Below are 250,632 nucleotides of genomic sequence, written 5' to 3' on the forward strand. Positions count from 1 at the left end.
AAAGCTTTACTAATGCAACTGGAAAGCAGCTAAAACTGCCTACTTTAGAAGGTCTAATAAAATCCTGCAATTCAGGCCAGTTGCACTGCTGCTGTCAAGCTGGGGTGCAGTTCAGCGCGAACACAGGAAATTTACTTTAACAGGTGGAAACCAGGCAGTGCTTGGTAATGCCATATCATGCTGCTGCTGGAGTCAGCGCAACTCAGTAATTTGACATTGGAGATTTTAGATGGACGTAAATTGCAGAATTGAATGTAGTTTTAAGGGAGCTGAATACATCAGTATCAAAACCAGGACAGGTTACTAATCCATAGAAACAAATATTACCCATTTCCGTACTGATCTTGTTGAAACCAAGTGTTACAACATTGTTTCCAAGCCTCAAGGCCGAGATTTTTTTTTTCTCTTGCTCATAGCAGTCTGTAGTTTATATCACCATCTCTTGTGGACCCCCTTATTTTATAAGGTCCTAGGGAAATTCCAAAGAGCTAAAAGTGAACAAATGTTTCATTATTTTAGAAGGATGAAGGAGGTGACCACCTTCTCCCAGCATCCCCAAGTAAATACAGGCCAGTTAACCTGATGTCAGTTCTGAGACAACTGCAAGAAAATCAGATGTGCAAAATAGTCAACATGTAGTTAAAGAGATGGTGACGTAAATTACACCAGTCAGTATAGTTTTGATAATAAAAATGACAGTACAAAATAGTTTTAAAACATCACTACCCAAAATGTAGCACATATTAAATGAGTAAACAGATATAACAGAAGGGTATCAGGAGGGTATTTTTATCAAGGTTCTGCAATGATTTGTTCTTGCCCCCAGGTTATTCATTATTGTTATGAAGGATTTGAAAGAAAAAATAAATAAATTAGCTGCTGGAAAAGTTGTAGATACACCATAGTGGTAAATAAACAAGATGGGTCAAGTCTGTGAGGCAAATTGCAACACTTGGTAAACTAGACTCCTCTGAACATGTGTTTTAAAACAGCAAAATGCAAGGTCATACATTTGAGAACAAAGACTACAGATGACAGTTTACATCCTGGAAGCAGTGACTGTGAAAGCCTTGGCCCAGATACAGGCTGTGGGCTTTGTCAATACATACATGCAGACAGATTAAACCCAATCCCAGCCATTCTAAAATCCGTTTGTGTTAAATCTATATAATTGGTCATTATTGTTAGCCAGACCATGCAGTTCTCAGCCACTGTGCAGACTTCAGTGAAAGTTTGCTCACTTGGGACAATTTTTCCCCATTTTCCCACTGGTTGGAAAAAGGCAGAAAGTACCTGATTTTGAACTTGAAACTTAGTTGGTTCTTCTCCCTCTGAAATGCCTTATCACCTGCAGTGAATATCCTGCATTTGTGAACATTGCCGGTTATCACACTGATTACCTGATGATGGCTTTAGTTTTAGGGCAGCTTTGCCAATTGTAAGTGAAGAAACGAGGCCCTGTGGAAATCAGAGAGGTCAGAACATCGCTAAACATCTGTTGGATAAATGGTGATCTTGGATTGGAAAGATCACTCTTGCATTCTTGAAGCTCATAAACCCTTCAAAACTGAGCAGTTCAGATATCGTTCTTACTTTTACGTAAGAAAGAATTTGTCAGGTATTCAAATAGTAAGAAATGCCAGGATTAAAGTTATCTGTGCAAACTAAAGTAATTTTCCTTGTGAGTGGGGATTGAGGTAGCTTCTCATTGCATGACTGCTATTGATTTTTCCACAGGTCCCATACTTTATTTTGCCATTTGCATTATTTTTAATACAGACTCCTAAGTTCAACGTGACTTCTGCAAATGCAAGGTGAACTGTAAATCACTGGGGTCTTCTTGGAAAACACCATCCAGTTGAGTCATCACCAAACAGGTAAGCTGCCCAAAAATGAGCATCGGCCAGCCCCACAGGTGGGGATATACCACAGGTAGGGAGCCAGAAGGGATTTCTTTACCCTCTTGGACTTCCCACCCTCCTCCATATAACACCAGGGAGGTATTTCTAAGCCTGAGTAGGATGGAGTGGGGAGAGAGAGGACTAGCAGTGATGGAGCTTCTTAGCTGTGCCGCAGGGTGGGAATAGGCCATGCTACGATGATGGGTGGTGGGAGTTTTGGTCTTCAGTCCATAAGCAGAGGGCTCAGCAGAAGCAGCCTCGCTGTTACAGCGCACTTTGCTGACAGTTCCCGTTAACCACGGGAGAAGCTGCAACACTCTGCACTGGTAACAATCAGGCCATTTCTATGGAGGTGCTTACCTGTGGGCACAAACTTTGGTACAGATATTAGAAAAATGTATTGTTAAGCTCTGGAAAGAGGTAGCACACACATACACACTTGCCCATGTCCATCTGACTAAGAACACTCCAAGATCATGTAATCTGGACATTCGTCTGGTTGATGGTAAAGTGGTCACTCACCTCCTCAGCCAGGGCAGGGCTGCAGTCTTTGCATTATTCACTGGAAGTAGCATATTTTCCTCTCTGGAAAAGGCTTGTGGCTGGTGATTTACACCCTTTGCCAGACCACCCTCGTTAAAGATTCATGCCTTTCCAACACTGGTGAATAGCATCCCTTCTCTGTGCTTTTTGGTGACGCTGGGTTCTCTCTGAAACCCTAATGCTCCACATTCCTGCTGTACCCTTACTTGCTTTCCATGAGCTACAGCCTGTCCTTCCTGCTGGCCTGATAAGCACCAGTTAGCTCAAACCCAAACAACAGCACAGTGTTTTTACTGACAGGACCTCAAAAATCAATCAAACCTCTCACAGCTCCTATGTATGGCAATAAAGTAAAAACTGAGGTACATGCTGGCAGAGCAGTATTAGTTAAAAAGCTCAGCAACAGAGCACAGTGCTTATATTTTGTGATGGTGAGACGCATTCTTTTTTTTTTTTTTCTTTTTTGTTGTTTTGGATTTTTGGGGTGAACTGTAACTTTAGGTGTTCTCTCAGAAGGTGGCATGCCACAGAGCCTAACTGCTCTTGCCTTTTCCTTGTTCTTCAAATTGCAACTTTCTAGAAGATCTGAGCTATCCTCTTCTAAGCGGTGTGCTAGCATAAGAAGTGATTGGGGTTTTTTTAATCAAAATGCCTCAAGGTGCTCGTTTTCTTAAGCAAGTGGATTTGGCTTTCTAACGAAGTATGGCTGTGAGAGCCCTCCCTGTACAGACTTTTTTTCTTTTACTGTCTGCCAGGCTGCTTTGCCCTGCTACAACTCTTGTGTTGCAAAGGCAGGAAGGCTCCTGGATTTCCTGTCTTTACCCAATGAACATCACTTAGCATCCAGCCAGAAGACTTGGTCAGGATGAAAACAATATTGAATTTTGCAGGTCTCATTTATTTAAGAGAGTAAAATGTCTTTCTTTCCAAAGCGATTCTCTTTAGCTTTCATTTCCTGTGCACAGAGTAGCTTTGTCTTGAGTACAATAATTAAGTTGTTGACCTTCCTTAGAGGTCAAACATAGCTTCCCTTTAGAGAAAGATAAAAACAAGCAATAATAGATACTTTGACTGGTCTAAGATACTTGGTCTGCATATGTGTGATGTTGCTGTAATTTTTGCTGGATACTTTTCCCAAGACAATTCAAGATGACATGCTGTTGATCCATTTATTTTGGTAGGTACATAGTATGTACTGAAGTTGTCTTTTCCCCATTCTTTATAAGAAAAAAAAAATATTCCATTGTAACTACATCAAAGAGTGTGAGGTAGGATGCGTACACTCTAATGAGAATGTTTCATGTGATTTTAACATGGCATTTTACTCTTTTTAATGATTTTTTTCTCTAATCTTCTGAGAATTTTTTTTTCAAGATCAAAGATAATAACGGAGAAGCCCAGACGTCCTCATGCATTATACAAGCCAGCTTGCAATTCTTTTTATATTGCTCTTCTTTTTGTGTATAAACATTTAAATTCTTCTCCTTTTAAAATGAACTGTTTCTAACTTTTATGTTTATTTAATTCTTGTTTACTTGTTTTTAAATAAGACGACTGCTAATTGATATTAGTGTTCCTTAATAGTTCAATGTTACGTTCCACACAGTATATGAGATGATGTCAGTGATTCAATTCCCAGTAGCTGTGCCTGTGTAAGCAAAGCATATGGATCATCTGATTAGTCTCAATAAGTATTAGCAGTGAGTTTGACTTCTTTCATATAGAAATTTGAGATCTTGTCCATGGCATGGAAATTGGGGGTGCACATTATGCTTTACAAACTAGGCAGGAAATAGAAATCCCCCCAGGTGGAAGAAATCCATTAATTCCAGTGATTTGGGGCTTTATTGCTGATTTGTGCAAATGGCAATAGATGCTGGGATTGTACAGCATGCGGGAGGAAGGAAAAGCAAATATAGGCACTCCATCCCCCATACTGGAATAGGCTGGGCCACCCTTAATACGTCTGAATTATTAAACCTTCTGTTCTAAACCCTCATATTCCCTATACCCTTCTTATTTCTTCCAGAAACTTTCTTCGGGCCTTTAGAGTTCCTTTTTCTGGTGCAGACAGTAAAATTAAGTCTGAAAGTGCAAGTATGTATATAGCCATAAAAAAGCCCAAATGTACACGTACTCTTGGAAGCAAGAAACTAATTCACTTCACAGCCGAGACTGTGTTCACTCCATCTCTTGCTGTTGTGGCACTTCATAGCTATTAATACGTGAGCAATGCCCTCCTCATTCACCAAAACCCTTAAACTCATCCTACTGTCCCATCATGGTGAATTGAAGTTAAATATGCCTTAATGAAAGGGGGGCTAAGTGGAAAAAGTCAGGCCTAAGCAAAGCATCTTTTTTGTTTCAGAAGCAAAAGAGCAATGCTGGTATCTAATTTTGGACCCCTGGGAAATGCCTTGATACTGAAGTGGTCAGCACCATGCAAAAACTTAGCGAAAGACTGGTATTCTCCACTGCCAGCAGTCATTCAGACTTGTGTGGGCACCCCTCAAAACCCCTAAGTAGAAGCTATGGTTGCAGTTCTTTCAGCCATTTTAGGACTTTGTAGGTAAATGTGGTCCAGCGGCAGCAAAAGGCAGTTCTGTTTTTAATAAAGATTAAAAAATATTTTTGAATGACCCTCCTTGTTCCTTACTATTATACGGTATTAAAATATAAGAGCGCAGCCAAGGAGAATAGAAAACAAAGAGAAAAGCCTTTAAAAAAATTCCACAATTTTATATCCTTTCCCTACTAACCCACCACAGAATTCAAGGGTGGGGGATTTGAGGGCTGAAAGAATCTTCATCTGGTGCCAAAAATTCCCCACAGATCTCTCTGGTCCCTCCGCGTTTGGCTATTTAAAGCAAACACATTGTGTTTTAGATGCTAGTTTAGATCCATTTTCCATATGAGGAGGTGGGATGTAATTAATTAGCTGTTCTTTTGATTTCTAAGTATCACATGTACATTTCACAAGGGCATGTACTTTTGACAGAGGCTAGAAAAAGGAAATAAAATACAAGCTGCGCCGCCTAAGTCTTCTGGGTACAAATGATGGATCAGCAGGGGATTATCGTGTATTTTATTGCTACCAATGCTGATTGAGTCACATGAGTGTTAACACAAACCTAGAAAAAAAAATCTGGATGAAATCACAGTAACAGAGTTTAAAGTGTTTATTTTAGTCATAATTGCACTGTTTTTACATAATGTCTTTGATCTATATGTTGAAAAGAGGCAAAGCCAGCAGTCCACAGTAGAAATAACCAAAGACAAACTTCTCTGTAGAGTTTAAGAAAATCAAGTCTGTAGTCAGAGATACACACATGGACATATACAGCGGGGAGGTGAAACCCAGACTCCCACATGCCAAAAAATACAATTCATTGCCATTTCAGCTAATGAAGTCCCTTTTCTGGATTTCATAGTGACTACATTTATTTTAACCTTTATGTGGATCATCTATTAGAGGAAATCCAATGTAACAAAGTAGTCATGTAAAATGAGACAAAAACCTTTACACCTCCCATCCAGCATGACAAAAATAAATAATAACACTCCCAAATTGGAAGGGCCAGCTAAGTCCTCCAGGCCCTTCATCAGCATGGAGGTCCAGCTGCCCTCGCTCCATGGCCCTGTTGGCCACAGATGGTCCTGGAGACCCCTCAGAGGGTCCTCTCCAGACTGGGAGCCAAATTCACCATCACAACAGCGATTTGGTGCCTATGTTGACTTAACAGAATGACTAAAATGCCTCTATCTTGCAGAAGCAGCAAAGTGCTGTGTGTCTACTCTCCTACCAGGACTGAATTTGCTCATCAACCTGCAGACCGAGGGAGCTGCAGCACCCAAGTGACAGGCCTGTGACCTCTTGGGTCAGGGAATAAACCACAATAAATAAGCCCCATTTATCTCTCTCTCCACCCCACCCTTTTTTTTCCTTTTTTTTTTTTTCTGTTTTTTTTTTTCTCCTAAAGCTCAGGAGTGTCTCCTAACTGAAATGTTTGCAGACTGAGGACATAATGATATTGTTTAATTGCTCAAGCCCTTTGTCATCTTTTTCTCTACCCAGAGGAGCCAATTTGTAGAGGAAGTACTGCCTTTTTGTAAGATCTGCTAATGTAGCTGGGAAAACAGACTAGATTTCTGTCACACAAGTCCTTTTTCATGTCCCTCTTCCACTGGAAGGCCAAACACATTTGGTGAAAATGTATGAGCATTATTGCATGACTCTTCTTTTCTTTACTTTTTTCCGTGTGCAAGTCTTCCAAAATGATTCCTGGAGGCTTTCGCGCAAGCTGACTCTCCCAAAGCCGTATCTGAATAAGCAAAGGAAAAGGCAGGTTCCTTTATGGAGCATTTCAGAGCCAGAGCCTACCACAGCTGCACCAAAATGCTTTTGTGAATAATTCCCCTCTCACAAAGCTCCAAGGGGGGACCCAGGAATGCTGTAGGCTAATAGGAGCCCATGTGAATCCTCCCATCAGTCTACTGTCCCATGCACTGTTCGTATATGCATGGTTGTTATTGCAAGTGTCAATCACACTTTAATGACAAATGTTTAAAAAACAAAGCTATAAAATTCTTAACTCAGTTATTAACTTTAAATGAATTGTTTAGGTTGTTTCCTTCCACACACCCCACCCATGTTAACTTATTCTTGAGGGGAATGTATTTATGGAGCCATGTGCTTCTCACATGGTTGAGGCTAAAAATAACTTTAGAAAATCATTCCAGCTAAAACTTAATTTAAAATCCAGTTTGCCAGCCTAACACATACTGTAACTGGTCTCTTAGCCTGGTTTCTTTATTTGTAACGATAGCCTCGACCACTCTTTTGAGTGCTGATTATTTCTGGATTTCCTATACTCTATTTCTATTTAATAATATACATACATTATACAACATATATACACACATTCCTGAGCCTCAGGAAACCCCCAAATTACACACAAAATTTATTTTCTCTGTATGGCCTGGACTTCCACTTGGGCAACAGGCAAACTTACTTTCTCTCATAAATGCACATGTACACTGTGGAGACAGGCAGAATCAGCCCAGGTTTCTTGTTAGGTTTAGTGTTTTGTTTTGTGGGGTTTTTTGAGAGAGGCTTATCAGACATTGCAAGTATGTTGTCTAAGTACTGAACTATTTTTCCCAGGTTCTTTTTGTCAGTGATCGGCAAATCAGATGCTTCAAAATGTCTGAACCCTTATGGGTCAAATCCTTCTTCCGTTTAATTCAGTATGAGTTTTGTCACTCATTTTAAAGCCAAGACTGTAGCCCATAATAGACAATTACGCAATGCCTGGATGAAAGGGATGTTTTCTCCTTGCCCTAGATAATTAAGTCCAATGGAGAATCTTTCCATTCCCATCACCAGTTGTTTTTTTTTAATTGGTCTTGAGATGACTGTGTCCTGAGCTCCACGGGTTGAAATCCTTCAGAAAGGAGATTTTCAGCCTGTAACTTATGAATCTGTGGGGCAGCAACAGGCAGCTAAGAAAAGCAAATATATTGTCAGTAGGCTCAAGAACTGCACAGGGATCCATAGGTCTACTGAAAAAATGCAGCAATCCACATTAAAAACTAGACGGAAGACCACTGATTTTGCTAATGTTATGCTATCTGTGGAAGAGATTTTGGTCTCATAAAAATGCTTAGATTTGTGGAGAAATCCTTTGTTCTTCGGGTTTCAACACTTTTCTGTCTGAATCCCACTACTCATTTCTACAGTGCTAGGCATTATTTATTAAAAAGCATACTTCTTTTTGTTTTCAGAAGTCATGTTATTTAATGATGCTGCATTCTCTCTGTCTAATAGTACAGAAGAGGTCGTTTCCCTTTGTGTAAACCAGTTGCTATTTTAACTAGATGTTATTCTGTCCACTTTGTATGTCTGCTCCCTTCCTTCCTTTTGGTCCTTCTAGGTCCCTTCTCACTTGGGAAAGTTCCCTTGACCCTGGTTGTCATGCGGAATTTTTCATCTATTGCTTTCTAATTTTGATATTGAGTTATCAGTTAAAACACTAACTGAAATGACAGCAAGAACGTATTTTCGGCATTATTTTCTTGCCATCCTCCACAGCTTTTTCTTCTGAGTGCTTCTCCCCAAGCAACTGTTGATCGTGCACACTGGCACACGGTTATTATGGTTCCCTTAGTATCAAGCAATGCATGGGAGTATTTTCGCAATATCATTTAGGCTACATTTGTCTGCTCTGACTTTCTTTTTTGTTGCATTGTCTATTTGGAATGGAGTTTGTTCCTATTTTCCTTCAGCTTTGTTTAGCTTTATCAGTTTTGTGTTGTCTGCCAAATTTAGCACATCACTTCTCAGTTTATATATATATATATATATATGCACGCGCACATCTATATGTGTGTATTATTCTACGTTTTTTAAATTTTTACTGTTTAAATTATTTTCAGTCAGTGGTAGAATTTTGCCCTTTCAACCATGATTGTTCATTTCATAATCTCTAGTAAAAGTCTTTCTGCAAGGGCAAGTAAGCTTTGTATGTTATTTTGCTGAAACAGTCAAAGAATGCTAGTGGACTGGAGAGGTATCATATCTCTTTTCATGTTATGCTTGAAAGTCCTCTATTTCTTTAACAATCATATCAACTATTTTACTTGGTAGTGATGTCTACAATGAGTAGATGCCATTATAGATATAACCACTGCACTACCTGAACCAGAACTGTTTGTAGTCTAACTGCTTCCAAGAGGGTTGCCATGTGTTTTCTAGAGGCAGAATTAAAGCTGCTATACTTAACTCATTTGAAAAGATATTGCAGCCTTGATGATCACAAGAAGGAGACAAAACAGAGCAATTGAAACATTTACACATTCATTTTCCCCCAAGATGCTAAATGGGGTCCGTTTTAAATTAGTTTATCCGGCAATCATTTAAGTTTGTTGGGGGGGGGAACTCAGCACCCTTAACTATTGCTAACATTTTTGTCATCTAATGCACCAACAATCAGCAGCTTTTAGTTCCACACACATTCCATTGATCTATTTAAGATCTAATACCTCAGATTGTATTATTAGTCAGGAATGATCATGCCTTCCAGCCCTTTTATATCCCATACCCATTTTACACATAGATTTTTCTATCTATTTTAGTTAGGGGCTATGATTTTTTTTAATTGAAAGTGTTAAATTAGTGAAAGCCCTAATGAAGGTAAGGTTAACAGAAAAAGGTTCTTTATACTGCTATAGCTTATTCCTGCAGACTAGTACACTCTTTATGTTTGCATCGTCTCTACCTGCAGAGAGGGGGCAGTTGCACCACAGTATTTAAGTGTCCCAGTTTGAAATTAGAAGAATTAAACTGATGCAAAAACCCTGTGTCCTTTAGCCTCAAGGAACCATCGGGAGTTAAAAGGGCAGAAATCCAAATTAAAGCATTTCAGTAAATGCATGCTAAAAACTAGCATTTAAGACAAAATTATTTGTTAATGGAATTTTAACATTGTTGGAGGGGGCGCGGTACTCGTTACAAAAGGCAGGAAATTCAGAGTTAGCACTCCCCTGTGCACCATCACCTTCTTTGCATGTGTGCATTGGAACTGGTGCTCCATTACACATAATATATTGTGGGTTTGGCTGCTCATAGGTTGTCTACACAGTCTGGTTTCTGCAGCCTCATCTGATGGTAGTGGCCTCCAGACTATGGGTACTCTGCAGCGGCAAATGCCACCGTGGGCAAGACTCCCAAATTCAGGTTTTAGGCATCTTTGAGGCGGGCTTGCCAGCACTGCTGGCTGCTACTGCTCGGAGCTAAAGAGCTGGGAGTTAAAATCTGCAGCTACTGGGGTTTGTCGTCTGCTTTGGAGCTTCTTTGGCATCATTTCATTATTTCCTCCATATATGTCAGCGTTAGAAATGCAAGTTTTAAAAATATCCCACTAATTTAATATACTCACATAGCTTGAAGTTTGAAGGCTTTAAGAAAAAAAAAAAGTGATTGTGAGGTTAATCATAAGAGCAGAACAACAGATAACGGTCCAGGCTCTAACTACCACAACCCCCCTCAGTGATTAAATAGACAGGCAAAAGCTTATGTGTGGACCAAAATCAGTGCAATTCCAGGGGATTAGAGGCAGGTATCTGAGGACAAAATCTGGCTTGCTGTTTGGCAGGGACAGGGATTTGGAAACCCCATCCACTACCGCATCCATGAAAAAAATCAAAGGACAGCAAGCAGTAGACAAAGTTCTGTTCTCTTTGAAACAAAGAGCTGCCAAAATGTTCATGTCAGGCTTTTTTTCTTTTCCTTTGGCCAGGCAGAGTTGGGTTGCAGCTGAGCTGCTCACGGCCTCACCCGCACCCAGGAACCATGACTGCTGGGCCCAAAACAGAAAGTGCAAAGATTTTATTAGGCATGCACGTGTTTAGGGGAGCCCTGCAACAGTTTGTGTGCAGGGCTTTTGTTTAAGCATATTGACGATTTGGGGTTTTTGCTTCAGCATCTCATTATGTCCTTTAATGAAACTACTGGCAATGAAGTAGCAATTTTTCTTTCTTTTGGTTTAAATTTCTGAAAAGCATAATTTCAGCAATTTTTCTCTGTTCTTACACACACACAGAGAAATTGCTTTAGACAGGAAGAATTCTCTAAATTGAGTTAGACTTGAATCAAACAAATGAAAACCTATTTTTAAAAAGCACTGTGGTACTTTGCATTCTTAAAAAAAATTCTTGTATTCCCAATTGTTTTCCAGTAAACTTTCATCGGTCTGTTTAAAGTTCTGCAAGTGTGAATATTCATATTTCAAACATCTGGCTTGCAAATCGAGCATTTCAGAAGTACTATATCCTCGCTTACTACAGAATTGTCAGTAAAACTTCAGCAACAACCAAGTTGTTTCCTCGCCAAGGGCCAGTTCTGCATTATTCACACAAATAGGCTTTTTTATCATTGACTGGAATGGGAGCAGAATTCATCCTGAAATAGCGGCCCCTGGTTTAATCCATGACAAGAGACAAACAAATACACCCTTTGAAATGAGTTTCATCTTTTGTGTCCCATTTGTTGTCTGAAGCAGGTGTCAGTTGGATCTTTTCCTGTCTGTCTGTGGTTGAAAAGCAACATGTTGTAGTTAAACCCACTTGTTAATTGTAGTATTTTACAGACTAACTCCCCCAGGGATCTACTGAAAAGCTACTTGAGGTTAAGTACCAGAAGTCAAAAAAGGGTTAATTTGCCTTCTCCCCCCCTCCATTTCTCATTCTGTTTCAAGTTGTTTCTTGTTTAAAAAAGATCTCTCTACTGTCTCCATATACAGTAAAAAGACTCTTCATACACAGAGGGCTGATCCTGCCTGCACTTAAGTTCATTTATTTGTAAATCATTGAAAAGAATTTCCTTTTATAGTGGGCCCAGCCACAAATTTCCTATTTTCTCGAGCCAATAATCTTATCAACCACCTGCTTTGTGGATCTAGTGCTAGAAACAGCCTCAGAGTTTTTAACCTTGTGAAGAGGCGACTCTGGTACTAAAACTGCAAGACGCTGGCCCGAATGCCCTGCCATTTGATCAGACTGGTGGACTATCCAGAAAAAAAACACCATCAGCAGCTTCAGTAGCAGCAATAAGCCCACACATCCCACCACGTTTTAAGAGAATGACATTAAGTCTAAGAAATATACAAACTGTTACCTGATATAACTGCATAAAATGAACAATGTTTATAGCCAGTGCAATGGAAGGATAAAGTCTGAGCTTTATCAGGCAGGGCTGTGTTGTTATTCAGTGGTGCTTGCCCCTTTTTTGTACCAGTCTTTCTGAAGCCTCCCATAAGGATTTGTGTAGGGCTGCACCACCTCCTGAAGCCAATTCTCACCGCAGGAGGATGTTATTGATAAATAGAGAAGAAAAATCTTAGTTGTTGGTTAGCAGCAAATAACTGTCTCGGGCAGCAAGGTGGAGCTCCAGGTATTGCTTTTTCCATACCATTTTGTTTCCACACTTGCTGTTGTCTTCAGGGTACTAGAGGAGTGAAAATCTTCTACAGACAGGTCAGCTGCTTTGAATAAACACGTACTTTGATCTTAAGTGATTTCCTCAGTTGTGTGTACCAAAGTGTTGCACGTTCAAACTGTTCTCCCGGCCTCGCTCTCTCACAAGTGCTGAGCACTGCTGTAAATCCACCATAGGCACATAAAGAGGAGCCTCCAGCCAGCCCAGCCCTGTGTCTCTGGCCGACCACAGCACTTTCTCCAAAACTTCTGCCTCTGGCAGGACCAGGAAAGATGTTCCTGTGATTTCCGCAGGCACTGGTGGGTGGCTGCACTCTCTCCCTGCTCTTCACTGGCACGCACCAGGCATCAGGTCTGCTGCAAAGGCCGCCTGGGCACCTTTCTGCAGCTTACCTCTGTGTTCTGACCACCTTGTCCAGATCCATTGAGACTTTTACCATCCCACCACCAACAGTAGGTGAAGCTGTTGCTATCCAAACTGCGCTTTGAGAGCAACAGCGATGTGCACATTTGTTTGCCAGACAGTACGCTTGAAGTTGGGTAGCAGAGACCGTTTTTCTTAGAATTAAATACTTTAGATGAGAGGCCCCAGATTCTCTGTTTTCTTTCTCCATTGCTTTATTTGACATAATATCATCATCCTTTAAAGGCACATTTCAAATTATTCCTGTCCTCTACTAGCAGGGACATTGCCTAGGGAATCTATCACTATTTGGTATTATAATTATCATTGCAGGTGCTAGGGTATCACAAACATGGGCACCACTATGTTAAAAGCTCCACTAAGGGAGGAGACAAAAAACAGCCTGCACTTCAACGCTGGTGGAAGGAGTGTCTAATCCAACTGCCCATCCTTAGTCCAGCAGAAATTAATTTGAGACCTCAGCAACTTAATAAAAAACATTAAGAGAAGGGACACGTGCTAGTTTAAATGATTTCTTCACCTGCAGCAATCACTATGAGCCTATTCCTGCTGTTTCCTTACAGCATACCAAATGGCTGTGTAACAGAGATGCCTTCACTGAGCATGTTGTCACAATCCCTACCGAAGAGAGATTTACTTCCCATAAGAGCTTCTCTCCTGCACCTCAGCAAACATAGATGTTTTAAAAGACTGTTGCAGATCATTCAGGCATCTCTGCAGGCAATACAGCATTTGTCATCAGGCTTAGATTTGGGATACCAGTGGGCTTCAGAGAAAGAGGTGAATGGCGGAGAAAAAACCTGCCCTCATTCTCCATGTTTCTGCCACCTTCATTGAAAAAAGTCTCTCTGTAGTGACAGGACTGTGGCATTTTTCCACTTGCTTCAGTACACGGTGTGTGTGGAGTATTTATCTGGAAACATTTGCTGGAGATTTCGTTATGGAAAAGAAGAGGATATTTATCACTAATACTATTTAGCTCCTAAAGCACTGGCTCCAAACTGAGCTGAGAAACCCCAGTGTAAAGTCAACACTAGTATTACAGGCATTAGAACGTGCGGGTTTTAAAACCAAGTGTTTCATTGATGTGGCATAATTTTGACTCGACAAAGCACTGCACAAAGATATTAGGAGACCCAGAGCATCGGCTATGAAGTAGAGGAACTGATTTAGCAAGAACAATAAAATAAACCCCCTGACACCCCTATCCCAGAGGCACAACCAGGCTAGGGAGATCCTTACCTGTGCCAGCGCAGCAAAGCACTAGCAGGAGTCTGAGTTGCCTTGCACAAGCCGTGCTCCAGCTGTGCTAAATCACCTAAGTGAAGCCAGGTGACACTTATCACCTGAAGCCATCAAGAAATGAGCTATATTTTCTTTACCTTCTCTGTGGGAACGAAAGTCTCCCTGCAATGGAGACAGCTGAAGTCTTTTTTTTAGGAGGCAGTCAGCCCTTCATCTCACCTACCATCACAGCATTTGCTGTGAGATCCTCCTTTCCCTTCCCCGCTGCAGAGCTGTCCTTCAGCCACTTGGCTGGCTTTCTGAATCTTTTTTCTTTTTTTTAATTCCAGAGTCACAAAAGTAGTCTTGAAAAAAAGCCAGTTGCAAGCCAGTAATGTGATATTTTCCTTGGGGAAGTGAAGGGTTGAAAACCATAGGTGTGGAAGGTGTGAATTGCTCTGTTTATTTTTTTAACGATCAGAAAGGCTGCTCATCCGCTATGCTGCTGAACATAGGACAAGACTCGTCAGAAGTGATCAGCCAACTCAAGCCTCAGTCACGCAACCCCTCACAGTGATTTACAACTTTTTCACCCATCAGCTGGGCCAGGGCCACCTCCTTACTCTGCTCTTAGCTCCCACCAGCCGTGTTGTATAAAGCTCTTTCTCTGCAGTACCCACTGCCATGCATCCACAGATGGCCTGCGTAGGTACGCACAGGGTGAGCTGCCATCTTATTCATTATTATATGTAATAATTTAATGGTAAATTTGGCTGAGCTGCTTTAATGGATGAGCCAATTTAATGGCTCACTGCTGCCAAAACGCGGGGCTGCCTCCCTGCTCCAGGCCAGGGGGGGCCAGCTCTGCCACATGGCTGGCACGGCAGCCAGAAAAACCAGCAGGAAGGCGCTCGCCTCAGCTGACGTGCTGTGACTCACTGAACCAAGGTAACTCAATCAGGTGTCTGAGTCTTTACTCCGTTTGTAGCACTCGTCTCAGCTAAACCAACCCCGGCGCTTCTGCAGCGGTAAAACTGTGTTCAGAGGAAAGGGGTTTGCTGGTTTCGCTGTATTTCTCTAAAGAGGCAAAAATTGCCTTGTGGCAAGCTCTTATGAAAGTCAGCAGAATTTAGGCTCTTTGGGCACTTTTGAAAAATGTTGCCCGGCGTGCTGGTTCCCACAGTCCCGTACTGCCGCATCTTGGCAAATGCTACAGTGCAGTTGCATATCATCAGTACAAAAATGTGCAGCATATTGAAAAGTGAAAATGTGGCGGAGTGTAAAATAAACAGAATTCAGTATTAAAAAAAAATAAATAACAGGCGGGAAACTGGGCTGGACTGTTTCCTCTATTTCCATATTCCATAATTTAGACTATTCATTATACATTTCTGCTTTTGCTTCAAGTTTTAATAAAGTGGCTGCTGAATTTCCAGTCTGTCACACAAGGCGCTGCAGAATTCAGAAATCTTGACCTAGCCGTTAGGCCCAGCTGGTGGCAAAATATGTAGACGGGAAGGAAAGCACTGTTCTAGGAGAAGCAGGAAAATGGAGAACTCTAAGCTAATCAGCTCTTTTAAAAAGAGGGTGGTTACTATTCAAGTTGTAATTTATTGAGATAAAGGAACCATGCATCACAGAAAGACTGAGGTTGCCTGCAGGGGAAGGTTATTCTTTTTTTCTTTTTTTTTTTTTTTTTTTAAGAGAAGACCCTTGTGTGTGCATTTGCAGCTTATAGCTAAGAGGTTGGAGCTAGAAGTTAATCAGCCATTCTGTCTCCTATCTGCTGATCTTGGGGGAAGGGGAATGTGGGCAAACAGGCATTAAATTCCACTGGCAGGCGACGGGAAGGTATTCCTTGATAAGCAGCATCCAAGATGATGAGCCGTAAAGCAAAGCCCCTGTGAGGAAGCAGGGGAAGAGGCAGGGAAAGCTTTAGCCATCTGTCTCAACCCAGAGTTGCTCAATGCTCACCAGAGCAGAGGTCACCACCAAGAATAATAACCCTCGAGAAGCCAGACGTATGCTTTCCATTCACCAATAATCTACAAAGCTTCTTAGGGTGAAATCCTGGCTCCTCTGAAGTCAATGGGAGCTTTGCCAACAACTTCAGTGGAGCCAGGTTTTCATCCCAGATAATTTTAAAGCAACCCTCAGGCTTAAAGATAAAACAACGGCATCCTGGGAGTGGGTGCAGGCAGGAGGGAACTGAGGAGGGCAGATGGGGCTCTACCAGCTATGCTCCTCTGAAAAGCTATCAATCTTACAGACAGGATGCCTCCACAGTCCTGGAGCAATACCAGGACTGACAATAAAGGGGTAAGCAGACAAGCAGGTAACCACTGGGAAAACTGGGGTGCAGGACCCAAGTGAGCCATGATGCTCAGATGTAAAACCCAGTGGCGTTCCCACCTCTACGTCCTCCTCACTTCTGAGATAAAGCATAAAGTGACTTATGTTGTGTTATATTATATCATATTGTATTTTTTTCTCCCCACTCCTTTTCCAGCAATTCTCATGCTGGCCTTCAAGGATGTCACCTAGTGGCACTCATCCAAAAATGAAGATTTTTCACACTTGACCAGGTACAATTGATGTACTATTCATTTCAGTCACTAGGACCACCCAGACTCTGTAAAGTGCTGTGTCTCAGGCAATATTTTGTTTTTCAGGACTCATAACGCCAAGGGTCGGTGCCTGCACAGCGACGTAGTGGGGTTGGCCCTAAGCAGTGCGGTGGACAGCACGTGGGGTGGTCAGCCGCGATGGCCATGGCAGGAGACAGGAACACCACCAGCAGGACATGCCAGTGAGGACATCGCAAATTCAGCCGCTGGGCACAGTTTCTTGGCCTCGAGCACTGAGGGCAGCGCGGTGGCTGTGGACAGCTGTCGTGCATTTTTGTTGACAGGCTGGTGTAAGGGAGACCGTGGGGCTGCCATGACTGGAGCCAACAGACCCCTGAAACACCTCCCCCGGGGAGACTCCTCACCACGCAGTGGAGACTGCAACATGGACAGCCACAAACACCTTTTGAAGCTGTGCAATGAGGACCACAGGATCTGTGGGGCTCAAGAGGGGCAGGACATCAGATGATGAGTTGCCATGGCTTACTGACTCCTCACACATCAGCTGAGCTACGCTACCTGACCATGTAGTGCACTTGTATCATAAATGCTGCATAAAATGTGTGAATTTAACCCTGTTTTGAAGAGCTTAGGCTCAGTGCGTTTCCCCTGGCACTGGTGAGGTGCTGTGAGTGCACAGGAGCTGAGTCTGCCTTTATTGTCGGAGGGAAGAGAAATGGAAGGTAAAAGCTGGGGGTGGAGGGGTGAGGTGTGAGCTGTGAACCTTCACAGGGAAGGAGCTATCAAAGGAACACACCCCCCTTACCCCAGCACCACCATCAGTCCCACTTGCTGCTTTACCTCCCTGCTGGGTGCCCAATAACCACATCCCAGGAGCAGCATCCCCCTCAGGCTACTGAAGGATCTCCTCCCCCGGGCGAACCCTGGCTTCATTTTCCAAGGACTAGATGGTAGCTTCTGGAGCAAGCGTTCAGCCTACCGGGAAAAGAGAGCTTTTCCCTTTGCTTTTAAGTCCATCTCCCCTACAGTTTGCAATTCAGCTGTCTGGATTCATCGATGAAGTCATCTGCTGATTTAACAGTGTTTGTGAATTTAAATTGGCATCTACGGCGCACATGTGCGCACACGCTCCTCTTCGGTCACCCCCAGCACAGCCACGCAGGCAGTATCACTGCACCCAAGTGCCGCTTTTACGCCGACTTTTTCAAGCGGGAAGAGGCTTCGGTTTCTTGCTGCCATCCGCTTGCTGCTAACAGTAGCTTTGCTCTGTCCCTCACCGTCTTTGCACAATACCTTAATGCGTAAAACTTAAATGTCCCACGAGGAAACGTGCACCAGTATGGGCCCATCTCATCTGGATTAAAGATGTCTTTTGGTTCAGTCTATTTCATAAGGCGAGGGAGAACTTACATTACCCAGAGCTCGGCAGCAGATCCATGTGTGTGTTTTTCACCAGGCTGTCACTTGGACTGTTTCGCATTACGAGCCTTCAGTCTCACTCTGGCTGTCGATTTGTACTATTAAGCTCTGAAATACAGAACTCACGTGCCAAGTTTCCACTTTTCTTCAACAGCCGGGATCAACTGACAGCCACTAGATAGGGTCAGACTTTGGCAAACCTGGAGGGCAGTTCTCCTGCCTCTTCAATGCCCATCTCCCCAAGCCTGCCTCCTTAACCACCCTGTTTTGTGCTCACTGCTGCTGGCGTGCCTGCCTGGGGGCACAGCCGCTGGCCGCCAGGATCACAGCAATGGCAGCAGGAGGAGAGCCCAGGCGGAGCGCTGACAGCTGAAGTACATCAATGTTTTCATCTTCTCAATATTTTGATTAGCCCAAGGAATGTTTGAGTTAAAAAAAAAAAACAACACATTTTTTAAAAACCACGTGATGGTCCCACAGGCTGTTATGGCTTTACGTAATAACGAATAGCTCTGTATGATTTGCCGCGTAACCGAGAGCACTGGTGTGGTATCGGGTCTTTATCAACGAGTGGTTTCACGAGACGGAGGGATTGTACCTCACTGTAACACACTCAGGGCAGCCCCGTGGAAGTCCCTACCCTGCACGATCGTCCGTGCTGATTGTTCCTACTGCAGTGCTAACACAGAATGTGTTTGCGGATTAAAAATCCTTAAATCTGAAGGTTTTGGTTTTGTGGCTTTTGCTCACATCTTTAACGATACTCCAGTGCAATTATTTTAACCATATTCCTGCCCTATGGTTAATCATTTACAGTGGTTATCACTGGAAGGGATACCTATCTGACTGGAAGGGTACGAGACATCGTTCCAACTCATTCGTGACCATAGCCTTCAGACGCACCAAGACCCACAAGAAACCTCCCACGAGCTCTGACCCTCCTCGCACCCCAAACCTGCCAGCTTCCCAGCTCGGGCACACCACGGGCAGAGGCTCCCACGATGCGCCTCGGCCCCTGCTGGCACCGCACGCTGGAAGCACCCCTCACCTTTACGTCACAGGAACCCTGCCGAGGACAGTGGTCTCAGACCGAAGACATTTCAGATGGGGAACACTTTTTCCCCAATTTGCCCATTTAGACATTTTGATACCAATTCAGCCTCCCAGCTGTCACACACTCGCACAGGCCCCGATCGCTCGTATCCCCATTTTTGCACATAACATTCCCAGTTGTGGAAGAACAACAACAAAGATTCCAAAAGTCCTGTTTTTTGTTAGGTGACTTTATTTACATTTTAAGCTTATTTGAGCTGTGTTTGTTCTTGTTACACTCAGAGCTGCATCTTCAGCACTCAGAAAGAGGTTTGGCTCCATCAGACCGGATGCAAAGATACTGATTTACAGCAAGTGATAATCCAACCTTCATTTTCACATATTTTCAAATTCACGTTAATTTTAAATTTGGGGGGGCCTCCCATCCGAGAGAGAAAGTTTTTTCCACCGTACTTACGCGGTCAGCAACCAAGAGGAAGGGAAACATGGGCAAGGAGTGTAAAATCCCAGTGGCCCGAGTCCTCCCGTGCCTTGTCCCCTGCCGGGGATGCACAGACCAGCTGAAGGAGACGTGACACTTCAGTACAGCTCCGTCCCTGCCCAGCAGCGGTGGAAGTCATTGCACAAGGTACAGCCGTGAGCGGGACAGGGTGCGGGTGCCGCGGCAGGGTGCCCTGGCAAACCAGGGCTTGTAGAGGGGCAGGTCAGCACAAGGAGAGGAGGGGAGCAGGGCGGGAGGGGGGGGATGCTAGGCTGCAGCAGGAGCTGCAGAAAGGGAGAAGGGAAGGGGGGGGGGGGACACGAGAGGTGGGGGGAGGACAGCAGGGGAGGGAGGCAGGGCAGTATAAAAGCATCCGACACGCACCTCTCCCGACACAGAGCGAGGGGGCGAGAAAGTTGCTTGGAAGCAGCAGCAGGAGCCAGGAGGAGAGCCAGCCGCTTGCAAACACGCACGCACGGTGGCAGGAGAGAGTGCGGAGCTGCCCCTGCCAGCCCTAGGGCCACTGGAGGAAAGAGAGAGGAGAGATGGAGCCAGGTATCCAGCTCCGAGGGAGGGCAGGCAGCTGAAGCTTTTTGCAGCCCCTCGCCCTCCGCCACCCCCCCCATTCCCCACCGCCGAGCCGGGGGGGGGGGGGCAGAAAGAAGGAGGAGGAAGGGGGGGTCGGGTAAGAAGCAGCGATCTGCCCCTCTCTTCCCCCACGGGGAGCTCGCAGCCGCCCCGTCGAGGGCTGGGAGCCGGCGGGGGTCGCCGTGCGGCCCCGCTCCCTCACACAGCCGCCGCGAGGGGACGGGACGGGACGCGGCGGGGCGGTCAGGCCAGGGCGACGCCTCGACGGGCGTCGTGAGGGGAGGGGGGAGCCGCGGGGCGGGCGAGGACACGGCGGAGGGGGGAAGCTGGTCCAGGGGCCACCCCCATCCCCTCGCGAGGAGGGAGGCGATAGCCCCAAGTTCTCTCCTCCCCTCGGAGCGTCCCGGCTTCCCCGCCATGTGAGAGTCGTCCCCGGCCCCCCCCCCCGCCTCTCCCTCCCTCCCTCCCTCCTCCCTCTCACTCGCACACACGCTGCCGGCTCCCCCCCATCCCCGCAGCGTCTCCCCGCCGGCAGCCGAGCCGCGCTGCTCTCCGCCGGCCCGCGGCTTCCCGAGGCGGAGGCGGGGGCTCGGCCCGCTCGCTCCCTCGCTCCCTCCTTCCCTTCGACGGCCCACGGTGACTCTGGATTGCAGGGCTGCCCGCGGAGACGCCGCCGGCCCGCGGCCCCGTCGCGGCTACCTGCCGCCCCCCGCCGCAGCCGGGCAGCGCCGGGATTTTCGCCGCCGCCGCGGCGTCCCGCCCCGACGTGGCTCCGCCGTGGTGTGGCGGCCCTCGCTGCTGCTGCTGCTGCTGCTGCTGCCGCCGCTGCCCCGCGCCCGCCGCCCGCCCCGCCGACGCCGAGTGCGGCGCGGTCCCCGCCGCCCGTCCTGCGGCTGCCGCGGCCGGCCCTGGGGCCGGGGCCGCCCCGGCGGCGGCGGCGGCTGCCCCGGCGGCGGCGGCCGCCGCGGCTCCGGCTCCTCCTCCTCCTCCTCCTCCTCCGCCTCCTCCACGGCCGCCGCCGCGGGGCCCTAAAGCCGCCCGGCTCAAGAGGATGGTGCGGCTGGCGGCCGAGCTGCTGCTGCTGCTGGGGCTCCTCCTGCTCACCTTGCACATCACCGTGCTGCGCGGCGGCGGCGAGCCCCACGCCCCCACGGGCGCCGGCAACCACAGCCAGCGGCAGGTGAGTGCCGCCCCACGCCCGCGCCCCGCCAGCGGCCGCTGCCTCACGCGCGGCCAACGGTCTCCACCTGCCTCCCCCCGAGGGCCATCGGGGGCGGCTCGGCCCCGGGCCGGGGAGGCCGGGAGCCGGCGCCGTGCACCTGCCTCGGCCGCCGCCTCCCTCCGCCGGCCCGAGGCACCGGCAGGCGCTCACCTGCCCGAGGGCTTTCCTTGTGTGGCGCCTGGGGGTGTCTTCTCCCCCCCCCCCCCCCCCCCGCCTTGATTTTACGCTCTTTCGGGAGGCAGGGGCGGGAAGAGGCAGAGTTGCTGCCCCGGCCGCGTTTTGACAGCGTCCGCCTTGGAGGCGTCGGGGCAGCTGCCGTGCGCGTTGCTGATGCACCGCGGGCAGGTCGCAGCGGACGACGGCCATCTCGCCTGGGGCGTATGGGCCCAGGCGAGGGGCGGAGGCGGGCCGGGCCCTGTCAGACACGGCGCGTCCCACCCAGGGCCTCCCTTGTGAGGACGCGGCGTTCCCCAGGGCGAGGGGGGACCTAACAGGTGTACGGTGTTGGGAAGCGATGGGAACAAAATGCACGGCTTTTCTGAGAAAGCGTCAAGAGACAGGTAGATATTCAGTCCTGAAATAGCCAAGAAACTTAGGGTGCTAGGTGCTTGTGACCATGAAGGGGCGACAGGGCTTGTGACCCAGCCGGTCTCTTCCAGTCTTCTGATCCCGTGAAGCCAACGGTGAATTATGTCCGGCAGAGGTAAAGGACTTTTTTGTTCTGTTTCCTTGGTTTTGCAGGTGGTTATTTTTTATTCAGCATCACATGTTGCCATTCGCTTAAAATGGTTGGAGACAGTGATAAAAGCAACAGAATCGTCAAAATCCCCAGGCGAAGCTTGTACGTCTGTAAATCCCTGACCAACTTTTTTCCCCCTGTATCCAAGCGTTAAAGAAAAGTCAACTGCCAAATTATGCAAAGAACTGACAGAAAACGTGTAATTACTATCACCATAAACTTACGTAAACCCCTTTATCATCTTGGAAAGAATTATAGTACCAGCAGAGCACATTTCTGTGAAGCACGAGGAAAAATAAGGAGAGTGCAGGCATTAACGATCACTCTGTTTGCATGGGATCCCCAGCTGGTGGTCCACAAAGTGAAACCACTAGCTGCAGGAGGGAACCCCGACCTGCAGGCTCAACATCCCAGTCAGCAACTGGAATCGGGTCCACTTAACTCAGAAAACCTCTTGTTGAACTTGGTGGGAGTCCTGCTTGGGAGTGCTCAGCCGTGTGCTTTGGGTAAGGCCCCACAATGCTGTGTCTCTTTGAGCTGCAGTTTTATCACCGGCTTGACATTCCAGGATGTTTTTTTTAATATCTTCAAGATTTCTGGTAATAATGTTTTATAAATGATGCTTTCTTTCCTCATGGGCACTTGAAATGCCTTTTAAAATGATGTTGCTTGGAAAAGTAAATTTGGAGAGGTTTTTTATGAGGTGTTTGCTATCATTAGAATAACCCTGAATTTGCCTTTTCTTGACAGGCTTGTAACATAATGAGGGAAACATCTGGGCAAGTGGGAACTCTGGGTGATGCCGTTTCCCCGAGGAGCTCTTTTTAGAGCACTATTGTAAGGTTAGGGTGAAACAAGAGGAAAATCATCTTAAGATAATTATCCTAGAGTATTATCACTGTAGTTGGCTGTCTCGTGAAAATCTGTTGATTGTTGACTTTAAGAATTTTTTCTGTCTGATGATTATTTTACAGATAACTTAATAAAACTCTGTGTCTTTGAGCATCATGATAGCTTTAGCAGCTCATACTTTCATCATGTTTTGCCATTTGTAGAATTGAAATTTTTATATACTTCCCAACTGAATTGATTCTGCAGTTATGTATTTGAGAGAGAGTGTGTCTGTACAAGACCTTATGGGAGGAAAGTATATTGATTAGAGCAATCAGTTAAACAGATGGAAGCCTATAAATTTTTTTGTTTTATAGCTTTCATGGATTCTATTGCTCGTTGGAAAATACTGTAACCTGCTTTCGAAAATTGTACTCTGACAGGCAGATGCTTCCATTCAGAGCATCACAGTACAGATCTCTATGGCAAGTTTGCACTGGGATCTTCGGATTTGGGGGCTTTTGGGGCCGTTATCGTGGCGCATACTGAAGTGAAATGCAAAATCCTAGTGCACTCCATTCCCAGGTAAAGAATCAATGTGGAAAGCAAAACTGCACAAACCCAAATTTGTTGGTATAAGCAAATAGAAATATCTCACGTTGCTATTGCTTATACTGAAAAAAACCCTATTGTTTTTTCTGTCTTGGTAGGTCTATGGAGAGAAAAGATTGTGAGAAGTGATTAGGTCAGTGTTTCATTTGATGAAATTTCATTTGACGAAGTCTGTTGCGCACATTGTGGCAAATCCAGGAAAAAAGTAATCTTTGCAGCAACTGTTTATAGATGTATTTTGACAAGGCAAATTTGTATGAAAACAAACTGGCTATTATCAAATGCAGGGTATGGTATTTTAGGACTTAGGCGGTCTGTTTGTACAAATAAAGTGGTCAGAATTTGGTCCTATGTGTCTGAAAAAAAATCTGAAGTATTAGTCTTAGCTCCAAAAAAAAAAAAAACCAAACAAACCCCCAAAACTTAGCACATCCTCGATCCTTCTTACATAAAACGGATTCAGGAGGAATCCTTAGTAATCTTAAAATATTGTTGGAGATTTAAAAAGTCTAAAATAGAGACTTGTATGTGTTTGAAGTCTGATTCATTAAGGGAGGAAGAGCTTCTCTTTCTCCCATCCCTTAGTCCTTCAAATGAAGGAGGGTTTTTGGAGGATAGGTTTTGATTTCTTTTGGTCTTTCAATTGTGTTAACCCCAATTAGACTGATTGATAGATGAAAGAAATCCAGAAAAAACTTCAGTCAAAAAATTAAACAAGTTATTTCTTCCTCCCTCTTATTTCTACTTTTGGTGCCCTTCCCTGTACTGTTTGTGTCTCTAGAGTTCCCAGATGTCTGGGTTTGTGCCATGCCGCTGTGACTGGCTGTAATAGAGCAGCGGTGAGGAGAAAATCCTGACATACTCTGCTGGTCCTCCTTGGGATGCGTGAGATACAGGCATGGGCTTCCTCGGTTCACTGCTGCAGAAATAGGCACTGGACCTCTGCATTGCTGAAGTTTCATGCTGCCATTAGAATTGGTTTGTGGTAGTGTAAACTAACACAAAATGGGAAATCCAGATTGGAATTGTAAAATATCTTGCAGTTTTGAGCTATAAGAGCGAATCGGCCTTTTGTTTCTCAATCAGATTTTATTCCCTCCTTTGATCTCTACCAAAGAAAAAAAGGAGAATTGGGGAGGGGGGAGTTTTGTTTTTTCTGGTAAGAACTCTATTAGGTATAATTTAATTAGCATCCAGAAACTATTGTGGAGTATATTTATGAAATAAATAAGTACAAACTTTTGCTTCAGAATAAGAGCAAATGAAGCTATCTTAAGGGATAGAAAAATGCTGCTTGGGTATGTTTTTATCTTTTTACATAGTTCTAAAATGAAGGGAAGGCTTGAACATAAATTTTGAAAGATGTTTGTAATACTTTATGATGCTCTAGAATCTGTGCTTTCATTCTGGGAGAAAATATTTCATCGAGAAGTTTATTCCCATCACTTCTAATTTTTCCATAGCAGGCCTTGCACACCAAGAAAAACAGTGTTCCCACACCAAGAAAAATGACCTTGTAGAATGTAGTAACAGAGCCACCAACAATATATGCCATAGCACATGAAGTCAGATTCTCCACTGCGGTACTTGCAGCAGTATTACATTAGCATGAAACTCAGTAGTTGTGCGTAAAGCTGGAGCCATATAAGAGAACGTAATTTGAAAAGAAGCACAATGCTGTAAACAGCTTTTTACTTTTAATCTCCTTGCTCCTGTCCTTGCCCCCCTCCTCAATAAGCATGCAAGCAATTACAGCATGTCAGAAATGTTCTCTGAGCTCTACCAGAAGAAACACATTCAGTTGCCTATAAATGGTTGCACAAGAGTCACTCTCCAAGCTGTGTGAGGAGTCCTTTACAGGGCTGAGCTCTTAATTTTCTCCTAAGGTCCACAGCTCAACACGATGAGAAGTTCAGAAATGGTGTGCTGTCTGGTACCTTTTCTGGGGTGCATTTCAGTCTTTTTAAGGTTTGTGTGTTCCTGCTGCCCCTTGTACTGGATTCAGGCAAATTGCAAAATGATCTCCAGTCAGATAATGGCGGGGGTATTTCAGCTTTCTGGCTTTCTCAGTTTAAGTAGGAATCAAGCTGTTTACTTTGAGAGAGTTTTAGACTGAGTTTTTTAAAGCTTATTTGAGCTCTGGAGCTCTACATTTGGTTAGTTCTAAGAGGATCTGATCATCCAAACCATCTTTGGAAAACTGTCGATTCAACATTTTGCATTCACGTTTTCCAGACTGTCCTTAGCCTATGTAAGATGCCAATAAGTGGATGTACATCATATATTCAATATGAGCACTTAATCCTTCTCTGCCTTAAGAGCAGTTTATACATTACACAAATAACTTTCAGAGCAGGTGGGTTGTGAATGAAGCAGGCTGATTCTCTGAAAACCAAAATCTCTTTTGGTGAGGTTGTTGCTCATCACGGGGAATGCTGTTTCGTGCTTTTTGACAATGATAGTAAAACCTGCCTGTTCTCAGCAGGCTTTGCTGTGTAGGTTCTTAGCTAAAGCTCACCCTTACCATTAGCATATGTTCTTCCAGTTATGCACTAAGCTTTACGAATGACTTAGACCATGTGCAGTTCATTCTCTCGTCTCCCAAGGGAGAGAATTACGTGTGCTCTTTAGTGGTTTTGCTAGTGGGCTGTGGCTTGTTCCAGGATCTAGGGGGAAGGAAGGGCGATTAGCTTTACATGTGCTGCTGCTGCATGCATGGAAGCAAAGGATAAAACGGGAAACAACGGTGAAGGATTGAGACTGCTGCTCTGAGCAGAAGACCATTTGCTGTTGTCTGTTGCTCCCAGGAGAGATTATTCCACCTTCCAAACCTGGATCCAGGAAAAGTCCAGAAAGTATTAATCAAGCTTGTCTTCCTACTTGTCACTTCAATTCATTTCCTAGCAAACTAATGCATCCCTGGTGGAAAAGAGCTACCACACTTTCAGGGTAGAATGTGGCAAGTTTTTTAGTATCTGAGACTACTGCAATAATTTAGAACAGGGATCCAGGAATATTGTATTTGGTTATGGCTGCAAGGAGCTATGTTAGGCAGGTACAGATGTAATTTCCTGCATTAGATTTGACCAAAATGTTTGGATGAGGCATAATTTGCTGGACTTGTCTTCAGCTGAACAGCTAACAATTACTGTACTGCTCAACTTGGATCATCACTGATAAATACCTGGCATTAAATCACAGGGTGCCTCTCAATTTTGTCGCTGTAACTATAGCTCAGAGCAGTTTTTTTCCCAGTGCTTTATACAGAAGAGTCCATTGGAGTTCTTTGTTTCTGTTTTGAGCAAGATTTAGGATCGTTTTCCAGCTCTTTAGAGTATTTGGGTAATTGTATGAAGAAAGCAGAGTGTATGTAGTTCTAAATTCATTCTGGGCCATCATGGTGTCGTCATGTCCATTTCCATGGGCCTGGAGCCAGACACAAACCACAGTGACTACTACAGGGCAGGGGTCCCAGAGACATTCCTGCTTTTGCCTTTCTCTTCTCTCAGTCCATCCTTACCTGTGCTCTGGGGCTGTGTGTGGGGCAGAGCAGTCAAAGGGAAGCCTGCTAGCGTGGGGTTCTGCACCCTACGGTGGTTGGACGGCTGACTCATGGTAGTGAAAGGAGTGGTAGGTTTAAGTCTGATTCCTGAGAAAGTCTAGAGCTGTAATGATCACCTTTGGTGACATTGAGAGTAGAGAGACAAGGCATGGGTACATAGAGATCCTGGAAGGAGCTGGGTTGGTACTTTTCCTGTTGGTTCACCTAACTTGGACAATCAGCAGTAGTTCTGGAGTAGCTTTTATTTTGTAGTCTTCGTTGATCCTGTAGAGAAGTTTGTTCTACGCAGGAAGAACACAGCTGGTCCATCGCAGCTATAACAGCAGTATAACAGCGGTACAACCACACTGCTACTGGCCCCTCGCTGTTATCTGATCGGCACAAAAATCTCTCCTCCGCTCCTCTGGCTTCGGTTGTCGTCCCTTAGGTTCCGTCACATTTCCCTGCTCTGTCCTTTCGTAATGCCAGCTGTCCACAAAAACAGGAGGCCTAGAGTTGAAGCTCTGCTGTTGGTCTTTATGACCCCAACAATTTCATCATCACTTTACTGTCTGGAGCTGGTCACTGTGTATTCCCTCGTGATTTTTAACATACATGTTATGACCTGCTAATAGGTAACCGAGCCCTAGTACTTAAAGCTTCAGCATACTAAGCTTTTTGACACCTTGCTCTGCTGTGGAATTCTTTTGCTGGAGAGACATCTGTTTAACCAATCCAGGTTACATTAAATGTAAATTGGGAACCATGTTTTGAATTCAACAGTTATTCTTTTGTCTCTACTCATATCTACTGCATCTGTATATTAATAATCAATGCGTTATTGTTCCAAAATGGAAATGGTGGAAAACGTCTTCAAAGAAAACAAGGAACAATGAAAGCATTATTGATTACGTGACAACTCTGGCTGTGTTGTGTTGCAGCATCTGAAAACTTTACAGAAAGTGAAGTGCAGAAGACAGTAGTATTTATAAAGGTGCAGACTATGCTATCTTTGCCTGCCAACCTAATACATACATATACTAGTCATGTTTGAAAAGCTTTCTGAAATAATACATGACAGAGAGAGACATGACTTCTGAAAAGCCAGTCATCAGTATGTATTCCAGTGGGGAGGAAAGATTAGTTTGAAAGTTGCTTCGTTTTTTAAGATGCACAGATTTGTAGATATTCATGCTTAAGAATTTCCCTTTTTTTTTTTTTCCTTCACTGTGTAAAAGTGCACAGAATGCAAGTAATGGTAGGAAGTTATTTTGCGGTACTTTCTTATGCTTACATTCTTCTGAGTCATCATTTTAAAATCTTGAAATGCACTCACACTTCAAATATATGCGGACAATTTAGGTGTTTCCTTACACAAACATAAACTAAAAAATTGAAGCAATGTAGTTTTTCTTTGTGCTTATGTCCTGAAAGTATAGCGATAGACAAGATTTAGCAGCTTTGGGAGGTTTAACTGTCGGCATTGGCTGCTTTATGCTCTTCTGTGTGTTTTGCCTGTCTTCCTTGCAAAGAAATGTGGTAGTACCCAGTTGCGCCTCATTTATTCTGTTCACAGTGTTGTTTAGTGTTTGCTTGGCCTTTTTGCCATGATTGTTATCTTGCTGTCTACTTTAAGACTACGCTACTTAAAAGCTCTTTGAATTGCCTGAATAATGTTCTCCATAAAAGATTACTTTTTTTAAAGCATTATTTTTCAATGGTAGCAGAGCTAGGTCACTGATGCATTTTATTTTTTATTTTATTTTTTAAATCTCAACCCAAGCTCTTTGAGGTTGAATTTCCATTGTTGTGGTGTTGCTTGTGTACAATATGTAGCCTAATAGGTCTCCAGGCTTGAATGGAGTCTGTAATCACTGTCAGGAATGAATAAAGTGATAACTTAGAGCAGAAAAATACTAAGTGCTTTAGTAAGTTGCAAAAGGAAGCATTAAATGATGCAGTGGTTACTGTTGCACTTTAATACATTGTGCCTGCAGGATACCAATTTTACACGTTTTGAAGACAGAAAATGACAGGCTAAATTCATAGTCCAAAGCATAGTGAGCTCACTGATACATCGGTAAGAGCAGAATGTTTCCAGTGCCGCTATGTCCATGTACTTTTGATTTGAAATACCAGAAAAAGAAAGAAAACAAAGTAAAATGTAACTTATTATTGTAATAAGTGATGGCTTGCCACAGTGGTCAGTTGTGTGGCAGTATAATACTTAGTCAGAGGAGCTGGTGTGGGCGGTACTGGTAAGCAGTTCCTTTATCCTTTTGCCCTTGTTTTTCAGTGCTTGGAGAACTCGTAGCAGTGGGTCATATTTTTTTATTCCTCCCTTTTAGCAGTCAGCAGGATGAAAGGAGGCCTGGAGTTGTTCACCTCTAAGCCCTTGTAGCATAATGGCTATTTGAGTGCTTTTAATGTTACGGAGGTGCTCGTAAAGATGAGAGAGGAAAATCAGAGATGAAATCTTTATCTCACCACTCTTGGTGGAGTCAGTCCATGTTGAAAAGCAGAAGTTCAAACATACCTTGGCTTTTACGCTTCCATGCTAGACCTACATTCTCAGTGTGTTTAAATTGACCTTCCTCCACTGACTCTCACAAAGCAAGATGAGTCAATGACTTCTGTCGGCTGCAGACCCAGCTGAAGTTCCTCTTGGGTTTGAATCTTTCATAGCTCAGTCTATGGAACTGATATGCACATAACACACATAATCTGCACCTCCATCCATGGAGACAAGCTGGGCTTTGGCGTGTGGCTTTCTTCAGATTGCATGATTTCATTTCCACCCATTATGTTTCACTGTTAGTTTCATATGTGCTGCTGAAAAATCCTGGACTGTTTTGTTCCACAGTAGCTCTTTTTCCTCGGGAAGGTTAAAATTTCCTCTTTGTCTGCATGGCTGTTGAGATCAGTACCTGTGACGATACCATTAGGAGTACAGCGAAGTATCTATAAAAACCACCCAAATAACGTGCCCCATCTTTTTCTGCCACTGTTTACAGGACTGCTCAAAAAAAAGTGGATTCCTCCCTTTCTAAGGAACAGTTACCGAGTCAATGTTGTCCATGGGCCAGGTTTAACTTCCAGAAAGCTTCCTTCGGGCGTCTTGCCTTTGCATTCCCATTGAGTTGGGCATTCAGGTATTGAACAATTGAACACTGTCATTGAAATGCTTTTTCTTGTACATGCCCAGGAAGGCTGAGTAAGAGGTGAGGTCCTTGCACCAGAACTGTGCTGTAGGCTGCGATGGAAAGAGGAGGTGACTGACAATAAAGCATAATGTGACAAAGAGCAATGAACAGGACCTACCGATAAGGTGGCTATTTTTTGAAGCTAGTGCCTCAAAAATTAGTCACATAGCTTTGGTATCTTTCTCACCTTAGAAGTAACCCAGCAGCAGCAGATTTTGCCTGAGGAAACCATAATCACTCCACTGGAACCAGCTGCCAAAGATTACTATAGGTGTAACAAAACATAAATTTGCTTGGTTTTATCTGCCACATACATCGGTGCAGAATTTTAAAATCAATATGGTCTTGATCTAGATATAACTTTAGTAATCAGATATTTACTAATATCTGTGTGTACAAGTTAGTTACCCAAAGAAATAAAAAGGATTAATAGTTTAAATAGTTTAAAACAAAAACTTCTCACGATATTGACATAATTTATTAAAAAATAAAAACCATAGCTAACTAGCATGAATTCTGTAAGACCCCAATATACTCACCTCCTACATTGTATGAGTTGCTTATACACTGTTTAATTTCATAGCAAGAAATCATTTAGCATATCTTTAGCAACACAACAGCAATAAAACTGTCCCTGTCTTTAATGTCTACAGATACAACTCTCATCTGAAAGTGTCTCTTGAAATTACCTCAGTAATCAGACTGGAGTTGTTTAAGATGCAGTGAATATATTGGCATTTTGTGCTGCTGATTTTAAGATTCTCTGGGCTGAAGAAGTCTGTAAAGGTTCACTGCACAGAGCAGACTATAACAAAGCAGTTAATGATTCTTGTGACATGAATGCTGCCATTTCAGTTTATTTGAATGACACTGGCATTCTGTCTTAAATATATCACTTTTTATTAGTTGGGGTTTTTTTGAAACCAACTAGATATTAGGCATGGGTATGCATCTTAGCTAAACTATAACCTAGCCAGCCCATGCCTTTTGCCCTGCAGAGTGCCCGGAGTTTTTCAAAACACGTAACCACAGTGATATTTTTATAAAGGAATGTTCACCTCATGGGATTTTTTTAAGGTGTTCTATTTTTTTTTTTCCAAGTTACAGCTTCACTTTATTGTACATGATGTCCAATAAAAAAGATATATGTCTGTGACTGGACTTTGAAAAAGGGCCATGGTGCCTATTCCATTTAAAGGGAATGAAGTCAAGCAGTAAATTTGCTGGTCGCCCTTTTCATATTGACTGTATCTCAGCCAGCAGTTGGTCTTTGATGTTGTAACAATAGAGTAAAGGCAGAGGAGGAGGAGGATTAGGACCTCCATAATATAAAAACAAGTCTGCATTCATCATGATTTTTATAGAGCACAATCCCTGTCTATTGGAGATTTGCAGTATAGACTCAATGGTCTGCAGAAGAGTGCAGCAATCTTAACATTTGCAGGTGGTTTACAACTCATCCATCATTACTACTACCATCTCTTCTTAATTCAGAGTTTGTTTAGGCATTCAGCATTTAGCTTTTTCTATCTTCTTATTCCTTCCTACAATAGGAAAACAGATGTATGTCAGGATAGAGCTTCTGGAGTATCATTTTCCTTTACAGGGGTTGATTGTTGCGTTATTTATGAAAGGCTTGCTGCAGCTGGCCCATAGAGTATCTATTCCTCATCTTGTGCTTTAGAGTCCAAGCTTTTATTAGGGAAGAATAGAGGGGTTGATATGTATATGTCTAACATTTGTGAAAATATATATAAAAAGGGAACCTAGAGCAGCCACACTATGCCTGTGTCTTCAGGCATACTGGAACAATAGCACCAAAGGCTTCAAATGAACTATTTAGTCTGATAGAGCCCTGGAGCTTTTGATATGCATTTAAATGGTAGCAGCGCTAGCTCTTGATCAAAACATGCAGAAGGAAAAGGGTCGTCCATTTGATGAGAATGCATAAGGTACCAAGTTGCACTAAGTGCTGGTGGGAGTAGATAGAATTGTGAGCAGAGCTTGGAAAGAGCTGAATAATCTGTACTGTTGTAGCCATGTGTGTAACATAGCAGATGTGGAAGGCAGGATGAATGGAGCGTTCCCAGGGACGTGACGATGGCAGCAGCAGTGAGCCCAGTGCAAGTGGATCTGTATCAGAAGCCCAAAGGCGGCTCTTAGGAAACCATCTGGGGATGCACCAGGTGAAATTGCTTTACTGCACCCAATTCCAGTGGCTCTTGCTTAAGGCATGATCCTGAAGTGTCCTGACAAGGCAGAACACCTGGAAGCTTCTCTACCAGACTCCAAAGACACCTGACCCAAGGAAGGGAAGGGGTGGGGGGAAAGATGCCAATCTGTATAGTGCATTTGACAGTTCAGGACTTGATTTAGGGTTGGATCCTGTGCCTTCTAGGTGTTCAGATTAGACCTGTGAGTCCAAACTCATGAACAAGTCACCACTTGCCAGCTGAGCAGCGGTAGCTCCTCAGATGTCTTATCCCACCTTCATCCCACAACAAAATATGAGGTGATTTTATATTTATCAGTAAGTCAGTGCTGAGCAAACAAACCCTGCCCAGGGCTTTCACCAGGGTGACTGCATTCTGTCCTGGGACAAAGCACTCCATGGTATTGGTGGTCACCAAACACACAGCTCTTCAGTGAGGAATCTGTTCTTTTATTTAACGTCTACCATGATGGCCATTAAAAAGGCAACATCTGGTGCAGAAAATGCACACATGCTATTTCTGTGCTCTGCTGTATGTCTCCTTCATCAGGCCCAGATACAGCAGTGTCTTAGCTGTCTCTGCTTTCCCTAGTATGCCAGCTGATGAAAGCAAACTACGTGAGGCTTAGCTAGTATAAGGTGGGAGTTCTGGCTAGTTAGAGGCATCACCTAGTGTTTAAAAGAGTTTGCCCTTGAGGGATCAACAGCTCTGAAAAAGCTGCTGAAATCCTTCAGTGGCAGTGAATTTGATTCTTGCTCTTTGATCTAGCGTTCATGGCTTTTTGAATAATGTACATCAGACCTGCCTTTCTCACCTACCCGTCCCTCTTTCTTCTTCTCCTGTCTCCTAAGAGGATCATTTTTTCGTGTTCTTAGGAACATAGCTATGGCAGTCTTAACATGAAAATAAAATGAACTAATTATTTGCGTAACACCAGAGTAAGGGCCAGATTAATACCACCTCTCTGATTTTTTTTTCTTTATCCTATTTAAGTCTTCCCACAATAAAATACAAGAGGAGTTTGCAGCTGAAATTGTGTGTTTGCACACATATGGTCTAAGTGGGGGAAAAGAGCTGTATATTCCAATTCCCCAATACACACTGCTGCCATTGATAAAAGGAGCCACAATTGCATTGGAATCAGGTTAGAAACCCCATAATTTCCCCATGACAATTATTGCAGTTTACTTGTAAGAACCAGATGAGGAGAAAAGATGTATATTTAGCTCTTAGCACAGTTAAGTAGCTGGAAGTGAGTTCTGTGCCACAGCCTACCAGGAAATGCTCTTCCAACCTGCTCTGCAGTGCGTCTGCTGTATATGCTTTGGAATCTCTCTTTGTACAGAAACAACTCTCCCTCCCTGGGATCTGGCATATCAGCTAGGGTCCCATTTCTGTTCCTCTAACAGAGGAGGTTAGAATACCTAAAACCCGAACTGCTTATCTTTCCTCTTCTACCTTGTTGCTGCGTCTGGCTGCTGGGACTAATCTAAAGATGCATTTGGCCCGCTCCATACAGTTTATTGTCAGTGGCGTCTGGGTGGCTTCAGGCACATGCTAAGATTATAACAAGTTTGAAAAATAAAACCATTTATCCTAAAAATAGCTCAGAACTAACTAGTGATCATGGGGCGGAGGGGAGACAAAAATGAAGATATTTTCTTTTCACGTAAGTGTCAGATTCAAAAGCATCTGCCTTGTTCAGTGCATGTATGGTATTCATTTCCTGTCTGCAGTCGATTGGAATGCCCCCCGAGTCGTTTGAAATTGAAAATCGAGTCATGCTTCTTTAATCAGCTCTAGGAAATAGCCCCCCTCCCTTACTGTTCTAAGAAAATTTATATATACATGCATAGAATTCATAATACAAAAAGCCCATGCTTCTCTCCAGGGCAAATCCTTGCCCTCTCCCCTCTTAAACAGAGAAGGGTCTTCATGTTGTCTTGTCAGAGTGTACTGCAAGTATCTACTTGCTTGCTCTTCTTCCCCGTAATGTCACTGGAGGGAGGCCTTTCTCTTGTGTATCTGCTTCCTCTTGTTTCTTTCCCTTGTTCTGTCATTAGGGCAGTTCACAGAGATGTAGAGAGAGGGCATAATGTCCACTGCTGATGTCTTGATACAAAAATAAGACAGTTACTGCACTGCATGTACAGATGCCATTTATACTAATGACTTCCAGTTACTCGTGTGTCAGTCCCCAAAGTTTTCTAAATGGAGAGGGTAAAACTGTACACTCGGGCTTGAAAGAATACTTCGCTGCAGGAGCAGAGGTGCGTGGTCCTGAGGCAGCCGCTCAGATTTCTGCTGCTGTTTTGCTGTAAACTCCCAGGTGTAGTAAGAACCCCTTCCAGAGAGTGTTGTGAGGCATATAGTTGGTGCTTAGATATTGAATGTAAACGAACACTGCCTTTCCTCTGCCTTCACCCTCTAACTTCCATCCAAAGAAAAACGAGTATTGGTGGGGAAAGCAGCTAAGGGAGGGTGAAGTAAATTATCTCGCAGTGATTCGATGGTGTGCGTGTTTTGAGCATCAAGACTCAAGTGATTTGCCTTTTTTCAGGCACAGAAGTAGTATTGCCAGAAGCACAGGAAACATCATGTTTTTGGAATATAACACTTGTCTGCTTTCTTGCTTTCCCGTTATTAGCTTTTGCTTATGTGATGAAGTCATCATGTAACTTTTAGTCCACAGGGACTAAACACTTTCTAGTCTCTAAAAACATCTGCCAGCTAACACAGCCAGAGTCATAGACACTTTTGAAAGCATAGGGTGGATATTCAGTGGCATATGAGAGGGAGACACAGAGGCTGGGAATAGCTGTTTCTTGGAAACTAACAGCTGAAGGCAACTTTGGAAATTTAAAAGGTTTCAAGTAAGGTTACTCTTTTGGCTAGGGAGAGATGAAAACTTCATCTATTAAAGCTAGTTCACCTAGTGAAATCCTAGCCATAGTGATTTAGTGGAATAAACTTGCAAAAGGACCTAGTTTAGAACCCATGAAAATAATTTCAGATGTATGTTTGTTCTCTTTCATTTACACTGACTTTGTGTGTGCTAGCCTGCAAAGCCTGACCAAACAGTTGTGTACAAAAAGTATTAATATTCTGGATTTCCTTTGCTTTTGTGGGTTTGATTGCAGCTTAAGGCAGATTTTCCCATTCGGTTGGAACCTGATGTGTAAATTATGATGCAGATTTCAAATGATGGGTGAGATTAGACTTTTTCAATTAAATTTAGCCATGGTATAAATGGATTCTATTTAAAGCTTTATTATACTAGTGACTTTATGCAAGTATTTAATAAAGCCTAAAAATAATTGGAACTTTCAAAGAGTTTGCATTTTGGCACCACAGGTTATCGGAGTGAAATAGTTGGGCTACTCTTCAGTTGTACATTTGCCTGTTGAACCACTAAATCAATGTGTCCTGTATGGAGAGCTCTAGCCAGGCAGTGATTACAGGGAAGATCTTCAGAGTTGTGAAGAACAACTAAATGTTTACCACCAGCTTAGGCAACTGAAAATATCTGTTAACTACAAGCAAAACTTGGCACTGAACATCTGTCAAAGCCCTACACAATTTTAATTCTGTGCGCTCGGCCATCCCATGGATGGCTGAGTATCTGCTGAAGAACAAAGCACCAGTGCGTGCTACATCAGAAAATTTACTAAAGGGCCTCTGTTTTTTCCAGCAGACATTGAGCTGTAATCACCACCAAATCCTTTTTATTATCAAAGTGTTTATACAAACTGGCAGTTCTTCACCTCGAAGCTGAACCATACTGTTTGTGTTTTCCAGATGAAGGAAAACATGAAATACAAGCAAACAACAGAGCATAAAAAATAGCTGTGCTGTGAAATGTGTGTCCACAACATGTAGCAAAAGGTTGCCAGATCTGTGTATAATATGCTTGGTTTTCTCCTTAAGCTCTGAGGAAAAAATATTGTCTGCCAGAGCAGTTCAGATGCAGACCCACTGTTTACTAATGGTGTGGAAGAGACAGGGAGCTTGGTGAGAGAAATTCCCAACCAGAGACTGAACAAAAAATGGACCAAAGCTTGATGACTGCAAGTGAATAAACAGGCTCTGTAGGGGAGGAATGACAGTAGGGCTGCTCTGGCACTCACGATCTATCAGTTCAGATGGTTCAACAAGGCAACAGCCTTTTCCTCCACTGCAGAGGGTCCTGTCGTAGTGTTGGCCATGTGTCTCGACAGAGTGGTCTGGGACTTACTAGACCTTAGCTGTGAAGGGGGCCTCAACACTGCCGCCCTAGGATCCCTGCAGTCGTAACATAAGTCCCGGCTACGTGTTCAGTTCTCAAGGTTTTCTGTGTAGCTGTGAGGGCTAGAAGTTTTTAGTGTAAAATACCTAAAATTCAAAAGCTGTAATTCTGAGATGAGTGTGCCCAGATGCTTTCAGATTCTGCTTCTGCTGTACACAGCTCCGGAGACCTATTTCAGCATATGGCAGAAAATCAGCTGTGGTGGGCTGGGTATATATATACTTGGGCATCCCAAGCACCTCACTGCCTAACTGCGCTGCCACTGGCACCCAACATTTAAGCTGTCTACAGAAGACCTCTGCTCCAACAGTGACTGCAGATCGACACGTCTACTGTAATTTCTGCTGTCCTAATTGCAATAGTACTTGCGACTCCAGCCTATTCTCCGCAAAACCAAAGCCGCTGCAAGAGCCATAGAGCCCCTGAAACTAACGTGTCCCATAGCAGTACCCTGTGGGATGACTGGCTTTGGTCTTTGCATAGCCACTCACACATGCAGATGTACTGCAAGTTAGAAAGAACTGGATACAATGTCATTTTACTAATTTTGCTGGACTAAATAGAGAATTATTAAAAAATAGACCCTGATAAACAGAACTCTTTTGGGGGGGTTGTTGGGTTTCTTTTTTTTAATTACCAACTGTAATCAGTGATTCACCTTCTATTTACACAATGTTTGAAGCAGATGCTATATTTTGGAGCCCCTTAGTGAAAGCTTTTGTGTACATGCAAGCCAATATAGTCCATTTTAAATGATTTATGAACAGTGATTATCTAGAATGTGCTATTAATTACTGCAACAGTTAATTTGTGCAGCTTTCTAAAGATAAGTAAGGCCTTTTACTTCATTGATATATGCAAATGTGAGGGACAAGCACATTTTAACAAAAAATGAGAGTGTCTCAGTAGCTGAGTGCTTGATGTGACACCCCTCTGGTCTGACTTCTTCCGGAGATACAAACCATCAGTGAACTCCTTGGAGTGAACCGGAGCTGTGAGGCTCAGTACCACTGCATGCTTTCAGGTAGTCACACAGAAATTAAATATGAACCCAAGTGATTTGCCTCTTAAATGAGAAAGAGCTAAGAACAGAACAGAAGTCTTCTGACTGCCTGGACTGTATGTGGCATTAAGCATAAAAGAAATTTTTTTCTGTGTGTCTCTGATAATGCTTTTCAGCTGTTAACTTCACTGTCTGCTTATCTAACACTGTCCTCATACCTCTTCCTGCTAGGTCCTGTGCTGCTTATACTCATGATAGACAAAAAAAATAAATAAAACCCAGGAATTGGATCACCCAAGTTCATTACAGATCTTGGATCTGCAGAGGTGAAAGTCTCATGTAGTATCCCAGTGTGTTACTCAGCCTCCCCAGGCCGGTTAATTTTAAAGTGATCATTTAGCACTAACCTGGAAACACACGACAGCCTTCAAAATCAAAACAATCTGTTTAGGCAGGTGGGAAATGAAACCAGTCCTAATGGCTATAATGGTTTTCTGTGAAGGCCCCAGGCCTCATTTTGTCTCTGATAGCAATATAATCTTTTATAGCGTCTGTGAAGTTTCCTAATAAATAAACGTTCCTTGTTCCTGGTGGTTGAAGATGCTGTACAGGTGCATCATGAAAGTGCATTGACAGACTGTCAGTTTTCAATTCAAGACCTCTTGTCAAGATCATTTTGCAAGATATTTCAAAGGGGTATGCAAGAAATAAAAAAGCAATGTAGCTGCAGCAGGGATTTAGTAATAGATTCCCTTGCTGTCTCGGAGCTGTTAGGGATACAAGTTGCATCAGTTTTCCCAGATTCTTTCAACTCCTTAATTAGCAGTGCTTGCAAATGTGCCCTTAGTTTGGCAAGTGGGGAGGGAATGAAGGTAGGTAAGAAATATGAAGGACAGAGAAGGAGCAGCTGCTCCAGAATATTTTCTGTAGCTCCAGAATATTTTCTGTAGCTCCAGTCATTCCTCAATTACTCTCTGTCTTGGTTGTTTTTCCAGAACTGGAAATGGCATTAAAATAAGGAAGAGAGGAGGGAGGTGGATCCCTTACTTGCTAAAAATGCAGAGAAATTCCCTTTTCCCCTAGTTTGATATTTTTATAAGTTCCCATTTCTGTTTAACTTCTCTGTGGGGAAGAGAAACAGTACACTTCCCTGCAGCTAATGTCCAACATGACAGAGGGAGAAACGAAATAGGAAGGCAATGGAGGGAGTTAAAATACCCATTTGATTATTGAAATGTTAAACTGCAGTATCAGGTAGGAAATCTTTCCTGCATGCAGGGTTGTTTCTTGGTGCCTTAAACCCTGCAATGGTGCAAGTCCTGCCTGTATCACCAACATTGAAAGTTACCCTCACAAAATCCCTCTGAATTGCTCTTCTTCCCTGGTTTATAGATGGACACAAAGACATTGATATATACTGAACTATTGCCCTCCCTTTTTCAGTGATGGGTGTGGCAAGGTGTGTTATTCTGTAATACAAACGATATGTCAGATTCTTTCTAGAGTTAATTCATTGCCTTCTCATGCAGCTATGCATAATGTGTTCCTGCCCTTATATACTGTCCATGCGTAGAACACTCAGAAACCCTAAGTTGGTTTTGTATTAGGAACTATAAATATCTGATCCCATGGGGCAGCAGAACTGTAGCTGACAGCAAGCATGAGTAACCTCTTAAAATCATCTTAATGGAAAGTTTAAAAGTTGTGAATAATCCCATTAAATGAAGGAAAAAAAGTGATTTATCTTAAAATATTTAGAGCAGATGCATCATTTGAGTAAGAAACCAATGTACCTGAATTAGAAATGTAACTTCAAAGAAACTGAGTCAGTAGTTCAGAGTGAAGTGACCTAGCTTTTAAAGGAAGGCAAGCAACACTACTTTCCCAAAAGCAATCAGGAATACAAATCATGTACACCTAAAAATAAATAGTGTGAAGTATAAACATGTGAAATAACATAGAAATAAGAAGAGAAGGATTAAATTTCATCTATTAGCTTTGGAACACAAACTCTGTTTTCTTCAGAAAGGATGCTGGCATTGCAGTAAGGACATACTTCTTCCTGCTAGATTGGCCTTGGAAGATCCTTTGCCTGAGTTAATGCAGCAGAACAGAGTGAGCCCATATTCTTTTCTTCACATGCAGCTCAAGCTCACTTTTTATTGATGGCAGCCTCTTTTCTCTTTTTACCAGAAATATAAATGTCTAATAATACTGCGAATCAGCTTAGACACTACACCAAGAATTATCTACCTAAAAAATAGGTATTCTATTCATTCTAGTAACTGGAAACAAATGGTCTTTTGCTCATGGTACTATGAGCAGATAACTGAAATGATCATGCATGTTGAGCATTTCTGTTTGCTTATGTTGCAGTATGACACAGAAGCCCCAAGGAGGCATAGCATGGGCTTGTCCTAGCGTGAAAGCGACTGCAAGAGATAACACTGCTTTTAGGCAGAGGACACACTATTTAACCTGTGTCATTCCTGCCAGGCATTAGTCAACCTTGCTCTTAAAGACAAACTCCACATTTCCCCCCCGCAAAGTCTGCTCCTAAGCTTGGCTGTCACTGCTATTAGAAATGTGTACCTAACGTTGAACCAGGGTCTTCTGACCGTGTCCACCCTAAGCAAGCAGAGTGGTCCACCCCCCTCCTCGCTGCAGCAGCCTTTGGTAGAGGGCGGTTATCATGTCCCCTCTCTGTTTTTCTTTTTAACGTTAAACCACCCCAACTCATTCAGTCTGTAATTAATGACAGTCCCTGCCCCAAGCAGCTTGGTAGTGGGCCCGATCAGCCTGATGTCATTACTTCACCATGACAATTTTCTAACTAACTCCATGTGATATTCCATCTGTCTGACACTATTAAAAACTTTTTATATAGCCCTTATTATTGTAGTTGCTGAGCTCCCTGCAAACATCACAGGGATGAAGGGAAGTGCTGTTATCCCCACCAAGACACAGACAGACCGAGACCTGCCAAGAGCACACAGTGAGTCTTATTAGAGAATTAAATGTAGGTGTCTAAAGTCCTTGGCCAGCTCTAGCTGTATGGAATGTTAATGTGAAGAATCAGGATGCTCCTGAAGTGGCAAGCAGATGAGGAAAGCATGAAATTGTATATGAAAATTCTATTATTTTTAATAAAATCTCACTTTATTTTTAATAAAGGTAAGATTATGGGCATGATATCCCACAAAAAAGTAGTTAAGTACTACATTTTTTTTGGTTCCTGTCTGAAGTAATTTAATAACAGCACAGTTACACCTTGTTGTTAGTCAGACATAACTGAGAAGCCATTTAATCCTCATGCATCAAGAAGTCTGCAGTTAAATTCTGTTTGATAGGTGTTAAATTAAAGCACTAGCATATGGGTAAGGAACATAAAGTTAGCTAAGTGGCCCTCAATTTTGTTTTCCGGAGCTTGCTGCTGTGTGATTTGCTTTCTACTTTATATTGAATAAGGGGTGTGTCAATGGGTGGCCCACCAAAGGTATCTGAAAGTCCTACCTGGTCTTCAACAAAAAGAGAAGCATTCTTGTTTTGGCCTTCAAGTAATATGACTGTCAGGAGCACATACATTTTTAGCACTGCACACGTACACTTAAGTCAGAATGAACTTTTTGCATCTGTGCTATAGATAGATGTATAAAAGTACCCTTTGGGCACTTTCAAAGTGTAACCATGCTGATCATGAAAATACCAAGACAACATTAATTCTGCTAAATCTGATTTTGCTCTTTACAAATGCAGTGCAGCAAGAAGGGGAGAAGAGGACCACCTCAGTTTTTGCTTGAGAAGATTTCACTTAGTCCCAGATTAACTCTTAAATCTTGGTTTATTTAACTCACTGAATATTTTCCTGTAATGTGCACAGATTATATTGTAAAATCTCTTCAGAGGTCAATTTAGAACCTTCTAAGCAAATAAACATGAAATAAAAGAAAAGGCATTGGAACTGTTATCTATCTGAGAGCTTAACAAAAGGTATGCTAGCTTAATTTGAGCCAGGGGAGCTGGATGGAGATTGCGTTTAACCAGAAATGCTGGCAAAAATATGCTTCAGTAGAGCCAGAACCACATGTGGCCATTCCTCTTTAATTGTGCTTGTTTTAAAGGATAGGTCTTTAACATTTACCCTCTCCATGCTTGCTGTCTCTTTATGAACTGAAAATAAAAGCTCCCCAGGCAGTCATACTAAGACCTCAAGCCTAAATTTTTCAGCTGAGTCAAAAGCAAAACCTGTGCTGAATCTGCCCCACACATTTTTTTTTTTGTAGCCATAAGAAGATTTGACTTCTCTGCTGTTTTTTTCCCCCAAGTCCCCAGGCCAGTCCTAACCCAGGAAGGGAGTGTTTTGATACTAAATGTATCTCCTGGGTGAGGTCAAAGGCAGTGGCAGCAGTGCTACTGGTTCGAAGGCAGCCTGCTGTAAGATACTACAAAACCCAAAAGTACGCTCAACAATAACAAAAGCATTAACCGCTGACCCACAACTTGGTGAAATTCAATCCCACCATTAGGCAAACATGAAAATGAGATCCCAGAGGAAGGAAGGTTCAGATGTTCAAGACCAGAGAAATTGGGTGAGGAACACAGACAATGAGATGGAAGTTGTTGCAGACTGAGGAGAGAGAGGGGGAGGTTGCCAGTTCAGCAGTAGGATCTTTTAATATTGTAAATTTCAACATGCACTTAGCAGTCAGTGGTTTTGCTCCGGTTGGGAACAAAGCAAACTGAAACAATTTATAATAAAGATACCTTTCACCATTTTCGGGACACATTTAATGTGATATAACTTGATTTCCCAGGGGTGCTTCAGAGCTTCATGTTTCCAGATTTGCTTTTACGTTTGATGCTTGTGTCGATGTGTAGGTGCCCACCTCAAGGCTGGAATGTTACAGGAAACTGAAAGAGCTAAGCACCCAAGTCTGACTCAGTTTTAGCTTGTGTCAGATGGTTACAGATGTGCACCACTGGAACCAAGTATATTTCAGTGAGAGTCAGACGCCAAACTCATGAGCACCCTAGAAAATACCAGTCATAAATCCCGTGCATTTCAGTAATGAGCCATGGGTCTGTGTGCTGTAAGGCTTTCTCTGCGCACTCTGCAGCCATCATTGGCAGGAAGCTGGAGTCAGGGGCACTAGCAGGACTGCACGCTCTCTCAGTTGTTGTTATAGTGCGTTGCTTTTTTCCCCAGAACACACTCACTGCAGATGACCGTTCTCCTGAAGACAGCTTCACCCTGAACCCTGAGGACAGAAGAGAATACCCTGATCTCCAGGCTGCCCACCGGCCATTCCCTAAGCAGCGATTCAGGCAGGAAAATGGGCATACGTCCTTGCAAAGAGATGGACCCAGATCTTTCCTCCTGGATCTCCCAAACTTCCCTGACCTGTCAAAAGCAGATATCAATGGGCAGAATCCCAATATTCAGGTACAAATTTATGTTAACGTGTGATTTTTTTTATGAGCTGCAAAAAATTATTTAGCTGAACCAAGACAACTTTCAGCCTGGCTTCCATGACATGCAGTCAGAACACCCTGTCTCTATCAATAGCACCAAGAAAGAATGAATATACTATACTAGACTGTACGGTACTGTACTGTAATGTAATATATATATAAATATATATAATATACTTTTTGTCTTAAGTGAATGCACAGTTTTCAATTTTTTTCTGAATTTCTCTTTGGATAGTATTGATTGCATAAGTGTGGTATCAATATAGACCTGTTTATGATACTAAAGCCATCTTTGTTATTGCCATTTTGGAAGATATTCTCTTCATTGATATTAAATGGGTATTTAAAATTCTGTTTTCAATTCTCTGTTGCAAAATTTGTTTGTGAACAGATTCTCTTTTGGTATGCTATTATAAAATGCAACCATCCTCAAAGGTTATAAGAGAACAAGTCTTTAACTTTCAGCCCAAAATGTGGTCCTCTGTATGGAACCGAGACTTAAAGCTAATTGCTGCAGCAGCTGCCTGGAGTAAAAAAAAATTGTTTGCAAGAAACTTTGTTATATGTTATTCCTTAAACTGTTCTTGGATTTGGAATGGCCTCTTATAAGCCACTTGCATCTTGAAACTTCAAGGATTAGAAAGAGGAAGAAATGAGTGATTTGTTTTTAATTCAGAGCCTTAAAGCAAAATTGGCATTAATAAGCAGCCTTTTTTAACCAAAACAATAAATTGAAATGTTGTTCTGCCTAAGATGTGCTTATAAAAACAATACACCAATAGAACTGGTTTTCTGGTTAAATTAATTCCTGGCTTCTTATTCCCCCAACCCACAAAATTAGCATCCTTTTGATATGTCTAAGAATTATGTACGTAAAGGTATAATAGATCTGTTGGTGAGAGACCAACATGATCAGGTGAGAACAAGCTGTCTCGAAGTTGACACGCCATTATGTCAGAGATGGCTCGCAATGTTAAGAAGCCTAATAGATTTGGATCAAGTGCAGGTCCAATACTTGATGGGTCAAGGTAGAAAACACGTTCAACAGGTGGTGACTGTACACATCCCTCATGCTAAGAGAAGCCTTCCAGAAAGCCTTAGGAAGGGAAGTTATAGGGGCCCCAGACTGTGGCATGAGGTGAATAGTGTAACATCATTGTTTGAACAGTGTGTAAATGGAGGACAGGAGGAAACAAAACCCTTCTCTGATTGGTAACAGCATTTTGGTAACATGCTTAGACCCAGGGAACAGATAAATGAGATGGAAACATTTCCCTGGCTTGTCTTTATAGTAACTGCTTCTGCTATGACCTCTTTTTCCACCACCTGATCTTGGAAACGTGTCAGCCAACTATGTCAGCAGTTTTGCTGGACTCCGGGAACTGGGAAGCCTAGTCCTGTAAACTGGAAAACATTAGGCAACATTAATCCCAGAGCTCTTGTGCACAAGGATGAGCTCTTTCAGAAACAGGCTCGCTACGTTCTGCATTATATTTACTCTGCTTACTGAGGTGCATAAATAGGGATATACAAAGCTTCTTTAAGTTCCTGGTTGACAGTCCTGCAGCAGGTCAGGCCTCATGGAGATAAAACTCCCAATAATTCACTACAGAGTCAATGAAAGCTTATTTCTTTGCCTAAAGGTTGTAAAAGGTGGCCTACTCTTTCGGGAGAAACAGGATTATAGTGAATTCTTGCTCATTAAACAGTACCGTACTGGCCTGAATGGAAATAATGACACTTGTTGACTTGCAAATTTCTCATCAGCTGTTTGGCAGGTGACAGCAGAATCGATGCTCATTTTGCTTTTTGCACAATGGCTTCAGGCTCCATGAGTTACAGTCCTGGGGGTGTTAATTTAAATGTCCTCCTAGGACAGTGAGGTTGGAAAGGAGAAAAAAGCCTGTGTGTGTTAATCTAGCACAATGGCCACATTTACCTGTCAAAGACCCACAACTTCTTTTCCCTTTTACTAGTACAAACCTGCATAGACCAAAAATAACATTTTTAAGGGCAATTATACCTTGAAATTTAAAACCCCTAATAAACAGACATAAAACAGCCTGAAAAAGCAAGTTGAAAAGATACTCCAGTGAGTTCTCTTTACGGCTATCCCTTCTCTGGTTTCCTGTGAGACGGCAATTGCTGTATCATGCCCTGGTTGTGTGCTCTTTCAGGGAGGAAGTGGTGGATATCAGAACACCATCACAGGAATTCAGAAAATTAACATGTCCCCAGGTACTACTGTATTTATCAGGTGATAATCAAATATAAGTATAGTGGACTGCCTTCTAGGAAAACCTCAGAAACAGCAGTCGGAGCTGCAGTAAGCAAGCCAAAAGCAATTTGACTCTTTGCATGAAGAGCAGGACGACACTTACTGGTCTTTCTGTGGCGTTTTAGCCTTGTAAAATCTCCCATCATTTCAAGTGGCATTTTATGCTTTAGCATTGCTTCCATGCTGGTTGTTTGAGAGTAACTGCAGTAGCTGCTGTTGAGCAAAGGCTGGCTGTTTGGTTTGGGGTATTTTGTTTTCTTCTTTTTTGTCATTTTAACAATTCTGTCAATGCCTGGAAGACTTCTGGATGAGAAGGTGATTACAAAAACTGATGACACATTTTCTTTGGATTTCCTTTCACAAGTGGAAAATCCCTTTTGTGTAGGTTTGCACTCGTTTTACGAACTAGCCAAGGGATGCCTATGCAGACCTTGTAATTGGGCAGGGTTATTATTCAGAGTAAGACAGAATTGTTCTCACCCCTGAGAAAGAGAATGAAGTCACATGGGAGGTGTATAGGAACCCACTTATTTGCCATTTCTGATGGCTTTTTCTCGTCTGTTCCAACCAGCCGTCTACAACCTCTCAGCTCTTCTGTGCAGCCGATCCTCTGTTGGGAGCCAGATGCTTCAACTTGCAATTGAACTCTTGCTCTTGTCCCTCCCCTTTTCTTTTTACTCCTGGTTTCCCAGGCTTGTGTACAGGTAGTGCGCTGCCCTCTGTTGTCCCACTGCTTTGCTGCTTTCCTAGCAGGGCTCAGCATCATGACAAATGAGCAGAAAAGGGAAAACTCCTTACTGTTTGTCGGGCAAGGGCTTTTTGTTGATATTAATGCTCTTCAGAGAACTTGAATCTTCATCAAGCTTCACAACCAGTATACCAGAGACACAGCTGGGTGAGTTCCAGTTGCGATGGATGTGTTAAACATTTTGGATGAGGTAACAGGTTCCAAGTAGAAACTGTGCAGAGTTAGGTGGGATTCCTGTCCTAAAAACATGTTGATGTGCCCTGGAAAACTGAAGTAAATCAGTGTGTGATTAAATCTGTTGTGATTATTATCCTCGCTTTGAGTCGTGGGATTGGTAATAATTGATGGGAGTGATTTTAAGCCAGAAGTTAATGCTGTCTGCTTGGTGATGTGTTGTCTTTATCATGCCACTCCAGTGCTGCTGTGTTAGCTTTATTTATTCTCTGTGATATCTATTCAGTTTCTACCTTCTCTTAAAAAAAAATCTACATAGAACCACCCAATCTAGAAACATACACAACTACAGAGGAACAAGGCTGTATGATCTGCTTTTAAAAAAGAACTGCAGACTTCAAGCCAACTCTTCTCTGGGTTCCTCCATGGCCATTTCCCTCACCTCCATCTATATCACATCTCACTTTTAACACATTTTATTAGATGTGGCTTTTAGGTAGCATTTATATTTGTCGTTTGAAGCTGCTCGTTTCACTGCATTGGAAAGCAACACCACCTCGGTATCATCACAAAAGACTCAGCAGTACCTGTAAGACCGAGCTCTGACCAGTATGTCTCATCTCTGACCTAGAACAGTAAGAACTGGAGGGCTCCAGTAGTGCTTATTTCTTGTAATGCCTGTAAGGCTTAATAGTTTAAGGTAGTAGCAAAGCAGTTTTCCCTAGCTGCAGCACTGGAAGCAGAGTGTAGCCTTGCCAGGAGCTAGCTAGTCCTCTTAGCAAGCCGGAGAGGCTGGTCTAGGCAGAGCAGGGTGCCAGAGGGCCATGGTTAAACCACTTCCAATACCAGAGCTGTTACTACCTCTGTGTAGATTTCTTAATGTCATGGCATAACAAGAGCTCGCTGCAGAGTGCAAAATTCAGAGCTGGGTTTCTGACCAGGTTTTTAATTCTGGGGTTCAGTTGGGCAGTGAGTGCAAATAGGATTGACAACGTTAAATACAAATTTCAGGTTTTGAGTCACATCATTGTCGTCTTTGCTCCCAGCAAATTTTGAGGGTCCTTCACTTTTCATCAAGTTCAGAAAACTGTTCTAAAAGTGAGCTGTCATGACATAACTGGAAGTAAATTGGTGTCACTACTGATATAATTTTAACTGAAGTTGTTATGTGGTGTAAACCTAAATTTACCATTTCAATATCTTCTAATGAACTCATTTCTGTTCTGCTACTATAGTTACCTCATTGCTGACTTGCACATATCTGCCTTTATGGAATGGCAAGCTCTGCATTGAAAATTTGCATCAGTTGCATGAAGGAAACAGAGGATAGAAATGTCATAGAATCCACTGCTTGCACAAAATTGCAAATGTAGGTCTTTCTGAACCATAATCTTCCAGTTGCTTAGGGCAATGTTTACACCACTGAAGTGAATTCAGAAACATTGTCTCAGTAAACAGGAGGAAGTACACAGAACTTTTTGTGCACTCCAACAGGCGGGGATAATATTTATCTTCTGTATATTTTTGGCCAGGAGAAAATTGGATTTCGCTGTCTCAAGACATCTGTGCTTGATACATTTGTTTCATTAGAAATTGACTGCAAATCTGTTGTTTTAACATACCTATGCCAATTGTTTTTAGAGGAACATCCTTATTTATAGCTCATACAACCATAAACGAAGTGGCTTCATTTTAGGTTTGAATACTTCTGGAGATTATTGTGGATTTATACAAGAACCATGTTACCACAGACATTTTGGGAAGCTTGAGAAAAAAATAAATAATCTTTACAGTTTTGATAATCACTGGAAGAAGAAATCAGAGAAAATGAAGTCTTTAAAACAGTCTCCAAGATAGAAATACTAAACTAGGTCTATTTTTTAATTTTTGAGAGAACATGTTTTTGTTGGAGTAGTTATATAGCATGAAAGCTTTTCCAGGGCTGCTTTAAATGCCTGTTTTTAATGACTCTAGTTCTAGATCTGATTTCTTTTTTCCTTTTTATAAACAACCCCCAGTAGAGAAACTGATCAAACAAGATACATGTTTGTGTATGACGTATATGTCTCATGTATATGCATATGTATTTGTATAGTCGTGGGCTAATGTTGTTAAGTCTGTCTGTCAGTACTGGGAAGAATTCAGTGAATGCTGATTTTTCAAAATTTTAGACTGGGATAGGGGATCAATTGCTTGCCTGAAGCGACAGCCTCTTCTCACACCTCTGCCCTAACTTTTGGGTCATACCATGGGAGGATTACTAGGATTACTCACTGATTTCCTCGCTGCCCCTGGAAGGTCCATTAGAGTTAAAAGGCGCTGGGCAGAGCATAGATGAGTCCCCGAAAACAAACAGAACTAGAGTCAAATGAAGCTTTCTTTTTTTTTAATTTCCAAGAGTGGCAGTTCAGACAATCCCAGAATTCTTTATAGAATTTCTTTCACTCTATGGTTTTAATGCCACATGTTAAACAAGCAACTTGGTAATCAAAGCTTAAAACAACAGAGAGAGAAATATAGGTGTGTGTCAGACTGCCACATTGGATTTTGCTTTTGTTATGTTCGGTTTTTAAATAGGCTGTGCGTTGGGAAACTCATTTTAAAGGCCTTTGTAATAAGCCTCCTTGGTAGCAAAAACTGACTGAAGAAGAGTATCTGATTGCGCAGACATGTCTTGAAACTAAGTTAGTGGCAGTGCTGCTGGAGGTCTGATGAGGTCTTATGACCCTGGAAGTTTGTGCGTTACACCTGCCTTTTTCTTCCCCAGGGTAGCACATAGCTCAACAGAGTTCCTCTGTCCCTACAAACCCTCTTTTGCTTAAACTGACTTGGCATTCTGAATAAGTTTTTTAAATCGAATCCCTATGGTTGTTCAAACTGTACCTGGCAGAAATAATGCGAGTTCATGCAGATTCACTATCATATAACTACAGATTACCAAAGCATATGGAATGATTATCAAGTGCCCTTTTTTTATGAGAGGGTTTGGTTTGGTTTTTTGTTTTGTTGTTGGGGGGGGGGGATTCACTTTGCTGCGTCATTGCTTACAGAATTAACGTGGTCTTAAAAATACTTGCTACTAAAGTACTAGAATCATACTGATTTTCATGTGGCCAGTACTAAAGCCCTGCGACTGGCCAGCAGTGCATAGTGTTAGCCGCTCAGTAACACTATTTCCTTTCACTTATTGTGAAAACTCTGTTTTGCTTGGATAGATGCAACAATTTTGAATCCCTGAACTAACCCTGATGTTTTCAGACTTATGAAATCCATATTAATTCTTGGTCTGTAGAAACTGGGGTTTAATGAAGTAATCATTCCAGTTCCATATTTAGTCTGGGAGTAAAACATCTCTTGTGTAAAGATGCTATTAGGCTGACAACTGCACTTTCCCTCTCTCTTTCTCCCAGTGGAGCTTCTTAGTAGCCTCAAAGTTGTTTCATTTCAATGGCTTGGTCTATGGTCAAATGCAAAGCACGAAATAGATGCAAAATCTCCTTTCTCCAAAAAAGGATGCATGGGCATTGTCTTGTCTGTGCAGCTGTGTCTGCAGCTATGAAGCTACGGCAGCAGTTCTGTTTTGCTTCCTGTGTCACACTCCTCTGTGGGTCACAGGTAGCTGAAGAAACACAGACACTCTTTTCTTTCTTTTTCTTGTGTGTGTCTTGGGATTTTACAAATAACAATTGTATAAAACTCAACCTTTTGTCCAAAATAATGCAAATCCATAGAGCCATGTAAATGACTTTTAGCATAATAGTACATTATTCTGGTTTTCCTGGTTTTACACAACCCAATTTTCATGGAGTCCTGTCTTGAAAGACTGCTTTGTAAATCTATAAAACATGAAGAATACCTCCATACCTATTAAACATTATAGGTATATCTGATAGTCACTTCTGTATCATGGTTGTTTAGCCAGTCCAGCATAATCACAGAACCACATTAGCATGAAGCATCAGAGCATTTTATGACTTATCTGTGACCACGCTAAGCTTGCGTGACTCATAGAGCCCAGGTTTCTGATTGCTAGTACCTAGTTCTACCTAAATAGCCACCTATATGTGCACACAGTATTTATCCCAGAGTCTCATAATTACATATTGTTCAGCACAGAAAAGGAGTAATCGAGGGTTGTTCCTATGCAGAATTATATTTACATTCATGATGTCTGTGAGGGAATTGGGCAGCAAACTTTGAACCTTGGCTCTGGGCTTCTGTAGAGACCGTAAACGGGTTATATATCATTACACTCTCCAGCACAGAAAGAGGACCTACTTCAGAGGGCTTAGGAGCAAATGACTTACTCGGCGGTGGTTGAAAGAGCTGCTGGCTCTCATCACTGCCGAGTGTGGTTTCACACAGCGGTGACAGCCCACGCCGTTGTGTGATGGCAACGCTGGTGCTGCGGGGAGGCCATGGGAGGGGACGGGCTGAGGTGCCGCTAGAGGGCAAGGCAGATGCAAGGCCGGCAGAGACCCCGGGCTCTGCATCTTCCAGACTTCAGTCTGGACTTCCTCAGCCCTGTCTTGGGTCAGCCCAAGTCCTTGGAATGGGGTCTGCGCACTAGTGTGCTTCATGCTTGCCTCAAGTTCAGCCTCAGCGTAATTAGAGTAACAGATTTGGTTTTCTTTTTCCTGGTCATATATGTTTGGGTTTAAATATCTTTTCCCCATAAGGCAGAAGATTCTGCTGCAAAGGTTTTAGGCACAGCATGGGTTATTGTTTTGTGCGGGATTTTTCCTAGCTTTTGTTCCAAGGTCTGATTCAGCAGAGGTAGCAGAAGGAATCACTCAGCTGCTGCATATCTCGGCTCGGTAATCCGCATATGGTTTACAACACGCAAACCCTACAGTATTACACAGCCCCTTTGCAAGGCAACACCAGCCATTTGTCTTCGCTGTATAGAAAGTTTCCCACTGACTAGGGGGAGATACTGACAGACAGGCTGGTCTATTTTGAATCCCATAGGTTACCATTGAAGTGGTGGATGGCCCCAACACCGAGACAGACAAGGATCTGCAGAAAGAGAGCAGCAAGCCTAGCTGGCCAGTCCCATCACCTGACTGGAGAAACTGGTGGCAGAGGTCCTCCACCTTGACTCGCATGAGCAGCGGTGACCAGGACTACAAGTATGACAGCACTACTGAGGACAGCAACTTCCTAAACCCTCTTGGTGGGTGGGATAGTCATGCACCCAGTCACCGGACATTTGAGTCCAAGGAGCAGCCAGAGTATGGTAAGTTTGCATTCCAGGCCTCTTATGGGCATCTTGGGATTGTAAAAACGAGTTTGGGGGAAATGAGAATGGTGAAGCATCGCTGAAAGTAGGCCAACCAAAACAGAATTTTTTCAACATGTGGCTTTTGTTCATCAGCTTTTAAATACAAATCTGTGCAGATGCACAAGCTGTACTGTGGTAGTTGCATTCCACTAGGAAGTCTATAATCTTGAAAATCATACCAGTTATCCCATAAGAGGACCTTTTTTTAGTCCTAAGTGTACTTTTTTTAAAAGCAAAGGAAATAAGGTTTCATATTTATTTTTAGAGTAAGGATAAATACAAATTTAGAATCGTGCAGTCGTTTGGGAACCAAAATATAATTATTGGATAAATAAGCAAGATCTAAAACGTGGTAGTATTTGGTGGATACACAAATGAGATGAATTATGTTGGTGCATGTGTGGGGAGTGGCATATGGAGCAGGAACATTGTGTATTTGCGTGTGTAATTCTCTTCCAGATGTGTCATGGTGAAAACAATTGTTTTCAGCTTGTTGTATGAAACAGTTGCAGAAACTAGAAACAGAGAGGAGCTACAGTTATCCACTGCCCCAACGGGCTGTGACTATCTGCACGGGAATGACTCAAGGGAGGTGAACTAATAGGTGCTCACAGGTAGCTCAGAGCCTCTTGGATTTAAGTTGTATGTAAATACAGAAGATTTTTAGTTAGACCAGGGTTTCAAAGCCACGGTACTCTTACCCTGGCACTTCTGTTGCGCTCCCTAGGTCCTGCAGAGTGGCTGTCATGCACTGATTCAGTCTTAATTTTTCCCCTGTTTTGGTTAACTTTAAGTTCTAGAGCCTAAACAATTGAGAGAGCCTTCTTGTGGAATGGTGTATTTAAACACATATATATGTACTAAATTTTGTGGCCGGAAGATTAAAGTCTATCCCTTCTTTTTGCACCTGCATTTATTTGTGGGCATACTTTATTGCCAAGAATTCATATATTAGGTAGTTATTCATTTAGGTAAAATAATTGTGGTAGAAAAAAAAAGAATTACAAATATAAAAATGGGAAGAACAGGTTGAGCTGCAGCTGAAAATCTAATGTGGTATGTTTAATAGTAGATACTGTATGTTTCATAGTGCAGTATAAACACTAGGTAGGTAGGCCTAAAAATTATCCTAGAGCTCTCTGCCGTACACCAGAGCACCCTACTAATCGGAAAAGACTCCTGGCCTTCTGACTAACCTAAAATGTCATGTGCCATTGGCCTTGGCCAGGACGATGTAGCAGCAGATCCTGCCCATATGGGGCTTTCATGCTTCCCATGAAGTTCCACCCATTGACCTGTTCACACATTTCATAGCTCTATCATCTCCCTCGTCCTGCCCCTGCCAAAAGGCACCGCACGGCTCTGCCTGCCCTTCCTGGGCCTCCCAGGCTGGGCTGTTTGACAAGCATTGCACATGCTCACCCTCCCTCTTCCTCGCCAGCCACGTGGAGAAAAAAAATCAGAGTTGGAAAAGAGCTGGGAAGGAGAGCAGGGCCAGGGAGAGAGGGCAGATCACATTTTCCTAAGACGTTTTGTGCCTCTTCAGACTGCTGTAGTGCCCACCTGTTGGCAAATTCCAGAATCGCAGGTCTTTGCACGCAGAGGGTAGCCATGTTCCCACCCACATCACACCATGGACACCTGATTCAAGTGCGGTGGCTTCCCGATCAGCAGCAGTGTAAGAAAAGGAGGAAAAGCACATAAGGTCCCTGCCACGAGGAACTCGCATCTAGGCAGCTTGCTACAAGTGAGATATATAACCTTCCCATACTCCTGGCAATAAATGTTTAATAGCACCCCACAGAGTTGTCGTCAGTCGTTACATATGGTACAAATCAAGTTACATGTTCTACTAACCAGCTCAGGAAGCCCACAGACAGCATGGCAGTGGGGGGGGAGCAGGAATCGCGTGTAGCACAGAGGCCAGTGCAGACAGGGATCTGTCCGCATGTCTCAGTTGTACATACACGTTCAGCCTATAGCTGTAGAGCAGGGCTGGCTCAGAGTCTCTAAACCCGATTTAGCTTTGCTACCAGTGCTGGTTTAACCCAAATGAGCAAAGGCTGCAAGTTATGATCACAGGGTCAGTTAAATCTCTCCTGTAGGTTGCAGAGAAATCCATTAAGCCAGACACTCCCTAGCAAGAGACAACACTCAGCTGGGGAGGCCAGTGGGAAGGCCGGGAAACTGGGATTGGTTCATGGGCTCCATTTGGTGGCCTTCACAAGGTGGGACGTGCAACAGCAAACAAAGGAGACTGGCTCTAAGGGATTTAGATATTTACAGCGGCACCGAGCCACAGTGGTGCAGACTCGGTATCGTTTGCCCTTGGCTGTCTACCAGAAGAGAATAAAGTCGTGTTTTGTTTTCAGAAGGTTCCTGCTAGTAAACAGTCAGATTTGACGTTATTTAATAATTCACGTGAAACACTACAAATTGCATGTTGTTCTGGGTGCAAGATGCATATGCTGTTCCCTATATTCATGGCAGTATTCCTGTAATATCCGTTTCCTGTTCAAGGACTGAAAAACAAGATTGCAATTTTCACGCATGACCCTCAGCCTCCCATAGTCCAACACTCGCTGTGTCCTAAAAATTAATTGAGTATTGTTGGGCTATTGCTGTGTGTTTCGAAAAGAAGGAAAAGAAAACTTAATTTATCCTGTGCCTGATTAGTCTGTGGTCAGAAAACATATTCCTATATACAGGGAAATTATGTGAATAGATGTGTACTGTTAGTTCATGACCCAGCTTTGCAGCTGAGGATTCTCAGCTGCCAAAAGGTCAAAAGAGAAAGGAAATATTTTTTCAAATAATGTTGCCTGCATTTCCCTGAGGAGCATCAAGTGTGAAAACCATTTAAGCAGCAGGCTTATGCCTGGCATTTAGCCCGAGTTTCAGGTAGAGACATCTGGATTCCATTCTTGTTTTGCCTTCTTAATAAAAAACACTACACAGTAGTTTTGGGTGGTAGGAGTTTTGTTTCTTCATTTCCTTCCTCATCTTTGTTCTTACACAGATTACATTGATGGTGAGGGAGACTGGAGCCCGTGGTCCCTTTGTAGCGTCACCTGCGGGAGTGGCAATCAGAAGCGGACGAGGTCCTGCGGGTACGCCTGCACTGCCACCGAGTCACGGACCTGCGACAGGCCCAACTGCCCAGGTGTGATCATGTTCACAGGAACTGCTGTCCAAGAGGAGTGGGGAGAGGTGGTCGAGGGTGGGGAGGAGAGCCCTCCTGGACGCAAAGCCCAGAGCCCTTTTGTTTCCTGGCTAGGTAGGAGTTTCGGTGGGAAGAGACATGCTGGCTTTCAAGGCCATTTATGAAATGGCAGGCTCTTTGCAAGTAATAATATGCTGCTAGATGCAGCCTACTATCCCCTGGGACTTAAAAGACAAATACAGGCTTTTTTTAGGTTACGGCAGTCATTTTTGTGCACGGTACGTTTTGTATTCCAAAGGGTGTAATCTACTCTCTTGAAACAAATTTGTATTAATTTTAGAATTTCAAAACATCTGAGCTGACTTCTACCTCAGCGAGCTCATGTTTTGCTGTGCAGTGAATGGGCATGCCTGGGTTGTGAACAAACAGCTCCCTCCCCAGTTATATGGCTTTTAAGTTTTGTGCCTAATGTATACAGAGTTGCTTTAAGACTCCATGTGTATTAATATGAAAAAATTACTTTAAATACCTGCTTTGCATTTCACTCCAGAGATTTTGGGTTCATTGGGCATTAAGCTACAAAATTTCCTGTCCTAGAAAGTCAATGTTAAGGTGGAAATGTCATCTCTGTTTCATTACATGTTGTTTGATGACTGGAGAATTATAAAACAGCAAGTTTGGTCCTGCAACAGCTGTGCACAATGGGATGAAGGAATGTAGAGTTTTGGCTTGAATGTGTTCAGAGAACATGGCTAAGGAGCCTTACCTGAGCTCCTACCCATCTACAGGCATTGACATTTAAATGCCAGTAACAGAGGTGTCCTTAGCATTACGCAGTTTTCGCTTTGGTGAAAGCAGGGCTGAGCACTCAAATCTACATCATTAAAATTTAAAGCTGCTATGGAAAACTTTCCCATGATGTTCTTTAAATGCTGTTGTGTGTTTGGATTTAGTCTAGTTTGTAATGCAGTGATGCAGTAGTTGCGACAATGCATGGGATATGTGCAATTTCATTACTTCCCAAGATTGGAGAGAAGTAAAAACGCGTGCCGTGGCAGTACGCATTTCACTGAGTTTACTTAATGACTCAGAAAGGCAGAAATTCTTAAATTGGAGGTCAGGGTTTTTTGATGGGAAGTGAAATGTCAGTAGTGCTGGAGAGAAGACTTAGGGAGCCTCAGTGAGAGAGTTGGAGAGAAGTTTCTCACTCGCAGATAGATGTGTGCATCCATTGCAAGGTAATGGCTGCTAGGCAGTTCAGGAGAAAAAATGTTTCTGGATGCTCTCACACATCCTAAAACCTCAATAATAAGGGGTTAATTCCAAAAGAAAGCATGTAGCCCCCAGTTATATTCTCCAGTATTTATTACCAGCTAGCATCAAACAGTGGCAAACCTGAAATACATTATGTCATATAACAGACCCCCAACGATCAGCAAGCAAAATATATTCACTCTTTGAGGCTGTGCTGACATTTTTAAAATTACAAGGGCAAAGCTCAGCTTCCGCTGTTTATAATTCCAGCAGTGAATTACTGCCTTGTAACGGGTTCTTGGGTATCTATTATTCTGCATCTACTGCTGGAATTAAGGCAAAACCCCATGATAATTTTATTGAAAAGCGGCCTGAGGCTGTTTTGAAGCTTTGCAAGCCACTATTATGCCCCAGTTCAGGAGATCAGGAGAGAGTTCATTGGCAAGATAGATGGTGAACAGACTTCATTATTAACCATATAGTTATCACATATTAAAGAGCTTTCTGCTCCCTTTGGAGGTCTTTCAGTGGAGAGGAAAAAAACCCAAACCTGTTCAAATGCAGGGAAGAGACATTTGTTTTAAGGCTACATGGCACAGAAACATTAGGGAAACAGTAGGCTGGTAGGTAGGCCAAACTAAAGCAGCGATGAAAGGATGTTTACTTTGAGATCAATTAACACATTGAGATCAAAAGATCAATTAACACATTTTCTGGCAATACGAGTTTTTCTCTACTGATAGCAGACACTTAACTGGAGGTTGTTGGAAGATCCCGATATTTGAAGATCCTGACATTTTATTTGATTGCTGGGGGCGGAGGGGGCAGGGATTGATTGGAGAGGTTATTTATCTCTCACCTACTCACACCTTTCAATTCCCTAGCACTGAGAGAGACCAACAAGCATCTCTCACCTACTCACACCTTTCAATTCCCTAGCACTGAGAGAGACCAACAAGCGCCATTTGTCTTGTAATGGCATCATTCTTCCTCGTACTTCCTGAAAAATGGTTGCCCACAGACGGATATGAACTTACCTGTCTTCGGGCATGTCGCTCTGTTTAGAAAGTGGCACAAAGGCTGTCTCCTTCAGATGTCACATTTTACCCAGGGCTGTTGAGCTTCCATTAGGACACTTGTTTTTACCTTGTTGGTCACTGGTGATACATGCTCTGGAGAAGACGCTGGTCACATAAAGCTGACCATGTGGCTCTTGAGGAAGTGTGTGCAAAGCTCATACCTGGATTACAGGGAGATGCTGGCAAGCTTTGCATCGGGAAGAGGAAGAACAAAATTGGTTCCCTCACTGCTGTCCCTGCACTGCGTTCATAACTGACCAGTTTGTTGCTTAAATATAATTTAAGCTCTAAAACTTGAAAACTTTTGACCTTTGGGCTAAGCTAATGTTTTATCTTCCTATCTACCATGGATTCCTTGGTCATTATACTTTTAAATGAACACTCCCTCCCGCAGCAACTTCAGATTACTTCCCTGCCAAACAAAAGCACCTTGCAGAACTGGGGAAGGAGGGCATTGCATTGTGTTTCAATAGGAAAACGCCACCAGCACTAACACGTGTTTGTCTTTCTTAGGGATCGAAGATACCTTCCGGACAGCTGCCACAGAAGTGAGCTTACTTGCAGGAAGTGAAGACTTTAATGCTACCAAACTGTTTGAAGTTGGTAAGCAGCCTAGTCAATCTTTCAGTAATAGATAAGAGACTTCCTTAGATTTTCCTGTTTTGACTCTCACTGCGGGACCAAGATTTTGAGTTTCCCATTAAAAATGTCAATAATAATGGCCATTTCTTGTCTCGTTTAAGTTTACAATCTGAACCTTAGCTTACTTCTGTCATAGAATCTTTCTCCTCTGAAGTCTTGGCAAATTTCTGTGCTTCTTTCATTATAAAATAGTGATTCTCTGTCCTAGTTCAGAAAAGAACTGTAAGGCTCCACACTAATGCAGAGGAAAAAAATCAAACACTGTTTAGGACTTTTTGCTGAAATAATAGCCTCGAATGGACGATACTATAAAAGCATTTTAGGTACAGCTCTCACATTAAAAAAAAAAATGACAATGACTTTTGTGAGCATGCATAGCTTTTATAACTGTGTGTGCTGCAGTGGGACTAGCCAAAGCAATTTTATAGGGCATGACTTGATACTGATCTATCTAAAACTCAGCCCAACCTCTGTAATGTTCTAATTTCATCCCTCCAGTGAAACCATAGGGTGGCCACTCTTAGACACTGGATGCTGGACTAACTGGATAAATAATGTAATCCAGCACCTCCCTCCTATGGTAGTAGAGCACAATAGTTAATGGCAGCTGGGACAGGACTCTTTAAGGAGATAGAAAAACAGGACACAGATCACTAAGTAAATATTTTGCAAGAATGTTTGCTGTAAGCGTTTTAGGTCCCAGTCTTTGCCTTACTCGAGAGTCCTGTCCACTAAGTGTGGAGCAAGATGTGCAGGGTTTTTTTGAAAGCCTGTAGCATGATACAGACACATTAAATTATGTTTTAGGTAGGAGATGTTTAACTGGATTCTCCCAAGACTCTTGCAAAATAATAAAGTGCCAGTATTAAATATGCTACTAGTCTATAAATCTCTTTAATCCCAGCTATAAGTCATGGCTCTGGTGCCATTAAATCCTCCTAGTGTACAGACGCTCTGATATTATGTCACATATGCCCTTTAAGAATCTGAATCACTTTTGGCTGCATTTGCCAGCTAAGATGTCGGTCTCCATGTTTGAACTACAGCTGCTTGAAATACCCCTTTGGGAAGACGGAGATCAAATAGAAAAAAATATTTGTTAGTTAAAAGAAAGGCTGAATTAGGGCTTAATAATGAACTTCAGAAAAAGTAATGCAGGCCTTGCTTGCCATCTTGGTATTTCTAGCGTCATGAGAAACTTAATCCTTCAACATCTGAATCTGCTCTACTTACAAGGTGAGTGTGTGGAATAGGGGTTGAAACTGGAGACTGGCATCAAATCACCGTGATTTCCCTATTTCAGTTCTGTCACTTGTGCACCAATGACAGCGTCTCTTGTGCTGCATGGTGATAACGGCAGCTTAATTAGAATTTGCCAGGTAGAAGAAATGTCAAAGATTCTTGCTGGCATGGTGCTGCACTGTAATTCAGACAAGCACTGCCTGAGGTCCTAGAGCCAGTCACATGTGTGATTTCTTTATCTGACAAGACAGCACATCAAGACATTGTGGGCAGGGAGGAAAGCTTTGACTGCCCTTTCTTTCTTAAGCAAAGCACTGGTGCTGAACAGTTATGCTTTACTCATTTGTTATCACTGATCGTATGAACTGGCATGCTTCATAATGTATCTTAAGTTTCCATTTCCTGCCCTCAAACAGATACTGATAGCTGTGAAAGATGGATGACCTGCAAAAGTGAGTTCTTGAAGAAATATATGCACAAAGTGGTCAATGATCTTCCCAGCTGCCCATGCTCCTACCCCAGAGAAGTTGCATACAGCACTGCTGAAATCTATGATCGAATTAAGAGGAAGAACTTTCGCTGGAAAGATGCAAGTGGTCCAAAGGAAAAACTGGAGATCTATAAGCCCACTGCACGATACTGCATCCGCTCCATGCTCTCTTTGGAAAGCACAACGCTTGCAGCACAGCACTGCTGCTATAATGATAATATGCAGCTGATTACCAGAGGGAAAGGAGCAGGTACGCCAAACCTGATCAGCATCGAATTCTCAGCAGAACTCCATTACAAAGTGGACATTCTGCCTTGGATTATATGCAAAGGCGACTGGAGCCGATACAATGAAGCACGGCCTCCAAACAATGGGCAGAAGTGTACAGAAAACCCTTCAGACGAAGACTACTACAAGCAATTTCAAGAAGCAAGGGAATACTGAGAAGATTTTCCTCCTCTTCAGACACAAAATAGCATTCGTTTCCTGGATGCCAAAGAACTGATAAAGGCGGCTGCATTGTCTCCTTCACAGGGGTTGATCAGTTTCTTTCTAATGAATGTATATAGTTGTAATATAATACTTAAGTATTTTTCATAGTGTGTGTAATTTATAAACACATACCTCTCTATCTCACACACACATATTTTTACATACAGACATACATAAAACGTGTCCTGGTAGGATTTTATACTGCAATAATGTTCATTTAATAATGTGCATTTCATTTTATTCCCCAACTGTAACATAAGTGTGAGATGGGGGGGAGGGGAGGGGCAGCTGCCATCACCTTCAGGCCCCAAGGCCCCAGCTGAGGAGGGCGCGTATTTAAAAGTTGTTATAAACAGTAGGATTGAAGAATGTACTCTTCCATATGGGAATGGTCTGCAACATTAACGCACCTACAGCATCAGTTTTCTCTATAATTGATTTCATGACTAGTCATATCTAAGAAAGGAAGGGTTTTTGTTTGGTTTGTTGTTTTTTTTTTTTTTGGAAGGGTAATACTCATAAGTGAATATAGGCAGTTACTAGCAATTTTTTTTCTTGGAATTCCTCCTGTTACCTTCTAGTTCAGGTCTTTGCAGTCCACTTGGGGTAGGCTTGCAGGGAGATGTAGCTGTGGTTTTCCTGTAGAGCAGAAAAAGTCCCAATGCAGTGGTTCTGCAAGAGTTACAAACAGCCCACTCCAGAGACATCTCAGATAGGGAGCTACAGCTGTCAGCGCTTACCCCTTATACCAGGGAGCAGATCTTCAGGGCAGCTACCTGTAAACTTAGCATGCCATAAGTCTTTGGAGGACTGAGGCCAGAGAAGGAGGCCATGTCAAAGGAGGAAAAAAAAAAAAAAAATCACAGTTACTTCCCTATTTTTAATATGGAGAGTGTTTAGATCTGCTTGTTTCTTTCTTTAAGAAAAAAAAGTAGTTTATTTTTTTGAAGAACAGGAAAAGTGGAATACGCATTTCTAAGTTCCCTGAGATAAAGCACACAACCAGCCCTTTCCCCCCATTTATCATATGCTGAGTGCACAGTGTCCTGCAGAAGAAGCTATTCTTTAAGGAAGCTGTCTGGGAGGAACTATCGGTGACTTAAAATATCTTAATTTTTTAAAAAGCTAGCATTATTTTTGTAAAGTATTTATTGAATTGTAACAATAACTCACATGGGGAGTATGTCTCTAACACGAAAGGCTTCCGTAGATGGAACTTGATTGCCAACAATAAGACTGTTGTTAGGCAAAGGTTTTACTTCCAAATTTTTATAAATTGCAAGTTTACATACATAATCCTGTAATTAAGCAGCTGATAGCTGCATTCTTCTGAAAGATAAAAATTACGCTGTGGGTAAATAAATACTTAAAGTTCCATCCTGTAAAAGGCTGTCTTGCTGCAAGTCAATGTCTTCATTTGGAAAACCAAGGCTAAATGTTACTAGAGAAATGCCTATTTTCGGGTTATGTGGTCTGATACACATATGTGCGCTGCATGTGGAACCTCACACAGCAGTAAAGCCGATCATGTACTGCAGTCGGTCTTAGCTGAAAGATTCAAGACACCCATGAAAGACAATTCCTTCTGCTATATGCATACACACATACATACTGTAAATATTTTCTCTAGCTGTGTTGGCCTTTCAGGTGCTGCTTGATTGCGACTTCCCAGACAGACCTGTGCACTGTCCCCCCAGCATTAACATATGCATAGTGAGTCTGGTAAGAGTCAGGCTTGTGTTGGTCTGCCCAGGTGGTTCAAATCAGGGGATTAAAAAGCAGCCTGGGCCTTGGACACCCACTCTGACCAAACATGTGGTGCGTACACTGCGAAGGCTCTGCCCGGATCTGCCGGAGCTAGTCTGACAGGCTGCAGAGCCTCAGCCCTGTACTTATGCTCCAGGTTTCCAGACACACAGTGGTCCAGGCAAAGCTACTGCATATATGCAACAGCGACTGATCTGCTGAGGTAACTTCAGCAGCTGGAAATCTTGGCTAAGTCATCGGATCTTCCCAGATGCAGGCTTGAGTCAGAGATGGGGGGAGACGTGGATATATTCTAGCACTAGCTGGTAGTAACAAAACATGGTTAGTTGAGCAAGAGGGTAAACATGGGGATCGCCCCTTAATTTTTATAGAAACCAGGTTTTGTAAATTCTTGCAAGGTCATAAGAAGGAGCCACTAGCTAGCGGAGCCAGTTAAATTGACAGCAGATGGATGAAAGGCATAAGCAGCTCCAGCATCAGTCACTTCATAGGGAAGACAGGTATTTTCTGCAACATGGGGGGGAAAGCGCTGCTTTTTACTTCACTTAGCACTGTGGGGGGAACAATGGTCTCAGGTTTCTCTGGGAGGGCAATGAGAGGGTGGTCACAATTCTTGAAATAACATCCCTGCAGTTTACGGATTAGTAAATTATGGTGCTATTGAGAAATGCTACTTCACCATTAATACTGAACATAACAAATGAAGTGTCAGGAAGAGGAAAAATTACTCTAATAAATGAAATTATGCACAAAGTTTCAAGTGTTACCACTCATAATTTGCCAAGGTTAGAAACTCTGAGGGAGCCTAATAACCACTGATAAGGACCTACCAGGTTTTTTGTAGGCTGAATCCTGGAGCACAGTTCAAGAGAGTATAGACACTTCTGCAGTCTTAAGCAATGGTCTTTATTGAAAACAAAAAGTCAGTCCTATTTTATAATTATGATCCATCCATTCAGGGCTGGGCTGCTTTTTTGCTTTTCTGTTTTCTTTATCTCCTTTCTGACGACTAAAATTGTACCTGGAATGGCTTCGTGTAGTAGTCCTTAGCAAGGTGCTGGAGTTTACCATGGCCAAATTTGGCTCAGTCTCTTAAATACAGAGCCCTTCATATTAGAGTAAGACCTGAGGAAGTGTTTGTGGTCTTACATTCCTAGGCACAGGTCGGTACTTAGAAGAAGCTGTTACGTTTCTAAGTTACCGCAGAATAGGCATACTGGAAGACCCAACCAAAGATATGAGGGGGATTGGAACAAGCAGAACTAAAAACAGGCTCATGGTCTCAACACCAAGAAATCCTCAGAGAGTCCCCCACCGGTAGCCATCCTGCTTCCCAAAAGAAAACTTAAAACACAGACTTTACAGCAACCTCTCTGTACCTGAGCAGTTCCGTTTACCTATTTCTAATCTGCAAAGCCAGAGGAGGGTGTTTTCACCTCCTAGACTCACATTCCTCTGCACTAGCTTTCTCTTGGGCAAGCATAGCTGTTTGTGCAGCAAAAGGAACCAGTCAAGTCATCCAAGTTATTTTTAACCCCGATCAATCAACAGATACAGATTACCGCATGGCTTTAGAGTGGAGTTGGCAGGAATGCCTTAAGCTGGCACTGCTGCTGTGAAGGATGTGTGGAGCAGTGCCCTGAGGCAGCCATAAAGGGATTGAATGCGTACCTTTGATGGTTAAAAGGATGAGTGGGCCTGGCTTCACATATTGCCCGGACAGCTGCTGTGCAGCAAAATTCCACTAACGTAACCCGCAGTGATGCATATGGGTTATAGGACAATATAGTGAAAAACAAACACATACACACATTCACGAATCCCCACAGTCCTGCATTAGTTACCAGCTGCATTTTTTCCCCCCGCTGTGCAAAACGGTTAGCACTGTCAACACAACGCATCGTTTCAAAAAATGCTAGTGAGTTCATAGGACCGCCTTTTCATATATAGCATTTTCATTGAGATTGTAGGGTTGTTTGCAATGAATAACCGATGCACCTGACGCCTTCAGCTGAGTGGGGTCAGGCGAGTCGATGGTGGGCGGGGGGGGGAAGTAACCTTTCCCAGTTGAAGAATCTGCTGCTTCATGGCAGGGGATTGCGGTACACGCATGAGCCATTTAGCAAGGGGATGCCCCTGCCGAGCAGCAAAGACCCCTAACGCTGCAGTCTCTTACCTGTGGTGGTCTCCCTGGTTGGCAGCGAGGGAGTGCCTGCGCCTCGTGGTGACAGCCCAAGGAGCTGCCTGAGCCTGAGGAACGGCCGGTGCTCCCCCAGGCCTCCCCTTGCACCCCTTCCTGCTTTCTCTATCAAGGCACCCTTGGAGCCACCCAGCAGCCAGCGTGGCTCGCAGCAGCGGGTGCCTGCTGGGCGGCACTGCCCTGGCGTATGCTCAGCAGTACAGAATCATGTAGTCATCCATCCTTGGAGAACATTACTCACGTTCAGGCTGGACAGACTGCACAGAAACCTGGCGAGCGCCATCCCTGGCAGGGTCAAGAAGCTGGCAGGGCAGGGACCCTGTTTATAACCCACCCAGACAAAGTTACTCTGCAGGCTCCACACAGTCACCTGCACGATCGTCTGACACTGCGCGAGGGGCAATGGCATGGCAAGGCTATCGCTTTTTAATCCAGAAGAGGAAGCCGGCAAAACCGATCTGGACAAGCTCGGATCTCTTTATGCTCACTGCATGCACCTGCACAGGCACAAGCACGGCCATGTCCCTCCCCTCCACACACGCGGAGCCCAGAGCGCTTAGGAGGGAGGGCACGAGCAGGAAGACGACCAGCAGTAAGCAGCAGAATAAAGATGACAATTCTTCCAGCAGAATGGTGTGAGTGAGTGTATGTTGCTGCCTGGCTGCACGGTATGTATGTGACAGCTGAGCGAGCATGTGTTTTTCTATCACCAGTTCCCCCCTCCCTTCCCTTTGTAACTTTTAATGGAAAAATGTGTGGGCAGTTTCCATTATGCCTGCACTGTTTCAGACAAATTAAGGGGTTGGCTAAGAAATCACTGGTTTCATATTTCATACAAAATACACACACATGCATATATTTATATAGCTATGTAAATTAATTTAGGATATCCTCTAGTCATGCACTTTATAGCAGTACTTTTCCGAGTGTAGTGTCTTCAGGAATGGCCCAACAGAAGAGCACTTCCTTTTGGCCTGCACAGGGGGATGAGCCTATTTCTACACTTACATGGCAGGGAGAAGGGCTGGGAAGCTGAAATAGCAGCAGTCATTCTTCTGCTCTGCCTTTTACTGAGTGGCAGGTTTATTCATTTTTCCTTTTCAGCTGCATTGCTAAAGCCACATATGCCTTTTATGACTGTACTAATTTTCTATCAGTTTAGGGAGTTATAAATTTTTTCCTTATTTGTTCTCTATCACAAGAAGGATCTCAGGGGGATTTTTAAACACACAGAGAAGCTTTTCATACAGTAAAATGCACAAGTTATGAGGGATTCAGAATGTTATATTCTGGAAACGATAGCAATATTACGCAGGTCAAACTGGCCAAACCTAACAAAACTAAAAGTGTGGGTGGCTCTAGTTTTCAGAGGAATGTTTAGATAGTATTTCCTTTAGTATTTCCTTTTTAAAACCAGGCAGGCAACATTACATGTGTTAAATGTCAGAGCTTGCTGTTTATTACAGGCCTGACCAATGCTTCACTTAGAATGGAACAGTGCTTCACTCTATGGATTTCAGGAGGGGTCTGGTATGACTGCAAAACACGCCTAAAGCAAGGGATACCATCTGCACACCATGGTGGTAGATGCAGGATGTGAGTCAGAAAGTTTGGGGAGCAGAGATGGCTTGGGAACCAGCTCCCACTCCAAGCACCATCTTCTGGGCTGGCTCCTGCCTCTGCACAGCTGTGCTTAACCCATTTGTTTGTCCCCAAAGCCAAGCTGCAGCCACCCCCTTCCCCACTTCCCAGGGACAGCTCTTGAGGGGATGTTGCTCAGCTGCAAAAACCAGAGCCAGGGCACAGCCGGCCTTGGGAAAAGCCCTATCATCTGGCTGAGTAGGGCTCTCAGAGTCAGGTAAGAAGATGGGAAAAGTGCAAATCTACTTGACCATGCAGACACAGGGATTCCTGTGTTCCACTGTCCGTGGCAGCGTTTACCATCAAGCAGTCAATGGGGAACACCATCAAACCACAGCACAGCCTGGCTTCATATACCTCCTGCCTGCCAAAGAAGCAGGATGGCAAATCATCTCAAGCAGCTTACCAGCACTGCTGCGGTCCCTGTCAACCCTCAAATGGATAGGGGATCCAGCCTGGCGTGACAGCTCCATCCAAAGCCAGCCTGCGCCAGGAGGCAAAAGCACAGCTCCACTTAACCTGCAAATGTCCTGGCTATTCCAGCGCATCCAGGCATGCCAGGGGTTGATGGCTTGGAGACACAGGAAGGTCCACTACTGCCTCTGCAGCAGTAATCACGTCTGAAAGCAATGGTGGTCTGACTTCAATGCACCAGTTCTCTTTCTTACACAACCCTCATCTCACAACCTGCCCAGGAAATGCACAGAAAGAGTGTAGAAACAGGAGGACTCTCTTCAGGTTGAGAAAGAGCATGCAGTAACAAGAATGGAAGTGACTCCTGGCCATTGTGGAGAGTTACAGCACATTGAGTTACAAAGTGGCCTTATTAAGGATCGCCAAAATTTAAATCAGCATGTGGGTAATGATAGCATGAAGGAGGATAGCCTCAGAGAGGGGAAAGTCAGAAGGCACAAAGCAAGTCTTGAAAAGAAGCCTAGCAAAGGAACTGCTGAAGCAGTGCCTATGCCCCCAGCAGGCTGAGGGCTTCCCTTGCCTGGCAATACACTCACAGACCCATTCCCCAGCTATTTCACCACATGTTTAATCACCACTAGGTACACAATACCAGAAAAGCCAAATTAAAAGGTACAGTCAGTAGGTGTAATGGGAGGAAAAGTTACTGAGCCTTTTTTCCTGAATAACAGCCCACATGGCCTCATGCTCACAGAGGCCGCAGCACAGTGGTAGCCGCACCACAGCTTTTAGCTGTCCACGAGAGGTCGATGGTGGTGGTTAACCTTGACAAATAACTATGTTTTGCCCTTGCCCATAGTGGCACAGCTGTCAGTATTCCTGTAATTTAATGCGGCTTTTGCTCAAAAGGTCAACCCCCTTTCTCTCACACCCATATCAACCACTCAGAAGAGTGGGTTTTCCACCCAGCACCACCAGCTGCACAACAGAGCAGGGGCATTGGCTTGGGTCACTTTGCAACTAGCCTCTTTCCCTACAAGGAAAGGGAGACCCAGACTCATCTTCCCAGCATGCAGACGGGAGGCACAAAGCCACCAGAGATGCACAGGCTGGAGGTGGGAGAGGAAGCTGACCCAACCTCAACCTCAAACACAACCGTATCTGTCGTTGCTAGGGTGGGTGGCCTGGTCAGAAATACAGCATTGTTTTTGCAGCCAGCGGGACTGCCCCGCAGATTCAGTCTGAGAGCCAAAAGGAAAGCAGCAGCATGCTCCATGTCTGACCGTCACCAGCACTGATGGGGAGCAGGAAGGTAGGAAGCCCCGAGAGCTACGTACTTCAAGATCCAGCTATGTACAAGATCCAACACTGCCAAGCTGAACTTCAGACCTGGGATGGAAACAGCACCCAGGCAGCCACACAGGGAGCTGGGCCTCACCCACACCAAAGGGACATGTGGAAGGAGAGCTGAGCTTTGACGTCTAAGTCACTGTCAGTGGGTATTTGGCCTGCGTTAGAAAGGAGATGAGACCAGATAACTCCAGCTGTAGAAGAAGAGATCTGCAAGGCCAGAGAGTCCCACAGGACTCGCTGGTCCATCTGACATCTCCAGGCTGGCAATTAGTGTAAGCTGCAAAAGATTCTAACCAGAGCTTGAATAGGGAACAGCAAATTTGATATAGAAACTGCAAGATTTTTCCTCCCAAGAATATCCAGCTGTTTCCCTCACGGATTGCCTTTTGCAAAATTTCCCACCACTTTCAGCAGGCATATAGCTGCTCGCCAACCTCTTCAAAGCCAGAGCCCTCCAGAGAGGTTCATTGTCTGGCAGCAAAACAAAGAAGGGGAACAGCAGCACTATCACCCCACACACAGCTAAATGACATCCACCACATCATTGCATCCCCAAAAATGCCAAGAAAGAGCTGCCTGGCCCTTCTTTGTACCAGCACTCCCAGCTTTTCCACTCTCTGGCTGAGTTTTTCAGGTAAAGCCAGGTGTGGACTTCAGTGAATGCTATTGCAGCCAGCGAGGACCATTTGAAAGCCTCCTCTGAAAGACACCATGCCAACACCTGCTCACCCTGGGGTGCAGGGGACAAGTGACAGCACCCCTCCTACTGCTAACTTGCCCTGTGTCAGCTTTACACAAATGCAGTTGCACATGGCACAGGCATCACTGCATCTCTGAGCTCTTGGGTCTGACAGCGCAGCTCAGCACCACTCGCAGTGGCCACTGCATTGCCCTGACTTATTCCAAGACACTTCTCATGCCAGATCTTTCTTCTTTTTTTAATGGGAAGAGGCAAAACCAGACCTCCTGCATGAAGGCAATTTGTCTCTTCTGGATGAGTTCCAGCACGAGGAGGGTACTTTATACATATGGGCTCTCTTTCATGTTTGATTGCTGGACTAAGATCACATTGTTGTCCAGCCCAAGGGGGGGGGGGGGGGGGGGGAGCAAAAACCACACAAATCAGGAAAGCATTAGGTAAACTTAGCTAAGAATACATCTTCTGACCAAATGGAGAGGGATGCTCTTTCATATAATTAGACCGTCTGCAGGAAGTCAGAAAGAACAAACTGCGATGCTTTCAGTGCTGTGGGAGATGTGCAGTCCCTGGGAGATGATCACGTCTCTTCCCCAAAGCAATGGGTCGGCATCCCTGGCCAGGTTGCGAAGGGAGAGTGTGGTTTAAAACACCCTCAGAAACTCTGTCATTGCGTTGCAGCTCCAAATGCCATTCCTCATTCAATGAAGAGACATGCATACATGAAGATAATGAATGAAAACAAACCCTGACTGATCAAAAAGTGTTTGAATATTGTCTTCAGATTTGCACAAAGTGATCAAAATGCTGGGTTTGGCAGTAAAGGGCCAGTGGCACAGCCAGCACAAGAGCTGGTGGCATGAATGGGACTGTATTGCAGACTGGAGGGAAAGACACTCTGTACCAACACATAGTATCAAACAGTAAATGATCCTGTCCTTCATATAATGACTCATTCCATAACAATCTTCTCCTTAATGGGAATGGCACAAATGGACATTGAAACATGCAGGCACAGCAATGGGCATATGGGCCTGACACCCACATTTCTGCTCAGTGCCACCTATGGTGAGCGGTGGGGATACAAAGGGCCAGATCCTTCACCCTCCAAAGTCAATGGCAAGGCTCAAATCATCTTTAGCCCAGTCTGCTGTTTTGGGAATGAACTCTTTACCAAAAAGAAAAAAGTAAACATTTTCCATTCTCTTCTCTTCCTAGACATTGAGCAAGAGTAACTTGTAAATTACTTCCAGCGACTTCAAGACAACAAGGGAACAAACAACTATCAACAAGCATTACACTCATTGCTTCACACGAAAACAGTTATGAGACTGAAGGGATCCTGACAGGCAATTGGAAAGCATTCCTTTTTATGCTAAATTTATTGTATTTTAGACCAATTTTCCATGATTTAAAATGTGCGATGTAATAAAGAGCTGGAATGCCTTCTTTTGTCATAATATTTCACACCCAAGGCCTCAGAGCACTTTTGTGAATCAAACTCTGCAATAGTTTTGCAAAGCAAATGGTTTAGGAACCAAAGAACTGGAAATAGAGGGCAGTTTTCAAGAGCTGTTGGTGATCACAGAGGAGCCTATAACAAAACCGTAGCAAAGTCCCAAATTCTGGCCTCCCCAGTCCCATACTGGGACAATGGGCTCTTTCCCTCCTTGAGCAGATGTCTGCTGACAACCCACCGGTTCCCTTCATCTGGGGCTGGAGCTCCTCGCCTGCACACCCACGCTGCACTGCGCCCCGGCAATGGAAGAAATTTGGAAGGAAAGGTGAGATGGTTTCATCAAGGGAGGAAAAAGTAGGAAATGGCCAAAGAAACATTGCACATTTTGCACTATTTCAGATTCTCCCCTGGAAGGAAACAGCATCAGCTATCTTGGCACCATTGCTAACCAGACCATAGCTAACTGGGACCATTTGACCATCCCAGTTCAATTCTCATGGACAAGCAGCCCCACTGCAAAAGCCAGTTGTGACTGGCGCTGTTAGACAAAGAGCTCAAAGTCTGAGCAAACATAAAGGCTGTGCTGCTTCTTGGTGATCCCACACAAACACATATGGGTGAGGCTTTTTAGTACTTCCATGCAAAGGAACTTGCCTATAACCATAGGCAATGGTAATGCAAACTTCATTAGATTATTGGCACATAACTAAAGGGCTTCAGGGGACTATGAGCTGTTAGCTTAACTATACCCATATAGCAAAGCTCATATAACCCCTTCCTGAGAGCATTCCTCCACCACAGGCAGAATTTCCAGACAAAAAGAGGATGGAGCTGGGGCCTTTCCACTAATACAGCCTTTCTCACATGAGCATTATGTTAAAAACAAAATTGATTATCTGCCAATGCTTCTTATGAGCACTAGTCAGCCCCTACATACCTTCAGCTGGGACAGGCAGGCTTAAGTAGCAAGACCACAACCATACCCGGTATGGTTTGCAATGCTCTCCATACTCAGTATGTTTCTATGCCACAACGCAAAACATCTCTAAGTCCGTCCCAGGAGTCTCAGCTACTACAAATATTCATGAGCTAATTTTCCCAACAGCTTTAAAGCATGCAAATTAATATTATCCTCATGACTTTTAGGGAAACTCATGGTGTTAAGAGAATTAACCTGGCCAAAGTCAGAGAGGAAGGGCTGTGGCAAAACTGGGACCTGACTGTAAATCACTTTTCCCATAGATCTCCAACTTACTTCTTAAGGCATAAGCACTACTAGAGAAGATCAATGGAACATAAGTGGGTTTAATGCTGATGTTTCCTAAGATTTCAGTGACTATGTCTCATATTCACCATTAGTTTAGACAGAAACTGAGCAGCCATCAGGTTGTGTGAGGCAGAAGCCTGTGCCGATATTAAACACTCTCCACACCTCAAAGCAGCCCAGGTACAAATTCTCCACACCTCGAAGTGTACAAAACAGGGTGCACGCAGCTGGTGCAGACAGTGCAGACATTTGCTCTCAGCAGCTCCCAGGAATGCGCCGCTCGTGGGGCGGCTCGATAATATGTCGTCCTACATCCAGGAGGACTTTGTTCTCTGTGGGGTGAAACCTCAGCCTTCAGTTTATTAAATACATTTGCAGAAGCCAAAAGGATGAGTCACAAAGCCAGTTGTGTAAGCATGCATATGATGAAAGCACAGAGGACATGCATTTTTCTTCACGGAGGATTGCTTGGGTCTGGCAAAGCCCTTCTGATGGGCACAGGCAGGCGGTTGGGGCATAGCCCCCATCCATCACCTCCCACCTGATGCCAGCGAGAGCTCAGGCAGATGGCCTGTACAGGTATTGACCCCAAACTAGCCACAGAGCAACAAAGCAAACAGCAGGTACGGACGCAGTGGTGAGGACATACTGGCACACAACCTCTCGCACAACACCAGCGATAAAGCTCTCTCTGCATTGCTAGTCAGGATTTGGCCAAAAAAGGGGGAGCTGTGAGTCCCACCTACCTTCCTCAGATGCGGTGCTGTCTCTCCACGCCTCGCTGGCCACATCAGCTCCCAGCCTGCTTTCTCACTGCCCCTGTCCCTCAGCCCCTTTTAAAAGATTAGGAGAAGGGGAATGGAGGGTAAGAGGGATGAGCACCCCTAAAGCTCCACCAACAAAAGCTGCCAGCACAGGACACCTTCGCCAGCGAGCAGATTGCAAATGGCACCGACAGCAAGATGTAAAACATACAGAAGTAAGGGCTGCAGCATGTCCTGGCTGAAGCTGGGCAGCATTTTTCTGATTTCCCCCCCCAGCTCAGCAGATTGCAAAGCCTTCGCCAGGACCAAACACCTGCCCGACCACAGGAGCCACAGCAGGGCAGATGGCCTGTCACCAGGATTGGATCCTGCCTCTCTTCTGCATTGGGCCTGATCAACAGGCTTTTGCTTGGGAAAAACAAGGCTGCCTGTGGAGAAGCACTGGGGGCGAGGAAAGGGAGAACAAACACCTGCGGGTGCTGCTGCTGCTGTGGTAGAGATGTCTCGACCTCAGAGAGGGACCTGCTCGTATCCCCACAGCGTCTGGAAGGAAAACAAAAGCTATGGCTTAAAATCAGCTCCAGGGACAGCTGTGCCTTCACCTTGCCATCGCTCACTAGTTTCCACCCCACAGTTGTGAGCTCCTTTGGTGGTGTAGGTAGACCCTTGGAAAAGCAACCAGGGGTTGGATCCGCTTTGTTCTCCTCACCCAGACTGTCTCTTTTCCTTACCCCCTGCCTCCAGCCAGATGTGCTCACTGCCTCTCTCCTGCCAGCCCTTGTGTTCACCCTGGTGTTAATTCAGCAATTCAATTCAGGAAGCTGATCCAGCTGAAATATTCAGCAAGGAAAAAAAGAAGTTTCCAACCAGACTATAAGCACTACCTTTGAACACAAAAAAAACCTTCTTAATTTGTTTAAAAAAAACATAGAAGAAAGAAAGAAAGAAAGAGAGTGAAGTGTCTTCATAAAAATCTTCTTTTAAGTTGAAGAAAAGTGCCATGAAAATACCAACCTTCTAACACCATAAATTGAGTTGAAGAGGAGATGGTGCCTTTACTGAAAGAGTCATCAGACTGTATGGAATTCATCACTGGTTTACTCTTTTACAATAAATCAACTGGCAAAGTTATGACGTGACCTACTTAATTTGTTGTCTTGAAACTTGACAAGCATTTAAGATTCGTTCCCAAAGCCTGGAAAAGGAGAGGGGGAGAAAAATGCAGGCACCATATCCAAATCCCTGCATTGAGACATCATCCTCTTTCAGACACTACAAAAAGGCACCATGACAGCAGTCAGTGGCTGCAGCAGTACCACTAATGAGAGGAAAATTGGGCTCCAGCGGCCCTCACACGGAAGACCAGTCCATTGCCCTGCCTTAAAGCAGGTCAAACACAGTGTTTCTAGCAGATATTTGTTCCAGATGTTTTGAGAAGTTTCCACTGATGAAGGTTTTGCTCCGCACCTGAGCAAGCTATCTTCCTCACCAGCAAGTTTTTGCATGAGCCTCCTTCCTTTCCGCTTCAAAGGCCATGCAACCTTTTCTATGGCTAACAGATACGGAGACCAACGCCTTCCCTTTCCCCTTGTATCCATCCTCTGCACAGCCGGAGGCTGTTACTGCACCAAGCCCTTACTCTCTTCTCTCCTAGGCTTGCACTTTCTCTCTTGCTCTCTTCTCACTTCCTCATTTCTTCTCATTTTCCATGAAATGTGGTGTCCAAACCCATGTGGCTTGTCTGCAAGGGTACATTTTTGTGTACACATTTTTGTCCCCAGCTCCAACAAACTCCTGCACTTGTTTCAGTTTCAATGTATACTACAAAGTACACCTCCCTACTGCCAACCCACCGTTTTGAAAACTTTCCATAAGTCATCCAGAATCCACTTTTTCCTTTGTTATTTTTTATTGTTTTCATAACCTAAGATTATATAGGCTGCCATATCCAAAATGAAAAATAAGATGATAAAACTATACAGCTCCATCATACAGCTCCACCAAAAATCCAAAATCTCCTTGTTCTTTCCCAGGTGAGACACCGAAAAAACTCCACCAACGCCACCAGATGCACAGCACTGCACAAAAAATGTAGCCCAAGGGCTCCAGAAACCCAAAGGTTTGGCAAGTATACCTTGGTGCTTTAATTAAAAGTCCTTGATAGGTTTAAAAGTGTTTAGGTGTTTTGAGTTTTTTTGTAGGGGAGAGAAATTGATTATATCTACCTGGGTGTATTTATAGCAGCTTAATCTTCTTTGAGATTTCATATTTTCTCTGATTTGATAAGATTATGGCCCTTTAATAAGTTGAAGTATTCTGATACTTATGACACTCTGGCACTCGGTTTGTTTGCTTTAGCATTGGAGATTGCACAAGAGACATGAAAGGTCTCAGCGTAGCAGGAAAGTCACTTTTGATGAAATCACACACCGCTCCAGGGGCTGCATTCTTTACAATTTGTGCATACTGATGATATGTGTCTTCAGATGCATTTTGGCAACCCTGTGCCATTTTCAGAAATCCATCTGGGACTCAGGAACAAAGCAAATGCACACGAACATGAGGAAGACAGAGCTGGCACAGCTACCGGATGGAATTTCTTTAAGGAAGCTAAATCACTTGTTCATTTTGTTGGCAGAAAAAGATAGGAAAATGAGTGTTCCTGTTCTTGATGAACTTTGTGATATTGTTAAATCCTTCAGACAACATATAATTCATGGCAAAGCTGTGGCAGAATTCCTTCGCACTTATCCACAGTGTGGCTCTCCCCCAAAACACAGATCTCTGCCTTCATTTCATACACAAAAAGTTGCCCAGACGAACAATAGCTCTAACTTTAGAGAAAAATCAGAACACTTCCCTCTATTTTTTTGCTTCATCCCTGCCAAAATTTATTATGACTCCATCAGCTGCATAGTTTTCTTGCACTAAAAGAAAAAAATACAAAAGAAAACTCCATTCTGCGATACGGATTGGCAGGTGACTTCCAAAGAGAGTTTGCCAGGTAATGCCTTGAGCTTTGCCATGCAAACACCAAAGGGAATGGCACAAACGATGCTCCATACCTGGCAATGCCCCTCAGCGCCGGCAGCACCAAGCAGTGCTCCCAAGGCTGCATGATGGCATATCCCTGAGCCCAGAGCAGAATGAGGAGGTGGCACATATTTGAACTCTGACCACTAAGCCTAAATCTCCTTCATAGGTGCCGGCGAACATTTGAGTTACACCAGCCGAGGATTTCGCCTGGGACTGCAAATTGTAATTAATACCCATCCCAGCTTTGCATTTCTTTTGGAAAAGAGCAGTGAATCACTGAAGTGGAGACTTGCAGAGGAAATCCTCAGCCACAACAAAAAGATTTCATGCTTTATCTCCCCCTCTCAAGTATTTTAGCAGACAGACAGAGGATTTTCCTCCCAGTGACAACAATAAATACGCTCATTGAAGAAAAATATGTGGAACAGGAAGACCTGCATTCCTTGTGTGAAAAATAAGAGTGGTCTATGCCAACTGCATTTTTCAGGAACAACTCATCCACATGAAGAAATGGCTGCTGCAATAGTGTCAGGACCAGTGAGGCCTACAGTAATGTGCTGTATAACTGACAGATGGGAAAAGTAGAGAGAGAAATGTGGCTTGGTCTTTGTTTCTTCCGAAGTTTCCATTATTAATATGCCTCTTTGACTCACATTTGAATGACTCATGTCTTCCCTGCTCCTTGCTCCTGCTGCTTTGTGTAGTAATTGTACCTTATTCCTAATTGTACTATTCCCAAAAGTTTAGTTATTTTGTGTTTAAGAGACCCCTTGCAATACATCCTGACATCTTGGGTTCTTCAGGGCAAGGATTTGGAAAGCTTGTCCTGCAGTCATTTAGGCATGTACTTAACTTCATACGTAGGTCCCTAAATTAATTAAGCTTACCAAAGTGATAAGGCTTAAATACAGTCTCGTAGTACAGACAACAATACATCTATTGGATATTATTACTATTACTACTACTACTACTACTACTACTATTATTATTATTATTATTATTATTATTATTATTTTAAAAAGAGAACTCAAAGAGGGAAAAAAAGAGCTGGGAATATTTGCTAACCTCTTCTAGAGGGGAAAAGAGTGGCAAAGACACCAGCCTCACATATGAGGTAAGGAAGTGCCCACATTTCACCACATCAGGTAGTTAAAAAGCAAGGACAACACACTTCCCACTCCCTTCCTGACCACTGTCGTCTTCAGAGCAGGAGCCCATGGACACTGCCCAGTTGCAAACTTTCCAAACTTCCTGAAGTCTTCCCCTCCCTGGTAGCACTGGTGCAAGTGGTTCTCCCATATCCAGTGGTTTTGCTCAAGTCACCCATGGCCATGACAGCAAAGAGCACTGCCTCCTTTAAACAAGGGTGCCATGACTCTTGTGCCAGATCCGCAAGACACATAGGGCAAAATCAAAGGCAGAATAAGAGACATCAGTGCGCAAAATTTTGGGACGTGATTGAGGAGCGGCAGAACAGTCAGGTATTTGTGCATGGGGGCTGCACACGTGAGCCCACTGTCAGCATGCTGTGGGGCTCACTGGACCATGCTTACCTGGGCAAGCGGAGGGCATTCGGTGCCAGCCGAAAAAGCAGAAACTGAGCTGTGCCAGTCTCACAGTGTAAAAACACTCAGCTCCCTTTCAGCCATTAAAATGAATGAAGAGCAAGACTGTTTGGATAAACATCAGCCAAAAGAAACCTTGGAGGCAGTTAGAAGGCTACTGCTTCATACAATATAGACCATGTTTCCAAATACAAATATTACACTTGGCAAAGACGCTCCTTTGCTTCACGAGTTATGTTGCATTTTTTGTTATGTTTAAGTTTGTGCAAGAGGTATAAATAGCTGGACTGGTATTAAATGAGCTTTTCATTTTTTTTTTGCAAAATATCAAAATGGTCCCAGCTTTTCATGGAACAAACACACACTATATTCTTGTGCCTGAATTTTCATTGCTAATTACAGAAAGTAGCATGTAACTGAAAAACAATGTTCAAGAGCCAGACGTGAAAAATACAACTTTCCTATATGAAGTAATTTTTCAGAAAGCTGTCTGGAGAAGGGCATCTGGTTCACCATATAACTTACATGTGTGCATACATGCTTATTTGCCTCACAGAATAGTAATTAGCTTCTGCTTGCACTATGCTAGGACATGAAAAGCCCCGTGTCCAAGCTGAGGAAGAGTGAGACAGAGGTACCTAGTTTTGGTCTTTAGTCACAACTGCTTTGGCTGATCCTGTATTCCCCAAAAGCAGCATTAATAGGCAGTCCTGCTTATGGACCTATAGAAACAAGACTACAGTTTCTACTGGATACAGCCAGCTCCCATCATAGCAAACCTCAGCGACCATCCATGCCTCTCCATCTCATCATGAATAGATACTACAACCTGGAGGCCCACAAAGCCACTGTAAGCCTATTTCAGGTTAACTCTGGCAGAAGTGTACCTGGGGTTGGAGAGGAAATTCTTCAGCGAGAAGGAGCAAGTTACTCTAGGTGGTTATTAATCCCAAATTCAAACACAACCACATATTAATCACCATAATACGCTGGAGGCCAAATGGCACTTTTATTTGTTCTTCGATAAATCTGAGCGTGCAAAAACACGAGAGCACAGCAGGGCCCTCACTAGCTGAATCCCCAGCTAGAGAGGTACCAGCCATGGCCAGGACCTGACACTGCTTCTTTATCAGCACAGCAGCAATGTCTACTTGGTTTAACCAATTCATACCTGAATGGATAAGCAAGTTACTTTTAAAGATGGATATGAATCGAACTACCCAACAGTGATGCAACGCTAAATGACTGTCTTAGATAAACCACAGAGAGGAGTTCAAATACACTGTTAGTTTAGCATTGCAAAGGACTTTCAACTTCAGACAACACAAAGGGCTGTCTATTCCCACTGAAAGTCAATATTTACTTCCATTAAAAAAACCTCACCAAATATTCCCGAGTATTTTAGGAGTGTTACAAGACCACCATACCAATAGAGCAGACATCAACTGAAAATATGAGAGTATGATTCATCCTTCTGCAGCCTGCAGATCCACAACAAATGCATACTGCATACTATTTACTTACGGGGGGTTAAAGGGAGTGGCACACAAAATCCTCTGTTAAACGAAAGAGCTTTTTTTTTGCTTGTGAGTGGAAGTGGCAAATGCCCACCACAAACAGCTATTATTTAATGTGGGGCACAGGCCCTCTCCATCCATTCATCTGACTTCAGCAGTTAGGTGAGAGCAACCAAGGAAAGTCTCTCCCGCACAAATGCCTCTGAGGCTCAGACGCTGGAACAGCATTATGTCAAATGCTGTAGATTAGCAGTCAAAGTACAAAATTAAACACAAAGCCATTTTCTCCCCTAATCCCTCACGGTTTTGCTGATGGCCCAAACCTCTCATCAGAAGCAGATGAGTGTGCATTGCAGTACGTCCTTACAAGTAGCTCGTTTACAATTCTGGTTATTTCCCCTTGTACCAATGTAGGGAAAAATATTGACCACCACTGATACAGTGGCTGATGGAACAGAGTAAGAATTACTTAAAAAAACCCACAGAAATGTTGCTAATTTTAGCTCCTGACAACACTCTATGAGAGTTCTTGAGCATTGCAGGAAGTGTCTGACCAGTAATAAACATCCTATGGCAGTGTGGCCAATCTTTACTGAAAGGCCTCTGTTCATCTTGTAATCAATGGTTCTTGACCTCATTTTCAGTTCATATGTTTAGCTGTGAGAAGTAGCTTGTTTTTCAGCCAACTTGATAATCCCCAGAAAACATACTTAGAAAGAGCTGAACTAGATTTACCCAGCTTTGTACTCATTCTCTATGAAAACAGCAACTCCCAAAACAAAGGTGTGGGACAAAGCAAACATGCTGTGAATTAGAGAAGAGCCATTCCCTGCATTTGTTTACTGCCACTCCTCATTTGGAAAAACTTGTATTTTTAACACCACAGAATTAGTACAGGGTGGTGAGCCTTAAGCTGTCATTAGAGGCTGCCAAATGAGCCAATGTCCCTTGTGTCAGTAAGTAAATAGGGGTGTACGAGTGTTGAACAAACAAACAAACAGAGCAGGCAGGGGTGTCTTTTGGACTCCACAGTTGTCAGTGGAGTAGGAGTCAAAAGAAACCCTGTGCTATTTTCTCTCTGCTTTCGCACCAGGCACTGGTACGGGTGCCTTGCATCCCTATCTGGACTGGTGAGATCGGTTCAGTTACTTGTTTGATTGCGGTTAAAGCCATCGAAAGATCATCCCACTCTTAGACAAGCCCCTTGCAGTTGTATCAAAGAAGCAGAACGTGAAAGAAATTCAGCCTCTGGATGAATTACTCTGGTCAGTGAGATTCCTCTACAATCCAGGCAGATGCTGCCCCCTCCAGAGATGTAAAATGTATAAGCAGAGTTGCATACTTTTTAACAGGTTTCACTCGCACAGAGCCACATCGCAATAGGAGCTGGACCTGGGAGCCCTTCTGTCCGACCATGGGTGAGGGAAGAGACCTGGGGCTGCAAAGCCACTTTCTGGAGGTACCAGAGTGACAGGCATGCAAGCAGGTCCAGCGTGATGTGGAGGAGGAGGCATGGTTGGACAAAACTGGGTGAATTGTACCAGTGTACAATTCATGTACAGACAAATCTGTATGAGTGGTATGAAGTCTGTGCCTGCCCATGCATGGTGACTTTGAATATTCTCTTCTCAATAAAGTGCTGGGAAGTTAAATGCAAACCAGGCTTGTGACACCTGTCTGATGGTGGCCTTGCTGGCCAAGCTCAGACAAACCTCCCTGCGTTTGTATGCAGAAACAAAAATACCACCCCTCATCTCCCCTCCTCCAAACTGCCCACAAAAGCCTACCAGAATTTCTTCTAAAATTAAAATCTTACTCATGCATAAAGGAGAGAAAAAAAAGAGAGACAGGAAAGTACACAACGATGTACGCAGACTTGGCAAACACCAGTCTTGGTTTCTGTGTGGGGAATAGGACAGCCCAGCCAGGGTAAGCCCCTCGCTGGTCTCTGGGCCCCCTTACAGCTATATTTATGGTAGCTGTGATTCTGCTGAAGATTTTGCTTCCCCATTCACACAATCTTCCCCACGTCCTTACTCCACCCCAAATCCAAAATTGTCCATTTACTTTGAAGCCAGATCACAAGCCCTATTTCTTCTCCTTAGCTAAGATAGTTCTAAGAAACAGTAAAACCTTAAATATGCTTTGACTTTGTTTTTTATGCTTAATATAGACTGAAGAGATAATATTAAAGCTTGCTCTTCTAATTTTTTTAAAGTGTAAAAGCATTATTGCATTAAACATATCCATCAAAAGAAATACTGCTTTCACTTGCATATTGTTGCCATAAAATCTCTCGAAACGACCTACAGAACCGCTGACTGTGATTCTCACACAGGCAGCAAGGACAAAGAATATACGATGCACAGGGGTTAAAGTCATGATCTAAAGGTAGAAAAAAAGTAACGAGCTACCAATTCTCTGTTGACATCCCCACTGCCGTACACTTCTCTAAGGAGATACTGCCTCTGCAGACAGACTGCCCTGAGGCTCTTCTCCTCATCTTCTTTGTGTGATATAAACAGGTGGAAGCAGCCCACAGCCTCCTTCCAGCACAAAGTGGATCCTCAGTCAAGAAATGGATGTGGGGCTTGCGTTCCCTCATGTTTGCAGTGGCTGTTGCCTTTCAGAGGTGAGATGTTTGTTTTCCAAGGGGAGGGAGTTTCCCCTCCATACACAGACATCCCTTTGGCCATGCAGCCATGCACCTGTGGGCTGCCATCACTCCTGCACCTCTAACTGTTGCAGACTGTCCATAACCCGAGGAGTATTTGGAGGTTTTGCCCAGGGTGGCTCTGGAGCAGTTTATTGCGAAGCTCTGCTGACCATTCCATGTGGACATGAGGTCTATTAGGCAGTTTGGAAGAAGTTTCTCTGCATAACTCAAAGGCATCATTCAACCAAAGCTAAACACTCACCGCCTTTATCCTCCTGAAAACTGGTCTTGCTTCTGTACCACGGACATGTTTTCACTTAGGTTACTCAAGTTTAGCATCTTGTCAAAAAGCTCCCAAAGGTCTTGGAGTTTGCAGAGGTGGACGGTGCTACGAAAACACAGGACCTGCGCAGCCAAGCTGGGGACGTGGGCATCACCCCACCGGGACGCCCGATGGCCCCTCATATTTCCTGCGCTTCCCTCCATCCCACAGGGGCACATGGCTGCAAACTCCAACGTGTTCACAAGTTAGCGACATTTCTACGGGAGAGCATACAGAGTATTAGGCAGCTGTGATTTAGCTGGTGAGGAAGTAATGATTTATAATAACATTTGAAGCAGGGCATTAAATATGACCCCCTCATTGCAAACCCCATGCTGAGCAAGATATTTTCTTGTAAATGATTTACCAGCAAGCTTTTCATACTTCTGCCTAGTAGCTTTTCCATAACCAAAGTCAGACTCTCTCACATTTCCCAAGTCCTGGTAGCAGTTTTTCTTCAAACTGTGAAGATACCTCAAGGCTGCTGCAAATTGGTTAGGGTAGCTCAGCAAAGAGGCAGAATTTGGGGCTGTTTAGAAGACATAGCTGCTTTCTCTGATATGAACTTCACTTTGTTAGAAATACAACCCCAAAGCTTCCGAAGTGAAAGCAACCCAGTTTTAGTTTTCCTCTTTCTTCCTCATCTACAAGGTGCTACTCCAGCTCCACTCCTTGTTCTTCTCAAGCTCCCAACACAACATCATCCAAGCACCTTCCAGAAACACCCACAGCTATGCCTGGCATTTGTTTCTTTACAACCCAGCTTTTCAGGAAGAATTACTCCTGAACCCTGTGGCCACAGCCATCTCAGGCTGCAGAAGTGCAGAGCATCCTGCAGGAGGCTGGAAATTACACAGCAACATCAGGCTGCCGTGGAAGCACCCAGCAAACCTACCGCAGTCAAAACCCGGCAGAACAGCCTGCCTCCCAACACGAAGCAGCTTTCTTATTCCCCTCTTTTCCTTTAATTTCCAGAAGGAAAGTCTGCTTTCATAGCAGAGAGACCAAACTGCTGTACTGCTGCCTTAGTGTTGACAAGCTGCTGGTTTGTAGTGCCAGACTCGAGACTGTCTCAGTGCTGCAACAAGCGATATAAAAAAAAAGAAGGTTGCTCTTGGGGGCACCCAGCTCACTTCTGTTTAATTTTCTCTGTCTGCCATTGCTAAGCAACCTGAATGTCTACCTCCCATCTGCCAAGGAGGTGACACTGCTCTTCTCCAAACTCTCAACTAAACAGCCAATGTGTTGCTGAGGCCGCAGGGTGGGTCCCTGCCTGGGCGTGAGCATCCAATGCCCACAGCAGCCCTGTGTCTGCTAAACGCCGATGCCTTGACTAGTGCAGGGAAGATTTCTGCTGAGGGCTGCCGCTCCTCCTGGGATGGCCATAGCTGCGCCCGAGCCAAGGCAACTCTAACCGTGCCAGAGGGCACTAACAGAGCACCTGGAGGTGTTCTCCTTTGTGGGAAAACCTCAAATTCTGCTTGCCCATCCTCCTCCAGGAGCGGCCATCTTCAACATGAATCTGCAGATAACCTTTTCAAGGCAGAGAAATCTGGGAATCTGAAGCCATCACTGCAGTGTTCATATCCCACGTTTTCCATCATGAATAAGTTATACTCATGTCCTTCTGAGAGGCATTTATAGTTCTGCAACATCGCATAGCCCAATCCCAGCTCCCGCTGAAGTCTGTGGAAGCAATCCATCTTGCCTTTTGTCAGCTCTGGGCCAGGCTTCGGTCTCCAAAGGACAATCACAACTGAAGATAAACAAACAAGCTACACAGTTTTGTTTGGTTTTGCCTTTTAAGTATAATTTTTCATCTCTGTAACTATAACTGTTCCTTCACAAATGAGGATGGATCATATTGCATGCTGCACTTGATAGCATGAGAAACAAAATGTTTGCATTTATTTAGCTAGCAGATTTCATTTGCCTTTTATGGAGGCAAAAAAAAAATCCTCCACCAAAAAATCAGAATATTTACTCTCATCATAAAGAACACTGCTTTCTGATATTCTGAACATCTGATGTCCCTTAAAGAAGATACTTAAAAACCAAATAATATGCATGTACAATGAATAAAGCCTCATTCTTGCTTTAGGACCAGGCCACATATAAAAGGTATCAATACTGAAAACATCCAATATTTGATGTCAAGGACTGGATGCTCTGTAAGCCTGTTCATACCTACACCACAAGCAGCTGGAAGAAGATGACAATCTCAAGAAGGCAGGTGGAAGAAGACACCACCTTCAAGAAGGCAGATAATACTTTCTTTGAAGCAGAAACTCATATAAACCATAAAAGGGAAAACTATTTGCTTGTGAACATGTTTGTAACCTTAATTTTTTAAATGGCTCCGGCTTTGGACAATTACAGGCAACTGAAGGTGCCCTCGTTGATGCCAGCCTTATTCATGCCAAGTGCAAGCTATGCAGCTGCTCAAACACAGCCACGGAGTTGAGCCCAGCATGTATGGAGCCACCAGGGAGATGACTGAATTTACTGGCGCTCAGCATTGGGCTCTAGGTCCTTAAAACCAGAAAGAAGTATGTGTCGAATTTCAACCTCCCCGAGCAACACAGTTTTTGCAAAGACCATCTTTATGAAGCCAGGCTGGGAAGCAGCCTCACTCTCCACAGTTGGTATGCCAGGCAATCACACAGCAGCCACAGCTTTTTGCAAACACCTCAAGAACAACGTGAAGGCTTAATTCTGAAGCTGCATTCCCAGCAGTCCAGGGGAGAAAACACGGCAGAGGATTTATATCAGAAGGCACGACAGGCTGATGCCCTGCCCCACTCGGGCACAAGCCGTGCTCACACCTTGGCTCTCAGGCACACTTGTAGCGGAGGGGCAAGAGGGGATATGTAGGAGCAAGATGCGGTATTACCACACGTGTGTGTTAGCTCCAATACTGAAACCGTGTCCCTGTCTGTAGTACCCCCCTGTGGCCAGGTCTGACATAGCAATCTCCCTGCCACCTGCGACGCTTCTCCCACAGCAATCTCCGTGCACTTCTCCATCCACACCGACCGCCGTGCCATCCGCAATGCTTCTTCACCCCTAGTGATCTCCATGGCACGTGTTCATCCATAGCGATCTCTGTGCCTCCTGCAACACTTCGTCATCCCTCACCACCTCCCTGCCACGCGTTCATCTGCAGCAACCTTCAAGCCACCCACAGCCCTTCTTCATCCCTGGCGATCCCTGCGCCTCCCGGGACCCTTGGCCCCTGGTTTCTGAGCAGAGCTCTCGGTGAGCACAGGGCTGGACCTGCGCCGGCACAGGGCACAGCAGCCCCTGGCTCTGCTGCTCACTGGAGACTGCCCAGAGGAATGGAGCTGCCCTTTCCGCAGCTCCCAGCTGGGCAGCTTTGTAGGGGTGGCTCCTGCCTCTGTCCACATCTTATCATCCAGCTGCTCCTGCAGCTGCCTTCCAGCTGTCTGTGTGCAGTGGGCAGGGCCCGCGAGACCCCACGGCCACTCCGCATCACCGGCCACCTCCACCTCCTCTGTTTCCAGCAAGCAGAGCCCCCGTCAGCCCTTGGCAGGCTGCGCCTGGAGCAGCAAGTCTGAGCTGGGAAACGAAAGGAAATGGTGTGAGGACACAAGGTGCAGAGGGTTTCCCTCCTCGTGTCTGCCCAGATATGCAGCGTGCTCAGCAGACACGTGGCACTCCTGATTTCGGAGGATGCTGAAGACGCAGGGGAGCCCAGGGATGCAGGAGTTTTACCCAGCAGGTTTCGGAGGCAGGTAGCTAGTGCACCAGGCCTCACACCCATCATTTCTCTTCACTGTCAAAGTGGAAAGGCTATTCTTGCTGCTGGGTTTTGGGGGGATTTTTTTTTTTTTAGCCTTTTTTCGATATGGCAATGCGATGCCAACAGATGGAGCTGTTCAGAGCAGAGACCGCTCACTTTGGCAGAGCACGGAGGAAGCATTGGATGAGCATGGAATTCTAATTATTAAGCATAATGAGAGATGAATCATCTCCAAGCAGAAGACAAACTCTATTTACTATGCTGAAGTGAAAAATAAGTCTGTCAACAAAGCTATAGCCCAGAATGGGGGAATCCCAGGATTTCTCCGTCTCTGCACGTGAGGATGTTCTGTCCCAAGAGAGAGGAAGGGCTCATCACACCTCTTCAGCAGAGCGTTGGAGCCTCACAGTCCTGTGCTGGACTCACATCATCACTCACCAGAGCTTCAAATCAAAAGGATACATCATGCAGGACTTTTTTCCTTCCCCCCAGCCTAATCCCAGACTTCAAAGCCAGGACACATCGGCATGTCACAGAGCTATTACCCTTCATCTCCTTGGAGTTGGATCAAAGTCCTCAACCCTCTTCCCTAAACTAAGGCCACAAGCGCAGCATGAAGCCTCCACAGCTCACCAGCAACCAGGGATGTGTTACAGGCTATCAGGAGGACAGGAAAGAGGAAAGAGTAAACAACAGGTGACCCTTCTTGGATTTGTGCATGTGTGTGTATGGACAGTGAATTTGAGAGCTGCGTTGTTTCACCAGGGAGCAAACTGGGAGGAAAAATCGACTGTCAAGTGTTACTGCATTTTTTTTCCTGGCAAGATGGAGTGAAACAAAATGTATTTGGTATCCTTACTGGCACATGACTAACAAAGAACAAGGTCTTGCAGCCTATCTGCCAGTGAAATATAAATAATTAGAAAATTTAAGGTGAGGGGGAGATGTCAGCTCTATTTGAAAGATACTTGCCTTTTTGTTATTTTCAGGTAAGGAGAACTAATTAGTTACCAAGCAGGGGAAAAGGGCTTGTGTCTTCTTTCCAGACACATGAGAGGTTTCAGAAAAGAAGAAAAAAAAGATTAGGTGGTCTTTCCATTATAAGCCCTGTTCCAAAAAGCCACTGTATCTGCTTTTATATAATGGATACAGGATTTCTCATGGCAAAATTACCTGAACATTGCATTGTTCTTAGCAAAAGGACTGCATATGCACTAATGGAGGGACATCTGTGATGAAGAATTTGCAGGGCAGAAAAAATACACTGCATCAGTACAGAAAGCAGATATGGGTCCTTCGTGACCTTCACCAGTAGCACTGTTGTCAGCAGGAATGCACTGGCTTCTTCAGGTGATATTCACTGTAAGCCTGGCACTACATTATTGTGCAGGTGATTTTTACCAGTTGTGAAAAAATCTGAGAAATAAAAAAGGCAAATAAATTGGTGAAAATGAAAAAAAAAAACCAAACCACCAAACAAAGCCAAAACTTTTGCACCAACCTAAAAGGTTCCTAATTGTGAATCAAGCTGTTCTGTAATCACTGGAACAAACAATGCCTGGTTTCTTCCAGATTTGTGCCAACTGGAGCTCACAGCAACCTACACTTTAGCCCTAACTGGGAAAAAAATCCTGTATAAAGACTTTCTCCTGCATGGATCCTCAAGGGACTCATCAGTCTCCTTTCAATTCAGGACATTACTGTAGTTCTTTATTCTTTCTAGCCACATATATTAATTTAACTGGGGAAACTTAATTGTTTACCCTCTGTTAATAGTATTGAACTGAGACAAGTGATGCCGTTGGGGGAAGAGAGAAGAAAGAGGAACAGAGAAGAGTGGCGAGAACAGGACATAAAGATGGACATACATAAAGACAGCACATGCATATATAAACCTTATTCACAAGAGCACACTAGCCTGAAGAAACCCACACCTAAGATTTCCATATGAATAGGTAATCACACTTACTAGCCAGCCTGGCCACCATTATTACTAAAAAAATGTTAAAATGTAGTTTATGGAGAATACTCTTTGACTTATTTAAAATGGAGGCTTCAAGTGTTTTCTCAGGCACCAAATTATTCTGCTGACCCTGGACAGGGTCACTGCTAGACAGGAGAATTCACTGCTAGAAGGAGAAACAGCATTAGAGTGGTGGAAACAGGCTTTAGTACTCCTTGTACTGTGACTGCAAATCATCATGCTGTAGCATTCAGAAAGCATCCTAAAGAAACTGTGACATATCCTCAGGGCAGGGCTTAGGCAAGGTGAGTAGTACAGATTGGTTCTGGGAAAAAAAAATTCAGCAGGTCTTGTTTTCTTCATTACCTTTCCAGGAGGAGTAAAAGGAAGCCTTTTATCTCTTTGTGTGTGTTATTTATGAGACCATCTAACATGTCTGTGGCTCATTCTATTGCAGTTAAATAGATGAAGGACTAGAATTTGAACTAGGTTGAAGAAAAAGAACAGGGGATTGTTGAAAGCCTACCTCATTTCCTCAGACACCTGAACACTTTCAGGTGCTGCTTCCCTGCAGGGTTAGTCCCTACCAACTACCTTATCTGGGCTTGTCATCCCCACAGAAGTAAAAGCATCTTTATTTTAAAAGAGTTTACGTGACTTTAGGGATACCTAAAATGAAAATACTTTTACTAGTGAGGCAAAAGAAAAGGCATCTTAGTTTCAAAATTGAAAACAAATAAAATAGAGAAGTATTGAAAGAAGAAAACAGCATTAGCTCATACCTGAACTTAAAACTCTCACATTTTGGACAACAGGATAATTCAGTTGCCTTCTGCCCCTTGTATGTTAATGGTGAATTTTTTCCTGGGTCTCTGTTCATCATTTATAGTTGGGAGTTACCTTATTTTTGAGTTCTATTCCAATTTAGGTACCTCCCTTATGTTGGTCAAGATTTTTGAAACTTACCTGGGAATAACTATTTTTTTGATGTGCAAAGAAGACACTCAAAATTATGCTTTTTCTATCCATTCATCCTTTTCCCTGAGGAATGAAATGGATTGCAGTTCTCAAATTGTAACATTTTGCAAATCATGTATCATAATGCATTTTCTGCTGTGCTGTGGCATTGTATGTCTTTTGGTTTGCTAATTTTCTTTCATGGACATTACACGACACATTAATACAATAAACATGGGGTTCGAAACAATCTCCCTTCCATCCTCACACACACACAGTATTAGTTTCAAAGGCCATCATGTCACAACATTGACTTTTAATTACCTCAAGACTTGGCATGCTCTTATCTCCCCAGAGGAGTTCAATGCCTTTCAAAAGGACTAGCCTCCAAACTTTAGAAACTGTTTCTTCATCGGATTGAGAATTGCACTTAACTAGAGTTGATTCCTGTAAAATTAGACACAAATACGATTTTATAAACATGGCAAATTTTTCCCAACAACATCCATAGTGCATTATAGCAGTTACTTCCAGAGATGGACTGGAAGTGGTAAGAGCAACATCCAGCAAGATGAAAAATCAGAGTGAGCGCAGTGAAGGGGCAGTTTCATTTTATACCTGATCTGATTTAACAACAGTCCAAAGCAGATTATCCCATCCTCCCCATCCCTCTTCCAGCTGTACGCTCCTCTGTTTCCTTTATGTTAGCTCTAACAATCATGCAGCTGCAGGGCACAAAAAATCAATTCACTAGCCCAAGAGAAAACTAACCTACCAGAAGAAAATATCTCCTGCAAAGTTTTACTTTTAGTCCTGAGGGGAATTCTGGGTACAATTGTAATTGACACCTGCGGTGCATTGGTCTTGGCCAGCTGCCGGTGCCCACCCAGCTGCTCTCTCCCTCTCCCTCCTCAAAAGCACAGCGGGGGGGGGGGGGGGGGGGGGGAGAAATTAAGATGAAAAAGTTAATGGGTTGAGCTTATAACAGGGAGATCACTTGCCAAGTACCATCATGGGCAAAACAGACGCAACTTGGGGAAAAGTAATTTAATTTACTGCCAACTAAAATAGGTTTAGGATAGTGAGAGACAAAGGCAAATTAAAACACACCTTCCCCTCGCCCCCAAATCCTCCACCCTCTCCTGCAAGAGGGGCTCGCAGGGCTGTTTCTCACCTTTTTTTTCCTCACCCCTCGCTGCCGGGTGCTCTTTTCCCTTCTCTTGAAGCTGCTTCCCCTGAGGTGCAGGGCTGTGACCTGCACTGCCCCTGCTGGAACCGGCCGGAACCGGCCGGAACCTGCGGCAGCTGGGGCAGGGCAGGCACGCCTCTCCTCACAGCCCCCCGCCAGCCCCTCCACACAAGACAGCACCACAGACAAAAGAGCTTGCTTTTAGCCACAAAAAGTGAAGCAGCAACATTTTCAAATACGGACAATTTGATCTCGATTTTAAATTGAATCTCCTCTGGCCCACGGGCAGTGGGGCCAGGAGACTTCCAGCACAGCATCACACTGCCCAGCCGTATCAGTCAGATACAACTCACATTTTAAGAAAACAATTCAAAAAATATGTTTAATAGGATTTCTATCGCAGGTACGGTACGTACCAAAGATGTTACAATCCAGGCTGGTATCGCGGTTTATTGGCACTTAACCTTGAACACGGTGGTTTTGCCACAGGCGAGTTGTATCGCAGCAAACCGAAATCCTCGCTCATGCTTGTGTTGCGATGGTATGTAGTCTGTACCATTCAAACACGTACACCCGAAGTGAAACCAGGGCTGCAGAAATGATTACCTTTAGGAAAACTGTTGAAATTATAAAAATATGCTGAGAGCCCTTGGCTAGTGAAGAGCTCCTTTTGGAGCAGTCATCGCCTGGCTGCATCAGATTATTTGCCCAGAGGAGTCTGCGGTTTGGTTCTTCCACTTGGCTTTTCAAGCCTTGCACATCCACCAGATATTCCCAGATAATCCAAAAAATAAGTATGAGTCATCAAAACATTTTGCACCACCTCGTTTCCGAAGTCTCCAGTGTTGACATTAAAGGACTTGCAGCGTTTGAGTCCTCTAAGAGAAATACCTCCAAGGGTGATGTCCCGGCTCCACTGAAGCTGACGGCTGAGCTCCAAGTGATCTCACAGAGGACAGGACCTCACCTCAAACACTGGCCTTCATGTGGTGCTTTCTGAAAACTGCATTTTAACAACTTTGAAAGGCTTTTTGTTTTAGAAAAATGAGTTTAGTTGGTCTCTTTCTGTAGGTCTATGTGGATATTTACAGCAATATAACTGAGTATAATAAATTGGGCAAACTGCGCCCTAAATATCTATCACTATATTGTAGCTGATAGGCTCCAAGAAGGATGATAAGCTATGGGGGCTCCTCCTCTGTAAGTCCACCTGGATGTCTGACCGACATACACCTGCACACTGTGCATAGGAACAGCCATGCGTGCCTGAAGGTGCAGAGCCTCGGGGGGTTAACCATGCGAGGACATGACACCCATGGTCCTTAGGAGGCTTGTACAAACTCCAGGATGAGCGCTGACACTGTAACTTCACAGCGCTCTTCTCTCTGGGATGATTACACTGTGAGGAGGTTGGAGCCTGCCAGCTTTGCCACATTTACACCCCACACTCACCCTCAAGGGACTGGTGAACATAGCTCTCCGTGTCTCTCATGCTGTTTAAGAAACAAGGAAAAGCAGCTGCTTCGAACTCTTGTAGCCTGGACCCTAAGGAAACCATGCCTACACATTCATGCTGTCCATCTGTACAGTTTCAGCAATTCTTGCGTTCGTTAGCAAATTCCTACAAAGCTGAAGAGGACTACAGATCTGACAGATGCTCATTGCCTATGGGAGGCTCGCACAAAGTACGGCCTGGGGCTTACAGGCAACTCTTGAGACCAGCAGCCAAGAGGTAGGAGCTACATACACAGTCACCACTCACGTACACTGTCTCTTGTGTAACAGATATATGTGGACATGAGGGTTGGCTAAAAGTCTTGGAGGCAGAGAAGCTGGGGTAGCTGACACTTCTGTACTAGGATAGGGAACTCGGGAAGAAGAGCAGGATAGTACCTTGCAAGGAACTGTGAACTCAAAAGTTGGTAAAGGAGCATAGGACATAAAATAAGTGCATTGCATTGCTGTCACAGAGGAGACTTCTAAGGTAAGTGAGGTTAAGGCACAAAACCATAGGAAAGCAGGTCTCGCTGTAGCTGTTGCTCATGTGTTCGTTAATGTATTTTATTTGGTTCATTAGGCAGACAGGAGTGGGCAACAAGACAGACATTTATTGCATTCAAATCACCATTAAGTGATGCTAATGGTCTTTATGGGGATTTATTACCCAGGTTATGTGGAAGATAAATGCTGTGTCACTAGAGGACCTAAACCAAGAAAAGTCAGTGTACAAGTCCTCCTTATTTCTGTATTATCTCGTAATGGAATGAATAATCAAGTACAGGGCGATTGGAGCCAAACAACCTCCCTCAAGCTTTCCTGTAAAAAATGAGCAAAAAGAAAAGAGGTAAGTTTTATTAATGAGTACTGCTATCTTTAGACCCACTACAGGAGTCCTTTACCACAAGCTATCAGTGATGTCAGCTTCCATATAAAATCTCAATACAATTTCCTGCAAGTTGTAGGCTCTCAGCATTTTTTGGCAGATCTGGACTCTGATACGAGGCAGTGGCACTTTCTCAACTCACCTGCAAGGCATCTACAAAAACCTCTGCTGACGCTCCATGCTAAAAGCCACAGAAATTGTGTGTTTGTCCTCACTTTGCCATAAACCAAAATTGAGTCTTTCACATGAAAAACCTGGCCAGGTATAAGGTTACAGTTTATATTCCTTCACCTCTTCAAACCTCCCTTGGAAGATGAGCCTTATTAGCACTGTGAAGTATATATCAATTCTTACCCAGGTTTCTTGGAAGTTCTCACAACTATTTCCTCTTATTCTTTCTCTTCTTTCCTTAAAAATAATTTTGTTTTCCCTCTACCCACTTTACACCAATTCCTGTTCTCTGCTGTTAAAGAAGTCTCTTTGTATACTCTCCTTTCTAACAAGAGCCTTTATTTCCTTACCTAGCCACATCATAAACTTTCCCTTCAACTCTCCAGTTCTCTGCTAAGCCTTCTCCTACCAATCAAGCTGACCTGAAAATCAGATTCTTTCCTAAGTCATATTTTAACCTGAAAGGTGCCTCTCTGCTGAATTACAGGATGGGATTGCAGTCACTTGGGATTGCAGTCACTTAGAATTGCATAGGTCCAAATACAGTTAAGAGTGGCAAACCTTTTGAGATTCAGGAGATGCTTTTGAAATAGGGCTGCATATAGACTGCAGATAGTGTTATTTGCAAACATAACACTATAAAAGCTTTCTGTGCCATTCAATGTTTTTGAATAAATGAATCCTGCTACCACTGAATCACTAGAACTCCTAGTATATCTTGTTGACTCAAAGTAAATGACTCTCATAACAACCAGAAGAAACAGAAATTATGGTGGAATTCCAAGTTTTCATTTTTAAAATGTGTAGATATATACTCTAGAACTTCCTGTGTAATTCTGCATCATTCTGCTCAAAACTGAGCAGACTGTCCAGTTGCAGCATTACCACATGCCACTGTGAAACGTTGCACCTGTTTCACCTGTAATACCATAATAACCAATAGTTGTGGCTTCTTTTTCTAGACTCTGCTATTAACTTACATTTTAAGTAACAATAACAGTTACCACAGCCTTACTAGCTTTGCTTCCTCTTAGGCTTCTTTCTCCTTTCACAGCATCTTCCGTATTGTCCTTTACGGGTGAACAGCTGCAGTTTCCCTAAATCAGGCCACTTCCTCCTCCTCAGTCAAATCTTGTATTTCACAGTGTTTCCAGAGGTTGATTCACAAGCAGAGATGCATACTCTTCATACCTACAGAATACACAAAATGGAATTCAAATCACCTCTAAACATTTTTTTAGTGTAACAGTGTATTGGCTTTGTGTGGCAAGGTTTTGGTAGCAGGGGGGGTTACAGGGGTGGCTTCCGTAAGAAGCTGCTGGAAGCTTCCCCTGTGTCCAACAGAGACAATACCAGCCGGCTCTAAGATGGACCCGCCGCCAGCCAAGGCCGAGCCAAGCAGCGATAGTGGTAACACCTCTATGATAACATTTTAAGAAGGAAAAAAAAAGTTGGGACAGAGAAAAACGGCAGCTGGAGAGAGGAGTGAGAACATGTAAAAGAAACAACCCTGCAAACACCAAGGTCAGTGAAGAAGGAGGGGGAGGAGATGCTCCAGGCGCCGGAGCAGAGATTCCCCTGCAGCCCGTGGGGAAGACCATGGTGAGGCAGGCTGTCCCCCTGCAGTCCATGGAGGTCCACGGTGGAGCAGATATCCACCTGCAGCCTGCGGAGAACCCCATGCCGGAGCAGGTGGGTTCCCGAAGGGGGCTGTGACCCCGTGGGAACACTGCGCTGGAGCAGGCTCCTGGCAGGACCTGTGGATCTGTGGAGAGAGGAGCCCACGGAGCAGGTTTTCTGGCAGGACTTGTGACCCTGTGGGGGACCCACACTGGAGCAGTGTGCTCCTGAAGGAGTGCACACCATGGAAAGGACCCATGCTGGAGCAGTTTGTGAAGAACTGCAGCCCGTGGGAAGGACCCCTGTTGGAGAAGTTCGTGGAGGACTGTCTCCCATGGGAGGGACCCCACGCTGGAGCAGGGGAAGAGTGTGATGAGTCCTGCCCCTGAGGAGGATGAAGCGGCAGAAAATAACATGTGATGAACCAACCGTAAACCCCATTCCCCGTCCCCCTGCGCCGCTGGGGGGGGTTGGTAGAGAATCCGGGAGTGAAGTTGTGCCCAGGAAGAAGGGAGGGGTGGAGGGAAGGTGTTCTGAGATTTGGTTTTATTTCTCATTACCCTACTCTGGTTGATTTGTAATAAATTGAGTTAATTTTCCCCAAGTTGAGTCTGTTTTGCCCGTGACGGTAATTGGTGAGTGATCCCTCCTGTCCTTATCTTGACCCATGAGCCCTTTGTTGTATTTTCTCTCCCCTGTCCAGCTGAGGAGGGGGGAGTGATAGAACAGCTTTGGTGGGCACCTGGTGTCCAGCCAGGGTCAACCTGCCACAAACAGGCCTCTCCTCTGTGACTTGCTCAACAGCAGCCCTCTGAAGTCACTCATTGCAGGGCCACACTGTTAAGGTCCAGAAGCAAAGATAAAGGTAAAGGAGCAAAGGAAGACAAAAGAATGGGCTATATGTTAGGTTTGGTTTAGGCTATTACAAGCTTTTAGCAGTGAAATTTATTATGGCAGAAGACTGTACTCTGGCACCAACCTGTCTGCTACAAAACACTCTAGGACACGTAACTGTGTGTTTGAGTATAAAAATCAACAGTATTCAAATTGTTTGTATTTATATGCGTTGCATCTGGTTGCCCTTCCTTTACAATTTTAGCCAACTATTGCTGTCAGCTGTGTAATTTCCTCCTGGACTGTATCTCTATGCCAGTGGCAATGGTTACTCATCGTGTACAAGAGTTTAGAGACCATGTCATTGCAAAGTGTGTCCTCACCATTTATTTTTTCATAAGCCCCTTTTAAGTCCAAAATAGAACTGGTAGCAGACTTAGACCCACAACTAAGTTAGTGTAAGATCTTTCATTAGCTTAAGTGCTCCTGCCAGTCTTCATGATTACTGATACAGAAATACATAAGTGCTAATACAGTTTTCTTCTCACAAGTACCTTAGGTAGGTGGTCAGCTCTGTACCTGGTTTGTGCTCTGCATCTTGCTTGTGATTCTCAAGACAAGAGAATCCTTTTTTTCCTTTTTACTCTACCCAGACAGAAGGAAGAAACATTAGACAATGAAAAGGGACACTGCTCAAGTTGAAACAATGATTCCTAAGTAGCTTCCTGAAGCCTAGCTTTTTTGGCAAAAAAAAATTTGGAGTATTATATGGACACGAAAGCAAAGTAAAAGCAAAATATGTTATTTGCTGTTCAAGTTATGATTTTATATATATATATATATATGTATACATACAAATACAGTTTTGAGATAATTTTTTCCCATGCACTATATGCTGGAATCCAAATCTCCATGGAGAGATAGTAAGCAAGTAAGGGGAAGAAACAATTTATCAATTTACACATTTTACAAGCCATTCTGCCATGCTTATTCCATGAAAGAGTGAATTTATGCCAAAGTTTCTATGAAGTCGACACTGAAAAGCACTTTTAGAATGAAAGTAGGCTAACAGTTACTTAACTTTTCCAAAACCAATGCCATTTTCAAATGTGGGTACTTACAAACCCATATACACGATCTTCAATTTTTTCACTCGCTATATAGCGAAGCTCCCACACAATTATTTAATGCTGCATGTTAGAATAATTTAATGGCTCTGACAACACAGCTTCTTTGCTGGAACATTTCTGAAGCATTGTAGTCTGCACTGCAAGGCCTCAGCTAGTGTAAAACTGTATAGGTATTCATTTCATCAGACCATGAGTGTATCAGCTGAGGATCCAATCTGATAGCACAAACTATTTCAGAGATGCAGTCCACTTTGTGTTTCTGCAACCTGGATAGCCTCTGTTTCTCATTATTCAGAGGGCTGTATAGAATTACCTTCAACTATAGGACTACACTGATGTCACAATTAAAAAACCACACAAAGATGACAGTATCTCAATGTATGCTGTAACATAACAGTGAAAATGAACTCAGGCTATTAAAAAAATTTATTAAGATTTTTATCCATGAAAGATTGGTACTACAATCAATGTAACCATTTAATCAGTCAAGTATGTCTGTTATAGGCAGGCACAACATTACAAAACAGGCAAGTACAATGCCTGATTAAGCGAATACAGTCTGAATATCTATTTATCCACTATTTCTGAAAACAGAATTATCAAATATCCACCAGGGAAAAAGATGAACTATTTTAGTTTCTCTTTGGCATACTTATCAGAACAATGAATTAATTACAAAAGTCTTCTATTGCTGCCAGTGCTATGAAGAAAAAAGTACTGAATGGAAGATTAGATGTCAGAACTCACTTTTAGGTCTCAGGCAACCTGGCTAACATTATCAGAACTGGTGACAAAAGACAGTTCAGCTGCCAATGCTTCACAAGGCAGACAAGGATTACATTGTTTTATAATGCAGTTTTGTTGAAGGTATAAAAAGAATTACAGTAAATTTATGCACAGTACATACATATTACACACAGTTATATAAATACCCATGCTGTGGCTGGACTTTAGGAAGTTGCTTTATCAATAAGAAAGCTAGTATCAGACCTCCCAACATCCATTTAATACACATTGCACTTCGCATCCAGTAATATGTTCAATTTCTGTACCTCTCAAAAATAGATTTAAAACAGAAGCGAAGAATAATAGCGAATCTTTCCATAAACTTTGTTTTCTTATTTACATTGTAATATTCCATTATACATAAAGACTGCGTTACGATACATCATCTTCATATAGCTTTTTGTAATACATACAGCTTGAAGCTATTAACATCTTGGTTTGGGAACAGAGATATGACCTATAAGACTATTTAAAAACAATTCTAGCCTTAATTTTGCTCTAGTTTGTTTCACTGAAACCATTCTTTGACAAAAAAAATTCCTCCTTATTGGGGAGGAAAAAAACAACCCATGTTTAAACCACCACTGGATTTCTTTAAACCACTGAGAAACTTAGAAACCATAATCATTTTTTGCATAATTATATAGCCACTTCAGAGGCCTGTTACTTTTAAATTTCGACCATGAATGACAATTGTGACCATATCTTTAAATTAAAAAATTTTTTTTGAACTTCCTATTATTTTTCAAATATAAAACAATGAAAACGCAATCATTAATCATACATAATCTTTGCACAACTGGGAAGAGTTCCTATTTTATCAGGGGAAAAATGAACATGCACATACCCCCATTCACAGGGTAAGAACATAAACTACAGCAGCACTTGTCTCAAGTTATGGTGCACATGGTTGCAATACGGGGTATGAAACAAGAGTAGAATTTCCAACATCTGTTAAAACACAAAAAACTTATTGTACAAAAAGTCATTCACATTCTTTGCAATGAAGTGAGGAATCAGCTGTTCAGCTTTCTGGACTCTCCAGCCTGCAAACTCCTCCTTCTATTGCCACAGACTGTCCTGCCACGGCTCCAGGAGGAAGTCTTGAAATGTGAGTCTGTGGAAAGTCAAGACAGTATTATCCAGAGAGAAGAGAGGCAAAATTATGCAGGACACAAAGCAAGCTTGTAAGTATTGAACAATTAAGCTGTTCCATCACTGAAGTCTGAGGGCAAACTACAAAGCAACTTGAAAAGTTGCGAACAACTAGGATTGTTTGTTTTTTTTTAATTTTGTTTGCATTAATGTTTAACACATGAAGAGGAGGACCATGACAGATGGGTAGAAAAGGTAAAGCAGATGACCCAGCACACTGAAAGTAGAAGAAAGGAATATCCAGCATGAAGACAAAAGAAAAATAACTGTGGCATTCCATGGTTTAATAAGTCTATTTCTTAGGGAGATTCAAAAAAAGTTTAGTACTGCATACAGAAATACACCTTACAGAAATCTTAGACACAATAAAGTATTCGACAGAGAGAAACTAACACTTCAGAGCATAAGGCAACTGCGATGATCAGGATGCAAAGAAGAAATTTCTCTGCATAAAATAACCTACTTGTCCACCTAAAAAAACCCCCATAGACTTCCTCTAAAATATTTGTTGCCAACTGTCAAATAAATGGACCCAAAGAGCAATTGTGTTTCTGTCAACAGGCATCTTTTCCATGGAGAAGTTTTAAAAGCAGGCCTTTGAGATGGCTCTGTAATATTTCAGCCAGAGAGCAAAAGCCAGAGAGGGGGCACATGTGTTTGTGTACACAAAACTTCAGCTTATAACTCTATCATAACTCAGTGACACTGAAAATCTCTTAGAGATCCTTTATATTGAGGCGCATTTTATCACTGATGCGCATTTGCTTGCAAAAAGATACTTTGACTTATCATTAGAAGTAATGACTTCCTCCTCTGCCCCTTGCACATGTTTTTATACTGTGAAAACTGCTTGTGTTTTCATTCACACTGTCAATTTTGAGCTACAGCAAGAGCCACTTATAGATATATCAACTGCTTTCATACAGGGCCAAGTGGCTAAAGCAGTGTTTAAACAGAACAACAAAAAGGAGTCAGAGGCATCTTTCTACAAACTTTACTGTTTCCTACTTTCAGAGCTGCTGAGTGGGCTCTGGTAAAACACAAAAAAGAGCCTCAGTGAAACTCCAAAATGCAATAAGGCTGATAACAGCATTTACACAGGCTTGAGGCAGAAAGTAGCAATCACAGGGACTCACCAGCTCAAGCTACACTCCAGCCATCCCTCCCACGGAAGCGAGTGCTGGCCTTCATTCCCCTCATGAGTTACAAGTTTCACCAAGTGATTCATTAATGCTCAGACAATATAATGGTTAAACAATTATTAAATTAGGAACTAGAAATTATTCCTACTATGATATAAAGCTCACAACATAGAAGTTGCTGGCATTTAGAAATTACAGCTTCCTCTAAGTGCACCCAACTACATATTTAAGTTTTAGTATGTACATTATCCCATTTAAACGATTCAACTACTGCAAAAATGTGTAACTTGCAATGAGGGCAACAGACAACAAAAAGTATAGATGTAAAAGTTCAGTAAGAATAACCTGCATCAATCGAGCAGCAAGTGATTTGAGACTGTAACCACAATTCATTGCATCAGAGACATTCTGTATCTCAGAGGCAGCTTCTTGTAATTGCTTTCTTGATAAGGGTATCCTGGTGTCTGCTCTTAGGTGGTCTTGTTTCCAGTTAAATTACAGTATGAGATTTAATTAAAAACATTTAAAGGTTTTCATTTTACTGTTAAAACTTTGATCTCCGGCCTTCCTGCTTGATATATGAACATCTTCCTACTTTCAGAACAATTTTGGTTAGAACTGTACTTTACCACTTCAAGAAGAAAAGATTCTTTTCAAATCTGTTAGTTTCCCCCAAAACGTAACTGACAATTTTTGGAGATATTATTTCATAAGTTTAAATAAAATACAAAAAAGAAAAAGGAAGAAAAACAAGCGGAAGGTTATTTTTCATTTTATGACCGAGAGACCCAAGTCATTTTTCCAGGTCTGTGAAAATTTCTAAATGAAAAGTGGGATAGGATGACAGTGTAAAAGCAACATTGTATGATGGGCACAGTAGCAAATTTCCTCAGTGGAAGAATCCACTGACTGTTTAGTGAGATACTGCAATCAAAGCAAGCCAGTGGTCCACTCTAAGGCAGGCATCATTTATGAGTGAGATGGCTTATACAGTGATCAGTCTGAATTATCAGCACATCATTGTAACAATACAATAAAAAGCACAGAGGCCAAGGATGCTGCCAAGAGGCATAAGAGAGGAAGCTTGTTACTGAAACAGAAGAAATATTAGCACCATCATGATTATCATGAATCTTATAATCAATTTTTTTCATTATAACTACAACAGACCTGATTTGTGTAAATTAGTTTTCTGACCCAAGTTATGAATTAACCTTTTGCATAGGCTTGACTTATCCCACAAATCAAAGTTAAATGCCTAATAAACCCTTATGCAATTGCAGGTGCAAAATGTGAGGCTTCATTGCATCCACATGAAATTTATAGATCCTGTTATTTTAAAAAGTTAGTTAAGCATAATATCCCAATAAGTTTTTCAGCACGGAAAGGAAAATATACAAGAGGGGATAAGCAGATAGTCAATATCTATCGATACATTATCAAGTAGCTATGCTTAAATAGCTGTCCAAAACACATTTCCTGTACAAAACCTCGTTTCCTATAAAAGGAAAAACACGTTTCCCACACAAAAGACCCCAAACCACTATACACTAGCATCTGTACATTTCCACTTACAGAAACACCCAAACCACATATAACAAAACCCTTCTTAAAGCCTTTACTTGCATCCTGTTTATTTGCATACTTTATATGATGGAGCAAATACAGATGCTGTTTTACACTGACTACTTCTTATTACTTACACCAATGGCTGCCTTATGTAGAAGAAAAACAAGACAGATCTATGATGATAGTGTTTAAAATATGCTACCTAATAAGTAACATGAAAGGATAACATTGCCATGTCAAGACAACTTCAGATAAACTTCCAAGTGAATTCTTATAATTGTATCTCCCTTGTTCTTAGCCATAGAACAAACGCTAGTAAATAAAAAGATCAAAGAATATTTAATATTTTCAAATGCAACCACAGAACTTATTTGTACAGTTTGTTACATTTTTATATCCCGACATCATATTTTACATTAAGTCCAGATTGTACAGTGGATTAGGTTTAGATTTTTGAAACATAAAAATAAAAAGCAAACAAAAAAGAACAACACTGGAAAGCTTTTAATTGAATTCGATTAGTCTGTCAGCTTTACAAGCTGAATGAACCCACATCTGGGGGAAATTGTGCCTGGGAGCACAAAAACAGGAAAAGAAAAAGTTTTCCTGAATTAATCCTCCATTCAGCTTCGTGGAAGCCTCTCTTTGAGGAAACCATATGCCAAGGAAAGGTAGATTAAGAATGTCAGGGCTACCCGTATCTTCAGCTCTACAAATAGAAATTTTACTGTCCCTGAGAATATTCTGATTTGATTTGCTTTCCTAGAGAAAAGTGGAGTTGGTGAGGGCCTAGTAGGAGCAGAGGTCCTGACAGCTAGGAAACCAGTTAGTCACCACAGAACTTTGCAGCTTCTAGGAGGAACCTCTTGCCCACATTTCAAAAGGAAAAAAGATAAATGCTAGATGAAAGACTTGATTTTGCTTCCCACCCCTCCATAAAGCACAAACAAGCTAACCAACCTTCCAACACTGATTCTTGCTCCATGTACTTGCCATCCAAACACATGATGTTTCCCCCTTTCCCTCCTAACCAAACCAAAACCATGGAGCAGCCAGCTCCCCCAACCCCAAAGCTGCAGACACTGTCTGTGCAATGTTACTATCTCTCAGTCCCTTTTGATGCACACTGGAAAGTTTCCCACTATCCTTCGAGTCCAAAACTAATAGGTCTTTCTGCCGTGGAATAAGTGTTAACTGCTACAGGGTCAATATATCGTTTCATCTTTTTGTCACGAACATTGCACCTATTTTTTGAGTTATGTATTTTTAGTATACCTTTTTTAAAAGAGTAAAATAAAAATACTGAAAGTTGTGCCAAGGCTTACTTTACTTCATGTCTCGTAGGTAAAGATTCTGAAACAACCTTGAGACCAACTAACATCAAAAATATGTTTTTTAGTCTTTAAAGAGCTACTCTACTCCTTTTATTCACACAAAAGTACTAGTTTGTCACAACAGCTTTTTTTTTTTCATTAAAAGCATAAATACAATGTAAAATTAATATAAAGTTTAAGCCAAAAGACAAATAGTGCTGCATGAGAAAACTGAAGTCAATCCAACACTGCCAACAGGACAGAGCACAACTACCAGATGGCAGCACCTTCAGTTCTTAAGCAAATCTAGGGAGTACTGCATGTGTTTAGCTTTCCTATTACATGGTCAGGATGTGCTTTGGACAGAATAATTTATAAAACAATCTTTTTCCATTCATCACCCTACTGAGATGAAATATAATGAAAGACCAAGGAGATAACATACTTAATGAAATTGCTTTCTACCACCTTACTCCTTAAAGAAAAGTACCACCAAACCCATATATTCTTTAGAAATTCAGAATCACTCAGAGGTCTATGAACTTTCTAGCTGGGTACACACTTCCATCATAAGAACCATCTGGCCACCTATTCTGAATTTATTTTCTAGGCAGTAATAGCCCATTTGGACACCAATAGCCATCCTCTGCTGCTCTGTCTACCGGGAAGCTCCCCTCTAACATGGTTTGAATGTACACCTGCCATATGACAGGAGAAGGTGCCCTGCAAAACACTGGTAAGTGCTGCTATCAGAATATCCCATGTGCAACTCATTTGGTAAAAATCTTAAAAAAGGAAAAAAAAAGGGGGGAGAAAAAAAAAAAAAAAAAAAAGAGGGGCTCCAGAATTATTACCCTTGTGGGCAAAAGACAGAAAGACAGACATACTGATGGTGTGCTTCTGGCTCTCAGGCACTGAAAATACTGATTCTACATACAGGTTTGTTTAGGAAGCTAACGGTTTTCCAAGCACAAGTTCATTCTGTGGGTTAAGTATATTACTATATGCTATTTACCTATCTAAACCCATTAATATAATGCATTAGAAAAAAAAAAATCAAATTTTAAGGAAGTTGAAAACTAAAGCATTTTCATCTCTCTAAATCATTCATACACGTATTTAGACAGTCTAAAGCCATGTACCAACCAATCATCTATTCAGCTCAGTGTCCCAGGCTTTTGTAGTGGTATTCTAAAATACTGCCATATATCTTAAAATGTGATTTTTACCATTCTGAATTGCAGGTGCTAAGTCAGGTTATTGCATTTATATTTGCATACCTGGATGCACAATCCCATTTTCTCTGCTACATTCTAAAATGTCGGCCAAATATGTGGAGAGTTCCAGAACTACTGGCTTTATGCAAGAACTCAACCCAGAAAGCTGAACTTATCTTCCCATCTCAGAGCCCATAATTTCCACAAAGGTCTACAAGCCAAATATTTTAACTTGTAACTTAGCAGTGAAGGTTATTTCCAACAAATATAAATATCTCATTTTTATGAGAGAACTGGATGCTCTACTGTATGCACAGAGTTCTTTTCAAGTGAAAATTTCTGACTGATTCCCCGGTCTCCAGACAAGAGTACAGATTAAAGAAGAAAAAAAAAAAAAAAAAAAAAGTACAACAGTGACATATACTTTTCCTGTCTCATGAAGTTAAAAGACTGTCTCTGTAGTCTGAAATGAATGACTGAATTATTTGACTTAATATTTCTGTTAACTAAACAGGCTCAGTAAATTTTTCCAGTAATTTTCAAATTGGAATTAGGATTCTTCCAAGATGTATTTCTTCACCCAGTAAGCACTGGATAACTGCCCTTCTCCTGACAAAGGGCTTTCACAGACTGTCGTGGCGAATAAATCTGATTATGACACCTAACATCTCAACACAAAAAGCACACTGGAAATGGTCTCCCTGTCCACTATTTGATCATAGAAAATGAAATTAACTGTCAAAGATTAAGTTTCTGTTTGCATATTGCAACCACCACAGCAGTTGTTGTTGATGGATGTTTTCAAACACAGCAATATGCAACACTCTCCACCACTGTTATCCCACATCTTGCACAGCAACTTGAATTTGGTTCATTAGAAAATGGAAAGAATGGCATACGTAGCTTTGCAATATTAAAATCTGCCATAACATAAAGCTTAGCAATTCATGTTGTAAGAACTGAATATTTGCCAAAGAGAGATTTAAACTGGCAACTGAATTGGATTACGTTCAATACTACAACTAAATTTTTAGAAATTTGTTGTCTAGGTCATCTAGCTGTTACAAAAACTAAAACCTACGAAACTGAACTACAAGGATATCTCAAGAGTATTGCAACATTTACAATAATTGCATAAGTTACCAAAACTTATACACAGATCATATAGTAAATTTATACATGCTAAGAACCATAGTGAGTTGACAAATTATTTCAAATACCTACGCATAACACAAGACCAAAACTGCACATTATTGGTATTGAGATTGGATCTTTCACTGTGAAGAAAGCACTCTAACTTCAAACACTACTGAAAACACTGTGAAGAAGTAACTATTTTCAAGCAAAAACATTATCCATCCACCACCTACTACTCTCAATCACTAAGATAATATAAGAAACTTTGGAGATCCAGGAATAAAAGAAGTTCTGTGGCACATCCTGCTCACAGAATACTGTGGGCCTCGAGTGAACAAATACTCTGCAGAACCTGTCTGAGATAAAAGGGCTCCTGCTTGATTATGCACAGATACACAACATTAAATCAAAGAAAGGCTGCCTACCCATAACCAGAACCTTCAAGAGATGCAGTTGGTACGTGAATTCACATTGCAGGCATACGCTGCACCATCATTTGAGATTGAAGAAATTCTTTTCCTTTGCAGCATCCTCCTTTGGGCAAGCAGACAAGGAACAAGAAAATATGAAGACTATGTAACTAAGAGTAGTCAATTAACTTGTAACCTACCCACTAGCCTCTTTTCCTTCTCGTTCTCCACATACATCTAAAAATCGCATTATGGGTGAATTCAAGGAGTTATTTCTCCCCCTCCCAAATTACAAGGCAGAAGGTCTCACAGCCCTTCAGGCAAACTGACACTTAAACTGCTCTACCAAATGCTACACCAACCATTAAGACCTCAAATATTGCACACTGCCTATGACAGTATGGACAGAGCTCCAAGAAGCAACACTGCAGCCATCAGAATAGAGCTATTTTCCCAATGGCGACAACACAATTGCTTAAGCTCTCAGAATGCAACTTAACCAGTTCAGGAAAATTGGAACAGATTAATTGAAAGCTGCCAGAGTATGTTTAAAGAGGTCACAGCTCCGGTAACAGGATGACCTCTTAGCTGATGCTATGATCAGCTGTTGGATCTATTTTGGATCCATGAAAAAAAAACATCTGGAAGGTTATTCTGAAGACTAGTGTCTCAGAGAAGAAAGTTTGGGCAGGAAACCTAAAAAAACTAACTGTTTATCAAAGATCTTGAATTCATGTCAACTAATTTATGAGACAACATCAGAATAACAAAAAAGAAAAAACATACCTCCTCGGTTCATAAAGACATTTAATTTCCCCGTCCTTCAATCTAGAAGTCTTAACCTTTGCTGATGCAGCAGTTGCTGCTACAGAAGGAGCTGGGTAAGTGCAAAGGAAGTCCACAGACTAGTATTTTCTATCTACTCTCATGGCTGTGGCCAGAAACTTCCACAGCAGCCTAGAATATTCTAACAGCCTCACTAATGGCTAGAAATAGTTGAGTGCCAGCTTACGAGACAATTCTACCATCATATAGATGGCAATGCAGGAACTTGCTTCAGGAGATCCCGGGAAGTCCATTCATCTTCCCAAAGAACAGGCCTAATGCTGGAACAATCTGTCATGGTATTGCTTCAGGAAGGAGGTCTGGGACTGGCAACTTCTAAAGCAATATATCTGTCCCTTAAGCTTATCATAGCTGAGGCTCCCTGGCACCAGCCTGGATAAGTTGTAGCAATAGGTGGTGTAGGTTAGTTCCAAGAAGTACGTCAAAGAGTCAAAGCTGTTCAGACAAGGAGTTTGTTTCCTTCCACATCCAATACATGACAAACACTGGCACCGAGTGATTATGAAACTGCTCATGTCAAGAGGGATGACAAGAAACAAAGAAGAGTACAGTTGAACCAGCAAGTATATGATTTGATCAGCTGTTTGTGGCAGTGATGTAGGGGTTCAAGGGCATAAGACTCAAGAGGGAAGTCAATGAGATATCCACTATGCAGGTTGTGAAGATAACATTGTCAGTGTTATCGGTGGTGGAGGAGCTGAAATACTTTCAGCCTTGAGAGAGCGCTAAAGGCAAGTAATAGGACATGCAACCAGAGATAACTGTGTCAGCAATAAGGTGTGAACTTAGTTCATCTGGCAAGCCTCCACAGTATTTTTAAAGTAACGTTCAACTGAACATTTTAAACCAATGTTCAACAGGAAACAGTGACTTTTCCAGGCAACTGGTTTTCCAAAATAAGACTGGACACCTCTACAGAAAGTATGCTTTAAATCAAACAATTATTAGTCACAGTGCAAAACTGTTCCAACAGCTCTTGCAGGCTCAGCCATTTTATACATTTAGGCTAGCAAGTCAGCATTCAGGCAGCCTAGTTGGGAGGTGAGTGGCCAGCCGCAGAGCCCAGTCTTTGCTAAATTGGGAGGAAATAAGCCCCGGGTGCAAGGCTACATCTGAATCAGTACTTGGAGAGCTCACAGTGCTAACAGCCAGAAGCACCGGCAGGTTAAGACACACAAACCACTTCAAGTCTCCGATCCCACTTTCCTGTGCCACTGTTCTTTTAAGGAGTTGCTAATAGTTAATTGGCTGAGTATGTTTCCACTTCTTGAGTATACCAGTGTCTGCAGGTGAGCTGGTATCTAGCTTGTAAGTGTCCAAGTGCCTTGTAAGAAAAAAAGCCTCCTGTATGTCCACAGTCTTTGTGTAGGGTTCAGGCCCACCATTTGCTAGGTCCTATTATGAAATGCATTAACCTCCAATGCACAAAGAATCACACTGAGATTATAAAGCAGGATCCATTTTTTCTTTAGTATGTACCCCTTTATATAATTACAATACTAATATTAGTCTAATTCATAACAGTATACACTCAAAACCCTTCTCACTTTCTAAAAGTCTTGCTATAAAAATATGTTTTCATGTTCATTAAATTGAACCAGCCCAAAATCAGCCACTGTGACAACCCCTGGGTTTAAGAATAAAACTTGAGTCCTAGACTGATGAAAGAAATAAAAACTGAAGCTCTTTACCACCCTAGAAAAACAGGAAAGCAAGATGTTTCCCTACAAGCCGCTGCCTGATCATTTTCCTATGGTAGTCATAAACAAGTGATATTTTATACTTTTATGAATTCTTATACCATTATTCTTTCATGGCAAGCACTCAAAATTAATTGTACCAAACCAGTTACTCTGTTAAAGAAAAGGAATTTTTTTTTTCCCACTAGCAATACATTGTGTTCTATTTCAAGCCCAGTTTTCCATCTATAACTTAGCCCTAGTTGCAGCAGAATAAAATTCCAGCTTTTATGACAGAAGACTTTTTTTGATCAATAGAAGTCAGGAGCAAAAGCATTTGTGGTTTTTCTCTGGAAAGCATTTGTGGCCACAGACTCAAAGGAAGAAGAAAGGGAGGGGGATTAACTCTTCAATGAAGGTCAAAAACATAATTTAAAAGTGAACCAAGAAGAGCAGCTGTGTCTGTCAGCGCAATCAAGATTACCAGCTGGAGAATTTACCAGCAGTATGAAAACAATGCACACCAGATGTCAAATGTTGCAACTGTGAGTAGGAAAACATCTCTGGGCATGGCACTGTCATGCTAGTACTCACTACCAGACAGATTCATATTTAGCATTTATTTATTGATTAGACAGACACTACCAGAAGAAACAATAATATTTCCTTAGAAACAGCTTTTGAGCTTGCAGTGTAAGCCAGACACAGGAGTGCACACTGTAATAATTTTAACATTGGGCATTCTAATAATTCTCCTTATTTCACTGTGAACACAATACAATGACTTTTAAACTAACTAGAGAATACTAGAACATCTGCAGCTGAGCTTGCTTTAGCTTCACTCAGTTCAGTCTGAGCTTTTAGCTTGAGTTTGGATTCTTTTCTAACAAATCTAAAATAAATACTAAGAAAACAAAGTAAAAACACACCCTATTCCATGGATAATCAAGTGGAAAAGACTCTACATAAGCCATGAAAGTGAGTACTTCAATACCATCTCTGCCAGCACTTCCCTCACCAGCTGCTTTTTATCTTCCTCCTCCTTCTGGGGCATTCTTGTCTTTTTTTTCTATACATTTTACTCCTTGAGGATGAACTCATTCATTCCCAATGCTTCAACCACCATTCTTGCTGTTTAAAATATCTGATGTCAATTTACTTCTTTTGTATGTTCTTTTATTATCTCACTCACGTCCTCCTTTGTATTTATCTCTCAAGTGAAATACAGTGAGAAATAAAGAAAAAAAAGAAGAAAGAGAGAAAGATTTTGGGTTTGTACTCCTCTCCCCCTCCATTGTTGATGACTAAAGTTTCTTCCTCAGCAGATCCACAAGCAGCCATTTCTGCAGTGAGCCAACAAATCCAGGCCCTCAAATTCTTTCTTTTTCCAGGCTTTAAAATTTATCCTTTAAATTCTACCATCAAAATGCTGGATGTCTTTCTTGCTATTATCTGCTGGTATAAACTTCCTAGGTGTCATCTCCTCCTCTAATACATGCAAATATCCAGTAAACACTCTGCCTCCCCCATTAGTTTAACCGTATCAGGGAGCCGCCTTCTGATTCTAGCTCTTCCCCCACTTTTGTCACTTCCTTTAACCAGTTCTGATTGTACATTCTTACCCTTGAATACTGAAGGCTGTACATTTATAAAAATCTACATAAATTATGATTTTGTCTCTGCTTGAAGCTTCTCCCATGTTCATTTCGTTGTCCAAACACCTCTCCCAAATGCTCTAGTTGCTACTTTGCAAAACCTGCCTTTTTCTCCTTTCAATGCTATATTCCTAAGAGTAGGTGGCTCTTGGTTAACCCCTACTGTTTGATGTTAAGGATTTTTCCAGTTTCCACTGCTAAATTCAGTTTTAACATATTATTTCTCGCACTCCAGAAAAAAAAAAATTAGACCCCAAGAAACAAAAAGAACCACGGATGTTAATATCCAAATTGTTTACCACAGAGGCTATTCTAGAAACTACTTTAAAGTTTGATTTATACCCTCTCCCTTCTTCCTTGGTGCAAATGCTTTATCTGAAGGAAGACATGCCCATAGAAAAACACCATACCATCCTAAATAGCTAGTATAACTGAATCAAGACAAAGTTATTCAAATACAATTACTGTCAGCAGAGGAAATGGAAATGTGTTTGTGGCACCCTTTCCTGACCCAATACATATGGTAGTGTAGGTTTGTCAACTGCTGCACATAGGTTTGTTAACTGCTGCAATTAAAAAAAAAAAAAAAAAAAAAAAAAAAGGAATTCAAAATGCCCAATCAATAGGTACATTTAACTGCTTATGCACCCATTACTTTTTTTCCATTCTCTTAAAGACAGACATTTCTTACATATTTCATTATCATAATTTCATATTCGCCTTAGCTTCTGCACTCATTCTACTGTATTACAACCTATTGTCCATGGCTTACCTTAGCTTTGCCATCCTGTGCAGACATATATCCTACACACATGCTCTCTGTTGTATGGCTCCACAGAAATTCCACTATAAAGGAAAATGCAAGAAGTCACAAAAAATGCTTTGGTTTAAAATATAAGATGTAATTTAACAAGACTGGAATCCTGAGAAACAAATACAGCTTAAAATATAGTTAGGGAAAAGACAAAAAACAAAGGACAAAAACTACTTAACAGGTTAATTCAATCTCAAAAGAAACAGCTATCAAACAAACAAGATTTTCCTGCACTATTTGCAGTCACACGCTGCAGAACTAATACCCAGAATGAGAATGTTACTTCAATGATATGGAGCATCCAAGATGAGAAATACCTCAACTGCAACTACAGCTAAAAGATAGGACCAACTTCTAAAGCAGAAGCCTGTTCCACCCATAAAGTAGAAGCAGATATAATTTGCATTTGCTTGCCTTGAACCCAAACATAAGCACACTACAATAGCATAAACCCAGATGGTGTACAAGGATTCTGTAGAATTGTAACGCTATCAGCCGAATAACCAGTAACAAGCATTTTTTCACAGAACTGAGCATAAATACATACATAATACGTAATTACCAATGGGCAAATGGAGATTTGTGCTTTAGCTCCACAAGTAGGATACAGGAAAACATGCAGAAGTAGTAAAGTCTGCAAGATGAGAACTGAAGATACAGAGCAGGCAGGAAAGACATCTGGTGAAAGCAAAATAATCCTGCAGAAGAAGGAGATGTCTGCTGATGGAAGCAGAGTACCACTGCATAAAAAGCAAGAAAGATGCCTGGCAAAATTAAAGCAAGACCTGGTCCCAGAAGTAAGCTGAATTACATCAAAAGCATATGCAATCACCCCCTTTCTTAGGGGAGAGGGTAAGGAGCACCAAAGGTAAGAGAGAAAAGAAAGATGGAGACGAAATGAGCCCATTTTGATTTTGGCTTCCCCACCAAAGCACTCTCAGGTCTGATCACCTTGACTTCTAGCACTTGCTATATAGCATCAACTCTCTGGTACTGTATACGCACAGCTAATTTAGGATATAAATGTTAAAGACGAACAGTTTTGTGTTTGTAGTGGTTATGATTAAGAAAACTAACCACTGGTAATGTGTATGGTTAATGCATGTTAATTCAGTAAGGTGTTGTTTTAAAGTTTGAAAGTGCCCTGATTTATCAGCCATTTAAACAGCCCATTACAGTGATCTTTAATTCCCCAATACATACATAGGTATCTTTATATCTTTACACACACACACCTCTACTCAGTTGCAACACAAAATTCAAAGATCATATTATTCCTACGTTTAGCTCCCATCTAGTGGAGATTTATAAACTGCCACACTGTATTCTTCCTGCTCTATGTCACAGTAATTTTTCTTCCGGTTCATTAAGTACACAATTTGGAAGGGGGGAAAAGAATGAGTTGCTGATCAGAAGTCAGGGTATTTCATAGAATACTGTAAAGGGCTTAAGAAATTGCACTGAAGTGTAAATTTTTCTTTTGGATTACAGGAGTCACCTTACATGAATTACACAAGATGCCATGAAAAGCTATTTCCAGGTATTTCTTTGGAGAGAGACTTTAACATACTGCAAAAAGCATCTTTAGATGGTTTTAAAACTCTTATTCATTCCTATTCCTCATGTTCCTTTAATATGACTGAAGAAGGTCACAGCATGCTGAGTATGCTTATCCTTTGAACCATTTATCCTTGCATAGCAATTAACCCTGAGTAGAAGATCAAAGTTTAGACAATCCCGGCAAGACTTGAAGATTCTGACAGATATGTAGATATCATCATAAAAGAAAAATGAACTTCATTTAGGTATGTGATTTGCTCCCCCCTGTAACAGATTCATGACTGATATCGCCAAAGGTTAGTCAAAAGCTTTCAGAGACTGAAACTTATTCAGTGCAATGTAACTGCATTCGATGAGGCCGACCCCTCCCTAATACCTTAAAGGTTCAACTGTCAGTGAAAGCATTTATTTTTTGGAGACAAATTTAATCTTATCTTTCAATTTTGAGAAGTTGGGCAACAGTTCCTGCCAAATACACTCAAAATATTATTTCTTTGCCTTTGATAACTCTAGGCATAGTCTTTTAAGTTTATAATAATTTTTTCCTTCTACATTGTCCAAAGGTAGCATGTACTAGCTTGAGACATGGTTATTGCTAGCTATTACAAGTAGTGGAATTACAACGAAAATCCTAAATTACATAACTATCTGAAGACTTTTCACATATTTTCAACCATTTAATAAATCCCTGTCTTGCCATTTGTTTCAATAGTTTAAAAAAATAATAAAAAAAAGATCATCCCTACAACAAAGACATGAGATTTCATTATTCTACACACAGACTTCTTCAGTATTACACAACTTATTTTCAGTCCAAACACCACAAATACTACATATGTTTAATTATACATTAACTCAGCATACACTATAAGGCAGGAAATTTCTGTGGTACAGAAAAAAATCTTTAGAATAAGCTGTGCTACATTAATCTTATTTCAGTGGAAAGAAAACCAAAAATCAATGGACAAATAGTCTTATGATGTAAGATATATTGGAATTTTATTAATTTTTGAGGAAAAAATCCCGATCTTCCTTAATAGGTACATGTTTTCTTACATGAGTGACAAACATTAAATGAATAGAAATATTTCTCTCACTCCCAAACGTAAGAAATTGAAGGTTAAGTTGATCTTGTTCGTTATTATTTAGTCAAACTTATATTTTCATTTTCTTAACTCTTTTTTAGGGATAGAATTTATGTTGTAGGATGCTTTTCCACTAGATCAATAATGTCATAATTATTCCAATCTGAAAACTGTAAATCAAACTTGCAACATTCTCTGTATGTTTAGCAACCCATGCCCTGATTCTGGAGTCAGGATTAGACAGTCTTGGCTTTCAAATAGTTGAAAGACAAGAGTAAGATGATTGTTAAAGTCTATATGACAGCCTGCTTCTTCAAAAAGACAAGCTATTCAAGTAATAACTCCAAAAAAATATAACATACAAAAGCTATTTCTAAGACCTTTTCCCACCCAAGCCTTACAAAATTCCTTTGTTGTCCATCAGGATAATCCCAGAACCATCATCAGAATTGTGAGGATTCATGTCCCAAATCTCTGGTTCTTTGTAATAGCAAAATAAACATACGTGAAACTCTTATGGATAAGATGAGATGTTGACTAAAAGCATAAAAGACAAAAACTGCAACTGTTGGGTAGAGAAACATGAATGTTATTAACTGTATTGAGCAAAATTACTTATTAGAGTGAATGACTGGAAGGGTGTACGATCAGACTCAAATTGACCAACACAGAAAAAGTAGTATATGATATTTAAAGATTCTTGTAATACAAACTAGCAAGGTGTAATATGACAACAAAACTGAAAGATAACATACACCTCATCCTGTGCAACTGTAATAACTTGACCCTAACATCCTGGAAGTCATTGAACAGACAGCAATAAACACTGGATTTTGTGTGAGTTAACCCATTGTTAAGAACATATCTGCCAGCCCACCTTTAGCACACTCTGCCTGCTACTCCAGGCTGGCTGTAAGCAGGCAAAATCTGGTGACACGATGTTAGGATTTAGTGGGACAAAAGTAGTAATGAATTAAAACAAAGGTGAGGTGTCTTTCTAAACAATAGCCTATAGATTAAAAAGAAATTATGCAATTCAAGAATTACCGGGTGAGATGCTATGACCTGCCTTAATAACCAAAGTTAAGTTAGGTGATCAAATTTGTCACGTCAGATCTTAAAAGCTATGAAATCTACTTTAAATCTGTAATGCTACTGGCAGCGATTCATTAAACACTTGGGGAAACAACAATAAAGCAGAGGATTATACAACTTTCATTGTGGTAGCATAACATAAATATACATTAGACAGGTCCATGTGACCCAATACATAAGCACATAGCATGACCAGACACATATGCCCACATCTGAGGAGCACCACAGGAAAGGAGATGGTACAAGTGTCATGCTGAAGTAATTCATATGTCCCCAGTCCCAAATCCCTGCCTTCAAAGAGAACATGGGCTTTACTGTCTCTGGGTTGTATTTACACCCACCCCTGCCAGGAGTCTACAGCCTTCAGTTTCCTACCTGTTTCTCTAGGGCAAACCACACGACAGTTTACTATAATACACTTGTTCCACTGTAAAAAGCGAGACAGATGAGGATCTTGTTTCTAGGACATAAACAGGGCGGAAGGGCTGTAAAGCTCATTGCCTTTTTAACCAGTCAGCTACTGATGGAGGCGAGGTACAGTTTTCTGCTGATCTCAATATAAACAGCAAGTACTCCTGTTGCCTGCACATGCAAATAGTAACTGCGACTTATCTGAACAGATTTTCCTGGGCATAACAAAAAAATTCTAGCCATAAACCAACTTCCCTTCCAAATTTTAAGTGTATCTTCCAAATTGTCACATTTTGTCCTGCAAAAAGGAGGAACGAAGAACTTTTTAGATAGCAATTTTAGCATATAAACCACTGAGAAGCAGTAAACAGTCATACGCATTACTCCTAGCTAAAAATGTGACTTTTTTTCTATGAGGAACATACCCTGCCTTGCCACAAGCAACCGTTATTTCTGTGCCGTGGTTTTAGAAGGTTCCCACATAACCCTCTGAATCACAATTCTGCTTAGAAATGAGTCAGAAAGAATGCTCTTCTCCAGTTTTAGAGCACAAACACAGATAATACTACTATTTCACTTTCTAGAATTTTATCATCTCAAACAATTTCAATTCCTTTTTGTTTTCCCTGTGGATTTTGAACAACGGTAAACATGCACAGACAGTTTTTACTTCATCTTTCACTTTAAGTTAGCAACTAGCTCAAGTAAAAATGAGTAAGAATTCCTTACCTAGTAAAGTTGGCTTTTCCTGCGATGATTCAGGATCTGCTGAACACCTGCAAGACCGAAGAACTATCACACCTCCGAGTACACCATCTTCATTGGCTAGAAAAGGTGAACCTGGGTAAAACCATTGGGGAGAATTATTTGTAATAGGCATAGTTTCTTGGGTATTTTTTTATTTTACTTTCCTGCCTTCCCCCTTTAATCTTGTCACTAAGGGTTGAAAAGACTGTCAGGTCAACCAGTACTTTTACAAAAGCATCAGTTTTATTTTTTCTAGTGTTTCTAATGAGTAACTTTCTAAGTAGTAATCTACTAATCTACCAGTAATCAAAAAATGAAAAAGAGCTACATGGAATAAAAAAACATATTGGAAATTACATTTTTGAGTTCAAAAACATTTGTTTCTGGATCAAAGAAGACATAATGAAAAGTGGAGCATCGAGTTGAAAAAAAATCATGTCTCAATATTTATATTAATTATAGTACAGAAAGAACCAAAGATGGCCATATATGAAAAAAAATCAAGCAAATTTTGGTCACTTTTACTGTTTATTAATTTTTCCCAATTTAAAGCACTTTGTACAGAGACATCATCAAACTGCTGTACGCTGCCTTCCTTGCTGTTTTATGAATATGAACAGAAATGCCAAAACACATCCTACTTTATACAGTGGCTTTTCTGCTGTTAATTTAAGATGTATGATATAAAACATCTTCTATCAGAAGCTGGAAAAGTTTTAAAGTTAGCTGAATCAAGTCTAAGTATTCTTTTTCTGGTTTGTAGTTTGAAATGAGATTCCTATAGTTTTAAATGTGGAAACAATGGTATGATTTACATATGATCTAAAATGTCTTGAGCCACAAAATTAACCAAGTTCTTGCACTTAAGCCCAAAGAGACCTTAGTCACACATTCACAATATACTGTGATTTAAAGCTGAATATACAATTGCAACAGGCATTTCATATATTTCTTTTCAATGATTTTCTTTTAAATAAATTAGTATACTATGTCTAGTGTACAGACACTGTAAAAGGATTTGCTGGCCCCAAGAACTTTAGAGCAGATCTACCCATCAGCCTCCTTCAACTTGCCCACAGCTATTCATACGATTAAAATTACTCCTTTAATGCAAATAACAGGCAAAAAAACACCAGTAAGAACCAACTCCAAGCTTTACTGTAAGGAAAACTAAAAGCTTTACCATGTTTTCTCTCAACATAAGAGCAGCCATGTTCAAAAGTGATTCAAGGTGGTCATTACAATAGAAGCCCATATTGCAGGAAAATAATAAAAGTGGTATGCTTAATAAACAGTAATATCTTATTTGATGTAATACAAACAGATACTATCTTTAAAGCGACACTTGCTTTGTACAAGAATTACTACTAGGTACCAGTTACACCTACTGTATTACTCATTGACTGTGACCAAATCCCTGTGAACCAAGAATCCAGCCAGTCGTAACATAATAGGTAACAAAACAGGAAAATATGTTTGGTTAAAACAGAAATGAAAGGCTTGGGAAGTTATAAAGAGTTTTACCACTCAAATCAAAGTTTTTTACTCCATTCTTTCTAAGATGCTAAGTATATCTCTTACACTTTCACTGCATCAACCAAGTGCTGGCTAAGTATGTGGTATGACTTCTGCAAGCAAATGAACAAAAACCCAAGTGGTTTTCTTCATAGGGGACATGCACCCTTTAATCTTTACTTCAGAAACTCAGGTACTTCAAAGACAATGTCTTAACCTGAACTTGGTATGCAGACCTAATCTTATACTGAATTACATAAATTATTCAGGCTATAAGGCATGCTGTGGTGAAAAGTCATTGCAAAAAGACAGAAAAGTTTTGCTTTGTTTTTTAATAAGCAGTTTCTCCTCTTTCAAGGCGCATGAAAGGTTCTTTCAAGGTTCTAGTGAAAAATACTAATAATCTCTTTAATTAGAATGGTTAAAAATGTTCTACTTAAGCAGAACACAACCAGCAAATAGTATTTAAAGCAGATAGCATATTTAAGGCCATACTAAAACACTAAGACCGTATGAATGCACAAAAAACCAGACAGCAACTACTGATTATAGACTTGATGCCACTTAAGTCTTGTTCTAGAAATGCTTACATTGGATTAATCACTTTTTTTTTAAAGTGTTTTTCTTTCTCCCACTCTCAGGAAAGTAGATGAAAGAAAAGTCTGTAAATAAACCAATCACATATTTCTTCATTTTCCCAGTATTTTTGTCAACTATGTGCCATCATCACTGATCAAATTTTCAATCATCCGAATAACTTGCACATGCTAGGCTCTCTCTTTTTAAACTTTAAGAGAGGACTTGGCAGTATATTTCTTTCCATGTAAAAAGTCTGCAGCAAAACATGTAACACTACATTTTCATCAGAATTCTTTCATTTTTACAGTGATTTCTTCGCAAGAACAAAACATTCATCATCTTCAGTGGAGTACAGAATGAGAAAAGTAATTGCTCAAAGAATGTCTTTTGTGAGACTTTTTTTAAAAAGGGGTTTAAAAAAATAGTTTTAAATCCACAAAATTTAAAGGCTTTTAAGTCCATGATAAACATTCAAAAGCTACAAAACTGACTGTATTAACTCAGTCTTTGCTGAAATACATTGCCACTCTGTTATTTCAACTAGAAAACTCAAGAGGATTAATTTAATAGCACTGCGCATGATAAAAGCATGATAAAAACATGATAAAGTACCATTTTAACTTCAGCACTCATAAAACACACCAGATAAGCAAGAAGCTGACTTCTTTAAGAATAACAGAAGTTGGGCCCTTGGAGTAAGGACAAATGTTCATTATGCCAAACGAGACCATGTCTTACTGCACTGACTTTGTAAGAATTGACCATGACAGTAGTACTGGGGTGATACAGAGATGAATAAAATGGCTTAGAGTGACTTGTAGTGCGTAATTTGAATGGAGTATTAAACCAGGAAACGTCTTAAAAGTTTGTGTTATGCAAACAAAGCAAAGAAGGCAGGATGCATTATATCTCTCCTACAGATGGAGGAAACACAGTGTTACTTGCCCAGAGGTGCACAACATCAAAACCTAGAACCTACAGGCTATCCTCATTTGTAGCACCTTGACTGATATACTACAACACAGCAGTGAAAACGATGGGATCATGTTGGCTTTCTTGTTGCAGCCAGCCATGGTTTGGAGCCATAGCAATAGAGATTGAGCCAAAATACAGTTGCAACTCAAGAAATTACTGAGATTTAGTATTGTCAGCTGAGCTACTGAAGATTTTTATTTTTTTTTTTTTTTTTTTAAAGAACAGTGCAGAGCCAACTTTTAATCTTCTGCACCATTTTATCATCAGCTGCACAATCAACATTATTCTGGAAAGGAGAAAAAGTCTGAAACAAGAACATATCCCTTCTTCTCACCTCCAAACACAAGCAGCAAATGAAGACACAAACACACAGTCACTTGCAAAACTCCTGCAATGGTTCACAATCGTCTTACTCACGCCACTTCCATGGGCCAACTGTTTCCCCACTGCTGCTGAAGGCTGCCATCCAGAGTCGTCAGAAACAAATTGTGTGACTACACCCTCATCCATTCTGATTGCTTTCACCAGCAATTTCAGCCAAACCATCTCAGTACAAAATCAGCAACAATATAGTATGTGCCTCCAATTCACTGCACTGGCTAAGTCGTGGGGAATCAACCTCTAAATAGTGGCAGTAAAAACCAGTTGCCTACAGTAATAATATTACAGTATTCTACATTACAGTAAACTCAGACAGACTGTTTCTCCTCTCTTAAAAATCAGACTCTAAGCCAAATTAAACACACACTGAACAGCACAGTCTTTAACACAGAGAATGTATTTTATTTTCCAATTAAAGCAATTTTTAAAAAAGTTAAAAGAGGGATTCAAATACATTAATTTTTTTTAAACAAAGGTATTTCTGGATATGCAGACTTATTACTGATTATTACAATTATGCTAAAGAGTGTATTTTAACACAGCAATACAGTGCAAATTAGTAGGTCTATGTTAAGCAAGATTCTAGACAGCTGAATGCTGTGCATCCATCATTAAATCTGTAAAAATAATGGCAGCACAGAAGTAGTACTATACTTTATTTCTAAACGGAATCAATGCACTGTACACAGGAATTAATTTGAGTGTTCTCAAAACACTCAATTCAAAGGCTAGGAACATATTTCATTTATTTAGTTCTAAAAATCATTTTATTACAGCCAAGCCATTGAGAAAAAGAAATAATACTGCACACTTCTGTAAAAAATAACAATCTAGGTAATGGCATTTTTTCATATACATTATATTTAATTAATATTTAAACAGGAAGAGAAAAGGTGCAGCTGAAATACTGCCACATATATTGAAGTCATAATGGTTTCTCATTAGAAGGAAAAAGTAATCTGGATCCCACACTCCTACACCATTTTTGCTCTCTCCGTACTCTTAAGAATGGTAGATCTTGCTGTACAATTAAAAATTTATTAAAATAAAACAAAATATGCCTAGTAGCCAAATATATCTTTTTCTACTGCAATAAAATAGAATTGCTAGACAAATCTTTGATCTAATAGCTTGCTAATGACAAAACTACAAAAACCTGGGGCTTTTAATACCATTTTAAGTCTCATGAAACTCATTGTTCCTTCCCAGTCACACTGGCATACCAGTGAAGAATTTGGCATGAAAAATCCTAAGCAAAACTTCAACTACAGCATTTACTAATAATGTTAGCACTGACTGGCCACACCAGAGAGAAGGGGTAGGAAAAAACAAACAAAAAACATCTTTCAATAGTTTTGGTTTAATCCTCACCTCCCCCAGTCACAAAATTATATTTTAGGAAACACATTTCCCTCCTTCAAAGCTCAACTATTCTGTTATTGCTATCTGACATACAGAAAGCATTATCAAGTTTTTATTTATATATATTGTATGTTATCAATCTGCAGTAACAGTCTCTTAAAAATAAGCAAACAGGTCTTTGTAGCAACTCCACATTCACTGATCCTATCAAGTTCTGCAAGAGCAACCATAACTGAACACCAAGACCCAGGTTCAGCCTCAGACTGGGGACAGAGCATATGGATTTCACAAGTGTTAAGGCAAATAATGGCCTCAACTTTCAGTCTTGCTCTGAAGGAACTACAGCTACAAGTGAAGAACGTTTTTTCTTCTCTGTCTCTTGTAAATTGAACTGCTCCCATGATGAAGATTGTTTCCACTAGAGCATGCGATCGATATGAGTTGTTCACTTCTGATCCTGTGCTTTTTTTCCCATTTGTAGCTACTGGACAGATCCATTCTAGCACATATTCAATACTAAACTGTAAAAGAAATGTTTTATTTACACTTACCCAGCTGAAGGACTAACCAGCTGTTCATCAGATGTTTTATATTCATACTCTTCCATAGTAGAGAAACCATCACCAGCTTCATTGTTTACATTAGCTTTCAAAGTCTTCAGAACTTTGTTCTAAACACTGACTGTGGCGTGGTGTAACCAATTAAGTGCTTTAGCATCCCCCAGTTTTAACAGAATGCAGCTAAACAGTTCTAAACCTTCTTGTGCTGCAATATGAGTGAAATTCAGACTTGTTCAGGTCAATAATCTATATATCACCTACGCCACTGGACTCTGTCAGCTTGTGTACACAACGTGTTTAAAGTGAAGCTGTTTGTCACTCTGCTTCTGCTATGTACCCCACAACTTCAAGCTAACAATTTAAATAAACATTAGAGGAATATATAAGCACTAAATGAAGCCTGCTTTTAATTTCATGGACCATTATTTCTTAAATGTTTAAACACAAGTTGTCTGAAAGCAGAGATCTTTATATTTCACGATAAGTAAATAAGTTAAAACATCTGTTTAGAATTTTTAAAGAAGCTGCAAGGAAAAGCACCTGTACTTCCAAACTTTACAGGTCAGATTTTAAGAAATTAAATAACTGAGGATACTGCAGTCAAATAAAATCCCAATGCTTTTGACAAGGAGAAGCACAGGCACAACCTAGGAAAACCGTCGTGTAACATCACCACACTGTGTTAGTTTTTCAGCTGATTTTATTGTACAGATAACAAAGAGGCCTATTCAATTCTGTCTAGCACCAAATACAAAAACTTGTGAAATCATCAACTTGCAGTGGATAAAATAGGTTATATGAAACTTCAGGATCACTTCGTTCTCTTCTCAAATCTTTTCCTCTGTGTCATGGAGAAAACATAACAATGCTTCTATAGCGTGATTCCTCTGTTACAAACCCACAAAGGATACCACAAAGTGTAGAGTGATGCAGCACCAAAATACAAAGTAACAGTAACACTGTGCAATGACAGTCACTGGCAGTCTTGTAACTGTTGAACTATGAAGCTTTTCTCCCCCAAAAAGCATAACTCAAACAGGAAAGTCACGTTCTATGATTCCTAACTGTCCCAACTCCTGCTCCCAAGAGAGGTATTTGACACAAAATTTCTAAAAGAGAAAGCGTCAACATTATCCTTCTGCTATTACATTTCTGCAGACATTGCTCATTTGTGGACTGAAGCACAACTTAAAAATACAAGAATAGACAAACATATTTCCGCTAAAGAAAGAGTATCAGATTCCAACTATGTCTTTCAGCTCATTGTTTTCTAATACTTTATACGAAGCTTTAAAGTACAATTCTAACATTGCCATTGTTAAAAGCCCAGATTTCCCGCCAGTGAGATGACAGAAACATTTACTCTAAGTCTACATTCCACAAACTTGGCCACATTTGAAAGGCATGATGAGTAACAAAATCCTCTGTTATTCTGTTTGGAAGGTATTTGTGTTTACAGAACACCATTCTTCGACTGCATACCAAGCCTTTAGTGCTCTTCAACTAAAGATATCAAGCCCATTCAATTTACAAAAAATCTAAATTTCATTTCTCTCACCTCCAATTCAACCATCAATTGTGCATTATCCATAATAAGTTGGCTCTGAGAAGGGATGAGAGAAGCACATCTGCCGTTTGTTTGCTCATCACCTGCTGTTTAAACAGCACTCACTGTTTAAGCCAGGCACTCCCTAGTTGGAAGGATTCCCAGGGCTCTGTGGAAACTGTGAGAGTTCTGTAAACAGGAAGCACCAATCTGATGGCAACTGCCAAAATCAGCTGTTCACCCCTCCAATACAAGTAGCACACATTTTGACTTCTGACAAAACATTCTAGCTCTGCTTTGTTAAAGCTTTTATTTTTGTTTGGGTTTTGGGGGGTTTTTTTGCCTTGGTCCATTATAATTCTGGCGAAAGTTTGACAAGACCACAAAATAGGGCTTTAAGAAAGGCTAGCAAGATGAGAATCCATGCCATCAGCAAGTAGGCTATTAGCCCTTTTTATCCTATTGTTTCAGAACGGTAAGAAATCCTACATCATACCACACATCCTGAGATACAAACTAGCACATCATCTGTGAAAATTCACAGGAAAAAAAACCTATTTAGTATAAGCCTATTATTTTAAGTGTAGTGCATGTTTTCAACTGTTGCAGTATATTAGCAAGACATAACTTTGCATTCCATCTCCAGAATTGCCAAGATCCCCCAAAACTACACTACTGGCTACAGACTTAGTACTATGTCACATGTAAACAGCAAGATGTATCTCGATTTTGAGGTTTTTCCTCAGTCTTCATTCATAGGACAGCTAAAGGCAAACTAGATTTTATGCTTTCTAAACAAAACACAGGATTCAGGCACTTCACCTACACACACACAAAAAAAGGTGGCTGTATTTTTTTTTTTCCCCCACATCAGAACTGCCCCAAAGTACAACTGAGAAGATAATACACATACCTGCTGTCAGGCAACAAAAACTTGCAGTGATAATTTCTGAAAATACAAGACAGACCTATCCCTAATTAAAACACAAAACCTTAAAAAGGAATTATAAAACACTTTTTTTCACATTTTCCTATCATGAAAAGCATTAATTTGATACTGTCTCTCATTCTTTTCACTTTCCCTTGTTTTGTTGGTTTTAGTCTGTTTTCCCAAGGCAATATGACATCACACTGTTAGCCTGTTATCTTTGACTGTGCAGCAGCTCCTCTTTCTCTGCAATTGATAGTTTCAGGTGTAAAAAAAAATTTAGCAACATTCAATATGTTCTTAAGTCAAATACAAACATTTTCACATTTTCACTAAAGAATACAATGTATATATCACATACTAGCCAGTTAACATTTAAAATAAAAACATCTGCTATGCAAAGCAGTGGCAAAATACATTTCAACTAAACAGCAAGAGAAGAATTGCATTTTCGCTAACAGTTACCGAAAAGAAAAAAGAAACCCCAGAAAATTCAAAGCAACTTAAAGGAGGTACCTCAACTAAAAAGTTCCTGATTTTTTGGTCTTTTATCAGCCAGTTTCTATGAATTACTTTGGCAGTAGCTTCCTCTTGTGTGTGTGTGCATGCACTAACATGAAATTGCATAAGGATATGTACAGTTTGTGCTTGCTTTTACTACTCCTACCACAAACAGCACAATAAATTTTGAGAGCATGGACTGAAGATCTCACTTTCCTGAAGTTAGGCCACTTCCATACAAAACCTTCAGAGTAGTGTTACAAATTAGTGAAGCTATCACAAGCATCCTTCCTAAAGGTTTCTCTTCAGTAAACAGATCCCTAATTTTGTGCCACTATGAACTGGAATAAGTGATTAAATACAAAAAGTTACATTTGTGCTGCTTGGATTGTAATCTCTTCGGGGAATATACGAGGATTACTTCGTTCTGCATTCTTACAGCACCTAGAAATGACTGCAATACAGTTGTAGATTATCAAGTGCAGCCTTCCAGTGTGAAGGTGACTTCCCCTCAAACAGTCAAATGTAACGTTGTCAGAAGCAAAGTTTAATATGGATTCAACACTATAAATAGAAATAAAGAAATTGCAACGCATTGCTTGCCAAGACCAAGGGCAACACTGCCTAGGTCCCAAAAAGGTATGCCTATGTCCCTCTTTCAGTTCTAATTAAAATACCATAATTTTAAAGGCTATAAAGACAGTGCAAGTCAACATATATGCCAGAAGCTTCATTGGAATCTATGCTATCTTCCAAAGTTCAAGCTTATATAGACATTTTAAAATTCCACATTCATATTTTGGTTATGACTTGAAGAAGGAAAACAAGATCTATATTCACAAGAAATTAAACATCTATAAATAGTCATGTATAATCCTCTGAAATCAAGGAAAAAAATTGTTTTTACCTTACGATAGTCTTGAATGAAGTATACTTCACTTTTCAAGAAATTAATTTCATCATGTAAATAGCAAACCAGAATCTGTCTGTCCAAAGCATTTAATTAGAACATGCAGTGGTTTTGAGATCTATTATGTTTAAAAGGGTTAACACGATGAATAATTTTTATTAATGCTCCTAAACCACTAATTCTAAAATATGCAACTGTACACCACAGCCAGTGATTCAGGCAGGAAATTCTTTCTTCAAACCTCTCTGGGTATTCTATGACTCACATAACAATTGAGGTATTTCCAAGGGTTTTCCTTTAGATTTCCTAAAAGACTCTTCTGTAGTTTGAACATTTTTTAGATGTAACACAACACTATATTTGAAGCCAACTGCAACATAAGGCTTCAACAGAAATCACAAAAATAAGTATCTTAATTTTATTTAATAGAGTTAACTGCATTTTAAACAATGTTATGCAACGTTTAGGCAATTAGCACCGTATACTTACCAATAAACTTGTTTTGCATAGTCTCTAGGAGAGCTTGGTGGGCATCTTCCGTTTGCAAAGCACATGAACATTCTCTGGCCAGTATGGTTCGGACAAGGTGCTCTCCACAACCTAAAGAAATATTAAAATTGGAAATAGTCAAAATATAGATATCACTATGAAGAAATTCCTGTCATTATTTTACATCATCACAGCCAAAAAAAAAAAAAAAAGATGCATATGACAGGTTTCTGCCATATTTTTTAGAGTGACACTGAGTCACACGAAAATTCAACAATGTCAGCAGTTTTCCTCACAACTTTCCTGAAATTTCTACTGCGAGAAGTCATAAACTAAAAAAGGTTAAGTACAGAAAGAAGAAACAGCGAGACTGGCTCTAACTTGTCATCTTTATCCAGATCCTGCAATTCTCCCTCAAAGAATCCACTTACTAATCATTCTCACAGGAATGATCCTTGGATGCAACTCTCTTCAAACCAAGAATATCTTTAGTGAATGCCACAGTAACTCCTTTGCATGATGTAATCTTATATTTAGGCCAGCTAATTTAGCTTTTTGTCAACAAAGGAATACGTGAATTTACCTATGCTTTTTTGACAGGGTGGCTGCTCATTGGACTCCTAATAAAAATGCCTGTAATGTTTAAGGGTTTGTCCTTAAGAAACTAAAAAGCTCCAGCAAACAACCACTTACTGCCTCAGTGCTTTCTGTAACTATCCCCTGAAACCTGTTGATAACAAACAGGTCATTAGTGCTACTCTTACTCTGTAGGAATGCTTTCACACCTGCTGTTTTTCTCCCACGCTCTTTTCCATTCCTGTACTGTGCTTTGGGACATACAGCTGTGGCCAAATAGTACAGTGCATGTTTATTGGATCAACATTGTCTTGGACAGGGAAACACACTTGGTGATACCTTCGGCATACATACAAAAGTCATTATACTACTACGCTTCCCATTTGTTGACATTTTTCCTCAATGGCTAGGAAGCAGATGAAGCAGCTAGAAGAGGTCTAACCAAGCACCAGTTAAGCTGAAATGTGTTATCCAGTTAGGAAAAAAGGAAAAACACAACTAATTTACAGCTGTAATATGACAATGATTTCAAATTATCTAAATTTAGGTGATTACGGTTTGATTAGACTTGTAACGTCAGAGTATATCAGGGCCTAAAACCGCATTAGACACCATAATATATAGAGAGAAGTCAAATATAGTAAATTCCCAATTATCTATATATATTTCTAGCAAATTTCTCATTAACCATGACAAGATGCAAGCACTGTGCTGGCTTCATAAAAAAAACCTGCTATACTCCAGTTGGACTTACTAGCTCAGGTGCAGAACTACATAAATACACTTATGCGGCTTCCAGAGACAATTTATGGCTGGAAACAATCTAGCTGCTTTCAGATGGCAGAGTGCCGGAGCTGGTAAGACATCAGACCTAAGCTGGCTTCAGACAAAGGCAGCTCAGTCTCCACGGATAACACTCTCTTTACTGGAAGCACTAACAAGCCCAGAACAGAGAAAACTGAGTGACTCTGGCTGAAGCCAGCCTAGATCTGGCACAAGGGAAGAACTAATAAACTCAACCCAAACTGACTCTAGTGCAGCCTGCTGAGTGTCTCATCGCTGTGCTTCCCAATATGCTGAGTTTGGAGCACTGACTGGTTTGGGCACAACATTGCATGAACACACATGAGCAGGTCTAGCGCTGTGTCTTAGAGCTACTCACAGACTGGCTTCTTGTTCTTGCCATCACTTTTAAGCCCTAATTAACGTGGCAACCTACTCCCAAGAATCTCTCCTTCTAGTTACTTGTCACACAATTACATCCTTCCCATTAAAGGCAAACTGAGTTTACAAACACTGTTCTTCAAAGACTGCTAACAAAAAAAAAAAAAAAAAAAAAGAAAAAAGACCCCTCACCTCTCATTTCCAAGATTAAAAAACCACCCCTATGGAGCATTATATATGCACTAGATGCCAGAGAATAAGCCCAGGGACCAGACTGCAGAAAAACTGAGTACACGTCCTAAAATCTTGGTATCTTCAATTATCAAAATTACACCTTAGTCCTCAGTTCTGTACTCCTCCTAATGGGCAGTGTCTCCTGATTAATACAATTCAGTTTAACTGAATTGTTTGAAGTGGGGTACTTTGGCATTGAATCTACATGTAATTGGCACAACAGAAAGACAAATTCTTTTTATAGCAAACAGATTGAGTAAAAACCAGCTATAAATTCAGAGGAAAATGAAAGAGCTGAAATACTACGGCAATTACAGAGCAAATGGAGGCAGTTCTTGAGAGCACAAGAAAAAAGTGTTTTCATTGAGACTGTCAAGCTCTCGAGTTACTGAGAAAAGTGTCCCAGTTAGGATATTATCTTCAAGACGCCCACATAATAGTGTCCTCAACAGCTGCTTACAGGAGGATCTATCCGTTCATTGCCTCACTACTTCCATGCTCAAAAGCTTTTGTCCACAATAGAATTGAGAGTTATCTAATATTTGTTCAAGATGAAGTAATGTATAAAGAATATGGAAAAACTGCAGGATGCATTTTACCCATAGATCACAACATGGCTATCACTTTTGGTAAACTAAGAAAACGCAATCATTATGAAGTTTTGCTGTAAAGAATAAAACTAAATAAGCATATGCTCCAGCAAAAATTTAGCAAGGTGATTTTTCCTTCAAAAGAAACTGTTAACACCTTTAAATATAACATTTATACCCTGTGTGAGGTAAGAAGCATGGGATTTAGCATGTGAATCAAGCAAATGAGACACAACACTCGGACTGAGCTTATGCATCTCCTATGGATCTAGTAATAAAACCAAATGTTACTACTTCACAATTTTTAAGGAATTCCTAAATTGGCATCAAAAAGACAATAACCATTTTTTAGCATGATGTATAATGTTATTTTCCCATAAGAGAATGATTTTATTGAAGAGTTCCCATTACACCAAGTCTGCTACAAAAAAAAAAAAAAAATTAAGAGAGAGAAAACTTAATATGGGTTAAGAACAGCTGCAGCCCACTGATGTGATCCAGGATCAACCACAAGGAAAGCAGCCTTGCAATTCTACTAACACATCACACATCTCTACATCCCCACAGACAAAGTCATTTCTTTTTGTCGTATTTATGTCAACCTATAAGGCAAACTTACAGACTGCTGCTGGCAGTATATGTAAAAATCTTTCAACACATCACATGCCAGCAATCTGCAGGGACAGATAACTAAGGAAAATAAGTCCCCCATTTTGAAAAGAAAAATTTGTTACTGAGGTTTTTGATGTAGGAACATATACTTTTGAACAAGAAAAATAACTAAGCAGTGTTTCACATACTTTGACCAGATAAAGGCTGAGAAAAAGAATTGCCCTAATTATTCCAATAGAATTGCCCTTCCTATTATCTGAAGTTGGAACCAAATACTAGACTGTGAACTGTCTTGCAGGTTTAGCAGACCTATATGTCTCGATAATCTCCAACTGGGAAAACACTGTAGATAATACTAGGGCTAGACACAAAATAAATGTATACAGAATTACAGTAATCAAAACCTAATTTATAACTTACAATATAAAGTTGTGGGTTCAAATTTACAGTTCCATTCACTTGTAATCTCACCACCAGCATTAGCCAACTTCCGAATAAGTTTTATTAACATGACTCAAGACAGCAACTACAGCCAAAACTACTTTAACGCATTTCCAAATCATGCACATAAGCTGATGAAAATGTAAATCTGGTTAATTTGCTTAACTATCTCACATTATACTACGTTTAACTGTATGCATTGTTATACTTTGTGGTTTGTCACTGAATAATACTGAAACCAAACCAACAGGGACTCCTAATAAGAATTTTTCAATTCTACATTAAAGTCTTAAATGAACTTGTTTTAGTAACTTTCATGTAAACAGAGTTTAAATCATTTTATTATCATTTCCCAGTTAAGATGATGACTTTTTGGTAACCTGAAGCTCATTATATCTCGGAGACAAACACTTTGCAATGACAGGCCAAAGCTTCCATAAGCCTTCACACAACAGTGACCCAAATGGAGATGACTATCTGGAAAAATTTACTGGGTTACATTAGTGCTTCTAACTAAAATAACTGTGTCATATAGTAAACAAATTATTTTCCTAACACAGTAATATTGTGCAAACACCATGTTGCCTACTCATAACCTCTCCACTGACAAAAATACTACTGTTGGAACTACTGTTGTCCATGTTTGCAGAGGTAAGTACAATTAGTTGCCCTCCTCTAGGATTACTACGGGCAAAGTGAGCAACGTTTCTAGAGGAAATGTATAGTCTATTTTGATAAAAAAATACATACATATGTACATGCAAAGACAGATACTTTGATGCCATTTCCAGCCTCCCAGGTTAAGGGGAAAGAAGTTTAAAAAAATAGATTCCTAAAGTTTTACGAGCGTATGAACCACTAGCCATTATGCTGTAAAGCCAAGCCCAGTCTTTGCATTTCAAGTACTGTTCAGCTGTATGCATATAACGGTTTTTAAGCTCTAAGTATTTTTGAACATTTTGTTCTATTTACTTGTCAGTAAATGAAACCAATGTAATTCAATAGCATACCATCAGATAGGTACACACTGCAGCACAGTAGCTACAGAGACAATCCAGCTGCTGTTTGTGAAAGCGTCAGTTGCTGAACTGAGAAAACAGACAAGCCAGTGACATTTAAGCTAGAGCTTAAAATTTTGTATTTTATCTTCCTAAGTGATCTTTAATAGTTAATAGCTCTATTCTGTAGTAATTTGCTAGTTAGCCTATGCACAACTTTCACAACCACCAAGTTACTAGGGGTTTTCTGTGGGTTTGGTTTTTATTTTCTTTTAACATTGTTAACGTCTTTAATTTTCAGCTATTATATTGGATACTATTTTACACTGCGTACTATTTTGAAGAAAAGGTAAGAAATCTGAGCTATAATATTTCAATTTTACTCTAACCTTCTGTACCAAACAGTAACTAATACTCTACTTAATTCATAGGTTATACAAACCTTAACTTGCAATAGACTTTGGTCCTTAATTTGAGCTTCATGCAAGAAACTAAGGATTAAATTATTGTTTTTTCCTCAGCATAGTGACTTCTCAAGTAGATTTCTAATGCTTGAAATAACCACAACAAGAGAGGAAAGAACCCAGCACAATATAAGCTGAATATCCCATACAATGCATGCTCTGCATCTTATAACGTTCTACCAATGGAACCAAGATGGCAAACGAAAGGAAGGCCTTCTGCAAAGCAAGGGCCTCCAAGCAGCGTGTCAGAAAGAAATTGTTTTTCTGCTTCTTTTGATGGGAGATGCTTTCAAGTCAGGAAATTAGAAACAGGTGTGCCAGAGGGCACACACACATCCATGCACCACACTGAAAAACACACGTTTTCAATTTTCAGACATGAAAGAGGCTCCTGTTGAATGGAAGGAGAAATGAAAATCTAGCTTTCTTTCTGCAAGCCATAAGCAGGGAGCTTATGGAGCTTTGACAAGCTGCCGGAGCCTGTCTAGCTATTGAAACATACAGTACCTCAACACAAAGTGTTGGAACTTGTTTTAAAGGAGTACAAAATGGAAACTTGCATTACTCACATTCATTTGAGAATGGAAAAGTTAATCTAGTTTACTCCACTGCCAAAGTATGACTCTTCTCTTTTCAGAAGCTAAAGACAGCAGTTACAGGTTATCTGTATTTTATTATCTATTCCACACAGCAGAGTCTGAACCTGGTGCTGTTGTTTCAACTTTGATGTTGTTTTTTCAGTTAAATAGTAGTGACTAGAAGTGTCAGTTAACAAGTTAAACTACTATTTCTGCTTTATTTCCTGAATAACTTCTAGTTATGTCCAATGGAAACACAGTGAAACCTGTATTTTAGTAAGCTCTGGTTGTCATTACCAGCATCTCTAGAAAGAGCTGACTAAAAACTTGCAAGCCTATGATTTTAAAAAACAAAATACAGTACAATAAAAATATTTGGCTGGTAAGATACTGATACAGTTAGTTACATATTAAAAATATAAAGTCTAATTCTGAAAAGACAAAATGCTACAGTCTAGCATAATGCACTACAGTACTAAATTAAAGTTGCATAACTTTTAGCTTTTTGTACTGCTATCAGCTGCTGGATCGTGCCTTCATACTAGCAGGGGAAATTTTTAGCTTACTGACCTGCTGCCAGGAAGAACACCTGCAAACAAAGTCCTGTCCAATTCCTAAAGCATTGATCCTAGAGGGATCAATGGAGCATATTCTTGTTGCAGACAGAAAATTCTTAGATGATTTAACTTCCAAACTAACGAACACCTATTAAGAATATGCAAATGGAAGTTTTCCAAAAGGTTGTAACTTCAGTAAATTTGGGTAGGATTCAAAGATAACAAAAGACAAAATCAACATCCAGACAAACTGTATCTAAAGTACATTCTCTAAGGAAAAGTGGGAAAACACTTTCTATTATCTTTAGGTTTTTAAGATGGGCAAAATAAACTAAAATCACTCCGAAGAACAACTCATCCAGCTTTTCTACAATTTTACAGATAAGGAAAAAAAAAAAAAGGCTAAAGAATTAAAATATGCCAAATGTATGAATCCTTCACTTCTAAATAGTGGGAAATGCCAGATAACTTTAACTATTAAAAAAAGCTATTTGTTTCAATTATCATGAACAGGAAGAATTTCAGATATACCTCCAAGAGAGGTTAGAATGAAGAAAAAATGTAGTTCCATTAAAGAGTATGTGCGTTTTACATTCTTCTTTACATTTAATATATTTTGAAAGATTAATTTCAGTTAAACTGAAAAGCAAAAAGCAAACTCTTTTTTGCCTAGGCCTTCATCAGAAGCTTTGTTGCTATTGATATCTTTGTAAAAATACTACACCTTTCCAAACCACATCACTTTTGTCATATAAAACTTACAGGAAAGGAAATAAGATAGTAGCTTATGTGTTAGCTAACTAGATGTATACAACCATTTTCTCCCAATCACAGAAAAACGTTTAAGACATGAAAAGAGAGTTCAGTTTGCTGCCGTCCCCATCTCACTTTATATCCTTGCACCTATTTCAAGCCATTTGGGCAAGACATGGCAATCGGGAACAGGACTGACAGTGTTCAGAGAAGGAGACGGTGCTCAACACACTGCTCTCCTTCTGCAGGAGACTACCACTTCTAAAAAGCCCGTGCAACTTCATGCTTACAATATATTATTACACTAAGTCCAATTAAAATTTCAAGAGGCAATAAGAACTCTTTGATTGTTGTATCCATCCAGTTCTGCTTCAAAACAACCCTTCCGAAGGCAATTCAAACAACCGTTCTGATTATATTGTGGACAAAACCCTCAGCTTTGAACACTGCGGTACTGCGTTTAATTGACTGCTTCTTAATGCTACCATTCCCACAAATCATCTCTTCCTGTTGCTTCCTCTCTCTTCACACAGCCTTGTAGTGGTAGTGAGTTAATTCAGACACCACATGCTACAGCACTGAAGCCTCCAAACGGCATCTGGACACAAAGGCTGAACTCTTGACAGAAGCATTCACTTCAGAGGTAAATACTGATCTGTCTGGAGATAGACCTCTTCCTCTACCCTCTGGTTCACTGTAACAATGACATAACTCTTCTCCATATGCAGCTGCTTCATCTGTGATGCATTAGATTACCTATTATTCCCCAAATCTTACAGGACCAGACTGATTTTGAGAGATAATACATATTTCTAACAAAGAGATTAACTGTATCATAATATCAATCTCACATAATGTAGCTCAAACAACCTATACAGGATACAAGATTGAATGTGAAATTCCTCTGTATGTTTGCAGCATGGACTCAGAAGGACGCAGGCCAGACAAACAGCACCTGCCCAGGTATCGGCAATCACTGGATCCCAGCGCAGCCACTACTACCCTCAACGCATAGGGATCACAAAGCCAAAAAGTCCTATATCACAAGTCAATTTATTGGCATTAAAGCATCCTTGAAAAAATATTTACTCCACAGATTTGCACATCGCTGTGGTCCTGTCGAAAATGAGTTTTCAAGTAAGAATCTATGGTTCAGTGGCTTCAATAAGGAGAGAGGAAAATGCTGGCTGAGGGCATAGCTCTACAACCAATTTAACAAGCAAAGCCATTTCTCTGTAGGTGTCATTTCCTATTCCACATTACCTGTTCTATTTTGCCAGCAAAAGCATGCATGAGGCACACAATGGACTGGAAAGGAGAACAGATGTGAACAAAAAGTAGAAGTTTGAGCAGGAAAAGGCATGGGGAGGAAGAGTGAATACACTTATTTCCTTATTGATAAGGATTTTGAAAACAGGAGAACCCTCCTTGAGCAGGGGAGCTGGACTAGATGATCTCCAGAGGCTCTGTCCTGGTTTTGGCTGGGATAGAGTTAATTTTCTTCATAGTAGCTAGTATGGGGCCGTGTTTTGGATTTGTGCTGGAAACAGTGTTGATAATGCTGAGATGTTTTCATCATTGCTGAGCAGTGCTTACACAGAGTCAAGGCCTTTTCTGCTTCTCACCCCACCCCACCAGTGAGGAGGCTGGGGGGGGGCCACAAGAAGTTGGGAGGGGACACAGCCGGGACAGCTGACCCCAGCTGACCAAAGGGATGTTCCAGACCATATGATGTCATGCTCAGCAATATGAACCTGGGGGAAGGAGAAGGAAGCGGGGGACATTTGGAGTTACAGCATTTGTCTTCCCAAGTAACAGTTCACATGATGGAGCCCTGTTTTTCTGGCTGAACACCTGCATGCCGATAGGAAGTGGTGAAAGAATTCCTTGTTTTGCTTTGCTTGTGTGTGTGGCTTTTGCTTTACCTATTGAACTGTCTTTATCTCAACCCATGAGTTTTCTCACTTTTCTGATTCTCTCCCCCATCCCACCAGGGTCGGGAGTGAGTGAGTGGCTGCATGGTCCTTAGTTGCCGGCTGGGGTTAAACCACAACAGGTTCCTTCAAAGCTAAACAATTCTGTGATTCTTCACAATACAAAATGTGCTGGTTTTCACTTCGTGGAATAATGCATCATATATATCATAGAATCGTTCAGGTTGGAAAAGACTTCTAAGATCATCAAGTCTAACCGTTAATCTAACACTGCCAAGTCCACCACTAAACCACATCCCTAAGCACCACATCTACGTGTCTTTTAAATACCACCAGGGATGGTCACGCAACCACTTCCCTGGGCAGCCTGTTCCAGTGCTTTGACAACCCTTTCGGGGAAGAAATCTTTCCTCATATCCAATCTAAACCTCCCCTGGCACAACTTGAGGCCATTTCCTCTTGTCCTATCGCTTGTTACCTGGGAAAAGAGACAGACACCCACCTCGCTACAACCTCCCTTCAGGTAGTTGTAGAGAGCAATAAGGTCTCCCCTCAGCCTCCTTTTCTCCAGGCTAAACAACCCCAGTTCCCTCAGCCATGCCTCATAAGACTTGTGCTCTAGACCCTTCACCAGCTTCGTTGCCCTTCTCTGGACACGCTCCAGCACCTCAATGTCTTTCCTGTAGTGAGGGGCCCAAAGCTGAACACGGTATTCGAGGTGCGGCCTCACCAGTGCCGAGTACAGGGGGGACAATCACCTCCCTGCTCCTGCTGGCCACACTATTTCTGACGCAGGCCAGGATGCTGTTGGCCGCCTTCGCCACCTGGGCACACTGCTGGCTCATATTCAGCCGGCTGTCAACCAGCACCCCCAGGTCCTCTTCCACCAGGCAGCTTTCCAGCTACTCTTCCCCAAGCCTGTAGCGTTGCATGGGGTTGTTGTGACCCAAGTGCAGGAGCCGGCACTTAGCCCTGATGAATCTCATACAATACATACATATGTATGTACACCCAACACAGCTTTTAAAATATTTTTATGTAATCCCTAAAATGCCTTTATGAGAACAGAGGCCACTGCTTTTGACCAGAGAGCTTAACAGTCAGTCCTTTAGGATCTTTCTGAATTCATGAGAAATTGGTAAGAGAGTCAGGCACATTCTGCTTATTTACACAGAATACATACAGCCTCTGTATGCATTCCTAAAACATTGCTGTTATCCGTATCTGATTTTCATTCAGTGAGGAAAAGACTCTGGATAGGGGAGAAGAGCAAGACATCATTGAAACACTTCTCCCAGACTGAATCCTCACATACACCTCAGTTTGGGTCCAGAAAACTGACATCCCTGCTACTTTCTCAACAAAACACAACTTTGGGCTCAGTCCTGAAGTCCAATTATATTTGTTAATATGCTTAATTTTTTGAAAGAATTCAAAATATTTAAAGATTCTACTCCTCTTTCTTCAGGATTATAAACCATAATTAGGTACCATTTAAATTTTCCCTAGGGCATCACATCAATGTACTTCTCTTGTATCAAATATTCTCCTGAAATGGATTCTAGTAAGAGCTGGAGACTTTGCAGCTTTGTGTTACGGAATTTCTACATTTTGTAAATAATGCAAGACTTTCTGTCCATCTTCAGAAATGCAATATTAAAAGGTTTGCTGGCTTCAATGGCTGATACACATACACAAAGCATACCACCCATGTATGAAGAATGGGTGAGTACGCTTTCTACTACCTACTGTTGTAAAGATGTAAAAAGGAATGCAACACATTATTCTCAGTCTCTACATTACCATTCAAAAATTCCACTTATAGTTGCATTTTCAAAGCCTCCTGCATTAGCTGTTACTATAAATTTTATATTTATCTTTATATTTTATATTTAAGGTTCTGTATATCCAAAGAGAATTATTACTTTTCAACTTATCTCCCAGGAAAAACACAGCCTCCCTTTTACCCCAGTAGTATTACTTTTGGCACAGTTAGTAGATGAACACTCACAATCAACATGGATATTCCAACTGGGGAAGAGATTCAGTGTCAACACTTGATATTATTTTGAATGAGAAGAATATGCACAAAGTCTTTGATTCCTATTATGTTCAGGAAAAAATAGGAAATGTTTTCTTAAAGTACAGCCAAAAAATGGACTATTGTTTCTCCTGCGGTCAGGTTTTGTTCACAAATGTTTTCCCTCCAAATAATACCCATCTTCCTGTGTTTACATTCATATACCAACGAAAAACATTCACCAAAGAGTTCCAAGTGGCCTTACGAGTGTGATTGTGGCCTCTTTTTTTCTGGGAGGTGGTGGGGGTGTTTAAAGGGGAGGCTGTTTTGTTTCTGTCTGCGTGCATGTGCAAATGCGTGCACACGTGCATGCACGAGCTTTTAAAGACCAAAGATTTGGCTTCTACTATGTTGATCCAAAAACCAGTTTAGTTGTTACTTACATTTACACTAAATAAAGGCCACTGGTAATGCTTATCTCATTTAACAAGCTTTCATTCAGTCTCTACCATCAGTCTTGCATGGTATGGCACTTGCATTATGTTGTTAGATGTCACAGTTAAGGTTGCACAGTATCTTAGCTATGGCTGCAACTGCAACGTTCTGTGAATTTCTTGAATTTTAATACTGGTTTTGAGATACTTACAGAATTCCTGTAGTGTTTATCCTTCAGTTGCCAATAAAGTCCCACAACTGTATTTTTTGTAAAAAAATAAATATTAATTTTCATGTAATTCAGAGGTCATGTTGAAATGTCTCCAGAAATTTATACCAAAAAAAATCAGAAAGATTTTACTTGTTTACACAGAGAATGAATTTTAGACTGAGAGTTACAGAATAAACCTTGAATTTAAGGCCCTTTATATTCACAGTCGTTCCTAAGTTCTACCATCTCCCCCATTCTGTCTTTAGAAAGTCTTCATCTTCTGATTTCAGTTGTCCCACCCCCTCTTAAACTACAGCCATAAAATATGAGTTTTACAATATCCTGTATTTTATAAACAAAGTAACTTTTGAACAGCCAAAAAAAATAAAACCAAAGACAGTGTGGCTAAACAACAAGGCCAAGAGACTGTTAGAGGTAAGAAAATACTGTTCAAAAAGTTGAAGTCATGCCCAAACAAGTTCAGAACCACCACCTTTGGCACATTCAATATAAAATCATGATAAAAATGGCCAAAAATATTTGAGAAACAACTTGCTAAAGGCATAAGAACTAATACCAAATCCTCCCTGAACAGCCAAAAGCAGGAAGCCTGCCAGCATCCGCAGGGCCAACAGAAGATCAAGATGTAAAAGCCTGTCTTCAAATAATACATGACCACTGAAAGAAAGCTACATGAATTTGGAAGTACTTTTAATGAAGTACTTCTATGGTGACGTGCACCCCCCCCCCCTTTTTTTAATGAGGAGGGTATTGAATGATGTGTCTCAAATTGAAGCTTCAGTAGAAGGATTTTAGAACAAAATTAATAAAAATTCAAGAATAAAACCTACTGTGTTACTAACTGTGGCATTTAAACTAACACTTTCCTTTTTCCAAGAAAGCTTCTAAAAGGTAAAGCATCATAGAATAAGAAAAACATTCCCAGAAAAATTTAAATAACTGGTCTTCTAAGTACAAAAAGAAATGAGAAATCTTGAGAAAGTCATCCTGACCTATTAAAAACAAAAGATATCTCCAGCTTACAAAGTCCCAATATCACAAATTGCTAGAAGCTTGGATAACACAGTGGAGGTGCTTTTCCCAGTCCCGTACTTTTCCTTGAAGACCTGCAAACACCGTCTATCTGAAACAGGACACCAAACTATCTGGAGCTCTGATTCAACCCAGTGTGTCCATTCTTGCGTTCCTGCCAATTCCACATGGATTTCCATATGCAAGAGTCTGTATTCTGTATACTTTGAATTACTGTTCCAAACTCTCCTTTCCCCACACCAGAGGTTTTCCCCAACCCATTCAATCTCTTGCTGATCAAAGCCTCCAAAACCCAAAGACATGAGTAATTTCCTAAGGATGGAATCAAAATAGTTTATAAAACTTGGCCCTTAAAAATTGCTTGTAGGAAACTAATGCCAAAGAACATCCTATTTCAAGGCTGAATATAGAGCCTGATATAACAAACTCTCAAGGCTTGAATTTCTATGCCCAGCTATCACTAAAAAAGTTAAAAAGTCTAAACCAGCACAAAGGTGAAACCTTTCATTTCCCAAAGAATCCTTCAGTTAAAATTATTTGGTTTAGTATACATTAATAATTTTGAGCATACTTTCAATAAAGCCTTAAGGGAATCATAGTTAAACTTTTCAATTTTTTTTTTAAATTCTAAATATGATTTGATGAATCAGCTATTCTGTGAAGTCATTTAACAATAAATATTAAGTCAACACATACAGTACTCAATATACAACAGCAACCAAAGCCTAATCTTCCTCCTTTTTTTTTTCTGCCCCCATACAACAGAAAATAAATTCCCTGTAAAAAAATGTTAGGATAGATTTGTGCCAAATTTACCTCTTAAAGACAAATTAAAATGAAGAGACAAGTGAAATTAAAATAATAAAATGTTATATTGTGAAAACCACAGAAATCTAAACTGATTGTAAATTTCAGTTATTTTACGTACATATTTTAAATGTTTTTACATACAAGTGTGTCTGTATGTAAAATGAAACATGAAATGAATGTGCATGCACCCACAGTTTTTATTTATACATAACATGCAAGTTTCAGATGTTGCTGTTTTTTTTAAATATATGTCCACACAAAACCAATTTAGAAACCTACAAGAGGGGGGTATAATCACTATTACAAATACAGTCTAGTCTGATTTTAGGTACACCAAGTGACCACACATACCTTCTCTTAGGAAGCACTGTCAATCTTAGAGCTTTCCAAATCAAGGCATCTTCTAGAATTTAGGTAGTACCTTTTTTTTCTAAACATTTTATCCAACAATGATGTATGTTAACATACTATTTTCTTGCTTAGCCTTGGCAATTTCACCTTTTAAATATTTGCAGATGTTTATGCCCCCATTCCCATCTCCTGTTGTGATCCAGCCAAGTTGTAAGTTTCATTCTTTCAACCTTTTCTATAATTTAGTTTTTCCATCCCTCTACCCCTTAATTAACTTCATGGATCACATTGTTGGATGCTTATATTTTAAAAAAAGAGTCAGGCATCAATACATTTTAAAACTGCACTAAACATAAATTACATTATAAAATATTATGAGCTTCTGAAAATGGAAAAAAGAATGGTATTGATTACTGAAGAGTTCTCACTTCCTGTAAACTTTTCTATCCCCCCCCCCCGCATATATTATCCCCCCCCCCCCCGCATATATATACACACACACTTTAAAGGAAAACCAGAAACAAGAGTTTAATTAAACACCGCTAGTCTGAATTTCAAATCACTGAATAAACAGATGGCCATGCTTCATAGACTGCCCACAGTCTACTTCAATTAACTGGGATTGGTATTAATGTAATGTCATGGAAACTAGAAGATTTGAACCAAAGAAACACACACACATATATATATATATATGTGCGATAGTTATAAATAGTATAACACTGAAGTATTTACCATTATATAAAATTGGTACCAGCAAAAAGAAATGAGGCTTCTATTTAAGGCCATCATTAAACCCAGACATCTCCTTTAAGTGTATCAGGATGCTTGCCGGTACTTGCATAGACTTCAAATTCAGCTGACTTTGTAAAGAACAGTTTTAAAAAGTTAAATAAAGGTGCCCTTCTCAGCTTTTCTGTAAACGTTCTCTAATATTGGACTTATTCTTGCTAATTATTACGGTTCCCAATACTGCATTATTTAAATAGATTTGCTTACGTAGGTAAGCATTTATTAAAGGAAAATCAGTATGGTGTTCCTTGAGTAGAAAGATCTTCCAACACTTCTGCATTCAGTAGAACTTACCTTTGCATAAGTACTAAAAAGGACAATTGCTACTACTAACATTGAACTTAAGGGTGAACATCTACACAAATTTTCAACAGTGCGAGACAGACTTAAATACAGGGGAAATTACAAAGATATATGACTTCAAAAGCAACACAGGATATTTCTGATGCTCTTCAGTCTCTGTCAAATTTTAGTTCTACACCCTGTTACTTTGCTCCCCCCACTCTTTCTGCAACAGGATTCTAACTCTGCAGTACTCTTGGGATATAGTTTACCTAAATGTGAACTCTGCAGATTTTTTTCATCTCTCCCTATACTGAACTCTAATAACTCTGACCATTAAGCAGTAGTCCAAATCATAAATTTTGCATCCTGACATAAGCATTTACGAAAAAGTGTTACAAGTAGTTTTTTCCATTTGAGACTGGAGTCTCAAATGTCCCGGAGTTCATACAACCGGGGCGGGGGGGGCGGCGGTGAAGAGACTAAATGCAGTCCTTTCAACTGCTTTTACGTGGGAGTTGCAAAGTAAAAGTAATTCCTGCATAACTTCACCTTAAAGCTTTTGTGTTCTAGAATATTCATCTGGTATTGTATAATAATACAATTATCTTTTCACTGTCTGTTCCTGACAAGTTAAAAACATCCTGTCTTACATTCTCAAATCTTACATTGCAGTATGAGCTATTTTCCTAGTCATCTTTTGGTTGTTTGGCGTTGGTTTGGGTTTTTTCTTTATTCTACTTTTTACTACTTCTTCAGTCCTGTTACATTTAGTAGATCCATTGACAAACTTGGTTTTACAATTGATATCTCTGGTGCTCAGCACACTAACTGAATGAACAGCTCCGTGTGCAGCTGGCTGATAGGCATCGCATGAACAAAATACATTTGTGTGTCCAGGATCCTGAGACTTCCAAATAGAAGACAAGCTACCCTAATTCTTATGTTACTTTCACAATTTCTAAATAAATGTTTTGGAAGACACTTACTCTAGTCATTTGGTTCTGCCTTTTCCCCTTCCTTTGGAGAAGAAAAGAGAGATGAAGAACAAATTCACTTAAATTTCCACTTAAAATAGTACTTAAAATATTTTTGGAGGGAAAAATGCAATTTTATAGCATTTTTGTATCAAAGGGACACTCTTATGTTAAAGAGCCCTCTAGTTATCTTAGTCCCTTACAGAAGGCTTCCAGTCACAAGCATTCTGTGTTTAACACAATATTAGGCTTATAGCAGCACTTCTTTACAGGAGGACAAGTCACTTAATACCTAACAAATAGAGTACATCCTTTCAGTGCAATACAAAATCTTTTGAACAGAATAAAAGTTCACATGGTTGTTAATTTGGTTTTTTTAAGTAAAATGACCCATGTAAGCAACAGATGGAGACTAATTCATAGATTTCAAGACAATACTGACATATATATAATATATATGTATTTATATGTAAATAAATTATACACATGTAGAATGTAGTCTGAAATAATGTTAATATTTTAATTCCCCACTCCTAGAAATACTTTATTTGGAATTTGTAAACTAATTACAGAGAAAGATAGCAACTTTTGGAAAGATTTATAAAAAGTAGCAAATACCTGAAGTACTCACAGCAGTGGAGTAAGGGGTATGAGCTCCTGTATTTTCAGCCCAGCAGCCACAACCATAAAGAGCTGCCTAAGGAAAAAGTGCATCTTTCATAAATTTAAGTATATAAGGGTTTGGGTTTGTTTCCTTCCCTAAAAAAAAAACAAACAAAAAAAAAAAAAAACCAAAACCCAAACAAAAAAAAACCAACCCAAAAACCACAACATGAAAAAAACCCAAATCAACAAAAAAAAAAGAAACCCAAGAAAAATACAAAAGATAAATAAGAAAATCGTAACAGTCAAAATTGCAATTCTAAACCATTTTGCTACATCTTCTTTTACTGTTCTTCAGAACTGAGATGTATGATATTCTAACCTAACTTTACAGAAAATGAGGGTACAGATATCAAAACACAAAATAATGCCTGCTGTTCCCTATTTATATAAAGTTCCTTTCACTCTGCTATTCCAAAGGAAAATCTTAAATAGATTTCAAAAGAGAACTGCTTTTAGGACAGTGGCAAAAGTCAACCAAAAATACAGCTGTACAGCAATGGAGTATGACATTTCCAATGCACCTCAAAATTCCCCCACCTAATAACAGTAAGGAATGCCTATATCTGATGTGTTGTTTTAATACCTTTGTCACTTCTACCAATTCACAAGATGATTTAAAAATTAATTAGGACAGCTTCCCTAAATATTGATGAAAATCTTATTTAAAAACACTCTTAAGCATTTAAGAGACTATTTGTGGCATTAAAGAGTACTTAAGCTCAAGAAATTAACTTATTAATAGTTCTGGCAAAAGGTAACTAACTACAGAATAACTTTTTACCTATCAATGTTTTATAACACTGATGGAGGACACTAAAAAGAAAACTTGCATTCCAATGAAGTGATAATGCCTTCAGAGTTTAACGGGAAGGAAGGGAGAACATCAGTTTGCTATCACAGCTCTTGCTTAGTGTCACAATTGCTGAACAATCATTCCCAACTAAAAAGGCATAATCACCTGACCAACTCTTCCAGGATGCTTTAGTGCTAAACCCCCACTGGAGACAGCAGCAGCAACATTTCCTTCTTGGTCAACAACCACTGCACCAACTGTATCCAATGTTCCTGAGTCATTCTCCTGCAGGACACACAAACAGAAACAACTACTAAAAATAGTGTATTAAAGTCAGGTTATACTTCTCAGCAGTGTGCAAACTAACATGCACAAAACCAAGTGGCAGGCCGATCAACAAAATGGATTTGCTATTCATGCATATTGTACCAATTGTGCTGCCATAAATCCTCCCAAAATGCTTTCTTGCCTCAGACAGGACCTGAAGAAAACTTCTCTGGAAACAAGAAGGTAACAGACACCTCAGACCTCACCCAATGCTTAGATTACCTGCCTTTACTCACAAAAGTGCCAAAAAATGCCGTTTTATTAGTGGTGGGCACTTGTCCACTAAGAAATGATTCAGCAATTCATTCCAGAGAGGCCATATCAAAAGGCCTTTCCCAAAAGCTTTGAGATGGCATTTTCAGAGATTCTGATCTTTAAAGCTATGTATGATTAAAAAAAAAAAAAAATAAATCCACAAGAAGCAGCTTACCATGTAAAGAGAAAATTCTGATATTCTGAGACACAATAAATAGAAGCCTTGAGAAGGAATCTCCCCAGGACAGATTCTTTCTCCCAGACTCCTTCTCCCTCTGGGTCACTAGAAAAGCATCCTTACTTCCGTTGCTTCTGAGGCAGATTTGCTCCCCTAAGAGCAGGGGTCTTTCAGCATTCATTCCTAATGCAAGGAATGCATCCTCTGCCTACTGTCTCACAAACACTTCAGCTATCTAACCCTGAATCTTTCTGTTCTTCCCCCCTTACTTAATACACCACATTCAGTCACTCTAAGAGAAAGAGCAGTTCTCTCCTCTCTGCCTAGGCTTGCCATAGATTCCCGTCTCTGCAAAACCCAGGCCAAGGCACTCTGACTTCATGCCCAATCACACACTTTTGATGGGACACAGCATGCAGCGTACATAAAATAAAATGAATAAACACAACTGATACATCATCCATCACATACTCCACAGATGAATGCTGCTGTTGCACAAGCCCTCAAGCCTTTAAGCTGATCAGTCTTTCCTACATAAAAACTTACCAGCATTAAAAAAATCCTACATAAACTTACCCAAGCAAATAAACCCAAAGGATGTTAAGCTATTCATATAAATGCATATTTTTTGGACTAGGATCCAGAGGGAGGAAGAAAAAAAAAAAATCTACACCCAACTATTCAACTTCAAATTATCAAGTTCCCATCACCTATTAAAATTTCTTTGGGCATATGACATCACTTGTCAAGCAGAACTCTTAGGTGACTCATGCTGATGATACTCTGGCCACACTTGATTTAAAAGATAACACCTGAGTTAATACTGCACCAGTCTTAGAAGGAAAAATATGCAATGCAGCACTACAGTGCTCAACAGTATTTTTCAAGCAACTGGAACTCCTAAGCAATATTGTCATCCTTGGCTTTTACCCAGAGTAATGGCAAGTTTCTTCTCTTCACCTACACCTAGATCTTCCTGAACGAGTTCTACACTCAGAAGCTGGCACTAACCATATTCAATATTAAAACAGAAGGATGGCCTAACAGTAAAGCAGAATAGCTGATTAGAAAAAGAGAGGTGAAAAATTATAGAACTAGAGTCTCAACAAGCATTGGGAAGAAGAGTTAGTTGAAAAGCAGAGGAAGGTAAAAACCAGGATCAGGGAATGTAGGAGAAGGAGATGCAAAAGGAATTTTGAGGACAGGAGCAAAGAGGATAAGAAAATAGCAAGTTCCCTTCCAAGCTGCAAAGATAAAAGAAAATTAAGGAACCCTTCCTTAACATTTCATGGGCAAATGTATTTCACATCTCCCAGGACTGCCAGCCACAATGTAATTCAGGTGGTGTTAACCCAGTTAGAACAATACTATTCAGTGGATTGAAAAGATCTCAAGCAGCAGAGCAGGCTGCTCACTGCAGGTGCAGACTCCCATCCTTGGTGGTTTTCAAGATCTTAAAGCTCTTCCCAACATCAATTTTCCTATGATCCTATGATTTCTATATAGAGAACAACTACTAATATGATGCAGAATTTGTTGTCCATCCCCTGCCCCCTTTTATCAAAGGAAATTATACCCACAACAAACAACTTGATTAATAGACAACTACAGATATGAAAATCAAGCCTGTCAAAGTTAGGAAATGCCAGATTTAAGGCCACCTGTGTAATCTTAATTCATATTAAGTCAAACACTTGGGGTTCCCATAATGAACAGAAATACATTTTAGAAGCATGAGGCTTAGTGTGGATCAGTATGTTTTCCATATCATGTGACAGCAAAGAAAAAAATGCTTGCAGCCTTCTTTGCAGCATCTGTAAAACTATTTGTTCAATCTGCCATCCATCTTCTGCTTTAGCTCTCACATGCATAAAATATTTGCCTTCAGTAGCTATATTACTAATTTCTTTTTTTAAAAGGTATTTTATTCAAAAAACCACAAGCATTTACAAGTATATGTTGCATGGAAAATTTCTTCACCATTATTTCCTTTAAAAGATCTATTTCAAATAAGTATTCGCTGTCAATTCAGTATAGTTTGCTTGCTTTGGCTTGTTTTATTTTTAGATGGGGCAACTTAGGAGGCTGGAAACCTTTTCTAAGGGAAGCATTTTTTTTAACCTGGCCCACATAACCTTCTGAAGGAAATCTGTATCACTGAAGCAAAGGAATTCCATATATTCCTTCTCAGTAATATAAGTTTGGGGTTTTTTTGTGATCAGAAAAAGAATCACTGCTGATGCTATATTCATACTTACTCAACAAACTGAAAATCAGTGAGGATCAGTTCTATTCCATATCCAATGGGAAAAATATGTTGTCGGATCTATTCTAGACCTATTTTTATGTTTGCTCCCATTTCAACATTAGTGACTTCATATACTTAGAAGTGACACCATGAATCAATTCTGTAGTTCAGTACTAAAATTTTTCTACATATGTAAACTGTATTGACAACCCTATGATTTCTGAACCAGTAAATGAAGAGCTCGTCACAATTTAACAAAGGAACTTTCTTTACTTCTCCATACAAAAAGGCATTATGTGCCTGAGGAGTTCCAGGAAGAATGCACCTGATGAGACGACTTTCATTGTCACACATTTCATCTCTTCAAACCATATAAATGTTGAAAAATACAGGATCCCATCAAGCTAGTATCAAGACAATCAAAAGAAATATGTTAAACACTACAATTCATGAACTCTAAAGTAAGTCCAAATTCTATATGGGTCTAACAGGGACTAAACAAGATCCACCTTCCTTGCCCTTGTCTTTTTACATATCTTAGATTTAAAAATTTTGCAAGTTCCAAAGGAAATTTGATTATTACTTGGTGATATCCATTAAGAAATTCGATACCTGACTTTAGCTAATAACTTAAACTAACACATCCATTGCAAAAGCAGTTTGGGGGTTTTAACAATGTAGTATTGCAACCTAAATACAATCTATTATGTAGTTAATATTTTACATGGAAACAACTTAAAGTCAATGTGAAAAGTAAGACCTCACATGACTGACTTAATTTGCACCTTGCAACAGGAAAGGAAGTTAATTTAATGAAATCATGGACCAAAAATTCAAACTTAGCTAAGAACATGCACACAAAGCTGGAAGATGCTCATCTGCACAAATGCAGACTTCTATCAAGTATTTTAGAAATCTCATCCTTACCACCTTCTGCATGTAAAAAAACCCCCATAAATAGTCATCATTCTACAAGCTCCTAAGGAAGGAATTAACAGTTTAGGAGAGCTCTACCCAGTGCCCGCTGAAAGATATCTACACACAGGGCCTTTTCCCTCTCAGCTTGAGATAGTTTTGAAATTCTGTAAAAAGTAATTACCATTAAATCTCACCTCCAAGTATCATAACTGACAAATGCAAAATGAATCAGATTGAAGCAATTAATATCTATACGCTATTACCCAACTATCCACACAAATAAATAGGATTTTATATTTGATGATAATTAGATCAAGTAGGTTCCTCTAAAAATATGGGTTTTTACAGTATCCTCCCACTCAAATCAGAACAGGGCAACACATAAATCTTCTAGTATATCCCACGTTGGCCCTTTACAGATCAAGTGGGAACAGAGAGGAGCACGACAGTAGATAGCGTTATCTAGAAAATAACATCCCAACAATTAATATATTTTGGTCTTTTAAAATCTCAGATTTAAGGTGTTCTTGATGCAGCACTTCTGCTGATTACAGCAGTATTTAACAAGGTGAGAGGCAATCTTATAAGCAACATTTTATTAAAGTATTGTAAAGAAATACTTATAAATTCATCTAAGTCAAGGGAAAATGTCACTATTCTGTGAGCACTGAGACCAATTCATACATACCAATTTCTAGAAACATTATCCTCTAGGGCAACTGAGAGCATAGCATCATGTACTCTCACAGCAATCTAATCTTGACAAAAGTATGCATGATTGGTACAACATTCATGTGTTTGAAAAGGGGCAGTTACAGTCTAATCATACAAAGATCGACAAACAACCCTAGCCTTTCCAGTTTAATAGTTGTTTGGTATGTAAACATTTTGTCTGACCTCCATGTTCAAGATGAGGGAATTATTTCATACTGTATTCCACAGGGAAGTGTTGCTGGTTTGTTTTTATTTTAACTGGAATGGATGAAAAATATTTAGGTTTCTTTTCCCACATTAAATGGATTTTGAAGTATACTTTGGAAGTCTACAAAGTATTATTATCATCAAAGACCATTTCAGTGTGGATGCGTGACAGAAAATTTATTTCTTTTTTAAGGAAAAGGAAATGCATAAAATTCAAATTCCTTTTCAAACTGCAAGAATAAATAAGACAGACACTACGATTGCCATATTCAACTGCTACACCTACAATTACCTTCACACAGCCATAAAAAATTTGATTTGAGGAAAAAGCTAAGTGATTAAAATTCACCACATATAATGGGAATGATGCATATTGCTATGCATTGACTGTTGCTCACCCAAAGAGTTCAAGCTGGAACTGGCTAAAAGTTCACGTGGTACATTCAAGATGATCAAGGACAAAAATTATAATGCACAAAATACTTCAAAGAATTTTTTTCTGTTGAACAAGGACAGATGTATTTTTCTTTTCTAAGTATGTTCAGCATTATTGCCTCAATACAGTAGCTGAAGAATATGAAACTGCTGATTCCATACATATAATTCAAATTGTTGTACGCATACTTGAGTACATATGTTAAACTACATAAAAACCAAATCAGTTTTAAAACTCAAACTAAATAATGTTATTTATGGAGTTATATAACTAGCCTATAAAAAACTAACTTATAAACACTAACCTATAAAAAAATTCATGTGCACTGGAAATTCTTAGTGCCACTTATTCAAACCAAGGAGAGGACAGCTCCTCTCACAAGTAACTTCAGCACAGCTTTAAAAAAAGTTTGTAGTAGCAGAAGACAAATTAAAAAATAGAGCTTTTAGCCAAACTCTACTAAGCTACTTTCAATGACCATTTCCTCTAGTAGAAGACAGGTTAACAGTAACATGACAAACATTTACTTCTGATGTTTACTGGTGCTTGAGGTGAGAACTTCAGAATGGCATCTGGCTGAATTAACACATCAGACCCCCTATGAATTAACACATAGGCCCCCTATGAATATGTTTAGTTAATTCACACACAAACAAAAATGATTTCTTAACTATGTAAATCAATATATAAGTCACTACAAATTAAAAAAAGTCCCAATTTTCACACCTTCAAAATTTGGTGAAGTTATTAAAGGATCTTCCTGTGTGCAATTGCATAACCCTCTACAAATCCTACACTAAACAATGAAAAACACAGCAAAAAGAAAATTCCATTTACTCAGGATATTAAGTCCTTCAGTAAGTTACACTGCCTAGTTTTTCCATACACTCTTTATTAAACAGCCTCATTCTTTTTAAGCTTGCTATAATTTAACTTTTATTGAAAAGTAATTTTTAAAACTGTATGTTTATTTTTAGCTGCTGAAATCAGCAGCTAAAACTTCCAAGTAATTTCAGCTACTATCTCTTCACATAGGCCTTTTAGTTATGATTTCCATTCAACTTCAACTTCATTAACATCCTTTCTACCTTTCTCTTTTCTGAAACTTCATAGACAAACAAATGACCAGAACTTACAACTGTGCAGTACTGGCAACAGAGGCACATAAGCTAAGCTGCAGCATAGGGTTGGAAAAGGCGAGTCAAACTAGACAACAGAACAGCTACAAAGTCCTGCTGAAAGGGACAGGTCTGCTCCATCATCAGCTCCAGAGAAGCACAGCAAATAAAATTAAATGAGTATTTATAGATTAAAGCTTAACTTTGTCCAGAAGATTAACTTTTAATTATTCAAGTATTTAAATGTTTTTTAAACAATTATTTGTAAACCTGTTATGAAAGCTCAGCTTTGACAGTACGAGTTTTGGGATGACGGATCACGTGCCTTATCCTTGCAAAATGACCCTTTTCTAATAGCTTAGAGAGAATTATTCTACTTTTTTTCATTTCGAAAACCTAAACTTCCTGTAAGGCTGCAATTATCTTACACTCTGTGGATAACACAAGCAGTCCACATCAAGAGCATGGTTTGGTTTTCATCCCCCCTCCATGGACAGGATGTGCCCAGAAAGTTGACAAAACTGGTGTGTTATGTTACTGGACTACTTACCGGTGAGTAGAGTTCTATTTGATCACCTCCTTTACCTACCATCATTGGCCTTTGGGGGTCTCCCACAAACGCTGCACATGACTCTGGAGCCCTTGAAATTTCAAATTGCAGGTCGGTAAGCTCATGCATTGGCATATGTTTCAAGCATTGACTTGCCCCTTATTACATGAACAGCAATACTGTACAGAGACCCCTCCTCCCTCAGTTACATTTTAACACTGTTAGTTTCACAAGGGGGGTACCTGAAGTCCTGTAAACAGGAAAAGTTCCAAAACGAATAACTAACTTTTTTCCCCCCTCTACCCTTACTTTATTTACAGGTTTTATACCTCCTTGAAAATAGAAAAATTAGCACCCTGCTAGGGAAAACTTCTTATCTAAGAACACAGATGAAAAATGCCTAATTTATCACTGGTTTGCATTTGCACAGACTACAGAGAACAAACTTTTTTGCCAATTCTCTGGGATTTATACGTTATTCATATCAACATATGCAACTACATAAGACAGTGGTCAGTCAGCTTACCAAAGCAGAGAGAAATGGCCAATCTGAAAGCCCACAGGCCCCAAATAAAGCATAAGCATTTAAATTAATGAGCTATACTTTGATATTCAACAGTAAACACAAATACTGTGGCTGACATTCTCAAATGGTAACAAAGGCTCTAAATTCAAACTAAAAGTGAGGAGAACAGCGGGAATCCTACTAGTTTTGTAGTAAAAGTAATATGGGCCAGGTCAATGCTAGATGCATGCACAGATGCACATGTTTACCTACCTGATATTTCAAATTTCACCAATTCCAGCTCCATAATGCAGTGCACTCAGGAAACATTAAAAAGTGGGAAACAGTGACAGAGATCCCAAGCTAAAGAAAATGTTTCAGTAAATATCTGTTTGTGTTTACATTTGTCATATTTCCAGTACAAAATGAGCAAAATATTTTTCATAGCACAAATAAGATACAAAGTGACAGGCTGGTTTTCAAATAGCAAGGCAGAAAGTTTTAATTGCACTAAGTTATGATTGTATCATCTAAACATTAGGATGGTCAAGGAGAAGTGGCTTCTCATGCTACATTAGTCTCATCATATATGACATGAAATTTATTAGAAATCAGCTGTAAGTTTAGGATGACACAACAAAATTTTAACCAAGAACTAACCTTTTCATTTGATTGTCGTCTTTTCTTTAGTTGAATGAGATCTGTTTCCACCTTTTCGGCCAACTCCAGCTTCCTCTTGTTCCTCTTAAAAGCTGCTAAGCTGAACCCTACAAAAATAGTTCAAAAGCATTTAACTAAGTAAAATTTACTTAATTTAAACAAACATTGATAAGTTGATGTTTTGGAAGTCTCATCCCCCACATTTTTACTGATGCAAAAAGCATCAATAAAAAAGTCAACAATTAAGTATTTAAGTTTCAGTACAAGATGTTTACGTCTTCTCCTAAGTGAAAAAGTTCTACTACTGTTCAGCAACAGTGATGGGTAAAATATCTAGTAGAAACAAGTCACTGAACACATATGGAAGCTGTGTTGGTCTAAATATCTCTCTGTTTGGCAAAGCAACAGCACTGCACAGAAGAGAACGGAATAAGTGGCTTGTGTTAAAATTATTGGTTTTGACTGCTGACAGATAAATAGATACCATGTGAGCTCATTCTGATATCCATAAAATTAGGCTACTATTTTATTACCTTAATTGCATATCTGTATGTTTACCCATATATTTAAAGCCACACAATAGTCTAGCAATACTTTTATGTTCTATAATCCAACACAGTCTAAAGACCACCTAGGTCTTGAAGAGATAAACATGTATTTTCCACATTTAAGTCCCACATTCAGAAAGGAATTGTTCTCTAAAGCGGGTTAAAAAAAAAAAAAAAAGTTATGCTTAAGAGACCAAAATGACATGTTCCCATTTTAGAAGTTTCAGTTCATGAAAAAATTGCAGATATTGACATAGTTAGTTTAAATTAGTTTTGACTTAATATTACCCACAGATTGTTTTAACATCCTCTTCAAAATGTAGAGAAAAGAGGAGGGGGTAAAATGTCTTTTGTCACTTGTTTAGTCATGCAAAATCAAGCTATTAGGAGGGCAGAATTATACACAGGTAAGTCAAATTCAACATAAGTTAAAAAGCACAGGTTTCCCATTTAATCTTAGAACTTAAAAAACCTTAAAAAATGTAGTTTTAAATTAAATTCTCAATACAGCTATATCACCATTATTCAGATGGCTGAAACAGCTGCAAGTACAGTCTATGAATAAAATCAATATTGCAGAGCCAACAGAACACAAAGCTTTCATTTACAATTCTCAAAGTACACAGACGGTCAGCATTTTACTTCTTTGAAACCTTCCCCATGCAGGTGCCAAAATCACCTAGTGAACTCTCCTTTAAACCTGTTTTCAAGTACATAAAACTGCACCTTAAACTACCACAGTTATTCAAGTATATAACCTAAAAGTAACAAGAAAGCTGTCATTTCTCTCCAAAAACCTAATGAATACAAGTGTCTTAAAACTGTAAACACATATTAATCTGCCATCGCCACAAAAAGAAATCTTTCTACCACACAGAGCTGATTAATGCAGCTACTTTGGACAACACATTTCTATGTTTGAAATGAGGTGCAAGAGGTAAAAAAAAAAAAAAAACACACTTGATAAGGGGGAACAGGCAAAGAATCATTGAAGTCTAGTACTAATTGGGGGTGGGGAGGAACAAACAAAAAAAAACCTCACACAGATGAAAAATTTGTTAACCAGAAGTGCCCCAAAATAAACCAAGCCAGCACATTGTTTTTAACAGAATTTTTAAACAGGAGAACTTTTAAGTTGACATGACTTCAATAAATATAGCTAATACCTATGGGCAGAGCCACAATATGGATGAGTAGGAATGGTGCCTGGCCTTAGTACTCATCAAAAGTAAGTATTACACAAAGTATTACACAGGGATAAATATGCCTAAGCCTCTTATCTACTGCTGCCATTGTCTCCCGCCAATTCAGAAAAAAGGTGTACCTAGAGAAGCAAGACAAGTACGAGGGTGCAGGAGCCCATATGTGAAAACCTGAACATGAGAAGTTCTCCTTGTACTCCAGAATCTAATGCTAGTGGTGTCCTGAAACTTTCTGCAGTATTTGCATGTTCACCAGTTCAAATATGTGCACAAAGATCACATCAAAACTAGAGAACACATGGGCTAGTTCCAAGCTGCCCTGCCAGCTACACAGAGTGCTGCTATACGGCCTCTCAGCATCATCACTCCAACTATACCTTGGTTGCTACTTATCCTGCCATTTTTTCCACAATGTATGAAATTCTCCAAGCTTGAGAGAGGTTTCATTTACTGAAATCCTTAGTCTCTAGCTAAGCAATTAAACAATTTTCAGATTTTACCTTGTGCTTTAAGATACTATTTGTCTTTTCAAAACAAGTAAAAACCCAAAGATTTGCTTTGAAGGATCTAACTGTTCACAGTAACTTCTGATCTGCATTGTTAATTCAAAGCGGTATCAGCATGCTAAGAAATATAGGGTGCCAAACAGGTCATTATTAACAGAAGCATACATTTTACTAGGCAATAAGAAACACCAAGTATGAAATTAAGCTAGCAATGTACCACCTTGTCCATGTTTATGGAATGGATGACCACCCTACAAAGCAATGACTTTGGTTAACAAAAAACTGTACTTAGTCCTCAGGTGTCAGAAGTATTTTCAATCCCTGGGTACCCCAACTGCCTTTCAACTGTATGCTGGGGTAAAGACTTCTCATGCATTTTCTCTCTATTGCTTTTCTTACTTTGCTAGTCTCATATGTGGGAGAAGAGGTGCAGTGCATGAAGGACTCTTTCACTGGATGATCAGATATCCAGAGCCCCAGGAGATACTGCGGCATGCATTTTTTGCCTATCTTAGACCATGTCAAACGGACAGATGAAGAAAGTTTTCTAGTAACATAGAATGATGTAGGTTGGAAGGGATCTTGGGAGGTCATGTACTCCAACCTCCTAGGAAAAGGAAGTCCAATTCAAAAGGGCTGCATAGGAACTTTTCAAGTTTTGAATACCTTCAAGGATTGAGATTTCACAACTCCTCTGGGCCCCTGTTCCAGTATTTGATCAACCTCATGTTAAAAAAAAAAATTTTTTTTTTTTTTAAGTTAATCAAAATCTCACATATTCTAATTTATGTTAGTCCTCTCTCATCCTATCCCTGTGCATCAGATACCACCATACATAAGTAATATAACACTAAAATGCACAAACACAGAACAGTCTAGGTCAAGGAAGCTACCATGTTTCCCTAGTAAAATACACAAACTTTCCCAGCTTCCTTCATCACAATATCTACAAAACTTAATCATCAGCTCCTATTGTGACAGATAGGGTAATACTTTTCACATCGAAAATTTCATACCATTACACTAGAGAGAGATATTAGAGAGGTGCCAGTCATGCTTCCATACTTCCAGATGACATGAATTTTTACCAGGAACAGCTGAAGGTCTTTTGTGAGGGGTGGGGAGGGGATTGTTTTGGGGAAGTCCTTTTTCAGAGGTGGAGGAGGGTAGGTTTTTTAATATCATACGTCCCTTCCCAGAGTTATTTATATGAATTAATATATTAACTCAATCACTCTCAAGTTTTATTCAGTTTAGCATGAAATGTCATACCTTTCCATACTGTGAGGGAAAGAAAGTCTATTCAGATGTCCCCTAGAGTGGAAATTCTTGCACTCAGGCTACATTCAACTTCAGAATAGTTATTAGGATTAACTTTTGTCTGAAAGTGGAAGATTTTGTTTTAGCAAGGACTGATGAATAATTGCCTTTCATTATTTAGGGAAAATAATTATTATCAGTGATTATCAATTCCTCTTAGCAGGATAAAATAGCTAATACCTCCAAAGTGACCAAAGAATTGTGAAACAAAGGACCAGTTTGTAAAACAAAACGTAGCAATTTCTCTTTTTTCCTCTGACATAGATTTATGCCCAACTTCAGATGATCAGTTAAAAATAGTGTCTTGAATCTCAGATTTTTTTCCCCAGAATAAGGGAATAAAGACTAATAGCGAGTGAAAGGCTGCCTGCCCTCCGTTTATTCCTGCCTTTGCAATGTTCTATCTATGTAAAACCACTATAAATGTCATTAAACTGGCTAGTACTCTAGTTGCTTTGTCTTGCTCTACTAGTGACAAAAGAAACAAGAAAACACAAGTGAGCTTCACACTAAACAAATGAAAGATGAAATTAAAAATTTTCTGAAAACATCCTGTAAGTTTGATCCTTGACAAAGAATGTATTATAGGGTTTCAAGTTCAATGAAACGTTTTATGAACTAAAAAAAAAAATCCAGGATTCAAGTGTGCTTGGTTAATGATGCATACACAACATGGAAAAATAACCCACTGAAAAATTATTTTGAAAATAAGCACTATACACAGAAGGAAAATGCCTACACACAGTTTAAGTTCATAATTCACATTCAATCTAAAACAAAACCTCAACTTCGTGGTGCAAGGATGCTGAGAAATTTCATTTGTCCTAAATGACAGTACAAAAACCACTCTCACCTTCTTCAACAAGACAGCATATTCCAAGCTTGAGAAGAGGAAAAGGACACAACAGTGTTGAAGACAGGCATGTTTTCCTAAAACAAATGCAATATAGCTACATCAGCCTGATGTTGCCTGGGCCAAGAAGAAAGGGAGGCAAGAGAGGTAGAGTTTAGTGGCTGGGGAGGAAGATAGAAAGGGAGGTGAGGGAGTAGATGGAATTTGAAAAATTCTTGGACCACAGCCCAGAGGTATTGTTGCCAGAATCTATGGAAAGGTATTTAGTACAACATCCTTCAATTTTGCTCAAGAATTTAAAAGTTCAGATGAAAATCAAATATGTGCTTTCAGATAAAAGTCCCTGCCAATTACTACCCTACACAGCAATAACATGTATGCCCAAACTCATTCTTAAAAGAATTGTGTCTCGGAAGCCACAGAGTACAACCAGCCGTTCTGTTTTGCTTTCTCATTTATGTATATACTGTAATAAATAAAGTTACTTCAGAGCTGCTGGGAGAGGAAGAAAAAAAAAAGAACAAAAAACCCCACAGCTTTACAAAGTGATTGTCTGTTAGTGTTTAAACGCCATGCTCAGGTCTCATCCAGATTAAAGACATGTAACAACTGACAACAGAAGCATGTCAGAACTACAATATTATTAAAAGCTCAGGACTTCAGTTTCACACTTACAGTATTTATCACATGTCCCTGCAATGCAGCACTGGGTGTCTCTTTAAGAACGAATAATCTTCAAGGACCTGAAAACATCTTCTCAGTCCTCCACATTCTCCCTTCAACCCCGCAAGGTACCAACAGGAGCTACTCACATGTACTCTGTACTTAAATGCACTGCATTTTGGGTCTACCTGTGCTAGACAGTGGAAGCACTGGGTAGAATACTTGGTCACAGCAGAGTTGTAGAAGTTGAGACAAGTGTAGGGGTTTGCTGTGGAGAAGGCTCAGTGGCTAAGCACAGAACAGGTGGCAGTAGCTCCTGCTCAACACCACTCGCCTGCATGAGAGGTTCGTATTAGTGGATGTGGTGTCAGAAAGTGTGCTTGATAATATGATGTATTATCTATAAATGCAGAAGAAAAATCTCACAGGCACATCTTGCTCAAAGGTAAGACTGTTATAGGTTTTCCCATTTTCAAAAGGTTCCAGTGTTACTGGGTACCCTGATGAGAAAGGACCACAAGACCTTCATTACATAATTCATTAGCACAAGATCTATCTCTTACATTATCATGGCTAGACAATAAATACAGCTTTTATACAGGCTTTTTACATTGTTACCACCACTTAACAGAAAGAGATGAGAAAGTAATTTTCAGCAAGCAGGTCAGTGGAAGAAAGAGAACATTGGTCTCTGAGTCAGTTCAGAAATGCCATCTGTGCGCCACTTGTTTGCCATAAAACTTTCACATCGTTTACTCGTTTCTTGTACTAATCCTGTTGGCACTCTGGCAGTCTGATCATTCCCATAACTCCTTTTACCGTTATACTATGTGCAAGTAAAAATTTAACCAAAAATCTTGAAAGTTCTATTACATAAGGATGCAGTCGCTAAGTAAATGAAAGACAACTGTATTCCCCATTCTACACAGCTCTTCAGAACTTTTTGTAGTCTCCTTTCACAGCCCATTAGAAATGATCCAGACAACAGACGTAAAAGAAAAATTATTAGAAAGTTGTAATTGTCCTATTCATGGAGTCCTTGAAACTACTGAATTATACATACAGAACAGAATGCAAGACTAAGGCACTTTTTTTTTTTTTAATAGTAGTAAAATTGATACATATCTACTTGTTAGTTCTAGCTCTGTGTACTTTAAATAGGCCTGTAGCTGACAGGCTGTTAATTATAATACACTAACATTTCTTGCCCAAAGTTAATGCAAAATGTTTTAGTAAAAAGTCCATGTTTCCTTAAAATTCCCATGCTTTTACAAGCCACATCTATTCCCTTACATATTTTCAGGCTAGGTTGAAAATTCAGAAAATATTTAAGTGAACAATTAAGTTTTCAAACAGAGGTAACAAATACAAACTCCTAGCACCACTAAATCACAAATCAAGTTCATGGTAATACTCAAACCTTCTTATTTACAGTGGTGGAACAGCAAGCTGGGAACACCAACACAAACTCCAATGTTTCTATTACAGGCATAACAAATTATTATGCAACAAAACATTATGCAACCTATGAGTGTTCAGCAATCCTTGTTTAAAAGCAAACTGTAAACTGAAGATACTAAGAAAAGTCTAAGAATATTTTTAAAACTTTGAAGTACAGATTGAGCTCTGACCAATCATATAGCACCCCCTGGCAGACATTTTTTATAGTCAACTGAAAGAACCAGAAAGAACTTTCTGCATTTTATCTTTCTATTCCATATTAAAAGAGAACACAACTATTGGAGAGAAGCAAATTAAAAAGGAATATACTAGAAAATTAGTTAACCCACAGGAATTAAAATGATCCAGTGAATAATTCTGTTGAGCAGTTGCTAAAATAAATGGCACAAATGAAAACAGACAGATGAAAATAAATTTCATTCTAACAAAGCTATTTTAAATGACAAATTAACACCACTTATGCTTGTGTTGGGACCAAAGACTACTAGTGCTACTTGCGACATTGCCATACTTTGACAGAGACAGCAACACGAATGGGAAAAAACCCCACGAACTTAGCATCAAAAGCATGTAAAAAAAACCCCCTATCTTTCTCAGAGCACTACTATATAGATCTGTTCTTCATAACAAGAACTCAGGGTAAACTCTTGCTAGACATACCATTTCGTACTACTTCCTGGAAGAAATCTTTTTTCCATCAAGCAGCTTTTCCTGCTCCCTGGAAGATTTTCATTCAAAGCATCCTCTGGGTACTTCAGCCCAACTTTTTTCCTGGCTAACTTCTAGCCATTCTATTGGCTGCACTTAGCTGTTCAGATTTCAGAACTGCAAGCGAACCTACAATATTACGTTCAATTCCAGGGAGGATTTATGTCATGTCTAGCCTTCCCCCCACCAGCACGTTTTTGTTTGGTTGGTTGGTTTTTTATTTTTTTTTTTATTGCCAATGAAACACATGCACTTATCAGAGCTCATTTACTTTGAATATTATGGAACAGAGGTAGCAATTTTTGCTGTTAAAAGACAAGCATCTCCTGAGAGATATCCCTCAGTCTCCTAAAATCAGATATGTATTCAGATTAACCAAGCTTCCTAATCAAATCTCCAAAACCTTTGAGTATCTCTTCAGATCTCTTTCATTCTCACCCTAAAAACAAAGCAACAAAACATGGTCTAAGCCACTGTCCTGAGCCACTGACCGAACCTCATAGCGCAGTTCCGGCAATACGGCCAATGTTTTTCTTAATGCAGTAACAGTGGAGGACAGAGCTGGGGGTGAGGTGAGGTTTGGGGGTTTGGAGGAGAGAGGCAGGCTAGGTAGGCAACACTGGTGGGACAGGGAGACATATAGTGTCACTAGAAAGAAGACAATCTGCATGACACTTGCCTAGAAAGGGCTCTCCCTCATTAAAGCAGCCAAGTAGCCATAAGATAAAAGGAAATATCCTTGCATTCACAAAATTGGTTAAAAAATAGAAAACAAAGGAGGAGTAAATAAACATCTTGCTACAAGTGGAATGCCAAATCAACCTACAGTAGCACCTACTCTGTTCAACAACATGATGTGATTTTACTGATGACACTAAGTTATTCAAGGTAATGAGAGAACTTGAGTGAATAAGGATTCTGAGTACTGACCTGACAATAAACCAGCAGATTTTATTCAGCAAGTTTCATAATAATGAAGAAGGGGTAGTTCTTCACACAACCCATAGTTACGTGGTGAAGCTAGAAATTAATATGGGCTCAAGAGGAAACAGCAATTTCATGGCAGAAAATGCCACTGATTACCTCCATGTATGCAGGAACCAGTCATGACTCAGGAATGTAGAGTATGGGATAGCAAATGGGGTAGGGAAAGGGAAGTATGTATTTGCTCTGTTCTTATATTCTTCCTTAAGCATCATTTGTGGCTACTCTTGGATTCCAGTTATCAAGCTATGAGAATCCACTGCAGCTGCTTTTGTTCTTACATAATATAACTTACTGAAGTACTTATGGTCACTTCCACATTGCTAGAGTTAGAGGTACAAGCTTGCTGCATTAGTAGTTACCTTCCTTCTCTTCCCCTTTGAAGACTTAACATTGTAAGCAATTGTAAGATGCTGTCTTATACCATGTTATCTTTGTCAAATCAACTACTTTGCATCTACTATAGGCTGAACTGAAAAAAATTCAGATAAAAGTGGTTCAGTTACTAGTGCAGGCACAGATACTCACAGTTGAAGCTGTACCTCAAATTTACGTTGCCTATTTAGAGTAAAGTATACTTTTAACATTTATATAAGAGGTTGCATGATACAGTAAATTAGCATTTCTGAACTGTAATCACACTCTTAATACTCTGATCACACTTTCAAAGCAGTCTCTCTAGCACAGGATAACAAAGCTGTAGCATAAGCTAGCATTCACTCTTGTATTGGCAGGAATTAAGCTCTAGTATAGGCAGGAATTAATAAATTCAGCTTTCTTGCAGACTGTAGGCAGTACAGGCAGATCACATTTCACTTTTTTTTAAAAAAAAAAAAAAAAAAACAAAAACACCCACTCACTACACTGGAAAGCCACCAGATTTCTACAAATGGTAGAAATCCCATTTCCTCCCACACTTGGCAAACCGAAGACAACAAAGCAGGTGAGCCTTGACATAACCTTGATGTAGTTCAACAAGTAACATGGTTTAAAACATCATTTCAGTTTGGTGCTCAAATACTCTGATAGTTCTGAGAGAATTATGGAGTGTGACCACAAAGCTGATCGTGCAACTTTCTTTGTAACTGATCAGACGGAGAGCTCCATCCATGCAAAACCAACCACACAATCCCACAGCCTTACAGCATGTATAACATTACTCTTGCCATCTCAGGTCTGGGAAAAATGAGACAGAATAATGTGACTTCAAGAATATGTTCCATGTGCAGCACAGAGAAGCCAAAACATATGCACCTAGTTCTCCCTGCTAATACTTATTGCAAGTACATGTCTAAGGTTTGGGTTAGGCAGTTGGGGGGGGGGGTGTTGTTTTTTATAATTAAGTTACTAAACGTATTTTCCTGATGTTTGGCAATTACTTCGTTCTTCATTTTACAAAGCTATTCAACAGTCACGTAATTTCAAGTTAATTTACCCCCAATTCTCCATGCAAGCTCTACCATAGAAATTGTAGCAAGCATAATGAAAAACTCTTCCATTTTTTGAAGTTTGTTACATTATTTTGTGCAATAGCTCGCTTCAAATGAGATCCTTTGTGGTTGCTTGGAAAAAACATCGTCTTTAATTGTAATTTCTGAAGCACCTCTAACTTTCTCTCCCCTAGTAACACTGGAAAAAACAACTTCGGCTTTCTTACATGTTACCTGTGAGACACCTTCCAGTTTCTTTTCAGCTATAACAATCCCATGTTGTCACACATGGTGTTAATGGTTACCTTCCAGCCTCACTGACCAGAAATCTATGCATTAAAAGGCTAGCTTTGCTATGGACTGGTATGGAAATCAAGATAATATCATTTTCTAAAACTGAGTTTTCAGGGTTTTGTTTGCTCTTTATTGCTGTTGTGGTTTTGTTTTGTTTTAAAGAAAAAAATCAGATATACTACCATTAATAATTATTCTGCAAAATTAAGTTTACTAAAATGTTAGGAAAAATGACAACCTTTAAGTTACTCAGGTAAACCAAACTAGCAGTGGTCATCCTTATTTTTAAGCCATAACGTGTAGATTTGCTCTGACCAGGGTACACTTTTGCTAATAAGATATCATCTGGCAATTAATGTTACAATCTAATCATCTCTGTCACAACAAAAACACACTGGTACTAGAAACAACAGAAACTTTTGTGCATGCTAACAGAATTAGTCAAGAAACCTTCCTTCTGGAGTATATCCCACACATAAGTAGCAACCACTTTCTAAAAAAAACACCCCCCCCGCCCAAAACAAAAACCAAAACCAACAAAACAAAACACCCACAAAACAAAAACCACCACAAAAAACCCCAAACCTTTATGTGTTTTTTTCTAGAGTCACAGAAACAAAGGTGCTATGCTTAACTAAGCCCAAAAGTTGTTCTGGAATGCTGTTTTGGACAGCAGATGGATAGGGCAAAAGTTTCAGTCATGTGGAACTAGAAATCAAAACTTTCTGTTCAAAATGAAACTTATCATGAGTATGTATGAAAATTGGCATGATCAAGAAAATGCTGCCACTGTTTCAGAGGTTACATTTAAGCACTGAGTATTAGCAACTTTGAACTGCAATTTCTGGATGTTTATCTACATTTAGATCTAGACCCAATAAAAGCCTTAATGGGAGCCCTGGGTTTCTAGCTCTGGTTTAGGGACTACTCATATATTTTATGCAGTAATATCGTTTACTGTAAAACAAAGAAACGTTCTGTACCTTCTGTGTTCTCCTCCTTCTTTGGGTAATGACCTCTGATTTCTTTCCCGCACAACTCAACAGGAAGTGTAGGGCATGCTCTCACCAATAGCAAACTACAGACTAGTAATAACAGCACTTTCCAGAAGGGAGGGGGACTGGAGAAGGAAGGGGAACCACATCCTCCTTTCCATGGGTGAGTGCACTAATTTTTAGCCTAGTTTATAGATGGTGTATCAATACAACATAATAACCTCTTTTATTTCAAGAAAAAAAGGTTTTGTAAGAGACCCAACTACTGCTAGTATACAGTATAATCCAAGTCCGTTTCTGGGTCAGGTTATTCCACTATATCAGATGAAGCAAAGCCTACCTAGGTAAAAAAAAAAAAAAAAAAAAAAAAAAAAAAAAAAGGCAAATGAATTTGACAGCCTGTTTAAACCAGAGCAGTTCTGGACAAAGACTCAGAGATGGGTGTAACTGCAGAATATGAGAGTCAAACTGGCACCTGCTGCATTTAGATACATGGCTAGTTGGTGATTTTGGGATTCAAGATGGACCACAACTAGAGACTTGCAGGACTGAGCTGTTAAAAAGCCTACATTTTGGTAAAGAAGTCCTTCACTGGATTTAATCCTAGAATAAGAAATTCACTTGAATTAGATGTTTCTAAAATGCAGCTGAAGTAATAGTTTATAATTTTTTCTATTCAGATACTTAATAGAAAATTAGTATACTTAAACCATCCTTATATACCATAATACCATAAGCTAGTTGAATGTTAAGAACAGTGAAGTGATGTATACCTCAAAGTATGAGGCACCGTTTAAAATTACTCTGTCCTGTTCTTCCTACTGACACCACCAGTTTACTCACTTGTAGCCATGATACCTGGAGGACATGCTGGTATCCCGTGATCAACTGCCCATCTGTAAGCTCCTTCACCAACTAAAAAGCTAGGAGACACAGAAGAGGGAGTTTAAACAAAACCATATAACAAATCCCCCTTTTCTTGCAATTATTTTTTCTATTTGGTTTGGTCATTTTAAAATTGTAAGCTGTCTACACTTCACAGAAATGTCAGCTACAATTACATTTGGCAACCTTATGTAGTTTCATTAAAAGACTACGCAGCTCTGACATTAAGTTCAGTATTGGATAAAAACAAGTGCTATTATATTTGAAATTAATTATCCAATAGCACCAGCTTTTAGTTGCAGCTAAAACAGGAGAAAGCCATCTAGAGTCTTGCTCTCTGTAACAACTTAGTAAGATCCTGAAGACCAACATGGGATGGATGAGGTGAGAATGGTAAGCTATTTCCAGTAAAGTCAGCCGATGCCACAGGAATATCAAGAAGTATTTCAAGAAGTATAACACAAGCTAAAAATAAGCCTTACTTAGAAGGATGATGATCTATCTCATGGAGTTTCATTAAGCATTTACAAATGAGACTAGTTTACTGAATTTTTAATATACTTGTAAAAAAACCCCCAACAATCTGAGAAGTTGTTTTCTAGTCGGTACTGAACACTTTACAGTAGTGAAACAGTACGCACTGCTATGACAATGAATGACAGCAAAAATTATACATGGACATGTGACTTTTAGGGAGACAAAAAAAAAAAAAACAAGCCACAATTATCTATAGTGTTTCCCCTTAAAGAAATTAATATGATTCCCTGAAAAGGGGAATGTAGTAGTTGGAAATCATATATTTCAGAAAGCTGCTGCGCAACAGTACCGACAACAGCAGCACAATAAAGGGCAACTATTTCCAATCTTAACTTCATATCCCACTTTTGAAATAAGAATGACACAACTGCCTAATGGACACAAGAAGTAAAGACTGAGCATTTACAGCAATTTCAAAAAGTGTTACAGTAATACCAAATTTATGAATATAAGGCTAAAAAAGTTATTTCTTTTACTTCTTCTACTACAAAGTAGTCCCTGGGGCCACCTAGTACTATAATTTCTGAGAACGTTACTGATATAGCAAATTTGTTGTCATTAATGCTGTTGGAAGTTTTGACAGTGCTGTATCTGACACCTGCAATTTTCAGTATGTATTTTGAGGTGGTTTTGTATTTTGAGATGGTACTTTCTATTTTCTCTATGACTTAACTAATACAAGAGGTGTGTCTATTCTTTCTTTAGAAAAGTCTCAAAAAAAAAGTTTATCTAGATGAGAATTTGAATTGTTAAATACATATCTCTTACCATCATTAGTGCAGCTCCAGATAAATATTGTTCATGTTGCAAGATACTGTAGAATAAGTTACTGGGTACTTTGGGAAAACTCAAGCGTCTCCTATTAGGTAAGCTAGTGCTCAAGAAACAACCTGTCACTTTTATTAACGTAAGAGAGAAATGCAAACTGTAGCCAAACCTAATTAAGTAGTATTCTCCATTGACTAAAAGAAGGTTTTGGTCTTTAAAAGAAAACTTTTCTATCAACAATACATTCTCAGGAAGTGAATAAGCACTTCCTGTTCAACAAAACAATTTACACAGAGAGGAAGAGTAGGTGGAGAAAGTCTCAAGCTCGAATATTATGAGTTTTACATATGGTAACTTGAACAGTACAGATCAGTCAGAAACACTGCACTTACAAGCAATCTCACAATTGCCTTTTTAATACTTAAAAACACAGAAACAGTCACTAGGGTTTATGAAGGCTGCAAAAAAAAGCACCCAAGAACGTCTCTAAACTTAAGTGATGTGACTTTTACTTTGCTCACACTTGCATCCCTAATTCCCAGATTCCTCTCCCTCCTACAAAATGAGCACAGACAAAGTATTTTGCAGTTCTGGTCCCAAAGAATAGTTAGATTAGTTGAAGCAGACATTTAATTGAGGCCCCATAAAACCAGAGAGATCATCCACCTTTTTTGAACTTTTCAGTTCGGATTTCTTGAAAGGACAGTGTAATCATAGAAAAGTTAAAATAAACACTATAAAAAAAAAAGACAGTGTAATCATAGAAAAGTTAAAATAAACACTATAAAAAAAAATAATCAGGATCTCAGTGCTTTGCTGTCTGTGCTACATATACTGTATCTCCTATAAATTGATATAGAATTAGTTGGTAAGAGACTCCTACAGGACATACAGCATGAACTCAGTCCTGCAGGTAGCCAAATACATAGAATCTAAACAAGAATAAACAGTCTTTACGCCATCCCCAAAAGCAAGTTCTGTGATCCTGTTGAGCACACAGCCACATACAATTGTACCAGCCACAGATGATAGGGTGGCAAGAGGGTGGGAACCAGCAGTCTGGCACTAGGGAACTGCTTTAGTTGCCATGAGAATCATCCATGTAGAAAAGCTGCAGCAGGCAAGAATGAAGAGGGCAATACTTAAAGCTGACATAAAAACAAAACTACCTCTAAACAGCTACCACTGAGCTTGATTTGTCGGGGGAAAGGGAAAATAGGGAATAAAGCCAGTGGGCTATAGAAAGCAGCCAAAACCCCACCAAGTTTCAAAAGCTTTAGGCTAATTCAAAATACAATTTTCCAAAGGGGGAAAAAAACTTCAAAAACAAAGGATGAATGAGTTTGTGCTCTGCTACTCTGAAAGTTGGTTCTGCACTAACAAGATAAAAAGATCTTTCTTGCACATACATCAAATGAAGAGTACTCTGTAGTTGTTACAGGCTCAGAACACGCAGAAGATGAAAACATCCTCCCAGCAAGGAGACGATGCTTGGACGTGCTTTCCAGTTCCAGGCAAACTAGACCGTATTAATGGAAAGTGCCAGTAAAGGTCTCTAAAAATGGTCTTTTTTAAGCAATTTTCTCAGGAACATGGTTATCCTGGTGCTATTTGCTCCAAACAGGACATTTAATATGGGCTGTAGGGAGACAGGCCACACCAAGCTAAGCAGAAGTGGCAGAAGAAGATTAGGTTCATTAAAGATGGTCAAGGCATCCTGAATGTAATAAACTTACTCTGTAACATTTATTATAAAATGCAGCAATCACTCTGAAATCACTGTTACAAAGCATAAATTGTTCTGAGGAAATATAGAACAGAGATAAAAGGTGGTGCAAGTCTTCACTCTAGGCACTTTCTTGACTACACACTGCCCTACAAGTTATACAATGTACATATCCTGCATACAGTACTGTAAAACTGTGAAGCAATTATAAATCGCTGTATACCCAAAGAGGGTGGGGGATGGGGGGGAACCCTAAGAAGTTTTAAGAAGTAACCCATTTTTCCCGTATGGGTTACTATTAATACTGGAAAAGGGATACAGACATGAACTCAGGTATCAGTAGTACTAATGAGTTCTAAGAAAAGAGACATTTAGGTGTATTTGTACCATCCTGCAATTCTTACATATCTATACTTAATAGTTAACAGATGTAAATAAGCCTTTTCCCTTAGGAAGGTCAAGGTTTCAGCATAAATAGAAAATCTTCAAACTTAATACTACAAAACATCTAATCCATTATTCTGTGACCAAAGACCACTTCCAAAGATCCATCCAATACGTAATTGTGCAATTATAATAGTGCTTTCTTTTGTAAAATTATACAATGAACAGGAATATCCTATATGATAATATGTAACATTTACAAGTTCAGTATTTTCTGTTCCTCCATACATAGGCAGAGAAAATCCTGACAACATCGAGCTGAATAAAACATGACAGTAAAATGTAAGGATCTTAGAAGTTTCAACAAATACACTTATGCATTCAGGGATTCTTTACTTTAAACTTTTTAAATTTTAATTTGGATAGTGGGATTCTGTGTTTTAAACAAGACAGCAAGACATTGATCCAGAACAACACAGTCTACAGAGCAATTTACAGCAAATTGGATACATCAGTTAGGACACTTGATCACTCCTTCCCAATAAGCTTATAATCTCAGAAAAAAATTAATTCACATTCATTAGAATTTTTTCTACTGAAAATCAGAAATGTACTGCTTTGAATTGGTTATGAACTGTCACTATAAAAATGGGTGCTGAACAGGGGTAAACAGGCCAAACTAACTGCCTCCATGTGTTCTTTCATAAACAAGAATCTCCATAATGCCACTTTTACTAATCTCACAGTTCCTGAATTTTTCTTGTGTGGTCACGTGCCAAGCATTCTGGCCAGAAAACATTAAGCTATCTTACATCATGCTATAGAAACAGTCTCTACCACTAGGTTCTTTAACAAGACAGGTTCTTAGGCTAAGCAGTATCTAGAAGATTCCCCAATACACTACTTGCCCATGAGACACAAGATGAACCTTGCATATCTTCACAAATAAAAATCAGTTACTAAAATCCTGACACTTGGTAGGAATGCCAAAATACAGCTGCTCTCTTGTCATGACTATATATATTCCCAGCTTGTGCACAAATATATTTCAGTCCCAAAACAACAACATGTCATGCCAAACCCTGCCAGAATGGCAGGGCATGAAATTGTCAAGAGTCATCACCTACAATGAACATAAGCTCTATCATTCTGAACTTGGGATACCCTGTATGTACAGGACTATCTACCAAAGCAAGTCTGAAGCACAACCCATCATAGCCCACTAGTATAGATTGTTCCCAGGGTAACTAATTTGCTCTAATAAAATATACATTCAAAATTCAGAATGGGAAAAAGGAAATGAAAATACATATTAGGTAACTCGGGTCCACAATATTTGCACAATAAACTCTATGTGTTGGCTCCAAAAACAGTTCACCTCACACCTCACGAGTTTGAGCTCCCTTGTCTTTAAAAGCATCTGTTTGCCAAGACCTTGCAGAGGGTTTGAAAGATTTAGTCTTGTCCTTCGAGGGCAAGAGGATATAGTTTCTTTTCCATTCAGTCATTTTTAAAATAGCAGCATAAACTGGATCATGATGTTACAGCAAACATGCTAAAATGCCCAAGTGCTCTTCCTTACAACAATTTGAGATAACATACAACAATTTGAGAAAACACTGAGATGATACAGACAAAACTAAATCACAAGTGCTTGCTCCTGTAGCTGACTTCAGCACTAGTTCTAGAACACCAGAAAACCCCACCTCATTTGACACTCTCTTTAATGTAACTCAGCTAAGCCCCACTTTCTCCTGACATCTGAAGAAATGAGCTACTAAAAGCAACTGAAATTCAAGTTCTTATTCCTTACTAAACGTCTCCTCTAAAAAAAAAAAAAAAAAAAAGAAGTTACCTAACTACAGTTACTCTTTTCTTTCTTCATTAAAGAGTTTTAAATGCAAAATCTGCTTGTTGATGGCTTGGTTTCAGGGTAGCTTTTTTTGATCTATGAACTTCTTTTGCAGCATGACTGAAATAGTGCTTTTCCTCACTGTTTAAATTGGAATACTATACCATCCAGCTACAGACTATTTAGCTAATTCTACAGAATAAGAATAACATGCTAAGGAAAGTAAAATTTGTGAATCTAAATATACATATTTTAAACTACATAAATTCTGGTTTAATACATCTTCAAATACTGTAGTCCATTAGTTAGCAAACTTCTGCAACAGGTATGGTAACTGAGGATAGCATTCAATTAATACGAATGAATCATTCAAGTTCTCTACTTGTCAATTTAAGCTGCTAATGAAAATTAGACAGTTTTAAGAGCAATCAATTCTGACACATTTCTTGGATTCTTTCCAAAATGATGCAATAATATTTAAAGTTGTTATGCATTTAAGAGTCACCTCTTCCATCTAAGTATTATACCCATCTCAATAAAGGAGTACATGTTTTCATTGTTGTTTTAAATACTATTAAATCTATCTTTAAAATAACTTCCCATTTTGGCTAAGATAAGAGGAAGTTACTAAACACTGCACATTTCCACACTATACCTGCAAAATAAAGTCATGAAGACAGGCAGTAAAGTAGGATTCTTTTATATACTTGTTAAAAACTATGTTGCTTTTTTTAAAGGTAGACAGAGGCAAAGGCAGTAGAATTTAATGTTAATCTTGATGTATTTAGGCATTTTTCAAAATGCTACAGTAACCAATGTAAGAACTCAGTATGATGTAAGAATTCAGTATGACATATGAAATAGTCACACAGACAGAAATTATCACAAAATGATGTTGCCATCTATTCACAATACTTCATTCTACCCACAGCTTCATCAAGTGCACAAGATGTTTGAAGGTCAGAGAACAAAGCTTATCTTCTTTTTAAAGGCACACTATCACTGGTATGTAAAACAGCACCAGCCTTCTTGGGATAAGATATAACCTTCAAATATTGCATGCAGAAGAGACGAAAGACCAAAGTAAAGTCAAGCAGAACAAAGCAATTACCAAGGTGGAATTCTGCCAGCAGAGAGTTTTCCCTTCTGCCCTTCACACAACAATCTATTTGCAACTGAAACTGGATTCTTGATTCCTGAAAAGAAAAATTATCAAAAATGGGAATAAAACATTAAAATATTTTTCCACATAGCATTGTGGTGTTCATTTTGGCAGTGGAAGTCAGCTTCCTTTAATTTCCAAGGCTTTGCCAAGTCACTGAGAGACACCTTATGTTATGTTTCAATTTACTAACAACTTTACCAGTTTTTCCTTCACATGTCCTATCAGTAGTGACAAAGCCGCCTAATCAACACCCCTCCCACCTTTCTAGTTTTTTTAAAAAAAAAAGAAAAATATTGAAATATTAGGAGTGACCTCCTACTGCACAAATCTCAAATTAAATCTATGGTATTCTACAGGCCAAAGATGTTTTATGAGCATTAATTTTTCAAGATGGAAAGAGCTTTCATTTGGATCTATCTGCCCAGAACAGGGATTATAGGATTCAGGCTTAGCTTTTTCTCATTCCCTCATTTCCTCCTTCCCCATGGTTGGAAGGACACATTTTGTAACAAACATGCCTTGAAACACTTAATTCGACTATTTATTTTAGATTTACATCTACATGAGGAAGTTATTACCACGGTTTAGAACTATTCTAGGATAAAGAACAAAGGTTGAAATGTTGTCATAAAAGCTATTCTATAGTAACAGTTAAGGCTGTTCAATGAATTTATGACAAAACCTCAACAATCCCTATTTGGGACTGTATACCTGTACTTGTTTTGTACTGAAACTAGACAAAAAAATAGAAGCATATTAGTTCTCAGATTAAGTAAGTCCCATATGCAAATGTATCTAACCTTATAACAGTAACACACAAAATAAATCCAAATGTAACTGATCATGTGAGAGAAATTATAATGAAAAATCTACAGTATACAGAAATTTTATGTCCCAAGCAAACAGCTTGACAGATGAGCAGCTGCACCCATTCTCAAGAACACATGAGGGGCTTTAGTTTGGAGGCTAGCACCCTGCATAGCCTTCTGATACTATAAAAGAAACTTTGGTCCCCTAGGATCCTAATTTGACCAACTTAACTAAGAGACCAAAATATCATTTGTCCTTATGATTGAATTATGTACCAGTAAGTTCTTCGAGGAGACCCAGAACAAAAACAAATATAAAGCTTAATTTAAATGCTTGTAATCTTTTTTTTTAATAATTGTAGAAAGATAACTTTATAATAAAATGCTAATTCATCTGGGCAAACTCACTCCCATTGTGAATACTGTATAGTTTCATACAATTGTTCTGCATCAAAAGATTATCAATGAACTACTAAGACAATATGTTACACAAAGCAAATTAACACAAAACAGTATTTCAGGGAGCAGCAATGCCTCCCCCTTTTTTAAAAGGGGGCAGAATTCATTTAAACGGGGCAGTATTTACAATGTTTCCCCCCCTCAAAAAAAATTAATAAAAAGGAACAAAATTGATCTTTGCACTTAAACCAGTAGTTAGCTTTATAATACGTAGTTAACATACCACTCAGTGCTCCAACTGCTCCAAAATTTAATGACTTTCCATCCATTATACTGGCATCACATTCTATCTCACCCAAAAGGTTTAGGTTAGATCCCAGTCCTGCATTTGTAAAAGGAGAATCCTAAAAATAAGAACAAAACACTATAAGGCCACATCCGTAACAGACTAAATCAAAACCTCTGTATAACTGATCTCACGACACTGATCTTGGTGCAGAGCACTTTGTTATTCTAGTAGTTCAATCTTCCACAACAAAAACAACAACAATTTGAACAGGGCATCTCAAATTACTATAATGGATACCTTACACCCTCTATAGGGTGTGATCTATCTCAGTGTAATGATATGCCAATATAAAAAACAATCACCCAACAATTTAACATTATCATTTATATGCAAGCAAAAGCCTTACAACACAAGTGAAAATCTCTCCCTCCCTCCCCCAAAATACACACCTCATTTGGTCCCTGACCCGTCAAGTAACATTTAAGTAACATCTAATAATCACTGCACAGACCACAGTCTACCTTTGAAATTCTTTAAGTATGACACAGCAGCAAAACTGAACTGTACCTTTCCTTAACATTCTAAGCCTATGAGTGCAGCTTTGCATGCAGAAATAAAGAATCGGCATCAGTAACAATTCACTTCATAAAATTTCTATTTGATCATTAGCATAAGGACAGTCATTACTGCAGGCTGGAAGTTCCTTGAATAAAAAACAAGATGTATTTCATAGAAAGTATGGAACAACGTTTAATAAACTAACTAAAAACCTAACTCCTCTTTTATTAGCACCTTCTGTAGCTTTTTGCAAACTCAAGGTTCTCAAACAAGTTTTGCACGCTAGAATTAAAAACACCCATTTTTGCCCCCCCATTTTATCAGAACATCCCCATGACTTTAAAAACACAAAATGTCAAAGTAGCACAGTTCAGGAGTCTCACTGCCAGCTCAGTATAATCCCCTCTTTCTAGATGCAAGCACAAAATGAGTACAGGACAAAGAAAGATTAACAGCCCAGAACAGCCAAACAGTAAAATTTCAGAGATGCTGTATGCTTTCAGACTTTCATATCTGTTTTTATTAGAACAGCATAACAACCTGATGCGACAAAGAAAAATGGTTGTCTAGACCACAGATGAACACGTCAATGAATTAGGTAGTCGTACTTTTACAGTACATGTACTAAAAGCTGAATCAGGAAACAGATCTACTGGAAACAGCCCAAAGTTCTGTCTTAAATGTTAAGTGAACTGGGGTTTTTTTTGTACTTGCTAATTAGTAGTGAATACAAGGAAACAAAAGAGAGAGCACAAACAAATGAAAAAGAAATTTGCTGTCAGTTAGCTTTTGTTAACTCTCAAATGAGCAAGTAGTGAGTAAATTCAAAACCTGTTGTGCAAGATGTTATTCTAATTTACAGAGGTATCTAAAGTGTTCTTAGTGTTTGAGTCACCAAAATGCCATCTTCCTACCAAGAACCATGAATACATAATATGATTAATACACAATCATGAAACAGACTGTAATGTCTCAGTGTCCATTTTATACTACTCATCTTTATTTTCTGCTTTTTCCTTCTGCATCCAACAAGCAGCACAAGATTTTATCCCATTTTATCCCTTCCTATTTTATCACACACCACAAAAAATCTTCAAATTCACTGTGATATTCATTGTGTTGTTCATTTTGGCAGCTATGCCTCAGCAAATAAGTAACTTTGAAAAGATTTTAGAATAATGAAACATCTGCAGTTTAGTTCACAGGGAATAACTTCCTGGGGCTGGGGAGAGGCAGTGGAATATGATTAAAAAAAGGCTACCAAGATAATGGCCTTGAAAAGGTGGAAGACTGCAATGAAGCCGCTGGCTTAATCGACTTCATTGCTCCCCAGGCTCTACAAGTATGACGAAAATTAAGTCAGTGAAGTTTAGAACAAAAGGAGCAGAGAAGTGATGGAAGGAATCTGAACCAGAATGGTGAAAGGTATTTGGAGGACAAAGTGAAAAAAGGAATGCGTTAGGATGAAAAATGCTTACTCCTAGTGCTGTCCAAGTTCCTTGCCCATGGGTAATCAGAGTGCATAGACCTGGAGACAAATTTCTTATGTTCTGCTCCAAAAACATTTGCTCAGTGCGTTATAATCAAAAGCATTAGCAAAGAGGAAGAACTTCATGCTCTACAGATTTGTCACTGCCACAAAGCAAAGACAGCTGTTATCTTAAGAGCAGATGTCATGGCCAAATAAAGGGAGTAAGAAGGACCTATCAGAACACAAGTCCTAGTAACACTGTCCAGAACCCTTCTGCAGTCAAGACACAAAGCACTCTACCATCTGATAAACATAATAATCAAAAGAGGGTAGGGAAAAAATACAAGATACAGGGTGGCACTAGTTCACTGTATTTCTAAAAATCTAGATGTGCTTGATGCTTTGGCATAGCACCTTCACTGGCACAACATCAAGGATGCACCAAGAGACAATTTATTCAGAGGATCTCAAGACAAAGGGAATGCCCCTGTTTCTCCCTACAGAATATTTATCAGAATACTGCAAAATATTGGATAAATAAGAACTCTACACCAACAAAATGTAGATGCCTCTTCGGTGGCATAACTCTCTCATTTTAGGACTCAGAAGGGATCTTACCAATACAATCAGTCACAACATGAGTAACCTCTCCAGTAAAAAGAAATAAAGACCAAATTCCAAGCACCTGTTCAAAATTTCTCTAGAGTTTTAGCTTTACAATCAGACTGCATTCAATTAAGAAGATGGCCTCAAAATTGCCAAGAAGAAGATGGTCTACTCTAACTTCGCAGATATGAAAGGTGATCTGATAACAGCTTTAGACAGTGCAGGAACTGGGTGTGAACGCATGGATTTTTGATACCTACCTGAGTGTCTCAGAGGAGATATAAAGCCTTTGAAACAAGGCAGGGAAAAGCCTTTATAAAAAATGGAAACACCTACTTCTATGAATAGGCATGGACATGAAATACCCCACAAAAATACATCTATTTTTGAAAACAAGAATCTCTGCAAAGTCTGACCAAAAGATTTCAAGACTCTGATACACAAATGGAGGAATACAACTTATGAAAATTAAGGTGTGTTTTGAAATGAAAATACATAACCTTCAAGGAATGCAGAAACATTATTAAAACAGAAGCATGCATGCTTTCAAAGGGGGAAGAAAATAAACTGAGCTAACTGAAGCATTTCTCTTCATACCCTCAGACAGAAAAATGCAGTACTGCAAGAACTATATGACTAACATAGGATGGGGAAGAACCCAATCAAAGCATGTATCCAGGAAGAGGGAGGAAAGCAAAGGAAGAAAATTTTTATAATACAGAAGGTATCTTCAGGAATATACTTTTATTTAAAAACACAAGCAGAGATCAGCCTTTATATTTCTAAGGAAACTGAAAACAAAAGACAAGAAAGCAAAACAAGCATGAGCTTTGCATGTTAACAGCAAGCCCTACTTACCATAGAAAAGTAAAAGAGAAGAGGGAAAAGACAAATGGCTATTCAAAGCATTTTAACAAAACATAAGCTTTCAGTTATGTGAAAAATACTAGACTACCTGGCCATTACCCCACCACTGAAGAATCTCTAACTTACAACATAAACCTGTAGCAAAGGAGATAATACAAAGCTTTAAGACATGAAACAAGAGCTTCATTTTCCCAAGTTACCCATCTTGTAAAAACTCTCAAGCTACCGAGGGTATCATTTTTATTTTTAGAATCCTTTTTACTTCAAGATGTATTTATAAATGTTCTGGCAGCAAACACAGGCATGCTGAAGTTTCTAGCTGCGGTCAAAGTTGGAATGCTTGAAGAAGTTACTCAACACTATAACACTAATAGTCCTGCATTACATCTAGGCAAATAGTTAAAATGCTCTATTTTCAACATGCATTAAAGAACGTTCCATCCATCTTCGATATAGTTTTGGCCATGGTTTATTTGCAACTTTTAAAACAGATTCAAAGTCTACAGGCATTTCTTTTTACACACTGTAATTTTAAAATTTATTTTTCTGGGGGAATTTAGTGACAAGAATTAATAGTCTACAAGGGTGAGTCACGTCCCTTTCAATTACACCAGCTAAAATGTTTTCAAAGAACACTTTTGTCACAGATTACTGTTAGCCACTCTGCTGCAGAACATCGTAGTATTGCTTTTAACTAGAATTAACAACTTCCAGTTCATTACCCATTAAAAGTTCATCTATGGTGACTGCCTTAATACAAGAAGGCTGCTAGCACTGTGCTTTCATCTTTTAAGAGAAGTCCTTGGGACTAAGATTGTATAGTAAAAAATCTTAATTACTATAAAATTAATAAATAAAAACAAACAAAATCCAATTCAACAAGAAAAGTTCGTTCACTGCAAAATTTTGGTGACAGCCAGGCAAACCCACTGCTTGAGTATACCAACAGGTTCAAAATATCCTTTGCATTGATCCACAACAACAACAACAAGCAAAAGTAAATTGAGCAATTTCAGTAGCAAGATTGAAACCCAAAATGTGACATCCGCTTCCCCATCAATCATATTAATTTCCAATTTAAATGATCATAAAGAACATTCTACTGAAGTCAGATTGATCTGCACACAGTATTAATAAACTTAGAAAAAGGTTGAAATCATCATCGCTCTTTACAACGAACTTATATTCTTGTCTCCAGTACCTCCAGTAGACTTTCTGAAGTGCTCTATAGTCAAATAAAAGCTTGAAATTGCACACTGTTCTCACAACCAGCCATAAATGTAATCAGCACATGGTTTTGTTGAAAACTGCAAGCTTTAAGGTGGGTGTGTGGAGGGGGACCTCCTCCCCCCCCAAAAAAGCTGCCCAAATCCCTTTGTGTTCCAAGAGAAACTCAGACTTCATATGGTGGCTGATAGCAAGAGTCCAAAAAGAAATGGTACCACAATAATGTCTGGGTGGAAGCATACAGTATAAATGATGACTCTTATGAAGCACCTTGTCCAGACCCATTTTATTACCAAAAGCTGAAAGAGGTAACATGTTCATTTGTTTCTCTGCAACGACAGAGTTCACAAACTGGAAAACGTAACTGCCTTTAATCAACTTATCAAATACAGCTGATGCTTACGAAGACCAGCACAGTTATTTTAAGAGTATTCTGCGTCAGCTGCTCTTGTCACTTTGCAAAAGAAAATCTACCTTTTCTCTAACAATTAGCTTTATTATCTTAATCACAGAACACTATTTCACTTGAGATTCATATAGTCCAACAAAGAAAAGCTTTTCTTTCTCCATTTAGAGCCTGCAAAAATAAAACAAAAAACAGACAGCATACCACAAGCAAACTGTCAGCTTGCTTATAAAAGATCAAGAGCAAGTCTTGCGCCTCAGCAAGTCTTTGAAGTGATGCCTCTTGGATTAGCTGAAATTCTGTGTAATAGGAGTTGGGTAATTGAGCAGAACTGAGGAAAAAAATTCATCTTTTGTGACACTTCTATGAAAAGATATTTGTGCCTTGCAAAGGCTACAGATTTTTTGAATACAGCATTAGAAGTCCTAGAGAACTGTAAAAGTGATTAAATATTTCAGATAAACTCAGCAACAAAAATATCAAGAAGTTACAAACAGTACTCTACAATGGAATCTCTTATCACGTTATACAAACTTTTGCTGTTCTGTATCTTAATCTGTCTTACAGTAACACATGTAGACAAACATTGTTTTCATATATATTTTTCCTATGTATTTACCAACTCAACATGCTGCATACTTTACAAAAAACTCACTATTTTTCCCTGCATAAACAAAAGGGCAGTGATAGTTCATTGGAGAGACAGTCAACATACAAACCTACATGTCTACCCATAAAATTTTGTAATTGATGAGAAAAACTCCTCTCTTTGCTTTGTTGACTTGCCACATGCAGTTTCTGTTTTCCATAGAGCAATAGGAAAAACATGAGAATTAAAACAGAAGATGCAGCTCCAGAAATGACAGAGCTGTCTGGAGGTGGTGTTCAGGATGAGATAGGAGTAGATACAAACTTTTCAACATTTTGAAAGCTGACAGTCTAGACAGTCTAACACTTTGAAATTTCTCATACCAGATTCAAAAAATACTGCCATGCAAATCACACCATTTTCTGTTCTAAGTATACCTTTGATTTTTCTTCAGTGTAACTGCATAGCTCCGTACTTTAATTTTAATGAAGCCCAAATCCCAAACCAAATATTCTTTATCCCAGTAACAGAGAGAACAACCCACAATTAAGAGGTTATATAATCACTTAATGAATAAATGAAAGCCAATAATTACATTAATGACAGCAGTACAACCTGAACAAAATGATATTTTATCTTAAAAACAGGAAAAAGAAAAAAAAACAGGTTTTGTGCAACAGTACACATAAAAATACTAGCTAAGACAATTATACAACCAGAAAGTGGAATGACAGCAAGCATCACCACAATAGTAGCAAGACAGATGAAGAGAAAAACGTTGCTGATTGGAGTAATTTCATAAAAAGATTTTAATTTCATCTTAAAGCCATACCTTCTTACACAGATGTCACTTCAGAGTATTTAAATCTACTAAAGTAAAAGAAGAAAAGTCTCTTGGGAATAACAAAAACAGATAAAATATTTACCCCAGGCACAGCTGCAAAGAGATATGTAACTGTTAAGCTTCTTAAAATATGTTTTCTTCTGTGTAGCTCAGGAACACGATAAAAATCACAACACAAAGTAGATTCCCACACACACACTCAGGAGGGAACTGACACACAAAACAATCTTGTGGAGTAACAGCAGCCTCAGTTAGTTTATGGAAGCGCATTATAAATAATTCCATTAGAAAGATACCTTTTGTTTTCACATAGCTATATTCTAATGTGTAAGATAACACATGAAAGCATATTTGAACAGTTCAGTGGAGACCAAAAGTACTGTTTAAAGCCAAGAAGCTTGCCAAGTTAAAAGTATGACTGAAGTCTTGGCTCCCAGTCAGCATGTCTAACATATTAAAGTACGTACTGCCTGCCTTACACTAACCCTATCAAGTGTGTTAATTAACACTTTCCCAACATACATGTAAGAAAATCCACTGCTAATCCTCTCAGAATACTACCATCAATTCCAAACCCAGGAAATTATTTTTAGAGCACACCACTTACCTTACATTCCTTCTTTACTAATAAAGTTGGAGAGGAAGAAGCAATTACTTCTTACAGGAGAAGAGGAATACCTGTTTCAATCATTACTGCCATGAGGGATTAGTGGACCTGGGACAATAACCAAACTGCCTCATTTATATCCCAGAAATTCTTTTAGCTTTACTCTCTTCTATGTTATTTCATAGGGACCCTTCACTAAGTCAGATGCTATAAATATCTCACCACTCCAAAAAGATACTTTTCCAAAAACCTCACAAACAGCTGCTCATCTCTTTACAATTACCAAGACTTTCTATCTTCATTAACAAGTACCACTTTCAAATAAAAGCATTACTTGTCCTATCCTTCTACAAATATTTTGTCATAAAAATCAGAAAAAAACATTATCTTACACTGAAGTTACCTTTCTCTGAAGAGCCTGCTTCTAGTCTCTTATCCTATCAGAGATCATACAGAAACAAAGTAAAAAATGTAAGAAAAAAAGTCTTTGGGAACTGCATTAATTTAAGCACATAGCAAATGTATGTTGTGGGACAAATGAGAACTTAAAATTCCTAGTTCATTTTCACAGAGTCCTTTAATTGGATGGAGAGACAAGCAGCGTTAAATTTATGCAATCACTTTGTAGAATTATCCCAAAGAACTTAAAAAGGTATAAATAACAAACCCAAGAAAGCATATTCAGAGACAGTTACCTCAATATAATTACTACATGAGAGTGTTAATAGAACTAGTAAAGACTAACTACATCTGAATTCTTTGGATCATAATCTCAAGAAATAAAACATAACTCAGTGTGAGATATTAAGGTAAACAAAAGGAATGAGGACTTATCCTAGCATTTCTAGTTAACACGTGACCAGTAGCACGATTTGTTTCTCTAAGAAGCAGTGCCAATACAGTCTGCCTGCAACCCAGTAAGTCAGAAAAATTTCCCTACAAAGTGTTCAGTAAGTCTTTAATGACTCTATTCTTGAAGGTTAAAGACTATCTGATAAGGCATACCCAAGATGACAACTAAACTGCACTAACTAGACAACTTTTATTCAGTCTGCATTTTTAGAAAGTCTTTAAATAAATATACTCCAAAATATAGTGGAAAAGCAAAAGATAAAATTAGCATAGCACAAAACCAGAGATCTCAGTAGATTTCCCATTTGAATTAATAACCTTCCTACAGAAAAATCTGGCAATGTACCCAGGAGAGATATTTACTACTAGTCGGAAATTCATACCTCTAATTCTATAAGTGCTGCAGTCACTGCATCTGTTGCAAGAGCACCAGCCTGTAGCTTTTCAATTGCCTGTAAAACAGAATTTTTAGTTGATGATTAGGACAGGCTAATATTCTGTGACTAAGCCCTACGTTTTCCTAGTCCTGTACAAAACAAATCTTCACCAAATTAGTTTAAAATGTAAGAGAACATAAAAACAAGAGGCACCAGAAATAGTCAGCATGCACCGTGCAAGGGCAGATCTGAAGGCACGATTTTACTACTCCAACATTGCGACACTGCATTTAGAAGCAGACTCCTGCATGATCAAATATATAGCAAAATAAATTCTTATACCTGATGTCCTCAAACATTTAATGTTTCAGTCAAAAATTTTCTCATTTTCCTTCCATGATTCAACAAAATTCCCTAGTACCATATATGGCAATTGTCATGAAATCAAACAGAATCTACAAGTAAGGTCATCTAAAAGCCAATACACGAAAACAAATCAAGTAAGACAATGTTATCTTCAAATTACATACGCACACAAAAATGAACTTTTAGAGCCTAAGAGTATTTCTTAGATCCATACTGGACAAGACCTTACAGTCAAGTACTCTCAGGGAACCCCAGAAAACAAGTATGGCTTAATCTTCAGTTGCATGACAAACCTGCGACTGTTTGTTCTTCATACAAGTTATTTATGTTGGCTACCTAGCTTAAGGAACCAAACAGAATCTCAAATGAGACTTAAATTCAACTGCAAGCCACCTTTTTTCACACATAATTAGCTGGGAAATGAATATCATTAGGGCTAATACACAACTTTAATGAAGCTAGTGTTAAGTTTGGATGATTTTTGAGGCTTCTCATTACAAAATTAGATCGGTATTAGGACTGAGCAACAGAACTGTAAGATGAAGTGATAATTATCAGAGGCCAACTCTCAGACTCTTCTAAAAAGCCTGCCAAGCTTCCCAGCTCCTTCTCCCTGGAGAAAGCAAAAGGCATTAGAAATTTTGGAGACAGGTCTTCCAGCTTCTCATTCAACACTTAGTAGACAGGACTTGCCAGTTCCAAAGCAAAGTTCTTGGAGGAGATAAAAAAAAAATTAATTTCAATGGAAATTAAAGTCTTGCCGTTTCTCTCTTTCCAGCTTTGGGAAGAGGGTTTTGATTTTTTGTTTTGTTTTTCCTGTTTCTACTTCCCCTCCTATTAAGAACTTAAGAGCTACCAGGAAGAAAAGAATTCTAGAAAACCCTGCATTCATGGAGCAATTTGGATGCTAGATATTAAATAAATTCCAAAAAGAGTGGACATTGATGAAAGAAAAATACAGACACCACATTTAGCTCCAGAAATCCGAGAGCCTTGGTAACAGTGCAAGAAGCTGTAGGAATACTCCACTGTGACCTTGTACCACTGTGACCTCCTCCTGCTCCCCCACTGTTCCTTTGGGGTCTGCTGTTTGCCACCACCGATGAGAATGTTGCTGCACCTCATGGCCATGCGCTCTACTGACTCTGTATCATGTTAACTGTTGCTGCTCCTTTTTTCCTCTAGAAATGCATACAGCCTGACTAGCTAAGCCCAGATATGCCCATTCATACTAAAGGGACAAGGCTACCAAATATATTTCTTGTATACCCACTACAAGACTGTGGAGCTGGTAAGACTTACCTTCTGACAGGCTCTTTTACACACATGCTTGTATTCTTTAGCTTTGGATTCGGAATGATAACCTGCACCTACAAGTAAGGCAAAAGGAAAAGAGATTATACTACCTGTCAAACTACAGCCTATAGTTTGCATAAAGAATTAAGACATAGACACATACAGCCTTCCTTATTCTGGATTACACTGGCCATTTCCTTTTTGTATCTATGATTGACAACTTTATGCGTTCCAACATTAATTCAAATACACTCAGTAAAATACAGGATACAGAGCAAATATGCAGAAGCATACAGGTATAAATCTCGGCATCATACAATCTATTCCTATGAACATTCTCCAACAGATTTCAATTCTGCTCATTCTTTGAGGATTTCCAGCATAGCTTTTTTATTTATTGTCCATCATTAGGCAAAAGCCTTGGTTTTAAGTCAAACTCCAATCTTCCTTTTACTGCTGATTTGGAAGTTTGCAATTACCATTCTGTTCATCTTATGTTTATGCTACATTTTTAGAGCTCATTACTCCTGCTTTAGAACCATGAGAGTGCCTGGAAATAAAAATCACCCAGGTTTTTTTCACCTTTTTCTCATTTTCAGTCTTTATGTCTATCCTGTTGCATCTAACCATTTTGCCCTGTTTTGAAGCCACTACCCCCTACTTCCATACCTGAAAAATTTATCAGTGCCCACTATTCGACTAAATACAGCATCAGAAAAATAACAAACAGGACTAGCACACTGATATTTAAATTCCATCTTCTTCTGGTTTTTTGGTTTTTGAACTCAAAAAATATGCTTGTATTTATCTCAACTTCCCTTTCCTCACCTCTAGAAATGTTAGCTTTGAGAAACTCTAATAAAATAAGTTTTAGCACTACTAGTGTAAGAATTCTAAACAGAGTAAAGTAACCCAATAAAGGACAACACAGAATACCAGGGTTGTCAAATATCAACCCAGAATGTTTTTTGAGGGTTTTGTTTTGGGGTTTTTTTCACCTTAAGGATCTTATAATCCAAGTAGCATGTTGGTTTTTCGAATATTTTAGGTGTTGCCAGGCTACTTTGCTCAATTTTACCTCATGTAACCACTCATATGCTAAAAACAAACATACAGCCAGATATAAGCATCACTAATATTTTCAAGATTAACAGTATTTAATAAAGAACCTATGAGAAAAGAATTTACGAACGAGACACACAAAACACATCATTTTTGTATCACATCTGAGTAGATGACCTCTTCATTACACATGGAAAAAATAATAGTAATTCACTTAAACACAAAAAATATTAAAAAAAAACAAACAGACTTGGAGGAAAACTTTCAAAAGGGTAAAAAAAATTAAGTTCTGCAACAAATGGCCCAAGGAGGTTTTAAAAAGTCTTAACTAGACTGTCCTTACAGACAAGTTAGACAAGAAACTGTCCGTAAGGAAACAGCTATGTTTCCCAAGCTTACCAGATAATTGCAGAATTTGACATTTTATAACCATTTAACTTAGGGATTTTGTTTGGGGTTTTCTTTGTCAAGGAGAAACAAAAAATTACCATTCAGAACACCCAAAACCCTACATTTTTATTAACAATTTCCAAGATCCTCCAGCCAATGCAACTTCCAATCAAACTCTCCACTCCCAGATTTACACCCAAAGTTAATGTCAGTTCATTGAAACAGTAGTAGTCCAAAGCCAAAATAACATTTTAGTTGATATTTAGTTTGTATGTGCACTATTTCCATTCCAGCTGTTATGCTTCTGCATCTTACCTGCATGGACAAGCACAAATCCCACTCGTTTCCCTCTTTGGGTTTGCTTTGTTTCGGGGTCTTTGACCACCACTTTTACAGCTGTAACCTGAGACGATTTGGAAGGTAACACTTCTACTGAACTTATCCCCTTCTCCATGATCATACGTCAGGATCACCATCTTCTACTGGAAAAGAGCATCCTTCCAGTCAAAAATAAACTCTGGAGAGGAATCATCCTGAAAACAAATCACATGCATACGTTAGATGCTGATTTCAAGAGATGAATTTCATACAAATAACTCCAGAAAGAACTTTTGGAAGAGAGGTTTAAAACAAGGAGAGTATGCCTCTTGAAAGAAGGGCATCTAAGTTCTGCCTCTTCCCTAGCTAACAGTATTAATAAGACTTAAAATAATCAAAGTCCATGTTGCAAGTTGAAAGCAGCCTTTTCGTTACAACTTAACTTGCACTTAATAATCTTTCCGGACGTTGTGGGGACCTGTTGATAGAAGGCTTGCCCATGACTGAGAGAAAGCTGCTTTCCATGGTCTCCTTTTATTCAACAGTACAACTTATTTCTCTACCCATCATGCCTAACTAGTTCTTAAAGTGATGATGTTCCACAGCCACAATCTTTACTTCTTAAATGTGTCATTCCCTGCTTGAGTGGAAAGTTCTAAGCAGCACTGTAGCAATGATGGCAAAAGCTGAAAGACGGTATATGTGGTTGCACGGCAGAATCTCCTATCCTCAAATCACATACTGACATCTGCCTGCATGACTCTGTGTCTACATTTTATGTAGGGGATGTAGAATCTGTGCATTAACGCAAATCTAATAGTCATACAACAAGTTACAAACATGTGCTCCAGAGAATTGTAGCATATGAGTAACACTTAAAAATGCCACACCTTTTCCCTTCTTTTCCAGGAAATAGCTGTTTAAGATCCTATAATGAAATCCTACTCTTCCACACTTTTTCATCCCTTACGCTTATTATTCTCCACTAATTTGCAGGGGGGAAAGAAAAAGAGAAATTAACTTTTTTTTTATGCAAAGTATTTCTAAAAAATGCCAAATAAGCCTAGAACAGTGAAAGAAAGTTTGCCTAGATAAATGTAAGGATAGCTACCATGATCATTTGTTGTGGACACATATTTAGCTAACGGTCGCAAAAGTATTCCAGGCGCCTTTAGAAGGCCTTGAACAGAATAAACAAGAAGACAAAAAAAGAAAGATGCCAATTAGAAGAACACAGGTGCACGTTCCAAGATAAAGGGAACTTGGCACGAAGAACCTCAATTCGGCAGTTTATCTTAACCAATTAGGCTGAGACAAGTTTCGCGTGTTTTAGTTAGTATAACCAATTGTGTCCTATGTTTAGGCGCGTGTACAGAGTTAGTATAACCAATTGTGTCCTATGTTTATGCGCGTGGACAGAGATAGTATAACCAATTATATTTTAGCTTTTGGCACGTGGACAGCTGATGTTTAGCTTGACAAGGTATATAAGCACGCTATTTGGGCAATAAAGGGAGAACAACTTTAACCGTATCAGTGTCCGGTTGTTACTCGGCTCACGTCTCCAGATGGCTCCCTGCTACAATCATTAGCGAACCACAACATTCTTAAGTCGATCTCAAATACTTTAGTAACCCTATTTGGTTATGATCTTAACCCTTAGGATGTTTATAGAATTTAATGTTTATAGAAAGCTAATGGAAAAACTGTCAATATTTTCTAGTATACAAAACAAAAAAGCTCCCAAGTTAAAGTACAGGACTATGTATTTTTCAGGAGTCAGAAAACAAATTCACTGTATTCACTGCTCGTCTTACCCACAGCCTAATATATGTTAATCCTGACACAATACCATTTCTCTAGTTCAGCAGGTAAAATTAAAAACAGACATTCTACATGTTGAATTAATTCAGGAAGTGAAAAAGCGTATAGTGTTAATGTGTGAATGGAAAAAACCTCTGTAACATATTAATATATTAATATGTTGTCTATCACCAATATGATGTCTATCACTCCTACCACCTCGAAAAGAATACTAGAAAGTGAATAGAAGTGAAAAAAACGAGACATTTAATACACAGGATTTAAACCACAGATTTTGCAAATGCTATATGGCTTACTCCAGTAATTAAATACCACTCCATTTAAACAACCAAAACAATGCAAATTATGTTTAACAAGATTCAGCACTAGCACAGAACAGACAAACTTGCTAGTTTACCACAGCAATCCTTTCAGTAATGAAAATTAGCACAGCTTTCTAGGAAGTTAGTTATTTCCGCTCATTTTTTCTTAGATGCTAAACGTATATAGGTATCTTCATATATTTATAAATTTGTATTTTAAGATTAAATATGAACTTATTGTTATAATTATAAATATATGTATATATTTATACAAAATGAAAGACTGCTACAATACCTAGACTCTACAGAGAGAAAAAGCATTTATGGACTACATCCAATTATAATGGTCTCCTGTATAAACTTCAGAGCTAAAATTGAAGTCCTAATCACTGCATTTACTTCCTTTCTGCTAATAATAACGAAGAAAGCTCCAGCAGCCATTGGTACCCGCAGTAAGGCGAAACAGTCTGTTCCCTACAAACTCTGCTTCGCTGCATCTTGTTATACCACACAGAATGTCATTACAGCAACAGGGGCACGACAAACACCAAAGTAAAATGACAGAGGAACAAGTAAGAGACCTATATTCTTGGAGGAATGGCAGAAATGGTGTGGCGGTAGGGAAAGTAATGATGATGGTAGTCGAATCATTTTTGAAAATGAAGATACAGATGCCACTTAAAGACTACCTAACAGCATAACTCCAGACTGAAAACCCTAATTAGGCCTTTACATGCACTTGGGTCTGAGGATGCATTTATTTTTTACCAGACAACGTATAGTCAACCTATCCCAATAATTTTCTTCAGTTCATATCACTTCCTCCACATGAACTCAATTTTGCCAAACCCCTTCCATCTCAAAACCGTTCTTCAGGTCCTTTCAAATTTCATCCACAAACATTCTGCTTCTACTTTGTAAGCTGCTGTTGGACCCAACCTTTCCCTTTCTAGCTGCTTCAAGGATTTATCTGTTCTCCTTCCTGGATGCCATACATTCATCATTTCTGAGCTCACCCCTCCTTGTTACACAGTTCACTGTTCTCCATCTGTACAGCTATGGAAACGGTGGAGGAACATACTCTAGCGTGACTCCTGAAGAACGCGAACCATAACGATTCTACCAAAGTCGCCCAAAGCCCTTCTCTGAAGTGCACTGAAAAAGTAACTCTGAATCCTACGCAGGCGCTCAGAAAAACGTAAATAAACGTGTCACACCCAACGTCGAAAGAGTCGCTCAAGTCTTTCGGCACGCTTGCCATAGCCGCTACGGCTCTTCTATCAGCCAAGAGGTAGGCGGCCCTCACCGTGCCCCCCAGATTCAAAGCCCTGCCTAACGCTCACCGCACAGAACACCGCACCGCGGAGCCAACGCTTACAAACGCGGCGGAGGGACGGAGGCGGAGACGTACGCACCGGCGCCTCCGTCCCAGCACAGGCAACAGGGAAGAGCTCGTTTTTAAGAGCTTTTGGGTTTTACAGTAAGAGGCCGGAGGGGGGCGGGGGAGGCACGAAGAGCAACCGGGCGAGAGGAAAGCCCTTAACCCCACGAGCGAGCAGCCGAGCCCCCGCAAGGGAACGCTTCGCTTCGAGAGCCCAGCGTGAAGAGCAGCCACCGAGAAGCTGACGAGGAAACGAGCAGCCACGAAACCGAAACGGAAGAGAAACTTTTATTGGGGGGGGAAAAAAAACCTCCTCGGCGAGACCGGCCGCAGCCGCTGGCGGGCGGCGCCGCTGCCGCCCCGCGGAAGCCCCCGGGGAGGGGAGCGCCGGACGGCCCCCCCAACGCTGGCACGGCGGCAGAAGCCCCGCGCGGGCGGGAGAGGCCGGGGCGGCCGCACGGCGGGAAGGAGGCGCAGCCCGGCGCGCCCTCGGCCCCGTTACCCGCCCCGGGGAAGTGACGGCCAAGGGCCGCCGCCCGGGCAGCCGCCGCCGCCGGGGCCACCGCCCCCCTCCCGGGAAGCGGGGCCCCAGCGGCGGGGGTGACGTCACCCGGGGGAGCCCCCGCCGGCGGCGCGCGGACCGCTCGAGCCCGCGCGGCCGCCTCGCGGCGGCGCCGCCGCCGTTACGCCCCAGCGCCGACCCGCGGAGCCCCGGCGGGCGGATTAAGCGGGCGCGGGGAGACGGGGGGAGAGGACAGGCCGGAGAGAGGCGGGGACCGGCGGACTAAGGCGGGGCAGGGCGGAACCAGGCACGAAGCACTTACCCTCCACCGCCGTCAACCTCGCGCACACCCGGAACCACCCGCCCGCCCGTTGCCTCGGTGAGGATGAGGCGTCCCGCCCACCGCCTCCCTCCGATTGGGCCAGCCGAGCCAGGCGACCGGAAATAGCGTTACGCCGATTGGCGGCTCGGCAGGCCAGTGCCGCGCCAGCCTGCCGCCGGCGCGCCAATCGCGGCGGGGGGCGGGGGGCGAGGGGCAACGCTCAGTCCCGGGGGAGGGCGTTGTGGCTGCCGCTAAAGGGCAGGGCGCCCCCGTTTCCCACCTCAGGCTGGGCGGACCGCGCTGGGTGGGCGGCGGCGGGCGCTGCCGGCCGGGGGGGAGGCTCAAGGGGCGCCTGCGGGGCGGGGAGAAATGGCGGCCGCAGCCTCCCTGAGGAGAAGGGACCGGTGAAGGCGCTGCTCGGGCGAGGGGGAGCCGGGCCTGGGGCTCTGGGGAGTGAGGGGGGGAGGCGGGCGCGGCGCACACGCACCTGCGTGTGGAGCAGCTGGGCTCCGCCACCCCCAGCCCGCTTCCCGGCCCTCTGTCGGGCTGCTGGGCCTTGGGGCCGCTTTGTTTTCCCTCGCTTTCGGTAGCTTCCTCGCAAAGAGCGTTTGACTGAGCAAAACCTAATGAAAAAACAGACCAGCGTGTGATGCGTTTTGCCTTAAGGATTTGTATCGGGTTTGTTACCTTGCTCCCAGCAGATGCAGGACTTACGATGGCTGCGCTGAGCAAAACAAACTTCACTGATCACAAATAAGTATTCTTCACAACAGTTCTGTCAGGAAATCTCACACCAATTGGATGTTTTGCATCTCCTCCCTTCAACGGGCATTTGAGTTTTGTGTACTGTTAGAGGAATATTAAGTTCCTATTAATTTCTGCCCACTTTGTTCCAAAGGGGACTTGATGTCAACTGTGCTGGTGTCACTTGCTAAAGCTACTTTGCCAGGAACGAGGGCAGCCACATCTAAATCCCATTTCCTTCATACCTTCTCAGATGATCATTACTGTCAGTTTTGGGAACCAGCTGTGTACGTGCATGCCACTTCACGTATCCCAGCTGACATTGTCTACGGTTTCTAAAGTGCCTTCACTCTTGCAGCCCCTGCTCCTCTTACTTGTAGGACTGTGAAACAAGACCAGATGCCTTTATGGACTTACTTATATTGCAGAGAACATTTATCTTAGCTGACATCTCAAATTTTCATTTGCAAAGGTCAGCTCTTTCAAGCTGAAACTGTAACATGTTTATAAAATCAAGACACAGTTGTTCTTTTTGCAGAATTCACTGAAGAGGTTTCCCTGATCTCTTGCTCAAGCTCCAAGGTGAGAAGTGATAAGATACATTTTATATAAAAGATTCTCCTCAGCCTTCTAGGTGAAACCGATTTCAATTCCTCCCCGTTTTTCTTTTCTTAAAAGCGAGCACAGCGTGTAGCTCTTGCAGTGGTTCCTGCCACAGTGGACAGTATCATTCATTCTCTGCAAACCAGCTGTCAGGAAATCACCTGCTTCAGCCAAACTACATCTTTGAAGGGAATTTTTAAGAATCAAGTTTCTACAGTACTTCCTCTGACACCGATTTCATTCACTAACCAAAATACATTTCAAAGCAAATAATAACTAGTAATAGATTACTTATACTTCTAAGTATATACTACTTATACCACCATTACCATGTAAGGCAAACATAATTTGGTCTTGCTCACATTTCTAGTGAATACACTTTAGCCTGTGGCCACCGTGTTGCACCCAAGTTATCATATATTAAACATTAGCAAAAACTTGAGCACTGAACTGTCGAGAACTGAACAAAAAATCTGCAAACTAACCTTTTTACCCCCAGACTTTATTCCATCTCCACTGTGTCCTAATCTTCCTAAGTAGGATCTTCCCCAGGCATTCAGGAGGTTCCTTCCTGACCTGCCTTATAATCACAGAAACCCCTTTTATGGCTTTTTTCCCAATAGATAACAATGTGCTTCCATTAATTTTTGTATTATTGACTTTTTTTTTTCCCAAAGACCAGCCTTAAATTTTTTTAACAACGCAAAAAAATGTCAGGAACACATGCAAGTCTCCTTTTTCAACACATGTTTTTGGCACACAAAACTATGTGGCTTATGGAGATCGGCTTTTTTCTTCCACGTTACCAGGTGCTTCCTCTTCTGTTGGATAAAACTACAAGGAAATAATGTGAACTCTGCAAACCCTTAGAAAATCTTTGGCCTCCGTTCACAGATTTTAACGTGAGGTCCAAATCACAGTTGCAAGTTGCTCTGTTGCCAATTTTTTTTTTAAAAGTCCTCGTTATTCTTGATAGCGATGCTGAAGTGAACCAAGGAGATTCCACAACGTACTTTTTTTGCCTCTCAGATGGTAATAGTTATATTTGAGCTAGGACAATCTGATTTTGGGGGACAGGGAGGGTGTTGTGTGAAAGTGTTCCAATGCACTTGACTGCTAGCTGCAGCCTTTCTTTGACACACAGTGTTGGCCACTACCACCGCAACTTCAGCTTGACCTTGTGCATTCACCTCTATGTCCTGTATAAGGTCCTACGCACCTTCTGCCCGCCCTCCGTTTTCCCTTTCTCTGTCCACCTCTCCCGTCTGTCAGCTAAGAAGGAGGCAGCACAACATGTGGCTGACGCAGAGCTACATGTATTTTGACTTGACCCTGCTGTCAAATCTCCTTGAAGTTGGCCAGCAGGTTCAAATTACGAAGATAGGCTGACAGACTGATGGATGGACAGTGTGATCACAGAGCCCTTCTTTCTTTAGGGGAGTAAGCTAAACACACTGTCAATGTTTGTCCTGCCCCATTCTCCAGGAGGACTGGATTTCAAATGCAAATGTCTGTTTTCACTTGTTTTTTGATGCTTTTACTTAACTTGTCCCTCGCTGCTGGTGACAGTTTCCAAACTGGCCAAATATTTCTTGGGTTTTCCTATATTCTGGTTCTTGCTCTTCTCTAGATTTGTGGTGCTACTCCAATAAAGAAGTGATCTCATTCTGTAAATCATTCCTCAGCATACAGGTTTGAAGTGAAAGGCTTCCTTTATTCCTTTTACAAAGTTTCCAGCTGTGTTTTAATACCTGGTTTTGGTTTCGTTAGATTTCTTCTTGCACGTTGTGTTTTGAGGCAGACTGTAGTAGTTTTACTTCCTAATTTGATAAAGAGCTTATCTGCTGCTTTAACTTATTCTGAATATAAGTGGCTGTTCAAGCGCAAAGACTTCAGTGAGGCTTCATCTCACTTGCTGTACTGTAATGAAACCATTAATTAAATAAAATCTGAGGTAAGAATGCAGACACGTATGCCACTGATGGATTATTTCTTGGAACTTGAAGTATTGTTTTAATACTGACACCCTCCATTTCCTGAAAGAAAAGCTCAGAGAGTGGATACTTTTTGGGTTTTTTTGACCAAACGTTGAGTGGGGTGATCCCATGTGCTCAGTAAGAAGAATTTAATGCATTTGCAGCCAGCCAGACCCATGGACATCCACGCAAGTACAAGCACATCTCTACAAGAAGCACTTCAACACAATGCAGCTGGAAACTTCTCCTTTGACCAGGACTTTGAGAAGCATTCTGCTCCAGAGGTGTGAGCAACACCCAGTTAGGAGCTGTGTGCAAGGGGTATGCATTTGCTGTTAAACTCAGTGAGTTGCTTAACACCATGCCAAGCAAAATCATTTGCCTCAGCGCAGGGAAGCAAGATGAAGTCCAGCCCCACTCTGCTGCCTCACAACTCCCATTTCAGACTCAGCAGTATAGACTCTTGTCAAACAGGGTTATGGTGGATGCTCTATACGTGTCCTATAGTTCCTCCACTGAGGAAATTCCTTGCAGAGATAAAATTTGGAGCTGCTTTGAGTATGTCTAGGCAACACAGTATGCCTCTATGAGGTTCTGGCAAATCAGGCCCATGTAATCATACTAGTTTGTTACAATGATGTGGACAAATTACAAAGAAAAAGGAGAAACCATTTGATACCTCTCCTAGTTACAATCCTCCGGGACTGATGATTTTTATTAAGTTTTTATAGGTTTCTTCAAACCTATAGCAAAGTAATTCAACTGCTTCACTTAAAGGCAGGCTTCAATTTGGAGTTGGAGATGCTAAGCTGTAGCCTTCAGGTGCAATGAAGGAGAATATTTCATAGTAGGTAACAAGAAAGGCAGGCATTTCGTCACAGTTTAGATCTCCTTTCTCATAGTTCTTTCGCTTTTTTTGTGAGGCAACAGGAGAGCTGCTTTGAATAAAGAGATCCTGACCTCACAAAACCACTTTATCCCTGCTTTGCAAAAGAGAGCATTCCAGGCAACAAATAGCTGAATGTTTGGGTTGGGAGGTTTCAGTGCTTTTGGACACCTGTTAAAGGACAGAGATGCTGAGAAAAGGCAGTAGAAGAGGAGAAGACTCACATACCTTTCCTATCCCTTTTGACCCAGGTGAGAGGACAACCTTAAACAATCAATTCAAGACAGCTTCAATGCTTTAAGAAAGAATTTGTCTGGGAAGTGGCCATGGGGTGGGGGGTGGGGAAGCAAGCATGTAGAAATACAGCCCTATGTCGACCATTCCAGTTTAGGAACTTTGCAACTCATTTCTACAGTCAACGGAAAAAGAAGCTGAATGCACCAACAAATATGAACAGGAATTGTTATCTGAATGATTGGATGCAAAAGGAGAATAGCATCTGAAGGCCACTGTAAAGGCTGGAATCAATCCACTCAGATACCACATTATTAATCGCCCTGAAAGACTGCCTGATCTTTGCAGGTAGCATAAATAAGCCTGCAGTTTTCTCCAGGCATGCTTGTTGTTTCCTCTGCATATGAAGAGGCCCCTTCTTTGACTTCCAGCCAGTAAAATAATGTTTTTTCCAGATAATGAGCCACTTTACATGAGGAAAATGCTCTAGCATCCTGGACCTGTATAAATAGCATTCCATGTACTCCTGGCTGCTCAACACCCACGGATGGTTATTTCCAACACTTGTTCCATCGCATCTCAAAAAACTCTTAACTCAGTGTGCTTGTGATCTTCTCTCAGCCAGCTTTCACAGTTGTAACTAGATGGGGGCCAAATCATAAGACACAGGACTTATGAGAAATGAAACTTCAAATATGCATTCATCAGCTGTTGCCAAAATAACCACTACTAGTAAATCCCTGCAAGGTTTTGTCTTTATTCCTTAAACACAGAAAGTGAGTTATATGCGTACTGGGTCCGTACTGGCCCTTGTAGGAGGATAGTCATCTCCCCATCAACTGCTATGGGAAATCAGGAAGCCAGCACTCACAGAGCAGTGGTTTTCAGAGTCAGAGATCATTTCTCTTCACGCCCACACAAAGCATGGTGCAGATTTAAATATAATTTAAAAGAACGTATTATGTCACAACAGGCCAAGTTGGTGACTAAGTAAATCCTGGACTAGGTTTTCTCTACAAGTTTTATCATCTCATTATTTTTAAGGGTTTTGACCTGCATGGTTGCTTTCTGCAGCTCTCCATGGGTAATGACTTGGTCCAAACCAAAGTTGTTTTATTGCCTTCAAGGTGTGATACAATTGCAGTAGGGCAGTCTTCACAACACCCTCCTCTTCAAATTCTGTGATACTGATCCAATTGCAACAGAGAGAGCTCAGGATATCTAAGTTCACTATGAAGCTTTAAGTATCATTCTCTTACCGGAGAGGTTCTGATCTTCAGGTTGTAAAATGAGGAAGAAAAAAAAAAAAAATTCTCATCCCTCACACTAGCTCATGAGCTCTATGAGCAACTTCATGTTTTGGAGAGGTTGAGATCGATACAAAAATTGATGCAGGTTTATTTTAGGACAGAATTTGCACTTTTAAACTACATCTTTTTAGACACAAATTTTAAGTTCATTACTGTTACCCTTCTTGTGTATATTGTACCTGTTGCCTTTCCAAAAATTTGACTTGCAGCTAAGTAAGGCAGCCATGCTGTGACGAATGCATCTTTGCTTACCAAGGCAACTTGCTTTGCTGTCAAATGTAAATTTTGCACCTCTTCAGAAAACAAGCTAACTTTAGTGATAGATTTGTATTCCTTTTAAGTGTCATTGGTCTGCTACAACTGTTTTAATATTAATACAAGAGTGTTGTAAGTAGCTCTATAGCCATCACCTTGTGCAGCACCCCTTTGACTCGGTAAACTCCACCGAGGGCCATACACAGCACACTACCGTTCACTGCTACCAGTGAGGATGTTCACTGAAGTGGTCAGTCTGGTCGTCTGGATTGAGGAAGTGATGATCCATCCATGAGGCAGATGGACTTCCACGGAGCATAAGGGTTGTGGGTTTTATTTAATTGTAATAAATTAAAATTAAAACCCAGCTAACAAAACAGTTATTTCGCAAAGTCGACCACTTGGACCAAAATACAGAATAATGGAGACTGCTTCCCTTCATGGCATTTTTGTGTCAGACTACAGCTTAAAGAAAAGCATCCGTTTCTGTAACTGAAACACATGCTAGAGCTGATTTCACACGTACCATGCTTGATTTTCTCTCTGACATGGTTTTGCTTCCTAGGGATTTGCATTTAGTTACCTCATACAGAGTTCTAAAATTTACCAAATGAGAAACATGCGGAAAAAAAGATGCGTAACTTGTGGTTGGTTTGGGAATTACTGACCTCCTTTCCCACCTCCGGCTGTAAGGACACCCTTCAGAACATCTCTTGGTCAACACCAGAGGCTGCGTTGTTCATCACCGCGCATCTTCTCAGGCTCTCTCCCTGCTGGTGCTGCTCAGTTGTTACTTTTGCAGAACTCTTTTAGGAAAAGAACTGACAGCTCAGGCTTTCCTGCCCTGCCCTCCCCCAAAATCCTCCTAAAGCCCAAGGCATCTGTTCTTGGGGCAGCTCACGCACCCTCTCCCTCTTTGAGGGCCTGGGCATTAACCTAAGGGGAAAAGCAGATAAGGGAACGAGGAAGGGAAGCAGCTTATGCTTAGGGGGTTTTGCACTCCACAGAAATGATTTTAACAATCACCTCTAGAAATCACAGCCATCCTGAAACAGTCACTTTGCTATTCTTAGTCCTTTTGGTAACCACTCCTGTTCAGACTTATATTTTCCACAGACAAACTGCCAACCCGTTTGAGCAGCGGTTCAGCCACACACGTTGCTGACTGCAGTGGGCAGTTTTTCTGTTCAGACTTACAATGTCCATCTTTTACTCACGCTGTCGGAAGTCAGTACAAACGCTATCTGCCTCAATTGTCCTTTCCCTGCTTCCTTGCCCCAGAAATATAAAAAGAGCAAGGTCTAAGTGCATTGGGCAGGATTTCAGTACAAAGCCAAGGGATTTCTGCAGTGCCAAGGAGCACATGGGACGCAGTCCAAGAGCATTTGCCCATGAAAACGTGGCAACCAGCCTTTGGAGCGAGTGTCTCTGAGAATGGGAGAGGAGTGAGGTTTGCCAGGGCACTCACTGGAGGCTGGAAGCAATGTTGTTTGAAACTTGCATAGTCTCGCATGGCTGAAATACAGAGCTGGAACAGTACTGGTAGGGATTACTCATATGCTAGTGATGAGGAGGATATAAAGTAATAATGACCTTAAGTGACATTAATCTAGATTGGATCCAGAACACAGACAAAAATATTCCCATTTGTAACACCGTATGTCAAGCACAGAAAAAATACACAAGACAATAGACCTTTCTGCCACCTTGTCTTGCCTTTTACAGGAATACAGTAACATAGTCCTGTGCGTGAAAAGGTACATTTTTACATTAGGAAGGTTGCAGTTTTTTAAAGTATTCTATGAAATAATGAAAACTACTGTGCCATCAGAACTACTACTTTTGTTGTTCTTATCATAGCTACAAAACTGAGTTTGAGGCAGGCATTTAACTCATGATTTAAGACAAGTTAAAAACAACCTAATTAGTAGCTTTATTTTAAATGTATATCATATGTAACTTAACTTTCTAAGACTTTATTTAAAAAAACCCACAGTATTTTGGTTGGTTGTTTTGTTTGCTAAAAAAGTATGTGACGGCACAACTTACTGTTATTTTTGGACACTACTGAAATACGGAAAGAACAAAAAGCCGACTTGCTATTAATTGGAAATAACACATTTAATTTTTAGAAGGAAGGAATAATAGAAAACATACGTGGCTCTTCATCTCTGGTTGTCTGATCTTTCTTGGGTTTTAAATAAATCAAACCCTCTTGTGATTTCCACTTGTAGTATTAGATCTTTAAATGTCTGGCTTACACTCTAGCATGAGCTCTGGTGGCTGCCAACTTGGAGACAAACTACTTTATACCAGATCTCCATAAGTTGCTAGAAAAATTACTTCTGTCTCACTTCTAGCAGTCCTGTTTTTTAATGTGTTATTTTACTTAATTGCCATCACTTTTGCTGGTTACATGACATTTAGTGAAAGGGAAAAATAACATCATATTTTAAAGTTCAGAGGGTAGAACTTCTAGATCCTATTTTCATGTTTAAAAGGATGAGAAGGTCAAAAAGATCCTTTGTTTTGTTTACACCAAGGGCAATGAATTGCAAGGAATTCTAGATGAGACATGACCACTTCTTACCAGACTTCCAAGATATGCTTCTGCTGAAAACACAGAAAGAAATCACTTAAGATTTTGTTAGCGTTGTTCTGGAATTATGGAGATTACATGATGGGCTTTGAGCCATTAGCAATTCTTAATGAATAACTTGATTTAAAAAAAAAAAGGGGGGGGGGGGGGATTTAGACCTAGTCATTTTAAAAACGGCCAAAAATTTCCCATCTAAGATGCAGGCAGAGGCAGACCCTGAAGTTCTTCCCAACCAAGATGTCCCCTCAGGACTTAGCAACTTGAAAACAAAACCAACAAAAAATAACATCTGATAAAGTTATCATACATTAAACATCTACATGATACCCACTACACATTACCACACAGCAAAATAGTTTTTTCAACCAATAGTTAAAATCACTGTCGAGTCTGTCTTCACATTTTTGTGCATTTTGTCTGGCTATGACTTCAAAGTACAGGCTAGGCTTCCTAGCTAGAAGAAAGAAGGTCACCAGCACATGTACACGTGAAGAGAAGACACACATAACTTATACCATCTAATTTCAATAAAAAGTCATCCCTATTTGTGACTTTTTAATTTTAGAACCATTTTTTTCAAATTAGTCCTCCAGCAAAATTATTGTAAAGGACAGATGCACCGTAGAAGTACATAAGCTCTGTTGGAGAGTTTTGTAGCAGTGAGTCATCCGGCATATCTGGGCATTCTGGAGGAGTGGAGATTCACTGATGCCACGCGTTCTTTTTCAGTAAAGTTATAAGAGCACGGAGCCAAAAAAAAAAAAAAAGCACTGATAATTTAAGCGACTCTACTCAACTACTGCCAGGAAGTCCAACACAGCAGGCTATGCCTACTGCTAGTCCACAAACAAGGAACACTCCCTTTGTAGGAGCACGCACATCAAACGCATCAAAACAAGTATTTGGTAGAACTTGGTAGGGATAGAGTATTCAAGAGACAGTGCAGTTTGTTGCCTTTCATCCCCCACCAAATTTGCTTTTCCACACAAATTATTAAAGTTATGGGGACTGTCTGTGGACCCGGTATTAAAACAGAATTTGTAAGCGCACCAACACAGAACGAAACTCTCTGTTGTTCCTACAGCTATAAAAGGGTGCTTTTACAAAGTTAAGTAACTATAACAATTAGTCCTACCCGAGCTGTATTTCTGAAAAAACAGTTAAAACAATTATGAACTTACCTACTTCCCCATTGACAAGGTGTAATACTGTAAGTGCACCATTAGTATCTCCTGTTAGTGGCCCCTGTCAGAGCCCAGACGCTGGGCTAGGTGGATCCTTCATTTGACTTACGTTGCTGTTCAGACCTTTTGCTTTTGCTCTCAGCTGTCCGATTTTCCACACACTTTATACACAAACATAAACGCTTGCCCTTCCGTCACCACTAATGTTAGTATATCCAATCTCTAAATCTCATTCAATTCAAGCTACTGTGCCTAGTGCACTTCATATGCCTACAGTATATAAACGATACAATGAATCACACTTAGAAAAAAATCTGTACAAATACATGGTATGTCTAAATTTACCCTTTCGGCTTGGTGTCACTACTTTGTGCCTGGAAATCATCTCATATGTGCCAGTCTTAAGAAACTGCATTGAAGAAAACTACTTAGTTTTCCATGGTCCAAATTTTATTACAAAACTAATATGATCTCTCATTATGGGAGAGGCTTGTCTCCTTATCCACTGTCTGTATCAGATGCATATGTGTACACTTTTATCACTTTTGTATGACACAATATTTTCTTAAGTAGTAACAACTGGCTTTCCTGTTTGATGCAGGGACAATTCCCTTGGTGGAAAATTCTGTTTCCCAAAGCATCTTTCTTTCCTCTCTTTCTTTATAAATTCGTATCTTGCTGAATATCATTGTGCTGTTTGCCACTGTACACCCATGTTCAGAAGCTTCCTGCCCCTTCCAGCGGCACAAGTTTTCCTTGTTCTCCATCACAGTTGGTCAGTTCAAACTACAAAACATGGGTTTGTTGGGTCCTGCCATATTGCTTGTAAGGCTAAGAAGCTGGATCAAAGTTATGTACAAAAGACTGCAGTATCTCCTCAACTTTTTCCGTTAACTCCTTGAAAATGAATCTGAAGATGTTCAAATGTTTATGAAGAGCAATTACATTTAAAATGTTCAAGGTCTGCAAGTATTCCTCATTGCAGAGCCTCATTCCATCATTGCAAAGCACTCTTGCAAAAACCATCTCCACATGTATTTCTATATCGTGTCCCTTACTTCCTTCATTTTGGCCATTAGGTATACAGCCTCCCATGTGCTAAATCTAACTCCATAATCTCCTTTACATATTGAGATATATTTACTTCATATAAACACTAATTTTGATTATCTATAGTTTCTAACCTCTGTTTTAGTAGAATCCCTTGTTTAAAATAGTAGAGTGTCTCAGAAATTAATGACACTTCTTTAAAATTACATATTACCTTTCAGGTCCTTGTTTCTAAAATTTTCATTCTTTTTTGATACAAAGTTGTATTTCCACTAGAGCTGATACAGCAAACACTTCAAAAAAACCCCACCAAACCAAACCAAACCAAACCAAACCTTAAGACAAATCAAACCCCACACTCCAGGGAAGAGAGATCATTTTCTATGTACTGTATTTTCCTGCACCATTGATACCTTCATCACCAACACTAATACTAAAATGGCCAAACAACAGGGTTTCTAAAATTGTATCATCTAGATCTGCCTTTGACTTTTCTTTCTTTTTCTTTCTAACACTGGCAATGCTGGAAGACTTTATATAAGTGTAACTATATTAATGGCAATGCAATATTAATAGCAAAAAGTTTAATTTTGACATAATTTAATTTAGGCGCAGAAGAAGAAAAAACAGCTAAGTACCCAAAATTCCTCTGGGACAATTTAAACCATTTATTTCCAATATATATTAATGAAACACTTCTAAATGGCAGTATTTCCATTCCAGAAAGATATCCAGGAAGTCTTCAAGTATTTAAAGGAGAAATTAATGAACCATATATGTAATCTTTAAAAAATATAGAAAAAACCTGTATACAAAATTTCTTCAATTTGTAGGTATATTACTACCTTCTTTATCAACAGAGATATGTTTTACAGACTTCTGTGGAATTAAAAACATTAAGACCATTTATTTTCAGCAACAAACCTCTGCTGAAGTGTTTTTCTTATTTATAAATACAACTATATTTATGACTACTTTTTGTAACCATCTTCAGCATTTCTGTTATCTTTAAGAGATGGCATGAGACAAAACAAACCGCCCCAAACCCATCAATTCCTTACTTACATGTTTTCAAGGTGTAGTTTTTCAATAGTAGTACAAAACAGTATTTGTTGTGGCAGAAGAAAAGAGTGATTATTACTCTAGTCACTTCAAAACTCACCACCATAATTAAGTGACTTTTTGGGGAAATTTTAGGTGGATAGGAATCACAGCAGGCTGTAGTAACTTTAATAGATGTCGCCAGTTAGAAGAACTGAGACTAAAGTCTGAGTAAAAATAAAGTTCAGTTATTTGAATTTCTGCTTTTTCCTTGCCTGAAACTCTTCGGTTTTATTTTTGACAGATTTTATTAGCATTGATAGGGTAGGATCTATGGCTTTCTTAGCAACCCCTCCTTTCTTTGCCATATTGTTCTCCTGTCCCTTGCTTGCCTCCTTAAGATCTTGCTCCTTTTCTTCTCTTCGGCGAGCTTTCTCTTCCAAGATCTTTTCTACTGCTTTTGTCTTCTTGAAATTTGGATCTGAAGGATCCAAATTAAACAGGGGAGAAGTAAACATGGCTTGGAATCTTGTATCAGCAACATTTACCTGAAGGCAGAAAAGAAGTATTTATTTTAGGCAACCTTTACCCACAATAGCAAAGCTTTCAAGCACAATAAAATATGAGCTGCTAGCAAGTCATAGCTCATGAGATTGTTCACCATTCCTGAAACTGCTTCAGTTGCAAAAATCCCAGTGAGTGTGAAGTAGAGAGCCAGAAGATACTATTGGTAAAACAGACAAATGAATGCTTGTACAAATCCTGTATATGCCTCTACCGGCAGACCAAGGAAAGGTTTGTTGTTGAGAACTGACCAGGACGAAAGAAGCAGTGGATAACAATCAGAGCAAACATACCAATGAGTATTTTAGGCAATAAATTGTACAAGGCCTTGCATAAATAGCGTCTTGTTATCTTACACAGAGTTTGTGTCTGTTGCCTTCAACGTTGTATCAGAATATTTCTTGCTTTTTGAGGACAGCCTGTAACTCGCTAAAAAGGTAGACCTAGTTCTTCTCCTTCAGAAAGAATAGGGGAGAAGGATATGAAACCACCGAAGTTGTCCTGAAAATAATTGATGTTAACAAAGTTCTAGCCGAGCCTCAAAATCAAGAGCACACCATTACCTGGAAATCATCTTCTAGTAATTCTTTCTTTTTCATTAGAAGTTTCTTCTTCTTCTTGCTCAAATTCTGTTGTTCTACAATCTTCTTATAATTAAAATGTTTTCTGGTGTCATCCTCATCATCCGTCATAAGTAGGGCCATTTCAGCCTGTTACAAAATAAGAAAGTCCATGCACACAATGAAATAAAGTTTTCTATGAAAAACATAGCATCTCATTAATGAAGTCTGTATGAGTCTACATACATATAAATAAGTTGAAATAGGGTTGTCAGGGCATTATTATTTCATCCATAACAACATTCTTTTAACATTTTGAGGTGTAATATTAAATACGATAGTTGATTTCCTTTTTATTAGATATAAAATAAATGCAAATATCCACATTCAACTTTCAAACATACTAATAATCTAATCTGAAAATTGTACACCATAATTTAGAAATCACAAATGGATACAATTTTATAATGATATTTATATAGCAAAATAAAAATTAACATATATGAAATTAATAGATTTATTCAGTTAACCCGTTCTGAGAAAGAATGAAAAGCAAACACGCAATAGCAAACAATTAAATCTTCAAGGTTAAAAGTCTACAGGACAAGGTTTGAAAACACAGGTTTTATACAATGCTGATGTTAAAAGTAAATGTTCAGCACAGCCCAACATGCAAACATACTGGGATAGCTTTAAAGCTAGAGGGACTATCAGCTCAACCAGTATGGCTTCTGTGCCCTTACATTTCAGTGTTACCTAACTGTTGAGCTGTGTTCAACTACAATCTTCCAGAAAGATATCCTGGCATAATCTTAAGACCTCAAGGCATGGACCATCTACCATTCTTCTTGGATAGTTTTTGTTCCAGAAGCTCTCGCTATTAAAATTATGAAGTTTTACTCTATTGCCATCCTATGGAATTCAGTAGTTCCACTCACAAACACCTAACATAAATATTTGCAGAATTCAGGCAATCCAGTATCTCTAATTCTTAACATCTTAAACCACTTTACCTTCTGTTTTTCAACTTCATCTTCATCTTCTGAGGTACTTTCAGCCAATTCTGGCTTCTTCTTTAAACCTAAGTGCAAATACAGGACATGCACACGTTTATTCAAGCTTAAGCATGAGAGCATAATTTACCTATGAATAGAACCTCTAAGTGCATCTCACTTTCTTGTAATCAATACTTAAACATCAGATGTGGAAAAAGGCTGAAAAGTTAAGAAAAACCAGCTAGACTTAAAACAGTAAAAATCCACTGAATATTTGTTCAGTTGAAGGAGGCAGCCACGTTCAAATGGCATAAACCAACAAAAAAGAACAGTTAGAAAAAATGGTTTTACTGTATTTTTCATAGAGCAGTGTATTGGCTTTGTGTGGCAAGGTTTTGGTAGCAGGGGGGGTTACAGGGGTGGCTTCCGTAAGAAGCTGCTGGAAGCTTCCCCTGTGTTCGAGAGAGCCCATACCAGCCGGCTCTAAGACGGACCCACCGCCAGCCAAGGCCGAGCCAAGCAGCGATAGTGGTAACACCTCTATGATAACATTTTTAAGAAGGAAAAAACGTTGGGACAGACGAAAACGGCAGCCGGAGAGAGGAGTGAGAACATGTAAGAGAAACAACCCTGCGGACACCAAGGTCAGTGAAGAAGGAGGGGGAGGAGATGCTCCAGGCGCCGGAGCAGAGATTCCCCTGCAGCCCGTGGGGAAGACCATGGTGAGGCAGGCTGTCCCCCTGCAGTCCATGGAGGTCCACGGTGGAGCTGATATCCACCTGCAGCCCAGGGAGGACCCCACGCCGGAGCAGGTGGGTGCCTGAAGGAGGCTGTGACCCCCTGGGAACCCCGCGCTGGAGCAGGCTCCTGGCAGGACCTGCGGATCTGTGGAGAGAGGAGCCCACGCTGGAGCAGGTTTTCTGGCAGGACTTGTGACCCCGTGGGGGACCCACGCTGGAGCAGTCTGTGCCTGAAGGACTGCACACCATGGAAAGGACCCATGCTGGAGCAGCTCGTGAAGAACTGCAGCCCGTGGGAAGGACCCACGTTGGAGAAGTTCGTGGAGGACTGTCTCCCATGGGAGGGACCCCACGCTGGAGCAGGGGAAGAGTGTGATGAGTCCTGCCCCTGAGGAGGATGAAGCGGCAGAAAATAATGTGTGATGAACCGACCGTAAAGCCCATTCCCCATCCCCCTGTGCCACTGGGGGGTTGGTAGAGAATCCGGGAGTGAAGTTGTGCCCAGGAAGAAGGGAGGGGTGGAGGGAAGGTGTTCTGAGATTTGGTTTTATTTCTCATTACCCTACTCTGGTTGATTTGTAATAAATTGAGTTAATTTTCCCCAAGTTGAGTCTGTTTTGCCCGTGACGGTAATTGGTGAGTGATCTCTCCTGTCCCTATCTCGACCCGCAAGCTCTTTGTTATATTTTCTCTCCCCTGTCCAGCCGAGGAGGGGGAGTGATAGAACGGCTTTGGTGGGCACCTGGCGTCCAGCCAGGGTCAACCCATCACAAGCAGTAGAGAGAAGTATCACAACAGTGCAGGCAAACATATGACATTACTCCACTTCCAAGGCATTTTAAAGAGAAATTAGTTTATATACTCATAAATGTAATTGAAGCGTCTTGCAGTTGTCAAATTATTCATTCTTTCTACTTAAGTAGACAATGTAGTAAATACTTTAGAATAAATAGCAAATGTGCATCTGTTGTCTGTATCCAGAATATAAATCTGCCAGCTGAATAAGGGTTCATCAGTAAAAAAAAAAAAAAAAAAAAAATTTAAAATTTATATGCAAGGCTAAAAGACCATATTGTGCTGTTAGCCATGATAGCACAAAAAAACCTTGCAAAAAAGACCTCAACAGAATCACGGGAATGAAAATATGATTGACTCTGTTCAGACTGAATATTCTTCTGATGAAGCTTCCTTACTCTCTTAGAATTTACTTTAGATACACAGTGCTGATTAGACAGACATAATGAATAGTAACAGCATAAGACATTAGTCAAACAAAACTTTTAATGAAAACAGACCTGTTTATAAATCCTACAAAATCAAATTATTCTCTTTGGAATGCCTGTAGACCTTGATCAAGAAGGAGCAGGAAAAGCAGAAGGTTTCCTGACCTGAACCACATACTCTGACCTTTGAGCTTGGAATTACATTCTCAGGCAATTTATTACAGTCCACTGAGGGTACTCTTAAGAAAGATATTTGGCTCCATTTTGTTAAGCCAGATTTGTAGTCAGACTAGAAATACAAACATGCCAGAAAAATGTCAAGTTATATCACTAAGTATACTCTGGAACAGGATGCATTTCTTGAAGAACATTTTTTCTGCCTTGACTATTCTCTTGACTATTTCTAAATGGATTCCAAGCTGGAAATGGATTTCTAGAAGAAACAAACCACCACCACCAAAAAATAAACTAGCCAGATGCACAATTTCATCAGCTCAAGAACTGTTGATTTAGTATTTCCAGAAAATGTGCAGGAAAATCAGATTCAGATATAATATTGGTACCTAACCTACACAATTTACGTTAATGTGTAGAAGGAAGAAATAAATGTCTTATGTAAGACTTCAACAACTACGAAATCTTTTGTATCTTCCCAGAACTGGCTAAACTACAAAAAAGGAAACAGGGCACAGAGATATGAATTGGAGACAATTATTCTTGAAGTTAAATCAGTAAATCTCTTAACCTTTCTACCCATCCCCCAAAGAAGGGCCCCTCAAGTCATCTTCCCTTGTCTTTCACTACATGTAGAATCACAGAAGTGAAGATAGCTTATCTTTATGCCTTCAAAGATTTCTGTTGCTGCAGATGGGGGTGAACCAGAAGCTAGTATCAAACTAAGCTCTTTTCCATGAAAATAAATAAATAAAATAAATAAATAAATAAATAAAACCTTATTTCTTATAATGACACTATGCAGCTAATAAAACCAGCTTGGGACCTAAAATCACTCTTAGCACTAAAAATTTTGCATCACACTGAAAACAGTTTGGTTTCAGAATTCACAAATGCATCATTTTCTCTCTTTTTAACATACTCCTGACACAGTCCCCCTCCCCACATACGTTCAGGAAGCCTCCCCCACACACATTTTGCACACTTACGAATGTAAAACCTATGGTAAGAGCATGTCCCAAACTGATTGCAAAACCTCAGATTTCTCCTGGCACATGATCCCCGCTGCCACCTTTTAATCAGATTTGTTCCACCCTACAGCAGCCAATACTTGTCTTCAATGCTATGCGGAACTGATAGCTGCCACCAGCCACTGAGAAAAGCTAGTCTCTGCCGCAATCCCCCCTCAAGCTGCTGTTTGGCTCTTTCTCAACTCAGGAATTTAGTTTGGAACATTGTTTGCACATCAACTTTCCAGCACTAACAGTAGAAGTTAATCATAATTTTGAGACTTCAAATACAGAGACCGACCCCAGACCAAAAACTCCTCTCACAAGACCTCTTATCTGTCTTACTCAGAAGCTTGTAAGTCAGTCTCAAAAGCCTTGCAAAGACACACAGTAAATGAATCAGTAATACAGCTAAGACCTTTATCTTCCAAGCACAGGTTCTACAACTATACTCAGATTTTGCTGTTAACCTCTTATGTCCCCGCAGTCATACTGCGACCTTCCAGCATTAAAAAGCCATCAATTCCTACATGTATCTTAAATTAAATCATGAGAAGGCATCAAATGGTTTGGAACCTATAGGAGTTATAACAATGTATAAAGACATGTAGCCCTTCTCCTCAAAGAAGGGTCAACAGAAACTATGTTTAATAGTCTAAAGCACTCTGAAACCATTCAGTTTGTATAACAGCTCCTTACACTCTTGCTTCCCTTCAACTGCCTCAGCTTGTAAAAAACTAACTTCTACAAGACCCATACACATTACAGTCAACAAGTGAATCCAGCATGGGAGCAAATATACCACTGCAAAACCCTAACAGCACTACTGCATTCTCACAATTTCTGCACTGCTTCTGCAAACATATCCTGTCATATACTTTTTGAGCATAACTTAAGATCATGAGACAGTCAGTTTAAGGGAGAAATTTCTATCTTTCAGGGGAATAGTGGAAGGCTTATGAAAAATTACAATCATTCAAGTTATTGCTGCCTATACCCTAAATACAAAGTTGGCAGAGCTACAGCCTAGTTCAAAGAAGATTGTAACCCATTTTCTCCAACTGGATAAGAGAGCTGTGCTTAAAAACAACCCCAGCTATGAGACAAAGGCTGTTCTGGGTAAACTCGGTGAAAGCCAGACAAAGTTGTGCTGTGTAATCATCGTTAAAATGTCAACTGGCTTTCAGCCAACCACTGTACTCTCCCTTTAAAACTTCTCCAGGGCTAGCCACATTCTGTTTTCCTTCTCTTTCTTCCTTAGTAGCTTATCAGTAATCTTGCAGACAATAGCTTCACTTTCTTAAGCTTTATGTCTATTTTGCTATCCCCAAAGACTCCATGCACACTAAAGGCCTATCCTCTATATTATGGGCAAGGTTTAATAATCTGCAGATATGACCATTCTCTGCTGAGCCCCTCCATGACACAAAGAATTTCTTATGTAACGCAGGAGAAAACATTTTTTCGGAGATTTCACATAGAACGTTGAAACATCAAACATTAGTATAAGAATACCTACATAATCTTCCTAGTTAATGAAAAAAAAAAAGTGGTGGAAGGAATGGCATCTTTACAATGAGTCCTGAAATAACCTATACACAACTCACCAGGAAAGCATGGCAGAAAACAGCACTGCATGACACCTTGAATTTTTTTTTTTTCTATAAAACATGGATAGGACTCACCTACTGTTCTGTACTTCAGACTATTAAGACATATACATAAGCACATTAAGACACAAAGAAGTCCAGGTTTTGTTTTTTAATTATTTACTTTCTCCTGTTAAAAATTTCAAACTATCAGGACAGAAGCCTATGCTGGCTCGTATAAAATTAATTTACTTTTTTTAAATGGAACTTGGATCTGCACTACTATACTCAAAAAAACCCCAACCAAAACAACAGACTAGTGATATTTGTAAATCTGTTGCTATCTTCTTTTTGTTTGTTTGCTTTCTTACTATTTTTTTTTTTTGGCTTTTCTTCTTCTTTTAATATACAACAGTATGAGCCACCCTTAGGTTTTGGCTCCCAAAAGCATGGAAAGCCAGGAACTCACACTTATTCATTATCCCTACCTTAAAATTTTAACCAGCAAAATCAAAATAAATTTGCTGTTACCACAGCAAAAGCTAACTTAAACATCAGACTAAAAGCTTGTAAAAAAGGTATCCTAAAAATCTAAACTGGACAAGTTACTTCCTAAAATATTACGTTTCACTATTTGGGTTTCTAGGCAGCTAGAGTACACTAATAAAAATGTGTATCAGACTAAGAGAAAAGAAAATTGATTACTTCTGAAAGACAACTTTGTTTATGATGCAAAAACATTTGACATTTATGAAATTGACCCAAACTTCAAAGAGACCCATACATATCTGGCTTCTCTTATATAAAAGGAAACAGGCTTCAAAGGCAATGAAGCTCTTTCCTCTGGAACATTTAGGGGAGCAGATGGTCAGCTTGTTTCTAACAGCCAACCCCAGAAATTGGCTAAATAATGGCCTCTGATGAAAGCTAAGAGAACAATGTTCCCTACCATTCTGCATATCACAATATGCATCATTTTATAAGAACAGCACCTGCAGTTTCAGGTAAATGACACCTACTTTATTTCATGCTGAACATGCTATCTGTGCATTTACTCTAGCTTGACTTTGTTTCTAAAGCTCATTATTTAAAGAAAGGGCAAATTTATTCCAGAAGTCACCTGTCTTGACCCACCTGTTTTCTCAAGTTCTTTGGCAAAATACGGGTCGTTGAGATCAACATCAGATGGAAGTTCATCCTCACTCTGTTCTGTCTCAGCAGTAGCCTGTAACAAAGCACAAACATTATTTCAATCAACATATAAACTACTACTTAAGTTTCACTGGAATTAGATGTTCCTGCTGTTAGTAACCATGAAGATGAAAACTGAAATACTGTATGCTGAACATCATAAAACTAGGATACATTAAAAATTGCTAGTAAAGACAAATCAACAATTTAAAATCTGTTTCACAGATTTAAAGCTTTTTGTGTACCTGAAAAAGGGCTATTTATATATTCCAAGGATCTTTATTAGATGCACCCACAAACTGTGATGCATTAGCTAACCATACCAACAAATTACAGGATCACAGCATTGTTATGTCCTTACTTTATGTTCCACAAATGCTCTACTTGGGAAAAAACTTGAGCAAAGAGCTTCATTTTGTGCTCCAAAATTGAAAAAAGGCTGAGTTCCGATTTAAAAGAACAAATTTTTTACTGGAAGTATTGTGTCATATACCTTGCTGCTTGACTTAATTTATCAGACTGAACAAGAATATTATGCTAGCAAGAGTTGCTCTACTACCTAACAGTGCTACTTACTCTATTCAGAACACTCACCTTCTGTAGGGTTTAAGAAGTTACTCATCGAATGCCAGTTAAAACTAACTGGAACACACAGCATAACTCAAGTTATAGAGATTAGTCTTAAAAACATTATTCTGCAACATGAATTATATTCAGAGTAATTTAAGAATTTAGGGAAGCTAGATTCTGTACGCCATATGCTTTTTTTCCTAGCATATGCACAAACATTTCATTTATCTGCCTATTTCTGCACATTACTGCCACAGGAGTCAGTTACTTCACAATTACTTTCTGTGTGTGGAAAGATGAAGCAACAGTAATTTTCACATTACTGTAGGACCATTTTGTTATTCCTAGACAGAACTATTTACCAAATTTGTTCTTACCATTTGAAATCTGAATAGTTCTTCGTGGCTATTAATTTTTTGCTGTTACAGCTTTGGGAAACAAGTCTGTATTATTTTAGGCCAAAAATTTCCAAAACTACAATTATCATTATCATAAGAACTTTGAACTGATATGCAGACAGTAGCAAAAAGACCCTTCCTAATGCATTCAAAAATGTAAATTAAAAACCAACTGTTATTATGACTCATTTATCTTTAAAGCAACACAAGTAGATAAAACAAAATTTTGTGTAAGCAGATGTATGATCAGTAGTACCCTGAATATCCTTTTGCTCTGTAAGTTTGATGAGGCACTCTTGGTCTTTCCATGTGAGTGACCACTGCACATTCTGACCTTAAAATACTACTGGAAGCTATGCAAGTTTTTATTCAGTTTATCCAAAACAAACAATAACAGCAACTTAAGAAAACAACCAAACAACAACTGCCCCCCAAGCGGCCAATGCAAACATTACCTTTCTCTTTTTTTTAAGAATTCTTTTTTCCTTCTTCTTCTCTAGATATTTTTGCCATGGAGTTAGGTTATCCTTTCCTTCCAACCTGTTTTTGACCATTTCTTCAGCAGTTTCTTTGAGGCCTAGAACAAAAAATAGTTAAGTTAAACAAATGAGACAAATCTGATTTTTTTTTTAAATCAACTGTTTTCTCCTTTGTAAAAGAATAATCTAGTTTTTCTTTAACAAATATTGCTTAAACCAACATCTTTATAAATAAGATCACTTTACAGGATGTGTTTTTCCTAATAAAACATTCCTTCAGTAATAAATTGTACAAGAGTCAGAAGAAGAGTTTGCTTATGCGATATCTGATTCCAAACACTCTTGCTATTCCTCAGAAAGGTCTCCTCTCCAGACATTAGACTGTGCAGTCTACAGATGCCACTTTTTAAGGGTGAGAGTAACACAATAAAAATAACAACAGCAGACATATACACAGCCCTTATATTTAATATACCTTACTATAATTAGTTAAGATTCAGAAAAACACTTTGAATATAGTCCAGTCATTCCCATTTTTTGTGCATGGCAAAACAAAGTACAGAAGATGAAGTGACTTGACAATGATTCTGAAATGTTAAATCACTATCAGAATATAGGGTTATCTCACAGCTGGCTTGAACCTCTATAGCTGGTGCTCTCCATCTCACACACAGATACTACCTGGTTGTTGCTGTATCAGTATGCCTCACTCACATGATAAAGTTGCTATATATAGCACCTCCATTGCTGAAACTTTGCCTCTGTGATAATACTGTGACAATGCTGCAGTGCCTCTGATGACTAGTGTATTTTTCGTCCATCATTGTAAAAAAGAACAATAAGCTATTATTTGAATAAATTTGAAGTAAAAATAAATCTGCAGCTAGAAAGTACAGAAAAATGTAAATAGAAAACCCAAATAATTTCTTGCATCATGTACTAATGTCATAACATGACATGCATTAAGTTAGAGAAGTTTTTTTCAAGTCATCTAGCCTTTTAAAGCTACTTAGTACCAGTCTGATTTAACAACAGAAAAATAAAATTAAAAAACATTACACACCTGCAGTAAACCTAGATTCAGATTCAATGCTTAAGGTAAATAGGTTTGGGGTTTTTTTTAAATATTTGTTAACAAGAAGCAGAGATTAAGGGCATAGATTACTTGAAACATATCAGCCTCTCAAAGAAACAAAAAAAATATTTGAAAGAATGTTTTCTGTTATCACTTATTACCAGTTCAAATTGTAATAACTCAAGATTAAAAAAACCAAAACACAACCAAAAAAACCAACAAAAAAAAGCAGCAGCAAGAGAAATAAACCATCCTCATATTTGGTTAGCACACTGAGTTACCAGAAATAATTTTTGTACTTAACAGCTATGTGAACTGAAATCTTGGAGAAGAGTACCATTCTCTCACCAGATTCAGTGAGGAACTGTAACTATTAGACCATTAACTCAGATCTGCACCTCTTCCATATCCTTTTTTTACGGGCATGGTGTAAGAGAAGCCCTCAAGTTTGTGTTTCCTGATGTGTCAACAGCGGGGAAACGTGGCTGCATACTTTGCTGAAGGAAGTTTCATCTTTACTTTCAGAGTATGAGAGTTTTCCGAGCGTCCAAGAAAAGTAAACCCCATAGAAGTGCAACACATCTGGCTCTAAATAATTCTCGCATAACAGGATCAGACAGTTAAGTTTGGATGTGTTAATTAGGTTTACATTAAATTCCCTAATTTAGCACAGACTGCCACTGTTTCAATGCCTAGCGCTTGAAGCTGCATGCACAAGTATGTCCTAACCTTTAATTAAGCCTTTTTGTAAATATGCATTCTGATAGTTTCTCATCACATGATCACAATTTATCTTTTCCAGAGGATCTTAACCGTTTGATCTGTAGATCGTGAACATGTAACTATTCAATATTTTGTGTTACTGTTCAATGTATAGCTAAGTTACTGAACATAATAATGTACAGCAAAATTACTGAACATAATTGAACCCTACCCTAGCAACAGAATGGAGTTTTCTATAATATGCATCATTACAGTATTCAATGGTGCAAAAACGTCACCTTAAAAAAGAATCCATTAAATAACTGAAGGATCCCCATTTGACATCTAGAATATTTAAATCCAGAATAAGCACTTTATTTAAAAGCAATCTTCGTTTTTTGGTGAAAAATTCCATACACTTCAGGAATGCTTTTTCAAAAGTCTTTACATCACACAGCACTTCCATGTTATGAGGACAAATACTGGTTTCAGATGCAGCTTATACACTTTCAACCCCTTCTTCATGAGATGGGCGCTTGCAAAAACAAAATTTCATGATGTAAAGAGATTAACTGACTTGCCTTGCAACACACTGGAGCAGAATTCAGTGGCAGAAAGACAGAATCCATTTCCCTGGCAGGAGATAACAGCCTGAGCAATGAAGTATTTTTCTCCTACCTGTAATTCCTTGCTTCATTCACTATACACTTTTTTTTTTAGCTTCTGTAACAAATGAGTCAGATATCCTATAGTTAACATCCTCTTTTACGACATGACTGATAGATCTTGGGAGTGTGTAGGAATCGTGTTTCTGCTTCCCCCTCCAAGTCTGGTACTTGCCGTCTCTTCCCCAATTCTACTTGTTCGAATTGTCTCTCTTCAGCATCTCCTTCTTACCCTCTCAGTCCAGCCCTCACCTAACCAAATCCTACTCTCCCGCCCCTCACACCAGTTTTATTGCTCGGAAATCATACTCGGACCTCTCCAGATGTCCTAGACTAGATCCCATTCTTTCTCCCAACTCCCAGGTTTCTCAGTTGGCCAGTCCCCGCTCCTCATCATTCCTTCCAGCTCTCCTCAATAACGAGAAACTGAAAACAGAGTTCATAATGGAAAAAATGGGCAGTTTTCATGGATAGTTCTACCCGTCCTCAGAAAAGCAGGCAGAACATTTTTCTGAAAAACTGCAAACACAATTCCTGTTCTTGTGCTTGTCGACACTCCAAAAATAATTCAAAGGCTGGAGAGCTGGTTACAACATGTCTGAAACATGAAGTGTGGACAAGATCTAAAATCATATTAAACCATGCCTTATAGGAAGAAAAGAGTGGAGCAAAAAAAAGATAAAGCATCCTTCTACTATCCTGGAAAGAAGCCAGAATTAACCATAAGTGGCAAACCGTTACAGCCACAAAAATTGGGTACTAAACCAGGAAATATGCAGAGCCACGATAAAGAAAGGATATTGTATAGGTTCACTAAAAACATGCCACTAAGAAACCCTCTCATACAACAAAAACAAATACTTTGTTATTTCCAACTGTAGACCTCTTCATCTCCAAAGTCAAGGAAAGCAGAGTCAGAAAGCTTCCCAGAAATTGAACTACTATTACTTTGGATATTATTTTGCAGTACTTTTGTGGAAAAAATTACTGGTCAGGTAGCAACCTTGCAGATTCTCTCTGCAGACAATAAATACTGGATTAAAAAAATATATGTCACATCTCCAGAAAAAGAGAGACCCAAAATCTCTAAGGAGGTTACAAGATTTCTGATTTATTTGCCTGGAAAAATGGAATCATTTGATCCATCTGGCACAGAAGGACTTGGAGGAAAATACAGCCCTTTCTTGTGGTATTTGGCAGTCTCATGAAAGGCATTAGAGTTTCTCCACAGATTAGAATGGCTTAGAAACTACTGTCCAGACCACTTCCCGAGAATAAGAGTGTATTTAAGTGGTCAAAAGGCTTTTGATTGCAGAAGGGGAAAGGAATTGACTACTTTAGGTAGAATTATTAACTGGCCATACAAAAGGCTAATTTATACCCTTATCAATATAAATTTTTGTTAGAATAAATAAGTCACACTAGTTTTATTTAAGCTTCACAAATAAGGGCCAAGAAAAGAGGGGAAAAACGTCATCTATATTAGCATACAATTAAATCATACCCGAGCTAAAGTAAACCTAAGTATATTGCTTCTCATGCTGGTGGGAGAGTGAGGGAGGGTGGGCAGGCCAGAATTTTTACTTCTCTAAACACTTAGTTTTGAAAACTTCTGGAAGTTTAACAGCATGCAACTGTCACAATTATTAGATGCTAAGAAGATATTTCTCTATTCTCAAGAAAATCTAAATGAGCAAGTTCATCTTGCATGTAATGTCTTACCAGAAAAAATAAACACCTTGTTGCAGGTAGCTAAAAGGAATGGCAGACAGAAATATTCTGATAACATTAGAATTTGTCAGCCCCGAAGACAAGACATCTTAAGTTAAGACAGTTTTCCTAACATAGTATAACTACTGGAAAAAACCCCACCACACTTAGCAGCTAAGATGTCAAGTCTGAAGAACTACAGTGCTGACCCCATGGGTAGCTGAGCACACACTGCTTCGTGCTGCAAGAGGTAAGGCTGCTTCAGTCGGAGAACACATTAAGCGATTATATAGACAGAGATATATATTCCATACAAGCATTTTTGTGCTCCATATGATCTGCAACAACATGCAGTTGGGGTTACTATGCACTTTAAAGAGACGTGATTGCCTGCTATTCTACTTTTGATGAAAACAAATTTCAAATTTTCCTTTAAGCCTAGCTAAATATTTACATCTCATTCTCCAAAGGAAGAATTTTTAAGTCCAATTAAAAAAAAATTGTATGAAAAACTGGCTGAATATCATCAGAAATGCAGTTGTGGTCTTCTCCCTCTTCACCTTCTGAAGGGAGCTTTGGGAGCTGGATAAGGATGCATAGTAATTGTTGCTCAAATCAGATATGATTAAGAAAACAGATGGATGCTTAAATATAACACTGATTTTGTGCCTAAAAGAAAAAGACCAACGAGAGTTGGAACTACATCTAATTTATTTTTGCTGGCACTGTGGTTTATGTAAAACTATTATGATTCAAGAATAACTGAATCATTCACAAAGTATGCTTTCTATAACCATGTGTAAATATTTGTGCCAAAACTCAAATTTTTAAATTAATTCAAATCTCTGCCTTTCAATTGAAAAGCTTCCTAGATTTAACTGTTGTAACTCTCTGTATATTAAACATTTGGGCAGGAAAAAGATTTTGTAATAAGTCAAGCAGATTAAGGCAGAGCTTGATAATAAAAATATTTCAACAGCCATAAACTAGTTCTCAAAAAATTAAGGAGTCTTAAGAGATTATAACATAAACTATTTTTGAATTCCCAGAATGCTCCAACTGAACATAATTAAATTGTTCTGGAAATTAAATACGCACATTTGTTGAAGAAAAAAATAACATAATAACTGATGTACTTTTCTCCTTTAAGAAAGCACAACCTCAACTGTGTATATATTACCAGAGCTATAAACTACTGTTCAGCATGTGCTGACTATGCTCCACCGTAAAAAGAAATTTAAAAAAAAAAATCTCCCTTTCAGGTGTGCAGGACCTCCTCTCCAAATGCTGCCGGAAGTCAGTAATGGCTAAAGCGTTCCCATACATTACAGTCAAAAGCAAAGTTAAGACACTTGTCTTCACTTTTAGGACTTCTGTTTTGGACAAAACCATATTCCAGGGGCTAATAGCTAGTAGTGGTATTGACCGACTTCGTGGAGTTGAGTAGTATAACTAGCAGATGCAAGTGAACACTTCTATGATTTCCAGAACTTCTCTCTTTGAAAACACTCTAACTTTTTCAGGGGAAGAAATAAGGAAACACTAACATATACTGCAAAATCATAGCTCCTAAACTGACATCAAATACTATGAACTACCAATGTAAACTTCATTGTGCACACATGCACATTCAACCCATCATTATATGAACAAATATGACCCAGTGCACAGACATCCAACTGACTGTTACACAAAGTTGGTCATATTTATCAGGATAGGGTTTTTTTTTTGTTTTGTTTTGTTTTTCCATCCTTTCCTCAAAGGAGATGAGGATATAGCAAAAGTCCTAGGAGCCCCACAAGAAGGTGCAGTAAGGAAGGGGTTGGACTAGACATACTATGGAACAAATCCAATTTTCTAAAGTCAAGTTCAGTTGCAAAGAAACGGGGAGCTTGTGTATTAGGGAACTGGATTCCATCTCTACTACAGTTCCTAAACGTTAATAGAATTCACTTGTAACATGCGAGTCACAGTTTTAAGAGGCACAGCCTTTCAGAAAACTTCTTGCTCTCCCTGTGCAAGAGAGACTAAAGAGAGTTTCCTTTAGTCTCTCTCAAAACAATTTTCCATCTACTTCAATGAATGGTTTGCTCTAGATTCCTATGTCACCACATTACATTGCTTAAACTTTTTTAATTTACAGAACATCATTCATAAAATTTGCAAGATTCTTCAGAAGACAGACTGTATAACAAACAAAATAAACCCCTAACGTGTTTTCCAAACCAACACAAAAAACGGTAGCTTTTCTTAACTGTTTAAACAATGCCTGGCCTATATAAATACAGAACACATTCCTAGCAGCAATTGTTTCGACTGTGGTTTCCACCTTCAGTCTGAAAGGTGGCAACAACAAATCTTTATAAAAATCTTGTAATAGCTACCTATGTATGAAAACTCATTTGCCTTGAAAGCTTGGTGACACAACGAATTAAAGCTACTCAGTGCGCAACATCAAGAATGCAAATACTGACACACTGTGGACAGATAAAGTAAAACATGACAATCCAGCTGCATTTGCAAGCACTTGTCCTATAGTGTATAATACAGGCGTTCTCTAAAAAGTTTTGGGAGAATTCATGCCAGAAATGCTTGGAATTATATAAGCACGACTGAAAACACACAACTATTTTTAATGCCAGTGTATATTTTCGAATACAGATCTCACCAAGAACTAGAAATAAAACTATTCCATTCAGTTCAATCAATTTTAGTGAATCAGTACAGACCAGAACAAGATTTGAAAAGTGAGCACTTATATTCAACAGAAGTCACCTGAGTGAATTCAGAATGGTATTAGTGTAAATCATATAATTAGATATGCATTCCTAGCTGGAATTAACACATCAGTGGTGAAGGGGCTGGATTCTAGTATATCTCCGGTCTCAGTATTTACAGTAACAGATCAGGCTGTGTACTTATGTAGCCTGCAGTCCTACACCTACTGAGCCAATACAGCACCTTGCTGCCCCCCAAAAGGTAATGTCACAATTTCGTACTCTTTGGACTGCATAATTCAACCCTCTGAGCATTTGCCTAATGCTTGCATTTGCCTGACTCACTAATTCAGTGGAGAATATCCAGATTTTTTCTTCTTTTCCAGAGTAGTGCTGTCATTTTAGCAAATGAAATTAAGGTTGCAAAGAGATCTAACAAGTGCTAGGGCTGGTACAGGCAGTCAGAAGGAGCTCTGGGCCACGATCAAGGAGAAGAGGCCACAGTGAAAACCTTTCCCTTTGTGGATGTAGCGAGTTGTTAAATTGGCTCATTACATCACAGGGAAAGCACACACCCATAAACGAAGTATTAAAAAAAAAAAAAAAATCAGTATGAATGTCTCTTCATCATAAAGGAAAAAAGAAGAGACATTGATTTTCAGAACTCAGGACGAGTTCTGCTGGGATGCGATACGGTGAAGTTATCTTTTCTAATTTCCAGATGAAAATCTGGGTATCACTAAATACAACTAAATACCTCTGGTAGCTGGGATTTCTTCCTGGTAGCTTTCTTTTCCACAGAGCAGTCTCACAGGAAGGTCAGACTTCTCCCTTCTCTGTTCCCCCAAACATTCATCATTATGAAAGCAAGATTTTCAAACCATTCTCCTCTAATTTTATGCTATGTCTCCAAATCATACTGGCTTTAATTTTTAAAAGTGCAGGTATGTTTTATGACTCTACTGCAAACACATGAAAACTATTCAAGAAAATCTATAAAGTGATGAATGAAAAAGCAAGCACTAAAAAAAGTGGTGAAAAAATAAGATACAAAGAGCAGCTTACAGTTGAGGAACTGAGTTTAGTCATATTATTTCTTCTATTTACCTCATTGTAATCCATCTGGATTTCAATTTATGGAAAAAAAGGTCAGTTTCTACTACTATAAATCCAACGCCATACACTACATCCCTATTAGCAGGCCAATACTGCATATCTTTTACTGCATAGTAAAAGAAAAAAATAAAGCTTACCTGGAACCCATTTAATCTCCATTCCTATATCCTTTTCTTCCTGTTTTTTCTCTTTTTCTTGGATACTTTGCAAAAGTTCTCTGTACTTGGCAATTTGCTCTTCATCACCTTTCTGGCTTTTCCTGGGTTTGTCATCTTCCATTTCATGAGCTACATCACCACCTAGAAAGAGAGAGTAAAGCTATCACAGACAGCCTCAAGAAAGTGATCAATTGAAGTTAGTGTTTAGGATAAGGCAAATACATTGTTTCTAAAAAACAAGCTAAAATATTTTCATCTATTATTCCCCCAAAGAGTAGTCAGTTTTAGAATTGCCCTACTTAGATGAAATAAAAATAGTATCTGAAAAGACAAAGAAAATTTGCCCAGCAAAGGAAATCACTGATCGGACACAGCATCCTTTACTGCATTTTAAAGTAATTTGTTTCAGACTCCCTTACAGCAGAGTAGTACTTAAATCTCAAAAAATAGTTATGTAAAGCACTTTGAAAATAGAATGCTACATTTTAACAAATAAATCTTGCAAGACTCTGTAACAGAAATAACTATTCTATGCCTTAATCTTCAGTGACTTGCTGAATTAATAAATGAAGCAAGATGGAAAGAGGTTTTTTCCTTCCTTTTTAAAAAAAAATCCAATTACAATGTGACTTGCAACAAGCTTTTAAACAAATGTTTCAGAGAGAACATGCCTTTAAGGCTTTAAAGATGCTGCAGCTCCTTGAACTGCAGAAAACCAGGTTTGGGGCAGGCTCCTTTTTCTTTTTTCTCTGATTTAGCAGTAAAGCTATGCTTCCTACAGTACCGAGTTGCATGGACAGCGTAACTGGTGTATAGAAAGACAGATCACAGTTGTAAGTTAACACAGCGTGACCTCTGGTCTTTGGCTAAAACTTAGGTGTGATGCTGTTCTCTTCCACATCCCATCACTGCAAGCTCGTTGGCTGGGAGCAGAAATCTTTACTATTCATAGAATCATAGAATCTTTTAGGTTGGAAAAGACTTTTAAGATCATCGAGTCCAACCGTTAACCTAACACTGCCAAGTCCACCACTAAAACATGTCCCTAAATACCACATCTATGTGTCTTTTAAATATCTCCAGGGATGGTGACTCAACCACTTCCCTGGGTAGCCTGTTCCAGTGCTTTGACAACCCTTTTGGGGAAGAAATCTTTCCTCATATTCAATCTAAACCTCCCCTGGCACAACTTGAGGCCATTTCCTCTTGTCCTATCGCTTGTTACCTGGGAAAAGAGACAGACACCCACATCACTACAACCTCCCTTCAGGTCGTTGTAGAGATTGATAAGGTCTCCCCTCAGCCTCTTTTTCTCCAGACTAAAAAAACCCAGTTCCCTCAGCCATGCCTCATAAGTCTTGTTCTCTAGACCCTTCACCAGCTTTGTTGCCCTTCTCCAGACACGCTCCAGCACCTCAATGCCTTTCTTGCAGCGAGGGGCCCAAAACTGAACACAGTAGCTGAGGTGCAGCCTCACCAGTGCCGAGTACAGGGGGACAATCACTTCCCTAGTCCTGCTGGCCACACTATTTCCGATACAAGCCAGGATTTGCTAACAAGTCACATTTGCTAACCTCCAGTCAACTGGGACCTCCCCGGTTAGCCAGGACTGCTGATAAATGATGGAAAGTGGCTTGGTGAGCACTTCCGCCAGCTCCCTCAGTACCTCTTGGGTGGATCCCATCTGGCCCCACAGACTTGTGTGTGTGTCTAAGTGGTGTAGCAGGTCGCTAACCATTTCCCCTTGGATTATGGGGGCTTCACTCTGCTCCCCATCCCTGTCTTCCAGCTCAGGGGGCTGGGTACCCAGAGAACAACTGGCCTTACTATTAAAGACTGAGGCAAAGAAGCCAGTAAGTACATCAACCTTCTCCTCATCCTTTGTCACCGTGTTTCCCCCCTGACATCCAATAAAGGATGGAGATCCTCCTTAGCCCTCCTTTTGTTGCTAATGCATTTATAGGAACATTTTTTATTGTGTTTTACGGCAGTAGCCAGATTAAGTTCTAGTTGGGCTTTGGCCCTTGTAATTTTCTCCCTGCATAACCTCACGACATCCTTGTAGTCCTCCTGAGTGGCCTGCCCCTTCTTCCAAAGGTCATAAACTCTCCTTTTTTTCCTGAGTTCCAGTCAAGCTCTCTCTTCACCCAGGCCAGCCTTCTTCCTCGCTGGCTCATTTTTCGGCACATGGGGACAGTTAACTGCAGCTGCTTTTCCACTTTCCTCATCAGAAGCTGAGATCTAAGAGGAAAGCATCTGCTCACGCAAAAAGCAAAAGGCATCCTGTTTTGAAGACCAAGAAGAAAAATAAGCCATTTTGTTGTTTCTCCTTCCTGGTGTCATGTGAAACGAGAAGTAAAGCTATACTGGATGGGAACCAAACAAATCCTTAAGCTAAGAAAGGCTCCCTTGAAACTGGATAAGTAAGAGGCTACCAATTTGTATTTATGACTGGTTTTGCTAGTTTTGATACAAGAAATTTAAGTGGCAACGCATATTGTCATACTTTCTCATCTAGATAAAACATGCATTTGTTTTGTCAAAATTAACAGTTTTAAAACAAATGTTCAACATCGCCTTCAAAAAAACCTTAACAGCCTTTTCATTCTGTAAGCAAATAAAGAACACTTGACAACAGCTGCAAGAAAGGAAAGTGAGCTGAATACGTTCTCAGTTTGTTCAGAGTTCAAATAACCTTGTCACTAGCTTTCAAGTATCAAGCTGTATTGCACAACAAGAGGAATCACTTTCTGATGGATATTAAGGCAGTAATGCTTTCTGCCAATAGCCTGTTCAAAGACTTTTTGAACAAAACACACAAACAAAACAGAAAGTTCTGCTGCATTAACAGCTGCACTGCAAGAGAAAAACAATTAACCTGTGAAGGAAAAAATGGCAAAAGCTGATGAAATTTAGAGTACAAAATAGGAGTATATTCTTACTGTTTTCAAAGGAGAGTAGTAACAGAAGCCCAACACCACAAGAGACTGTGCTCTCTGCTCAAACTCCTACTGTAGAGAGCAGGGCTCTACAGAGTTCCCTATAAGCCTGTTGGTATTCAAAAAGTGTTTGGCTAACTCTTAGATATATGGTTTAACTTTTAAGTTGCCCTTTGTGGAGTCAGGACTTGGACTCAATGATCCTTGTGGGTCCCTTCCAACTCAGGATATTCTATGATTATACATCAGGAACAGCTAATTAAATAAATATACTGATAAAAGTATTTTGTCATATAGTCTATTCAGGTATTCTGTGTGGCTGTGCAAAGCCGAACAGCAGAAAAGATGTTGTTGCTCTTGCAAAGATAAAAAAAACAGAACAAAAGCTTAGGCATAAAAACCATAATGCTTAATTTGAAGCATCATTTAAAATGCCATACACTAAGTCACTTGTGCTCATGGTCAAAACAGCAATTATGGGCTGGATTTGATGCACGCCACAAACGCTTTCTAACTGGAACAAATGCATCCAAGTAACAGAAAATTCAGAATCAATGTAAAGGAGATACTCTGTACTATGAACCACAACATACCAGGTCACTGAAATACTTGACATTACAAAACTATTGTATAATAGTATTACTAACATTCATGACCACATATTTTAAGTTTAAAAATTCCATAAAAAACCAGATTAGAACAGGCCAAAAAAACCTGTTCGTAAATAAAACATTTTAATAAGTTAAAAAAAAAAGAATAAAAGTACAGGACATTTTTTTCCTTCTTATCACAATCCTACATTTCCATTCAAGCAGCTGACATTGATTTTTCCCATTTGTGCATAGTGCCACATAATTCTGCTGGATGGAATCCTGTTGGATGGAATCCTGTATTATCCATTCAGTTATGTGATACAAAAGTTCAGGAACACGTTAAAGACATGACAACATAATTCCTCTATTAATAACTTACTTTTCAAAACATCATTAGAATCTAGACATTTCCAGGTTTAAAATTTGTTAGTATGAGAAGATTACTTAAGGTCAATTTCTTTTCCTTCCCAGCAATGGAAGTCTATTTTTTAAAATTCCTGGAATGTTGCTCACTTATAGATGTTTGCTTTCATCACCACCCTATTACAGATGCTAGTCTTTAACATAGCGGTAGTCTTGTACATAACAGAAGATGGAAATGCTTTCCTCTGCATCTACTGCTCCCATGCAGATACTTTACTCAGCATTAATAGAGAAACTAAAGCTCACAGAGATGCAGTTCATAAGTGCATTTTTATGTAAGATGAGAAACAAATGGACATTAACCCTGCCAAGATATTGCCAAGCTGAGTTTGCTGCCAGAAGATTTCCCAACTCTATAACCAGAAAAATCTGTAATGTTCTTTTGCACGCTCCAAACTCATCTCTGATTGCAACAACCTGCTTTAATGGAGTATAAATCAATTTTAACATCTGTTTGAAAGATCTGATTAAGGCTTAATGCAATTTTCTTTGCCTTATAATTTAGGCTATATATATTATTAATTAAGGGCAGACTGAATTTTAGAGTGAAAACAAGCAAGGCAATTGAGGAATTTACATGATGGTGAACTATACACAGAAGATTTACGTACCTTATGAAGTTAAGATTACATTCTCTTTATATTCTTAAAAAGTACGTGAATCAAAAAACATTTAAAAGATGTTACTACTACACTCTAAAGTTCTCTTAAATATGTTCTGCTGCTTAGCTTTCCCCTTACTGTATAAGACCTATAGCTTAGGAGTACCAGAAGGCCCATAGCACAGCTTTTCTCCACTGCCATTCACACTCCCCTGGTTACCCAAGAAGAGCTACTGCCGGACTGAAGAAGCTCTGTACAATCCACATCTCCCTCAGGACCTTCTAAGGTCTGGAGTGCATTCAACACCCTGTCTAGGCCATTCCAACAAGCAGAGTCTTAGGGCAGCTTCCTTAGTATCTCCTTGCCCTGCAGAGACTTTAGTATGGGTATAGAGGACCAAGAAGAGGACAAAACACTGTATTAACCTACATATAGATTTCTGCAGTGAGCATTGTACCTAATCCATTTAGTTGTTAGCCACTCCATGTTTCAAAGCAGGACTTTTCCTCTGAAAAGGAAGCACCTCCAGTTCTATTGAAAATAATTTTATCTCAGAAATCAAGAGATTAAAGTAGGTATTGCCAAACTTGACAAAGAAATGTTAAGGTGCCCTGTAAAAAAGAAAGAGAGGGGTAGGAGGAAAAACAAAAAGGGAAAAAAATGATTTTACACTCAGAGGTGGAAGCTTCTATTCAGAAAGCAGCTATTTAGCGGCTTAATCATTAGGATAATTCCTAATCACCTACCGTTTGGTAATTTGTTACTCAGGCTTCACAGAAAGGCAGCAGGTCTTCATTCAGCACTGAATGAACAGAATAGCTACCACATTCTCTACATAAATCATTCAAATGTATGAAGAAAAGCAACTTTTCTTTAACAGATTTATCCTAACAGCAATAAAGAAAATATGCCATGATTTAGATCACCTGTGATCTTGCTACTTGAAATCACTCAAATTATAATCATTATACTTGGCTTAATCAAACATTAATTATACCAGGTAAAGAGATTTTGCAGTACAGAAATGAAAACCAGAAAGGTGGTTTAAAGCTAGGGTGATAATACTTAAGCCAAACTCTCACTAACGAATCTTCTAAGTAAGCTGTAATTCCAAATTCAGTTAATGTACTTTGTCTTCAAAAAGAATGTAGTAATTTTGGGGTCATACTAGTGATATTTCTTTGGAGAATCAGAATCAGGTTTGCATAATAAATCTCAATTGTGGCTTTAGAGATACCATTTTAAAAACCTGCACAATGTGTTTTCTTATCGTGTATAAAGAACACTGGAAAAGTGTATTTAACTCAAACAAACAAACAAAAGAAATAAAGAAAAAAGGAATGTCAAGTTCCAGCAAATTTAAAGAACTCTACAGCTTCCATGTTAGCAAGCCTAACTTCTGAATCTTTTCCAAAAAAATTTTAGCATCTGTCAACCTGTCAGTGTTCTGTCATCAATCCATTTATTTCTGAATTGAAAAGAGCCCAAAAAAACCAACCAACATGCTCACCACCAATTTCCCTCCACGTTTAGGTCACACACACAAAAAATATATGCCACTTTCAGAGATGTTTAGGTCTGGAGGAAAGGTAGGTTATTTTCATAGTAGAGCCTGACCACAGCTTTTATATAACGAGCATAATACTGACCCTGTAAAAGACAATATGCAAAGCATTTTCTAAAGATATGGAATTTACATATTTAAATAACTTGTGTTCAAAACACTGCAGCTAATGACGTTGCGGACAACATTTATTCACCTAAGTACCTTGCTGCTGTTCTTCCTCTTCTTCACTAGAAGAAGCCAAATAAGCTTGAAAATCCATGTCAAGAAGTTCCTCTTTTTTAAAAGTTCTGCTAAGTGACATTACTCGTTCATGATCTGTCTCATCCCATGTGATATCTACCTTAAAAATAAAAATGCCACTTGTAGAATCTGAAACACTAAAATTAAACATTGTTAACTCTGTTGTTTTAGGGAAAATTACTCGACATCTTCCATTTAAGACGCAATGTAAAACTGTTACTGATGTTCTCTACAACAATTAACTATAATAACTGTTTACTAAAATAAATTTAATTACAACTTTTTGGAATTTGTTCTACAATAAGTTTCAATGAGTTTTAACTACATGAAAGAATGAAGAAGTCTCCTCATGCACTGAAGGGTTCTGTAACAGCAGGTGACAACACAAAACCTCTGCAAGCCAAATTTCCTTTGTGGCAGCAGATGCTGTTGTTGAAGCAGCCACCAACTCCTTTCCTTCCCTCTTCCAGCAGCAACTCATTCCTGGAATCATGCATGGATTGCAGTGGGGACAATGAAAACATTTGCGCAACTGCACCCTCAACCGGAAGGTGAAACAGATCTGACTGAAAAATGATCCAGCAGGAATTACTTATTTCTCAACTAATCACTTCTCCAATGTGGCTCACTTCATGGCCAGATGGAAGTTTTGGCTGTCACATAAGACAGAGTAGGAATAAATAGCTACAAGGAGGGGAAGCAACTGTTTAAGCCTGGCACTACCACCAAAAAGGCTCTTGTTGAGCTACAAACAAATACCCATTTTAGGCAAATTACAAGATTTTACTGTGAATAACAAAGTAATTCCACATGCAACTTGTAACAGAGGTATAACGAGGTCAAAATGTAGTAGTTAATTTGTAACAAAGAAGCTGAATCTCTGTTAAAATCCAAAACTCCAGCTTATTTATGGGGTTGCAACTTGTGGCTCTGTAACATGCTTACATCTTTTAATATGTTTGATGTCTTTATTTTGAAATGGTGAAGCTAATCAGGAATCTTTCCCCACTACTTATATAATTTATAAGCCGACAATAAAACTAAACAAATTCAAAAAACATTACAAAAACATTGTAAAGATACCTTTGATGTTCCCATAGCGGCAGATGTGAAGTACTTTGGCTTGTATACAGCTATGTTCACTTCTGAAGCTTCATCTTTTGGCTTATCATCAAATGTAACGTTATCTGGAATAAATCTTAAAGGCAAATAAAACATGTTATTATTCAAATACACTGGGAAATTTCATAGTACAAACAGTATAAGCTTTTCATGAGTATGGTACATCAGCACAAAAGAATTTGCTAAAATAAAAAGTTGGTAAGACTGAAAGGGAAACAAAAGAAACGGACAAGTACTCCACACATGTAAGATGAACTGTCTGGCTTCTGCATGGCTATTTCACAGGTTTTTGATGTATAACACCACCATGTTGGGGAAGTAAACTAAACAACTTTCAGTTTGGTATTAGCAGGGTCAGAGGTGTTTTTGTTTGTTTTAAGAATAATCTTTTCAGGAAGCTTAATATTAAAAATTCAAAAGAAAAAAGTGAATAAAATAGAATTTGGGAACAGATAAATAAAAAAATTGAAAACATTTTAGGGAAGCCTGGCACATCTTTAACATTACAATTAGTAGGGGACAAAAAAAATATTAAAAAGACAAAACTCGTGTTACAATGGAAGTTAGATAAAAACCCAACCCTTTGTACACTACATGAGAAATTACTTGGGCTGCTTTTTTTTTTTTTTTTAAATCATTGCAAAAGTAATCTGATGAATACTATTCAACATTAAAATTTAACAAAGTAGATTAGGAAAAGCATTCAAGAGTTTTAAGCAGCTGTGTCTGTTGTAAAACACTATCTTTCTATGTTTCAAAGCATGAAAAGTTACATGTTCATTTGGCAGAGGTCATCATCTTCAAAACGGTTCAAAGCAAATGAACTAAGTTCATCTAGAAAATGATTCAAAGCAAAAAGACTTATCTTTCACTGACTTCCAAGAGTGCCCATAACACAGGCCCCAGCACGCAAAGCCAGTTTCTGCCAAAACTTCTTATGATTTAGTAACTTCTCTTCTGCTCAGACTACAAGGCTTTTCAGTAACAAAAAGAAATACTAACAATAAAGCACAACTATAATTTAAAATTCTTTCTTTCCCAAATGTGCTTCCAGCTTATTCATAGGGGCTAGCATAGTAACCTATTGCAGCTTCATGACAACAGCAGCAATATCCTTGCCCTGCGGTAAGCAATCCTGAAAAAGAGCCACTTCTGGGCCCTTCGGAAAAGAAAAGAAAAAGGGGGGGGGGACAGCAGTACGTTGTTTTGTTTTCTAAATCCTACCACTTAATTGTACCCAAAAGGTTGAAGATGCAACCAGAACATTTTACCTGACTTCTCTGAGAATAATCTCTCTATGCAGAGATCCTCTCAAACTTCCCGTATTCCAGTAAAAATGCTCAAAAAGAAGAAAAAGGAATCGTAGGGAAACCAAACAACTCACTAGATGCCTAATTTATTTACATATCTCATTTTGGTTACAGAATAAAGACAATATAGTTTACTCCAAATTATTTTAAATTGGCTTTAATTCTCCCTCCCCTCCCTGCCCCAACATGTAAAGAAGTCAGCACTGGAGTTACCTCAGGTCTATAAAAGAACAGCTACTTTCAAATTCCAGTCCATCACATTCCTCATAAATTTTATTGGCTGTTTCAGGAGAATCACATTCTACAACTGCATAGAAGTATTTCAGTCGCTTAAATTGATACTCCCGCAGTTTTTCCCTATAAAGCCTGCAAAAGTGGAAAACACCACAATCAAGTGAGCTGCCTTTAACAACTTCTCATTTGCAAAATATTTTAATTCAACTCATTAAAAACACACACCATTCAAACACTCTCCTAATCTCATAAGATGTTAAACAGCATGAAGTTCCACCAGTATCTACTCGCTTTTATCTAAGTAAAAGGACTCATGTTATTAAGTGTACACTTTCTGTACCTGACTCTGCTTCCCACAGGCAAGGTTAGAACAGAGCACAGAACAGCATATTTGTACACCCCTGTGCAGGCCACAGAAAGTAGTATTCAATAGTTCCTATCAAGTTGTTTGCAATTATCCTGGCTCCTAACAAGGCAGATGAAAAGGACCTTCATACATAAGTAAGAGTACATGTTAAGAACGTAAGAGAAACTGAGAGACTGTAAGGACAGGATTGCAGATGCTCACACTAGAAAGAGGCAGTGTAGGACTGATGAGTAAGAAAGCGGTATGGGTGAGGAAAAGAATCAGGATACCAACTTGGTTAGCACAGCTGGTGGTGGCGTCATACAAGATGACAGCAAGAGACAAAGAAAAGCAGAACAGAGACTGAGAAGTGGATGAATTGGTGGAAGGATGCAGGAGAGAGATCGCAGGGCTGAGGTCCTGTCCCGTGAATTTAAAGGGTATGTACACAGGTATCACTGAGGTATCTCTGGGATATCTGGATTTCTGTTTGTTGTATTCCAGAATTTCTAGAGCCTGCTGAGCAGCAAATCCAACACTTCAGGATGCACCTTGATGCACACAGTGAAGCTGACTTCAGCACGCACTGTGAGTTCATCATACAATTCCCTGATGCACTAGAGACTTTCTTCAAAGGGATCTGCACTTATTTTAGAAGCATCCAGATTTTCCAAATATAGGGCAGTCCAGCAGGATGTATTATACAAAAGTGGCCCCAGTCAAGCTGCCAAACATCTGGAAATTCTGGAAAAATATAAAAGCAAAACCTCCCAACTTCCATACAGACAAGACTTTCAAGGAGAACAAAAGGAAAAAAAAAAAAACCCAAAACAAACAAACAAACAAAAAAAACCCCCCAAAACCACGACATGCCTGAAGAAGCCTGGACAATGGTAGGCCTGATGAGCTCAGCCTAGCAAACCAGGGCTGCTGCTGGTGGCATTCAAGAAATCTCAATCTGGGAATTCTTGGCCTAAGTTAAGGTCCCTGTTGATTACACATATAAAATTTTTGACAGTAAGCAACAAAGGCAGTTTACTGCATGAATGGCAATTCATAGAGGAGAAATGCTACGTTAAGCTTTCCACACATTTGTTCCATTTATTATTCCAATGAGCTACATAATAAAAATTTTGATCTCAATTATCAACAAGCAAATTTTCTCAAGTTCCATTATAATGCATTTATTCAATGCATTGACAATGAACAAGGGCCAGTTGTAAAATATCCCTTGAAAAAGCTATAAAATTGAGGCATCCACAGGAGACTTCCAGATATGAAATTTTAGAAACAGGAGCTGATCGGGATTTTCACTGAGAACTAGACATGTTATATCTCTCATTTGAAGATAAAGTTAATACCCGTCATTCTCTGTGGTACTCTCTGGAAGATCGAATAGTTCCACAGGTCCTTTTTGTTCTTCCTCTTTCAATCTCTCTTTTCCAAACTCTGAAGGATAAATCTACAAATACAACAACACAAAAGTAAATTTAACTGTAGCAGCATAATGTACACCAACTAAGAAAAAATATCTCACCAAGCCTTTAAGACATTATGTTTTTTTCTCTAAAATCAGTAAAGGGATCAATTCCATAAACTTTAATACCCTCTTAATTTTAATTTACAGAAAAGACAGTTTAATAAACAAACTGCCTGTTAGGAATGAGAATATTTTGGCATAGATAAAGAACAATAGGAACCCTGACTTTGTGCATTTCACTGTGGCCCTGAATTTTCAAAAAGGGGCTAACATTTCTCAGGAAGCTGGAGACAGACACTGAAAATGGAAAAATATAACTTAACTGATCAGAATTCAACCAATTTATTAATAATTCAAAAGTGGGTAAAAACAAGAAGTGTTGTGAATGGTAAAAGGGGTTGGAAAGCATTTAGAAATAGCCAAATTTAAGCTTGGGTTATCTACCATACAGATCACTGAAATTAAACTAGCCAAGGAAATGTGGTCTCCCCCACCAGACTTTGAGAACTTCACTATTAGTCTCAGAAAAACGCACTTAGAGTCAGCCTCATAAACATGAGAAATTAACAGCTTTGGACCGTAACTCTACCAAATACATGCCCATTGCTGAAAACCAGCACATCTTTATTTCTAACACAGCAAGTTAAATTGCAACAGTTTCTCATTTGTCAGGTCAATATCTCTTTTGGTTCTCCACAGAACTGTCTTACTTTGTTCTTATTTTGTAGGGGTTTTTTTTTTTTTTTGTACAGTAAAAGCCAGTACTCCTTTTATAAGTCAGGTCTTACCTTAACAGAAAATATCGTTCCTCCTTTGGGCGTGAAAGAATTTAATAAAGCCAACAAATCCTTAGCCTTCAACCTATCCCAATCCATATTACAAACTGCCAATCTACTTGTAATCTGAACAGAGAGGAAAAAAAAGGACATAAAGTTCATAGGTTTAATTCCTGACTGCTATGGGGAACACACAATTCTTTAGCAACTATCCTTGGTAAAAATCAAAGTCAGCAACAAACCGCTGAAAAAATAAAAGAAGCATTTTCCTCAAGAGTGTGTATCACTTAAACTAGCAAAGGTCAGAAGGAGCAATCACCAGAGCAAATAAAAAGGACATAAATAGTGAAGCACCACAGAATGTCGTGCACCAATCACAGGTTTAAGACTGCAGTTACAACATCAGCGCTTAGGATTTTGTTATCATCATATGGTTAGTGACAATAGCAACTAGTATCACAGTATCGTAACAGCAGTAGAGTACTGTGATTTCTTATACGCTAATTGTGCTCACTCTTAAAGTCCTACTTCATTGTCTAAAGATTTTGTATTTTCTTAAAGTATGAATTAAAAAATTAAATTAAAAACAGTGAAAAAAAGCCAGTAGTGAACAAAAGCAGTACTACTTAAATTCTGGAATTTCTGAAAAGCTCCATTCTGATTGTTCTTTCACTTACGGATAGCTTATCTATCTATAGGTAAGCCTGTGCTTAGAGGGAAGGGGAGACACCAGTGAAAACTGCAAGTTTCTCATTCTCAGCCAATTTTATCACTTGCATTCTGTAACTAAAAAGCTGAAAAACCTTTACGAAAAATACTTTCACAAACTGTTTCACAGATGACGGTCTATATTGAACTCATAACAGTGTACATTTCTGAGTTTGTCATGTAGCAACTTTACTCGTGCCAAGTATTGTTACCTCATCTCCACGAGGGGCATCTTTATCTAGCTCACGCCACGAATGCTCTATCTCTGGCTCCTTGGGAAATAGTTCATTTAAATCCTCATCATCCTCTGAGCTCGTTTCAATGTTCCCTATGCCTCTAGCTAGATCAGGCCCACTATCACTTTCTTCATCATCTTCTGAATCACTATCTTCTTCGCCTGTTTCTGCATCATCTTCTGGCTCCTCTTCCTCGCCTGTTTCCCCATCATCTTCTGGCTCCTCCTCTTCTAATTCTGCATACTCAGAAGGATCACTTGCAGAAATTTCTTCCTCCGATTGCCTTTTACTGAGGTCACTTTGATCACAGGTGTCTGTGCACACAGTCACTGCAAGATAAACATTAGATATCTATTTTTATGTTGGAATTACATATGATGCTTTACAAAGAAGAAGAGACTTCAGGTTTTCTTCATACGGATTTACTGAACCCCTGAAATGCGCAACAATGCAGGAACAAATTACATCAGGGAAGTGCAAACAACATAAGTCATCAGTATTGCCTCTTCAGCTTGTCTAATCTAATCTAATTGCTCTTTAGACCCACAATTGTATTATCAATCTCAAACTCTAATGAAATATTATTCTGTTACTCTATTTATATGTAGAGAATCAACAGGTAGAAATTAGACTTCAATAATGTAGACTATATACATGCGCAAGCAATATAAAGAAAGTTTTTCTTCAAGTCACCTGTTCTAATGCCCTCTAACATTAATAGCTTGATGCTGCCATCCTTATGCCTTCAGTCAACAAGCGTTGATACACTGAAGCCTTCGTAGTATCAGATCTTATATCTGCCATTCAGTTTGATAAATACAGTAGTGTATACACTACTATACATTTTACTTTTCTAACCAACCAACAATTTCAGCTCCAGCAATTAAAAGGACATGGGTGTTCACAATCTTACTGAAGAATCAGCACTGGTTCTATAAAGAGCTGACCAAATCCAATTCTTCAGCAACAGTGAATCTGATTCAGTCAGCTATTTTATGACTGACCTTGTGAAAGATCTTCCATGGATAAAACAAAACCAGCCACATTCAAGTAAACAAGTAGAATTCAGCTATGTTATTTGAACAACTAACCTGATTCCTTTATTTTTCCTCCTAGGGAGTGGTCCCTCCTGGGAGCTTTAACTAATTGAGTACCACTTGGTTGTGAAGACTTTTGCTTGTTTTGAATTGAAATTGATCTTCCTCCTGATGCATCTCCTTGCTTGTTTTCCCCTTTGTGTAAAAGGCCCTTGCTTCCACGAGAGTGGTCAATTTCTGTTGCAGTTTTCTTAGAGTCCTCTTTCAAGTTCAATTTACACATTTCTTGTCCTTCATTTTTAAGGTCATCTAGTTTTGTCACGGCTCCACATGTTTGGTCCACTGCTTGTTTGTTTATTTTGCTCTCCTCCCTAGGAAGGCCTTCGGCTAGTAGTTTTGCAGAATCTGCCTCTCCTTTAGGTTTAGCTTTTTTTTTCTTTTTTTTTTTTCCAGTATGTTCTTTACTATCACTTTCTGAAACATCAGAGTCAGACTCTGACAAGGCATAAAATTTCCTGAGGTTCTCTGTAGAAGTATAGTTAACAGGGCGACCTCTTTTGTCCACTGTATATTTCAGCTTAAACTTCTTGTCATGAAACATAGCTCGGAATCGTTTGTCGATCTTGATTTTACGTTCTTTTTCGGGCATCTCCCAAAATCTGGGATCCCTAGTAACACAACTAAACCGCCCATCGCTCAGTATTTCCTCTTGGGATGACATTTTTGACGCCGTTGAAGACTTGGACATCTACAATATAGGAGAAAAAAAAGCACTTCAGATTAAAAAGCCTGATTAACATAGATTCATACACATAATTGAAAAAAATTAAAGAATTAAGCAAAGTTAAGGCTTCTAACCTATACCTAAAAAGTTTTTTCTGAAAGTACATACGGCAACTTAAACGAGTTGCAAATAGTCCTGTCACCACTACAGTCTTGGCCACCAATCATAGCTTCCTCGGATAATGGATACACAACTAAAAAGACCATACCGGCTGCAGATACGGCCTTAAGTGATTCCTGATCAGTCGGGAACAGGACCTTAAGCAGCTTCACTGTAAGCCAGGCCTCAGACTTTTAATTCCGAGAGGACTCGGCCGCTTCGCACTTTAAAGCGCCGGTTAGGAAGGAAGTCAGCAAGAACGGCAGCGTTTTGAGGAGCTCAGCCCAGTGCCACCAGCAGCTCCGGGGCAGGCAGAGGCTGAGCGCGGCCCAGCAGCAGCGCGGCAGCACCAGAACCTGCCTTCCCCCGGGCGCCCGCTGCCCCACGTCCAGCCCCCGCCCGCACCCGGCTCCCTCCCCGACCCCAGCGGCGGACAAGGCCCCGCGGACGCGCCCCAGTGAGGAGCCCCGCTCGCACTGCCCAACCGGCCCGAGCCCACACACCGTTACCGGCCGCCGCCGCCGCCTCACGGCCCGGCTGCGCTCCCTCAACGCGGAGGCCCGCAACCTCCACCCACCACGCCGCAGCCACTTCCGGCGGACACTACGGCGAGCGCAGCAGGGCAAACCCCTCCTAACCAATCACGCGGCGCGACCGGCGGAAGGTTGGGGGGGAGGGCAGCAGCGCGCATGCGGACGGGGAGTTGGAGGCCGAGCTGGGCGGCTCCAGGGACACAGAGGCCGCGCATGCACCGGGGGCGCGCGCCTGAGGCCATGGCCGCCGCGGCGCGGGCCCTGAGGGGATCCGGCTGCCCGGTCCTGCGGGCGGGCTGCGGCTGCGGCGGCCGTCGCCGGCTCTGGGCGCCGTCGGGAGGATCTGCGGTCGCCGCCGCTGTTGCTTCTCCTCCCGCCGGCTCTTCGTCGGGTTCGGGCGCGCTGAGCCCCTTCGACCGGCGGCTGAGCCCCTTCGACCGGCGGCTGAAGCGGAAGCAGAAGAACTGGGCGGCGGTGCAGGCCGAGCCCGCCAAGTGCGACTACCTGCGGGAGGAGGTGGGGGCGGCGGCGGCCGGCGGCCCGGGGCGGTCTCGGGCGGCCCCTTCGGCAAGGTGGGGGAGGCGTCAGCCGGGGGCGGGCTGTCGGTCGATCGGGGTGAGCTGCCGGGGGCGTGGGCGATACCCCCGCCGCTGACCGGCGGGCTTTCCCCCTAGGTCGGCGGCAGGATAGCGGACAGGGTGTTCGACATCACTAGGTGAGCATCGCCGGGAGGGGAAGCGGGGCACGGCTCCGTGTGCCACCCACCCACCCCCGCTCGCCCCCCGCGGCTGCGGGGTGTCGGGCGGGGGCCGCGGCCCTCGGGAAGAAACGCTGGCTGGTGGGGAGAGCCTTGCTCTGCGCCCGCTCGTAGCGGTAGCCGCGGAAGGATGCTCGGCGTGTTGGGAAAGGTGTTTGGAAGTTGGCAGGCGAAACCTAATGCAGTCACTTAAAATAGCTTTAAGTCCTGATCGTGTTTTGTGTTGCTAAACTCCTTTAGAACGTTTCCTCTTGCTTTGGATCTTGGCTCTGGAAGAGGTTACATAGCTCGACATTTAACCAAGGTACTGGCTCTTCATACTTGAAAGTGTTTAAAACGAGTATCTCTTTATTCCTCTGTTTTCAGATAGGGCTCTACGATAACTTAAACCAATCCTCTGAACCTTGATGAGGTAAATGTAACCTCCCCACTCCTCCGTATCTGTAGCTGTCATCCAAAGAAAGATGTGTGTTGTGCAGGCTGTTATTCTATATTTATTGTCACTGAAGACTAGACAAATGGTAGTGCAAGGGAAGCTATCTGTTGTATGACACTTAACCTTTAGTCTTGAGTAGGGATATACCTGTTTTTCTGATCGACGCACTTAGTTGTCGAAGACGAGTATCGTTACAGAGACTTTTAAGCGGTGAACAGGCTAGCCTTCGTGAACCGCGCTGTAAGTAAAGGTACTTCATTGGATGTTAATCCATGGTTTATATTTGACTGAACTTATACCTAAAAATGCAGAATATGTTTTCTGTTACTACTTCTACCTTGGCTGTCCTCCCTGGGAGGAGTTGCAAAGTACTATGTTGGGGGAAAAGATGCTTTCTGCTTTATATGAAGTTTTTATCAATTATTGAAGAAATTCTTTCTAAGTTCTTGCAAGTATGTGTAAGTGTTCTAAAAAATGACTATTGTCAACTTAGAAAAAAAAAAGTAAATATTTGATAGACTTTTAAAATTTTATTTCAGGAAACAGTTGAAAAACTTATTCAAGTTGATATTGCAGAGAGTGCTTTAGTAAGTAGCTTTCCGAATGCTAATGTGTTTCAGTTCCATAATACAGGAAAACAAAAGAAGTGAGTTTCTGATGTTGTTTTTCTTCTAACCCAACATTAGAAAAACACTGTACAATCTGAAATCCCTACGGTCAGTGTTGTAGCTGATGAGGAATGCCTTCCTTTCAAAGAAGATATATTTGATCTTGTTGTTAGCAGCTTAAGGTATGTGGTAATCATTTATTTACATTTTATTTTTTGGTTCGAGATGTTAAATGATGTTATTTTCACAGTAACCTTAAGAAAAAAGAAGAGAAAGATTAATAGTCCATTAAACAGCAGTAAGAAGTGTACTTGCATAGTTAATATGAGTGTACATTAGGAAAAACTGCTCTCCTGATGGTTCTTACTGTTTTGTTTGTGTGTTTTCCTTCAAAAGACATGTACCTTCTCTCTTTCCTGCATTTTAACAACTAGTTTCCAGGACCTTCATCTTCTCAACTTAAAGAAAAAAAAAAAAAAAAAAAGCAAAGCTATTTGTATGAACTTTTGTTTTTATTTAGTATCACTTTTAGGCAGGCATTTCAGAAGTTTTGCGGCTTGAGAAACTAGTTTGTTGCTTTGGCTTCTGAAACAGATAAGGTAACAATTATTTGCGTTCCCTAAATTTTATTTAATGTGCAATTATAAAATGTACGCTTCTGTTATTTCAGTTTACATTGGGTGAATGACCTTCCTAGAGCTTTTAGAGAGGTAAGAAACTGCTTTTTGGTACTAAAAATTAACACTTGCCATTACTTGCCTCCAGAGCACTCTGCATTTCCAGGTCTTTTTTAAATAAGAGACACAGAAATAGCTCATGTTGCACACAAGTATTTTTTGCAGTATTTTTGGTAGTTTGAGGAGCATCAGTTGATATTTCTATTAATTTACTGTCTCAAATCAATTTGGAATAAATAACTGTGAAACAACATGTTTGTATAATATTTTATAGTCTCAATAGCTGAGATCACAGTAACTAATGTAAACTGAGGCAATGCTATTGATTTTTATTGTGTGTTAGCTCTTACTACTTGTAGTACAAGAGTTATCCAAATCTAACTTCTCTAGAACTGGTTTATGGAACTTGTATTATTTTTATGTCTCAGCTATTTACTTTGAAATACAACTTTAATCAGATAAAGGCTTTTTGATTTTGAAATGAAGCGAATACTTGTTGAGGACAGGAAACTGAAACTGTTACTGAAAAAAATCTGATTTGGGATTATTTCAGGTCCATCCTGCAGGTGAAAACTTCTTTCAAATTGGAGCAAGAGCAAGGAATATTTTAAACAATTTGCTGTTTTTTCATTTATTTCAAATTTGTGAGTCGTTACAGTGCTATTCTACCACCTGTTGGTATGAATAGGAGTACCTTACTGTTATGGAAATAATAAAAATAGAAATTGGAATGCCTTCAGTACTTTAAAACAAACAAACAGAAAGACTTGGAAAGAAATACATAATTTTCTCTGGAACTTAAGTGTTCTATAGAGTGTCAAATATTTTTACCCCCATGGTAAAAATAACTGACACCTTATAATGTCCCTCAAAGGGGAGGGAACTGGGGTTCTTGGCCAACTTTCATTGTGAATGTTCATTTCCTATGTTGGGACCACTGGCTTTAACTAGTGGAAACTGCCTTCAACTGCTTAAATTTCTTACTTGGCAACTAAAGGCTCCTTTACTAGCATAGAAAAGGTAGCTTGATTAATACTTAATTAAAAACCAGTTTAAAAGATTTTTGTTTCAAATCAGTAAGGTAAACTGTTTGAAGCCTTTGCTGTCTTGTTAAACTGATTATGTAATACGGCTCTTCTGGATATCTAAACCAGGGACCATTGCCAATTCTTAAGGAAACAAGAAAGCATGAATTTATTGGCCTTCTCAGTAGGAAGGGGGCTAGGACTTACTAGACGAGAAAGCAGCTTGTCAGCCTTGGCGTTTGAGTCATGATATTGCTTTTCTGGCTAGTTAAAAATAAGTAGAGGTAGACATAATAAGAATTGCATTACTCTATTGTGTGTTCAGAAGTGCAGAGATTGGTACTGGAAAGTAAGACTTCCATTTCTCTTAAATCAGGCCATTAAAAAGTATTTTTGCTGCCTTCATCTGAGAAAGTAAAAGTAAGCAGAAGCTATCTTAATCTACCTTACTTTCAGAAGCACATTAATTGAGGATATTGTTTTAGGAGTATCGCACTGAAAATAGTTTTACACTAGGTTTCCACAGTGCATTTTGTGTTTCTGGACTGTAAGTGTAATTACTGGGGATTCACTCTTTCTTAAGAACAAATAGTCTCTTTTCAGACAGGTTAGTTATCTTGCAGTGCTACCAAAAGCTTTGGCACAGCGTGCCTTGTGGAATACAGTCAATATTAAAAATCTGTTACAAGTAGCATAACTATTGCTTTTAAGTTCATTTAAAAAACAAAAAAAAGTCCTAACAACTTCTTAGTTACATATGCTTAATAACAAAAAACATTTCATATTTTTTTTTCTGTGTTGTAGATTCACCAAGTTCTGAAGCCAGATGGAGTATTCATTGGTGCAATGTTTGGGGGAGACACTCTGTATGAGCTTCGCTGCTCTTTGCAGCTAGCAGAATTGGAGAGAGAAGGGGGATTTTCTCCTCATGTATCACCGTTCACTGCTGTCTCTGATTTGGGACACCTGCTGTCGAGAGCTGGCTTTAACACCCTGACTGTGGTAATTCTAAATAAGAGAACAATCAGATAGAACAATCCAGCACATCAGAGCTGCTGGTATATAAGAAATACTATTTAGGAATGTATTGGTAATGTAGTGCTTCTTTCTGCATGTTGTGCACCTTGCTGAATAAGTTTCTGAAATAGCCTGGACTGCCTCTCTTCTCGGCTTCACTGTGATTAATGAAACCAACTGAAGTGTATCTTTGGCTGGTGGCCCAGTAGAATTTGGATGGTCTTCTTGGCGAAATGTCAGAGAACGTTAGACCTGCTTGAAAAAACTTTAGACAGTCTTGCTGTTTCTTCTAAAACCAAGGAGAAAATAATGGCGTTTCAATTAAAATTTGATTTCATTTGGGCTACTAACCAAAACTTTTTAGAAATGTTAAGACAGAATATTCTTCTGAGAAATACGCAGTTTGAACAGAAGTGACAGGTGAATAGTCCGTTAGCAGCTTTGAAGGCTAGCATAATGTTACCGTTTTAGCTTGATACGCTCTAAAACCAAGCTTCTCAATTCTTTTAGGATACTGATGAAATTCAGGTCAACTACCCAGGGCTGTTTGAGGTTATGGAAGACTTGCAAGGCAAGTATATACTTTGTGGAAACATGAATGTTTTGTGTATTGGTGATGCAGACACAGAAGAGTTTCACTGTGTTTTTTTTAACTCCAAATCATAGAATGGTTTGGGTTGGAACAGACCTTTAAAGGTCATCTAGTCCAACCCTCCTGCAATGGTCTTCAACTAGATCAGGTTGCTCAGAGCCCTGTCCAGGCTGACCTTGAATGTTTCCAGGGATGGGGCATCTACACCCTCTCTGGGCAACCTGTTCCAGTGTCTCACTACCCTTGTAAAAAATTTCTTCCTTAAAAAAATATAAATAAATAATAAATCTCATTGTAACAGTGGAAGCATTACTTTTTTCCTGATCTCTAGTGATTCAAGAGATTATGCCTGTCAGCAGATTTGCGTTGGGAAACAGAAGTCAAAGATTTGCTACTTCATGGTCTGCTATGAATTTTCTGCTTCCCTTGTATTCCCATTCTTTGTGAGCCTGTTCAGTGTAAGCTGCTGAAGAGCCCTGAAAGGGAGGCAGAAACATGTATGCCACATACTAACTTTTCCTGTGAGCCTCCCTAAGTATCAGGACATTCAGGAAACTGCTTTGGAATGAGAATAAATAGGCCCTCAAATTGGAGTGTGCTGAGGAATGCAAAAAAATTGAGATGCTTAACAATCGAGTTAGTATTCTGGTTGCATTTGTCATGGATTGTAAAGTAGTCATTCCTATGCAGTCACAGAGCAATTCAGGGCATCTTCTTATTCTGAATCAGCTGTTGTTGTTTAGACTAACTCCTTAATGAAAATAAAACTTTCATTCTCTGCAGAAACATTCAGGTGCAATAAGTGATTAAAGAGATTAGAATTGTGGCTATTTTATTTCTTATTAAAAATCTCTTGGGATAGTCATTTTGATGCTTATCTGTGTTAAAAAAAAATACGTATGAGTGGTGTGTCTGAATAAACACTGTGTACTTATGCTTAAAATCAATGATACTAGAAAGCCTAAATGTTGTAAGACTCAGGCTGAAGAAGTAATAATTTGAAATCATTCCTAGCAATACAAACTGTAAATTGCAAAGCATTGGCATTAAAAGGTTTGGATTCTTATAGGTAAGAAACTCACCTTAGTTATGTACAGCATGTTGGTCTGTCTTACAGGGAGATTCAGAGGATTCTATACTTGTTATGGTTTAGTAAAAATCTGTCATTAGTGCATGACACTTAATTCATGGCATGTGCTATATCTTCTTTTTCTTAAAGCTAAAACGTATTTTTAGGTATGGGGGAGAGTAATTGCTCTTGGAATAGAAAACCTCTGCTACACAGGGAGACAATGTTGGCAGCTGCTGCAATATACCAAGGTAAGTATTTGAGAGGTAATGAGTTAATCCAAAATGACTTTAAGAACATATTTTCTATGTCTTTTTCTCTGACCTCTGTGTAAAAGAAACCATTTTGGAATAGAACAAAATACCATTACCATACAGATATTTTTAACCTTAATTATGATGACAGGATTTGAACTATGTTGATGCCCCAGTATGAGATATTTTTATTGTCCCAAATATTTCACCAATAGTCATTATGATGAATATGTCATACTTAGTTCTAATGTTGTGAGACCTAAGTATTTCTTAGAACTGATGTTCTGTGTACCTTTTTTCCTCTCCCTTCCTGCGCTAACAGAAATGTACGGAAATAGCGATGGCTCAGTACCTGCCACATTTCAGATCTACTACATGATTGGCTGGAAATTCCATGAATCCCAGGTAACGTGAAGCTGAGCTATTTTCTCTTTGAAGCTACTTTTTAAATTACTGATGCTTTAAAAGCTTTTTACAAAATATTTTAATTTAAAATTAGCCCTGTACATTTTTTTTTTTTCTTTTTTTGTTAGGCAAGACCAGCCCAGAGAGGTTCTGCAACAGTTTCATTTGGAGATCTGGCAAAAATAGATGGACTTCTTTCAAGAGGAAAAAAATAGTTCTCCATCAGAAATAATAGTTGTCTTGAAGCTTCTATAAAACTTCTCATTGCAGATAGTCTTCAGTTGTGCTTATTTTGTGACGACATTCTGACATTAAAATAATCTGCAAGCAACAGAGTTTTGGGGGTTTTTTTACTGCCTGTGCTACATCATCAGCTGTGGAAAATGGTGTTCATTTTTTGTTTCTAGAGAAATATTTGAGCAGTATTCTAACTGAATACATGCTCTCCCAACTTTTGATTAAATTACTATTCTCAAATGGAATGCCTCTTCCAGTGTTTCAGTAGCACAGACTGCTCCATGTATGATTTGCAAGTCTTGAGTGTATATCACCCTGCATTGTGTTTGAATTATTCCTAAAGGACGGTAGATCATAATAAAGAATAGTACTTGGTGGCAAGTGTAGTTATAAGACATACTGTAAGAGAAAATAACAGCAAATACACACATCTAACTTAATATGTGTTTTGTGGGTTGGAAATTATGAGTAAAAAGTTACTGTCAGTTACTGTTTGAAACTTGAATGTTTGACTTGTGTATAAGGAAGTGGTTAAGTAAATTCTGTATTATAAAAATATCTCAGGTTGCTACCTTTCACTTACAGCCCTCAAATTCAATTACTTTTCCTTCCACCCCCAAAGCTAGAAATGTTCTGAATGTGAATAGTAGAGCTCAGCCATAGGGAAGGTTGAATGCTTCATTGTAGCTTTAACAGAATGTACGTATCATGATTTGACTTAATTTACTGAAAGGAGCAGCAAGCAGAAGGGTCAACTAGCACTCAGAAGAATGTGTACGTTTCAAATTAACTAGCTTAGAATTGGCATTCTCTGGAGTTGGTACTCTTCTGGAGTTCCAAGGCATTTTTTTAACCTTTTCTTTCATCTCATAGCATTTGAAAAATTAAAGGTGGTTCTTTATCTATTAGTTAAAAGTTACATTTGCACATTACTTTCTGCGTTTCTACTATCAGAGGCTGAAAAGCATGAAGTATACTTTTTTCTCCTTAGCTGTAACATGAAGCTATGACTTTTCCTGTATATAACTGCATTACCAGAAATCGATATTAGTTATGAATATGGCCAATTAACCTGATGTGTTTAGAAAAAATAATCTATCCAGAGATTTCACTTGATTGTAGTACTGACAGAATGGTAGAAAGGAAAACATGAAGAATATATAATCAGGTATACTGTTCAATCAGTTTTATCATTGTATCTAGGTTTTGTATTAATAGTGGTGAAACGAAAGCTTCTCTAGGCTTGTTGTAAGAAGATTATCCAGCAGGTGGAGTTTGACAGAATGGTGTGGCACAGACCAAATAGGCAAGGTAGGCAGAAGCCTTCGTATTGTGTCAGGGATTATTGAATTATGATTCAAAGACTAATACAGATAGTAAAGTTACCTCCTACTGCTTAACCAATACAAAATTTTCAAAATAACAGAAATGCTGTTTAAAAAATACAGCTATTCATGCACTATTCAGCTGACTAGAAGATCAATTTAACGGCCTAATTTGGGCGTTTATTTTATGTACCAGGCTTTGATTTTAAATAAGAAATGGGCAGAGAAGGTACAAAAAATCCTGATAAGGAGGGAAGGAATCTTTTGTCCAGTTTTTGCTTACAAGCCTAATCCATAGTTATTCAAGGGGAATGAGTTCATCTTTCATTTTACTTAGAAAAGAAGAGTAACCCTTCTGGAAGAAGGGGGAGAAGTGGTCTGGTAACCTTTATAACCCTTAATGTTAAGACTAAATCTGAAAGAAGAGCTTGTCTCTCTGAAAGCCTTCATTTTTTTCATAGTACATCAATGGACTTAATACAAGACACTGCATCTCTCTACAGGTCCTCTCTGTCTTTAATAAAATTAACTTATTTCCAGGGGAAGCTCTCTACTTTCCCAAACGTAGGTTTCTATGAAGTTATGTGTCCAATGACTGTGTAACTTTATGCATTTTTTGCTTTAGTAGGTTAATTTCCAGTCACTTGAGCTGGTGGTTGTGACTCAGATGTGTTAAGGGAGTGAGGAGGTGGAATGTGCTGGGTAAATGTTAATTGGAGAAGTGCTCCTACTGTGCTTGTTTGAAGCACTCAGTTAAGTTACGGAGAAAAGGAAGGATTTCCAGTTCTTTGATTCCATATTCCACAAATGGAATATATAAAGTAGGTAAGAATTTGGTTGTTAATGGGGGAGGGTACCTTCTGGACAGAAAGAAGTGGAAGAGTAGTTTTCTTCTAGCACTTGGAAGAAAAAAAGCATAGATATTCAGTTAACTTGGAAAAGTGCTTAGGAGCAGTAGAAGTGGGGAGTAATAAATATGGCATTGGAGCAGTGTTGGTTGGAACTAGGGGGGATGCAACTGACAGCTAAGGTGTTCGTTTCCCAGGCTGACTACATGTGAATAACTGCCTTTTATGTGTTTTTTTAACTGCAGTTATTATTTTTTTTTCTGTAGTATTTCTTGGAATTCTAGATTACTCTGGTTTCCACTAGCCACTTTCTTTGTATGGCATTTGTATGAATAGCTTTGAAAACAGTTATGTGACAAAAACATGTGTTCATAGTAAACTAATACTCTGTAATATTTTGATACTCTTTTTCAGATATAAGTCTTTACGGCTTTCTGAAATTGTAATGAAGAATACCAGTTGCTAGTGTAGAAATTATTTTAAACTCTAAGTGCATGTTAAAAATCAGCTTTTACAAAGTGACTTCTAAAAAGTAGTTGCTAAGGTGACAATGTTTCTTGTAAGCTTAGTTATAAAAATCCTGATGCATAATACAGAATGCTTTAATCTTGATTACAGAAGAAAGGAAAAAGAATTCTGGGAGATAATTATTTTTATTAATCAAAAGTTAGGAGCCCATAAATAAAAACCAAATTCTAGTAGTAGTACATTTACACTTAATGAACATCAGTAATTTTTGAGCGTCCAAAAGGTTTTGAGGGTCTGAGTCATGGATCAATGTCAATGTATAGTTTTATGCAAGTCTACTTAGGATGTAGGGATGATAATGAGGCCCTACATTTTGTAACCCAGGCATTAGATTTTGCAGTTCTACACTTTCAAAAGACTTTGAGAATTTGTGAAGTTAAAAGATGGGAAAATATTCTTGATTACCTCTAATTTATAAAAATGTCATCAGCAGAAGTTCAGAAGCAAACCATACAAAATTAAATGTAACTGTATTTTTTTACTCTGCTTAAAAAAGAAATAAATATGAATGACACTTTTTTCAATGTGTTCTAGAAGTGACCTAAAACTAAACTTTGCCCGTTGCAGGGGGGAGAAACACACCAATCTTTCATATGGTGTTTAATTGGAATTTCCTGATGCAAAAATCTCATTTAGTGGATTAAATTCATTAGAGCATCTTGTTCAAGAAGCCACATGAAGAAAGCTAACATATATGTTAAACCTTTTAAATTTTCATTTGTCTAGCCCAAGAACTTAATATCCACTTTTCAAAGACATGATCTATTTTGGTCCAGGTTTTGGAGCCGTTATTTTGGGGGACTACAGTTACCGTAGTAGTATGATTGGAATCAGTCTTGAGTACTGAAGCAAATGTTACCTGTATAGCTAATTGGTTGATTTCCTGAATGTCTTAGGTGCCCTCGGGTGAAGGAAAAGGAAAAAGAATTAAAAAAAAAAAAAAAAAAAAAAAAGAAAAACCTGTGTATCAGTATGAAGTAGAAAACACTGAAGAGAGTGCATGTGCTTGTTGTAGGGGAATACAACTCTTGGCTTAAATGAAGTTGGAATTGAAGTGGTTTGTTGATTTATTCATAGCTTGTAATTAACTGTTAGTCCGTGAACTGTACATGCAGGATTAATAGCAGCAATGTAACAGATAAATGACTGTACTAGACCCTTACAAAACCTTAGTAAACACCTTCAGGTATCTAAATGGCCTTCTACAGCAATTCCCCCACAAGTTTGCAGTTACATGCTCACCTCTATCCTATTAACGGGAGGTTTGGGTTATAAGAGCCCACCCTTCTAGGAGTGCCTTACCCTATTTACGTCCATCTTCTTGGGAGACGTGGGTGCTGTAGCTGCATGTGTACCTGTGCTGTTCCCTACACTCCCCTAATTCACCCAGCTGCTGGGATAGCACCCCACGAGGTGAGGTGCAGACACCCCAGGGGTGCTGGGTGCTTCTTGCACCCTGTGCTGTCAGCCCACTGGCCAGAATGCAGGCTGCTCCGGGCTGCTGGGGAGGGTCTCAACAGAGCCGGAGAGGCCAGGAGGGCATCTTCTTGGTGTCAGACCAGGTTTTGACTGCTGCCCTCTTCTGAATTTTAGTGCTTTTTATACTTGGTCTTAAACTGACTCTCTTTTTTTCCCCCACCCAAGGTCTCTTGGTAACTGCCTGGTTAGTGTTTAATGTGGCTGATGGTTGTCATAATTTTCAGCCTTACCGGATTTTGAGCAAACACCCTCGCAGTTTTGGATATTCTGTTCACACACGTTGCACTTGTATTTCCCTCTTAGCAGCTGATGTTGTCCAGGCTTTTTATGCCAAGAGGAGGCTATGTGGATTTCCCCCGTGATTTGGAGCTGGTTCTTGGGTTACAAGGTACTTTACTCATAAAGTAAGAGACAAAGTCCTCCTCAGAAAAAATGTTCCTGGTTGGAGCAGTGATGATGAATACTGGGGAATCCTGGTTGGCTTCAAAGTGTTCATGATAGGCTGGAATGTATCACAATATCGCAGTTTTCTCATGATAATGCGTAAAATAAGGAGGCTTCATTTTTACCCCACTAATGAATCCCGATTCATACATTTGTTTTTCTGCATTCTGTAGGGATTCCTTACATTTTGTACAAGTAGAAGTGCAACTTGAAGTTGGGATCTGCACATTATGTGTGACTTCTGGTCATTGACATGTTCTTTTAATATTGCATCCAAAGTTTGAGTACACTAAGAAAACAAAGAATAAAACTACCCTTGTGAATAAATGTAGTTACCATGAAAATTTCCATACTTCTGATCAAATATAATTTTGGGTTTCATGGATGACAAAACTACAGGGACAGAAATGCATTGGATGCATTTCTGCTGTATATAACACCAAGTTTTTAGCCAAATGAACAACCTAAAAAAAAGTGACTACTTAGTGCATGCATTATTTTAAATCGTTTGAAGCTCTAATCTTAAACTTTTTACTTCTAAGGTGAAGTGCCCTAATATTAAGAAATTACTCTGTGGAAATACTATCCAAAATGAGCAATTTAAGGGAATCTATTCAGTAACAGGTAATTACATCTAGCGTATATCTAGTAGGTAGTAACTTCAAATTTTTGTGGATACTGGAATTGCTATACTCTGTTTTCTCCCTGAACTGAGCCACTGATGGATGTATGTAATGCCCCTTTTGTAGCTCCTCCACCATGTCATCTCTACAAAGGATATACTGCTTTAGCATCCAGGTGGCAGGTGCATCCATTCCTACCAAAAGCTACTTTAGGAATGTTAAGTCTCCCACTTCTTTTCTACTATGTATTCTAACTTTTTTTTTATTTTGTGAAGATCTATTAGTTTATTCAAGTTCTAGAATTATTCACTGCTTTAATTTGATGCAGAACTTACTGACATTTGATACAGGACATCTGATGTTATTTCCTAATATCAGAGTTGCTTTCGCTTTTGTAATTAAAAATGTAATACCCATAAAGAACCACTTAAGATTTGATTATTATATTCCCAGTCAGTATCTTTCCTGACACAACAGCAGAATGCCCAGTCTTACAGGAGTAATATTGCTGTTCTAAGGCAATGGCTGTAGCAAGATTTAGTTGGTGAACTAATGCTGCACTTCATAGGTAGCCAGGTTCAAAATACAAACCACTCTCATAGCTTAGTATCCGCGTAACGTGCATTTGCATAACATCCCATCCATGCCTAATTTTTTGCATGTGAATTTCTTTAGTTACCTACAGCTATTGCTGGAATTCCAAAAAATAGCAGAGATGTAGCTACTGCCAAGAGGTTTTGTTAGTCATATCTCAAACAAAGCAATCCTTAGATTATTTTGCCTACAGAAGTCAACTTAGAAGGCATTCTCAGGAGGAGCTGTGGTGCTGTCACAGCACTGTTCAGTCAACAGACTTAGAGCACTTGTTTGATGCAGGGATGACTGATCTTCGATTACCACCTTTCACAAAACAAACTGAATACAGTTTTAGTTTTGTTTTTTTTTCTCCTGGCTCAGTTAAGCTTTATTGTACGGAAAGTGGAACTTCGAACACTGAATGGATTGGGTGACTGCATCTATATTCAGGACATTGTACAGCATGGTGGCTGATAACTTTTTGGTAGCTGGGAGTTAATTGTCCCTTATTCAGAAGATAGAATTTAATTTATAGCTTCTATACCTCTGTGGTTAGCTATCTCAAAGATATGAAATTAAAAGATAATAGTGTGATTATTTATTAGCCTCTGAGATATGTTTGGAGTAGACTTAGTTGTTCCACTTCGGGAAAGAATTCAGGTTTATGAACCCAAAGCCTTCAGAAGTGCAGGGAAGTGTTTCCTTGCAGCTCCCTGCAGAGAGTTAGTATATCTTCACAAATATAAAATTTCTGTCTCTGCACTCCTTGCTAGTATTTTCTACTGGACAGCTTGGCTTTGTTATACTAGTTTTCCTAGATCTCTGAACAGTCACATAGAGACTGTGCATAATTTTAGGAGTCTTGAGCATGGAAGTCAGAGTCAGAGTTGTAAAAGGAAGGATCTAAGAGTTCGTCATGGTTTAACCCCAGCCGGCAACTAAGCACCACACTGCTCGCTCACTCCCCCTGCCCAGTGGGATGGGGGAGAGAATCGGGGGAAAAAAAAGTAAAACTTGTGGGTTGAGATAAAGACAGTTTAATAGGATGGAAAGGAAGAAAATAGTAATGATAAAAATAATTACATGACAATAATAATTATAAAAGAATTAGGATCTACAAAACAAGTGGTGCACAATGCAATTGCTCACCACTCGCCGACCGACGCCCAGTTAGTTCCTGAGCAGCGATCTGCACCCACCAGGCCAACTCCCCCCAGTTTATATACTGGACATGATGTCACCTGGTATGGAATACCCCTTTGGCCAGTTTGGGTCAGCTGCCCTGGCTGTGTCCCCTCCCAACTTCTTGTGCCCCTCCAGCCTTCTTGCTGGCTGGGCATTAGAAGCTGAAAAAATCCTTGACTTAGTCTAAACACTGCTTAGCAACAACTGAAAACATCAGTGTGTTATCAACATTCTTCTCATACTGAACCCAAAACATAGCACTATACCAGCTACTAGGAAAACAATTAACACTGTCCCAACCAAAACCAGGACAGAGTTAGGTGTTTCAGTACTGAGTACTGCAGCATACAAATGCTTCTGTACACCTATCTTTTCAGATTCTGCTTTTGAGTATTGCTGAATAACTCCATTTAACTGTACTGTAAATATTATTTGTTTTCTAGCAGTTAACCATCTTGAAAACACATCAACATGACTTAGTAAGTATAACACCTGAGTTAAATTTACAAATGTATCTTGGCATAGGACAAACGTACTTTAACACTGCGGTTTGTATGCCTGCTCCCTGCATATTTATTTTCAACCTCCAGTTGATTAGCTGCTTTGTCTTGTGTACAGAAATGGACTGTTTAATGCAGTGGGAAGTCAAGTAGAAGCCAGCATTTGTTAATGGATGCTTAGAACAGGCACAGTCAGACATTTTAAATTATTCTAAGCAGTAATTCTAATTTATTTCTAAAGATAGAAGTATAACAACCCAATTACTTAGTTTCCTCACAGACTGTAATGAGTACAGTTAGCATAAAATTGGTCTATAAATTTAATGGGCAATTTCTTGTTGCGTGGACATTGAAAACACTAGCAAAAATGTGGCAAGCCGTGTTGAGTCTATATAGTAACTTGCTCCCATTGGATGCTTCCTTGACAAAATGCATTAAAATAAAATATCAATCTAATCTGTTCAGTACAAGGAGTTTTTAAAGTATTGGCTGAAACAGGGATGGCAGTAGAGTTGAAAGTTCCTGCAAGAAAAAATACTTTTCTTTTTTTTTTAATCTGGATTAGCAGTAGGGTTTTTTCCCCTTTTAAAATGGTATTATGACTATGTATTCAAACTTGTAATATATGTCAGGATGTGGCTAGTACCAGGCCGGTTCTGTATGCGCAGCCTCACAAGAATAGTCGGGTCAGTTCTTCTATATGTAGAATATATGCATGGATCATAAAGATAAAAAAATGCATGTTAATACTCTGCTGAAGGGGGAAGGGGGTGCTGGGGTCCCCCAGCTGACACACAGATTCTCAAACCATGATTCAGGCACCTGCTGCTGCACACAGGCGCCAGCAGTTGTGCAGTTCCTCGGATGTAACCAGGTGTGGGGCACTTCAGAATTTCTAGATAGAATCCAAAGGACACTTTTCCTTCCCTTCTAGAGCTGATTTGTTTATGATGGGCAATACTCTTTGTGACCATATTTTCATATGGCACAGTAAAGAAAACCGAGAAAGACATAGCTAAGTTGTAGTGAACTGCTGAGACTGAAGTGGTGAAAATTACGGGCCATGAGAACACATACTTAATAAAACATGAAGTTTCTTCTACTTTGCCTGTTCCCTAGAGAGTGAATAAACAAAGAAAAAACCCCAAGGCTTGAAGAATAGAACCAAGTTTTCAAAGTATGTTTTCATGATGGACTTTTGATTTCACCTCTCCTATGCAAGCAGGCATTACTGGAAAGAGGGATGAATGTAAGAGGCTCTTCCCTATCGTGGACTTCTTGATCATGAAAATGCCTTAATTACTTCAAATGCATCCATTTTAAAAGTACTTTTATTGCACCGTTTTGTTAAATAAAATGAATAAAATTATAACTGCAACTGTGAAAGTAGCAAGTTATTTTTTGCGCATTAGAACATCGACTTTGTGGCACTGACTTCCCTAGGGATTTATGCCCTACCACACTTTCTCCTACCTGATAATTTTGTACAGCACACTTGCCTGCCTTTCCCTTTTGCCTTACAATGCTAACTGAGCAAATGGAATAGTGTGGCTGATCCTGGGCTGCTTTTGTGAACCGGTGGGGCACTGTATACTCTCAGGCTAGCAGACTGTCAAACAAAACAGGCAGTGTGTTCAATTTACTCTTGTTTGGAGGTCCATTAAAAGATGTATCTTTGCCCTGAGTTAAATCCTAGAAATGTGATGTAAATGATTTTATTAAAATGTATTATTTGCTTACATTATATAAAGAAATTTGATCTTTCAGTTTCTGGGATTAACAATTGCATTCCAGGTTAGACCCAAGGAATTTTAATCCTATGAGACTTTTAACTTTAGTTTATTCAAGAAATAGTATTTAAAAGCAGGTATTAAATTTTTTTTTTTTTTTTCCCTAGTTCCTGAGCTCAATGTGAACTCCTCAGCAAGGGGAGAAAAGCATGGAGCAGTCCATTGCTGGCCTCCATCAAACTGAACTGTACTTTTCTAAAATAGAAATTCTTATGCAGGAGAAGCGTACTCAGGACATTTGTTCAGAGAGGGTCACTGAAAAGGTAGGTCAAAGTTTTAAATAAATCTCTTTAGAGAGTGCATGCATATCTTATCCAGTCAATCAGTGCATCTCTCTTCACTAGTAGCTAAAGACTAAAGATCTTAATAAAGTGGAAATTAAAACATGTATTCCTTCTGTAAAATGCTTTGGGACTGACAAAATAGAAGTAGATGTAAGCACAAAGCAAGGCCCTGTTTCCCAAGAAGTTTCATATGTAAAAAATGGATGCATGGGTAAGTTTGGAAGCTGGCTGCAAGGCCAGGTAAGTAAAGCAACATTATTGTTTGTAAGAATATTTCTGTTGCAGTCCAATACTTGATTTTTCTCTTCTGTGATTTATATTTTTTTTTTTAGCACAGATCTTCACCATCTATTGGAAGTAGAACACCTGTGCTCTTAATGAATGTAAATATTTGTTGAAATATGTCATAGGTCTGTGCTGTGTCAGTACTGTCTTCCACATGCCTTCTCTTATATAACAGAGAAATTAAAACTAAAGGGAGGAAAAAGTTACTAAATCCTTTACACAACTTCAACTTTAAGTGAAAATGAGAATGTAATGTTAATGAGATACTGCTTGGGAAAGACACTTCAGTGTTGCAGTGATGAGAACAGTAAAATAATCTCTGTTCATGTAACTTTCTTAGGCCAGAGTTTTTCTGTAGAGTCATTCTCACAGTTTTTGGGTTGCATATGAGCTACAGCTCAAGACTTGCAATGTAAACCCCAGCACACTGCTCTACATGTGTGCAGCCCTCTTCATGCAACAGTTGGCATTCAGAATAAGGACCTACAGTGATCCCCATCAGCCGCCTGTCAAAAGTCCTACATCAATCTGATCTTAGTGTTTTCCTAATAATCATACTTTCAGTAGCATTCTTACAGAACAGACTTTCTGAGCATACTTCCTTTAAAAAAAAAAAATTTAAACTCCAATGCAGTGCCATTAACTGACAATATTTGCTACTAGAATAGCAAAGAAGAAAAGGAAACTAAGGAAAGAAAGATGCCTCACAACTTGTATATTGAAGTTCACGTTCAAAACTACTGACAAAGACTTAAAGGTATTACCCACTCAAGATTAAAAAAAGTAAAAAGTTGTATTTTTCTTTAACCTTATTTAATAATTTGGATTTCCATATGTATTTCTCTATTTCACCTTTTCATGCCCTGCCTTCCTCTTTATGTACTGTGGATGACTCTCTGCTAGTTTTTATTTTCAAGCTGTGTTGCTTTGAGGTACACAGTCATAAATCACAATGGTGTGTTTCTTTCCATTTACTAAATGAAAGAGTGCACATCATTTCTGGATTGAATGATAAGTTTGGTTGCCACAAATGCTTTGGCTTAAGACCTTGACATTCATTCCTTCTCCACAGGCATTTATGTCAGGAAAACTCAATTGATTGAGCACTCACGGAAAGTAAATGCAAGAAGTGCCCCAGTATGACTAAAGCAAATTCACTCAAAAATCTAAGTCTGTAGATGTTTTTCAGTACTTTCTGCAACAGCCAGAACTAACAAAAAACCAGAAATTCCCTAACTGGTAACACAACTGTGAACTGTGGTGGGTTTTTTAATTAAAAAATGGATAATGACAAGAAAAAAGGTAAAAACTGAAGATGTGTGGCTACAGAACTGGAATGTGGTTAGACATGGAAATAAGCCTTGTAGCTAGCTTGAGCTCAGTTTTATTACTTCTGCAGAAATTAGTTGCAGAGTTGCATGTAAAATCTGACACTAGGTCACACAAGTCTGGCTGGAGCAGGTCTGGAACTTTGACCTCCAGGTCGCTGAGTTATCACAATCTATGTTTTCCTTTGCTGAATGAATTTGTTGCTGTTTTTTAAAGCTGGTGATTATTACCATATGCTACTCTGAAAGGGAATAAAGGGTATAGCTACAAACAGTGAGGCTGGCATTTATGGCCAGTATATAAATAACGTCATTGTTCTAGGCAGTCCTAGATAGTTACGGGGCTGGAAGTTCCCGTTTAAGGCAGCAGGCTCCCGAAGAGTGTGCCTCTGCAAAGGAAGAGCAGGAGGCACAAAGAACTGAACAATGAATCTTCCTCATAGTTTCTGTTAGCCCTTTGTTGCTCAGACCCTGAAGTGCTAAGCTTGCAAAGTGGCTTGAATGTTTCAGCTTTTTTTTTTTCCTTTTTTTTTTTTTCTTCCAAATGGAATGAAAGTAGCTGTCTGGAGCAGCATATTTGTTACAGTTGTGTATTCAGTTTGAAAGTAGAGGGACTTCTGAGGGCAAAGCCTTTGCTTTGGGATGTGACTCAAGATAGCATTTTTGCTTCCTCTTCTTGTTACCAAAAATAAAAGATATTACTAAACTAGTAATGTTTGCAGCTATGCCAGAGAAGCTGTCTTGCTTTCATGGGATTGCACACGTGTAACTACTTAAAACTCAGGGGAAAAAACTAAAAGTGGATGCAGTCCCACTCCATTTATCACAGTTACGTTAGCTCCACAAGGCTAACTGGACTGAGGAGTCAGAAAATTCCCTTTCATCACTCAAAGGTAGGTAGAGCCAGAATACTAAAAATGTATCCAGAGCACAATTCTGAATTCAGATTTTCTGGGTTTACAGTTCTGTTTTAAAGTTACTTCTCTGCCCTTGCAAACAGGTCTTAGAAGTGGACTAATATAAAAGTTTGAGGGGGCAGATGGTTGAGACACACTAAAGATGCGTCCTTTTTCCCCACGTTCCCCAGAGGAAGGCAACTATGCTAGATTTTACTTAGCTGATGTACAGGAGTTACTCTGAAACCATCCAATCCCCTTTTGGCTCAATTTATTTAATACGGGCTCCACAGCGATTACTTCATTTCTTAAGGAAATGCTGAGTGAGAATTGTCTAAGGGAGAGGACAGTCCACAGAGCATCAGAGAACCAGAGAGCCAAAAGACTTTGATGCAACTGACTTTCCTTATGACATGTATTTCAGTGTGTACCTGTCTGTGGTAGCCACTTCATACTCCCTTTTTAATTTTCCCTTGTACGGGAGATTGTGCCTCACCAAGCCTCTCAAATCATAATAATAAATCAGCTGTAAAAATTCAAATTATCAATTACTGCTTTTTTCCTTGTTAATTTTATATATGTTCAGCTTCACCATGGCCCCATGTTACTCATGGAAGGACCTAAACCATGTTCATTGATACATACCAAACTGAAGGTGGATTGAGTGCTGCTGTGATTAGCTGTAATATAATTTGTTCTGCAAATGCAGGAATGATAATTGCTGATAACAAATTTAGAAAGTATTTCTGAAAAAAAAAAAAAGAAGTTTTAAACTATTTTTTCTGCAGAACTTACCAAAATTTTGTTCCTTCTATCTGGTGTTAAAATGAAGATACATGAAGAATTATACTTTTTATGATAAGAATCCTATGATTTGTAATCAACAGGAGAGAGATGAAGAAAGAAAAAAAGTCTTAACCTAAAATCTATACACATTATTCCAAACAAAAGAATAGTATTGGATAAAGGTGTCAAAGTACTGACAGAGAACACTATGAAAAGGACTCAGAAACAGGGCATTTGGAGCGGAGAGCTGAGACAGCACCATAGGCTAAACTAAAGCCCGAGGTGTCAGTTTAGGTAAGAGTCAGAGAGTTCTGAAGCTGAAAATGAAAAGCCTGAATGTGATGTGAAAGATAAAGGAATGACAAAACCATGTACCAAGGCGGGAGGGTGGGTGGTGGTTAGCAGCTGTATTCCCAATAAACCAAAGAACGCAGGGTGACAAGCAGGAAAAGGGGTAATGTCAAAAGTATCTACTATGGTTTCAGGATCAGAGAGAGAGGAAAACAGATTTAGAGAACAATGTGAAAGGAAAGCAGATAGGATTTAGCAATAGCTTAGCTAAAGGAGAAATAGGTTTGAGAGTTCTGATGATGGAAGAAAAGAAGTTTGACAGAAGAGAAAGAGATCTAAGAAACTTGAAACTTTTTTTTTTTGTTTGTTAGCTGGAGGTGACGAGGCACACCTTCAATTCTACTGCGAAAAATGGGAGCTGGGAGTACAGCCAGCAGAGATTTAGATCACTCAAAGGCAAAAATTACTTTTGGAAATAATGAGAATAGGTGATGTCATATAGGGGAAAGAGACAAAAAGTGCACTGAAAGAGCTCCCCTCAAGGCTGCAGGAATAGGAAATTTTTCTTTTATCGGTTTACTCGATGAGATTAAGTTGTAGGAGGAGGAGTTATTACTGCTCCTTTCTTCTTTGACATTATATAGATTGATAGCTGCAATCATCGAAAAGATTAAAAAATTATTATGATGGTAAGATTTGGACTTTGTCAGTGTCTTCCTGGTCACTTGGATAAGTCAAATTTCAGTGAAAGAAAGGGGAAAGTATGCTGTAGATTCAGAAGGTTTAGAACTAGTGGAGCAACAGGAATTACTTCGCTATACAAAATGCTGAAAAAGTTTTGGAGAGAGGTTCACTGGAACAGGTTCGGTAGTGAAGATGAGAGGCTGAAAATGAGAGAAGAGTCAGTGTGGAGATTGGTGTACACTCTACTGTATGTGAAATTCAGGGTAGGCTCAGTATTTCTTGGCACTGTGAACAAGGGTGAGTTTTAATGCCCAAGAGGTGGGGGGAAAATAAATTTCTGCTCCCAGAGAGAATGGAAAGTGACTCCCGTGGCTGCTGCTACCTGCCTGAGAGAGAGTAAGTCTGCAGCCATTGCAGACAAGAAGTCAGACACAGTGCCATGGCAACTGCTATGAGACCTAGCAAGTTTGTCCCTTCTTGCCTTCTTCTATGTTATGCTTTTTCCATCCCATTGGTCTGAAACGTTCTTTTCTTTTCTCTGCCCCCGCCCCCATAGTTGCTTACTTTGCTAATAAGTGAATAAAAACG

The 250,632-nt window shown here is 40.0% G+C and overlaps 4 protein-coding genes across 12 annotated transcripts; 2 read left to right on the forward strand and 2 right to left on the reverse strand.

The window, feature by feature from the left end:
• The first annotated feature begins 19,806 nt into the window (after positions 1 to 19,806).
• On the forward strand, positions 19,807 to 61,568 carry ISM1 (isthmin 1). 3 transcript variants are annotated; one of them, XM_052784105.1, is made up of 7 exons: positions 20,067 to 20,181; positions 20,868 to 21,394; positions 43,070 to 43,306; positions 51,507 to 51,774; positions 54,839 to 54,982; positions 57,829 to 57,918; positions 59,616 to 61,568. In XM_052784105.1, exons 1-7 carry the CDS (start codon positions 20,172 to 20,174, stop codon positions 60,131 to 60,133), a joined length of 1,794 nt encoding a protein of 597 aa, XP_052640065.1. In that variant the 5' UTR covers positions 20,067 to 20,171; the 3' UTR covers positions 60,134 to 61,568. The 3 variants fall into 3 exon arrangements, with proteins under 3 accessions (XP_052640067.1, XP_052640065.1, XP_052640066.1); XM_052784107.1 differs by lacking the exon at positions 20,868 to 21,394 and having other exon boundaries at positions 19,807 to 20,181; XM_052784106.1 differs by lacking the exon at positions 43,070 to 43,306.
• Positions 61,569 to 95,257: 33,689 nt separating this feature from the next.
• Positions 95,258 to 184,657, reverse strand: TASP1 (taspase 1). The gene is given in 16 exon segments (XM_052784109.1): positions 95,258 to 96,752; positions 108,531 to 108,604; positions 113,453 to 113,563; positions 123,217 to 123,327; positions 139,667 to 139,745; positions 140,673 to 140,792; positions 147,459 to 147,494; positions 147,496 to 147,549; positions 148,624 to 148,730; positions 160,431 to 160,510; positions 166,851 to 166,935; positions 168,396 to 168,516; positions 176,812 to 176,880; positions 178,474 to 178,541; positions 180,235 to 180,452; positions 184,569 to 184,657. Coding segments are annotated over 15 exon segments (1,353 nt in total). The 5' UTR covers positions 180,380 to 180,452; positions 184,569 to 184,657; the 3' UTR covers positions 95,258 to 96,659.
• Positions 184,658 to 196,053: 11,396 nt separating this feature from the next.
• Positions 196,054 to 229,161, reverse strand: ESF1 (ESF1 nucleolar pre-rRNA processing protein homolog). 3 transcript variants are annotated; one of them, XM_052784111.1, is made up of 14 exons: positions 229,092 to 229,161; positions 227,754 to 228,447; positions 226,639 to 226,991; positions 225,731 to 225,844; positions 224,824 to 224,924; positions 223,096 to 223,248; positions 221,534 to 221,648; positions 220,412 to 220,550; positions 214,066 to 214,227; positions 205,920 to 206,041; positions 204,440 to 204,530; positions 198,588 to 198,655; positions 197,578 to 197,724; positions 196,054 to 196,998 (listed from the first exon to the last, which is right to left on the reverse strand). In XM_052784111.1, the coding sequence occupies exons 2-14, from the start codon at positions 228,445 to 228,447 to the stop codon at positions 196,699 to 196,701; spliced, it is 2,559 nt and encodes an 852-aa protein (XP_052640071.1). In that variant the 5' UTR covers positions 229,092 to 229,161; the 3' UTR covers positions 196,054 to 196,698. The 3 variants fall into 3 exon arrangements, with proteins under 3 accessions (XP_052640071.1, XP_052640070.1, XP_052640072.1); XM_052784110.1 differs by having other exon boundaries at positions 229,086 to 229,161; XM_052784112.1 differs by lacking the exon at positions 223,096 to 223,248 and having other exon boundaries at positions 229,086 to 229,161.
• A 110-nt stretch (positions 229,162 to 229,271) lies between these two features.
• On the forward strand, positions 229,272 to 239,407 carry NDUFAF5 (NADH:ubiquinone oxidoreductase complex assembly factor 5). 5 transcript variants are annotated; one of them, XM_052784113.1, is made up of 11 exons: positions 229,272 to 229,631; positions 229,790 to 229,830; positions 230,113 to 230,176; positions 230,848 to 230,895; positions 230,995 to 231,098; positions 231,587 to 231,626; positions 233,423 to 233,620; positions 234,146 to 234,206; positions 235,464 to 235,547; positions 235,873 to 235,955; positions 236,084 to 239,407. In XM_052784113.1, the coding sequence occupies exons 1-11, from the start codon at positions 229,272 to 229,274 to the stop codon at positions 236,168 to 236,170; spliced, it is 1,170 nt and encodes a 389-aa protein (XP_052640073.1). In that variant the 3' UTR covers positions 236,171 to 239,407. The 5 variants fall into 5 exon arrangements, with proteins under 5 accessions (XP_052640073.1, XP_052640077.1, XP_052640078.1 ...); XM_052784117.1 differs by lacking the exon at positions 229,272 to 229,631 and adding an exon at positions 229,669 to 229,687; XM_052784118.1 differs by lacking the exons at positions 229,272 to 229,631; positions 230,848 to 230,895 and adding an exon at positions 229,669 to 229,687.
• Positions 239,408 to 250,632: the final 11,225 nt, after the last annotated feature.

This window comes from Harpia harpyja, chromosome 4, assembly GCF_026419915.1.
Source record: "Harpia harpyja isolate bHarHar1 chromosome 4, bHarHar1 primary haplotype, whole genome shotgun sequence".
Lineage (NCBI taxonomy): Eukaryota > Metazoa > Chordata > Aves > Accipitriformes > Accipitridae > Harpia > Harpia harpyja.

Bases quoted from the DNA above. Each gene is read 5' to 3' on its own strand.
- ESF1 (XM_052784111.1), bottom strand. From the start codon at position 228,447: ATGTCCAAGTCTTCAACGGCGTCAAAAATGTCATCCCAAGAGGAAATA. The intron at 225,845-226,638 runs GTAACAATACTT...CTCTCTGTTCAG, and splicing joins ATGCCCCTCGTGGAGATGAG to ATTACAAGTAGATTGGCAGT. The intron at 196,999-197,577 runs GTAATGGTGTGC...TTCTGCCTTCAG, and splicing joins TACTAGAAGATGATTTCCAG to GTAAATGTTGCTGATACAAG.
- ISM1 (XM_052784105.1), top strand. The intron at 21,395-43,069 runs GTGAGTGCCGCC...TTTTTTCCCCAG, and splicing joins GCAACCACAGCCAGCGGCAG to AACACACTCACTGCAGATGA. The intron at 57,919-59,615 runs GTAAGCAGCCTA...GCCCTCAAACAG, and splicing joins TACCAAACTGTTTGAAGTTG to ATACTGATAGCTGTGAAAGA.
- NDUFAF5 (XM_052784113.1), top strand. From the start codon at position 229,272: ATGCGGACGGGGAGTTGGAGGCCGAGCTGGGCGGCTCCAGGGACACAG. The intron at 229,632-229,789 runs GTGGGGGCGGCG...CTTTCCCCCTAG, and splicing joins GCGACTACCTGCGGGAGGAG to GTCGGCGGCAGGATAGCGGA. The intron at 235,956-236,083 runs GTAACGTGAAGC...TTTTTTTGTTAG, and splicing joins GGAAATTCCATGAATCCCAG to GCAAGACCAGCCCAGAGAGG.